Source organism: Pagrus pagrus (assembly GCF_965226575.1).
Source record: "Pagrus pagrus genome assembly, chromosome: 2".
NCBI lineage: Eukaryota > Metazoa > Chordata > Actinopteri > Spariformes > Sparidae > Pagrus > Pagrus pagrus.
Window position 1 is genome coordinate 3547845 of NC_140186.1, and position 284170 is coordinate 3832014.

A 284170-nucleotide genomic window follows, 5' to 3' on the forward strand; every position below is an offset into this window, starting at 1 on the left:
CTGTGAAGCCCAGAACAGAAGAGGATGTCATAACTCCACCTTACAGCTGATTGTTGTGGCAGGTGAGACACTAATTGGCTGATTAACAGACAGTAACACCTGAGAAACTGATCAGTGAATCAAACCCTACTAGTGAGGTCCACTACAGTCTATCTAATAACTGTCTATCTCCATTTCCAGGGAGCTCAACAACAACAACAATGATGAACATCATCAGGTTGACTCTGGTGGTTCTGGTGTTGGTTCTGCTGCTTCTGTTTTGTCTGTGGATGAGGTGAAACCACAAACATTAATCAGTTCCATCACTGATCTGTTACTTTGAATATTTACTTTCATGTTTTTTGAGTTTTTAATGAACATTTTTGTTTGTTTGACAATTTGATTCAGGAAGAAGAAAACTCTGAGCTCCACCACTGAACCAACTGAACCCATAGAGACTTTGGAGATGAGAGAGGTATTGGGCCACAGTGACGAGAAATTAGCACATTTACTGTAGATGTTTTTATAACAAAGATCAATTTCAGGAAACAGTTCTGCTTTAAACATGTCTGAGTTTGTTGTCATTTAAAATCTGATTGTATCCACGTTCCATTTATGAGGACTTTGACTCTCATCGTGTTGTTGTCTCTCCCCATCAGTTGGAGTCTGATCCTGATTACACCAACATCTCACCTTTGAACAGAGAAACTGCAGCATGTGGCAGAAGTTTTGAGTAGCATGCAGCTTTATGTTTACCTGTGCAGGTACATTACATATGTTAAGGATTATACTTTGTATGCAATAAGCTATTTTATCTTTTAATGCTCATAATATAACATTTTATTCTAATGCAGTAAATTGCTTTGAAGAAATACTGATTGGCCTATCACATCACACCTGTCCTGGCAGAGAAAGACATGTGGAACAGGAAGCACAGTATCTCACAGCATGTACATTATATATTAAAACACATTGAAATGTAACATGAGCCCAGCTCTATTACACTCTGTAGCTGTAACATTTTCAAAGTGTTGCAGTGGCTGATTGAAATAAACATCCAGCTTCCAGCAACAACTCTGTAGTTTGAACATTATTTCAGTTCCCTCTCTGTGCTGCAGAGGGCGACAGTGTGCAGAAAGGTTTGGATTTCAGCTTTAAATCCTGCCTGTGTTCCCAGCACTTCTTTGGCTTGTACTTCATTTGTTTTTTGTATTTTTTGTTCTTCTTGGATTTGCCCATTCTGTTTTGGTTGCCTTTTAAATTTTCCTTTTGTATTTTTTGATTTTGTATTTAGACCTCAGCTTAGTTATTAAAGCTCCACCTTTGCAGGCCTGCTAGCCTCTTGCCTGCACCAGCTCTGTCTCAGCTAGCCACCAGTCTGCTAGCCTCGCTGCCCAGTGCCGTGGAGGTCCCACTGTCACGCACCATGGAGGGTCGGCTGCCTAGAGGGGCAACCGCCATTCCGACATGTCGCAATTCCGACATGAGGCCCTAATTGTCGGAATGGCAACACTTATACCTTTAATTAAACATCCCATTCCGACAAATTTTTCCTCCTAAGGTCGGAATAGCGGTATTTTTTTCGTTTTTTAAACGTGTTGCCATTCCGACCCATCTTTTAAAAGGGTTAAGGTTAGGGTTAGGGTTATGGGTTGGGTTAGTATTAGTCTTGTCGGAATGCCGGGATGAAACTTCGTCTGAATAGCGGAATGTTCGCATGTCGGAATAGCGGTACGTCGGAATGGTGACATGTCGGAAAGGCGGTATGTCGGAATTTTGGGATGTCGGAATGCCAGCATGTAACCGGCTGCCTAGTGGTCCCCAGTCTCCGCTGCAGATGCTGCTCCTTTTCCTGGGTCAGCCGGTGCCCCTCTGGCCCCTGGTTCTCTGTTGGTGGCCCGGCCAACACCATCTCCAGAGCCTGGGTCTTCCATCCTTGCTGACCCACTACCAGACCTCCCAGATCATTAGATAGACTTCTCTGACACCCAGCCAGACCTGCCTCATACCATAGTCCCGGTGCACAGTTTCTGGCCTCCAGTCCTGCTGCCCTGTCGCAGACCTCCTGCTCTGGTGTCCAGCTGCCAGGCTCTTGTGCTGCTGTCCAAACACCAGGCTCTGGTCCTGGTCTCCAGCTTCCCGAGGGCTTCCGATTTTCCTGCTGGTCTCGTGGCGTCCAGCCCGTCATGGTTTGTTATTAAAGCCTGCCTTTTGTTCTTTACCCTGCCTGCCTCCAGAGTGTCCTACGTTTGGGTCCTCACTATTTTTGCAACATGTAACATCCAGTTTATTGTCTAAACATTAGCTCACACACACTCTGATGAATGTCTGGTTTAGGCTTTGGTTTAATCAAAGCTCAGGTTTAAATCAAGGGCTGACTGAACCTTTGCTGTTTTGCTGCCTTGCATTGACAGGAAGGAAGCCAGGCCTGCTTTTAACACCTCAATGTGTTTTTAAGACAAGTGAACCAACCAGAGAGAGAAAAAGTGTCTCGTGACAACGGCCACCCTCTTTATGTAGAAGTGTTTGATCAGATGAACTGACAACAATACTTCTCATGTATGTGATTGACCTGCTGATTTAACAGACGTGAGGAGAAGCTATGAGTTTAACAGCAGCAGCGAGTGGATTTGTTGTCGTCCTTCTCTCTGTTCAAGGTACTGTACGTCTACATTTATACTGTAAGACTGTTGCATGGTGGGTTTTATAGTAAAGACTTGATGTGTGATGTCATGCAGTGTGATGTGATCCCTGATACACCAGACATTCACTTGTCTTTCTTTATATTGAAGTCTTTACAGGACGACCAGCACAGAGCTGGGTCTGTTTTTTACACCTGAGACATCTCTGTACACTTCTACCTTAAACTTTATAAACTGCACAGGTAGAGACAGTAAAGCTGTGTTTGTGTGGATGTACAGTGACTGTACATACTGTACATTAACAAAGGAGAAATCTGAAGAGAATTCTGTTAAATAAAATGAATCGCTCTGAGGAACTTCCTCCATCGTTCAAACTTCCTCCATCGTTCAAACTTCCTCCAAACACAACTATAGCCTGCGTTCGTACGTGTTAGAGGCTGGTCGATGTGCTCCGATAGCATAATTAACACAGGAACCAGAGCTCAGAAATAACACCAGTCATTTTCATGTCTTTCACGTCACAAGAAATTAAATACCGTTAGAGTCCTAAAATGAATAACAAGTGTAAGTCATGCAAATGCACATTTTTTAATAAAGAATTAGATTAAAATGAGTGTTTAAAGTGGAGGTGTTGGTTGCATTTCTCTACAGCTCTCATTCACACTCTGCAGCAGCCTGACCACAGGAAGATGGTTCATGTGTCACACCTTTCTTTTAAGTACTTCTCTGTGTTAAAGTGTCAATACACTGCTGTTCCTTCACTGCAGCCTCTGTGTGACGTCCTGCCCCAGTGCTCTCAGAGATTAACTGCAGATGTGCACATCTTTGATTTTCCTTCACATTACAAATTCTCTTGTAAAACTGACTGACTTGTCGAATTTCTTCAATCTGTTCACTGCATAAACCAGAAATAACATTCAAACTTAATTTACAATATACACACATCTTTAAAAGAGACATCAGAAACTGCAAGTGAAATGTGTGATACAGAATGTCTTCAGCTCAGTCAGCTGTAGTTAAGATACCAGACTGCTGCAAAGTAGTGTTGAGTTTTTAAAGTTTGGCCACATTCCCCCAAACATGTTTTTAAAACATGTTATTTTTATTTTTTATTTTCCTGATTCAGTCCTAAACATCAAGTACCTGGAACTCTTTATAACTTCTATTGAACATGTTTTATTGTGTCTGGTGGATGTGAACACCACGTTACGCTTTTAATGCAAAAAGTAGAGAAAGTAGTTTCAAACAAGTTGTTAATAAGAGCCAAATTAGAAGCTCCTCCGCCTCCATCTGTCTACAGTTGCTATGAGTCTGATTGTAGTTTCCGATGTTCTCTGTGTTACAGTGATACAGGGTCAGAATGACTGGAGAGGGATTTACAGCTCCACTGAGATCTGTGCCTTAAAAGGATCAACAGTGGAAATAAGCTGCACATACACATACCCATCCAGAATATATGGTCGTGATCCTGAAGTCAAGGAAACATTCTGGTTTACAAAACTGAAGAGAAATCAACCTTTAGCTTTGAGAGCAGACTCAGATTATCAACGTCGTGTTGAGTACAGTTGTTATAAGAAGAGCTGCACTCTGAGAATCACAGACCTGAGAGAGAGCGACTCAGCTGAGTACAAGTTCAGCTTCATAACAAACCAACCACGTGCAAGATATACTGATTCACCTGGAGTCACTTTGAGGGTCACAGGTAACATTTTCATTCATATTTTAATTATTTCCAAATGTTCAACATCTGGAAAATAATATAAATGTGTGTTGTGTGTATTCACCGGGGTGGATCTCGCTAATTACATCTTCACAGTCAACTTTCTGGGCACTTCAAGTGTGTAATTTCACTCGTACTTAAGTATGCATCAAACCCTGTAATCTTTAGTTACATTTAAAATCATAACTGATAACTGACTAGTTTTTCAATTAATATCTGAACCTTTCATCTGCATTTTTGTAGCCAGTAACGCTATCTGATCACAAACGGATCATGAAAACTCTGACAGAAACACAAAACTGTTAATGAGTTAACTGACTCAGTTAATTTAGACTGAATATTTGGAGAAACAGAAACTCCTTGGATTGAATGTCTTCTACTGATAATACATTAAACATCAGCCGTTCAAAGGTATTTATCATTCTTTTAGAAAGTGTGATTATAATGGTTCTTATATCCAGATCTCCAGGTGCAGGTGACCAGAACAACAGTCCACCAGTCTGATACTGAGGCAGAGCTGAAGTGTCACAGCAGCTGCAGTCCAGCTGGTCGTCTTTCCTACGTCTGGTTCAAGAACGGACAGAAAGTCACAGGGGTGAAGACATCTTCTTTTAAAGGCTGGGTTTATCCTGGAGACATCATCTCTTGTGCTTTGAAAGGACATGAGAACTACGGCTCTCCTTCAGTCTGTGAGTTTGATCCACCGTGTCAGAATAACAAAAAATGCATACACACTTCAAATTGTAATACAGACACAGCACAATTATATAAAACAAAAAGTATCACCACTAGAAGAGCCAATGTAGGAAAAGTGTCATTTAGATACATGTTGTGATACAACATCTTATAATTCTGAGCTATTTTTAGAAGTATACAGAGTTTGTTATTTATCTAACGTTTTGATAGGAATAATGTCTCCATTTGTGAGACTCCATTACGTCTACTGATGATGTCACGGCCAACTGGAGTTAATCAGAATCAGAAATACTTTATTGATCCCCGAGGTGAAATTGCTTGCATTACATCTGCTGCCATTCAAAAGTCTTAGAAATAAGCAGAAAAATAAAAACTATATATATGCAAGAATAATAAAAATAGAATATAAATATAAGAAATATACATCTATATATACAGTGTTATAAATAATGCTACAGTTGAAATATGGGTTATTGCACATCATTTGTCGTAATTATTGAACAAAAGAGATTTTGCTTTTGTAAATACAAAAGAAGGAAACAAAGAAGCAAAGCGTCCAGAATCCTCCTATTGACTCAGGGTGTCTGACACTCAGGATGTCAGGATGTCAGAGAGTCCAGCCCCACCCCCACAACGTCACTGGCTTTGCGGCTCAGTCTGTTCAATCTTTTGGCATCCTCAGCATGCTTCTCCAGCACACAACAGCATAGAGGATCACTGGCCATCACAGACATCCTGACCGTAGTCCTGCTGATGTTGAAGGACCTCAGCCATCTGAGACGACTCTGTCCCTTCCTGTAGAGGGCGTTAGTGTTCTTTACCCAGTCCAGTTTATTATCTATGTGGACTCCCAGATACTTATAATCCTCCACAATATCCACACTGAACCCCTGGATGGAAACAGGGGTCAACGGCACCTTGGTCCTCCTCAGGTCCTCAACCAGTTCCCTGGTCTTTGTCACATTGAGCTTTAGATGGTTCTGCTCACACCATGTGACAAAGATGTCCACAACAGTCCCGTACTCATCCTCTACACCCTCACTGATACATCCAACTATTGGACTAACTGAATATTTTGAACTGAGACAGAATGAATATTATTATTATGAAGTGTTTTACTTTGCATTGTGAAACTTTCAAAGGTTACCAATTTCATGATTTATTCATGGTAGCCTCGACATACATATTTATTTTACTGTGTCATGGTAAATCCAGAAAAAATGTGTGTTACAACCACAGAGGCTGGATGCAATAATATGGAACTGGACAGTATCATTTACAAACTACTACAACAAACAACTGAAACAGGATCTCAACACTCAACAAGACTGAAGGTTTATGTTACAAATTATTAACATCTTGTTATTGGCTGTCAGTTTCCAACAGCAGGAGTTTGACCAGGGACAGATCCACAGATCAGCACCCTGGACAGCTGCTGAGACAGAGAAATAATCACTAAGACACAAAGAAAAATACTTTTTGACAACAGGTAATTGTGTGTGATGATGTTTACTGGTGTAATACATGCTCATATGTTCTCCAGATGTTCTTCCCTTTGTGTCAATGAGTCCCTCTGCTGAGATAGTGGAGGGCAGTTCAGTGACTCTGACCTGTAGCAGTGATGCTAACCCAGCAGCTAAATACTCCTGGTACAAGGAGAATGGAGATCCAGACCTTCAACCTCTCAGTAAAGAACCACAGCTTGTCTTCAGCTCCATCCAGTCCTCTGACTCTGGAGGGTATTACTGTACAGCTGAGAACGAGCTGGGGAGGAGGACGTCTGAATACATCTCTATTGATGTGACATGTGAGTGAAACCGTTTATTTAAACATAACAACCAACTTGAATGTGTCCAGTTTTTAGAGGAGAAGATTCTTCTGATCACGTTTACTTTCTTTAGCTCTGCTTGATTCACATTCACAGTCTTTGCGACACACAGCTACTCACTGTTTAACTTTTAAATCCCACAAATGCCATGTAAGTAACACACATTTAACCTAGAACAACACCTCTCCTCCAGATGCTCCAAAGCTTCCCTCTGTGTCAGTGAGTCCCTCTGCTCAGATAGTGGAGGGCAGTCCAGTGACTCTGACCTGTAGCAGTGATGCTAACCCAGCAGCTAATTACACCTGGTACAAGGAGAATAAAGACTCACCAAGAGCATCAGGACAGATCTTCACCATCACTGACTTCAGAGCTGAACACAGTGGGAATTATTACTGTGAAGCCCAGAACAGAAGAGGACGTCATAACTCCACCTTACAGCTGATTGTTGTGGCAGGTGAGTTATTAATTCCCCAACATAATCATTTTCTGTTTGTAAAACCTTTGACAACACCAACCCCTCTCTCACACATTCAATTAGAAAATCCATTGTTTTTTATGAGAAGCCGTTTTGGCCAAAAATACACACTTCACTTGCACATACATACTTCACTTGCACATACATATACCGGTACTGAGCACTTGCATATACATGCATACTCTTGGTAGTGTAAATGTGTGTGAGCATACATATATGTAAAAGTGAGTATGTGTGTATGTTAAAGTGAGTAGGTATGTAAAAGTGAGTATGTATGTATGTAAAAGTGAGTATCTATATATGTAAGAGTGAGTATGTATGTATGTACATAAGACTTAAGCATCAGCAATGCTACAGGCCTAGGTTTTGTAATGCAGGGAGTCAGACGGCTATCTCAATGCCTCAGGACAGAACTCGCCAATCTCATGAGCAACTCATCTTTTTTCCATAACATTGACTATAGTCCATTCTAACATTTAAGAAGATCGACAACACTGAATACTGCATAACAGGTAACATTAGAGTTATCTAGAACACTCTTAAACAGTTTCTCTGGCTTTCAGCCCAAAACGCATTGCCTCAAGGCCAACTATTCCCCAGCTGAGTTGAGTGTCAGTGTCACCGGATGTATGATGATGACGTTCGAGGTCATTAATCGTAACTGGAAGTTGCTGCCAGTTGCTGAAGTAACTTCCAGTGTTTGTGCTCTGTCACTGTTTTCCAGCTACATGGAAGTTACCAGTTGCCCTCTCAACCACTTCTGTTTTTCTGGTCTTAGTACTCCTTTCGGTCTTGTTCTGCATCAGGTGAGCAGTTCAGTTTCTCTGTTATTATATTTATTTTGCATCTCAAAGGAAATACTTACATGTATTATGTACAATGAAAGAATTTTCAGTAGCTGCTGTCCATATTGGACCACTTAAAAGTAATTTTAATTTAAGTGAGGCAGATTAAAAATCCACAGTCCTCCTTCTGTACTGTACGACGGATGGATATCTACTTCATTTGTCTAACTCAAAAGCTCAGAAGTTTCAACAAAGCCTTAGTGTGTAGTTTTTCCACAGGATTAAGACTTAAGATTTTGTCCCCCATCACCTGCATTTATCAATCAATTAAACTGTATACAGCACCTTTCAAAAAAATCTAAATGCAATTCAAAGTGCTTTACAAGTGATTAAAATAACATTGGATATTAAGGAAACAAAAAATGGTTCAGAGACTAATGCACACCAATTACAATAAAATTAACAGTTAAAATAATAAAAGATAAAGAATAAAATATAAAAACAAACAATAAACAATGAGTTAATTATTAGTCAGAGTTACAAAGAGTTTACTACCTTCTTCTGAGACTGATTTGGTGAATTGGCTAGCTTTTCCCTTCTTCAAGGTGGTGCCTCGAGGTGATCTAATGTAAATTGGATCTTATTATTTATCATAATGAATAATTATCCCTGATAATCATTAATTATTATTGATAGCCAAATTTAACCCAAAACTCCCTATTAATGATGCACTGTCGTACTACAAATGGTACCCCGTGTATGCTACATATGGTGCCCCGTGTGAGACAGTGTACTGTTGGCAATCATTCATAAATGTGCAATATTTATATGAGCATAATTTGGACAGTGCTAAAATTTGAGATTCAGCTTTAGCTAAAAGTCTTAACATTCAACCCCACTAGTCTAGGAGTATAGTTACAAACAGTTGCAGTGTTGTGAGAATTGATTTATTAAACATTTATAAATGATCGCCAACAATACACTGTCTCACACGGGGCACCATATGTTGCATACACGGGGTACCATTTGTAGTACGACAGTGCATCATTAATAGGGAGTTTTGGGTTAAATTTGGCTATCAATAATAATTAATGATTATCAGGGATAATTATTCATTATGATAAATAATAAGATCCAATTTACATTAGATTACCTTGGGGCACCACCCTTGAAGAAGGGAAAAGCTAGCCAATTCACCAAATCAGTCTCAGAAGAAGGTACTAAACTCTTTGTAACTCTGACTAATAATTAACTCATTGTTAATTGTTTGTTTTTATATTTTATTCATTTGAGCATTGCTTAAATGTACGCTTGAAAAAAATATGAACCTATCCTGTAAAGTCTGTGATGAGTTAAGTTTTTCATTTGTTTCTTTGTTCGGACCTTTTATCCTCTTGTCAGAAGAGTGAGTTCTTCGCAACACCAGTCTGAGGCTGAGGAGAGACCAGACAACAGAGCACAGGTATAAACAGAAACATGCTACCTTGTCCTTCTTTGCCTACTTTCCTCACCCACATGAATCACTTCCTTCTCCTTCAATCACCTTCTCATACTTTTGGATGTGCACCTCAACTCATGATCAAAATTAAGATAATGTGAAGGATTAGCTGCAGTGGAAGGGCAGAATGTTAGAGTGAAACGACTTTAAAACTTGTGAACTTGTCCTTTAAATACCCACAGTAAATAAAGTACTGTCAGTCCAAAAATGCACCCAGCACAGGGTTCACCTGTTTAATTAAAGGGGCACTATGTAGTTTTTGGAGAAGAAATTCAATCTCAGAATTTTAATATGTACAATATCAATGAGGTGATAATACAAACTCAGAAATATGTATTATTTCCATAAGTGAATAAAGAAGCTGTTCTCAGAGGAAAATCAGGTCCCAGAACACTGTTCGAATCTAGAAAGGTGGCAGGGTCCGCCACATATAAACAAAGTAAAACAGGATGAAACTATGTTGTCCTTTAAGGTCAGTTTGTTTATCCAGTTTATTCAGTCATGAACACAAAGAGAGTTTGTTTATTTAGTTTGTTTAGACAGAAAAATAATCAATCAATGAAGCTCTTTCTCTTCTGATTAAAATTCCCTCCCCAAAACTACGTAGTGCTCCTTTAAAGACCATACGGGACTCCATTTATATTGTTTTAAATAATGTGTTTTGAATGAATTGTTGTGACCTCTGCTGGTGAGCAGTAGGTAGTGCAATAACAAAAACAAGCTTCAGGATCACACACGTCTATGTCTTAGCAAATTAGGCTGAAAACTCTCCACTTTTTAGTTAATTTAGTTAATTTACTTTCTTAAAGGGCCAGTTCACCCCAAAAACAAAACTAAATTGTTGGTCTCTTCCCTGTAGTTGTATGTATCCATCTACTGTAGATTGTTTTGGTGTGAGTAGTTGAGTTTTGGAGTTATCAGCCGTAGAGATGTCTGCCTTTTCTCCAATATAATGGAACTAGATGGCACTTCGCCTCGGAATTTTTTTTTATCACCGTACAGAAAGAAGCATGCATCTACTCAAGCTATCACCAGGACACCATTAATGTTTACATCCAGCACTGTCATGACCATTAGCCTCTCATCCATAAGTAGCTGCCTGATTCTGTCTGCGCTGTGATTCGATTGGTGGGTGTAGTTCAGTAGAGAAGAAAATAGTTCCTACATGAAACTGCCCACAACAAGGTCTGTGGATTATCTTGAGTAACCAGCTCATGATTTCTGGAAAGAGATTGCAGTTTTTTTTAATTTATTTTTTGGCACACAAGCCAATTATCTTGCTCCATTATATTGGAGAGAAGGCCGACATCTCTACAGCTGATATCTGCAAAACCCTGCAACTCACACCAAAAGAAACTTGATGGATGAACAGCACTAAAGGTAAGAGAACAAACATGTATTTCTGATGTTGGGGTGAACTAAACTGTCATTGTCAGCTGTACTTGAGTTTTCTTTGTCAAGAGTTTTGAATACATGGAAAATGTAAAAGTCCTCTTGTCCCTGTGGCCAGCAGAGAGAAGAACTTCACTACGGCAGCGTACGATTCACATGGACCCAGGCAGACGCTCTCTACTCAAACTTCAGCCCAGCTCGGCCCAACAGGAACGAGGAGGAGAGTGTTGTATACGCGACTCCAAACTTCATCAGTGCCTCAGGGTGAGCAGCTCCTCACACAGGAGAATCTTTGCTGCTGTTTGACTTTTAATGAAATACACATTAAGTTTGAAGGCTGTTGCATGTGTCTGTTGTATTCTAAACTGAATTTCATGATTTTTGAGGTTTCTTGTTAAATATTTTGCCATTTTTTCAACAAACTATTTTAATGTCTGTTTAATTCCTTCACAGAACAAACCATCCAGCAGCTATGGAGGATCCATCTGCACTGTACAGCAGAGTTATCAAAAGCCACTGTGTGTGACGACAGCATGGAGCTGTGGGTTGTATTGATGGATCTTTTCTTCACTGATGGTTTGACTAAGAATGCAGCGTTGGGGCACCAATATTTCATTTATACCTCATTTATATTAATGAGGGTAGACTGAACATTAGAAACACCTCTCTGTGTAACACATGCAGTTCCACACAATGACCACAACACCTTCCTACAACTGTTCAAACATAAAGGGAACATTATAACTTTCATTAAGGCAGAATTTATTACAGGACTGTTGTGTTAGACTGTGTTAGTTATGCTTGGGTGTATATAATAAAACTCCATCTGATAGTGGTTACAGCTGAAAAAACTACATCAGTCGGCCCCTAGCCGTAACCCTGCAGATGTTTTACTACATTTTGTGTTACAGGCCAATAAAATCTTACTTACCCACTTATCTTTGTAACTAAGTACTTGAATACATCATTGTCTATGCTATGTTTACTCTTCAGCCAGACATGGGTCTAGTGTGCAACAATCCTTCAGCTGCAGCACCTTTACAAACCTGTAGTCACCTTTACTACACCAGCATAAGCTTCTCTAAAAACCAGGAAGATCCTCTCTACTCCAACATCAGCCTAGCCTTGGACCAACAGATAAAAATCTGAAGAGGATGAGGCAGGTGTGGAGTACATTGTTTTTCAACTTTATGAGTTCCAGTGCTTCCCCAGAGTGAGTCCATGAGAAGTTTGAAACGGTCATTATCACAACATAAAGGCACCTGTAAAAATCAAACATACATAAAAAACAACAAACTTCTCATACCACCAATGGTTTATCACAAAGGTTTAATCAGGGGCCGAGATAAGGATGTTCTCCCCGTCTCATAATTTGTACACATTAATTTCTCTCTGTATAGTTTAACTTTAACACAGTCTTTCTTTGCTCTGCCATTTTTTGAGTTTATCTGTTTTTATCATTAAATATTGTCAATAAACCTAATACTGAGTAAGTGTGTTTTGTGTTTTTTAAGCCTGGGACTAATTCCTAAAAGTTTAACCCTCGGGCAATAGTCTGTTAAACTGAGGTGATTGCACTGTTTTATGTTGTTTAAATAACCTGATATTTTATTGAATAAAGATATTAAGTTAAAAAATGATTTCCCCAGCTGTCAACAGGTTCATGCAACCTGTTTAATGTTTGAATTATTGGGGAACCAGCAGGGCAAAGGTCCTCTAAAGGAAACCTAAGCACCCCTGAAAACAAAAAGTTAAACTTTGTGGCGTCTCACAAAATGAAAAAGTATGAGGACTTAATTAAACATTGTGTTAACCTTCTCTAATGTGAGCTGCAAACATAAGCCTAGCAGTATGAGTGGTAAAGGAAGGAAGGAAGTTGCCAAGTGCTTTACAAACAACAGATAAAATTAAAATATTAAAAGAAGGCAGAGTACCTATGTACAGAGTACCTACCTTTATGTAAAAGAATAGAAAGAAAGGTAAAAGCAAACTGGTGATTGATTGTAGCGATATTGGATAAAAGTTCATCAGTGGTAGAAACACATTTACACTATAAGTTTTAAACAACATCTCTAAAAGGACGCTGAAGCTGCTTGGTAGGGCGCTCCATAAACGAGGGGCCCTTGTTGTAAAAGTACGGTCACCTTCTGTGACGAGGCGGGAATTGACAGGAGGAACGCTGCTGAAGATCTGAGGTTGCGTACTGGCACATAGGGAACCAGCGAATCAGAAATGTATGTGGGGCCCAAACCACAATAACATTTTAAAACCTCTGCCTCACTGTGTGAGAGTACAACTACAGTATGTGGTTCATATGATGTTATCTGGTGGTTAATCAGAGGTTAAAGACAGTCTCGTTTACCGTTCACATGTTTTTACTTGCTAATCCCCCGTGATTTATCAACCAAATGAGGTTTCTTACTGTTCAGATTCAGACTCACAAGCCTGCTACTTTATAACTGTTTGGGTGCTTCCACCATGCAGCGAGATGTGCCGGATAATTACACCCAGAAAGAAAACTGAAAGGTGAAAATAATAAGGGTAAAACAGGAAAACAAAAGGGTAAATTATTTGTTTTCTGTACTTGTGTAATGATGTGTAATTGGTGCTGAGTGCAGAAAACAAAGTGTGGTGCAGTTTTCAAAATGTATCATGTATACTCGACATGATTATATGGAAGTCACCAAACAAAAAGACTGCTGCTAATGATCTAAAACAAAAAGGTCTCTTGCCAACAAGATCCAACAAACAGCAAATGTTGAAAAAAACAAACCCTGCCTTCTTCTTCTGAGGATAATGTACCACCAGAGGGAGTATAACTAACTACCTATGACCTTAAAAGTTATTTTATGTTCCCATCTTCACCTCCAGATGCTCCACAGTTGTGTCAGTCCCTCTGCTGAGATAATGGAGGGCAGTTCAGTGACTCTGACCTGTAGCAGTGAAGCCATACCATCAGTGGAGTGAGGGATTTTTTTGGTTCCATTTTACTTGCAAATCAATTATGTTTGTTACTGTGCAACACATACTTTACCTAAATGCTAAATCAGTCACAACAGACACAGTCTAATGGACCCAAACATCCAGTAACCCCAGACTGTTTTATATAACTTTCCACGTGATCACTGTCGCAGCTGCACCGAGATCAGGCGTCAGAGAAAATCACATGAGCGGTCACGTGCTTCCTGTTCGTCCTCGCCTTCATCCTCATCCTCTTACTATGGATTAGGTGAGCTGCTCTGTACCACTATATTTATGTTCACTAATATTCATAATTCAGCCATTTGTTTAATATAAATATTAATGAATTTGATTATATTCTTCATCCATTCTCTTATCAAGAAAATACAGGCTCGGTTAGGGTTAGAGCACAGGCGAGGTTCAAGAGTGTATCTAAACTTCATGCTACATGTTGTATACACCTTTTCATAACATACGTTCTTTTCACTTATGTTAGCAACATGGCAAACCTCATAATAAAGTTTGTAAATAAATCGATGCACTAGCATCAATAAAAAGCTTTTGTTAGCAGTCATAGTGTGGTAGTGAGCATGTAAGCTTGCTAATGTTAGCTTTAAGCTCAAAGTATGCTGTGCCTTCGCCTTCATACGCCACTAGCAGTACCTCAGTGGTTCCTTTCATTTACACCCACATCTTCTTCAGAGGCCCAAACAGGAAGCTGTGACGTGCAAGAAGCCAACCACACATCTGCTCTCAACATTGATTAAAACTTCTCCTCTGAACATACCTGGAGGATTACTATCCTCTCTGTTCAAAACATTAAACACAGTCAGTTCTAACTTGCAGAGGTAACACACACAGTTGTCAGCTGTCAGGCAACAGTAGTGGTGAACAATTTACAACTTGACTCTCTAAACAAGACTGTTATAAGATTTTCGCTTTCAATCCTGCCCAGACCACAGTTATTACAAGAATTGGGCCTGTAAATAAATTTGACCTCTTTTAGTTCCCTGAAATCGTCTTCTCAAAGTCGGGCCACAAATTGACTCTCTGTAATTTCCATGAACTATATTTTAAGAAGTCAATGCCTGATTTGCAAAACAACAGAATCATTTCTTCATTTCAACTTGGGGACTTACAGGCATCCGTCTTTTCATGCAAATTAATGACATAAAGGGGAAGGAAGCCGGGCTGGCTTTTAACACTTCAACAATACAAACCACACAGAGACAAACTGTCTTCAGAGACAACATCCTCGCTTTTTTATTTAAAACTGTTTCTTAAGATTTACTGCGAGTATTTCTCATGAATGTGATCGACGTGAAGAGAAGCTATGACTTTAACAGCAGCAGCGAGTGGATTTGTTGTCTTCCTCCTCTTTGTACAAGGTAATGTACGTCTACATTTATACTGTAAGACAGTTAGTACGCCCAAGAAATTTAGAATACGTTTTTGAGTAAACAAAAAGATTTGATGTTTGAATTGATGTGCTGCAAACCCTGTCCCACAGGACACTTGGTTGGATGGATGAAATGACTTTATATACATTAACAATGCAAGAAACAACTTGTAAATTTAGAGGCCAGTGGCTTTAGGATGGCATTATTACTACAGGAAATACAAATTATATAACATGAGTCGGTTTCACGTCGAGATAAAAGACTTCCTGTTGGAATTGAACTAATGAATATTTATAATCAGACTCAAACTAGGATTCAAACGTTGATTTTCAGTTGACAGCTGCATGATATTCGGTCTGAACTGAACTCTTTTCACCCTCTTTTCAACCAGCTAACATCCAGTCACAACAACATCAACCTGTCAGCAAGCAAATTTGAGTAATACTGTTGATGATTAGCTCCCAATGAGATTAGGGGAGTGATATTAGGGACCAGATATCTTTGAATATGTCACATATTCAGTGCCAGATGCTGCAAGTTGAGATGTATTGGTTTGTGAACAAATTTAAGGCTCTGAAACTGAGGTGGATGCATCTTCATCTGACTTGTGTGTGGTTGTCTCGACCATTGAAACCATAAGTCAAATGTTTAATCAATGATCTGATGCCGTTAACCTTTACCTCATACGCAGCTATATATTTGTGCACAGTAGTTTAGGTCTGTTTGTGTTATCTACATGTCACAGTACATGCCCACGCCTCTGTGTTCTGCTTTCTCTACAGTTTCCCTTCACACTCTGCTGCAGCCTGACCACAGAGAGTTAAGCAACCAAGCAAACAAAAGTCTAATATTAAACCTTCAGCTTTTTTTAAAACCCTGTGTTAAAGTACATGCTGTTCCCTTACGGCACCCTCTGCATGATGTCCTGCCTCAGATTAAAGATATGATATGCAGGAATTCTGTATCAATGGTGCAATACATAAGAATTAGTCACCTTGAATTTACACTACCAGCAAATAGGGGTAGCATATCACCAGAATAACTGCTTACTGCTACTAACTGTATCCTTTTTTTAATACATCCATGACTGTAGCTGCTCAGTTAGCTGTGAAGCTAGCCCGACTACCTTGGGAGTTTTTGTGTTTACACTGCTTGCACAGGAGCTTTGAATTGATAAGAGATAGAGGCTAGCTGGTTAGCATGCTAGCTTTAGTAGATATCTCTTCAACACGGTCCATAAACGTCTTTATCAAAATGTCAAAATGTGTATTTCCTCACAAACAGTTTGATAATTTTAGTTAATCTTTGATGTTTTGCACTAAAATTCTTACATATTGCACTTTTAAAATGTCTGAAAACAACGAGGTCTTTGTTCTATATTTTGCTGAATTGTATACTAAAATTATCAAAAATGTTTCTAACAATGTTCCCAGAGAAATTCACAAGTTTACCCATAGTGAGGGTGCATTTTATTAGGACGTAGTTGCTGCTTCAGGGTTAAGGAAGTCAGCTAACAAGACAAAATTTAAGGTGTATAAAACTTTAAAACATTACCTCGTCTGTGAACATTTGTCCCTGAGTCACGTCAGATAGATTTTCATCAGCAGTGGTGGTTGTTTAATGTTGTGTACACCACCTCGACTGATCACTGCTGCAGTCAGGTTGATAAACAGGAGTGAAGATAAATCCACTTTTTAATCCAAAAAGTTAAAAAGTAATCTCTGAGCTCTCGTCCCCTCGGTGACCGGCTCTGGATTAGAAATGAATCCGATGTGACTGTTTATTCCTCAGGTCTGGTTTGGCCTCGACTCCAGCCGGCTGTTAGAAGCTAAGCAGAAAAACTCTTCCCCACAAAACACTATCTTGTTTTTTTTCGATCGCAGTGAAATTACATATTGTATGCAACTCACAACTTGATTTAAAGCATATACTCATTTTCAAAACAGACATCAGAAAGTATAAGAAAAACATGTGATACAGAAAACGTCTGAAGCTCAGTTCGAGTTAAGATCACAGGTAATGCAGTAACACAGTGCGAATTTTTCTAAAGCTTGCTCGTGTTCACTTTCCCAAAACATATTTGTACTAAAAGATTATTTTTGCCTCACACTGACTTAAAGTGGGACGGAACGAGATCAAAAGTAGTTTAGGAAGTGTAGCTTCACACTGAAGCTCCTCCTCTACAGATGAAAATCTGTCTCCTGATGATGTTTTGAGTCTGATTGTAGTTTCTGATGTTCTCTGTGTTACAGTGATACAGGGCTGGGATGACTATGGAGTGACTTACAGCTCTACTGAGATCTGTGCAGTAAAAGGATCAACAGTGGAAATAAGCTGCACATACACATACCCATCCAGAGAAAATGGCCGTAATACTAAAGTTGAGAAAACATTCTGGTTTACTAAAATTAGTGGAAATCAACCTGTGGATCTGAGTACAGACTCAGATTATCAAGGTCTTACTGAGCACAGTTGTGAGAGATATTATAAGAGCTGCACTCTGAGAATCACAAACCTGAGAGAGAGCGACTCAGCTGAGTACAAGTTCAGGTTCATAACAAACCAACCAGATGGGAAATATATTGGCTCACCTGGAGTCACTTTGAGGGTCACAGGTAACATTTTCATTCATATTTTAATTATTTCCAAATGTTCAACATCTAGACAACAATAATATAAATGTGTTGTGTGTGTATGTTGACAGTTTGTCTAAAATAACATTCTTGTTCCTTCTTCACAGATCCAGATCTCCAGGTGCAGGTGAGCGGATACTCATATTCTAACTGGAGAGACCTGAAGTGTCACAGCAGTTGTCGTCTACCTGATCATTCTTCCTACATCTGGTACAGAAATGGACAGAAAATTCAGTCACAAACATCTTCTACTTATTCAGTCCCCTTTAGTAGGGGGGACAGTTATTCCTGTGCTGTTAAAGGACATGAGGATTTCCCCTCTCCTCCAGTGTGTGAGTTTACTACACTAACATAACACCATCTGATGGAGTCTTATAACTACATGTATTTTAATATGGAGACCCTCACTGTGACTCTTCATCAACTCTGGTTTCGAAATGATCAAAACTTTGTTTTATCTTTCAGGTGTCGATGGTCAAATCTGCTACAGAGTGATTTACACTGACAGAAGCATCTGTGCCTCCAAAGGTTCATCAGTGGACATTTCTTGCTCTTACAGCAGTTTTAACGCTATCAGATCTAAATTCTGGTTCAGTCCTGAACGTTCTCATCAGTGGCAGAGTCCTTCACAGCCTGAGGACCTTAGTGAAGACTCCCAGTTTGCAGGTCATGTTCAGGTCCTTGAAACAGAGACAGGACGCTCCACTCTGAGAATCACTGACCTGACAGAGAGTGATTCAGCTCAGTATCGCTTCAAATACAAAACAAGAAGCTTTGAATCTAGGAGTAGTTTACCTGGTACAACTCTGACTGTCACAGGTACTGATGAACACACACTGATGTAAAACATCAACATAGTACATTTAGAAACAGTGAACATGTTGAAAATGATGGATCATCATGAGTTTGTGTAATAATGACTGTTGTGTTGGCACTAATGTTCACTGCTAGTTCTAGGAATAGTAACTGTTGTGTTGTCGTGTATGTACATCTATCACTGATTTCTGTCAGAACCAGTGATAATAATATTGTTTCTTGTTCTCATATCCAGCTCTGCAGGTGCAGGTGACCAGAACAACAGTCCACCAGTCTGATACTGAGGCAGAGCTGAAGTGTCACAGCAGCTGCAGTCCAGCTGGTCGCCGTTCCTACGTCTGGTTGAAGAACGGACACAAAGTCACAGGGGTGGAGACATCTTCTTTTAAAGGCCGGGTTTATCCTGGAGACATCATCTCTTGTGCTTTGAAAGGACATGAGAACTACGGCTCTCCTTCAGTGTGTGAGTTTGATCCACTGTATCAGGAAAAAGACATTCATACACACTGGCTTCTGAAAGTTGTAGATGCAGCAGAATTAAATGTATCTGGATGAAGTTAAACTGCTACAACTAGAGGAGCCTTTGTAAGAGAAGCAATATTCACACTGTCAGGACTCTGCAAACAGGACCTGAACACAACCAGCATGTACAGTCTGGATAACAATGTGTAAAGGTTTTGAAAATTACAAATTATTAAAGCTATGGTCTACAATTTGAAAGATTTATCATTATTATTAACATTATTTAGTTGGTGGTTATGGTCCAATAGTACGACCTACACAATGTGAAGAGTAAAAGGAACCAAATAAATCCATTCTCTCTAGCGCCTGCAAAACTGAAAAGAAATTGACCAATAGGAACCATCCGGCCCGGATGGCTCCTATTGGATCAATTTTCCGATCCAATCCTCGCTCACTCTCCTGCTCCTGATCACGTCTGGTCCCGACCCACTTCCGCATTTGAAACTACACGCGGACAAGAGGTTTGTTTTGCCCTGAGCAGTTCAGCTGCCTCTGCTTGCCCCACTGACAAATAGTCAAAGAAAGAAAGTCCGTCACTGAAAAGACACAAACCGGAGATGTGAAACAAAGAGGGCTCAAACTCGAGTAAACATCGGGTCATCATTTGAACGGTGGCGAAAGGTCCGTGAAGATATGGACCCGATGCTGATACAGCAGAGCTTCTGTTGAGCAGGTAACCTTCGTCTCTATTGTGGATGTTGTTGCTGGCTTATGGCTGTGAAATCTGCCGTTAGTTTGTTTCTGTGTTGTTCCTGTGTCGAGACAATTTCTGTCTCTGCAGTATTGGCAACACTTGTTTAATTGTTCGACGGAGATGTTAGCCTCTATGCTAGCATTGTGTCGCGGTCTGGTGCTACTCAGACAGCAGCTGGGACACAGCTGGTCCGAGGCTCATGAAGGTTTATTTTTCAGCCACAATGTGGCAGCAATCGTTGTGATTAAAGCTGACGGCAGCATCTGTTAGTCTCTTGGCCCTCAATAACTTTTAGAAGTGGCTAACTTAGCTGTTGATAAATAGTAACTTATTACATGACGTAATGTAGCTGTAACATGCTAATGATGTTACGCTAGCTTGGCTGTGGAGCTTAGCTGTGGACATTGTAATGACTTACAAGATTTACGTGAGTTTCAACGTGCATTGTAATAACTTTACCTGTGAATCCGACATCGTTACTCCACATTCAAAGCTGGGCTGTATTTGGTTTCTACCGGCCGGCTTGTTGCTCTTGTTGCTTGTTGCGGGAGGGGGTGTGTCGCGGGAGGCTCGGAGGGGAGAGCGATACGAGCTCAGAGGGGAGGGATTAAGGAGCATAGAGGGGAGGGGTGTGTGGGGGGGATGCTTTTTTCAAACCTTTCTCAGATCGTAGACCAGAGCTTTAACAGCTTGTTATTGACTGTCAGTTCCCATTATAGTCAACAATATAGACAACTGCTGCGATAAGGGAGACTGGAAACAAAGACATTTTAATCAAATTAGTCATTTTTTTGTGATATCTTATAGTATAATATAATACATGTTCATATCTTCTCCAGATGCTCCAAGACTTCCCTCTGTGTCAGTGAGTCCCTCTGCTGAGATAGTGGAGGGCAGTTCAGTGACTCTGACCTGTAGCAGTGATGCTAACCCAGCAGCTAAATACACCTGGTACAAGGAGAATGGAGATCCAGACCATCAACCTCTCAGTAAAGAACCACAGCTTGTCTTCAGCTCCATCCACTCCTCTGACTCTGGAGAGTATTACTGTACAGCTGAGAACGAGCTGGGGAGGACGTCTGAATACATCTCTATTAATGTGACATGTGAGTGTTATTTGTAGGATAACAAACCTCTTAAATCTGTCTGAGCAGCTCCAGGAGACTTGAGAACTTTTATACAGTTTTCAGACCAGACTGAAACAAAGCTACACACAGCTGTTCCCAGTGTATGATTAAAATAACATATGTGCTACTGTAATAACACATCTAACCTAGAATAATCTGTCAACACCTCTCCTCCAGATGCTCCAAAGCTTCCCTCTGTGTCAGTGAGCCCCTCTGCTGAGATAGTGGAGGGCAGTTCAGTGACTCTGACCTGTAGCAGTGATGCTCACCCAGCAGCTAAATACACCTGGTACAAGGAGAACCGAACACTGATTCAGGGTCCAGGAGGCGTCTATCATTTCTCCTCCATCAGCTCTGAGGACAGAGGGATCTACTACTGCAAGTCTGAGAATCAGTATGGAGAGATCAACTCTTCATCTCAATTTATAGACGTCCAGTGTGAGTACAAAACACAAGAAAATTATTACTAGTACTACAAAATGTCTTGGGGCCCTTCTTTTTTCTGAAAATGGGCACAAACTTAAACCCATGCACAAACTCCTGGCACACATTTTAGCAATTTAGGTAATGTATTCGTGGCACAGTGCTGCCAGTACAGTGCTCATGGTAGTTCGTGCCTAAAAACAGGCTTGTAAACAAAAATTCCTGATTTGGCTCTCGTTTGACCACCAGATGCTCCAAAGCTTCCCAGAGTGATTCACTCTGGTGAGATAGTGGAGGGCAGTTCAGTGACTCTGACCTGTAGCAAGAAAATTATTACTAGTACTACAAAATGTCTTGGGGCCCTTCTTTTTTCTGAAAATGGGCACAAACTTAAACCCATGCACAAACTCCTGGCACACATTTTAGCAATTTAGGTAATGTATTCGTGGCACAGTGCTGCCAGTACAGTGCTCATGGTAGTTCGTGCCTAAAAACAGGCTTGTAAACAAAAATTCCTGATTTGGCTCTCGTTTGACCACCAGATGCTCCAAAGCTTCCCAGAGTGATTCACTCTGGTGAGATAGTGGAGGGCAGTTCAGTGACTCTGACCTGTAGCAGTGATGCTAACCCAGCAGCTACTTACACCTGGTACAAGGAGAACCGAACACTGATTCAGGGACTTGAAGGCATTTATAATTTCAAATCTATGAGCTTAAAGGACAATGGGATCTACTACTGCAAGTCAGAGAATAGATATGGCTGGATCAACTCAAAATATGTAACCATGAATGTCCAGTGTGAGTAGAAATCATTGCAAATCACTTCTGCATTCGGTGTAATTAAGAAACATGTCACAAAGGGTTAAAAGGACACCTTTTTAAAAATCATAATCACTCTTTTTATAAAATTTTCCGTGCTTAACTTGATAGTCCCTTACCATCAGCAAAGCCAGTTTGTAAAATAAACGCTTACCGAAGCCAGTCGAGAGAAGAGTGATCACAGATTTTCCATTGAAGAAAGCTTTCAGTGCCATTCTTTGCTCTTTTTTTAATTAAACAAACCCTCCAGCTTTGATTTAACTGATGCTATCGCTATCGTAAAGCAAATCCAGCTGCCCCACAAAGTCCATGCTGGCCGTGAAGCGATACCTTTGCAGAACAACAAGACTGTAAGAAGTAGAGGGCAAAATCAATGTTCAGTTCTGTAAAAAATCACTTTTTGTGTTCTTCAAGTCAGACAGTGATTCTTTGTTTCTGAGCTGCAGCAGAAGGATAAATCCTGTTGGTGCCAGTTACTCTGTTACTGTGATTCAGTCACATAGTGTTCTGTTCACACATCTTGGGGGTAAAATCAAATAATTTTTTAACCTGTTATTGTAATTTTGTGTCCACATGTTGCTGAGAAAGGTAAAATGTTTTCCCAGGAGGAAAGCAACGCTTCAATCCAGTTTTACCCAAAGTTGAGGGTTTCGATAAATGTTAAAAATTTAAAAAAGCCTTGCTAACTAGACTAAACAGTTGATTGTCAATGTTAACATATTTTAATCTTTGTAATGTTTAAGTAATGCATGTTCATTTCTCCTCAGATGCTCCAAGACTTCCCTCTGTGTCAGTGAATCCCTCTGCTGAGATAGTGGAGGGCAGTTCAGTGAATCTGACCTGTAGCAGTGATGCTAACCCAGCAGCTAACTACACCTGGTACAAGGAGAATGAAGACTCACCAAAAGCATCAGGACAGATTTTCACCATCACTGACATCAAAGCTGAACACAGTGGGAGTTATTACTGTGAAGCCCAGAACGTAGGAGGACGTCATAACTCCACCTTACAGCTGATTGTTGTGTCACGTAAGTCATGCTCATTAAGCTAGCAACACACCCAATCACTTCCACATTACCTTAACCATTCTGTTAAACAAGACAATATCAGTATGAGCCTGCTTTAGGTACAATTAGTTCTGCAACTTAAACCACCGAGCTGAGAGTCTAGATTAAATAGGTTTTCAACGTAGACACATTTGCAAATCAAATGCATTATATTAGCCCAGAAACTCTTTTCCTGTAGGTTATGGTTACCCGGATAATATTTATTAATTCAAAGGGCCCAATCCACTGTTTTTCCACTTCAGGCTTGGATATGCTGACATTCAACCAGCTTTGTCCACCTTGGACATCACAAACAAATAAAGAACTATTAGGCCTTTTCCACTGGCAGTTCTGGCCATGCCGAGCCAAACCGAGCCGCGCCGATTTGCATTTCCATCACCAGTTTAACATGCTGAGTTGAGCCAAGCTGCACCCGGGATGGGCCTTCTGGGAGTAGATCCAAACTTGACATCTTGCGACCACGGCTGACCAATGACGACCCCCCTTTCTCCACCAAACGAGCCTGTTTTATGAGACTCAACCGGAGACAAAGGTGTTTTTTGTTTAGTTTATCTCCAGTGTTTCTTTTCGTACCTTCAGATGTCTGCTGTATGTTACTATTTCATCGTGTTCACTGTCAGCTGTTGCAGCAGTTGCTGCTGGTGAAAACCCAGCATTTCCTGATTGTGCTGCTTCATAATAAAAGCTTTAAAGTAACCGAATAACAGAGGAGCTTCATTGTGAAGAATTAAAAGGGAATTAGATGTGTTTACCACTGAAGTAATGGAGCTTTTTTTGCTGTGGTGCTGCAGGGAGGAAAAGTGTTTACTGCCCATGCACCTTCAAGCAGGTAGCCCTGTTGTAAAAGAAATGCAAATCCCTGCCATGCTGGACTAATTTTGAGTCAAGCTGAGTAGAGCCAGGCCAGCAGATGTAATTGAAAAACGCCAAATAACATCTGCAAAAAGCAGAGATGCAGTGTTGATGGCACCATTACAAACCCTGTCCATCCCTCTCATGGTCCAAGGGATCCTGTTCATTAAATTTCAAATTGAATCACTGACATTGCACGACCCTGGAAGATCAACACCCCCCTCATTCTTACCAAGAATATGGCCCCAGGTCTCATTTCTGTCATGCAAGAACCAAATGACTTGCAGAAGCAGCCCTAGCATCCCATATAACCACAGTGCCACCCAAAAACCCAAGGTACAAGATCTTCTCCAGTTTCACAAAGTAGTATGAATCGGCAAACTCCTGGAACCACTTCAGAATTCCCTGCTCCTCTCTTGGGACAAAATTCTTATCGCTCCCGCTTCGTACTGCTTCTCCTGAATCCAACATTCGCTGGAGGAATTGTCTTGCCGGCACCCTGCAAAGGCTTTAAGTCTGAACGCACACACGTTTTTGTCTAAAATGGGAGCCACCCTCATCTGCGAGGCCACAGGCAAACTGAAGTGGCTTCTCTACCATCACAGCCCAACAATATTTAAGGTAGTCCTACCCACTAAGACTTAACCATGACTACCTCACTGACCTTTACCAGAAAAATGGCTTCCCACAAGTCTTCAAATTCTGCTTTGTTTGCACATGGTGTTTTGTTTTGGTTCCTCAGAGTTTTCCACTTACCCAGTCAATGTCAGCACTTCCCCTTCACTTCTGACAGCAGCCTGGAAAAGAGCCTGCCTACATTTAGTTCCTCTGATGTTTTGCCAGAATCTCTTTGAATCCTTCTCCAGGATACATTCCCAAACTCCTTCCACAATTGTGCACAACTACAGAGGCAGCCGTACTACCGGCCTCCTGATACCGGTACTTGTCGGCTGATTCAGGGGCTCCCTCAGCTTCCAAACCGAATAAAAGGCCATTTATTTTCAGCTCTGTGACATCCTTTACTGCAGGTGTCCACTATCAGGACCTTTGCAGTTGTTGCAGCCTCAGCCAACACAGTGACCTTTTGATCAGAGCTCTTAACATCCTCTTCCCCAGTGGATGCTTTGAGGTGGCCAATTTAGATTGCATTTCCACAACCTGTCTTAGATTCCTCTGGAGATGGGAGCCTAAAACCTCACCAAGATGTACCCAGTCTACCATCACTACACATTTGGTTTTCCCAAGATACTGTATGTCCAGCAGCTTCTCTTGTCAAGTGATCTTCCTCAACACCCGGGTGGCTTCAGCTGACCTCACGAGTTCAGGATACATGGTCAAAGATTTGATAATTTGGCTACAAAGTCAATCATTCATTGTTAGCCTGTCGTGCAAAATTGCTCACATCAGACATACAATTAGATGTTGTTCAAGCATTATGGACCACCAAGATATTGGCACAAGAGTGTTTGTGATGTTTGGCAAAAACCAAGTTCACATGAGTAATTATTTAGAGTGCGTCTGTCTAAAGATGTATTATTTTGTTTTATGATATTCCTGTTTATCAGTTGCTAATCGACTCAAAAAGCTGTGATTCCATAATTAATTGTCAGTCTTTCCCAGGTTCAATGAAATCAGTAGCTGCTGGATCGATCACTGCTATTTTTCTGGTTATCATATTCCTCTGTGCCTTCTTCTTGATCAGGTGAGCAGTTCAAGTTTACGGATTTACATTCAGTAATGCATCTTCAATCCAGTCAGTTGATTTCATTTGATGATTCATTTGCTTGTTCATAAATCCCCCTATCCAGACGAAAGAGGTCTATGAAACGAATAGCAGAGAGACCAGACAACAACGCACAGGTGAGTCCACTCTCACCCGAAATCTCATTTGGATATTATTTAATTTCTCTCTTCACCCAAACAAAATTCAGCAGTTAGGTTGTTAACAAATACCGGTTGTCAGTCACATATGTATATATATATCTAAAGACGCATATGTATGTGTAGCACCCTTGTTTTTTCTTTGTTCTTTACATAGTCATTATGTGTCATTAATTGTAATAATTCTGAGGGTGATGGCTGTGTGGCTTTGGCCCTTTCACTGCTTGGGGATATCCTTGAATTTTATTGACCTCTACCTGTGATCAGTAGGAATTACAATTTCAAAAAACAGACATGACCTCAAACATTTGGTTCACATTGAGGCTTGGTTCCAAGGCATGAATTAATGTCAACTCCAGAAATTTGTAGCCCCTGATGAAGTATTTTGTCACTAGCCACTAGCCCTACCCTGAATTAAGTGTAGACTGGTACATCCTGGTAATCTTTGTAGCTAAGTACTTGAATACAGAATTGTCTATGCTATGTTTACTCTTCAGCCCAACGTGGGTCCAGTGTGCGACAACCCTTCAGCTGCAGCACAGAGAAATCCATCAGAGGAGCAGGATGACCTTTACTACGCCACCGTAAGCTTCTCTAAAAACCAGGAAGATCCTCTCTACTCCAACGTTGGCCTAGCTTATCCCAAAAGACAAAAATATGAAGAGGAGGAGGAAGAAGAGGATGAGGCTGGTGTGGACTACACCTTCGTCAACGTTACGAGTTCCAGTGCTTCCCCAGAGTGAGTCCATGAGAAGAACGATCAATGTTTTTACTGCCATCACTTTATTGCTGTTGCGTCTGTCTATTTTAAACCTAGTCTTAATTAATATTTTGAGTTAATTTATGAGTTCATAATTCATTCATAAAGTTTGTTTTTTTCCATTCACAGATTAAGATGTCAAGAAGACTCTGTTGAGGATCCATCCGCTCTTTACAGCACAGTCACCAAAAACCCAAGAGTATGAACACAACAGAATCTTTGACGTTTACTTCAGTGTTTATGTGGGTGTCCACAGTGACATTAAAATAGTTTGTTATCGACTGTCCTGGTCATTATTGCAGCATAAAGGCACTTGTAAAAATCAAACAAACTTCTCATATTACCAATGGTTTATCACAAAGGTTTAATTAGGGGCTCATAAAACCAATTTGTACAAGTTCCCTTCTCTCTGTATAGTTTAACTTTAACACAGTCTTTCTTTACTCTGCCGTTTTCTGAGTTTGTTTTTATCGTTAAATATTAATATCTTATTTTTCTTACTGTGGAATTGTGTTTTTTAAGCCTGTGACTTATTTTTCAAAGTTTTAACCCTCGGGCAATAGTCTGTTAAACTGAGGTGATTGCACTGTTTTATGTTGTTTAAATAACCTGATATTTTATTAAATAAAGATATTAAGTTAAAACATTTTTTTCCCGGGCTGTTCCAGCTGTCAGCAGGTGTTCAGTGTTCAATTATTGGGGAACCAGCAGGGCAAAGCTCCTCTAAAGGAGACCTAAGCACCCCTGAAAACACAAAAGTTAGACTTTGAGGCATCACAAAACAGGTGAATTATCATTCATTCCCTGAATGTGACTATGTACCTGAAAGCTCTTCTGAAAATGATGCTCGCTATAAAACTTGCAGGATAGTGCATTTTTCCCTCTTTACAAAACATAAGAAAAAGTGTGAAGACTGAATTAAACAGTGTATATCTGCTCTAATCTAGATGTGTAAAAGCATGAATGACCTTTTCAAGGCCAACCAGAGATAAAAATTGGTAAAGTTTTTAGATGGTCCTCAGATGAAGAAAGCACATTTGAGGAATTTGGTTTTCAGAAGATATATTTGAGACAAAAAAAAAATGTCTAGGTTTCGGCGACGGTCATCAAGTATAGATTCAAAAGCAGGGGAGACATTTATAGGGTCAATCAGAAGGCTTTCTGACTGAGTCATTTAGTTGCAGGAAATTCTGAGACATCCAGCACTTAAATTCAGAGAGGCACTATTAGACATTCACCAGGTTGTTAGAATCATTAAGTTGAATGGATACATATAGCTGTGTTTCATCTGCATAGCAGTGAAATTAATATTATAGTTCCTGATGATATGATTCCAGGTACGCAAAATAGAAAATCACAACGGACCCAATATGGACCCTTGGGGAATGCCACAGGAGAAAGTGTAGTACATTTCTCTGAATTGTAGTGGAGTACAAGTATAAATTAGAAGATAATTAAAATAATCAAGTAAACCACAAGCACCTACAAAAGTGTTTTTAAGTTACTTTGCACCACTGGTAGTAACCTGGGTTATTTCTAAAGACAAAGGGCGTAATCTCATTCTAAACAAATCTCAATATGTATTTTTAGACCAATCGAGTTGCCAGCTGCAGTTGTCACACCCTCTGCTCGTCTCAGCTACAGATAATATAATTAGAAACTGTGACTTGGAGGATGTGAAAGCATCTTTATCTTATTTTTTTTTATGCAAAGTTGTGGATCAAGTAAGGCCACTCTTTTTAGTCTACAGTACATTAGGAGGTTCATGCGTAGTTAAGAAAACAGCCGAAGCAGTGATTTGATCTGGGGAAGTACAGACATTCAGCTGTATTTGCATGTTAATAATGTAAAGAGGAAGTAAGCCGGGTCGGCTAGTATCAGCTGTCTCGTACAGCTGCGGAAACCACAGAAGACCCATGTCTGAGCAGTATCTAGATGTTGTAACAGACAGAGATGAGTGGAGCCGCTTTGAGTTTAAGAGCAGCAGCAAGTGGGTTTGTTGTCTTCCTTCTCACTGTGTCAGGTACCGTACATCTACAGCTATATTTTAAGTTATCGAGCACGATTATTGTAGCTGAAGGACTTTATGGAGGGAAATTTTTTTTATTTTTGGCCGGAAATGTTTTTTATTTATCTAAGGTTTTCCGTGTACATGGAAAAGCTAAAAGGTCATGGCAAAATCTGTCTCCCCTCTGCTCAGTTGATTAGACTGAATGTATCTCCAACAGTGGAAAAATACATGTTCGAGCTAACTGTGGAACTGCGTAGGCTACAAACACATGGCAGCCATCTGAATACAGCACCATGTGTTAATGGTGTCACAATTGTGAAATCATGTGTCATGTCATGATTATTTCTTTAATTAAATCATAGTGGAAGTGGAGCACAACATGCCCAAATATGATGTAATATTTTGCATTTGTATTTTTATAAAGTATGATGATAAATAGTAGATTATGCCGACTTTATTTGAAGGACAACAAACAGGATGTAATAATGAAGATGTCATGCTTTGTTAATCATTATTACAAGACTTGGAATTCATCAGAATACAAGAGCACTGCTGTGGCTTGTCAAATATCTGCCTGTCCCTTTAACTGCAGACTTACCTTTGAAAAAGCCACGAACATCACTAATAACTCAGATATTTCGTTGATTGAAATACTTTAGTTCTTGCATTAATCGACATACTCTTACAGTCAGTCATGCATGAGATTCAGTTAATTCTCTTACATTCCTGATAGTTCATGAACTATTTACATGAATGAATCCATGCTTTTCCATGCAATAACTGTACGTGCTGGTGTCAACATCTCATTATCATTTTACACAAGTATAAAATCTTGCAAGCAGTTAATGTGAATGTGTTGTGAGCTCAGCGTGCCCCTTCTGCAACATGATGGTTACCAACATGATGTCAGTGAAGAGTTTCACATCCACGTTCTGCATTTCCCTGTAGTTTCACACTCCTGACCTGACCACACGCAGGAAACAAACCACACTGTCTGTTTTTACACACCGCACCCTTCTCATAATTAATATTCTGTTCCTTCTTTTCTACCAGTAAAAGTGAATCGAAGTTTCGATGTATTCCCGTCCCTTCACTGCCCTTTTTTTTAAGCATGATGTTTGGACTTTTCACAGCCTTTTATCTGGTAACAGAGCTGGGTAATTATAAAAGTACGAATTTTGGTAAGACGTCTGGACATTTTGCAGCCGTCTGTCAGATGACAAAAGCGGATATTTTTAGCAAGACGTCTGGATTTTTCCTGCCATTTTTCTGGTGACAAAATGTCTTGTCAAAAAGATTTGACAAGACATTGGTAAATTCTCTCAGATGACAATAGCAGGTATTCTTTTTCATGGAGCTGTCTTTCTGGCATCAAAACCGTTATTTTAAAAGAGATGTTCGGACATTTTCCAGCCATTTTTCTGTGGCGAAAGCAGATTTTGTTTAGAGAGATGTTGAGATATTTTAAAGCTGTCTTTCTAATGACCACAGTTTTGTTAAACAAGAGGATGTAACATTTTACATGTCACTCAGTCAGTTTTCTGGTAATAGGTATTTTAAACACATCCTAAACTTTTTCTAACCTTAACCAAATGGTTTTAATGCCTTAACCTAACCAGACCTTAACCACACTCTTGTCACAACATAAAATTGAACTGTAAAGATTCAACATAATCATGGTTTGTAAAAAAGTGCAGTGCCAACATTTATTCTGACAATTGGGTGTTGTGTTATGAGTCTGATTGTAGTTTCTGATGTTCTCTGTGTTACAGTGATACAGGGTCAGAATGGATGGGGAGTGACTTACAGCTCTACTCAGATCTGTGCCTTAAAAGGATCAACAGTGGAAATAAGCTGCACCTACACATACCCATCCAGAATAGATGGCTGTGATAACACAGTTGAGGAAACATTCTGGTTTACTAAATTGCAGGGAAATGTGCCTGTGGATCTGAGAACACACTCTGGGTATGCAGGTCGAGTTGAGTACAGTTGTTATGAGAGGAGCTGCACTCTGAGAATCACAAACCTGAGAGAGAGCGACTCAGCTGAGTACAAGTTTAGATTCATTACAGACCAAGAAGGTAGGAGTTATACTGGTTCACCTGGAGTCACTTTGCGGGTCACAGGTAACAATTTTTTGGAAACAATGAAAGTTAACTCCAAAAATTCAACATTAGTAAACAAAACTGTGAATCACAGTGTGTCTAAAATCACATGTGTATGTTAACAGTTCACTCTAAAAAATATATTTCTTTCTTCACAAATCCAGGTTTCCAGGTGAAGAAAACTTATACAAAGTCACAGCTAAACTGTCACAGCAGTTGTCATTTACCTGATCAAACTTCCTACATCTGGTACAAGAGTGGATGGACAATTTCATCAAAAAAATCTTCTCATTCAGGCACCTTTTATTATGCAGACAGTTATTCTTGTGCTGTAGAAGGACATGAGGATGTCCCGGCTCCTCCAGTTTGTGAGTTTACTTTACATTCTTCCACAACCATGATGCCGTTTTGTTCTGTGCCAGTGATTAAAATATTTCATTTTCAGGTGGCCATGGTCAATCTTGCAACAGAGTGACTCACACCAACAGAAGGATCTGTGCCTTCGAAGGCTCATCAGTGGACATTTCTTGCTTGTACAACAGTCAGAAAACTATCAGATCTAAATTCTGGTTCAGTCCTGAACGTTCTCATCAGTGGCAGAGTCCTTCACAGCCTGAGGACCTTAGTGAAGACTCCCAGTATGCAGGTCGTGTTCAGGTCCTTGAAGCAAACAGAAGACGCTCCACTCTGAGAATCACTGACCTGACAGAGAGTGATTCAGCCGAATATCGTTTCAAATTCACAGCAGGAAGCTTTGAATGGAGGAGTAGTTTACCTGGTACAACTCTGACTGTCAGAGGTACTGATGAACACACACTGATCATGTAATCAATGTATTAATATGTTTATTCATCATGTGATTGTGCTTTCTCATTGAAATGTAACTTTGATATAGGCATGGTGAGGGAAAAGTGAAGTTTAACACACAGGAAAGTATTAAATAAGAAGTAAATGACATTTAAAGCAAATATGCTGTGTTGTAGCAAGTGTGCAAAAGTCATACTTGAGTAAAAGTAAAGATACTCACACTGTCACAACAATAAGTTTAGTACCTGAGTAAAAATCTTAAAGGTGCAATATTTAAGACTTTAGGTTCCAAACATTCAAACATTCCTGGTCTGACCATGTGCACTGAGAGGCTGCTGAGCCCTTCCCGTTTCCTGCTTCCCCAGCTCTGGTTCTTGTGTCCATTCTGGCGCCCCTTCCCATTGGTATTACCCGCTGGGTCCTTCTAACCTAGGCCTGAAAACCTCCTTCTCCCTGCTGTCCGAAGCTCCTGTGCTAGTGGTGTAAACAACACCAACACATTCCTGGTGCTCCAAGCTCCCAGGACGGACCGCTATCTACAAAGTTAACAAAGCTAACTCGCTCACTCAGCTACATTTAGCAGCAGTTAGGGGTTATTATGGTGAAATGGGCCCACTATTTGTTCAGAGTATGACTGGACAGGTGGCCATACTGTACCTTTAATATATATATATATATATATATATATATATATATATATATATATATATATATGACATTCCTGTTCTGTTTACAGCTCCAGATTTAAAGGTGCAGGTGGTCTTGTCTCCTGCTGGTCCACAGCTGATTTGTTACAGCAGCTGTCTCACTGATCGTTCTCCCTTCATTTGGTACCAGAACGATGAGAAAGTTCCAGAAGAAACGTCTCCTTCTTATGCTGGATACGTCGATCCTGCAGACAGTTACTCCTGCGGCTATGAGGGTCACCGCTCTGTTCCAGTCTGTGAGTTTAATCCATTGTGTCACTGTGAGTGGTATAAAACACTCACTGAATAAAACATTGATGTATGTTCATATTATCTCCTCCAGATGCTCCAAAGCTTCATTTTGTGTTGATCAGTCCCATTGGGGACACTATGAGGGACAGTCCAGTGACTCTGACCTGTAGCAGTGATGCTAACCCAGCAGCTAAATACACCTGGTACAAGAAGAATGGAGATCCAGACCTTCAACCTCTCAGTAAAGAACCACAGCTTGTCTTCAGCTCCATCCAGTCCTCTGACTCTGGAGAGTATTACTGTACAGCTGAGAACGAGCTGGGGAGGACATCCAAATCTGTCTTTGTCGATGTGCAATGTGAGTAGAAGCTACTTATTTTTAGTCGATTGTTTGTTGATAGGTTGAATCTCTGTAACAAAGCGCAGCTTCCTCAGATTATGACTGCTTCTTTCACATGCAGTCTGTGGCTGTAGTCAACTGAGCAGCACAACTTGTTTGAGCAGCAGTTTTAGTCATTATTAGCATTTATTTGCTTCACTGTTCAAACTAAACCCATCATGTTCATCACAAGATTTCCTGATGTTGAAATGCTGCAGCAGACCTCAATTCATAAAGATCTCTGTTAACACATCTCCTCCAGATGCTCCTCAGGCCTCCTCTGTGTCAGTGAGTCCCTCTGCTGAGATAGTGGAGGGCAGTTCAGTGACTCTGACCTGTAGCAGTGATGCTAACCCAGCAGCTAATTACACCTGGTACAAGGGGAACCAAGAAGTGCTTCAAGGACCAGAAGGCACATTTCACCTCACTTCCATCAGCTCTGAGGACAGAGGGATCTACTCCTGCAAGTCTGAGAATCAGTATGGAGAGATCAACTCTTCATCTGTCTCTATAGATGTCCAGTGTGAGTAAAAAGCTGTAGAAAGCTTGCAGTTACTTCCTTCACATGTAGCAGCACTTGTGGACAATTTTGTATCAGTTATAATGGATTTTGATTTTAAAAAAAAAAGTAGATCAAAATGTTTCAAAACTTTTCACGCAGGGAAAAATATTTTCTGCTTTGCATCTCATTGTGACATGCATAATGCACATTATAATGTGTTTTTTTTCCTTCTTGTTCCTATAATTGAATGTTTGAGCTCCACTTTGTTCACTGAAGAAAGTGAAAACATTTCCTTTGTGCTCAATGAAAATCTGATTTAAGAGGTGGGGCTATGATGAATGATGTCACAAGTTTGGAAGCCAATCCTGAATGAACCTGGAGACGTCTTGTGTCCAGCAATTATACTTGTGAAATAAAAAATATTTACATATCCATATATTCTGGAAGGAATAGGCTCCTTTAAAAGGGAATTTAATGTGGTAATTATCTTTTTTTCTGCAAAAACCATGTCAGAAACACTTTAGAGAATGTCTTGTGTGGATGGTATCTTTAATCAGTTTATGCATACTTTTCTCCAGATCCTCCAAGACTTCCCTCTGTGGCAGTGAGTCCCTCTGCTGAGATAGTGGAGGGCAGTTCAGTGACTCTGACCTGTAGCAGTGATGCTAACCCAGCAGCTAACTACACCTGGTACAAGGAAAATGAAGACTCACCAAAAGCATCAGGACAGATCTTCACCATCACTGACTTCAGAGCTGAACACAGTGGGAATTATTACTGTGAAGCCCAGAACAGAAGAGGACGTCATAACTCCACCTTACAGCTGATTGTTGTAGCAGGTCAGTTACATACATTCACCTACATACACATCTTTGCCACAGATTTTATTTGGATTTGGCAGCACAAGTTCCTCTCACTTCCTTAATCTAACCAAAGTAAAACTGTCTCCAATCTATCTAAACCAGTAACTCCTTATAACAAAACACACTTAAGAGTTTCTAACCGTTTACAGGCATGTCAAACATGGCAAATGCAGTCATTTTCATGCCACAAGAAGTCACCTAATGGTTTAATGGGTTTGAAAAATACACAATTGGACACCTCGGAAAGATTTTAGACCTAACCAATTGTCAGGACGTCTCCTGTTATCCAGGTGCTGGGAAATCAGCAGCTATAGGAACGATCACTGCCATTCTCCTGCTTATCGTACTTCTCGCTGTCTTCATATGGATTAGGTGAGTAATGATTATGTTCATCAATGCATCTAAAATGTTGTCACCTGTTCCATGACTCTATTAGTTGATTCATTCAATTGTTCTCTCTCCTATACAGAAGAAAAAAGTCCTTCACACAGCGGTCTAATGGTGGGAAGAGACCCGACAATGGAGGACAGGTGAGAAAGGAACATCTCTGAAAAGTGCTTTGTTTATCTTTCTTTTCTTTATTTGCCACTCTTGAACAGGTCTCCCTTGTGAAAGAGATCATTGAAACTCCAAGGGACTAATCTGGGTCAATAAAGGCTTAATAAAAGATTATAAAAATAATTTCATACCTAATTTGCCTAATTTTGTCACAGACCACCTTCTCAGTGCTGGGTGTTATTTATCCCTCTTATACCCCTACCCAAACTTAATGGTGGTGACTTAAATTTGGTACGTGCCACTTAAAGCTTGGAAAAATATTATTTCATATGAGGACTTTGTTCAAATGAAAACTGTGCTCTGTGGATTATCCTAAATAATGTGGACACTGTTTCACATTTCAACATCACAATCACATTCAACTCCATCGCAGCTGCACGGTGGTTAAAAAAAAAATCCCACAGTAGAAATATTGGCTGAAAATCTGGAGTCTGTGAAGTTTAAGTTACTGAATTGTATTTATGTGGGCTACACTGGATCAGGAGCAAAATTTAAGTGACGTGGAAGTTTAAAAAAATCTGGTATTCTTCAAGAATAAGTAAGTAAAAGTTAAAAAAAAACTGTGACTGTCGAGCTCACCTGTGATGGAAGTCCAGTGTCTTTGTTGGCAGACGAACAAAGAATCCAAAGCACTCTGATAAAAATAAAATCCTATAGTGATTAACTAATGGATGAACCGAGCTGTTTGAAGAGCCCTCATCAGGGAATAACTGTATTAATATACTGTAGCAAAAATCACATATCACAGTGCCTCAGGGGGCTCTACAGTCTGCACACAGTTAATCCAAGTCTGCAGCAAGTCCCGGGTCATTTTTCAAGTAAAGTCACAGTTTGTGTCAAGTCAATTTGAGTCAATTCTGGCAAGTCAAGTCTCTTTTTCCCTGCCCAAGAAACTTCAGTCTAACCTGCAGGAGCCAGAGATTAAGTATTACCGCCTGTCAAATAATAGTGACCAATTTATCTAACCTGTCCAAAAAGTGTGACAATGAGCTGAATTAGTTTATTAATTGAGATTCAGGGAAAGTAAATGTATTCAAACTAAAAACTAAAAAACATTCTCAAAGCTTTTTAATTTTTTTTCTTAATCAACAAATATATCCTCCTCATCACTTTTAAGGAGTGAAATACTGACAGCCTGGCAGCAATAAAGTTCTGTTGAGTCAAGTTGCAAGTCATCAAAACCGTGACTGCAGTCAACTCGAGTCCGAATCACAGTGACTCAAGTTCACATCTCCGATCATTTCAACATGGAGTAAAATGGAAGAAAAATTCAATTCAAGCTCCATCTAACCGTGCCACTTCATACTTGTATTTATTTATTTCTGTCAACTTTATTCATGTAACTCAATATCACATACATCATCACTATGGATTCACAGGCCCACTTCAGTGTTTCCTCTTTACCCAGCTTCAAAAGATAAGGAATTATAGACCTCTGCTGGTGACAGCAGGGATTGCAGCAGCAAAAACACTTAACACTTGAGTAATACTACACATAGACCATCAAGTATTGTGACCAGTAACTCACCAGAGCCTGATGAAGAAACTGGAAAAAAAAAATAGGAACAACCTCCCTGATCCCTGTTACTGTACAATACAAATGTAGTTATGCTTAATTCTGTTTGTCCTGTCAGGTAAACCTGGGCGAAGTGTATGCCAACCTGTCAGGTGTTGCACAGAAACAGCCAGCAGAGCAGGAGCGTGACCTTCACTACGCCAGCGTCCACCACTCTGTGAACCAGGAAGAAGCTCTCTACTCCAACATCACACCAGCTCGGCTCCACAGACGAACAGAGGAAGAGGATGAGGAGGACGGTGTTGACTACACTGTTGTCAAAACTTAATCTTATAATAAAGAAACGATCGGTGTGAATGTGTTATTTTTCCTTCACAGAACAAGACTTCAAGAAGATGGGAAGGGTTTATTTGCACTGTACAGCACAGTCAACAATGACTGTGTGATCACAACATGAACCTGTTGTCTGTTATTTTTACGTGGATTTTTCCGTGCACCTTGTCTGAGCAGGTAGAAGTGTTCCTCATGACAGACATGTACAAGTACAACATCAACCATAAACGTGAAATGAGGAAAAACTTGAGGAAGACAGTGCAAACAAACTTTATTTTTTCGATGCCTTGTGTGTCTTCAGGCATGTTAAAAATTCTTCCTACAACTCTGCCACAAGACTACATTATACCAGCAATACTACTATGCCTAATTCTTATATATTGTATTATTTATTTAAAACAGCAGTATTTTACCCTTTTTTTTGTAAGTATGCTGGGACACGCCAATTCTGTGGAAGCTCATCTCTGCCAGTTAAAGAAAAAATAATAAGATGAAGAGTAATGATGAACAAAAATTCCCATCTTAAGTTGGAATCATAAAAAGTCATAAATATAAGATTAAAAAGTAAAAACTATGAGATACAAAGGTAAAACTATGAGATAAAGACTCATAATTATCAAATAAAAATCGAAGAATATGAGAAAGTCAAAATTCGACAAAGAGTCGAAATTATTAGATAAAAAATTTAAATTGTAACATTAAAAGTAATAATTTTGAAACATAAAGTCAAAACTATGAAAGAAAGTCACAATTATCACATAAAAAGCCATAGTTATGTGACTAAAGTCATAATTATAAGATTAAATTTAATTAATTTCAATGTAAATTAAGAGAATCTTATAATTTTGACGCTGTTTCTCATAATTTCAACCATCTATCTCATTATTATGACTGTACCTCATAATTTCAGCTTTTTATTTCATAATTGTTACTTTTTTCCTCACAAATTCTACTTTTTAAAATGCTACTTTTAATGACTTACCAAGGGAATATATGCATTTTTATCATAAAAATACATATATTGAAAACGAACCTTGATTACATAAACATTTTATGTAATCAAGGCTCGTTTTCATGATTTAACTTTCTTTAACTGGCGACAAGGGGTTTCCCCAGGCTCCCTGAACTACTCAGGTAACGTTTCAAGCCATGACGTAAGACGTAAGATACGAATTAGCGTCAAAACAGTTAAAGTAGGTCAGAGGTCAGAGGTCAAAGAAAGTTGGCGGGCTTTAACGTGACGTATGCGTAATGACGTTGTTTAACTGTAAGTTGGGAACGTCCAGTTGCTGTTGAAGTTGCTGAAAGTTCAGCTAACTACGAGTTAAAATGACGAGAAACAGCTTTAAGACGAGTGAAGACAGAAACACGGATTCTGTTGTTGCCTGTGGTAAGTTGTGACGACATGAGCAAGATATTTCTGACATACCTCGAAGATGTATACATCTTAAATGCTAATGCTAGCTAACGGTCTTAGCAGAAAATGTAGCTGTATGCTAGCTGCCCAGTATCAAGTGGTGGAAAGTAGCTAGCGTTATTTTAACATGAATTAACTTAATCAAAGTCTGTATTGTGTCATATTCTGCTTTAACATCACTTGACTGTGTCCACCAGTGCTGCTTCTACTTGACTACAATTCAGACAAACATATTTTTTTACTCAAATCCTGACCTGATTCCTTTAGTATTGGTTTTCTGTCGATACCAACCGGATGACATTAAACGTGTATCAATAATGCACCAATACTAAAAGAATATAATAGGTGTAATATAATTTTTTTTAAGGGGTTCATTGTGCATTATGAAGTATTAATGATAATTGAAGAGCATGTTGCTGCTAAAACTTTTACCTAACCGATCCGGGGATCTTCTTCCAACACTGCAAAAGGCAGAAAAAGTTTGCTTCTACCTCATAAAGTTACCTGAATATCAAGAAGCTTAAGACCGGGACATTTTCCAGCGGAATAGGTGATGAGCAAAGCAGAGCTAAATCTACCAAGAAGCCAGACAGACAACTCCAGTGCTGCCTCATGTCTGCTGGATGTGTAAGTAAGCACTTACTTTCGAACTTCAGCAGTAACTTGAGTTAAATAGGGATGTCAATTGTTAAGCCTCTAATTCTGTGGTGGGCAGATGAGAGTATGTGCCTGTGTAAAATGTGTTGTTTGGTGAGGGTGATAGCAGGCAAGTCTCAGAGTACTCACTTAGCTAACAAATAACAAGCTTGTCATTTGAAGTATCTGCCAATTAAGAAAAACATGGAGGGGTTTGAAGAATGCAGTTTGCTGATTTAGTTGTAGTTTCTGCTGCTGCTGCTAGATGGCAGTGAAGAGCCATATTTGACTTGTAGATGGAAGATAGTATTTACAATATATCAAACCATTTTGTGTTTATGTACATTCTTTCCTTTTTCTTGTGTGTTTTTCGTCTTGTTTCTTGTTTATTTGTCAAAACACTGTTATAGTTCTAATATTATGTGATTGTATCAACAGCTCCAGCCCCACATTTAAGATTCAGGATGTTTATTGGCACCCCGGCTTTACAAGTACACTTGAGTGAAAATCATTTGCGTAGAGACTCCACTACAGAAATGCCCCCGCCCCGCAGGAACAAGGTCAAAGGTAGGTACGTTAAACTTTGCGATTATCCTGATAATCATCAATCTATTCTTAAATATATTTATTGCATCGCAGATGGGACACATCTTTCCTAACTGCAAAACAATCAATCACAGAATCTTAAATAGGTAATCATAAACTCTTCCTGTACAGATAATGGATAAATCAATGATGGTAACCTCATCCCCCAGTTATTGTTAGTTTGGAATCCAAGTGTTTTGGATTCTGGTAAAGTTATTTACTAGTCATTCTGAAACTTTAAGTTGTTAATCAACACCCTGGTGTTGGCCTTTCCTGTGAGGCTAAGAAGTATGACAGACCATAAACTCTAGCCCACCCTCATCATGCATATTAATAATGTGAAAAGGAAAAGGAAGTCAGGCTTGTCTTAACAGCTTGATCTCAGTGTCATGCTCTCACTCGCACTGATGACCTCAGAGGAACGTTGTCTTTCAAGAACACATCCTTCTCCATTTAAAGATGTTTATTGAGGTGTGCTATATTTGTTGTGTACATGATTTATCTGCTGATGTGCTTTAACATCTCTGAAGCCTTAAAGAAAGAGAAGAGAAGCAGCAGCAAGTGGATTTATTGTCTCCCTTCTCTCCGCGCCGAGGTAGGGTATATCTTTATTTAAATTGTAAAGCATTTAGCGCTCTTATTCAAAGCAACCTAAAGTGGATTTGTATCAATACATACAGTGTAATATAACCAGATTAACAGTTTCTGTAAATTTCATGTTTGATGTGATGCACAGCTTTAAAACTTGCAACAGTAACAATCACCTGTTTCTTTCAAAGTGCATGTCTTAAAACTGCAGTGTTTTGTCACATAGATGCCACACTGTGACTTTTTTTCTCTGTTTCCACAAACTAAAATCTAACAGTCTTTGAACCTTGAAAATGTATATTAAATTGTTGCGTATCCTTAAAGGCATGGTTAGTTATGGTGAATTTAAAGCTACAATAATGTTAGCAGTTCATCTGAACAATTCAGATGAAAATGTTTATCTATTCTTGAACAGCTCTTAACAATAGAAATAACCCTGCCCCTCACTGTGTGACTTGCTGAACTTAGTGTGATATTTCCATGCACTCTGTGGTTAACAGTATTGTCCGCTTTTGTTATCTGTATATCACTTTGCTGCTATAAGTAGTTGGTGTGAACAGAGAGGAAACTATTAATAGCACATTGATACTGTATCTTGTACAGTGCTCTTCAAAATTGCATTAAGGTTAAAAAATATAATGCATTGTTGTGGCTTCTTTGCACCAGGTTTCAAACGGAGCAACCGGCAGGGGGGGGCTTACCAGTTATCCTGGAGCCAATCTTTGCTGCCACAGGTAACATTTTAATTTGAGGATGTATTAATTAGTATTCACTCAGAACATCTGTGCCTATATTTGCATGAGTGTTTTTGAAGGTTTACTCTGAATTTACATTTCTGCTCTTCCTCACACATCCAGCTCTCCAGGTGCAGGTGAGCAGATCAACAGTCTATCAGAGCTGAAGTGTCACAGTAGGATTGGTCCTCCTGCTCCTGGTTTGAGAATAGACGGGAAATAAAGGCAGACACATCTTACAAAGACCGCTTTTATTCTGAAGGCATCTATTCCTGTGTGGTGTGTGAGTTTACCACACAGTCTTGATACGGTACATTTAGTTACTAGTTACTTTGCAGATTCAAATAATTCAGTGTCTATACACTTCTAATTGTGATGTGTTACCGATCAGATGTCCAGTGGGGCCGGACATTGAGTGAGAGGATGTTGCATCAGAGCCAAAGTAGCACATTTTTAAATTAGTTTATTTTATCAACAATCTGACAGAAAACAAGTACCAGTAGACAAAAAGACTTCAAGAGTAAATGCAGTCGTTACCCCTACCCTGTTAGAAACCCACAGAATGAGTCTCTCATTCCTAAATAATCAGCACTAAGAGGTCCATTTACAGTTTACAAAGCAATACAATTACTTGTTAAGTCAGAGAGTTACTGACTACATGCAGATTAAATAGTGTAGTTTAACAGCTTCACATCTGTCTGTTGCCTGCTGTGCTGACCACAGAGGGACATTATCTTTCAAGAGGAAATGTTTCTCTGTTGTAAGCAGAATTATTTATTGATATATTTAGTGTGATGATTAATGTGATATGATTGATCTTTCATACATTGACCTGCTGATGTGCTTTAATTTCTCAGAAGTCACACTGAGATGAGAGGAGCAGCTATGAGTTTAAAAGTGACAGCGAGTGGATTCCTCATCTTCCTTCTCTCTGTGCCAGGTAATGTATGTGTATATTTACATTGTTGGGTATTTAGTTACTCAGAGCAAGCTAAAAGCTATTTTTTCGAATTATATAAAAATAAATGATTACCTGACTAATCATTTTCTAGATTGTATGTGTGATATGATGCCAAATGTTACAGACCATGAAAACACATACAGTTCTGTTTTCTGTTTCCATGTTTTGTGTAGTTAATGTTAAAGAATAAGAGTTGTTAGTGGTTCATCTGGCGCCGGTACTCTGTAGCAGGATTTGTTGTTAGCAATGTAATTTCAGGGTTAACTCTGTGTTATGAAACAGGTTCACTTCTTCTTTCGTCTGTTTTGAATCTGATTGTAGTTTCTGATGCTCTCTGTGTTACAGTGGTACAGGGTCAGAATGGCTGGGGAGTGACTTACAGCTCTACTGAGATCTGTGCCGTTAAAGGATCAACAGTGGAAATAAACTCCACCTGCACATACCCGTCCAACATAAATGACCATAATACAACAGTAGATAAAACATTATGGTTTATCGAAGGGCTGTTTTCTGACTCAAAGGATCTGTCAGCAGATCCAAACTACTCAGGTCGTGTGGAGTATCTTCGTCATGACAACAACAATTATACTCTGAGAATCACAGGCCTGAGAGAGAGCGACTCAGCTGTGTACAAGTTCAGGTTCATAACAAACCAACCAGAAAGAAGATATAGTGGTTTACCTGGAGTCACTTTGAGGGTCACAGGTAACATTTTCATCAGAATATTCCAAATGTTCAGTATCTTGGTAACACTATGAATCTTTGTGTATCTGGTTGCATGCATGCAATTGATCGTCTTGTAAAATGTACATTTTGGTTCTATCTTGACTTATCCAGACTTCCAGGTGCAGGTGGAAAGATCATCCAACCAGTTAGCGGTTAAGTGTCGGACCACTTGTGATTTACCTGATCAGTCTTTATATATCTGGTACAATAATGGACAGAAAATGGATGAGGAAACATCTTCTCATCCAGTCTCTGTTAATGATAACGGCAGCTATTCCTGTGCTTTTAGACGGCAAGAGGATTACCGCTCTCCTTCAGTGTGTGAGTTTGCTTCACAGTGTCACTAATAAAAAGCTAAACTGACAAGACAATGTACTATAATATGTCAAAATAATGGAAGGCATCTCGGAATACCCTCACGTTTGTGCATGTCCCTTGTGCCAGTCAGGCACAGACACCTTTTCATACTTGAAATAATTAATTTATATTCATATATCCTCCTCCAGATATGCCAAAGGTTCCCTCTGTGTCAGTGTGTCCCAGTGGTGAGATAGTGAATGGCAGTTCAGTCACTCTGAGCTGTAGCAGTGATGCTAACCCACCACCTACTTATACCTGGTACAAGAAGAATCAACGCCGTCAGTCTCTCAGTAGAGTACCACAGCTTGTCTTCAGGTCCATCCAGTCATTTGACTCTGGAGAATATTACTGTAAGGTTGAGAACCAGCTTGGGAGTAAAACATCTGAATCCATTTCTGTCGACGTGAAATGTGAGTAAAACATCATTCTATAGTCAGTTTATGTTAACAAAACACTTAAAGGACATGAGCATTTCCTCTTTCGTTCATTGTGCGTTTACTTCACTGTGCCACAAATGTCCAACTTTTACTCTGGGTAACTTAAACACCATACCGCTCATGAAATGTAAGCTGGAATACATTAGAATGCTACTGTAAGAACATCAGTCATGTCAAGTCAGTGTGTAAATGATTGCCATATATAATGTGGGTTGCTAAAAGAACCCAGAAGTAGCAGGAGGAGGCCTGGGAGGAAATAAAGGTATTCGGATAGGCAGTTAATTTATGTCTGTTTATTTATATATGCGTCTCCAGATACTCTAAAGCTTCCATCTGTGTCACAATGAAATCTTACAATTTTATACCAAGATAACAAGACAGTGACTAGTGTTTTAATGTGTGTTGCCAGGGGGCTAATCAAACTGCACCTTCTTTATTGAACCTTTTAAATATGTAGTTCTTCTCTGCATACTTAATCTGCATCTTGAAATGAAATGTAAAATGTGTTCATGTTTTCTCGTCCAGATGCTCCAAAGCTTCCCTCTGTGTCAGTGAGCCCCTCTGGTGAAATAATGGAGGGTAGTTTAGTGAATCTGACCTGTAGCAGTGATGCTCACCCAGCAGCTAATTACACCTGGTACAAGGAGAATCAAACACTGATTCAAGGACCAGAAGGCGTCTATAATTTCTCCTCCATCAGCTCTGAGGACAGAGGGATCTACTACTGCAAGTCCGAGAATCAGTATGGAGAGATCAACTCTTCATCTCTGTTTATAGACGTCCAGTGTGAGTAACATTAGGGAGTCACTTAGACTGACAATGGAACTAAAATAAAATGTTGACTAATATTGATTAGTTGTCTCTCTGTACATGTTCTCCTCCAGATGCTCCAAAGCTTCCCTCTGTGTCAGTGAGCCCCTCTGGTGAATTAATGGAGGGTAGTACAATGAATCTGACCTGTAGCAGTGATGCTAACCCAACAGCTAATTACACCTGGTACAAGGAGAACCAAACACTCCTTCAAACACCAGGGGAAAGTTACGATTTCCCTTCCATCAGCTCTGACCACAGTGGGCACTATTACTGCAAGTCTGAGAATAAATATGGACAGATCAACTCTTCATCTCTCTTCATAGATGTCCAGTGTAAGTACAAAACATTTGCATATAAGGCATATGGTTAGTAAGTTTAGATATTGTTTTTAATGTACTGACCACAAGTGTTGAAGGTGTTATTCTTGGTTCCTAACAATCTTGCATTTCATCTTTTATTCTATACCTATTTTTGACCATTTAAATATGTAGTTCTTCTGTGAATACTTAATCTGTATCTCACAATTAAATATTAAATGTGTTAATGTTTTCTCCTCCAGATGCTCCAAAGCGTCCCTCTGTGTCAGTGAGCCCCTTTGGTGAAATAATGGAGGGTAGTTCAGTGACTCTGACCTGTAGCAGTGATGCTAACCCAGCAGCTAATTACACCTGGTACAAGGAGAACCAAACACTGATTCAAGGACCAGGGGGAAAGTTCCATTTCCCTTCCATCAGGTCTGACCACAGAGGGCACTATTACTGCAAGTCTGAGAATAAATATGGCTGGATCAACTCTCCATCTCTCTTCATAGATGTCCAGTGTAAGTACAAAACATTTGCATATGAGGCATATGGTTAGTCAGTTTAGAAATTGTTTTTAATGTACTGACCACAAGTGTTTAAGGTGTTATTATTAGGGCGGCTGTAGTTCAGGAGGTAGAGCTCGTCGTCTAGTGATTGGAAGGTCACTGATTCGAATCCCGCCTCCCCATCAGTTACATGTCGAAGCATCCTTGAGCAAGATACTGAAACAAACTGCTCCTGATGAGCAGCTGGCGGCTTGCATGGCAGCCTCCGGCATCATTGTGTGAATGGGTGAATGTGGCATGTATTTTTTAAGTGCTTTGAGCTGTCCGAGAGGACTGGAAAAGCGCTATAGAAATGTAGACCATTTATTGGTTCTTAACAATCTTGCATTTCATCTGTTATTCTATACCTCTTTTTTGACCATTTAAATATGTAGTTCTTCTGTGATCTGTATTTGTGTATCTTACCATTAAAGGTAAAAATGTGTTCATGTTTTCTCCTCCAGATGCTCCAAAGCTTCCCACTGTGTCGGTGAGTCCCTCTGCTGAAATAGTTGAGGGCAGTTCAGTGAATCTGACCTGTAGCAGTGATGCTAACCCAGCAGCTAATTACACCTGGTACAAGGAGAATGAGGACTCACCAAAAGCTTCAGGGCAGATCTTCACCATCACTGACCTCCGATTTGAGCACAGTGGGAATTACTATTGTAAAGCCCAGAACAGAAGAGGAGATTATAACGCCAACTTAGATCTGAATGTTGTGGCTGGTAAGTGATCATCAGAAGTCACACCGCACCATCTAGGCCCCATTTTGTGACCCTCCATGTGTAATCCAGAGTTCTTGTGAAACTTCTGTGTCCATTAGAAGGAGTTGCTAGCTGCTCCATTTGTGATGGAGGAAGCACACTGTTGACCCTAAAAGTCCAGTTTTAGCAACATCATTTACTGAAACTTTAATACAGGTTCAGTGGTGTGCAGATATTCATAGCTGTACCCTCAATGATGTACATCAACAGATTAACATAATTGAGGACATGCTTCATTTGTCTCTTGGCCACAGATATTTTTTTTTTATGAACAAAGAACATTATTATTAAGGTCATTACTATTTTATTTGTTACACTCTAATTAATCGTCAGTCTTTACGTTTGATCTCTGTTTTCTAGGAGCATGGAGATCAATAGTTGCTGCCACAGTCCCTGCCATTTCCCTCGTAATCCTACTCACCTCTCTCTTTCTATGGATCATGTGAGCCGTTTTGTTTCACAAATAATTGTTGATAAAGTAATTCATTTTAGCAGTGAGCGTAGCATTTTAGTTTAACTTTTATCTTGAATTCTCTGGACCAGAAAGAAGAGGGCTCCCAAGCAAACGTCGGAGGCTGGAGAGAGACCAGACAACAGGGAGCAGGTGAGGAAGAAGAGTCAAAATACTTAAGTGAAAAATAAAAACACCATTCTGGCTTTAAAGTTTAGTTGAGACTGCCACACTGTCTAGCTTCCAGCTCAACTTAAAACTTATTTGACTGAGCAATACTTGATTTTACTTTTTGATCCACCTTTCTCACCAAAATGAATAATTTTCTACATATAAAAGCATTCCTTCATTTTGTCCTTGTATTTCATACCTTTGTCTGGGTCTTTATTATGTAGCATATAGTTAAAACAAGAATATTTGTTCCATCATTGCTGTTAGCGCCCAAGCTTTTTCTCTTTCCATCTGGGTTGCTTCACATGTTGGTGGTCACCAGTCAAACTGAAGAATTCTGTTAAAACCTTAAAAATTAGACTTTTTTAAAAAGAAGACTAAAAAAACATAAAATCCGACAACATTTTTTTTTCTCTCTCTCTCATTTCGCTTTCATTTTGGCTTATAAATAATTTCAAATTAAACAGCTTGTCTTATTTTTTGGAACGTCAAATTCCTTTTGCTGTGTTACGAATTGAATTTGAAATGCCTCCCTGTTGGGCAGAAATGTAACACACGCAATAGTGAAAATGACAAGTCAGGAAGTTGTTTATTGTGAGGAAGTTATGCAGCCTGTCGAGTGGATGTGTACAAGGCAGCAAGGACAACGACCCAAATGCTGACACCCAGGCAGACAGGAACAATTCAATTATTTATTGTTAAAATGATCACACATAAGGTGGCAAGTCCAAACAGAAGTGGTAGAGAATTCACAGGTTGACAGGAATGGGGCAGGAGAAAGGTGCGGGTAGGCACCAGTTTGGGTTTAGATTCAGGTGGCCGGAAAACCAAAGATACGACTCAGCATTAAAAATCTGGCCCAAAGCAGGTGGAGATGGGCCGGTGTGCTGGACGGCATATACCGTGGGGGTTAAGTGTGGAATGAGAAACATGTGAGCAGGTGGACATGGGTCAGGTGACTCGGACCAGTGGGAAAGTCATGGCTGCTGGTGAATGGATGGAGAAGTCATGTTTGGAGAGTTCCTAAGAAATTCATGCTTCACTGCTTTAAAGAGGAATTAGGCCATTTATAAATTGCACCATCTGTTTTTATTAACCAGGAAATACAACAACAAATTAGTTTCCCACATAAGCCTCTGATTGTCTTTGTGGCTTGGAGTAAAACCTCAATCCTGCCCACATAATTCATCTTTTTTGTCTGTTGTCCACAGATACAACCAGCAGAGCAGCAGGTTGAATTGGACTATACCACTGTCTACTTCTCAAATAAACAAGCAGATCCCATCTACTCCAACATCAGAGCAGCTAAGCCCCGAAGATACAAGGATAAAAATGATGAGGGAGAATTGGTCGAATATGTTGCTGTGACATTTAACAGTGCCAGTGGAGGCTCGAGGTAAGCAGCTCCTCAAACAAAATCTCATCATCTATTAGGAGCAAATTAAAGTTGGAAACAATTTATGATGATTTTATTCTAATAATTTAGTCACTGTGTTTATCGCTTCTTTTAATGTATTTTCCTCCCAGAACCAGAGGTCGGGAAGCTACAGATGAGCCAGCTGCAGTGTACAGCAAAATCAACAGACTCCACAAAAAACATGGACAGAGGAGTCTGTAGTCTGCTTTGTTGATGAAGGTTCATCCAGGTCATGTTAATTCAAAGTGCTTCGAATGCACTTAGTACTTAGAATGCAGTCTACTTTCCATCCAGGGTATTTCTTATTAATCTTTGTGGGAAAAAAAATGCATTGAGCTTTTAAAACATATGCCTTATGTAAGGCTTATCCAAGAATGCAGGGAGAACCTATGTGTACATATACATTTAAGCAGAACACACAACAGGATTAAGCTTTGTACATGGCTGAGCATAAGTCTAAATAAAGAACATGTAAAGTGTTCACAAATCATTGTAATAGACAATGTGATTAGTGTAACATGTTTTAGCATGACCTTCTCTTTCACTTACTGACTGATTTGATCTCCTCCTCCCAGCTGGAGCACCTGCATGGAGGCAGGTGGGAGAAGTTGGACTCATTAGAATGATGAGACATTATTCCTGACTGGCTTCCTATCCACAGACAGACAGGTTTCAAGTCCTCATGGTTGTACTAAAATGACTATGTGTCTGTGGTGCATGACAATTTTGGCGAGCACAGTTTTCTGTACAATGTTCTCATGGATTTTTAGAAAATCTTGCCTCAAGCAGGAGAACAAAAAAATATGACCATTGTTGCCAGAGAAAGACACCCTGAAACTAGAGAGCTACTTAGAGCGATCACCTCCTATTCCTTTTCTATATACAAAGCTGTGAACTCCAAGTTTAAATCGATGGACTCTACCTGGATGGGCTGGAAAACCCTGGATATTGCAGCCATTGTGTCACTTGATTTGACCAAAGTAAACTGCAGAGAATGCCAATATTGCTGCCATTAGGTGTTGATACAGAGATATGTGATTACAAAATCATTTCAATAACTGTGACTTACAGATTTATAACTTACTGCTTTAACTATGAGAGCTTACTTTACTTAAAAGGACCTAAACTTATATCTGAGCTGTGAATCTCCATTAAGTCCATTTCAGTTTTTTGGGGTCAATCATCGAAGCAAAGAATGTGAAGTTCACTAAATTTAAAGTCTTTTCAGAATAAAAGTTTGTGTAGCACACGACATTTGAGCCTTTGTTCACCTAAAACAAGAGTTTGTTGTAATATGTTAAAGACTTTGTGACGTTCTGCCTCAGTTCACACAGAGTTTACATGTAGAGGGCAGGTGTAAATATTTACAATCAAAATGAAAAGGTTTGACTTGATGCATCTCATACTGCTGCAGTAGCAAAGAGATTAAATGTGTCTGTTGTCTCATCTGTTTTTGAACGGTCTTTTCTGGTGTCAGTGGGATGTTGGCAGTGAAACAGGTTTCGAACCAACAGGTTGTGATTTCAGTTTCATGTCTGTTAATAACCTAAAGAGGAAGGAAATGTAGTCGTTTAAGAGCCTGATATCTGTCTTCTGCTCACTGACAACTGAGGAACGGCTTCTTTCAAGACAACGTCCGTCTTCATTGTAAGTAGAATTGTTTGTTGATGTGACTGATACTGTAAACCTCCTGTGTGCATCATTATTTTACCTGCTGACATGTTTTATTGTCTCTGAAACCTCACAGAGAGATCAGAGGAGCAGATATGAGTTTAGCTGCAGCAGCGAGTGGACTTGTGGTCTTCCTTCTCTCTGTGTCAGGTACAGTTACATTTACTGCATTTAAAGAGGGAATCTTGACTTTTGCATGAAGTAGCTGTGTGCTCAGCACTTTTACACGCTGTAAACTGAGAATATTTTGGGTTTTCAGAACTTTTCCCTTCTCGTACTGTTTAATCTGTTCTAAAGTCAGGTACAGTTACATTTACTGCATTTAAAGAGGGAATCTGGGAAAAGGTGAGACTTAAATGAAGAAGGGAACCGATTCGCCAAATCAGTCTCAGAAAAGGTACTAAACTGTTTGTAACTCTGATTAATAATTAACTTAATAACTACAACCAATATTACCATAACAGCTAGTAATGGTTGAAGGATTTTGGAGTTCTTGACAGAGTAGAGGTTCAGCAACATTCACTCTTGTACAATATTAAATAGACAGCTTGAAGGTTCAAAAGTCTTTTATTTACACAAAGATGAAAACACACTAACTAACTTGTACTATATACAGGTGTGTGTGTGTGTGTGTGTGTGTGAGTGTGTGTCTGGCAGAACAAAGAAACAATGGTGGTCACTGATATCACATGTATTCTGATATGCTCCAGGCTCAAGGAATGTGTGTGTGTGTGTGTGTGTGTGTGTGTGTGTGTGTGTGTGTGTGTGTGTGTGTGTGTGTGTGTGTGTGTGTGTGTGTGTGTGTGTGTGTGTGACGTGATGCCAGGTTATAGAAAATGGTTAGCTGCATGCAAAGACCCTGAGTCTGTGTGAAGCATCATTTGACTAATGTCGAATTAGCCGTCTACAATAACACTCAAACAGAGTGGACACACATAAATTGAACATGTGCATTACATCAACCAGAGTTTAAAGTCCTGTGCTTAGCCGTGCTATGCTATGCTAACTAAGCCCAGTACAACGCTACCAGTCTTTGAAGAAAAGGTGCTGGTGGTTGCAGGAAGGAGAACGTTGGGATTCCAATGTTGAATACTGTTCTTGCTGTGTAAGGACTGATGAAAGTCTGCGGAGGAGGAAACGGTTCGCTCCTTTCCTTTGCAAGGATTGCATCTCAGTGCTAACTTGCTTGGTGTTCCTCAGATTGTGAAGTTAGCTGGCAAGCTTTGCGTCGCAGCTGCTGGTGCTAACTGATCAGGAATACTGACAGGACCTCGTGTCGCTGCACTGAGGAGAAGTTCTTTGGACCTGCTGCAAATGAAGCTTGCAGCTCTCCGCAGCTGTTAGGCCCAGAAGAAGAGATCTTGAGGGCAGGCAGCCCCGTGGGGGTGAGATGGAGAGGAGCCCTTGAGGAGAAGAAGTTGGAGGAGAAGAGAGGCTTGAGGAGAAGAGAGAGAACAAAGGAAGGCGCTGGAGTTTTGACTCTCTGATCAGAGGGGGACTGTCACCCTGACCAATAGTAGCTCAAAGCTGAATTTTGCACCTAGGTGTGAAGAATGGGGAATTCTGGGACACTGAGTTCAGTTCACAGTCCATTTTGAAATCCACAATGAATGACTTCATCTGTGGGTCCCAACAGCATGTTCACATCTTCCACTCTTCCTTTGTTTGTGTTCATCCTGGTGTCGTTCAGAAATAACATACAAAAGTCATAAAGTGTTATTTATTTAAAGCATTAGTTAGAAAGTGCTTTTAAAGGGAAGTTAACATGTGGGTGGGGTAACATGAGTATTTTGTACAACTTTTCTTCAGCATCTCAGAAAAGTGTGTAAAACACGTTTTCATTAATTTTCTGTGTGGAAGACTTTTTGTTGACGCATGATTAAGAACTTCTGATGACAGTAATTTGTCTGATAATCGAGGATTTTGAAGCATGTCCATGTTACCTTTCCCCCACATCATATTGGTAGTATGATCACCTTTGTCTTATTGACTGATTTTTATCTCAAGTTATTTATTTTGATTGTAGTTTCTGATGTGCTCTGTGTTACAGTGATACAGGGTCAGGATGACTGGGGAGTGACTTACAGCTCTACTGAGATCTGTGCCTTAAAAGGATCAACAGTGGACATGAGCTGCACCTACAGATACCCATCCAGATCACTTTCCAGTTATACTACAGTTGTGGAAGCATTCTGGTTTGCTAAAATGAATGGAAATGAATATGTGGATCTGACAACAGACCCAGAGTATTCAGATCGTGTGCAGTATAAAGGTGTTGACAAGGACTGCACTCTGAGAATCACAGACCTGAGAGAGAGCGACTCAGCTGAGTACAAGTTCAGATTCATAACAACTCAACCAGAATGGAAATATACTGGTTCACCTGGAGTCACTTTGTCCGTCAAAGGTAACATTTCATCTGAATATTTATTAAGTTTTGGGTTTCAATATCTTGGTGTGTTTTTTTTGTGTGCGTGTTGACATTCAGTCTAAAATGAAGACTTCTGTTTCTTACTCACATATTCAGATCTGCAGGTGAGGGTGAGCATCTTACAGGCCTCTACACGCTGGGCAGCGCTGATGTGTCACAGCAGTTGTCTTCTACCTGGTCGTCCTCGCTACATCTGGTACAAGAATGGACGGATCATTCAGGGACAAACATCTTATTATTATTCAGGCTCCTTCACTCCTGCAGACAGCTTTTCCTGTGCTGTAGAAGGACATGAGAACTCCCGCTCTCCTCCACTGTGTGAGTTTACTTACAGTCGACTGAAATAACACCTGGTGGAGCCTTTTGAGCCTACCTTTTGTACTGTACCTTAACTACATGTAATTCACTGGTATTTGGTGATTCATTGTGCAGAATTGGGAGACAACCAAATCACAGCCCCGTGAGATTGTAGACATGATGCATAAATATCTTTCATTGTCTGCGCTGCAACATTAAACAGTTAAATATCAGCTCACACTGGAGATTATGCAAAACAAGATTTACCTTCATGTCTTTAGCTTGTCAATTCTTTTTGATTCACAAAAACTTCATAGTGATTCCATGTTTATCTGTTCTCATCTTTTGTTGACACTTGTATTAATTAATTTAATTAATTAATTAATTAATTAGTTGTTCCTTGATCTGCTTCCTTAAGCACTGATGAACTGCGAGACACTTTGAGTCTTTGTGTGCTTTATGTTTTCAATTCTCCTCCAGATGCTCCAAAGCTTCCCTCTGTGTCAGTGAGTCCCTCTGCTGAGATAGTGGAGGGCAGTTCAGTGGTTCTGACCTGTAGCAGTGATGCTAACCCAGCAGCTAAATACACCTGGTACAAGAAGAATGGAGATCCAGACCTTCAACCTCTCAGTAAAGAACCACAGCTTGTCTTCAGCTCCATCCAGTCCTCTGACTCTGGAGAGTATTACTGTACAGCTGAGAACGAGCTATGGTGGAGGACGTCTGAATACATCTCTATTGATGTGACATGTGAGTGAAACAGTTTATTTAAAAATAACAGATTAAATGTGTCCAGTCTTTGCAGAAGAAGATTTTACTGTCATGTCTACCTTCTTGTGCTCCACATTCTCAGTCAGCTGTAATTCACTGAGCAGCTCCAGGAGACTTGACGAGTTTTATGCTGTTTTGGGACCCAGATTCAAACAGTGCTACACACAGCTGTTCACACTTTATGGTTTAAATACTACACAATCTATTGTTGTAACACACTTAACCTATTCTCTTAATACATCTCCAGATACTCCAAAGCTTCCCTCTGTGTCAGTGAGTCCCTCTGCTGAGATAGTGGAGGGCAGTTCAGTGACTCTGACCTGTAGCAGTGATGCTAACCCAGCAGCTAATTACACCTGGTACAAGGAGAATGAAGACTCACCAAAAGCATCAGGACAGATCTTCACCATCACTGACTTCAGAGCTGAACACAGTGGGAATTATTCCTGTGAAGCCCAGAACAGAAGAGGAAGAAATAAAACCACCGTACATCTGACTGTGGCAGGCAAGTTATCCTCATTCACCTGCACACACACCTGTTTACTGCACCAGACCAGATTAACATGTTAATATGTCACAAGTCATAACTGGTGCAAAGAAAACAACATTTCCTGTCTGCGTTCAGAGACAGTTTTTCTGTAGCTGTGTTCAGGGAGGAACCTCCATCATGTCAGAGGTGGATGACTCTGACTGACTGATTAACAGACAGCATCATCTGGAAAAGTGATTTATTAATGTGTCACATATCTGTGTGTATTTCTAGTGAATTCAACAATGATAATGAACATCATCAAGGTGACTGTGGTGGTCTTGATGCTGATTCCTCTTCTTCTCCTGAGTCTGTGGACGAGGTAAAACAATCAGAATCCATCTGCTCTTTTATTTTCTTCTTCAGACTTCATTTAGTTTTAGTGATAAGAGTTTCTCAATGTTGAATTTTGTATTTGTTGTTGTTGGACTCAATCCAGGAAGATTAAAACTCTGAGCTCCACCACTGAACCACAAGAACCTGTCGAGATGATAGAGGTGAGACAGTGAGAGAGAGAGAAAGAGAGAGAGAGGCCATCTTGACAAAACTTCCTCTATATCACAGTTATAATAACTTGGCTGATCTGATTTCATGCCGGTTCATGAATGAGGTCCTTTGAGCTACATTTTTTCGTCTCTCCTCACCAGTTGGACTCTTGTCCTGAGTATGAAAACATCTCAGACTTCACTGCAGCACAGACAGAAGACACAGAGCAGCAGGAGGACATGGTGTGAAGTCCAGTCAGGTTAGAGACTCCTGCATGGAATAAAACATCCCAGTCACAACTCAAACTTTCCACATGTTTTGTGTGATTCTCTTCAGATGCAGCTGAACCAGAGGCAGGACTCACCTGATGGACACAAAGAAGTACCACATTGAAACATCACAGAGGAGAGCGAGGCTGTGGAGGATGTGGGGGAAGTGGACACATTTACCTTCAGCTCCAAAAGTTTTCATGTTCAGTTTTCAGTAGCAGCAGCAGGTAGGAGTCAGCAGCACAGACAGTCAGCAGCAGCATGTAGCAGGAAGTTTAGAAGAATGTGGAGTCGGCAGCTTCAACTGAATCACGTCGAGGTGTCAGACATGATTTATTGTTCACATCAGCTTACTGCTTTAACTATGAGAGCTTATTTTTACCTGTACAGTCAGTTATATTATAGAAATTGATGAGTCGTTAAACAAAATGTATTTTGAAATTCTCCAGAATAATAAATAATATTTGAAAAATCTCTGATCAGCTTCTGGGTTTTCACCTGTCCTGGCTGACAAAGCCAATAAAGTGAGTTCAAAGTGAGACAGTGAGCTGAGAGCATCACATTTTACTTCATGTACAGTTTATATCTTCACACATTAAAACCAAACATAAGTCCAGTAGTGAAACACTTTGACAGATGTTACATTTTCCAATTATTTCTGCTGCTGAGTCAAATCAACAGCCAGCTTCCACAACAAGTGAAGGACCTGTTGGACAGCTCTGTAGGTGGAAACATTAGTGTGCAAAACCTTTAAATTTCAGCTTTAAACTAATTATTTTTCTGTTAATTTTTGAGATTATTATTTGTTCACCAGATATCAAGACATTTAAATTCAAATCTGTCCTTTAGCTTTGGATTATTTCTCACATTGTCACATTTTGTGTCCATAAGAATGAAACGTGCCACAGTTTAATGGATCATTATGATTTGGGATGTTGGACATCTCTGCACATTTTATCAATCCGAACCACCTGAACGAACCAAAGTCATTAAAAACCATTGTGTGTCCTCACCAGATCCCACCAGTCTCCTTGAACTGTGTGTGTTACATGTTCATGGGTTGTTAACACTAACAGATGTGGGAGTTTCTCACAGCTCAGTGTTCTGCTTTTCTCTGCACACAGCAGCAACCTGACTGCAGAGTGAACAGAGAAGAAACAAACCAAGAAACAGCAATAACATGTCATTCTCCATCCTCTCTTATAATGAACCCTCTGCTCTTCATCCTCTTCAGTCAAACTGCCTCGTGGTTCACAGGTACAATGCATTCCTGTTCCTTCACTACACCTGCAGACTGTGTGACATCCTGCCTCAGAGCACATAGAGATGAACTGTAGAGGGCAGGTGTAAATATTTACTATCACAATCAAAAATGTGGCTTAATGCATCCCATACTGCATTTATTATTGCATTTATACTTTGCAAGACAACACAACTTTAGTATGATGTGGGTGTTGGCTCGCATTTGGCACATCATGTATGTTAATAACCTAAAGAGGAAGGAAATGTGGTCGTTTAAGAGCCTGATATCTGTCTTCTGCTCACTGACAACTGAGGAACGGCTTCTTTCCAGACGACGTCCGTCTTCATTGTAAGTAGAATTGTTTGTTGATGTGACTGATACTGTAAACCTCCTGTGTGCATCATTATTTTATCTGCTGACATGTTTTGTTGTCTCTGAAACCTCACAGAGAGATCAGAGGAGCAGATATGAGTTTAACTGCAGCATCGAGTGGATTTGTGGTCTTCCTTCTCTCTGTGTCAGGTACAGTTACATTTACTGCATTTAAAGAGGGAATCTTGACTTTTGCATGAAGTAGCTGTGTGCTCAGCACTTTTACACGCTGTAAACTGAGAATATCTTGGGTTTTCAGAACTTTTCCCTTCTCATCCTGTTTAATCTGTTCTAAAGTCGACCCTGGCTGCAGAAGCACCAGCTCATGTGGAGGACGATTAGTTTGTATCTGCAGCTACTTTTATCACAGTGGAGTTTTTTGGAGGGATATTGTTCTCACAGTAAAACCCCAAAAACTGACTGTACTTCTTGTATATGATCGTACATCTGCACCACTCCCTGCGTGTTCTGTTAGTGCTGTCTGATCTCAGTGTGATGTTTCCATGCTATATGCAGACAGCTTATCTCACGTCATAGCTGCTTGAAGCAGTTTCACACACTTCAGTGTTCTGCTTTTATTTTTAGTTTTCACACTTGACTCAGCAGCATCCTGAGCACAGAGTGAACAGAGAGAACTGACCAAGAACAGCACAGACTCTAATAAATAATATTTCTCCTCTTATCCTGGTCAGTAAACTGCATTAAAGGTCGCAGGTTCAATACATCCCTGTTCACTTCACTGCACCTTCAGACTGGGTGCACGTTGAGTTTAACTGTAGAAAGCTTGTTCACATCTTCCACTCTTCCTTTGTTTGTGTTCATCCTGGTGTCGTTCAGAAATAACATACAAAAGTCATGACGTGTTATTTATTTAAAGCATTAGTTAGAAAGTGCCTATTAAAGGGAAGTTAACATGTGGGTGGGGTAACATGAGTATTTTGTACAACTTTTCTTCAGCATCTCAGAAAAGTGTGTAAAATATGTTTTTATTAATTTTCTGTGTGGAGGACTTTTTGTTGACGCATGATTAAGAACTTCTGATGACAGTAATTTGTCTGATAATGGAGGATTTTGAAGCATGTCCATGTTACCTTTCCCCCACATCATATTGGTAGTATGCTCACCTTTGTCTTATTAACTGATTGTTAACTGAAGTTATTCAGTTTGATTGTGTTTTCTGATGTTCTCTGTGTTACAGTGATACAGGGTCAGAATGGCTGGGGAGTGACTTACAGCTCTACTGAGATCTGTGCCTTAAAAGGATCAACAGTGGACATGAGCTGCACCTACATATACCCATCCAGATCACATTCCCGTGATACTACAGTTTTGAAAGCATTCTGGTTTGCTAAAATGAATGGAAATGAATATGTGGATCTGAAAACTGACCCAGAGTATTCAGGTACTGTGCAATATATCTGTGGTAACAAGGCCTGCACTCTGAGAATCACAAACCTGAGAGAGAGCGACTCAGCTGAGTACCAGTTCAGATTCATTACAAACCAAAAAGGTGGGAGTTATACTGGTTCACCTGGAGTCGCTTTGTCTGTCACAGGTAACATTTTCATCTGAATATTTATTAATTTAGTTCAAAGTGTTTAATTTCCTGACATCACTGTAAATGTTTGTATACATCTTATGTATGTATTTATGAACATAATTGACATTGTTGTTCATTATGCACATATTTACAGAGCCTCCCAAGGTGCAGGTGCATCAGTTACGTTCAACCACTTCCCTGACGTGTGTCAGCAGTTGTGGTCATACTTCCTTCATCTGGTTCAAGAATGGAGAGAAAATACATGAAAATGACAGAAATTACTATCCAATCTACGTTGGTCATGCAGACAAGTACACCTGTGCTGTCAGAGGTTATGAGAAGTTCCTGTCTCCTCCAGTGTGTGAGTTTACTTTCTGTTCCATCTCAGGGAGCCTTTAACATGTTAATGTAACTCAGTGGTATTTGGTGATTTGCTGTGCAGAAGTGGTCGACAACCAAATAGCTGCACTAAGATTCTAGACTTGTTGAATAAATATGTATTTTTTGTGTCTTCACTTCAAATTAAGCCGTAAAATAACAGATCACTGGAAATTTAGTCAAACAAGATCTGTCTGTATCTTTAGTTGACACTTTAAGATGCAAAACACTTTTTATTACTCAAGGACTTTTTTAAGTCTGGTCCATCCAAGAGTGAACAGAATGTAGTCATATGATTGTTCAGATGTAGTTACAAGTTATTAGTATTTCTTGTGTTGTGAGTGTTAGTATGCACACCTTTAGCTAACTTACCTGCTAGAGTTCATCAGTAAACATGAAAGTGTCCAAAGACACTGAACCAGAATAATTTACTTCATCACTGATGAACTGCGAGACATTTTGTCTGTGATGTTTATGTGCATTTGGATTTATGTTGATTAGGTTGAAGAAAGATTAATTAGTTTGGTATTTCTGATGTCTGTCTATTTCTTACATGGACCTCCATTACCAACACACACATTAAAACTGAATCTAAAAATGTTAATGTTTTCTCCTCCAGATGCTCCGATACGTCCCTCCGTGTCAGTGAGCCCCTCTGCTGAGATACTGAAGGGCAGTTCAGTGACTTTGACCTGCAGCAGTGATGCTAACCCAGCAGCTAAATACACCTGGTACAAGATCAACGGAAATGCAGACAGTCATCCTCTCAGTAAAGATCCACAGCTTGTCTTCAGCTCCATCCAGTCCTCTGACTCTGGAGAGTATCACTGTACAGCTGAGAACGAGCTGGGGAGGAGGACGTCTGAAAACATCTCTATTAATGTGAAATGTGAGTAAATTGCAGCTTGTTTAAAAACCATCAAGCCACTTATGACAACTTTTTAAAGCTTTATCATCAGTCAAGTGTTTCACTGATCATTCACACTCATCCACAGTCTGCTGCTGTTGTTCACTGAGCAGCTACAGAAGATGATGAAGTGATGTTTTATTTACAAATTGTTTCCAGATCTGCACAGATGTTCATTGATCCAGAAAACCAGCTCTAAAGTTTCAGATGCTCCCACACATAAATACACATCCAACATCTAATGTGGCCAGAGTCCTGTGATCAACCCTGTCTCTGAGACATGATGTTTAGTACTTATACAGTAGTTTGTATTGCTACAAACATTTTGACAGAAACAAAATTGCTGTCTTGATTTTGTTACATGGACACATTTTGAGGATTGTAGGGAGAGAAAACTTTTTGTTCCCCACACAGTTAAATTACAGAACCAACATCATCAGTTGGGACCAGAAATTCACTGGAGAATATCAGAATGAATATAATTTTCTTTTCCAGTTCTCCAGTATTTGAAACATATGTGTGTGATGTAATTTACCAACGTTTACTGTTAAAAGTGGAACAAGAACAAGTTGCCCTAACACACAAACAACCACACACACACACATACACACATGTTGTGGCACCAGCTGCAGTCTTTGTAAAGAATCAACAAACAATGGAAGAATTTTCACCTCGTTTCACAAATGAAATCTGACAATTTTATACCAAACCAAAGAAGACAGCCACTAGTTTTATTTAATAGATGTTGCAAAGTGTTGAATCAAACTGCACCACCTACTTTATGACTGATATTTTTCCTTATTGTATTTCATCTGTTATTCATCTGAAACTCATCTGCAATATTAAAATTAAATGTAAAATGTGTTCATGTTTTCTCCTCCAGATGCTCCAATACGTCCCTCTGTGTTAGTGAGTCCCTCTGCTGAGATAGTGGAGGGCAGTTCAGTGACTCTGACCTGTAGCAGTGATGCTAACCCAGCAGCTAAATACACCTGGTACAAGGAGAACCAAGAACTGCTTCAAGGACCAGAAGGCGTCTATCATTTCTCCTCCATCAGCTCTGAGGACAGAGGGATCTACTCCTGCAAGTCTGAGAATCAGTATGGAGAGATCATGTCCTCGTCTCTATCAGTCGATGTCCAGTGTGAGTACAAAATATAAGCAGCACTGGTGTCCTGCTGACTCAGCGTTAAGGGACATATGACTTGTAGCCACAGTGAACCTGCTTCACATATTTACACACATATCTCCAGAGATATCATGTGAATTAACTGATAACTGTGGTCTGTGTGTAATGTAAATGTGACTAAGCCATCATCTGATGTGAATGACATGAGTCTCTTTAAATCTCCTCCAGATGCTCCAAAGCTTCCCTCTGTGTCAGTGAGTCCCTCTGCTGAGATAGTGGAGGGCAGTTCAGTGACTCTGACCTGTAGCAGTGACGCTAACCCAGCAGCTAACTACACCTGGTACAAGAAGAATGAAGACTCACCAAAAGCATCAGGACAGATCTTCACCATCACTGACTTCAGAGCTGAACACAGTGGGAATTATTACTGTGAAGCCCAGAACAGAAGAGGAAGAAATAAAACCACCGTACATCTGACTGTGCCAGGTAAGTTTTTGATGGTGGAACAGATGATATACGTAGTCGATAGTACAGAAAAGGACAGCTTTTTTAGAAAAACGTTTCACTCTTTGAGACTTCTTAACCTGACAGTCACATCCTCTGGATAGGAGGCAGAAAACAGGAGTGTGTTCCAGTTATCTGGGAGTCAGCCTCAGGAAGGAAGATCAGATCAGATTTTATCTTTCAGGTGAAACAGTGGTCAGAGTCTTTGCACTCTGTTACATCATGAAGGGCTCATAGGAATATAATAATCTTGTTTACATGTGTCGACCTTTAAAATGTTCAAGAACGTGTTCCCTGATGCAGGGCCGTAGCAAGGATTTTTGAAATACTGAGGTCAACATTCAGCAGGATTATTACAATTCTCACCTTTCCTCCTCTTTGCCTGATCATCCTCTGCCTTTCTTGCTGCAACAAATGATAACTTGGATTGATGCAGCCTCTTAACACAACGTTGCATCTTTGCTCCATTCATTGAATTGCTGTTCTAAAAATAGACCTGCAGTCACGTCCGGACCGTGTTTACTTTTAGTTTTAATGAAACGAAACTTAAGGAAAAAAATACCAAGGACATGACCTTGGTGTCCTCAATGGTGGCTACGGTCTTGCTCTGATGTTTCTGTGGGTGTCCTGCTGCAGTTTCGAGTACAGTCATTGCTTCTTGAGAGTCTTAATTCCCTGTGCACTCAGAGCGAGAGTGTTGTCTTTATTGTTGGGCTCCTGCCAAGCACATCCAATGTGGCTGTTGGCTTTTGTCTTTTGATCTCTCCTGCTCATAATACATGTGGAAATAATGTCAGTTTGAAGCCCAGGTGTGAAAACTGCCCATTTATTGGTTTGTTAGGATGGCGTATTGTTGTTTGCAGATGATACTGTCCTATTGGCTTCTGTAGACCTCGACTGCCAAAACTGATGATGATGAGAAAAGCTCTGACATACTCATTTTACTGCCGTGCATTTACAGCAGTGAAACATGACATGGTTGTTCTCACTGGAGCTAGATTGTACATTTGGACTCAAATACCATCTCAGCCTGTATATTAAACCATACCTGTTTGGCTCAGTTATATTTTGCAGCGATGAGTAATTGCTGTACAGAAATGTAACTTAGAAACTGTGCCTTACATTTTTTTGTCCGACAGAGTTTATTTTTCAGCCTAATCTCTCTCATGTCATGTACTATACTACATGTGTCCACAGCCTGACAGATAGTCCACCTTTATTGACCAGGACATTTATTGATTTAATACACACACGTGCACTATTATCCAGGATATGTTTGTTTTTTCCCTTGTTTTATCATATATCACTCTCTGGGACCAACAGACCGAAACATGCTGTAACAGCCTGATTAACTGTGTGTTTTCTTTTGATCACCATTTCTTAGGATCAGGGAAATCAGTGGCTGCTGGAACAATCACTGTTGTTCTCCTGGCTATCATATCCCTCTCTGTCTTCCTGTGGATCAGGTGAGCACTTCTGTTCTACTGAATCATTAAATGATCAATCACAGCAATTCAGAATTAAAACATTCAGTCGTTTATGTTTTAATTAACTCTCCTAACCAGGAAAAAGAGGACTTCCAGGGAATCTACTGAGGCTGAAGAGAGACCAGACGACAGGGAACAGGTGAGGATAGTTATGTATTTTACTCCAGAAGAAATAAAACCCAGTCTGGCTCCTGTTTATTCATACTGCCGAGTCACTCAGTGTCTTTAAGGACTTCTAGAAAACTCATCTGACAGAGGAGGACTTCATGTTCACTTTTGACAACAGGGATATTAGCTCCTTTATTACCACAGCTGCTTCTGCTTCGGCTGTTTTCATCCTGGTTTCAATCCTCTGCTAGAATGCACTGTTCAAATGAAAGACTCATATAAAATATGTAGCTGAAAGTAATTCTGTTTATGTCTACCTGACCAGGGACAGCCGGAGGAGCAGGACGACTTTCAGTACGCCACCGTCCACTTCTCCAACAACCAGGCAGATAATCTGTACTCCAACATCAGACCAGCTCAGCCTCAAAGACACGTGGAGCAACAGGAAGTCGTGTACGCTGCTGTCAGATATAACAGTGCCAGTACCGCCCCGAGGTGAGAGGCTCTTCACACAGGGACACTGTGCAAGATTAAAATGACTCAACTTTGAAATGCATTCATTGCTTTTGGATTTCCCTGATCTGTCTTTATTATCATCACTGTTGGGATGTGATGGGAGTTGTTATATTTCATGCAATATCTTTTTTTTTCTCAGAGCCAGAGGTCAGGGAGCTGCAGAGGATCCAGCTGTGTTGTACAGCACCGTCAACAAAACCCGCTGACCTGCATTTATAGTCTGATATTTCTGTTTCTTCATAACATTTGTATTAAAGCAGGAATATGCAATAGAGACAATTATATATCTTAGAGAAGCTTAGATTTAGGGACTGAACATACACCAGTGTTCAGCTTAGTGGAAGAACGTGTGAAGTATTTTATGATTTTATTATCCATTTAATTGTTAATATAACTTGTAACATGCTTTTTACATCAACTTGATAATTGAAAGTTCAACTTTTATCTTTGAATTAGTCTCTGACAACTGTTCTTCATCCCAAATCTCCCCTGCAGCCTCCAAAACATACCTGAAGTAGTTGTACAACAAGTGATGTGATGCCTCTCAGGCGTTGGAGCTAATGATAGGGATAAAATACTTTGTGAATTACTCTCAGACCAAACCGTAGGAGTCTAAGACCCAATCTCAATTAGAAGTGTAACAATGTAACGATATTGACAATAATCAGGATATTTAAAAATGAAATACTAATAGTGTTAATATATGATAGCAGCTTGTAAATAATACATTGCCTCTTTCCGTTTCTTTCCCTTCCCACTTTGTCATGGTAGGTGGTGGTAATGCACCTTAACGCTGGCTGAGTGTAAATGTTCTTTTTCTACACATTTGTACAGTTATGGGAAGAGGCTCTCTCTCCACCTCCCTACACTCGTATTTTGAGTGTAATTCATTTGCCAAAGAAGAAACAAAACACAACAACAGTAAACAAAGTTAAAGATGAATTTGACTAAGCATTACTGTTTCCTAATTCTCTATAGATATTGTGATGATATCGTTATTTGGGCCGCGATAACTGTGTTGTTAAAATCTGATATTGTGACGGCCCTAATCCCAATACACCTCTTGCCCCGCCCACTTAGCCCTACCCCTCTGTTTTGCACGTTCACATCTACAGTAGTGTGTCCTGACTCTTGTTGGGACAGAGGAGTATGACAAAGATCTCTCCAAACTGAGGCTTTTGTTAGAGGCACACTTCAAACCGAGGGTTATCAGAACTCTCTGCTGTTTCAATGTATTATGGTCCTTTTCTTTATAACCAGCTTAAAACGATCGCTACTAGATCACTGATGTCTCAGCGGCGCGCTAATGTTACATCATGTTATTTTGTTGTACATGTAACTCTTAAAATTCAAAGTTCTTTATCTGTTTTCCTGCAGCTCAGTCGCCAGAATAAAATGTTGTCATTTTACGTTTCTGCAAACTACGGATTTCAGTACAGATGCGACATAAAAAAGTTTCAACATATTTGTGGTTTTGAAAAGCGTACAGTGCCAAATTATTTCCTGATGATTGGGTTGTTTATCCTGACCTCTCAGTCTGACTCTTGTGCTTTTGTGACATGTTTATTTTACCCTGGAGATCAATAAAGTATCATACTTACTGAATTCATTAATTGGTTGATGAACTGTGGTAGATTTATTTGATATGTCAGACCATACTTACAAGGTGACCTTTTAACACAACATTAAACATCTCTTAACATAATGTCTTAGAGTGGACGGATGATTGAAACTGGGCTTCAGTGACCCACCACTTAAAACAAATGTGAGTCATGGGCAAAAAGAGGGGCGCCAATTGCCCCTTCCTCTACTCCAGGCGTTTGGGCCACACCCATCTTTGAACTCGGCCTTCATTTGGATCTCAACTCCACACCTGTAAAGTTTTGTTACTACATCTTGTACGAATGTGACAAAATCTGTCCACAGAAAGACAAAAACATAAAAAAAAGCACTTGGCAATGTTCTCAAAACTGCCTCTGTGGTAGTTCTTGCTACAGTAGGTGTCCCCAGGACCATGTTTTGCCATGGTGACACACACACACATGCATTTAGAAAGACTGCATGATTAAAAAAATCAATTAAAAAAAATCTAGTAAAAAGCCAAAATAATGTCATAAAATAGTCGAAATTATGAGATGTAAAGTCGGCATTTATCTAATAATTTTGACCGTTTCTCATAATTTTGATTTTCAATCTCATAATTTTAACTATCTATCCCATCAGTTTGACTTTACCTCATAACTTCAGCTTTTTGTCTCATAATTGTTACTTTTCCCCTCACAATTTCCACTTTTTAAAATCTTATTTTCATGACTTACCATGGGAATATATGTACTTTTGTGTAATCAAGGCTCGTTTTCACGATTTAATTTTCTTTAACTGGCGTCAGTGGGTTACCCCAGGGTCCCTGAACTACTCAGGTAACGTTTTAAGCCATGACGTAAGATACGAATTAGCGTCAAAACAGTTAAAGTAGGTCAGAGGTCAGAGGTCAAAGAACGGTGGCGGGCTCTGATGTGACGTATGCGTAATGACGTTGTTTAACTGTACGTTGGTAACGTCCAGTTGCTGTTTAAGCTGCTGAAAGTTCAGCTAACTACGAGTTAAAATGACGAGAAACAGCTTTAAGACGAGTGAAGACAGAAAGACGGCTTCTGTTGTTGCCTGTGGTAAGTTGTGACGACATGAGCAAGATATTTCCTGACATAGCTCGAAGATGTACACATCTTAAATGCTAATGCTAGCTTACAGTCTTAGCAGAAAATGTAACTGTATGCTAGCTGCCCAGTATCAAGTGGTGGAAAGTAGCTAGCGTTATTTTAACATGAATTAACTTCATTAAATACTGTATTGTGTCATATTCTGCTTTAACATCACTTGACTGTGTCTACCAGTGCTGCTTCTACTTGACTACAATTCAGACAAACATATTTTTTACTCCGCTACATTTATTTGAAAGCTATAGTTGAGTAGATTTGTTAAGAAATGCTCATATGACATATAAGACAACATAAAAGAAGATGGATCAGATAAGAGATAGCAGGAGAAATTAAATGTGGCACAGCAGCAAAAGGGAACAAACAGTGTGCAATGAGGCGGCTGAAGCTCAGAAGGTAGAGCGGGTCGTCTAGTAATCGGAAGGTCTCTGGTTCAAATCCCCTGCTCCCCCAGCTGCATGTCGAAGCGTCCTTGAGCAAGATACTGAACCCCAAATTGCTCCTGATGAGCGGTTGGCACCTTGCATGGCAGCCTCTGAATGTGTGTGTGTGAATGGGTGAATGACGATAGAGGAACGTTGTCTTTCAAGAACGTATCCTTCTCCATTGAAAGACGTTTATTGAGGTGTGCTATATTTGTTGTGTACATGATTTATCTGCTGATGTGCTTTAACATCTCTGAAGCTTTAAAGAAAGATAAGAGAAGCAGCAGCAAGTGGATTTCCACTGAACACAGTGGGAATTATTCCTGTGAAGCCCAGAACAGAAGAGGAAGAAATAAAACCACCGTACATCTGACTGTGGCAGGTAGGTTATCCTCATTCACCTGCACACACACCTGTTTACTGCACCAGACCAGATTAACATGTTAATATGTAACAAGTCATAACTGGTGCAAAGAAAACAACATTTCCTGTCTGCGTTCAGAGACAGTTTTTCTGTAGCTGTGTTCAGGGAGGAACCTCCATCATGTCAGAGGTGGATGACTCTGACTGACTGATTAACAGACAGCATCACCTGGAAAAGTGATTTATTCATTTTCATCACATATCTGTGTGTATTTCTAGTGAATTCAACAATGATAATGAACATCATCAGAGTGACTGTGGTGGTCTTGATGCTGATTCCTCTTCTTCTCCTGAGTCTGTGGACGAGGTAAATGACTGATGTTTCTCTGCCCTCTAGTGGGGAAGTTTAAGTGTGGCACATTCAGGCTTCATCACTGTGAGTGCTTCCTCCTCTGTCTGCTTTAAAGGGTCAGTTCACCCAAATTACAAAAAGACACTTTCTCTCACCTTCAGTGGTTTATAGCCATGCAGATAGTTTTGTTGTGTTTCTCTGCACACTGTGAGGTTTAGGTGTTTTCTTCAAATGTTAGGTGACACTTTATTCTACGTGTTGGACATCTCTGCACAGTTTATCAATCTGAACCACCTAAACGAGCCAAAGTCATTATAAACCATTGTGTGTCCTCACCAGATCCTACCAGTCTTCTTGAACTGTGTGTGTTACATGTTCATGTGTTGTTAACACTAACAGACGTGGGAGTTTCTCACAGCTCAGTGTTCTGCTTTTCTCTGCACACAGCAACAACCTGACTGCAGAGTGAACAGAGAAGAAACAAACCAAGAAACATCAATAACATGTCATTCTCCATCCTCTCTTATAATGAACCCTCTGCTCTTCAGCCTCTTCAGTAGGGATGTGCACGGTTACTCGGATACTCGGGTACCCGAGTAGACAATCTGCTAATCGGTTACGAATTATTAACCGGTTAACCTAGGATTATTTCATTGTCGGCGATGCCGGGTGTATAGTCGCTCTGTTTCTCGTCTATTTCAGCCTTTACACCGACCCCACCAGTGTGTTTGTAACGTTGGCTTACCCAGAAGCCGAGCAGTCAAGCCTGTCCAATAGGGACCCGTGTGCCGTCGCACGACGGGCTAAAATCCAATGGGAAAACATGATCTGCCAAAGATCGTTTATTTACATCAAGATGGTTGCTCTGTTGCCGTGTGTGATCACTACTATCAGGAAATCTCCCGTAAATCCTAATAAATAATGCGTAAATTAACATGTACGCAATATTATTTCGGGGTCCGCCTGCTATTCCGACATGTCTCTCTTTAGACATGCCGCTATTCCGACAAGTCTCCGACAATGGCAAAAAACAATGTCGGGACGCTTGAAAAATAACTTTAATGCTGCTATTCCGACAATTACAGGTCACTGTCTAAATAGCTGCATGTCGGAATAGCAGCATGTAACCATTTGTAACCTTAAACTGGCTTACAACCACTCAAGGAGTTCGATGCGAAACCACTTAAGGTTCAAGAAACACGAAAGCATAAGCACCGCTAATTACTGAAAAATTTTTTAAAAATCCCAGGGTATAAATGTGCTCCGTCCAGAGGGGAAACTTTTTTTTTTTCCAGTCATAAACTCATATGTGCATCTTAAACTCCAATCTACTCTTATTAACCACCTGATATTTTGTCTGACGACGCTGTGTGTCAGCATTGCGCTGTCTGATGGACAGAGCGCATTTATGAGTCATATATTTTATTATTCGGTTACTCGATTAGGACCAGGTTCGGGTACTCGGTTAGAAAATTACTCGAAATGCCCATCCCTACTCTTCAGTCAAACTGCCTCGTGGTTCACAGGTACAATGCATTCCTGTTCCTTCACTACACCTGCAGACTGTGTGACATCCTGCCTCAGAGCACATAGAGATGAACTGTAGAGGGCAGGTGTAAATATTTACAATCACAATCAAAAATGTGGCTTAATGCATCCCATACTGCATTTATTATTGCATTTATACTTTGCAAGACAACACAACTTTAGTACAATGTGGGTGTTGACTGGCATTTGACACGTTGTGTATGTTAATAAACTAAAGAGGAAGTACATCTAGTGGTTTAAGAGCCTGATATCTGTCTTCTGCTCAGTGACATGTGAGGAACGGTTTCTTTCAAGACGACGTCCGTCTTCATTGTAAGTAGAATTGTTTGTTGATGTGACTGATACTGTAAACCTCCTGTGTGCATCATTATTTTATCTGCTGACATGTTTTATTGTCTCTGAAACCTCACAGAGAGATCAGAGGAGCAGATATGAGTTTAACTGCAGCAGCGAGTGGATTTGTGGTCTTCCTTCTCTCTCTGTCAGGTACAGTTACATTTACTGCATTTAAAGAGGGAATCTTGACTTTTGCATGAAGTAGCTGTGTGCTCAGCACTTTTACACGCTGTAAACTGAGAATATTTTGGGTTTTCAGAACTTTTCCCTTCTCATCCTGTTTAATCTGTTCTAAAGTCGACCCTGGCTGCAGAAGCACCAGCTCATGTGGAGGACGATTAGTTTGTATCTGCAGCTACTTTTATCACAGTGAAGTTTTTTGGAGGAATATTGTTCTCACAGTAAAACCCCAAAAACTGACTTTACTTCTTGTATATGATCGTACATCTGCACCACTGACTGCTAATTCTGTTAGTGCTGTCTGACCTCAGTGTGATGTTTCCATGCTATATGCAGACAGCTTATCTCACCTCATAGCTGCTTGAAGCAGTTTCACACACTTCAGTGTTCTGCTTTTATTTCTAGTTTTCACACTTAACTCAGCAGCATCCTGAGCACAGAGTGAACAGAGAGAACTGACCAAGAACAGCACAGACTCTGATAAATAATATTTCTCCTCTTATCCTGGTCAGTAAACTGCATTAAAGGTCACAGGTTCAATACATTCCTGTTCCCTTCACTGCACCTTCAGACTGGGTGCACATTGAGTTCACAAAATTCTTTATCTGTTTTCGTTTCATTTTGCCACACACACACACACACATACACACATACACACACACAGCCATGGTGTGAGGGCAGTCTTTCATGCGTCAACATGCACTAAAGTTGTGGAATGATGTATCAAACTGTCAGAAGGCTGCTACACCCTTTTTAAGGCCTGAATCTTCACTGTAGCTGCTGATCGAAGCACAAGCTTGACCGCATGCGAAGGGCGTAAATGACGTCTTTTCAAACCATTTTGTGATCATGGGGCTTCTGAAGGCCTGGTTTACACCTGACAAGCTGTATGGAGCCTCTTTATGTTGGGTTTTTCTGGTAGTTTTTTTAACTTTTTAAACAAGTCTTCAGTTGTTGAGGAGAATGCTGCGACACTGTTTCCCTGTGAAGCTCCTGAAATTTTTTGTGGACCACAAAACTTCACCCCACTTTCCATCAGCATGAGGCTGAGTAGATAACGACTGAATTTTTACTTTTAAAAAGTTCATTGTTTGAAAAAAAAAAAAACAGGTTAAAACTTCTGCCATCTGGCTCATCATGTATTTAAATGATGTAAAGAGGAAGGACGTTGGTTGTGTTTTTAACAGCTCTACTTCTGTCTACTGCTTTCAGAGCAGAACAGACAAGTTATCGAGATGACCTCCTTCCACACAGGTTAAAGTCTTACTTCTTGTACTACTAACACTGCTCCTGGACATCATTTACCTGCAGGCATCTTATTGACGCTGAAGCTCCACAGAGAGATGAGAGGAGCAGCTATGAGTTTACCTGCAGCAGCGAGTGGACTAGTGGTCCTTCTCCTCACTGTACCAGGTACTGTATCTACATTCATGTTGTAGATTTACACTACAGGTATTTACAGTCAAAGCGACCCAAGGTAAAGAAGATTTAATTGATTTAGTCATTCTTAGATGACTATGTTCTTAGATTTGAACTATAAGTTGATGCACTTATATAACGAGGAAGTAACGTTTACATAAGGAGTGTGGGGAAGTCAGATGAGACATGCAAATCAGCTTCATCTTGTTGAGTGAAGTCTCGCTGTGGGCTTTCATCGCATGTATTTCTGTGTCTGTTGGGCGTTTTTGTTTGAACTCAAAATCTTTCTGGGATGTATTACACCAGTCTGACAAATTGTGTCTGATCCTGTTCATCCCCTTAAAATTCACTCATGGAGACACTATAGAGCTACTGCAGCAACCATTTAGTTTTGCAGGTGTGCTTCAGTTAAGATCTAGGAAAGCAGAAAAAACAAGTGTTTTCTTTGTTGTTATGAGTCTGATGTTCTCTGTGTTACAGTGATACAGGGTCAGGATGACTGGGGAGTGACTTACAGCTCTACTGAGATCTGTGCCTTAAAAGGATCAACAGTGGACATGAGCTGCACCTACAGATACCCATCCAGAGTAAAGACAGTTGAGAATAAATTCTGGTTCACAAAAGAGAGTAATGGTGTTTATGTGGATCTGAGAACAGACCCAGAGTATTCAGATCGTGTTCAGTATAACTGTGATCACAAGGCCTGCGAACTGAGAATCACAGACCTGAGAGAGAGCGACTCAGCTGAGTACAAGTTCAGATTCATTACAGACCAAGAAGGTGGGAAATATACTGGTTCACCTGGAGTCACTTTGAGGGTCACAGGTAACATTTTCATCTGACTATTTCAATTTAGTGACTTTAGTGTTCAACATCTTGTCTGTGTGTGATTATACTGTATGTGTGTGTGTGTCTGCTAAAATAAAGCCTTCTGTTCCTTATTCACAAATTCAGATCTCCAGGTGCAGGTGAGCACATCGGTGAAATACACACATTCTTACCAAGCAGAGCTGATGTGTCACAGCAGTTGTCTTCTACCTGGTCGTCTTCACTACGTCTGGTACAAGAATGGACAGATCGTTCAAGGACAAACATCTTATTATGCAGGCTACTTCACTCCTACAGACAGCTTTTCCTGTGCTGTAGAAGGACATGAGAACTCCCGCCCTTCTCCACTGTGTGAGTGTTTTACAGTCTTTCACTCACTTAACGCCATCTGGTGGAGCATTTTAGCTAGTGCACTGTACCACGACTGCATGTGTCTTTTACATGCAGACAATACCTGGCTTGTATTTTGTGGCTCATCGCACAACCTATGTGGTAACTCTGACAGGGTGTGAGATGTTTCAGAGATCCTTTATTATATTTCTCTGAGAAGAGGCTTTACTCGTGGAGGCTAAACTGAAGTGAAGTGACAATTTTGCCAAAGATCCCTTATTGATTTTCGTGGGAAGATGGTTTACTCGTTTGAGAAATCAAACTTCGTGACAAACTGTATTTCTATCTTTTGTTGTTTATTGTTGAATCAATGATGGGTGGTGTCTGTTGTCTGTTGACAGTATAATAGCCCTATCTCTTAGAAGAAGAATGATCATGTAACTGACAGTTGTCAGGGCTTTAATCGAAAGTCAAATCAGAACATGGATTTGGAGAATCACGACACTAGGACTGTACTGTATGTGGTTGTGTGTGTAGTCAGCTTCATAATCCAATGGTCAAGCCTCACTTTGAGGTAACTTAAGGGACGAGACTCAGTTCTCCAGCAGATTTACATAAAACTAAAGACTCTTTCCTTTGATGTTATGTATCTGATTGTGGTTTTTGATGTGGTCTGTGTTGCAGTGGTGAAGAGTCTTTGGGATGTGACTTACAGCTCTACTGAGATCTGTGCCTTAGAAGGATCAACAGTGAACATAAGCTGCACCTACAGATACCCATCCAGAGTAAAGACAGTTGAGAATACATTCTGGTTCACAAAAGAGAGTAATGGTGTCTATACGGATCTGAGAACAGACCCAGAGTATTCAGGTCGTATGCAGTATATCTGTGGTAACAACGACTGCACTCTGAGAATCACAAACCTGAGAGAGAGCGACTCAGCTGAGTACAAGTTCAGATTCATTACAGACCAACCAGATGGGAGATATACTGGTTCACCTGGAGTCACTTTGTCTGTCACAGGTAACATTTTCACTCCAAAGTCACTCATTTTGAAGTTTTTAATAGAAAACATTACTTTCTGAACGTGTATTTGTTTATGCGTATGTTGACAGCTGATTGTCGATCACAGTTCCACAGCTCCAGGTACACGTGAGGAGATCGACAGTCAACCAGTATTCAACCTGGACGGAGCTGACGTGTCACAACAAGTGTCAGCTGTCTGACCATCTGTCCTACATCTGGTACAAGAATGGACAGATAGTTGGAGGAAAGAAATATTTTCACCCAGTGAATCCTGAGGACAGATATCACTGTGCTGTATCAGGATATGAACATTTCTCATCTGGTTCAGTGTGTAAGTTTAGTTCCCTTTATACACAATACAATACATGCTTGCTTTTATACCATGGCTCTCCAATTAGATTTTTTTTGTAATCATTCATATTCACACAAGCAGGAATAAGAGATAGTCGTTCCCTGAAATGAAATAATAAACCTGTTTGGAAACAAATTTTAAAATATTATCACCACTCTGCTGCTATAACGGCATGACTGATATGCAGAAAACACCACGAGCGACACAGTCTCCAGAAACTTTATGACCACAGCAGGTTTATTCATAGAAAAAAGAGATACAACATCTGAAACTGTAACAATAACGGTTACAAATTAGCTTCTCTTTACATTCTTCCTCAAAGAGGGATTCACTTAGATAAAGACTATTAGATAAAGAAATATTTTTAAAATAACATTCTCATCTCAAAGTTAAAGTGTGTTCATATCTTCTCCAGATGGTCCAAAGCTTCCCTCTGTGTCAGTGATTCCCTCTGCTGAGATAGTGGAGGGCAGTTCAGTGACTCTGACCTGTAGCAGTGATGCTAACCCAGCAGCTAACTACACCTGGTACAAGAAGAATGGAGATCCAGACCTTCAACCTCTCAGTAAAGAACCACAGCTTGTCTTCAGCTCCATCCAGTCCTCTGACTCTGGAGAGTATAACTGTACAGCTGAGAACGAGCTGGGGAGGACGTCTGAATACATCTCTATTGATGTGACATGTGAGTGAAATACAGGACAGGAGATTTATTTGGGTCCATTTTTGAATGATTGTGACATTTTTGTGACTCCCCAACTTTGTGGAAGTGTAACATTTAATTTCTGGATTTTCATTTTAACTCAGCAACAACAAGACTTCACCTCCTGTTTCAGTGTCAGTCACCTGCTGTAGTTCACTGAGCAACTGCAGCAGATTTATACTTATTTCTTCCGCCTGACCTACCTACGAAATAAAGTATTTAAAATGGTCTTTCAATGATAATGATCTGAATTCATCTTTACAGATGCTCCAAAGCTTCCCTCTGTGTCAGTGAGTCCCTCTGCTGAGATAGTGGAGGGCAGTTCAGTGACTCTGACCTGTAGCAGTGATGCTAACCCAGCAGCTAATTACACCTGGTACAAGGAGAACCAAACACTGATTCAAGGACCAGAAGGCGTCTATCATTTCTCCTCCATCAGCTCTGAACACAGAGGGCACTATCACTGCAAGTCTGAGAATAAATATGGACAGATCAACTCTTCATCTCTCTTCATCAATGTCCAGTGTAAGTACAAAACATTTGCATATGAGGCATATGGTTAGTAAGCTCAGATATGTTTTTCATGTACTGACCACAAGTGTTGAAGGTGTTATTCTTGGTTCTTAACAATCTTGCATTTCATCTGTTATTATATACCTCTTTTTTTGACCATTTAAATATGTAGTTCTTCTGTGAATACTTAATCTGTATCTCACAATTAAATGTAAAATGTGTTCATGTTTTCTCGTCCAGATGCTCCAAAGCGTCCCTCTGTGTCAGTGAGCCCCTCTGGTGAAATAATGGAGGGTAGTTTAGTGAATCTGACCTGTAGCAGTGATGCTAACCCAGCAGCTAATTACACCTGGTACAAGGAGAATGAAGACTCACCAAAAGCATCAGGACAGATCTTCACCATCACTGACATCAGAGCTGAACACAGTGGGAATTATTCCTGTGAAGCCCAGAACAGAAGAGGACGTCATAACGCCACCTTACATCTAATAGGTTTGTTTCATATGTATTTTTTCACTTACACTTACACATGATGATTTAATTATTATTATAATTAATCTTTATTGCAGACACAAAAAGCGGTCCATATTAATTTATGAATAGATGTATTTATGTCCTAAGATATTCCTGACAACTGTTCATCCCATTTAGCTTTAATATCTGAAATCTCAGAATATGGTGACGTCACTACAAAGAAGTCCGATGGGGCACGAAACACGAGCAGTCACATGATCAGACACAATTTAAACAAACCCAGACTCAGTCAGACTTACTTGGAAGAGAAAGCAGAATCCATCGGCACAATAATGACTCATACTGTCCTTTATAAACATCCGTCTTTTTTTAGACTGACTTCTTTGTTTCCCTATGACCTAATGATCTTGCTGTGATTGAGCACTTCTACAGTTTTGCCTGCACTATTAGGGATTTTTATTGACTCATTTTGCCCTGTTAGGACTCTGTTGTTGTCGTTGTAGTGTTTTCATTGTGCTCCCAGATCTCTGCAATTTACTTGATGAGTGCAATGTTACAAAACTAATTAAAGGAGACCTCCTAACCCTAACCACAAGGTTTTTACATTATTACAGTTTTACCACTACTATGGAAAACTGCAGTCATTGGAACAACACCTGCTGTTATCCTGGCTATCATAGGGCTCGCTCTCTTCCTCCTGATAAGGTGAGTAGATCAGATTAATATTGCTATGAACAGAAATATCTGAAAATCAGGCTAGTTAGCATTACGTTTGCAAACTAAGTTGTTCATTTGTTTGTAATTAATTTATTCTTTTGACTAGAAAAAACAGGGCTGCAAAGCAATCACCTCAGCCTGACCCGGACAACAGGACACAGGTGAGGGTTAAACAGTTCAATGTAAATTCCTGCTCTGGTTCTTAGTCACTATCATTAAGTGCAACTTAAACACTGTGACCAAGAAGCACTCAATGTCGATCTTATGTCAACTCTCTTCAAATCACTACAGAAGCTTTGAGGGGCAAGTGAGAACTTATTTTTTTCTGGTGCTCCATCTCCATCAAGTTCTAAAAAATGTTTTTTCACACATGAAAAAACAAATGTTTTGTCATGTGTCAAGCCGAGTGAAAAAGTTTTTCCACCTTTATGTTGCCAGTGTCCCCATGTCTCCACAATCTTTGTATGCAGCCTCTTGTGGTCAAAATGAGTATTACAGAAAAGAGGCACTTTGACAAATTCGACTTACTTTCCTTTTGAATTTTTTTTTTTTTCACTTCTCTGAGGGGCAAGTGAAAAATATTTTTTTCATTTGTGTAACAGAGAGAAAAAAAATAAAATTGTCACTCTGTTACACACATGAAAACAAAATGTTGAACTTAGAAAATGGCACACTAGAAAAAAAACTTGCAAAAAGATAGTGAAAAAATATGGTCTGTGGTCAAAATGAGACTTTGAAAAATTAGCCCTAGTTTCCTCTTGAAAAATATTTTTTTCATTGAGTTTCACACACAAAGAAAAAAAATCAAAAACTCCTGTAGGGGTCAAGTGACAGAGTCGAATGAGATTCACCCACAGATGTTTGTCAAGTCATTTCAATATCATACTGAGAAATGCAGATGAACTAGTTCTCATCTTCATAAAAGACGACCAAGGATTGTCCTGCTCAGTCTAACCAGGACAACATACACTCGAGATTTGAATGATGTGTGTTATGGACTAACACTGGTAAAAATTATTGTTGTTTTGTCTTCTGGAGTTGGATGACCAATAAGCTTTATGCCTGTACCAGCCACTAACAGGCACCACACTGAATGCCAATAAGCCACTTTGTCTGCCACAAGGATAAGTTAAGGACAGAGGATGAATGAAGATGACTTTCTACCAAAGTTCAACATTGCCGCAGTTATGAAATGTAAAAACAACTTTGTGTTTGCTGTGTCGACCCAATCATTCGTAGGAGCAGGATGACCTTCACTATGCCAGTGTCCGCTTCTCTAAGAGCCAGACAGATCCTGTGTACTCCAACATCAGACCAGCCGGACACCAGAGACACAAGGACGGAGAAGAAGAAGTTGAGTACGCCGCTGTCAAATTTACCAGCGCAAGTGCTGCCCCGAGGTAAGCAGCTCTTCTCAAAAGGAACATTATCCTCAGTAAAACCTCAAATTGACATGTATTTAGTAGAGTTGATGAAGTATTTCATTTTAACACAACGTTTTCTGTTCATTTTTACTGTCACCATGAAGACTTTGAATCAGTTAATTTTATCTCAAGATCCTTTGATTTGTTTTTGTTTTTTTTGTCATCTTAGAAGCAGAGGTCCAGAAACTGGGGAGGATCCATCTGCTCTGTACAGTACAGTCAACAAACAAAACAGTTGAATGCAACAGGAATCTCTCGACTGCCTGTTGTTTCATTTTTCATTCCCACCCATGCTAGCAGCATCAGTCTCAGGATGGCAAAGCTAGTCATTTGGTTGGACCACCACTTTCCAGACTTTCCAGACTGAAACAGCTCAACGTCTACTCGATGGATTTCTGTGAATATTTTGTAGTGACATTCATGGCCAGGGGGGAGACCGTAGATCCCCTGACTTTAGCTCTACTGCCAAAGCTAGGTGACTTTTTGTTTTTTTTGCAACATATATTAACAACTATTGGATGGATTTTCACAATATTTGGCACACATAAACATCAGTCCATTAAAATAACTCACACCTGAACTTTGGTTTGAAAGTGGATCAGAACTGCAGTCTCCTTCCTTCTGTGGACTTAGTTGCCCTTTAAACAACCTGATTTCTTCTGTTTCCATGGAAAATGTTCCACGTCAAAAACTGCCATTAAAAATACTATATATTAATATTATTCTGAACTTTCACTGGGTTACAGTTTTCAACCAACATCAGTCCAGATAATAACGACCGAATATCCATTCATTTTCAGGATTTTAACCCTTTAAATACCAGTTTGTTTACATGATGCCACTGTTTTTATAAATCAAAAAAAAAAAAAATACACACAAAAAGAGTGATTTTCCACATACTTAATATATAATTTTTTTGTACTAAATGTGGTCTTTTTTTTATCAGTTACGTGAGGGTTAAACAACATCCAGTCAGAAAAAGAAAGTTTGAATTTACTTTGAAGTCCAAGATCACACAAAATTGTTCATAGAAGCAAGCACAGGAGTGATTTGCGGAAGCCCTGAGGGGTGTTTCATGTGTGAAGCAGAGTGAACTTTTTGTTGTTGTTTTTCATGTGTCGAGCCGAGTGAACATTTTTTTCACGAGTGAACATTTTTTTTCTCTGTGTGTGTGAAACCAAGCGAAAAAAGTGTTTCTTTCTGTAATACTCATGTTGACCACAAGAGGCAGAAGTGCACCACTACTCATGCCCTAAATAAGATGAAACTCATCCATGGTACTCCAGGAGAGTTTTCATTTAAAAAAAATAATAAAAATGTTTTCACTGGATTTCACACACAGATAAATAAAAAAAAATTGTTTGTGAAATGTTTTTCGGTACTTGTCTTGACACATGAAATTAAAAAATACTTAACTCATGAAAAAAATATTTTTCACTCGACTCGACAATTGAAAAAGAAATGTTACCGAGTGAATTTTTTTTTTTCACTCTGTTTCACACATGAAAAAAAATACATTTTGAACTTAGAAAATGGAGCACCAGAAAAAAAAATCTCCCTTTGTGTTTGCAAATAACTAACCATCTTCTATAACCTGGCCTGGAGCACATCACACCCACATGCGAGATCAGTGAGCACATGATGTGCATTGTTTCTTTGTTCTTCCAGACACACACACACACCTGTATGGTACATGTCAGTTAGATTGTGTGTTTTCATCTTTGAGTTAAATAAAAGACTTTTGGACCTTTTTTAATATTATACACGAGTGAATGACGATTGCAAAATCCTTCAACCATTACTAGCTGTTATGGTCATTTTGGTTGTAGTTATTAATTTAATATTAATCAGAGTTACAAACAGAGTATGTTGGTGCCTGTTAGTGGCTGGTACAGGCATAAAGCTTATTGGTCATCCAACTCCAGAAGACAAGACCATTACTAGCTGTTATGGTAATTTTGGTTGTAGTTATTAATTTAATCATTAATTAGAGTTACAAACAGTTTAGTACCTTTTTCTGAGACTGATTTGGTGAATTGGCTATCTTTTCCCTTCTTCAAGGGTGGTGCCCCAAGGTAATCTAATGTAAATTGGATTTTATTATTGATCATAATTAATAATCATCCCTTATAATCATTAATTACCATTGATAGTCAAATTTAACCCAAAACTCCCGATTAATGTGCGAGGAACAATGTATTTCTTGCTGTAAGTGTTGGCACTATTCGGTATCTAAAAGGGCATTTAGTCAATTCTCTCAACAGTGAAGTGAAGTGGAAACCAGAAACATCACTTTAGTATAGGGTTGTTCGGTATACCGGTACTAATTTGGTACCGGGGTACTGAGGCATTTAAAACGGTACTATATTGCATTTGGATGGGACCGGTACTTGCAGCGCCGCCGGCAGTGCCCGCAACAGCGCGGCGACCTTGCCCCGTGACGTCACCGCATGGTAACTACAGCTGAGAGGACGAGGAGCAAGCCAGAGGAAACAGCTAGCAAGTGAGCGAGCAGCGTGGACTGGAGCAACAAACGGAGCAGGAGGAAAGCTTGGAGAGAGTAGAGACGTTGGAGAGAGAGAGAGAGAGAGAGGAGAATGGCTGCTGCAACCGTCACCACGCCGCAACTTGTGGACAAACCAGGGGCGCGAAGTGCGATATGGCAGTACTTTGGCTTAGAAACAAATGAGCAAGGCGAGGCAATTAACGCTGATGCACCACTGTGTAAACGGTGTTTTAAAACATGCATGGCTGAGGGCGGAAACACCTCCAACTTAGCCAAACACCTAAAGGACAAGCACCCAGACCTGCACTCTGAGTTCAGGGAACGACAGGTAATTTACTCATGAGAAAAAAAAAAAGCCACATTCAGTGCTAAAAGCAAGCGCCACCCCCCTTCACTCTTAACAAAAGTAGCTCTGGAAGAAAAAAAAAAAAATAGAGCTGGTTTATTTATATTATATTAGGGCCCGAGCAGGGAACCTGCAAGGACCCTATTGTTTTTGTAGTGATAATTTTTTGTCCCAAATGATCGCATTTTTCACTGCCTGAAAACTCTCCAAACTTGGAATATATGTCCCACCTGGAGAAAAATGTTATAATCTGTTGTCGTTGTGAATTTCCATCACTAGGTGGCGCTATAATCAAGGAAAGTGCGTTTTGGCTAATAACTCCCACATACTGTGTCGCACATTCAAAAACCTCATATCCACACGTTCAGTGAAGGACATCTGTTGAAGGTTTTACCGATCCGTCACTAGGTGGTGCTCTGGTGCCAGTTTTATTAAGGGCCTCAGCAGGTAACCTGCGATGTCCCTATTGTTTCTGTAGTGAGCAGTATTTTTCTTTGTCCGAAATGATCGCATTTTTCACTGCCTGAACATGGATGAAAACGGCATTTTATTTGACAAACACATTAGGCCTGGCCAAACACTTTATAATCTATGCTCATCCTGAACGTCCATCACTAGGTGGCGCTATAATCAAGGAAAGTGTGTTTTGGCTTATAACTCCCATATACTTTGTCGCACATTCAAAAACCATATATCCACGCGTTCCCTAAATTCTGTTAAATCTCGTGATGCAGGCCATGCTAATTTCCAAGACTTGTTTTTTACGTTTTATATCTCTAAATATTTTTTCAAATTTTTATTATTTTTTATAAATTTTTACATGTAAATATTAGCATGTTAGCTCAATAGTTTCCAGGTCATGTGATCAATTGACTCAAAATCAGTGTGGGATCATGTAACTACACTGGCTGCATGAGATACGCCTCTTGTTTTTATGTTTTACATCTTTTCATATTTTTTATTCATTTTTTATTATTTTTTATTCATTTTTACATGTAAATATTAGCATGTTAGCTCAATAGCTTCCAGGTCATGTGACCAATTGACTCAAAATCAGTGTGGGATCATGTAACTACACTGGCTGCATGAGATACGCCTCTTGTTTTTATGTTTTACATCTTTTCATATTTTTTTATTAATTTTTATTAATTTTTACATGTAAATATTACCATTTTAGCTCAATAGCTTCCAGGTCATGTGATCAGTTGACTCAAAATCATGTTGGGATCATGTAACTACACTGGCTGCATGAGATACGCCTCTTGTTTTTTCATTTTACATTTTCTCATACTTTTTATTAGCAAATATTAGCATTTTTAGCAAATAGTAGCATTTTAGCTCAATAGCTTCCAGGTCATGTGATCAATTGACTCAAAATCATGTTGGGATCATGTAACTACACTGGCTGCATGAGTCATGGGTCACCAGATTTGGCCCGTAGCTCGTTACACATGAGTACGATACTACAACTGCCCTCATGTGCAGCAGGATAGCTCAGTAGCGCCCCCTAACGCCCCCTTATGGCTTTTCCCATTACGTTTTTTTCATTTCTATGCCTCATACTTTATTTCACTTGTCCTACAGATTTAACGCCACAGACTTCACACTCGCTAAATATCATCTTCAGACCTTGAGGATGACACCTTGTCAAAAGCTTTTGCCTCCGATATACATATGTATCATGACCAGACGCACAAAATACCCCTCGGCACCGAAACCCTCAGTCCAACAGGAAGTCGGCCACTTTGGTTCACAGCGGCCATTTTGTCAAACTTGAAGCCCCGCCTCCTACATGCACAACCAATTTCTCAGACTCATCCTCATACCTTGATGATGAAGAGTTGTAAAAAGCTTTTGCCTACGTAATTCCTGGTGGGCATGACAGTCTGAACTTTCAATGCTTGGCCACTGTAAGAGCCATGTCAATGTGTGGTGTGTGTTGGACACAAACTGTCCACTAGGTGGCTACTTTGTGTTGTGGGTCAGCCTGATATTAATCAATCAGACGTCATTTATATCGCACATTTAATACAAATACAATGTAGCACAAAGAGCTTCACACAATAAAAGCAAGCACAACAAAACAGAAGTGAAACCAAAAGACACACACACACACACACACACTTTCTCTCACACATAACACATACATGCATTTCTGACAGAAGCTTACTGAGGCGCTGTCTTTCGCTCAGCTATGTGCTGTGACGACAAACATCACCCAATTTACATGACATTCACAGGCTGTTTTCTCCAAATCATACACTACAACATGATATATTATTATTATTATTATAACCTTTATTTATTCTCGAGAGACATTGAGGTTGCCCCCATTTTCAATGTCGTCGAGTTTACAAACCAATTAAAAATTTGACAGTGGTTACATTTGAAGTGATTACATGACAATATACAGCACAGTTAACAAGAAACAAGAAAGACAGTCATCTGAAACAGTTACAAATGGAAACACGGCCCAACGTAGGCGAGGGCCCGTTCATCGCTGCTTGCAGCTTTAATTATATTTATATTTTCACAGTGATTTTTAAACTTTTTGCCATACATGTAGACATGCTGATTTACAATAAATCTGAAGTGGTCCCTTAATTTTTTTCCAGAGCTGTAAAATGCATACATGCATGATCTTTATAAAGTAACAAACTTTTACATACACATTTAGCCATTTAATAGTTATAAAGACTAGTAACATACCATTTAAAGACATTGGTCCTACTTAAGACAGGCTATATCTAATGAAAATATTTTTTAGGTTATGTATCTCAATGTAATTAAGGCCTCAGCTTGTATGACAAATGCATCACCTTAATTTTATTTTTCACTGCAGAGGTCTGGTGCTTCTGGTCCGGATAGAGAGAAAATTGTGTGCATTAGAAAAGCTTGTGTTTGTGGTATTTTATTTTATTTACTGATTAATATGTTATTGTTCTAAGATTTTCTATTAAAATAAAGTAGTAAAGTAATGACATTTTTTGCGTTCTCTTTTTATTTGAAAAAGTATCGAAAAGTATCGAAATACATGTTGGTACCGGTACCGATACCAAAATGTCGGTATCGTGACAACACTACTTCAGTACATTGATGAGACATCGCAACTGCCTTGACACCATAACTTAAAAGATGTACCACATTAATAAGGGCTGCAGAAAGTCATATGATGATGATGGGTTGTAACTCACACTAAACTTTGAACTTAGCTTAACTATTTGTATGTTTCACAGCGGAGAGCAGGAGTGTGTTTGTAGTCACTTTCCCCTCACTCACTCAGTATAACTGTATTAGCAATCTGTCTGCAGTCTGCCGACACTGTTAATCCTGGACCTTCACAGCTGGAGCTTCTCTGGCCTGTTCTCAGTGTCGTCTGTCTGTGGACTTAGTGTGGACATGAGCCGTGAGGATTTTAACCAAACTTTTATTTAAGCAAAATAGAACTAATACAGAACAGAACAAGGAAAAGTGGAAACAAATGCAATACAGAACAGAAGGGATGGAGAACATTGATAGGTATGAAAATAAAGACAAATAATTATAATTAGCTGTGATGGTAATGTGGTATAAATAACTAGACGTTGAGCTTTTTCAGTCTGGAAAGTCTGGAAAGTGGTGGTCCAACCAAACGACTAGCTTTGCCATCCTGAGACTGATGCTGTTAGCATGGGTGGGAATGAAAAATGAAAAAACAGGCAGTCGAGAGATTCCTGTTGCATTCAACGGTTTTGTTTGTTGACTGTACTGTACAGAGCAGATGGATCCTCCCCAGTTTCTGGACCTCTGCTTCTAAGATGACAACAGAACAAAAACAAATCAAAGGATCTTGAGATAAAATTAACTGATTCAAAGTCTTCATGGTGACAGTAATAATGAACAGAAAACGTTGTGTTAAAATGAAATACTTCATCAACTCTACTAAATACATGTCAATTTGAGGTTTTACTGAGGATAATGTTCCTTTTGAGAAGAGCCGCTTACCTCGGGGCAGCACTTGCGCTGGTAAATTTGACAGCGGCGTACTCAACTTCTTCTTCTTCTTCTCCCTCCTTGTGTCTGTGGTGTCCGGCTGGTCTGATGTTGGAGTGCACAGGATCTGTCTGGCTCTTAGAGAAGTGGACACTGGCATAGTGAAGGTCATCCTGCTCCTACGAATGATTGGGTCGACACAGCAAACACAAAGTTGTTTTTACATTTACAGAAAGTCATCTTCAGTTATCCTCTGTCCTTAACTTATCCTTGTGGCAGACAGTGAGTGACTATACATTAAGTATGAGGAAAATCACTCGTTTTGTGTGTTTTTTTTTCATTGATAAAAACAGTGGCATCATGTAAACAAACTGGTATTTAAAGGGCTGACATCCTGAAAATGAATGGATATTTGGCCGTTATTATCCGGATCAGTTACATGAGGTTTAAACAACATCCAGTCAGAAAACAAAGGTTTGGATTTACTTTGAATCTAATCACGTCCAAGAGAAGAGGAGGATCACACAACATGTTCATAGAAGCAAGCACAGGAGTGATTTACAGAAGCCCTGAGGGGTGTGTTTCATGTGTGAAACAGAGTGAACATTTTTTGGGTTTTTTTGGCCTTTTTATGGCTTTATTGATACAACAGCTCAAGATAGACAGGAAACAGGGTGTGATATGCAGCAAACAGCCCCAGGCCGGGACTCATACCCTGGGCCGCTGCAGCAAGGACAAAGCCTCTGTTCATGGGACGCCTGCTCTACCAACTGAGCTAAATGGCACCCTGAGTGAGCATTTTTTCACGAGTGAACTTTTTTTTTTCTCTGTGTGAAACCAAGCGAAAAAAGTTTATCTTTCTGTAATACTCATGTTGACCACAAGAGGCAGAAGTGCACCACTACTCATGTCCTAAATGAGATGAAAAGCATCCATGGTGCTCCAAGGAGGGTTTTCATTTAATTGTTTTGTTTTCAAATGGGTTTCACACACAGACAAATAAAAAAAAACATTTGTTTGTGAAAATCTCGACACATGAAAAAAAAAAAAAAAAAAAAATTCTTTCACTTCATTTCATAAAAACAAAGAATTTTAACGAATTTCACACGTGAAAAAAAAAAAAATTGAACTTAGAAAATGGAGCATCAGAAAAAAAAAAAAAAAATCTCACATGCCCCTCAGGGCTTCCTTCATGATTTGAAGACTGTTGACATAAGATCAATACTGAGTGCTTCTCAGTCACAGTGTTTAAGTCGCACTTCATGACAGTGACTAAGAACCTTGCGCTGGTAAATTTGACAGCGGCGTACTCAACTTCTTCTTCTTCTCCCTCCTTGTGTCTCTGGTGTCCGGCTGGTCTGATGGTGGAGTACACAGGATCTGTCTGGCTCTTAGAGAAGTGGACACTGGCATAGTGAAGGTCATCCTGCTCCTACGAATGATTGGGTCGACACAGCAAACACAAAGTTGTTTTTACATTTCATAACTGTGGCAATGTTGAACTTTGGTAGAAAGTCATCTTCATTCATCCTCTGTCCTTAACTTATCCTTGTGGCAGACAAAGTGGCTTAATGGCGTTCAGTGTATGTTGGTGCCTGTTAGTGGCTGGTAAGGACATAAAGCTTATTGGTCATCCAACTCCAGAAGACAAAACAACAATACTTTTTACCAGTGTTAGTCCATAACACACATCATTCATATCTCGAAAAAAATGTTTTCTCTCTGTTACACAAATGAAAAAACTATTTCTCACTTGCCCCTCAGGGGAGTGCAAAAAAATATTTTTCAAAAGTAAAGTACAGTAAGGCTAATTTGTCAAAGTACCTCTTACACTCATTTTGACCACAAGAGGCTGCATACAAACATTGTGGAGACATGGGGACACTGGCAACATAAAGGTGTAAAATAAGGGTGAGAGCAGGGGGGAATCAACACTTTATATAAAAGCAAAATGGGAAGCAGAACTAAAAATTCAAATACAAGAGGAGGAGTGGTATCACATGTGTGAGACACAATGCACATCGACAAATTCATTAATTTGGAGGGAGTTCTGCTGGAAAAACCTAACTCGTTATTTTATAACACCAAAGATAAAATCTAGGCAACTCGCTATACAACAACACTGCTGGAGACTGTGTGGGAGCGTGGAGGCAGATCATGCACATATCTTCTGGAACTGTACAAAAATGAGGATATACTGGCAAAATGTTAACTCTGTTGTAAAAAATGTCCTGGGATACAAAATCCCCAATACCTGTCCAGTGATGTATCTTGGGAATATTGACAAGGCAGTAATGAAAGAAGATCTGTACCTGACTAAAGTATTACTTGCAGCAAGTAAGAAAGTGGTCACAAGAAACTGGCTTAATGTAAATGCTCCAAAACAGGAACAGTGGTTGGAAATTGTTCAGGAAATCCTTGCTATGGAAAAACTGACATTTCTGTTGAGACTCAAAGAGAATGTAATCGAAAAAAACTGTGAAAAATTGAACATTTATATGAGACATGACACAAATTGAACAATTGCTAAATGGAACAGTGGACCGAACGGCAGAACATCTCCAGACAGTCTGTCAACGTTATTATTATTATTACTGTTACTTTGATCTGGACTGTGTTTTGTATTGTTTTGTTTATTTGCATGTGAAAATTCAATAAAAAATTTAAGTTAAAAAAAAAAAAAAAGGTGTAAAATTAAAATCTTGAATAAAAAACTTTTTCACTCGGCTTGACACATGACAAAAAAAGTGTCTTTTTCAACAAGTAAAAAAATATATTTTTCACTCTTCACACATGAAAAAACGTTTTTTTAGGACTTAGAAAATGGAGCACCAGCAAAAAACTATTTCTCACTTGCCCCTCACAGCTTCAGTCCTGATTTAAAAAGTCTTGAAATAAAATTGACACTGAGTGCTTCTTGGTCACAGTGTTTAAGTTGCACTTCATGATAGTGACTAAGAACCAGAGCAGGAATTTACATTGAATTGAATTTACCCTCACCTGTGTCCTGTTGTCCGGGTCAGGCTGAGGTGATTGCTTTGCAGCCCTGTTTTTTCTGGTCAAAAGAATAAATTAATTACAAACAAATGAACAACTTAGTTTGCAAACTTAATGCTAAATAGCCTGATTTTCAGATATTTATGTTCATAGCTATATTAATCTGATCTACTCACCTTATCAGGAGGAAGAGAGCGAGCCCTATGATAGCCAGGATAACAGCAGGTGTTGTTCCAATGACTGCAGTTTTCCATAATCGTGGTAAAACTGTAATAATATGAAAACCTTAATCAGGGATGGATGGGGACTCTGGGACTGGGAAAATGGACTCTCAGTAGAGACATAAAGCACGAGATGAGCAAGAATAATAACCAGTGTGGAGAAGCAGCCAGAATATTTTCACATCTTACTCTGTGAATTTAGGATTTATTTTGACCAAACCAGGGGTGATTATCGGAACGTCACGGTGGAAAAGACAAACAAGACTGTTTTGGCTTGTTTTCTTTTGTTTATGTCAACTTTGAAGAAAATGTGTTTTACTACGAGTTAACAAGGCAATTCATCTCGTTTTAGTTAAAAGAGAGAAAGAAACTTGAATTCGGAGAGTGTACAGTCTAAAAATAGACAGATGTTTATAAAGGACAGTATGAGTAATTATTGTACCGATGGATTCTGCTTTCTCTTCCAAGTAAGTCTGACTGAGTCTGGGTTTGTTTAAATTGTGTCTGATCATGTTACTGCTCACGTTTCGTGCCCCATCGGACTTCTTTGTAGTGATGTCACCATATTTTGAGATTTCAGATATTAAAGACTGCAATCTTTTTGTTTTTAGAAATGATCAGTATAATAAAAAATGTCTGTTGTCTGTTCAGAACGGTCGACGGCTTGGACTCCAATATTTATGCATGCAGCTAAATGGGATGAACAGTTGTCATGAATATCTGAGGACATACATACATCTATACATTAAATCATCATGTGTAAGTGTAAGTGAAAAAATACATCTGAAACAAACCTATTAGATGTAAGGTGGCGTTGTGACGTCCTCTTCTGTTCTGGGCTTCACAGGAATAATTCCCACTGTGTTCAGCTCTGAAGTCAGTGATGGTGAAGATCTGTCCTGATGCTTTTGGTGAGTCATCATTCTCCTTGTACCAGGTGTAGTTAGCTGCTGGGTTAGCATCACTGCTACAGGTCAGATTCACTGAACTGCCCTCCACTATCTCAGCAGAGGGACTCACTGACACAGAGGGAAGCTTTGGAGCATCTGTAAAGATGAATTCAGATCATTATCACTTGAAAGAGCATTTTAAATACTTTATTTCGTAGATAGGTCAGGAGGAAGAAAGAAGTATAAATCTGCTGCAGTTGCTCAGTGAACTACAGCAGGTGACTGACACTGAAACAGGAGGTAAAGTGTTGTTGTTGCCGAGTTAAAAAGAAAATCCAGAAGTGAAATATTACACTTCCACAAAGTTGGGGAGTCACAAAAAATGTCACAATTATGCAAAAATGGACCCAAACGCAAGACGCTCACAGAGACAGGCAGGTAAAGGAACGCAAAGCGAGCTTTAATGCTGTTAACCAAAGTCCAACATTCAAAAAAGCAAGCAACAAAAAGTCAACCAGAAGAATCCAAGAAATTAAAGAGTTCTACAAAAACAGAAAACAAACCCCGCAGCCCAGTTTGTATTACAGGCCTGACAACATAAAAAACAATGAATGTGACATTTAATCTCCTGTCCTGTGTTTCACTCACATGTCACATCAATAGAGATGTATTCAGACGTCCTCCTCCCCAGCTCGTTCTCAGCTGTACAGTAATACTCTCCAGAGTCAGAGGACTGGATGGAGCTGAAGACAAGCTGTGGTTCTTTACTGAGAGGATGAAGGTCTGGATCTCTATTCTTCTTGTACCAGGTGTAGTTAGCTGCTGGGTTAGCATCACTGCTACAGGTCAGAGTCACTGAACTGCCCTCCACTATCTCTGCAGAGGGACTCACTGACACAGAGGGAAGCTTTGGAGCATCTGGAGGAGAGGTGTACAGATTTTGTTGGGTTACTTTCACACAGAGAAAAACTAGGCCATGAACTGCAGGACGGGGCCTCAAAGAAGAAGGAGAAGTCAATTCTGGTAAGGCAAAAAAGTATCTTGCAAATCACTTGAACCCAAAGCATTCAGTCAATATCTGGGCAAATTTAAAACTTGGCAGTAGGGCTGCCACAAACGATTATTTTGATAGTCGACTAATCACCGACTATTTTTTCGATTAGTCGACTAATCGGATCATATGCAAATTGAATGTATAACATACAGTTTATCGCACCAGCATGCAGCTGCTCTTATATAACAATCATTAGCTTTCAGCTTGAAGTGTTTAAGGTATATGCTAACTAAAAATGAAGACAATTAAGATGATAGTTCATTAAACCTTTAATGAAATATGCTTGTAGCAACAAACAATTGTAGCATAAAGTGCAAACAGCTGAGTAAACGGATAAGGCACTAGCTGACCTAAGGAATTATTGAAGTTGCATACATCTTGACAGCTCTACTTTACACTGTTGATTTGTATAATCCCAACAGACATGTCCAGTGATTTTCAGCTTTCTGTGTTTACATGTGTCTGTTTTGATGATACAAGTCAGCTCCTGAAATGTGTGTTTCTCTTCTATAAAACACATTCTACATCGCGGAGGCGACGTCTCTCCACTTAGGGCTTCCTTCACCTTTGAAACGGGGCAGAGCTCCGTGGGAAACACCTGCCTGACACAGCAACGTAGGGAACCGCGCACGTCCGCGGCGCACAGCTCCACGGACATGCACGGGGGGGGAAAAACGGCGTTGCCGTCGCACCGAATGCACGCGGCTATGCGCCGTTTTGGGTTGTGGCAACCATGAATGAGTTCGCCTCAGTTTCACGTGATTGTCACTGTCAGCCTGTTAATTTTACTGACGCGAGCTGAGACGCTCGGCCGACGTGAATCTGAACGATTCGCACAAGTCTCCTAATTGGCCACGAAAAAAGCGAGTTGCGCTTTTTTCGCATTTTGTGCTCAGTGCTCACAACTGTATTCAACTTTACTACACTCTGACTCTATATAATCCCAAACTGCACAAGGCTCTTGTTCCTAAGGCTAATGAATCAAATCGTCATCGCTAATGTTAACGTTTACAGCTATCAATATGAGTAAGTAGTAAGTTAGCTCTCTGTTTACGCTAATGTTAGCAGCTAACTAGCCAGTTAGCTTAACGAGACGACGGTCCCTCTTCATCGTCGTTGTCAGCAACAACGTGCTTCCTTTTCAGGAGCTCGTGCATCACACTTGTGCTGCCGTGAAAGGCGAGTTCTGTCTTGCAGATATTGCATTGCACACTTTTCTCTTTTGTTTTCTTAAAATGCTCCCACACTTTTGAGCTCCGTTGCTGCCGGGTAGCCATGATACCAGAGAGCCCGTCTGGTATAACTTCAGGTGACACCACGGCTGACCCAGATTACCACTACTGCGCATGTGTGTCAAAACAGAAAGACAGACGCGGCAGTGGAAGGTGCCGCAGCAGTTTTGAGAGAGAAAACAAAGTTTAAAAAAAAACAAAAAACGACGCGTCGACTATTAAATTAGTTGTCGACGATTTTAATAGTCGACGTAATCGTGACTAGTCGACTAATCGTGGCAGCCCTACTTGGCAGTAAGGGCATGAAAGGATGTTAGGTCACTAAGTAGTAAGAGATTGCTTATTATATGTTTTTATTGTAATAGAGTAAATTATTGTAAGGAAAAGAGTTTGTTTGGTGAAATGTTTCCAAGAACAGATCTAGTGACCCTGATGTGCAAAGCAGAGACACTTTCTATCCAACAACAGACACAAAAGCATTTTTGGAGCAAGTCTGGAGATATACACTGATAAGGCATAACATTATGACCACGGACAGGTGAAGTGAATAACGCTGATTATTTCATAATGTTATGCCTGATCGATGTATAACATTAGTATTAGCTTTAATAGTAGCATGCGTGATCTGGGAGGGATGTGTGACTTACACTGAACATCTATAAACAGAGATGAAGAGTTCTGTCCATACTGGTTCTGAGCTTTACATGAGTAGTTCCCTCCGTCCTCAGAGCTGATGGAGGCGAAATAATAACTTCCTTCTGGACTTTGAAGCAGCTTGTAGTTCTCCTTGTACCAGGTGTAATTAGCTGCTGGGTTAGCATCACTGCTACAGGTCAGAGTCACTGAACTGCCCTCCACTATCTCAGCAGAGGGACTCACTGACACAGAGGGAAGCTTTGGAGCATCTGTAAAGATGAATACAGATTATTATTAATTGAAAGAGCATTTTAAATACTTTATTTCGTAGGTAGGTCAGGAGGAAGAAAGAAGTTTAAATCTGCTGCAGTTGCTCAGTGAACTACAGCAGGTGACTGACACTGAAACAGGAGGTAAAGTCTTGTTGTTGCCGAGTTAAAAAGAAAATCCAGAAGTGAAATATTACACTTCCACAAAGTTGGGGAGTCACAAAAAATGTCACAATTATGCAAAAATGGACCCAAACGCAAGACGCTCACAGAGACAGGCAGGTAAAGGAACGCAAAGCGAGCTTTAATGCTGTTAACCAAAGTCCAACATTCAAAAAAGCAAGCAACAAAAAGTCAACCAGAAGAATCCAAGAAATTAAAGAGTTATACAAAAACAGAAAACAAACCCCGCAGCCCATTTTGTATTACAGGTCTGGCAACATAAAAAACAATGAATGTGACATTTAATCTCCTGTCCTGTGTTTCACTCACATGTCACATCAATAGAGATGTATTCAGACGTCCTCCTCCCCAGCTCGTTCTCAGCTGTACAGTAATACTCTCCAGAGTCAGAGGACTGGATGGAGCTGAAGACAAGCTGTGGTTCTTTACTGAGAGGATGAAGGTCTGGATCTCTATTCTTCTTGTACCAGGTGTAGTTAGCTGCTGGGTTAGCATCACTGCTACAGGTCAGAGTCACTGAACTGCCCTCCACTATCTCTGCAGAGGGACTCACTGACACAGAGGGAAGCTTTGGAGCATCTGGAGGAGAGGTGTACAGATTTTGTTGGGTTACTTTCACACAGAGAAAAACTAGGCCATGAACTGCAGGACGGGGCCTCAAAGAAGAAGGAGAAGTCAATTCTGGTAAGGCAAAAATTATCTTGCAAATCAATTGAACCCAAAGCATTCAGTCAATATCTGGGCAAATTTAAATCTTGGCAGTAAGGGCATGAAAGGATGTTAGGTCACTAAGTAGTAAGAGATTGCTTATTATATGTTATTATTGTAATAGAGTAAATTATTGTAATGAAAAGAGTTTGTTTGATGAAATGTTTCCAAGAGCAGATCTAGTGACCCTGATGTGCAAAGCAGAGACACTTTATATCCAACAACAAACACAAAAGCATTTTTGGAGTAGGTCTGGAGATATACACTGATAAGGCATAACATTATGACCACGGACAGGTGAAGTGAATTACGCTGATTATTTCATAATGTTCTGCCTGATCAATGTATAACATTGGTATTAGCTGTAATAGTAGCATGCATGATCTGGGAGGGATGTGTGACTTACACTGAACATCTATAAACAGAGATGAAGAGTTCTGTCCATACTGGTTCTGAGCTTTACATGAGTAGTTCCCTCCGTCCTCAGAGCTGATGGAGGTGAAATAATAACTTCCTTCTGGACTTTGAAGCAGCTTGTAGTTCTCCTTGTACCAGGTGTATTTAGCTGCTGGGTTAGCATCACTGCTACAGGTCAGAGTCACTGAACTGCCCTCCACTATCTCAGCAGAGGGACTCACTGACACAGAGGGAAGCTTTGGAGCATCTGTAAAGATGAATACAGATTATTATTAATTGAAAGAGCAATTCAAATACTTTATTTCGTAGGTAGGTCAGGAGGAAGAAAGAAGTATAAATCTGCTGCAGTTGCTCAGTGAACTACAGCAGGTGACTGACACTGAAACAGGAGGTAAAGTCTTGTTGTTGCCGAGTTAAAAAGAAAATCCAGAAGTGAAATGTTACACTTCCACAAAGTTGGAGAGTCACAAAAATGTCACAATTATGCAAAAATGGACCCAAATGCAAGACGCTCACAGAGACAGGCAGGTAAAGGAACGCAAAGCGAGCTTTAATGCTGTTAACCAAAGTCCAACATTCAAAAAAGCAAGCAACAAAAAGTCAACAAGAAGAATCCAAGAAATTAAAGAGTTATACAAAAACAGAAAACAAACCCCGCAGCCCAGTTTGTATTACAGGCCTGACAACATAAAAAACAATGAATGTGACATTTAATCTCCTGTCCTGTGTTTCACTCACATGTCACATCAATAGAGATGTATTCAGACGTCCTCCTCCCCAGCTCGTTCTCAGCTGTACAGTAATACTCTCCAGAGTCAGAGGACTGGATGGAGCTGAAGACAAGCTGTGGTTCTTTACTGAGAGGATGGAGGTCTGGATCTCCATTCTTCTTGTACCAGGTGTATTTAGCTGCTGGGTTAGCATCACTGCTACAGGTCAGAGTCACTGAACTGCCCTCCACTATCTCAGCAGAGGGACTCACTGACACAGAGGGAAGCTTTGGAGCATCTGGAGGAGAGGTGTACAGATTTTTTGGGTTACTTTCACACAGAGGAAAACTAGGCCATGAACTGCAGGACGGGGCCTCAAAGAAGAAGGAGAAGTCAATTCTGGTAAGGCAAAAAAGTATCTTGCAAATCACTTGAACCCAAAGCATTCAGTCAATATCTGGGCAAATTTAAAACTTGGCAGTAAGGGCATGAAAGGATGTTAGGTCACTAAGTAGTAAGAGATTGCTTATTATATGTTATTATTGTAATAGAGTAAATTATTGTAAGGAAAAGAGTTTGTTTGGTGAAATGTTTCCAAGAACAGATCTAGTGACCCTGATGTGCAAAGCAGAGACACTTTATATCCAACAACAGACACAAAAGCATTTTTGGAGCAAGTCTGGAGATATACACTGATAAGGCATAACATTATGACCACGGACAGGTGAAGTGAATAACGCTGATTATTTCATAATGCTATGCCTGATCGATGTATAACATTGGTATTAGCTTTAATAGTAGCATGCGTGATCTGGGAGGGATGTGTGACTTACACTGAACATCTATAAACAGAGATGAAGAGTTCTGTCCATACTGGTTCTGAGCTTTACATGAGTAGTTCCCTCCGTCCTCAGAGCTGATGGAGGCGAAATAATAACTTCCTTCTGGACTTTGAAGCAGCTTGTAGTTCTCCTTGTACCAGGTGTAAGTAGCTGCTGGGTTAGCATCACTGCTACAGGTCAGAGTCACTGAACTGCCCTCCACTATCTCAGCAGAGGGACTCACTGACACAGAGGGAAGCTTTGGAGCATCTGTAAAGATGAATACAGATTATTATTAATTGAAAGAGCATTTTAAATACTTTATTTCGTAGGTAGGTCAGGAGGAAGAAAGAAGTATAAATCTGCTGCAGTTGCTCAGTGAACTACAGCAGGTGACTGACACTGAAACAGGAGGTAAAGTCTTGTTGTTGCCGAGTTAAAAAGAAAATCCAGAAGTGAAATATTACACTTCCACAAAGTTGGGGAGTCACAAAAAATGTCACAATTTTGCAAAAATGGACCCAAACGCAAGACGCTCACAGAGACAGGCAGGTAAAGGAACGCAAAGCGAGCTTTAATGCTGTTAACCAAAGTCCAACATTCAAAAAAGCAAGCAACAAAAAGTCAACAAGAAGAATCCAAGAAATTAAAGAGTTATACAAAAACAGAAAACAAACCCCGCAGCCCAGTTTGTATTACAGGCCTGGCAACATAAAAAACAATGAATGTGACATTTAATCTCCTGTCCTGTGTTTCACTCACATGTCACATCAATAGAGATGTATTCAGACGTCCTCCCCAGCTCGTTCTCAGCTGTACAGTAATACTCTCCAGAGTCAGAGGACTGGATGGAGCTGAAGACAAGCTGTGGTTCTTTACTGAGAGGATGAAGGTCTGGATCTCTATTCTTCTTGTACCAGGTGTAGTTAGCTGCTGGGTTAGCATCACTGCTACAGGTCAGAGTCACTGGACTGCCCTCCACTACCTCAGCAGAGGGACTCACTGACACAGAGGGAAGCTTTGGACCATCTGGAGGAGAGGTGTACAGATTTTTTGGGTTACTTTCACACAGAGGAAAACTAGGCCATGAACTGCAGGAAGGGGCCTCAAAGAAGAAGGAGAAGTCAATTCTGGTAAGGCAAAAATTATCTTGCAAATCAATTGAACCCAAAGCATTCAGTCAATATCTGGGCAAATTTAAATCTTGGCAGTAAGGGCATGAAAGGATGTTAGGTCACTAAGTAGTAAGAGATTGCTTATATTTGTTATTATTGTAATAGAGTAAATTATTGTAATGAAAAGAGTTTGTTTGATGAAATGTTTCCAAGAACAGATCTAGTGACCCTGATGTGCAAAGCAGAGACACTTTATATCCAAACACAGACACAAAAACATTTTTGGAGCAAGTCTGGAGATATACACCATTGGTATTAGCTTTAATAGTAGCATGCATGATCTGGGAGGGATGTGTGACTTACACTGAACATCTATAAACAGAGATGAAGAGTTCTGTCCATACTGGTTCTGAGCTTTACATGAGTAGCTCCCTCCGTCCTCAGAGCTGATGGAGGTGAAATAATAACTTCCTTCTGGACTTTGAAGCAGCTTGTAGTTCTCCTTGTACCAGGTGTAAGTAGCTGCTGGGTTAGCATCACTGCTACAGGTCAGAGTCACTGAACTGCCCTCCACTATCTCAGCAGAGGGACTCACTGACACAGAGGGAAGCTTTGGAGCATCTGTAAAGATGAATTCAGATCATTATCACTTGAAAGAGCATTTTAAATACTTTATTTCGTAGGTAGGTCAGGAGGAAGAAAGAAGTATAAATCTGCTGCAGTTGCTCAGTGAACTACAGCAGGTGACTGACACTGAAACAGGAGGTAAAGTCTTGTTGTTGCCGAGTTAAAAAGAAAATCCAGAAGTGAAATGTTACACTTCCACAAAGTTGGGGAGTTACAAAAAATTTCAAAATTATGCAAAAACGGACCCAAACGCAAGACGCTCACAGAGACAGGCAGGTAAAGGAACACAAAGCGAGCTTTAATGCTGTTAACCAAAGTCCAACATTCAAAAAAGCAAGCAACAAAAAGTCAACAAGAAGAATCCAAGAAATTAAAGAGTTATACAAAAACAGAAAACAAACCCCGCAGCCCAGTTTGTATTACAGGCCTGGCAACATAAAAAACAATGAATGTGACATTTAATCTCCTGTCCTGTGTTTCACTCACATGTCACATCAATAGAGATGTATTCAGACGTCCTCCTCCCCAGCTCGTTCTCAGCTGTACAGTAATACTCTCCAGAGTCAGAGGACTGGATGGAGCTGAAGACAAGCTGTGGTTCTTTACTGAGAGGTTGAAGGTCTGGATCTCCATTCTCCTTGTACCAGGTGTAATTAGCTGCTGGGTTAGCATCACTGCTACAGGTCAGAGTCACTGAACTGCCCTCCACTATCTCAGCAGAGGGACTCACTGACACAGAGGGAAGCTTTGGAGCATCTGGAGAACAAACGGACATTTATTGTTTCAAGATATTACAAAAAATTGACTAATTTGATGAAAATGTCTTTGTTTCTTTTTGATTGTCCCCATTATCACAGCAGCTGTCCATATTGTCGACTATAATGGGAACTGACAGTCAATAACAAGCTGTTAGAAATTTGTAATTTTCAAAACCTTTACACATTGTTATCCATTTGTCGAGATTCACTCCACAGTCATTGCTTAAATTTGAAATATTTAACACCCAGTCTATCAACAACAAATCCACCCTGATTGAAGAACTCATCAGGGAGAAGGGACTTGATTTCATGTGTCTGACAGAAACCTGGCACCAGCCAGAGGTTTACTCTGCCCTGAATGAGGCTTGTCCCCCCGGATACAGCTACAGCTCGCAGCACTGGGCGCGGTGGTGGCCTAGTTGTCATTCACAGACAGGACCTGGAGGTTTCCCCCATTCCACTGCCTGCAACATCCTCCTGCGAATGTCTAGCATTTAAAATTAAGCCCCCTTTTCCCATGACTGTTCTCCTCACCTACCGCCCCCCCAAATCCAAGTCTGCCTTCATCCCTGAAATATCCGATCTCCTCACAACTCTCTGTACTTCCTCTGCTAATATCATAATTTTGGGAGATATAAATATCCATGTTGACACCCCTTCTTGTCCCCTTGCTGTCGAATTCCTTCAGCTTCTGGACTCTCTCAACTTACAACAACATGTTGATGTCCCTAAACACTCTAAGGGACACACACTCGATCTGGTCATCTCAAACTCTGCCTCCATCAGCAACCTACTGGTTTATGATCTTGGTGTTTCCGACCACAAGGTTGTGTCAATGGAGCTGCCTTTTCCTTCCCCCTACACCAAACCCAAGCGGCAGATCCAATTCAGAAATCTGAAAAAGATTAATGCGGATGCCCTGGCCCTGGACCTTCAACTTCTCTCCTCTGGCTCTACTGACTTCCTCTCTGTTGCCGACTCAGTGGATTCCTACAACCAGTCCCTGAGCAGGCTACTGGACCTCCACGCCCCTTTAACATCCAGGACAGTCTCCTTCTTGCGCCCAGCACCTTGGTACACCTGTGAGCTGCGTTAGATGAAGGCAGCTGGGCGTGTCCTTGAGCGGCGGCTCAAGGCCTCCGGGCTGACTGTTCACAAACAGGCGTACAAGGAGCACAGGAAGGCATATGCAGAAGCTCTGAGCGATGCACGGTCCAGGTTTTATTCCACCATCATCAACAACAACCCTGGAAATTCAAAACCACTTTTCTCAACAATAAATCACCTTCTCCAACCCCCATCACTCTCCCACTCTGAGGTCACTGAGGAGAGGTGCAATATGCACATCACTTTTTTCAGACAAAAAGTCGCCAACATCCGCTCGCATCTTTCCACCACTGCTGTTCCGCCCCCCCAAACTGCCGACCCACTATCTGAGAATGTCCAGCCTCTCTGCTGCTTCCTCAACATCACACAGGGAGTGGTGGAGGATATTGTCAGAAAAATTAAACCATCCACCTGTGCTCTGGACCCCTTCCCTTCAGCCATGCTGAAGGCCAACATCTCCGCCATATCTCCTTTCATCACCAAGATCATAAACCACTCCCTCCTGGCTGGCCATATCCCATCTGCATTAAAAAACGCTGTCATCAGACCACTGCTGAAAAAACCCACCTTGGATCCAGAAATCCTCTCCAATTACAGACCCATTTCAAACCTGCCATTCCTGTCAAAAGTTCTGGAAAAAATTGTCACTGCACAACTTCACGATCACCTCAAACACAATAATCTTTTTGAGAAGTTCCAGTCTGGTTTTCGCCCTGGCCATAGCACAGAAACAGCTTTGGTCAGGGTCACTAATGACCTTCTGATGGCATCAGATTCTGGTTCTCCATCTCTTTTCATCCTCCTTGACCTAACAGCTGCTTTTGATACAGTTGACCACAGCATCCTCCTCCACCGCCTGCAACATACCATTGGACTCTCAGCCGACGTTTTAAACTGGTTCACCTCCTACTTGTCTAACAGAACCGAGCATGTCACCCTGGGCAAAGCAAGGTCACACACCCACAAGGTCATCTGTGGTGTCCCCCAGGGCTCTGTGCTGGGCCCCACCCTTTTCACCCTCTACCTGCTTCCCCTAGGCAAGGTCATCAGCAAGCATGGGATATCCTACCATTGCTATGCTGATGACACACAACTCTACATACGAACAACTCCCACTTCCACTGCTCCCCTGCCAACATCCACACTGACCACCTGCCTGGAGGAGATAGAGGCGTGGGTGAAGCTCAACTTCCTTCAACTAAACAGTTCAAAAACAGAAGCCATTCTAGTTGGCACTCCACATCAGCTCCACTCTTCCACCGTCACCAGCATCACCTTCGCCGGCCAAAACATCCCCCTCTCCACTTCTGTCACCAACCTAGGTGTCAAAATTGACCCACAACTCACTTTTGACACCCACATCAAACATCTCTGTAAAACATCATTCTATCACCTCAGGAACATTGCCAAATTTTAGTACACTTTTTCACTGTCTTTTGTAACTTTTATTAACTTGTGTCCCTTTTAATTAAGCTTGAACTGTAGCACTTTTGAGATTGCTTAAATGTATAGTGCATTATAAATAAAATGTATTATTATTTATTATTATTATCCATACTGTACATGCTGGTTGTGTTCAGGTCCTGTTTGCAGAGTCCTAACAGTGTGAATATTGCTTCTCTTACAGAGGCTCCTCTAGTTGTAGCAGTTTAACTTTATCCAGATACATCATTTAATTCTGCTGCATCTACAACTTTCAGAAGCCAGTGTGTATGAATGTCTTTTTCCTGATACAGTGGATCAAACTCACAGACTGAAGGAGAGCCGTAGTTCTCATGTCCTTTCAAAGCACAAGAGATGATGTCTCCAGGATAAACCCGGCCTTTAAAAGAAGATGTCTCCACCCCTGTGACTTTCTGTCCGTTCTTCAACCAGACGTAGGAACGGCGACCAGCTGGACTGCAGCTGCTGTGACACTTCAGCTCTGCCTCAGTATCAGACTGGTGGACTGTTGTTCTGGTCACCTGCACCTGCAGAGCTGGATATGAGAACAAGAAAAGATATTATTATCACTGGTTCTGACAGAAATCAGTCATTATTACACAAACTCATGATGATCCATCATTTTCAACATGTTCACTGTTTCTAAATGTACTATGTTGATGTTTTACATCAGTGTGTGTTCATCAGTACCTGTGACAGTCAGAGTTGTAGCAGGTAAACTACTCCTCCATTCAGACCATTGTGTTGTGAATTTGAAGCGATACTGAGCTGAATCACTCTCTGTCAGGTCAGTGATTCTCAGAGTGGAGAATCCTCTCCTTGTTTCAAAGACCGAAACACGATCTGCAAACTGGGAGTCTTCACTAAGGTCCTCAGGCTGTGAAGGACTCTGCCACTGATGAGAACGTTCAGGACTGAACCAGAATTTAGATCCAATAATGTCATAACTGCTGTAAGTGCAAGAAATGTCCACTGATGAGCCTTTGGATGCACAGATGCTTCTGTCAGTGTAAATCACTCTGTAGCAGGTTTGATCATAGACACCTGAAAGATAAAACAAAGTTTTGATCATTTTTAAACCAGAGTTTATAAGAGTCACAATGAGGGTCTCCATATTAAAATACATGTAGTTATAAGACTCCATCAGATGGTGTTATGTTAGTGTAGTAAACTCACACACTGGAGGAGAGGGGAAATCCTCATGTCCTTTCACAGCACAGGAATAACTGTCTGCATAATTAAAGTAGTTTGAATAAGTAGAAGATGTTTGTGACTGAATTTTCTGCCCATTTTTGTACCAGATGTAGGAAGAACGATCAGGAAGACGACAACTGCTGTCACACTTCAGGTCTCTCCAGCTAGATTGTAAGGATCCGCTCACCTGCACCTGGAGATCTGGATCTGTGAAGAAGGAACAAGAATGTTATTTTAGACAAACTGTCAACATACACACACAACACATTTATATTATTGTTGTCTAGATGTTGAACATTTGGAAATGATTAAAATATGAACGAAAATGTTACCTGTGACCCTCAAAGTGACTCCAGGTGAACCAGAATATTTCCCACCTTCTTGGTCTGTAATGAATCTGAACTTGTACTCAGCTGAGTCGCTCTCTCTCAGGTCTGTGATTCTCAGAGTGCAGTCGTTGTTACCACAGATATACTGAACGCGACCTGAATAGTCTGGGTCTGTTCTCAGATCCACATAAACACCATTACTCTCTTTTGTGAACCAGAATTTATTCTGAACTCTCTTTACTCTGGATGGGTATCTGTAGGTGCAGCTCATGTCCACTGTTGATCCTTTTAAGGCACAGATCTCAGTAGAGTTGTAAGTCACTCCCCAGTCATCCTGACCCTGTATCACTGTAACACAGAGCACATCAGACTCATAACAACAACAAAGACAATAATTGTTCTTTTGCTTTTCTAGATCTTAACTGAAGTACACTTGCAAAACTTTAACTTGTCTCTACTTGTTGAATTTGATAACTTATTGTAAATGGTTGCTGCAGTAGCTCTATAGTGTCTCCATGAGGGCAATTTTAAGGGGATGAACAGGATCAGACACAATTTGTCAGAATGGTGTAATACATCCCAGAAAGACTTTGATTTAGAAAACACCCAACAGACACAGAAATACATGTGATTAAAGCCCACAGCGAGACTTCACTCAACAAGATGAAGCTCATTTGCATGTCTCGTCTGACTTCCCCACACTTCCTTATGTAAATGTTACTTCCTTGTTATATAAGTGCATCAACTTACAGGTCAAATCTAAGAACATAGTCATCTAAGAATGACTAAAGCAATTAAATCTTCTTTACCTTGGGTCGCTCTGACTGTAAATACCTGTAGTGTAAATCTACAACATGAATGTAGATACAGTACCTGGTACAGTGAGGAGAAGGACCACTAGTCCACTCGCTGCTGCAGGTAAACTCATAGCTGCTCCTCTCATCTCTCTGTGGAGCTTCAGCTTCAATTAGATGCCTGCAGGTAAATGATGTCCAGGAGCAGTGTTAGTAGTACAAGAAGTAAGACTTTAACCTGTGTGGAAGGAGGTCATCTCGATAACTTGTCTGTTCTGCTCTGAAAGCAGTAAACAGAAGTAGAGTTGTTAAAAACACAACCAACGTCCTTCCTCTCTACATCATGTACATACATGATGAGCCAGATGACAGAAGATTTGACTTGTTTTGTTGTTTTTGCAAACAATGAACTTCTTAAAGTAAATGTTCACATAAAAATTCAGTCATTATCTACTCAGCCTCATGTCCTGGGGACACCTACTGTGGCAAGAACTACCACAGAGGCAGTTTTGAAAACATTGCCAGGTGCTTTTTTTTATGTCTCTGTCTTTCTGTGGACAGATTTTGTCACAATCGTACAAGATACAGTAACAAAACTTTACAGGTGTGGAGCTGAGATCAATATGAAAACTGAGTTCAAAGATGGGTGTGGCCCAAACGCCTGAAGTAGAGGAAGGGACAATTGGCGCCCCTCTTTTTGCCCATGACCCACATTTGTTTTAAGTGGTGGGTCACTGAAGCCCAGTTTCAATCATCTGTCCACTCTAAGACATTATGTTAAGAGATGTTTAATGTTGTGTTAAAAGGTCACCTTGTAAGTGTGGTCTGAAATATCAAATAAATCTACCACAGTTCATCTACCAATCAATGAATTCAGTAAGTATGATACTTTATTGATCTCCAGGGTAAAATAAACATGTTACAAAAGCACAAGAGTCAGACTGAGAGGTCAGGATAAACAACCCAATCACCAGGAAATAAGTTGGCACTGTACGCTTTTCAAAGCCACAATTATGTTGAAACTTTTTTATGTCGCATCTGTACCGAAATCCGTAGTTTGCAGAAACGTAAAGTGACAACATTTTATTCTGGTGACTGAGCTGCAGGAAAACAGATAAAGAACTTTGAACTTTAAAAATAACATATACAACAAAACAATAACGTGATGTAACATTAGCTAGCTAATGAGACATCAGTGATCTAGTAGCGATCATTTTAAGCTGGTTATAAAGAAAAGGTCCATAATACATTGAATCAGCAGAGAGTTCTGATAACCCTCAGTTCGAAGTGTGCCTCTAAAAAAAGCCTCAGTTTGGAGAGATCTTTGTCATACTCCCAGGCCCGGTTCTAGACTGCCTTGATTGGGGGGGCAGTAAGAAATGTTGATGGTCAGCAAATGCTACTGTGTTGAATGCCATAGGGATGACGTTTTTTATGCCTACCAGCCTGTGATATCAACCCAAACGTTAATATCGCCGATTAGCTGTGATTTCAACAATAAAGCTCTACTAAAAAATTTTTTAGATTGACAAATAAAACAAAGTCTGTAGTCAATAACTTCTTGGTTTCAATCTTAACTCTACGAGCATAATTTGAAGATTATGTCACAGCACAGCCATTTTAGCTCAATACAGGTTTATTAACAATAGACACACCCCTTCAACTAAAATATTTGATGAACGTCATTACCCGCTATATCATGTTCGGCCATAGTGGCACAATGTAAAATATATATTTATGTTAATTTAACACACATCCTTAGAACATAACAGGACACAACCACAACATTCAGAACATGTACAGAAAGTAATAAAACAACATATATCTGAACAATAACAGCCTCATGAGTGTCTGACATTACACTCCCATGAGTCATTGCGCCACCTAGCCCTCACTGTCCGTAACTGGTACTCCTCCAGTCACTACAATGTTTTCTATTTAAATGTGAAGCTACAATGTTATTGGCATTGTAAATTTTAAATTTTAAATCACTAACGTGTGTTGTTTAGTCCTGTCGACGGGGGTGGGGGAGGCTTGCGGGCTAACAGGACTAACAGCGGGCCCGCAAGGGTTGAAAGTTGAAACCCGCTTCACAACCGGTACGTAGCCTGCCCGTGAGGCTTCCCATGCAGCGGAGCGGGACAGAGACAAACTCCGTTGCAGCTGCCGATGGGACTATGCTACTACTAGCAGTTGCTAGCAGGCATGCTAACAACTAACAAGCCTGTGGCTAATACTGTCTGGAGTGTCCGTGGTATCTAATGTGATGCTAACCGGGAGAAGCTGCTTCTGACTGTGTGCACAGCGCAAGAGAGAGAGAGACCCCGGCTCTGTTGGCAGAAGAGCCGTGGACTGTGATTACTCTGAGCAGCATTTATGGGAATAAATTACAATATAATATACTTGAATATATATTTGATTTTCGGAATGAAGCGGGATCGGTTTGGTGGTGGGGCAGTGGAAGCATTATGGGGGGCATTGCCCCCCCGTGCCCATGCCTAGAACCGGGCCCGCATACTCCTCTGTCCCAACAAGAGTCAGGACACACTACTGTAGATGTGAACGTGCAAAACAGAGGGGTAGGGCTAAGTGGGCGGGGCAAGAGGTGTATTGGGATTAGGGCCGTCACAGTATCAGATTTTAACAACACAGTTATCGCGGCCCAAATAAGAATATTATCACAATATCTATAGAGAATTAGGAAACAATAATGCTCAGTCAAATTAATCTTTAACTTTGTTTACTGTGTGTTTTGTCTCTTTTTTGGCAAATGAATTACACTCAAAATACGAGTGTAGGGAGGTGGAGAGAGAGCCTCTTACCTGACTGTACAAATGTGTAGAAAAAGAACAATTACACTCAGCCGGCGTTAAGGTGCATTACCACCACCTACCATGACACAGTGGGAAGGGAAAGAAACGAAGAGGCAATGTATTATTTACAACTTACTATCATATTTGTACTATTAACACTATTATTATTTTATTTTTAAGTATCCTGATAATTATTATAACACTTATAACTTCTTAGACTCCTACGGTTTGGTCTGAGAGTAATTCACAAAGTATTTTATCCCTATCAACAGTTGTCAGAGACTAATTCAAAGATAAAAGTTGAACTTTCATTTATCAAGTTGCTGTAAAAAGCAAGTTACAAGTTATATTTACAATTAAATGGATAATAAAGTCATAAAATACTTCACACGCTCTTCCACTAAGCTGAACACTGGTGTATGTTCATTCCCTAAATCTAAGCTTCTCTAAGATATATAATTGTCTCTATTGCATATTCCTGCTTTAATACTAATGTTATGAAGAAACAGAAATATCAGACTATAAATGCAGGTCAGCGGGTTTTGTTGACGGTGCTGTACAACACAGCTGGATCCTCTGCAGCTCCCTGACCTCTGGCTCTGAGAAAAGAAAAAGAAAAGATATTGCATGAAATAAAACAACTCCCATCACATCCCAACAGTGATGATAATAAAGACAGATCAGGGAAATCCAAAAGCAATGAATGCATTTCAAAGTTGAGTCATTTTAATCTTGCACAGTGTCCCTGTGTGAAGAGCCGCTCACCTCGGGGCGGTGCTGGCACTGTTAAATCTGACAGCAGCGTACTCGACTTCCTGTTGCTCCACGTGTCTTCGAGGCTGAGCTGGTCTGATGTTGGAGTACAGATTATCTGCCTGGTTGTTGAAGAAGTGGACGCTGGCGTACTGAAAGTCGTCCTGCTCCTCCAGCTGTCCCTGGTCAGGTAGACATAAACAGAATTACTTTCAGCTACATATTTTATAGAAGTCTTTCCTTTGAACAGTGCATTCTAGCAGAGGATTGAAACCAGGATGAAAACAGCCGAAGCAGAAGCAGCTGTGGTAATAATGGAGCTAATATCCCTGTTGTCAAAAGTGCAACATGAAGTCCTCCTCTGTCAGATGAGTTTTCTAGAAGCCCTTAAAGACACTGAGTGACTCGGCAGTATGAATAAACAGAAGCCAGACTGGGTTTTATTTCTTCTAGAGTAAAATACATAACTATCCTCACCTGTTCCCTGTCGTCTAGTCTCTCTTCAGCCTCAGTAGATTCCCTGGAAGTCCTCTTTTTCCTGGTTAGGAGAGTTAATTAAAACATAAACGACTGAATGTTTTAATTCTGAATTGCTGTGATTGAACATTCAATGACTCAGTAGAACAGAAGTGCTCACCTGATCCACAGGAAGACAGAGAGGGATATGATAGCCAGGAGAACAACAGTGATTGTTCCAGCAGCCACTGATTTCCCTGATCCTAAGAAATGGTGATCAAAAGAAAACAGACAGTTAATCAGGCTGTTACAGCATGCTTCGGGCTGTTGGTCCCACAGAGTGATATATGATGAAACAAGGAAAAAAACAAACATATCCTGAATATTAGTGCACGTGTGTGTATTAAATCAATAAATGTCCTGCTCAATATAGGTGGACTATCTGTCAGGCTGTGGACACATGTAGTATAGTACATGACATGATAGAGATTAGGCTGAAAAATAAACTCCACAGTGAGCTCTGCCAGACAAAAAATGTAAGGCGCAGTTTCTAAGTTACATTTCTGTACAGCAATTACTTATCGCTGCAAAATATAACTGAGCCGAGCAGGTATGGTTTAACATACTGGCCGAGATGGTATTTGAGTCCAAATGTACAATCTAGCTCAAGTGAGAACAACCATGCCATGTCTCACTGCTGTAAATGCACGGCAGTAAAATGAGTATATCAGAGCTTTTCTCATCATCATCAGTTTTGGCAGTCGAGGTCTACAGAAGCCAACAGGACAGTATCATCTGCAAACAACAATACGCCATCCTAACAAACCAATAAATGGGCAGTTTTCACACCTGGGCTCCAAACTGACATTATTTCCACATGTATTATGAGCAGGAGAGATCAAAAGACAAAAGCCAACAGCCACATTGGATGTGCTTGGCAGGAGCCCAACAATAAAGACAAAACTCTCGCTCTGAGTGCACAGGGAATTAAGACTCTCAAGAAGCATTGACTGTACTCGAAACTGCAGCAGGACACCCACAGAAACATCAGGGAACATGCTCTTGAACATTTTAAAGGCAGACACATGTAAACAAGATTATTATATTCCTATGAGCCCTTCATTATGTAACAGAGTGCAAAGACTCTGACCACTGTTTCACCTGAAAGATAAAATCTGATGTGATCTTCCTTCCTGAGGCTGACTCCCAGATAACTGGAACACACTCCTGTTTTCTGCCTCCTATCCAGAGGATGTGACTGTCAGGTGAAGAAGCCTCACAGAGTGATACATTCTTTTTTAAAAAGCTGTCATTTTCTGTACTATCGAATACGTATATCATCTGTTCCACCATCAAAAACTTACCTGGCACAGTCAGATGTACGGTGGTTTTATTTCTTCCTCTTCTGTTCTGGGCTTCACAGGAATAATTCCCACTGTGTTCATCTCTGAAGTCAGTGATGGTGAAGATCTGTCCTGATGCCTTTGGTGAGTCTTCATTCTCCTTGTACCAGGTGTAGTTAGCTGCTGGGTTAGCATCACTGCTACAGGTCAGATTCACTGAACTGCCCTCCACTATCTCAGCAGAGGGACTCACTGACACAGAGGGAAGCTTTGGAGCATCTGGAGGAGAGGTGTACAGAGAGACAACTAATCAATATTAGTCAACATTTTACTTTAGTTTCATTGTCAGTCTAAGTGACTTCCTCATGTTACTCACACTGGACGTCTATGAAGAGAGATGAAGAGTTGATCTCTCCATACTGACTCTCAGACTTGCAGTAGTAGATCCCTCTGTCCTCAGAGCTGATGGAGGAGAAATGATAGACGCCTTCTGGTCCTAGAATCACTTTCTGTTTCTCCTTGTACCAGGTGTAGTTAGCTGCTGGGTTAGCATCACTGCTACAGGTCAGAGTCACTGAACTGCCCTCCACTATCTCAGCAGAGGGACTCACTGACACAGAGGGAAGCTTTGGAGCATCTGGAGAAGATTTAAAGAGACTCATGTCATTCACATCAGATGATGGCTTTGTCACATTTACAATTTGGATTAAGGTCATGTGTTTTGTGAACATAAACTTGTATTTTGCCTTTTTAGAGTAATCATCTTTCAACCTACACAAGTAGTCCAAAGTTAAGAGTTAATTCACATTATATCTATGGAGATATGTGTGTAAACATGTGAAGCAGGTTCACTGTGGCTACAAGTCGTATGTCCCTTAACGCTGAGTCAGCAGGACACCAGAGTTGCTAATATTTTGTACTCACACTGGACATCGACTGATATAGACGATGACATGATCTCTCCATACTGATTCTCAGACTTGCAGGAGTAGTTCCCTCTGTCCTCAGAGCTGATGGAGGAGAAATGATAACTTCCTTCTGGTCCCTGAAACAGTGTTTGGTTCTCCTTGCACCAGGTGTAATTAGCTGCTGGGTTAGCATCACTGCTACAGGTCAGAGTCACTGAACTGCCCTCCACTATCTCAGCAGAGGGACTCACTGACACAGAGGGAAGCTTTGGAGCATCTGGAGGAGATATGAACATATTTAACATTAATTTTGGGATGCAGATGAATTACACAGTGAAAGTGTGTGTGTGTGTGTGTGTGTGTGTGTGTGTGTATTGGGAGTATTTGCATTATGAACATTAATCTCTAAGAGGAGACTAGAAGAATGTTCTTACAGTTTTAAGGGGAAACACAGAGGTAAATAAAGGTGGCTCTATATAATTATTGATATTATATTCCTGGTTAGCACAAGCATTTGATATTTCCTTTGCTGCAGTCAAAGCTTCCTCTACATTGGTGTCCTCCAGTGAATTCATGGTACAAACTGATGATGTTGGTTCTGTAATTTAATCATTTCTACAATAATAAAAAAGTTGCCTTGTCATCAAACCCAGTCAGCAATTTTGTTTTCATGTATCTGGTGAAACAAACTACTGATATATAAACATCATGTCTCAGAGACAGGGTTGATCACAGGACTCTGGCCACATTAGATGTTGGATGTGTATTCATGTGTTGGGAGCATCTGAAACTTTAGAGCTGGTTTTCTGGATCAATGAACATCTGTGCAGATCTAGAAACAATTTGTAAATAAAACATCATTTCATCATCGACTGTAGCTGCTCAGTGAACAACAGCAGCAGACTGTGAAGATGAAACAGGCAGAGCTGGAGAAGTGCACGATCAGCAAAAATAAAGTTTTAAAAAGTTGTCATTAGTTGATTTAAATCAGCTGCGTTTTACTCACATTTCACATCAATAGAGATGTATTCAGAAATCCTCCCCCACAGCTCGTTCATAGCTGTGCAGTAATACTCTCCAGAGTCAGAGGACTGGATGGAGCTGAAGTGAAGCTGTGGATCTTTACTGAGAGGATGAAGGTCTGCATTTCCATTCTTCTTGTACCAGGTGTATTTAGCTGCTGGGTTAGCATCACTGCTACAGGTCAGAGTCACTGAACTGCCCTCCACTATCTCAGCAGAGGGACTCACTGACAGAGAGGGAAGCTTTGGAGCATCTGGAGGAGAAAACATGAACACATTTTACATTTAATATCAATAAGTGTGTTGGCATTAGGGATCCACATACGGCACAAATTAGAAAAACTAAAGTTCATCTTACTTTTAATTCAAATTGAAAACATAAAGCACACAAAGACTCAAAGTGTCTCACAGTTCATCAGTGCTGAAAGAAGCAGATCAAGGAAATGATCCTGGTTCAGTGTCTTTGGACAGTTTCATGTTTACTCATCAGCTCTAGTAGTTAAATAAGAGGAGTGCACATGAAATCTTTTCACAAGTTGGCAAAGAAACACGAGTGGAAAGAATGAAGTGAGATACTTCATTGTCTTCATTCATGTTTTGTGAACTAACCAGAATCAAAACAGTTAAAACCTGAAACCATCAAGTGTTTTGTATCAGAAATTAGAGATTGGTTAATAACAAACTAATTAATAAAAGTGTCAACAAAAGATAAGAACAGATAAACATGGAATCACTATGAAGTTTTTGTGAATCAAAAAGAATTGACAAGCTAAAGACATGAAGGTAAATCTTGTTCTGCATAATCTCCAGTGTGAGCTGATATTTAACTGTTTAATGTTGCAGCGCAGACAATGAAAGATATTTATGCATCATGTCTACAATCTCATGGGGCTGTGATTTGGTTGTCACCCAATTCTGCACAATGATTCACCAAATACCAGTGAATTACATGTAGTTAAGGTACAGTACAAAAGGTAGGCTCAAAAGGCTCCACCAGGTGTTATTTCAGTGGACGACTGTAAGTAAACTCACACAGTGGAGGAGAGCGGGAGTTCTCATGTCCTTCTACAGCACAGGAAAAGCTGTCTGTAGGAGTGAAGGAGCCTGAATAATAATAAGATGTTTGTCCCTGAACGATCCGTCCATTCTTGTACCAGATGTAGCGAGGACGACCAGGTAGAAGACAACTGCTGTGACACTTCAGCCATGCCCAGCGTGTAGAGGCCTGTAAGCTGTTCACCCTCACCTGCAGATCTGAATATGTGAATAAGAAACAGAAGTCTTCATTTTAGACTGAATGTCAACACACACACACACACACACACACACACACACACACACACACACACACACACACACACACAAATATATTGAAACCCAGAACTTAATAAATATTCAGCTGAAAATGTTACCTGTGACAGACAAAGTGACTCCAGGTGAACCAGAATATTTCCCACCTTCTTGGTCGGTAATAAATCCGAACTTGTACTCAGATGAGTCGCTCTCTCTCAGGTCTGTGATTCTCAGAGTGCAGTCGTTGTTACCACAGATATACTGCACACGACGTGAATACACTGGGTCTGTTCTCAGATCCACATAAACACCATTACTCACTTTTGTAAACCAGAATTTTTTCTCCACTCTCTTTACTGTGGATGGGTATCTGTAGGTGCATCTTATGGCCACTGTTGATCCTTTTAAGGCACAGATCTCAGTAGAGCTGTAAGTCAATCCCCAGTCATTCTGACCCTGTATCACTGCAACACAGAGAACATCAGCAAACACAATGAAACTGAATAAGACAAAGGTGAGCATACTACCAATATGATGTGGGGGAAAGGTAACATGGACATGCTTCAAAATCCTCCATTATCAGACTAATTACTGTCATCAAAAGTTCTTAATCATGCGTCAACAAAAAGTCTTCCACACAGAAAATTAATAAAAACATATTTTACACACTTTTCTGAGATGCTGAAAAAAAGTTGTACAAAATACTCGTTACCCCACCCACCCACTAAAATAAAAGCACAACACTGAGGTGTGTGAAACTGCTTCAAGCAGCTATGACGTGAGATAAGCTGCGTGCATATAGCATGGAAACATCACACTGAGGTCAGACAGCACTAACAGAATTAGCAGTCAGTGGTGCAGATGTACGATCATATACAAGAAGTACAGTCAGTTTTTGGGGTTTTACTGTGAGAACAATATTCCTCCAAAAAACTTCACTGTGATAAAAGTAGCTGCAGATACAAACTAATCGTCCTCCACATGAGCTGGTGCTTCTGCAGCCAGGGTCGACTTTAGAACAGATTAAACAGGACGAGAAGGGAAAAGTTCTGAAAACCCAAAATATTCTCAGTTTACAGCGTGTAAAAGTGCTGAGCACACAGCTACTTCATGCAAAAGTCAAGATTCCCTCTTTAAATGCAGTAAATGTAACTGTACCTGACACAGAGAGAAGGAAGACCACAAATCCACTCGCTGCTGCAGTTAAACTCATATCTGCTCCTCTGATCTCTCTGTGAGGTTTCAGAGACAACAAAACATGTCAGCAGATAAAATAATGATGCACACAGGAGGTTTACAGTATCAGTCACATCGACAAACAATTCTACTTACAATGAAGACGGACGTCGTCTGGAAAGAAGCCGTTCCTCAGTTGTCAGTGAGCAGAAGACAGGTATCAGGCTCTTAAACTACTAGATGTACTTCCTCTTTAGTTTATACATGACGTGCCAAATGCTAGTCAACACCCACATCATACTAAAGCTGTGTTTTACACACAGAGTTCAAGAAGACTGGGAGGATCTGATAAGAACACAATGGTTTTTAATGACTTTGGCTCGTTTAGGTGGTTCAGATTGATGAACTGTGCAGAGATGTCCAACATGTAGAAAAAAGTGTCACCTAACATTTGAAGAAAACACCCAAACCTCACAGTGTGCTGAGAAACAAAACAAAACTATCTGCATGGCTACAAACCACTGAAGGTAAGAGAGGAAGTGTCTTCTTGTAATTTGGGTGAACTGACCCTTTAAAGCAGACAGAGGAGGAAGCAGTCACAGTGATGAAGCCTGAATGTGCCACACTTAAACTTCCCCACTAGAGGGCAGAGAAACATCAGAGATACTGAATCAGGAGCCTGAAACAACATTTTATCCTCCATCACTGAATGTTACATCACATTCAGATTTACTTTATTTTCACATTTTAGGACCAAAACTTTATTTTGACTTGTTTACACTGGACATTTAATTTATGAAGCATCACAGGTAGTGATTGAGTTCAGGAGTCTATAGTTCAGAGTGGTGATCATAAACCTGGACTTTTATTCTACCATTCTTCTTTAGTCAACCTGGATCTACTCTGCTTCGTTCAATCACCCCAAAAGAATTTAATCAAACCTAATGGAGATTTACTGCTCAAATATAAGTTCAGGTCCTCCTCAGTAAAAACTTTCTCTGTGCATCTTCATATCAGCAACATCCCAAATCATAATGATCCATTAAACTGTGGCACATTTCATTCTTATGGACACAAAATGTGAGAAGGTGAGAAATAATCCAAAACTAAAGGACAGATTTGAATTTAAATGTCTTGATATCTGGTGAACAAATAATAATCTCAAAAATTAACAGAAAAATAATTAGTTTAAAGCTGAAACTTAAAGGTTTTGCACACTAATGTTTCCACCTACAGAGCTGTCCAACAGGTCCTTCACTTGTTGTGGAAGCTGGCTGTTGATTTGACTCAGCAGCAGAAATAATTGGAAAATGTAACATCTGTCAAAGTGTTTCACTACTGGACTTATGTTTGGTTTTAATGTGTGGAAATATAAACTGTACATGAAGTCAAATGTGATGCTCTCAGCTCACTGTCTCACTTTGAACTCACTTTATTGGCTTTGTCAGCCAGGACAGGTGAAAACCCAGAAGCTGATCAGAGATTTTTCAAATATTATTTATTGTTCTGGAGAATTTCAAAATACATTTTGTTTAACGACTCATCAATTTCTATAATATAACTGACTGTACAGGTAAAAATAAGCTCTCATAGTTGAAGCAGTAAGCTGATGTGAACAATAAATCATGTCTGACACCTGGACGTGATTCAGTTGAAGCTGCCGACTCCACATTCTTCTAAACTTCCTGCTACATGCTGCTGCTGACTGTCTGTGCTGCCGACTCCTACCTGCTGCTGCTACTGAAAACTGAACATGAAAACTCTTGGAGCTGAAGGTAAATGTGTCCACATCCTCCACAGCCTCGCTCTCCTCTGTGATGTTTCAATGTGGTACTTCTTTGTGTCCATCAGGTGAGTCCTGCCTCTGGTTCAGCTGCATCTGAAGAGAATCACACAAAACATGTGTAAAGTTTGAGTTGTGACTGTGACTGTGAATCTAAAGTCGGGATGTTTTATTCCATGCAGGAGTCTCTAACCTGACTGGACTTCACAGCATGTCCTCCTGCTGCTCTGTGTCTTCTGTCTGTGCTGCAGTGAAGTCTGAGACGTTCTCATACTCAGGACAAGAGTCCAACTGGTGAGGAGAGACGACAAAATGAAGCTCAAAGGACCTCATTCATGAACCGGCATAAAATCAGATCAGCCAAGTTATTATAACTGTGATATAGAGGAAGTTTTGTCAAGATGGCCTCTCTCTCTCTCTCTCTCTCTCTCTCTCTCTGTCTCACCTCCATCATCTCGACAGGTTCTTGTGGTTCAGTGGTGGAGCTCAGAGGTTTCTTCTTCCTGGATTGAGTCCAACAACAACAAATACAAAATTCAACATTGAGAAACTCATATCACTAAAACTAAATGAAGTCTGAAGAAGAAAATAAAAGAGCAGATGGATTCTGATTGTTTTACCTCGTCCACAGACTCAGGAGAAGAAGAGGAATCAGCATCAAGACCACCACGGTCCCCCTGATGATGGTCATTATCATTGTTGAATTCACTAGAAACACACAGAGATATGTGATGAAAATGAATAAATCACTTTTCCAGGTGATGCTGTCTGTTAATCAGTCAGTCAGAGTCATCCACCTCTGACATGATGGAGGTTCCCCCCTGAACACAGCTACAGAAAAACTGTCTCTGAACGCAGACAGGAAATGTTGTTTTCTTTGCACCAGTTATGACTTGTTACATATTAACATGTTAATCTGGTCTGGTGCAGTAAACAGGTGTGTGTGCAGGTGAATGAGGATAACTTACCTGCCACAGTCAGATGTACGGTGGCTTTATTTCTTCCTCTTCTGTTCTGGGCTTCACAGGAATAATTCCCACTGTGTTCAGCTCTGAACTCAGTGATGGTGAAGATCTGTCCTGATGCTTTTGGTGAGTCTTCATTCTCCTTGTACCAGGTGTAGTTAGCTGCTGGGTTAGCATCACTGCTACAGGTCAGAGTCACTGAACTGCCCTCCACTATCTCAGCAGAGGAACTCACTGACACAGAGGAGGTCTTTGGAGCATCTGGAGGAGATGATTTAACAAGTTAACTATTAAATCAGCCACACATTGTGAATCTCCATCAGCAACCACTGGAGCTGCTCAGTGAACTATAGCATCAGACTGTGAATGTGAAGCAGACAGAGCTTTCAATCATGATTATCACTCACATGTCACATCAATAGAGATGTATTCAGACGTCCTCCTCCCCAGCTCGTTCTCAGCTGTACAGTAATACTCTCCAGAGTCAGAGGACTGGATGGAGCTGAAGACAAGCTGCAATTCTTTACTGAGAGGTTGAAGGTCTGGATCTCCATTCTTCTTGTACCAGGTGTAGTTAACTGCTGGGTTAGCATCACTGCTACAGGTCAGAGTCACTGAACTGCCCTCCACTATCTCAGCAGAGGGACTCACTGACACAGAGGGAAGCTTCAGAGCATCTGGAGGAGGAAACAAATTTGTTTAATAGCTGGAGAAGCAATATTAGATGCAAAGTGAGAAACAGAGGGTGATTGTTACTTGTGATAGAAATCAGAGCAAACTCACACACTAAGGGGGAGCCGTACGTCTCGTGTCCCTTCAAAGCACAGGAGATGTTGTCTCCAGGATAAAATCTGTCTTTATATACAGAACTTTCCTCTTTCATGATTTTCTGTCCGTTCTTGAACCAGACGTAGGAAAGACGACCAGCTGGACTGCAGCTGCTGTGACACTTCAGCTCTGCCTCAGTATCAGACTGGTGGACTGTTGTTCTGGTCAGCTGCACCTGCAGAGCTGGATATGAGAGGACGAACACAGTGTCATTGGTTAACATTGAAAACACACACACATAATCATTACAGTTGTCAGTGCAGTACTTCAAGACATCCATAACAAAAACGATAAATAACCCATCAAAACTGGGAGTTGAGGTTAATACAAATCCATGAAAATCATAAAAACACAGTTATTCTATAATTATAATGTATCAAGCTTGTAGTCAAGTTGTAATCAGAGTTTTCTGTACCACTTTCTGATGATGATTACATAATCATATGATCGTGTGAGTCCAGCTGCCTCACAATGTAAAGGCAACCCCAAATGTTATTCATATTAATGCTGATTCACTAATCTACAAAGCATTTGTAAATAATTGTTTAATTGTTGATAAAGCCTTTAGTTACAGTTTATAATCTCTTTAAGGTCACCTTATAAGAAAGTGGTACAAAAGGTTTTAAGTAAAGTGCTGTCAATATCAGTGTGTGTTCATCAGTACCTGTGACAGTCAGAGTTGTACCAGGTAAACTACTCCTCCATTCAAAGCTTCTTGTAGTGAATTTGAAGTGATACTGAGCTGAATCACTCTCTGTCAGGTCAGTGATTCTCAGAGTGGAGCGTCCTGTCTCTGTTTCAAGGACCTGAACACGACCTGCAAACTGGGAGTCTTCACTAAGGTCCTCAGGCTGTGAAGGACTCTGCCACTGATGAGAACGTTCAGGACTGAACCAGAATTTAGATCTGATAGTTTCATAACTGCTGTAAGTGCAAGAAATGTCCACTGATGAGCCTTTGAAGGCACAGATGCTTCTGTCAGTGTAAATCACTCTGACGCAGGATTGACCTTTGACACCTGAAAGATAAAAACATTAAAACAAAAGTGAGTCCATCTAAGGCACAGTTGAAAGGAAAATGAAAACACTATTTTCCATGAAGATAAAGAAAGAATATAAGCGTGTAAATGTGTCGATTACTAAAATTAATGTATAGTTGTTCCCATTTGTGGCATATTTTTACATCATTTCCAAAAGGAAACTTGATGATGTAAGTTACTTTCTGGACTTGTGAGGTTCTTGCATCTAAAACTAGTCTAAAGAGGCAGGTTGACCGAGTGAGCAAGAAAAGGAGTAAAGGATATAGGAACAGATCCACAGTGGCTGTTGGGTTGAAACACTAGGTCTAGAGATCAGTTCAAGGCTTTTGTGATCCAAAAAACTGAAACAGAAAGACAAACTAAATACTTAATCACAAATCGGGCTGTTACATCTTGAACTGTAAGCGTTTTACTTTCTAATCGTGATGAAGATGGAAACTCACAGACTGAAGGAGAGGGGGAATCCTCATGTCCTCCAAAGGCACAGGAATAACTGTTGACTGGATCAATGTAGACTCGGTAAAAAGAAGAAGTTGTCCTCCAAGAGAACTGTCCACTTATGTACCAGATGTAGGAAGAACGATCAGGTAGACAACTGCTGTGACACTGCAGCACTGCTGAGGAAGAATCTAAAGGCCTCACTAGCACCTGCACATCTGGATCTAGGAAGGAAGGAAAACGCTTACATAATTAATTTAATTTGGAGCAAAAAGAAAGAAGTATCTGAACACACGCTCAGATCAAACTGTTACATTTGGCTCAAATATGAATACAGATCCTGTGACTGCATAGAGTTAACTGTAACCCTAACACACACATACGTATATATAGTATAGATAACATCAGTGTGTGTTCATCAGTACCTGTGACAGTCAGAGTTGTACCAGGTAAACTACTCCTCCATTCAAAACCTTCTGTAGTGAATTTGAAGTGATACTGAGCTGAATCACTCTCTGTCAGGTCAGTGATTCTCAGAGTGGAGAATCCTCTCCATGTTTCAAGGACCTGAACACGACCTGCAAACTGGAAGTCTTCACTAAGGTCCTCAGGCTGTGAAGGACTCTGCCACTGATGAGAGCGTTCAGGACTGAACCAGAATTTAAATCTGATAGTTTCATGACTGTTGTACATGCAAGAAATGTCCACTGATGAGCCTTTGAAGGCACATATGCTTCTGACAATGTAAGTCGCTCTGTTGCAGGACTGCCCATAGACACCTGAAAGATAAAACAAATGAAGGAACATGAAAGTTAAATCTTTCACAGCTGTAACACAGAGAGAAGTGATTCTGCAGAGCTCAATGCTGAACGGTTGGTGTTAATATAGAAAGGGGAAGTGGGATCAACCATGTTTAAAATGCTTGCGGTCACTGTGCAATAGGTTAAATGTGCCAGCACAGTAGTAAACTCACACACTGGATGAGAAGGAAAATCCTCACGTCCTTTAAGGGCACAGGAGTAGCTGTCTGTGGGATAAACATGGCCTGGATATGAAGATGTTCCTTCCTGAATTTTCTGTCCATTCGTGTACCAGATGTAGGAAGAAATGTCTGGCAGACAACGACTGTGACACTTCAGCACAGTCCTGCGAATACCCTGCCGGACTTCCTTTACCTGCACCTGTAGATCTGGATTTGTGAAGAAGGAACAGAAATGAGATTTTTAATCACACATGTTAATAACAAAACACATTCACAGTATCTATGCACTGATGTGGGAACAATATATGGTGAAGAGAATTTAGTCTAAAGAGACTTTTACTTACAATTCAGAGCTTTCACTCACACTAACCTGTCTTCACTCAGCAATCAGAGCTGGCTCAGGTACCATGACATAACCGAAATGTGCACTTTAGGTCATGTGATCACACAGCCCAGTCGCCCAGATAAAATCTTTGCAGTTATTATTTCTGCAAACCGCAGATTTGTTCACGGTTTATTGGTCATATTGTCGTCTCTACAAAACATGCCTGACTACATTCACATTACAAGTTTATGACCTCACTCTCCACTGGAGGTGGAGAGCATGGTGGTGGAGTTACATGTGAGGCTACCAAGCCAGTGACCACAGTTCGAGACTGTGTTTCAACAAACCACTGGAGATTTTAAGGAGAACTCAGGACAATTTCCAGCCATATTTGTGGCAACACAAGGGTGATGTTTTTGATGAGAATTTGGAGCATCTCCAGCTGTTTGTGGTCTTTTAATCCAAAACATGATCTCTTCCTGACCCTAACCAAGTGGGTTTTGTGCCTAAACCTAACCAGAACATAAGACAGCGTTGTCACAACATAAATTAAACCTAAATTACCATAAAATTACAACATAAGGAATTTCAAACTTTCAACATACCTGTGGTTTGCAGAAAAGAAATATAACAAATATAAATCTTACCTGTGACCCTCAAAGTGACTCCAGGTGAACCAGTATATGTCCCACCTGGTTGGTTTGTTATGAACCTGAACATGTACTCAGCTGAGTCTCTCTCTCTCAGGTCTGTGATTCTCAGAGTGCAGTTGTTGTTACCACAGATATACTGCACACGGCCCACATAACTTGAGTCCTTTCTCAGATCCAGGGGTTGACGAGAACTCCCGCTAGTAAACCACATCACTTGTTCAACTCTAGTAACAGCGTTTTCTGTTGATGGGTATCTGTAGGTGCAGCGTATGTCCACTGTCGATCCTTCTAAGGCACAGATCTGAGTAGTGCTGTAAGTCACTCCCCAGTCATCCTCACCTCGTATCACTGTAACACAGAGAACATCAGAAACCAGATCAGATTCATGACATCAAACAACAGATTTTAATATGCATGATTGTACTATGAACATGTACCATCACAGTCAAACTGAACATGATATTTATTCAGGCATTTATCATTTTTAACCATTATCAAACATCAGCTGACTCAAACGACTCACATGTGACCTAAACAACCCTGCAGCTCAGAACTCACATGTGGCCTCACCGAAGGGTTAACGCCCTCACAGGGTTTAAAACCTGCGACTCTTCACTAGTCAGTTAGAACTGAAGAAGCCTCTGGACGAGACGACAACCCACCGGCCAGCTAACTTGGCAGCTAACATCCCGGCACCCAAAACATTGTACCAAGTGTGAGTGTACTCCCACCCAGAGGGGTCTGGACTCCTGAGTTGAACTAGCCATGTCCGAACTCCCAAGTACACGAGTCCAAACTTGGTGTAATGTACTGACAAACGACCGGCGTCTACAACCCGTACTGTCTTTGAAGAGACAACAAATAATCTTCCATAATTCATGTAAAAGGAGACAGAGAGACGTTTCATGCGTGAAGAGGAGGACGAGTGCTAAATATGCAATGCTACAGAACAAGAGGGCTTCAGTAAAGACACACACTTAAAAATGGCCATCTTTGGATTTATTTTAATTCTAAATCCCACTTAAGGCTAAAAGTCCTGCAGGGTAAATGTAGACATACATTACCTGGCATAGAGAGAAGGAAGACAACAAATCCACCTGCTGCTGCTGTTAAACTCATCACTGCTCCTCTCATCTCTGTGTGGCTTCAGCAAAGATAAAACACATCCAAAAGCGATTTACACCAGATACTGTCGGATCAAACACTTCTGCTTATAATGTAGAAAGAAGTTGTCTCGAACGGCAACGTTCCCTGTGTGGTCAGGACTGTGAGCAGACGACCAGAAGCAGCAGGTTATGATACAGACTTCCTTCCTCTTCACACTTTTAGTGTGCATTGTGAATTGGATGCCAAAAAATGGCTTGTTTGTTGCTATGCAGACTTTCTCAACTTCATGATGAGTGAGAGACCAGTTCTGGTACCAAACCGGTTTCATCCACACTACAATACCTCACTTACACTATGGAAAGAGAAGATTGTTTTTCATGTCTTTCTCACTCTAAGTGTCGGCACTATTCAGTATCTAAAAGGGCGTTTAGTCACTCCTCTCAATAGTGAACTGAAAAACGTAAACATCACTTCAGTACATGATGAGACATCGCAACTGCCTTGACACCATAACCTAAAAGATGTACCACATTAATAAGGGCTGCAGAAAGTCATATGATGATGATGATGATGGGTTGTAACTCACACTAAACTTTGAACATAGCTTAACTATTTGTATGTTTCACAGCGGAGAGCAGGAGTGTGTTTGTAGTCACTTTCCCCTCACTCACTCAGTATAACTGTATTAGCAATCTGTCTGCAGTCTGCCGACACTGTGTTAATCCTGGACCTTCACAACTGGAGCTTCTCTGGCCTGTTCTCAGTGTCGTCTGGCTGTGGACTTAGTGTGGACATGAACCGTGAGGATTTTAACCAAACTTTTATTGAAGCAAAATAGAACTAATACAGAACAGAACAAGGAAAAGTGGAAACAAATGCAATACAGAACAGAAGGGACGGAGAACAATGATAGGTATGAAAATGAAGACAAATAATTATAATTAGCTGTGATGGTAATGTGGTATAAATAACTGGAAATAAAGTCACAATAGAGATGACACTTTGTACTTGACTGGATCTTTGAGGAGGTTTTCTATCAGTAAAATTTGGCTCTTGGCTAAAATCTAGTGGCAGCAGTATGAAACTACAACTTGATCACCTCATGCAAGTTCATCTCCAATACTGCACTTCAATGTGCTGATGAAGAGCAATATCTATCTATCTATCTATCTATCTATCTATCTATCTATCTATCTATCTATCACCTGGGCAAGCAGCTAATTATAACCCATATTTATGTTTTCTGTTAGGCGGTGACCTCTAGTGGCTGTACAAATGATTACAGCAGCAACGGAAGAAATCAGGTGAAGTTGTTTAAAGGGCAACTAAGTCCACAGAAGGAAGGAGACTGCAGTTCTCGTCCAGTTTGAAACCAAAGTTCAGGTGTTAGTTATTTTAATGGACTGATGTTTATGTGTGCCAAATGTTGTGAAAATCCATCCAATAGTTGTTAATACATGTTGCAAAAAAAACAAAAAGTCACCTAGCTTTGGCAGTAGAGCTAAAGTCAGAGGATCTACGGTCTCCCCCCTGACCATGAATGTCACTACAAAATATTCACAGAAATCCATCGAGTAGACGTTGAGCTGTTTCAGTCTGGAAGGTCTGGAAAGTGGTGGTCCAACCAAACGACTAGCTTTGCCATCCTGAGACTGATGCTGTCAGCATGGGTGGGAATGAAAAATGAAACAACAGGCAGTCGAGAGATTCCTGTTGCATTCAACTGTTTTGTTTGTTGACTGTACTGTACAGAGCAGATGGATCCTCCCCAGTTTCTGGACCTCTGCTTCTAAGATGACAAAAAAAACAAAAACAAATCAAAGGATCTTGAGATAAAATTAACTGATTCAAGTCTAAATGGTGACAGTAAAAAATGAACAGAAAACGTTGTGTTAAAATGAAATACTTCATCAACTCTACTAAATACATGTCAATGTGAGGTTTTACTGAGGATAATGTTCCTTTTGAGAAGAGCTGCTTACCTCGGGGCAGCACTTGCGCTGGTAAATTTGACAGCGGCGTACTCAACTTCTTCTTCTCCCTCCTTGTGTCTGTGGTGTCCGGCTGGTCTGATGTTGGAGTACACAGGATCTGTCTGGCTCTTAGAGAAGTGGACACTGGCATAGTGAAGGTCATCCTGCTCCTACGAATGATTGGATCAACACAGCAAACACAAAATTGCTTTTACATTTCATAACTGTGGCAATGTTGAACTTTGGTAGAAAGTCATCTTCATTCATCCTCTGTCCTTAACTTATCCTTGTGGCAGACAAAGTGGCATTCAGTGTATGTTGGTGCCTGTTAGTGGCTGGTAAGGACATACAGCTTATCGGTCATCCAACTCCAGAAGACAAAACACTTTTATAGCAACACTTTTACCAGTGTTAGTCCATAACACATCATTCAAATCTCGAGTGTCAAATGGCTTGACAAACATCTGTGGGGAATCTCATTCGTCTTTGTCACTTGACCCCTACAGGAGTTTTTGATTCCACAAAGTCACCTTCAAAAAAGGTCAAGTAAAGGCATATAAGAAGTGATACAGGTTTTTTAACTTTCAATTTTGGATAATTTTGGCTGTATTAATTCATATTCTATACATTTTGTCAAAGATGTTTTTTTTCCAACCTCAGCTCATATAATATGTTTATAATACACTGTGTATATTACAGACAGGCAGCTAAAACTGTTGTACACATTATGAACCAATAAAACCCATTGCAACTATTGTGTCTTTCAACCCGCTGTCATCACAGCATAAAATCATGCATCCCATGTTATCAGGCTTTCATTCTGCGGTTCTGGAGGAGTTTTTGTCATTTTCACTATTTTTCAGTAGACAGGGCAATTTACCTGTATTTTATGGCCCATGGACCAAACACATGCTGTTTTCCTCGTGTCCTATAGAGGCCTCTGCCTCATGATAAAACTGATAACAGACAATGCAAAAAAATGTTCCATGTCAAAAACTGCCATAAAAATACTATATATTAAGTATATGGAAAATCACTCTTTTTGTGTGGTTTCTTTCATTGATAAAAACAGTTGGCATCATGTAAACAAACTGGTATTTAAAGGGTTTAAATCCTGAAAATGAATGGATATTTGGTCGTTATTATCGGGACTGATGTTGGTTGAAAAATGTAACCCAGTGAAAGTTCAGAATAATATTAATATACTGTATAGTATTTTTAATGGCAGTTTGTGACATGGAACATTTTTTGTACTAAATGTGGTCTGAGTAAATTTTTTTGTCTTTTTTATCAGTTACATGAGGGTTAAACAACATCCAGTCAGAAAACAAAGGTTTGGATTTACTTTGAATCTAATCACATCCAAGAGAGGAGGAGGATCACACAAAATGTTCATAGAAGCAAGCACAGGAGTGATTTACAGAAGCCCTGAGGGGTGTTTCATGTGTGAAACAGAGCAAACTTTTTTTTTTTCATGTGTCGAGCCGAGTGAACATTTTTTTCACGAGTGAAATTTTTTGTTTCTCTGTGTGTGAAACGAAGTGAAAAAAGTGTTTCTTTCTGTGATACTCATTTTGACCACAAGAGGCAGAAGTGCACCACTACTCATGTCCTAAATAAGATGAAAAGCATCCATTGTACTCCAGGAGAGTTTTCATTTAAAAAAAAAAAATTCAAATGGGTTTCACACACAGACAAAAAAAACCAAACATATTTTTTGTGATTTTTTTTTTACTTGTCTCGACACATGAAAAAAAAAATCACTCATGAAAAAAATATTTTTCAGTTAGCTCGACTTTTGAAAAAAACAATTTTTACCAAGTGAAAAAAGACTTTTTTTCACTCTGTTTCACACATGAAAAAAAAAAAATTCAGAAATTAGAAAATGGAGCCCAGAAAAAAATAAATAAAATCTCACTTGCCCCTCAGGGCTTCCGTAGTGAGTAGAGAGTTGACATAAGATCGACACTGAGTGCTTCTCGGTCACAGTGTTTAAGTTGCACTTCATGATAGTAATTAAGAACCAGAGCGGGAATTTACATTGAACTGTTTAACCCTCACCTGTGTCCTGTTGTCCAGGTCAGGCTGAGGTGATTGCTTTGCAACCCTGTTTTTTCTGGTCAAAAGAATAAATTAGTTACAAAGAAATTAACAACTTAGTTTGCAAACTTAATGCTAAATAGCCTGATTTTCAGATATTTATGTTCATAGCTATATTAATCTGATCTACTCACCTTATCAGGAGGAAGAGAGCGAGCCCTATGATAGCCAGGATAACAGCAGGTGTTGTTCCAATGACTGCAGTTTTCCATAATCGTGGTAAAACTGTAATAATATGAAAACCTTAATCAGGGATGGATGGGGACTCTGGGACTGGGAAAATGGACTCTCAGTAGAGACATAAAGCACGAGATGAGCAAGAATAATAACCAGTGTGGAGTAGCAGCCAGAGTATTTTCACATCTTACTCTGTGAATTTAGGATTTATTTCGACCAAACCAGGGGTGATTATCGGAACGTCACGGTGGAAAAGACAAACTGAGACTGTTTTGGCTTGTTTTCTTTTGTTTATGTCAACTTTGAAGAAAATGTGTTTTACTACGAGTTTACAAGGCAATTCATCTCGTTTTAGTTAAAAGAGAGAAAGAAACTTGAATTCGGAGAGTGTACAGTTTTTTTCTTAAGTGAGGAAACAGGTGTAAAATTATTTCCATTCTTGACAATTTGTGAGATAGTTTTGTTTAGTTTATTTGACAAGAAATAGAGAGAGCTTGTGAAATGAGCGAATTAGCCACCTGCATATGTCTCCATTACAGGGGCTATCAGACTATCATCTGAGGAACAAAGTGGGATTACGAGACAAGATGGGCGTCTTTGACATAATGTCAACACTGTTATTTTTTTAACATTATGTTGATAATGTTAGTTCATTTGTTGAATGTTTTAAACTTAAAGTTTTGGCCATATCATAGACATTGTGACATCCTTCACAGGAAACATCTACAACTTGGGTCTCCTTTAATTAGTTTTGTAACATTGCACTCATCAAGTAAATTGCAGAGATCTGGGAGCACAATGAAAACACTACAACAACAACAACAACAAAGTCCTAACAGGGCAAAATGAGTCAGTAAAAATCCCTAATAGTGCAGGTAAAACTGTAGAAGTGCTCAATCACAGCAAGAACAGTAGGTCAGAGGGAAACAAGGAAGTCAGTCTAAAAATAGACAGATGTTTATAAAGGACAGTATGAGTCATTATTGTACCAATGACTTCTGCTTTCTCTTCCAAGTAAGTCTGACTGAGTCTGGGGTTTGTTTAAATTGTGTCTGATCATGTTACTGCTCGTGTTTCGTGCCCCATCTGACTTCTTTGTAGTGATGTCACCATATTCTGAGATTTCAGATATTAAAGACTGCAATCTTTTTGTTTTTAGAAATGATCAGTATAATAAAAAAATATGTCTGTTCAGAACGGTCGACTGCTTGGACTCCAATATTTATGCATGCAGCTAAATGGGATGAACATTTGTCATGAAAATCTGAGGACATTCATACATCTATACATTAAATCATCATGTGTAAGTGTAAGTGAAAAAATAAATCTGAAACATACCGATTAGCTGTAAGGTGGCGTTATGACGTCCTCTGCTGTTCTGGGCTTCACAGGAATAATTCCCACTGTGTTCAGCTCTGATGTCAGTGATGGTGAAGATCTGTCCTGATGCTTTTGGTGAGTATACATTCTTCTTGTACCAGGTGTAGTTAGCTGCTGGGTTAGCATCACTGCTACAGGTCAGAGTCACAGAACTGCCCTCCAGTATCTCAGCAGAGGGACTCACTGACACAGAGGGAAGTCTTGGAGGATCTGGAGGAGAGGTGTACAGATTTGTTGGGTTACTTTCACACAGAGGAAAACTAGGCCATGAACTGCAGGACGGGGCCTCAAAGAAGGAGGAGAAGTCAATTCTGTTAAGGCAAAAAATTCCCTTGCAAATCACTTGAACCCAAAGCATTCAGTCAATATCTGGGCAAATTTAAAACCTGGTAGTAAGGGCATGAAAGGATGTTAGTTTACTAAGTAGTAAGAGATTGCCCGAGCAGGAAACCTGCGAGGTCCCTAATGTTTTTGTAAGGATTATTATTTGTTTTCTTTAGTCCGTATGATCGCATTTTTCACTGCCTGAACATACCCCAAAACTCACCAAACTTGGAATATATGTCACACCTGGCGAAATATGTTATAATCTGTTGTCGTTGTCAATTTCCACCACTAGGTAGCACTATAATCAAGGAAAGTGCGTTTTGGCTAAAAACTCTAATAATTGGGCTGAATCTCTTGATATAGGCCACGCCCATATCCGCCTACCGTTTTTTTGTAAATTCGTGAAATGTCGCAAACCTACTTTTTCAAACTCCTCCCAGGCAATTTCACCAATTTGCACCAAACTTTGCACACAGCATCTGTGGACCCTCCTGACAAACAGTTATTAAAAGGATTTTGATATTCCAAAGAATACTCAAGTTATTAAATAACAACTTCCTGCAGATTTCATTCCAAACAGGAAGTGTTGCATATCTCCACATTGGTTTGTCCGAATGACATGAAACTCAGGATACTACTTCACCATGAGCCACTAAGGCTCTGTGCAAAATTTTGCCCGATGACCACTAGGTGGTGCTCTTTAAATTGAAGTATTTTATATCTCCACATCGGTTGGTCAGATTAACACGAAACTTGGTAGAATTATTGTCAATGACCTCATGAGGATATCCGTTGAAGGTTTACCGGTCTGGTGGCAGTCTAATTTTATATTTGGCACTGTGCCCACACCATAACACTTATGGATATGAAATTGATAGGTGTGGTATACACTGGCCCCTGTAACTCACACACCAAAAATGACCAGCAGGTGGTGTTATTATCAAGACAAAAACGTTTTTGCCCAATAACTCCCACATAATATGTCGCACAGTTTTAAACCTCATATCTACGTGTTCCCTGAATTCAGCTGATTTGTGTGATGTAGGCCACGCCCACTTCCGCGCTACATTTCCATTCGCAAAATCGCCAAAAATGAAAAATTTCGAAATCCTCCCAGGCAATTTCACCGATTTGCACGACACTTTACACACAGCATCTGTGGACCCTCCTGACAAAAAGTTATTAAAATAATTTTGATAGTCCAGAAAACGGCCACAATATAGAACTACAATTTCCTGCACATTGTGGTCAAACAAACAGTCTTGCGTGTCTTGACCAAATACACTCCCATTGCCACAAAACATTTGCTCAACGTGTTCCATGGCCCCATGATGGTTTGTGCAAAATTTGGTGCAAATCGCCCAAAAGGTGGCGCTTTTATTGCTAAATGACGAAAGAACAGCTTGACCGCCTTCACCTTTGATTCCTCAATGGAAGTTGTTGCATGAACAAGCCCCGACAGCAGTATGCCCCGACACGCGTGGGACTGCGAGGGCCCGTTCATCACTGCTTGCAGTTTTAATTATATGTTATTATTGTAATAGAGTAAATAATTGTAATGAAAAGAATTTGTTTGATGAAATGTTTCCAAGAACAGATCTAGTGACCCTGATGTGCAAAGCAGAGACACTTTATATCCAACAACAAACACAAAAGCATTTTTGGAGCAAGTCTGGAGACATACACCATTGATATTAGCTTTAATAGTAGCATGCATGATTTGGGAGGGATGTGTGACTTACACTGAACATCTATAAACAGAGATGAAGAGTTCTGTCCATACTGGTTCTGAGCCTTGCATGAGTAGTTCCCTCCGTCCTCAGAGCTGATGGAGGTGAAATAATAACTTCCTTCTGGACTTTGAGGCAGCTTGTAGTTCTCCTTGTACCAGGTGTAATTAGCTGCTGGGTTAGCATCACTGCTACAGGTCAGATTCACTGAACTGCCCTCCATTATCTCAGCAGAGGGACTCACTGACACAGAGGGAAGCTTTGGAGCATCTGGAGATGTATTAAGAGAATAGGTTAAGTGTGTTACAACAATAGATTGTGTAGTATTTAAACCATAAAGTGTGAACAGCTGTGTGTAGCACTGTTTGAATCTGGGTCACAAAACAGCATAAAACTCCTCAAGTCTCCTGGAGCTGCTCAGTGAATTACAGCTGACTGAGAATGTGGAGCACAAGAACATAGACATGACAGTAAAATCTTCTCCTGCAAAGACCGGACACATTTAATCTGTTATTTTTAAATAAACTGTTTCACTCACATGTCACATTAATAGAGATGTATTCAGACGTCCTCCTCCCCAGCTCGTTCTCAGCTGTACAGTGATACTCTCCAGAGTCAGAGGACTGGATGGAGCTGAAGACAAGCTGTGGTTCTTTACTGAGAGGTTGAAGGTCTAGATCTCCATTCTTCTTGTACCAGGTGTAATTAGCTGCTGGGTTAGCATCACTGCTACAGGTCAGAGTCACTGAACTGCCCTCCACTATCTCAGCAGAGGGACTAACTAACACAGAGGGAAGCTTTGGAGCATCTGGAGGAGAGGTGTACAGATTTTGTTGGGTTACTTTCACACAGAGAAAAACTAGGCCATGAACTGCAGGACGGGGCCTCAAAGAAGAAGGAGAAGTCAATTCTGGTAAGGCAAAAATTATCTTGCAAATCACTTGAACCCAAAGCATTCAGTCAATATCTGGGCAAATTTAAAACTTGGCAGTAAGGGCATGAAAGGATGTTAGGTCACTAAGTAGTAAGAGATTGCTTATTTTATGTTATTATTGTAATAGAGTAATTTATTGTAATGAAAAGAGTTTGTTTGATGAAATGTTTCCAAGAACAGATCTAGTGACCCTGATGTGCAAAGCAGAGACACTTTATATCCAACAACAGACACAAAAACATCTTTGGAGCAAGTCTGGAGATATACACCATTGGTATTAGCTTTAATAGTAGCATGCATGATTTGGGAGGGATGTGTGACTTACACTGAACATCTATAAACAGAGATGAAGAGTTCTGTCCATACTGGTTCTGAGCTTTACATGAGTAGTTCCCTCCGTCCTCAGAGCTGATGGAGGTGAAATAATAACTTCCTTCTGGACTTTGAAGCAGCTTGTAGTTCTCCTTGTACCAGGTGTAATTAGCTGCTGGGTTAGCATCACTGCTACAGGTCAGAGTCACTGAACTGCCCTCCACTATCTCAGCAGAGGGACTCACTGACACAGAGGGAAGCTTTGGACCATCTGTAAAGATGAATACAGATTATTATCACTTGAAAGAGCATTTTAAATACTTTCATTCGTGGGTAGGTCAGGAGGAAGAAAGAAGTATAAATCTGCTGCAGTTGCTCAGTGAACTACAGCAGGTGACTGACACTGAAACAGGAGGTAAAGTCTTGTTGTTGCCGAGTTAAAAAGAAAATCCAGAAGTGAAATGTTACACTTCCACAAAGTTGGAGAGCCACAAAAATGTCACAATTATGCAAAAACGGACCCAAATGCAAGACGCTCACAGAGACAGGCAGGTAAAGGAACACAAAGCGAGCTTTAATGCTGTTAACCAAAGTCCAACATTCAAAAAAGCAAGCAACAAAAAGTCAACAAGAAGAATCCAAGAAATTAAAGAGTTATACAAAAACAGAAAACAAACCCCGCAGCCCAGTTTGTATTACAGGCCTGACAACATAAAAAACAATGAATGTGACATTTAATCTCCTGTCCTGTGTTTCACTCACATGTCACATCAATAGAGATGTATTCAGACGTCCTCCTCCCCAGCTCGTTCTCAGTTGTACAGTAATACTCTCCAGAGTCAGAGGACTGGATGGAGCTGAAGACAAGCTGTGGTTCTTTACTGAGAGGATGAAGGTCTGGATCTCCATTCTTCTTGTACCAGGTGTATTTAGCTGCTGGGTTAGCATCACTGCTACAGGTCAGAGTCACTGAACTGCCCTCCACCATCTCAGCAGAGGGACTCACTGACACAGAGGGAAGCTTTGGAGCATCTGGAGGAGAAAACATGAACACATTATACATTTAATTTTAATATTGCAGATGAGTTACAGATAAATATCAAATGAAATACAATAAGGAAATATTAGTCATAAAGTCTTAAATAAAACTAGTGGCTGTCTTCTTAGGTTGGGCATAAAATAGTCAGATTTCATTTGTGACACAAAGTGAAAATTCTTCCATCATTTGTTTATATATTTTTAGATATTCTCCAGTGAATTTATTGCACCAACTGATGATGTTGGTTCTGTAATTTAACTGTGTGGGGAACAAAAAGTTTTCTCTTCCTACAATCCTAAAAATGTGTCCATATTAAGAAACAGCAATTTTGTTCCCATCAAAATGTTTGTGGCAATACAAACTAGTGTATAAGTACTAAACATCATGGATGGATCATTGGATGTGTATTTATGTGTGGGAGCATCTGAAACTTTAGAGCTGGTTTTCTGGATCAATGAACATCTGTGCAGATCTGGAAACACTTTGTAAATAAAACATCATTTCATCATCGACTGTAGCTGCTCAGTGAACAACAGCAGCAGACTGTGGATGAGTGTGCATGATCAGTGAAACACTTGACTGATGATGAAGCTTTAAAAAGTTGTCATTAGTGGCTTGATGCTTTTCAAATTTGATCAATTTGCTCAATTTGACTCACATTTCACATTGATAGAGATGTATTTAGATGTCCTCCCCGGCTGTTTCTCAGCTGTACAGTAATACCTTCCAGAGTCAGAGGACTGGATGGAGCTGAAGAAATGTGACTCTCTACCGAGAAAGTCAAAATTTCCAATTCCATTCTCCTTGTACCAGATGTAGTTAGCTGCTGGGTTAGCATCACTGCTACAGGTCAGAATCACTGAGCTGCCCTCCACTATCTCAGCAGCAGAACTCTCTGACTCAACACTCAGGACATCTGGAGGAGAAAACATGAACACATTTAACATTTAATTTCAATATGTTTGTTGGCATTAGGATCCACATAAGGCAGAGACAGAAAAATATATTCATGCATCATATCTACAATCTCATGGGGCTGTGATTTGGTTGTCACCCAATTCTGCACAATGAATCACCAAATACCACTGAATTACATGTAGTTAAGGTACAGTTCAAAAGGTAGGCTCAAAAGGCTCCACCAGGTGTTATTTCAGTGGACGACTGTAAGTAAACTCACACAGTGGAGGAGAGCGGGAGTTCTCATGTCCTTTTACAGCACAGGAAAAGTTGTCTGTAGCAATGAAGTAGCCTGGATAATAATTAGGTGATTGTCCCTGAACGATCTGTCCATTCTTGTACCAGATGTAGCGAGGACGACCAGGTAGAAGACAACTGCTGTGACACTTCAGCCATGCCCAGCGGCGCCCAGAGGTATAGACATTTAAGTTGTTCACCCTCACCTGCAGATCTGAATATGTGAATAAGAAACAGAAGTCTTAATTTTAGACTGAATGTCAACACACACACACACACACAAAACCCAGGACTTAATAAATATTTAGATGAAAGTGTTACCTGTGACAGACAAAGTGACTCCAGGTGAACCAGAATATTTCCCACCTTCTTGGTCTGTAATGAATCTGAACTTGTACTCAGCTGAGTCGCTCTCTCTCAGGTCTGTGATTCTCAGAGTGCAGTCGTTGTTACCACAGATATACTGCACACGATGTGAACACTCTGGGTCTGCTGTCAGATCCACAACATCATTACTCACATTTGTAAACCAGAATGTTTTCTCAACTCTCTTTACTCTGGATGGGTATCTGTAGGTGCAACTTATGGCCACTGTTGATCCTTTTAAGGCACAGATCTCAGTAGAGCTGTAAGTCACTCCCCAGCCATCCTGACCCTGTATCACTGTAACACAGAGAACATCAGAAAACACAATGAAACTGAATAACTTCAGTTAACAATCAGTTAATAAGACAAAGGTGATCAAACTACCAATATGATGTGGAGGAAAGGTAACATGGACATGTTTCAAAATCCTCCATTATCAGACTAATTACTGTCATCAGAAGTTCTTAATCATGTGTCAACAAAAAGTCCTCCACACAGAAAATTAATAAAAACTTATTTTACACACTTTTCTGAGATGCTGAAGAAAAGTTGTACAAAATACTCATGTTACCCCACCCACATGTTAACTTCCCTTTAATAGGCACTTTCTAACTAATGCTTTAAATAAATAACACTTTATGACTTTTGTATGTTATTTCTGAACGACACCAGGATGAACACAAACAAAGGAAGAGTGGAAGATGTGAACAAGCTTTCTACAGTTAAACTCAACGTGCACCCAGTCTGAAGGTGCAGTGAAGTGAACAGGAATGTATTGAACCTGTGACCTTTAATGCAGTTTACTGACCAGGATAAGAGGAGAAATATTATTTATTAGAGTCTGTGCTGTTCTTGGTCAGTTCTCTCTGTTCACTCTGTGCTCAGGATGCTGCTGAGTCAAGTGTGAAAACTAAAAATAAAAGCAGAACACTGAAGTGTGTGAAACTGCTTCAAGCAGCTATGACGTGAGATAAGCTGCGTGCATATAGCATGGAAACATCACACCGAGGTCCGACAGCACTAACAGAATTAGCAGGCGGTGGTGCAGATGTACGAACATATACAAGAAGTAAGTATACAAGACTGTGATAAAAGTAGCTGCAGATACAAACTAATCGTCCTCCACATGAGCTGGTGCTTCTGCAGCCAGGGTCGACTTTAGAACAGATTAAACAGGATGAGAAGGGAAAAGTTCTGAAAACCCAAAATATTCTCAGTTTACAGCGTGTAAAAGTGCTGAGCACACAGCTACTTCATGCAAAAGTCAAGATTCCCTCTTTAAATGCAGTAAATGTAACTGTACCTGACACAGAGAGAAGGAAGACCACAAATCCACTGGCTGCTGCAGTTAAACTCATATCTGCTCCTCTGATCTCTCTGTGAGGTTTCAGAGACAATAAAACATGTCAGCAGATAAAATAATGATGCACACAGGAGGTTTACAGTATCAGTCACATCAACAAACAATTCTACTTACAATGAAGACGGACGTCGTCTTGAAAGAAGCCATTCCTCAGTTGTCAGTGAGCAGAAGACAGATATCAGGCTCTTAAACCACTAGATGTACTTCCTCTTTAGGTTATTAACATGCATGACATGCCAAATGCGAGCCAACACCCACATCATACTAAAGTTGTGTTGTGCTGCAAAGTATAAATGCAATAATAAATGCAGTATGGGATGCATTAAGCCACATTTTTGATTGTGATAGTAAATATTTACACCTGCCCTCTACAGTTCATCTCTATGTGCTCTGAGGCAGGATGTCACACAGTCTGCAGGTGTAGTGAAGGAACAGGAATGCATTGTACCTGTGAACCACGAGGCAGTTTGACTGAAGAGGATGAAGAGCAGAGGGTTCATTATAAGAGAGGATGGAGAATGACATGTTATTGCTGTTTCTTGGTTTGTTTCTTCTCTGTTCACTCTGCAGTCAGGTTGCTGCTGTGTGCAGAGAAAAGCAGAACACTGAGCTTTGAGAAACTCCCACATCTGTTAGTTAACAACACATGAACATGTGACACACACAGTTCAAGAAGACTGGTAGGATCTGGTGAGGACACACAGTGGTTTTTAATGACTTTGGCTCGTTCAGGTGGTTCAGACTGATAAACTATGCAGAGATGTCCAACATGTAGAAAAAAGTGTCACCTAACATTAGCACAGTGTGCAGAGAAACACAACAAAACTATCTGCATGGCTACAAACCACTGAAGGAAAGAGAGAAAGTGTCTTTTTGTAATTTGGGTGAACTGACCCTTTAAAGCAGACAGAGGAGGAAGCACTCACAGTGATGAAGCCTGGACTAAAACTTCTTTCATTATGACTTGCTGATGGAAAGTGGGGTGAAGTTTTGTGGTCCACAAAACATTTCTGGAGCTTCACAGGGAAACAGTGTCGCAGCGTTCTCCTCAACAACTGAAGACTTGTTTTAAAAGATAAAAAACTACCAGAAAAACCCAACATAAAGAGGCTCCATGCAGCTTGTCAGGTGTAAACCAGGCCCCCAGGAGCCCCAAGATCACAAAATGGTTTGAAAAGACGTTATTTACGCCCTTCACATGTGGTCAAGCTTGTGCTTTGATCAGCAGCTACAGTGAAGATTCAGGCTTTAAAAAGGGTGCAACAGCCTTCTGACAGTTTGATACATCACTTCACAACTTTAGTGCATGTTGACGCATGAAAAACTGCCCTCACAGCATGGCTGTGTGTGTGTGTGTGTGTGCGTGTCACCATGGCAAAACGTGGTCCTGGGGACACCTACTGCAGCAAGAACAACCACAGAGGCAGTTTTGAGAACATTGCCAGGTGCTTTTTTTTATGTTTCTGTCTTTCTGTGGACAGATTTTGTCACAATCGTACAAGATGCAGTAACAAAACTTTACAGGTGTGGAGTTGAGATCATAACGAAGGCCGAGTTCAAAGATGGGTGTGGGCCAAACACCTGAAGTAGAGGAAGGGACAATTGGCGCCCCTCTTTTTGCCCATGACCCACATTTGTTTTAAGTGGTGGGTCACTGAAGCCCAGTTTCAATCATCCATCCACTCTAAGACATTATGTTAAGAGATGTTTAATGTGTTATAAAGTCACCTGAAAGTATGGTCTGAAATATCTAATAAATCTGGAACAGTTTATTAACCAATCAATTAATCAATGAATTCAGTAAGTATGATACTTTATTGATCTCCAGGGTAAAATAAACATGTTACAAAAGCACAAGAGTCAGACTGAGAGGTCAGGATAAACAACCCAATCACCAGGAAATAAGTTGGCACTGTACACATTTCAAAACCACAAATGTGTTGAAACTTTTTTATGTTGCATCTGTTCTGTACGTCTCTTTAGGTACAATATTAAATTGCATGTCGTGGCAACACTGTGCTAATGGTCTGATGAGGTTAAGGCAAATAAAACACTGTTAGGATTAGGAAAAGCTCATGCTCATAAGGGTCTGGACATTAAAAAATGACGTGGTTTCATGCTTACAAATGCTGAAACGCCACATTACCCTCCACATCCTGATATGAAAGTCAGCTCATAAACAGGTAATATGAACATGATATGACACGTATTGTAGAGATGTCGATATAGTACGTATGACACAAATTTTAGGATAGCCGTAGTTTGCAGAAACGTAAAATGACAACATTTTATTCTGGCGACTGAGCTGCAGGAAAACAGATAAAGAACTTTGAACTTTAAAAGTTACATATACAACAAAATAACATGATGTAACATTAGCTAGTTACTGAGACATCAGTGATCTAGTAGCGATTGTTTTAAGCTGGTTATAAAGAAAAGGTCCATAATACATTGAAACAGCAGAGAGTTCTGATAACCCTCAGTTTGAAGTGTGCCTCCAACAAAAGCCTCAGTTTGGAGAGATCTTTGTCCTCTGTCCCAACAAGAGTCAGGACACACTACTGTAGATGTGAAGGTGCAAAACAGAGGGGTAGGGCTAAGTGGGCGGGGCAAGAGGTGTATTGGGATTAGGGCCGTCACAATATCAGATTTTAACAACACAGTTATCGCGGCCCAAATAACGATATCATCACAATATCTATAGAGAATTAGGAAACAATAATGCTCAGTCAAATTAATCTTTAACTTTGTTTACTGTGTGTTTTGTCTCTTTTTTGGCAAATGAATTACACTCAAAATACGAGTGTAGGGAGGTGGAGAGAGAGGCTCTTACCATAACTGTACAAATGTGTAGAAAAAGAACAATTACACTCAGCCAGCGTTAAGGTGCATTACCACCACCTACCATGACAAAGTGGGAAGGGAAAGAAACGGAAAGAGGCAATGTATTATTTACAAGCTGCTATCATAGTTGTACTATTAACATTATTAGTTTTCATTTTTAAATATCCTGATTATTATTATAACACTTCTAACTTCTTAGACTCCTATGGTTTGGTCTGAGAGTAATTCACAAGTATTTTTCAACTACTTCAGGTATGTTTTGGCGGCTGCAGGGGAGATTTGGGATGAAGAACAGTTGTCAGAGACTAATTCAAAGATAAAAGTTGAACTTTCATTTATCAAGTTGCTGTAAAAAGCATGTTACAAGTTATATTTACAATTAAATGGATAATAAAATCATAAAATACTTCACACGTTCTTCCACTAAGCTGAACACTGGTGTATGTTAGGTTAGATATATAATTGTCTCTATTGCATATTCCTGCTTTAATACAAATGTTATGAAGAAACAGAAATATCAGACTATAAATGCAGGTCAACGGGTTTTGTTGACGGTGCTGTACAACACAGCTGGATCCTCTGCAGCTCCCTGACCTCTGGCTCTAATGAAAGAAAAAGATATTGCATGAAATATAACAACTCCCATCACATCCCAACAGTGATGATAATAAAGACAGATCAGGAAAATCCAAAAGCATTTCAAAGTGAAGTCATTTAAATCTTGCACAGTGTCCCTGTGTGGAGAGCCGCTCACCTCGGGGCGGTACTGGCACTGGTACATCTGACAGCAGCGTACTCGACTTCCTGTTGCTCCACGTGTCTTCGAGGCTGAGCTGGTCTGATGTTGGAGTACAGATTATCTGCCTGGTTGTTGGAGAAGTGGATGGTGGCGTACTGAAAGTCGTCCTGCTCCTCCGGCTGTCCCTGGTCAGGTAGACATAAACAGAATTACTTTCAGCTACATATTTTATATGAGTCTTTCATTTGAACAGTGCATTCTTGCAGAGGATTGAAACCAGGATGAAAACAGCCGAAGCAGAAGCAGCTGTGGTAATAAAGGAGCTAATATCCCTGTTGTCAAAAGTGCAACATGAAGTCCTCCTCTGTCAGATGAGTTTTCTAGAAGCCCTTAAAGACACTGAGTGGCTCGGCAGTATGAATAAACAGGAGCCAGACTGGGTTTTATTTCTTCTAGAGTAAAATACACAACTATCCTCACATGTTCCCTGTCGTCTGGTCTCTCTTCAGCCTCAGTAGATTCCCTGGAAGTCCTCTTTTTCCTGGTTAGGAGAGTTAATTAAAACATAAACGACTGAATGTTTTAATTCTGAATTGCTGTGATTGAACATTCAATGATTCAGTGAAACAGAACTGCTCACCTGATCCACAGGAAGACAGAGAGGGATATGATAGCCAGGAGAACGACAGTGATTGTTCCAGCAGCCACTGATTTCCCTGATCCTAAGAAATGGTGATCAAAAGAAAACAGACAGTTAATCAGGCTGTTACAGCATGTTTCGGTCTGTTGGTCCCAGAGAGTGATATATGATAAAACAAGGAAAAAAACAAACATGTCCAGTATAATAGTGCATGTGAGCATATTAAAGCAATTAATGTCCTGCTCAATAAAGGTGGACTATCTGTCAGGCTGTGGACACATGTAGTATAGTACATGACATGATAGAGATTAGGTTGAAAAATAAACTCCACAGTGAGCTCTGCCAGACAAAGAATGTAAGGCGCAGTTTCTAAGTTACATTTCTGTACAACAATTACTCATCGCTGCAAAATATAACTGAGCCGAGCAGGTATGGTTTAACATACTGGCTGAGATGGTATTTGAGTCCAAATGTACAATCTAGCTCAGGTGAAAACAACCATGCCATGTCTCACTCTGTAAATGCACAGCAGTAAAATGAGTATGTCAGAGCTTTTCTCATCATCATCAGTTTTGGCAGTCGAGGTCTAAAGAAGCCAATAGGACAGTATCATCTGCAAACAACAACACACCATCCTAACAAACCAATAAATGGGCAGTTTTCACACCTGGGCTTCAAACTGGCATTCTTTCCACATGTATTATGAGCAGGAGAGATCACAAGACAAAAGCCAACAGCCACATTGGATGTGCTTGGCAGGAGCCCAACAATAAAGACAAAACTCTCGCTCTGAGTGCACAGGGAATTAAGACTCTCAAGAAGCAAAAACTGTACTAGAAACTGCAGCAGGACACCCACAGAAACATCAGGGAACACGTTCTTGAACATTTTAAAGGTCGACACATGTAAACAAGATTATTTTATTCCTATGAGCCCTTCATTATGTAACAGAGTGCAAAGACTGACCACTGTTTCACCTGAAAGATAAAATCTGATGTGATCTTCCTTCCTGAGGCTGACTCCCAGATAACTGGAACACACTCCTGTTTTCTGCCTCCTATCCAGAGGATGTGACTGTCAGGTGAAGAAGCCTCGCAGAGTGCTTCTTCTCCTACAGTATCCCCAGGTGAGGTCAACAATGTTCTCCTCTTTTCAGTCTCCGTCTTCAAGCTCATCAATTTCTTGTTTTTATTTTAAGAAAAATGTATTATTGTTAATTAGTATGCTTAATAAGATTTTTAAAAATGGCATTTTCTGTACAATCGACTACGTATATCATCTGTACTACCATCAAAAACTCACCTGTCACCACAGTCAGATGTACGGTGGTTTTATTTCTTCCTCTTCTGTTCTGGGCTTCACAGGAATAATTCCCACTGTGTTCAGCTCTGAAGTCAGTGATGGTGAAGATCTGTCCTGATGCTGTTGGTGAGTCTTCATTCTCCTTGTACCAGGTGTATTTAGCTGCTGGGTTAGCATCACTGCTACAGGTCAGAGTCACTGAACTGCCCTCCACTATCTCAGCAGAGGGACTCACTGACACAGAGGGAAGTCTTGGAGCATCTGGAGGAGAGTATACACAAAGAGAGTTCATTATGTAACATGTTGTGTACTAGGACAGGTTTTGTAAGTGTTAACTGAAATGTACAAAGACATCCTCTGTGTCCCTCTGTCTCTGTCATGAAAGAAATAAAACTGACTCGTACAAATGAATTACCACTTTTGTCCTAGAATTAACAGATGGCTTCACTTCTCCAACAGAACAAATCAACCCACTGGTCCCTTCTTGTGAATCCATCGTTGGACTAACAGAAGCACTCATGTTTCATACTTACACTGGACATCAATTAATACAGACTCAGAGCCTAAACGGCCGTGTTGATTCTCAGACTTGCAGGAGTAGTTCCCTCTGTCCTCAGAGCTGATGGAGGAGAAATGATAACTTCCTTCTTGTCCTTGAAAAACTTCTTGGTTCTCCTTGTACCAGGTGTAGTTAGCTGCTGGGTTAGCATCACTGCTACAGGTCAGAGTCACTGAACTGCCCTCCACTATCTCAGCAGAGGGACTCACTGACACAGAGGAGGTCTTTGGAGCATCTGGAGGAGATGATTTAACAAGTTAACTATAAAATCAGCCACACATTGTGAATCTCCATCAGCAACCACTGGAGCTGCTCAGTGAACTATAGCATCAGATTGTTACTGTGAAGCAGACAGAGCTTTCAATCATGATTATCACTCACATGTCACATTAATAGAGATGTATTCAGACGTCCTCCTCCCCAGCTCCTTCTCAGCTGTACAGTAATACTTTCCAGAGTCAGAGGACTGGATGGAGCTGAAGACAAGCTGTGGTTCTTTACTGAGAAGTTGAAGGTCTGGATCTCCATTTTTCTTGTACCAGGTGTAATTAGCTGCTGGGTTAGCATCACTGCTACAGGTCAGAGTCACTGAACTGCCCTCCACTATCTCAGCAGAGGGACTCACTGACACAGAGGGAAGCTTTGGAGCATCTGGAGGAGATATGAACATGCATTATTTAAATATATCACACAAAAAAATGTTTTTCTTTCTTTTTGATTGTCCCCATTATCACAGCAGCTGTCCATATTGTTGACTATAATGGGAACTGACAGTCAATAACAAGCTGTTAATAATTTGTAATTTTCAAAACCTTTACACATTGTTATCCATACTGTACATGCTGGTTGTGTTCAGGTCCTGTTTGCAGAGTCCTGACAGTGTGAATATTGCTTCTCTTACAAAGGCTCCTCTAGTTGTAGCAGTTTAACTTCATCCAGATACATTTAATTCTGCTGCATCTACAACTTTCAGAAGCCAGTGTGTATGAATGTCTTTTTCCTGATACAGTGGATCAAACTCACAGACTGAAGGAGAGCCGTAGTTCTCATGTCCCTTCAAAGCACAAGAGATGATGTCTCCAGGATAAACCCGGCCTTTAAAAGAAGATGTCTCCACCCCTGTGACTTTCTGTCCGTTCTTCAACCAGACGTAGGAAAGACGACCAGCTGGACTGCAGCTGCTGTGACACTTCAGCTCTGCCTCAGTATCAGACTGGTGGACTGTTGTTCTGGTCACCTGCACCTGCAGAGCTGGATATGAGAACAAGAAACAATATTATTATCACTGGTTCTGACAGAAATCAGTGATAGATGTACATACACGACAACACAACAGTTACTATTCCTAGAACTAGCAGTGAACATTAGTGCCAACACAACAGTCATTATTACACAAACTCATGATGATCCATCATTTTCAACATGTTCACTGTTTCTAAATGTACTATGTTGATGTTTTACATCAGTGTGTGTTCATCAGTACCTGTGACAGTCAGAGTTGTACCAGGTAAATGACTCTTCCATTGAGAGCTTGTTGTTGTGAATTTGAAGTGATACTGAGCTGAATCACTCTCCGTCAGGTCAGTGATTCTCAGAGTGGAGCGTCCACTCCATGTGTCAAGGACCTGAACACGACCTGCATACTGGGAGTCTTCACTAAGGTCCTCAGGCTGTGAAGGACTCTGCCACTGATGAGAACCTTCAGGACTGAACCAGAATTTAGATCTGAAAGAGTCAGAACTGCTGTAATTGCAAGAAATGTCCACTGATGAGCCTTTGGAGGCACAGATGCTTCTGTCAGTGTAAATCACTCTGTAGCAGGGTCGATCATTGACACCTGAAAGATAAAACAAAGTTTTGATCATTTTTAAACCAGAGTTGATGAAGAGTCACAATGAGGGTCTCCATATTAAAATACATGTAGTTATAAGACTCCATCAGATGGTGTTATGTTAGTGTAGTAAACTCACACACTGGAGGAGAGGGGAAATCCTCATGTCCTTTAACAGCACAGGAATAACTGTCTGTAGAATTAAAGTAGACTGAATAAGTAGAAGATGTTTGTGACTGAACTTTCTGTCCATTTCTGTACCAGATGTAGGAAGAACGATCAGGTAGACGACAACTGCTGTGACACTTCAGGTCTCTCCTGCTAGGATCTGAGGATCTGCTCACCTTCACCTGGAGATCTGGATGTGAAGAAGGAACAAGAATGTTATTTTAGACAAACTGTCAACATACACACACAACACATTTATATTATTGTTGTCTTTATATTGAACATTTGGAAATAATTAAAATATGAATAAAAATGTTACCTGTGACCCTCAAAGTGACTCCAGGTGAACCAGTATATTTCCCACCTTCTTGGTCTGTAATGAATCTGAACTTGTACTCAGCTGAGTCGCTCTCTCTCAGGTCTGTGATTCTCAGAGTGCAGTCCTTGTCAACACCTTTAAACTCCACACGACCTGAATACTCTGGGTCTGTTTTCAGATCCGTATAGACACCATTACTCACTTTTGTGAACCAGAATTTATTCTCAACTCTCTCTACTGTGGATGGGTATCTGCAGGTGCAGCTCATGGCCACTGTTGATCCTTTTAAGGCACAGATCTCAGTGGAGCTGTAAGTCACTCCCCAGCCATCCTGACCCTGTATCACTGTAACACAGAGAACATCAGAAAACACAATGAAACTGAATAACTTCAGTTAACAATCAGTTAATAAGACAAAGGTGAGCATACTACCAATATGATGTGGGGGAAAGGTAACATGGACATGCTTCAAAATCCTCCATTATCAGACTAATTACTGTCATCAAAAGTTCTTAATCATGCGTCAGCAAAAAGTCCTCCGCACAGAAAATTAATAAAAACATGTTTTACACACTTTTCTGAGATGCTGAAGAAAAGTTGTACAAAATACTTATGTTACCCCACCCACATGTTAACTTCCCTTTAATAGGCACTTTCTAACTAATGCTTTAAATAAATAACACTTCATGACTTTTGTATGTTATTTCTGAACGACACCAGGATGAACACAAACAGAGGAAGAGTGGAAGATGTGAACATGCTTTCTACAGTTAAACTCAACATGCACCCAGTCTGAAGGTGCAGTGAAGTGAACAGGAATGTATTGAACCTGCGACCTTTAATGCAGTTTACTGACCAGGATAAGAGGAGAAATATTATTTATTAGAGTCTGTGCTGTTCTTGGTCAGTTCTCTCTGTTCACTCTGTGCTCAGGATGCTGCTGAGTTAAGTGTGAAAACTAAAAATAAAAGCAGAACACTGAAGTGTGTGAAACTGCTTCAAGCAGCTATGACGTGAGATAAGCTGTCTGCATATAGCATGGAAACATCACACTGAGATCAGACAGCACTAACAGAACTAGCAGGGAGTGGTGCAGATGTACGATCATGTACAAGAAGTACAGTCAGTTTTTGGGGTTTTACTGTGAGAACAATATCCCTCCAAAAAACTTGATAAAAGTAGCTGCAGATACAAACTAATCGTCCTCCACATGAGCTGGTGCTTCTGCAGCCAGAGTCGACTTTAGAACAGATTAAACAGGATGAGAAGGGAAAAGTTCTGAAAACCCAAAATATTCTCAGTTTACAGCGTGTAAAAGTGCTGAGCACACAGCTACTTCATGCAAAAGTCAAGATTCCCTCTTTAAATGCAGTAAATGTAACTGTACCTGACACAGAGAGAAGGAAGACCACAAATCCACTCGCTGCTGCAGTTAAACTCATATCTGCTCCTCTGATCTCTCTGTGAGGTTTCAGAGACAATAAAACATGTCAGCAGATAAAATAATGATGCACACAGGAGGTTTACAGTATCAGTCACATCAACAAACAATTCTACTTACAATGAAGACGGACGTCGTCTTGAAAGAAGCCGTTCCTCAGTTGTCAGTGAGCAGAAGTCAGATATCAGGCTCTGAAACCACTAGATGTACTTCCTCTTTAGCTTATTAACATACATGACGTGTCAAAAGCGAGTCAACACCCACATCGTACTAAAGTTGTGTTGTGTTGCAAAGTATAAATGCAATAATAAATGCAGTATGGGATGCATTAAGTCACATTTTTGATTGTGATTGTAAATATTTACACCTGCCCTCTACAGTTCATCTCTATGTGCTCTGAGGCAGGATGTCACACAGTCTGCAGGTGTAGTGAAGGAACAGGAATGCATTGTACCTGTGAACCACGAGGCAGTTTGACTGAAGAGGATGAAGAGCAGAGGGTTCATTATAAGAGAGGATGGAGAATGACATGTTATTGATGTTTCTTGGTTTGTTTCTTCTCTGTTCACTCTGCAGTCAGGTTGCTGCTGTGTGCAGAGAAAAGCAGAACACTGAGCTGTGAGAAACTCCCACGTCTGTTAGTGTAACAACCCATGAACATGTGACACACACAGTTCAAGAAGACTGGAAGGATCTGGTGAGGACACACAGTGGTTTTTAATGACTTTGGCTCGTTCAGGTGGTTCAGATTGATAAACTGTGCAGAGATGTCCAACATGTAGAACAAAGTGTCACCTAACATTTGAAGAAAACACCCAAACCTCACAGTGTGCAGAGAAACACATCAAAACTATCTGCATGGCTATAAACCACTGAAGGTAAGAGAGAAAGTGTCTTTTTGTAATTTGGGTGAACTGGCCCTTTAAAGCAGACAGAGGAGGAAGCACTCACAGTGATGAAGCCTGAATGTGCCACACTTAAACTTCCCCACTAGAGGGCAGAGAAACATCAGAGATACTGAATCAGGAGCCTGAAACAACATTTTATCCTCCATCACTGAATGTTACATTACATTCAATTTACTTTATTTTCACATTTTAAGACTAAAACTTCTTTCATTTTGACTTGCTGATGGAAAGTGGGGTGAAGTTTTGTGGTCCACAAAACATTTCTGGAGCTTCACAGGGAAACAGTGTCGCAGCGTTCTCCGAAACAACTGAAGACTTGTTTTAAAAAGTAAAAAAAAACTACCAGAAAAACCCAACATAAAGAGGCTCCATACAGCTTGTCAGGTGTAAACCAGGCCTCCAGGAGCCCCAAGATCACAAAATGGTTTGAAAAGACGTCATTTACGCCCTCCACATGTGGTCAAGCTTGTGCTTCGATCAGCAGCTACAGTCAAGATTCAGGCTTTAAAAAGGGTGTAACAGCCTTCTGACAGTTTGATACAACACTCACAACTAGTGCATGTTGACACATGAAAAACTGCCCTCACACCATGGCTGCCTATTTTTACAAGCAGTGACACCATGACCGGTGTGTGTGTGTGTGTGTGTGTGTGTGTGTGTTCTACAGTAGGTGTAGCAAGAACTACCACAGAGGCAGTTTTGAGATCATTGCCAGGTGTTTTTTTATGTCTCTGTCTTTCTGTGGACAGATTTTGTCACAATCGTACAAGATGCAGTAACAAAACTTTACAGGTGTGGAGTTGAGATCATAACGAAGGCCGAGTTCAAAGATGGGTGTGAGCCAAACACCTGAAGTAGAGGAAGGGACAATTGGCGCCCCTCTTTTTGCCCATGACCCACATTTGTTTTAAGTGGTGGGTCACTGAAGCCCAGTTTCAATCATCCGTCCACTCTAAGACATTATGTTAAGAGATGTTTAATGTGTTATAAAGTCACCTGAAAGTATGGTCTGAAATATCTAATAAATCTGGAACAGTTTATTAACCACTCAATTAATTAATTAATTCAGTAAGTATGATACTTTATTGATCTCCAGGGTAAAATAAACATGTTACAAAAGCACAAGAGTCAGACTGAGAGGTCAGGATAAACAACCCAATCACCAGGAAATAAGTTGGCACTGTACGCTTTTCAAAACCACAAATATGTTGAAACTTTTTTATGTTGCATCTGTTCTGTATGTCTCTTTAGGTACAATATTAAATTGTATGTCGTGGCAACACTGTGCTAATGGTCTGATGAGGTTTAGTCAAACAAAACACTGTTAGGATTAGGAAAAGATCATGTTTGGAAATGTCTGGACATTAAAAAATGACGTGGTTTCATGCTTACAAATGCTGAAACGCCACATTACCCTCCACATCCTGATATGAAAGTCAGCTCATAAACAGGTAATATGAACATGATATGACACGTATTGTAGAGATGTCGATATAGTACGTATGACACAAATTTTAGGATAGCCGTAGTTTGCAGAAACGTAAAATGACAACATTTTATTCTGGCGACTGAGCTGCAGGAAAACAGATAAAGAACTTTGAACTTTAAAAGTTACATATACAACAAAATAACATGATGTAACATTAGCTAGTTACTGAGACATCAGTGATCTAGTAGCGATTGTTTTAAGCTGGTTATAAAGAAAAGGTCCATAATACATTGAAATAGCAGAGAGTTCTGATAACCCTCAGTTTGAAGTGTGCCTCCAACAAAAGCCTCAGTTTGGAGAGATCTTTGTCCTCTGTCCCAACAAGAGTCAGGACACACTACTGTAGATGTGAAGGTGCAAAACAGAGGGGTAGGGCTAAGTGGGCGGGGCAAGAGGTGTATTGGGATTAGGGCCGTCACAATATCAGATTTTAACAACACAGTTATCGCGGCCCAAATAACGATATCATCACAATATCTATAGAGAATTAGGAAACAATAATGCTCAGTCAAATTCATCTTTAACTTTGTTTACTGTGTGTTTTGTCTCTTTTTTGGCAAATGAATTACACTCAAAATACGAGTGTAGGGAGGTGGAGAGAGAGGCTCTTACCATAACTGTACAAATGTGTAGAAAAAGAACAATTACACTCAGCCAGCGTTAAGGTGCATTACCACCACCTACCATGACAAAGTGGGAAGGGAAAGAAACGGAAAGAGGCAATGTATTATTTACAAGCTGCTATCATAGTTGTACTATTAACATTATTAGTTTTCATTTTTAAATATCCTGATTATTATTATAACACTTCTAACTTCTTAGACTCCTATGGTTTGGTCTGAGAGTAATTCACAAGTATTTTTCAACTACTTCAGGTATGTTTTGGCGGCTGCAGGGGAGATTTGGGATGAAGAACAGTTGTCAGAGACTAATTCAAAGATAAAAGTTGAACTTTCATTTATCAAGTTGCTGTAAAAAGCATGTTACAAGTTATATTTACAATTAAATGGATAATAAAATCATAAAATACTTCACACGTTCTTCCACTAAGCTGAACACTGGTGTATGTTAGGTTAGATATATAATTGTCTCTATTGCATATTCCTGCTTTAATACAAATGTTATGAAGAAACAGAAATATCAGACTATAAATGCAGGTCAGCGGGTTTTGTTGACGGTGCTGTACAACACAGCTGGATCCTCTGCAGCTCCCTGACCTCTGGCTCTAAGGAAAGAAAAAGATATTGCATGAAATATAACAACTCCCATCACATCCCAACAGTGATGATAATAAAGACAGATCAGGAAAATCCAAAAGCATTTCAAAGTGAAGTCATTTAAATCTTGCACAGTGTCCCTGTGTGGAGAGCCGCTCACCTCGGGGCGGTACTGGCACTGGTACATCTGACAGCAGCGTACTCGACTTCCTGTTGCTCCACGTGTCTTCGAGGCTGAGCTGGTCTGATGTTGGAGTACAGATTATCTGCCTGGTTGTTGGAGAAGTGGATGGTGGCGTACTGAAAGTCGTCCTGCTCCTCCGGCTGTCCCTGGTCAGGTAGACATAAACAGAATTACTTTCAGCTACATATTTTATATGAGTCTTTCATTTGAACAGTGCATTCTTGCAGAGGATTGAAACCAGGATGAAAACAGCCGAAGCAGAAGCAGCTGTGGTAATAATGGAGCTAATATCCCTGTTGTCAAAAGTGCAACATGAAGTCCTCCTCTGTCAGATGAGTTTTCTAGAAGCCCTTAAAGACACTGAGTGGCTCGGCAGTATGAATAAACAGGAGCCAGACTGGGTTTTATTTCTTCTCAGAATCAGAATCAGAATCAGAATTCCTTTATTTGTCCCGCAAATGGGGAAATTTCTTTGTCACAACAGCCAAAGGACAGTATCACACTTAAACAGTAATAAAAGTAAAAAATAAACAATATAATAAGACATAAGAAATAGAATTTAACTGGTATATACATAATATCTACAATATGAAATCGGTATTTACAATATGACATAGTATTTATTATTTATAATATGGACAGTGTAAGTTTAAACAGTTGGTATTTTTATTTACAAACAATAAATAATAAATATGGATATTAAAAATTGTCCAATTTGTGCAAACCAGAAAGTGTGTGGATATGTGCAGAGTTTTTTATTGCACAGTGCACAGTGAGGTCTACTGGGAGCAGTGCTGGTTGTAGACTCTGACAGCAGCAGGAAGGAAGGACCTGCGATACCTCTCCTTCACACACTAGAGTAAAATACACAACTATCCTCACATGTTCCCTGTCGTCTGGTCTCTCTTCAGCCTCAGTAGATTCCCTGGAAGTCCTCTTTTTCCTGGTTAGGAGAGTTAATTAAAACATAAACGACTGAATGTTTTAATTCTGAATTGCTGTGATTGAACATTCAATGATTCAGTGAAACAGAACTGCTCACCTGATCCACAGGAAGACAGAGAGGGATATGATAGCCAGGAGAACGACAGTGATTGTTCCAGCAGCCACTGATTTCCCTGATCCTAAGAAATGGTGATCAAAAGAAAACAGACAGTTAATCAGGCTGTTACAGCATGTTTCGGTCTGTTGGTCCCAGAGAGTGATATATGATAAAACAAGGAAAAAAACAAACATGTCCAGTATAATAGTGCATGTGAGCATATTAAAGCAATTAATGTCCTGCTCAATAAAGGTGGACTATCTGTCAGGCTGTGGACACATGTAGTATAGTACATGACATGATAGAGATTAGGTTGAAAAATAAACTCCACAGTGAGCTCTGCTGGACAAAAAATGTAAGGCACAGTTTCTAAGTTACATTTCTGTACAGCAATTACTTATCGCTGCAAAATATAACTGAGCCGAGCAGGTATGGTTTAACATACTGGCTGAGATGGTATTTGAGTCCAAATGTACAATCTAGCTCAGGTGAAAACAACCATGCCATGTCTCACTCTGTAAATGCACAGCAGTAAAATGAGTATGTCAGAGCTTTTCTCATCATCATCAGTTTTGGCAGTCGAGGTCTAAAGAAGCCAATAGGACAGTATCATCTGCAAACAACAACACACCATCCTAACAAACCAATAAATGGGCAGTTTTCACACCTGGGCTTCAAACTGGCATTCTTTCCACATGTATTATGAGCAGGAGAGATCACAAGACAAAAGCCAACAGCCACATTGGATGTGCTTGGCAGGAGCCCAACAATAAAGACAAAACTCTCGCTCTGAGTGCACAGGGAATTAAGACTCTCAAGAAGCAAAAACTGTACTAGAAACTGCAGCAGGACACCCACAGAAACATCAGGGAACACGTTCTTGAACATTTTAAAGGTCGACACATGTAAACAAGATTATTTTATTCCTATGAGCCCTTCATTATGTAACAGAGTGCAAAGACTCTGACCACTGTTTCACCTGAAAGATAAAATCTGATCTGATCTTCCTTCCTGAGGCTGACTCCCAGATAACTGGAACACACTCCTGTTTTCTGCCTCCTATCCAGAGGATGTGACTGTCAGGTGAAGAAGCCTCGCAGAGTGCTTCTTCTCCTACAGTATCCCCAGGTGAGGTCAATAATGTTCTCCTCTTACTGAAAACATTCCAGCTGATACATTCCTTATTTTTACTTTAAGTAAAAAAATATTATTAATGATTATTATGCTTAATAACATTTTTAAAAATGGCATTTCTGTACTATCGACTGTTATATCATCTGTACTACCATCAAAAACTTACCTGCCACAGTCAGATGTACGGTGGTTTTATTTCTTCCTCTTCTGTTCTGGGCTTCACAGGAATAATTCCCACTGTGTTCAGCTCTGAAGTCAGTGATGGTGAAGATCTGTCCTGATGCTGTTGGTGAGTCTTCACTCTCCTTGTACCAGGTGTATTTAGCTGCTGGGTTAGCATCACTGCTACAGGTCAGAGTCACTGAACTGCCCTCCACTATCTCAGCAGAGGGACTCACTGTCACAGAGGGAAACTTTGGAGCATCTGGAGGAGAAAACATGAACACATTTTACATTTAATTTTTAGATTGCAGATGAGTTACAGATGAAATACAGTAAGGATATATGTGTCATACAGCAGGCAGTGCAGGTTGATTCAACCCTTTGCATTTGGATTTCCAGACATCCGGAAATAGGTATAAAATTGTAAGATTTCATTTTGTGAAACATGCCGAAAATTCTTCCATCATTTGTTGATTCTTGAAAAGGACTGCAGCTGGTGCCACAACATGTGTGTATGTGTGTGTGTTAGGGCAACATGTTCCTGTTCCATTTTTAAGGGTAAACTTTGGTAAATTACATCACACACATATGTTTCAAATAATGGAGAACTGGAAAAGAAAATTATATTCATTCTGATATTCTCCAGTGAATTTCTGGTCCCAACTGATGATGTTGGTTCTGTAATTTAACTGTGTGGGGAACAAAAAGTTTTCTCTTCCTACAATCCTCAAAATGTGTCCCTGTAACGAAATCAAGACAGCAATTTTGTTTCCGTCAAAATGTTTGTGGCAATACAAACTAGTGTATAAGTACTAAACATCATGTCTCAGAGACAGGGTTGATCACAGGACTCTGGCCACATTAGATGTTGGATGTGTATTTATGTGTGGGAGCATCTGAAACTTTAGAGCTGGTTTTCTGGATCAATGAACATCTGTGCAGATCTAGAAACAATTTGTAAATAAAACGTCATTTCATCATCTACTGTAGCTGCTCAGTGAACAACAGCAGCAGACTGTGGATGAGTGTGAATGATCAGTGAAACACTTGACTGGATGGTAAAGCTTTAAAAAGTTGTCATTAGTGGCTTGATGCTTTTTAAATTAGCTCAATTTTACTCACATTTCACATCAATAGAGATGTATTTAGATGTCCTCCCCGGCTGTTTCTCAGCTGTACAGTAATACCTTCCAGAGTCAGAGGACTGGATGGAGCTGAAGAAATGTGACTCTCTACCGAGAAAGTCAAAATTTCCAATTCCATTCTCCTTGTACCAGATGTAGTTAGCTGCTGGGTTAGCATCACTGCTACAGGTCAGAGTCACTGAGCTGCCCTCCACTATCTCAGCAGAAGAACTCTCTGACAAAGGATCAACCCTCAGGACATCTGGAGGAGAAAACATGAACACATTTTATATTTAATTTCAATATGTTTGTTGGCATTAGGGATCCACATAAGGCACACATCTGAAAAACTAAAGCTAGCTCATCTTACTTTTAATTCAAATTGAAAACATAAAGCAGGTAAATCTTGTTTTGCATAATCTCCAGTGTGAGCTGATATTTAACTGTTTAACGTTGCAGCGCAGACAATAAAAGATATTTATGCATCATGTCTACAATCTCATGGGGCTGTGATTTGTTTGTTTTTTTATCCAATTCTGCACAATGAATCACCAAATACCACTGAATTACATGTAGTTAAGGTACAGTTCAAAAGGTAGGCTCAAAAGGCTCCACCAGGTGTTATTTCAGTGGACGACTGCAAGTAAACTCACACAGTGGAGGAGAGCGGGAGTTCTCATGTCCTTCTACAGCACAGGAAAAGCTGTCTGTAGGAGTGAAGTAGCCCGAATAATAAGATGTTTGTCCCTGAACGATCTGTCCATTCTTGTACCAGATGTAGCGAGGACGACCAGGTAGAAGACAACTGCTGTGACACTTCAGCACAGAGGGATAGACCTGTAAGCTGTTCACCCTCACCTGCAGATCTGAATATGTGAATAAGAAACAAAAGTCTTCATTTTAGACTGAATGTCAACACACACACACACACACACACACACACACACACACACACACACACACACACACACACACACACACACACACATTCAGATGAAAATCTTACCTGTGACAGACAATGTGACTCCAGGTGAACCAGTATATTTTCCACCTTCTTGGTCTGTAATGAATCCGAACTTGTACTCAGCTGAGTCGCTCTCTCTCAGGTCTGTGATTCTCAGAGTGCAGTCGTTGTTACCACAGATATACTGCACACGACCTGAATACTTTCGATCTGTTCTCAGATCATTACTCTCTTTTGTGAACCAGAATTTATTCTTAACTCTCTTTGCTGTGGATGGGTATCTGTAGGTGCAGCTCATGTCCACTGTTGTTCCTTTTAAGGCACAGATCTCAGTAGAGCTGTAAGTCACTCCCCAGTCATTCTGACCCTGTATCACTGTAACACAGGAAGACATCTGCTTTGATGAAAATGACAAGCGGAGTACCCCAGGGCTCCATTCTGGGGCCTCTACTATTCAACATTTACATGCTTCCTCTAGCTCAGATAATGGAAAACAACAAAATATGTTACCATAGTTATGCAGATGACACACAAATTTACATAACCATCTCACCAGGGGACTATAATCCCATACAAATGCTAAGTAGATGCATTGAACAAATCAATGATTGGATGTTTTCTTCAGTTAAACAAAGATAAGACTCAAATAATTGTTTTTGGAGCCAAGGAAGAACGACTCACAGTCTCTGCTCAGCTTCAATCTATAATGTTGAAAACTGCAAACCAAGCCAGAAACCTCGGTGTAATCATGGACTCAGACCTGAACTTCAGCAGCCACATTAAGTCAATAACAAAGGCGGCCCACTATCATCTTAAAAATATATCCAGGATAAAAGGACTTATGTCTCAGCAGGATTTGGAAAAACTTATCCATGCATTTATCTTCAGCAGACTGGACTACTGTAACGGTGTCTGTACAGGACTCTCTAAAAAAATCCATCAGACAGCTGCAGCTGATTCAGAACGCTGCTGCTCGAGTCCTAACAAGAACCAAAAAAGTAGATCACATCACTCCAGTTCTCAGATCTTTACACTGGCTTCCAGTCAGTCGAAGAATAGTTTTCAAAATCCTGTTGTTGGTTTATAAAGCACTGAATGGTTTCGGGCCAAAATACATTTCTGATCTGCTGCTACGTTACGAACCACCCAGACCTCTGAGGTCATCAGGCTCAGGTCTGCTTTCAGTCCCTAGAGTCAAAACTAGACATGGAGAAGCAGCATTCAGTTATTAGGCGCCACACATCTGGAACAAACTCCCAGAAAACTGCAGGTCTGCTCCGACTCTCACCTCTTTTAAATCAAGGCTGAAGACCTTTCTGTTTGCCACTGCCTTTCACTGAAGTAATTTTAAGGCTTTGAACTGCACTGTGACTTTTATTTTCTCTGTGACTTTTATTCTCTATTGTTGTCTCTAAGCTGGCGTAGGCTATTTTAGCCTACTTTCCTATTTCTTAACTTGTTTTAATGTTTTGTTTTAATGTATTTTTAAATGTTTCTAATGTAATTTTTCCATTGTAGCCTACTTTCCTATTTCTTAACCTGTTTTAAAATGCTTTTAATGTAATTTTTATGCTCCTGTAAAGCACTTTGAGTTACCTTGTGTCTGAATTGTGCTATACAAATAAACTTGCCTTGCCTTGATCCATTCACACAGACGAGGCATTTTACACAGAGTAGTAATACACACATGTTAACTTCCCTTTTCTGGTAACTTTCTAACTCTTAGCAAAAATAATTCTTCATGGCTTTAAAATTATTTCCGAATGAAATGAGGCTGAACACAAACAAAGTGTTAGCTTAGTTATTCACAGTCAATGCAAAGGAAGAGTGGAAGATGTGAACATGCTTTCTACAGTTAAACTCAATGTGCACCCAGTCTGAAGGTGCAGTGAAGTGAACAGGAATGTATTGAACCTGTGACCTTTAATGCAGTTTACTGACCAGGATAAGAGGAGAAATATTATTTATTAGAGTCTGTGCTGTTCTTGGTCAGTTCTCTCTGTTCACTCTGTGCTCAGGATGCTGCTGAGTTAAGTGTGAAAACTAAAAATACAAGCAGAACACTGAAGTGTGTGAAACTGCTTCAAGCAGCTATGACGTGAGATAAGCTGCGTGCATATAGCATGGAAACATCACACTGAGGTCAGACAGCACTAACAGAATTAGCAGGCGGTGGTGCAGATGTACGATCATATACAAGAAGTACAGTCAGTTTTTGGGGTTTTACTGTGAGAACAATATCCCTCCAAAAAACTCCACTGTGATAAAAGTAGCTGCAGATACAAACTAATCGTCCTCCACATGAGCTGGTGCTTCTGCAGCCAGGGTCCACTTTAGAACAGATTAAACAGTACAAGGAGGGAAAAGTTCTGAAAACCCAAAATATTCTCAGTTTACAGCGTGTAAAAGTGCTGAGCACACAGCTACTTCATGCAAAAGTCAAGATTCCCTCTTTAAATGCAGTAAATGTAACTGTACCTGACACAGAGAGAAGGAAGACCACAAATCCACTCACTGCTGCAGTTAAACTCATATCTGCTCCTCTGATCTCTCTGTGAGGTTTCAGAGACAATAAAACATGTCAGCAGATAAAATAATGATGCACACAGGAGGTTTACAGTATCAGTCACATCAACAAACAATTCTACTTACAATGAAGACGGACGTCGTCTTGAAAGAAACCGTTCCTCAGTTGTCAGTGAGCACAAGACAGATATCAGGCTCTTAAACTACTAGATGTACTTCCTCTTTAGTTTATACATGACGTGCCAAATGCTAGTAAACACCCACATCATACTAAAGCTGTGTTTTACACACATAGTTCAAGAAGACTGGGAGGATCTGATAAGAACACACAGTGGCTTTTAATGACTTTGGCTCGTTCAGGTGGTTCAGATCGATGAACTGTGCAGAGATGTCCAACATGTAGAAAAAAGTGTCACCTAACATTTGAAGAAAACACCCAAACCTCACAGTGTGCAGAGAAACACAACAAAACTATCTGCATGGCTACAAACCACTGAAGGAAAGAGAGAAAGTGTCTTCTTGTAATTTGGGTGAACTGACCCTTTAAAGCAGACAGAGGAGGAAGCAGTCACAGTGATGAAGCCTGAATGTGCCACACTTAAACTTCCCCACTAGAGGGCAGAGAAACATCAGAGATACTGAATCAGGAGCCTGAAACAACATTTTATCCTCCATCACTGAATGTTACATCACATTCAGATTTACTTTATTTTCACATTTTAGGACCAAAACTTTATTTTGACTTGTTTACACTGGACATTTAATTTATGAAGCATCACAGGTAGTGATTGAGTTCAGGAGTCTATAGTTCAGAGTGGTGATCATAAACCTGGACTTTTATTCTACCATTCTTCTTTAGTCAACCTGGATCTACTCTGCTTCGTTCAATCACCCCAAAAGAATTTAATCAAACCTAATGGAGATTTATTGCTCAAATATAAGTTCAGGTCCTCCTCAGTAAAAACTTTCTCTGTGCATCTTCATATCAGCAACATCTCAAATCATAATGATCCATTAAACTGTGGCACATTTCATTCTTATGGACACAAAATGTGAGAAGGTGAGAAATAATCCAAAACTAAAGGACAGATTTGAATTTAAATGTCTTGATATCTGGTGAACAAATAATAATCTCAAAAATTAACAGAAAAATAATTAGTTTAAAGCTGAAACTTAAAGGTTTTGCACACTAATGTTTCCACCTACAGAGCTGTCCAACAGGTCCTTCACTTGTTGTGGAAGCTGGCTGTTGATTTGACTCAGCAGCAGAAATAATTGGAAAATGTAACATCTGTCAAAGTGTTTCACTACTGGACTTATGTTTGGTTTTAATGTGTGAAAATATAAACTGTACATGAAGTCAAATGTGATGCTCTCAGCTCACTGTCTCACTTTGAACACACTTTATTGGCTTTGTCAGCCAGGACAGGTGAAAACCCAGAAGCTGATCAGAGATTTTTCAAATATTATTTATTGTTCTGGAGAATTTCAAAATACATTTTGTTTAACGACTCATCAATTTCTATAATATAACTGACTGTACAGGTAAAAATAAGCTCTCATAGTTGAAGCAGTAAGCTGATGTGAACAATAAATCATGTCTGACACCTCGACGTGATTCAGTTGAAGCTGCCGACTCCACATTCTTCTAAACTTCCTGCTACATGCTGCTGCTGACTGTCTGTGCTGCCGACTCCTACCTGCTGCTGCTACTGAAAACTGAACATGAAAACTTTTGGAGCTGAAGGTAAATGTGTCCACTTCCCCCACATCCTCCACAGCCTCGCTCTCCTCTGTGATGTTTCAATGTGGTACTTCTTTGTGTCCATCAGGTGAGTCCTGCCTCTGGTTCAGCTGCATCTGAAGAGAATCACACAAAACATGTGTAAAGTTTGAGTTGTGACTGTGACTGTGAATCTAAAGTCGGGATGTTTTATTCCATGCAGGAGTCTCTAACCTGACTGGACTTCACAGCATGTCCTCCTGCTGCTCTGTGTCTTCTGTCTGTGCTGCAGTGAAGTCTGAGACGTTCTCATACTCAGGACAAGAGTCCAACTGGTGAGGAGAGACGACAAAATGAGGCTCAAAAGACCTCATTCATGAACCGGCATAAAATCAGATCAGCCAAGTTATTATAACTGTGATATAGAGGAAGTTTTGTCAAGATGGCCTCTCTCTCTCTCTCTGTCTCACCTCTATCATCTCGACAGGTTCTTGTGGTACAGTGGTGGAGCTCAGAGTTTTCTTCTTCCTGGATTGAGTCCAACAACAACAAATACAAAATTCAACATTGAGAAACTCATATCACTAAAACTAAATGAAGTCTGAAGAAGAAAATAAAAGAGCAGATGGATTCTGATTGTTTTACCTCGTCCACAGACTCAGGAGAAGAAGAGGAATCAGCATCAAGACCACCACAGTCCCCCTGATGATGTTCATTATCATTGTTGAATTCACTAGAAATACACACAGATATGTGATGAAAATGAATAAATCACTTTTCCAGGTGATGCTGTCTGTTAATCAGTCAGTCAGAGTCATCCACCTCTGACATGATGGAGGTTCCTCCCTGAACACAGCTACAGAAAAACTGTCTCTGAACGCAGACAGGAAATGTTGTTTTCTTTGCACCAGTTATGACTTGTTACATATTAACATGTTAATCTGGTCTGGTGCAGTAAACAGGTGTGTGTGCAGGTGAAGGAGGATAACTTACCTGCCACACTCAGATGTACGGTGGTTTTATTTCTTCCTCTTCTGTTCTGGGCTTCACAGGAATAATTCCCACTGTGTTCAGCTCTGAAGTCAGTGACGGTGAAGATCTGTCCTGATGCTTTTGGTGAGTCTTCATTCTCCTTGTACCAGGTGTAGTTAGCTGCTGGGTTAGCATCACTGCTACAGGTCAGAGTCGCTGAACTGCCCTCCACTATCTCAGCAGAGGGACTCACTGACACAGAGGGAAGTCTTGGAGCATCTGGAGGAGAGTATACACAAAGAGAGTTCATTATGTAACATGTTGTGTACTAGGACAGGTTTTGTAAGTGTTAACTGAAATGTACAAAAACATCCTCTGTGTCCCTCTGTCTCTGTCATGAATTCACTTCTCCAACAGCACAAATCAACCCACTGGTCCCTTCTTGTAAATCCATCGTTGGACTAACAGAAGCACTCATGTTTCATACTTACACTGGACATCAATAAATACAGACTCAGAACCTAAACGGCCGTGTTGATTCTCAGACTTGCAGGAGTAGTTCCCTCTGTCCTCAGAGCTGATGGAGGAGAAATGATAACTTCCTTCTTGTCCTTGAAAAACTTCTTGATTCTCCTTGTACCAGGTGTAGTTAACTGCTGGGTTAGCATCACTGCTACAGGTCAGAGTCACTGAACTGCCCTCCACTATCTCAGCAGAGGGGCTCACTGACACAGAGGAGGTCTTTGGAGCATCTGGAGGAGATGATTTAACAAGTTAACTATTAAATCAGCCACACATTGTGAATCTCCATCAGCAACCACTGGAGCTGCTCAGTGAACTATAGCATCAGACTGTGAATGTGAAGCAGACAGAGCTTTCAATCATGATTATCACTCACATGTCACATTAATAGAGATGTATTCAGACGTCCTCCTCCCCAGCTCCTTCTCAGCTGTACAGTAATACTCTCCAGAGTCAGAGGACTGGATGGAGCTGAAGACAAGCTGCAATTCTTTACTGAGAGGTTGAAGGTCTGGATCTCCATTCTTCTTGTACCAGGTGTAGTTAGCTGCTGGGTTAGCATCACTGCTACAGGTCAGAGTCACTGAACTGCCCTCCACTATCTCAGCAGAGGGACTCACTGACACAGAGGGAAGCTTCAGAGCATCTGGAGGAGGTAACAAATTTGTTTAATAGCTGGAGAAGCAATATTAGATGCAAAGTGAGAAACAGAGGGTGATTGTTACTTGTGATAGAAATCAGAGCAAACTCACACACTAAGGGGGAGCCGTACGTCTCGTGTCCCTTCAAAGCACAGGAGATGTTGTCTCCAGGATAAAATCTGTCTTTATATACAGAACTTTCCTCTTTCATGATTTTCTGTCCGTTCTTGAACCAGACGTAGGAAAGACGACCAGCTGGACTGCAGCTGCTGTGACACTTCAGCTCTGCCTCAGTATCAGACTGGTGGACTTTTATTCTGGTCAGCTGCACCTGCAGAGCTGGATATGAGAGGACGAACACAGTGTCATTGGTTAACATTGAAAACACACACACATAATCATTACAGTTGTCAGTGCAGTACTTCAAGACATCCATAACAAAAACGATAAATAACCCATCAAAACTGGGAGTTGAGGTTGATACAAATCCATGAAAATCATAAAAACACAGTTATTCTATAATTATAATGTATCAAGCTTGTAGTCAAGTTGTAATCAGAGTTTTCTGTACCACTTTCTGATGATGATCACATAATCATCTGATCGTGGGAGTCCAGCTGCCTCACAATGTAAAGGCAACCCCAAATGTTATTCATATTAATGCTGATTCACTAATCTACAAAGCATTTGTAAATAATTGTTTAATTGTTGATAAAGCCTTTAGTTACAGTTTATAATCTCTTTAAGGTCACCTTATAAGAAAGTGGTACAAAAGGTTTTAAGTAAAGTGCTGTCAATATCAGTGTGTGTTCATCAGTACCTGTGACAGTCAGAGTTGTACCAGGTAAACTACTCCTCCATTCAAAGCTTGTTGTGTTGAATTTGAAATGATACTGAGCTGAATCACTCTCTGTCAGGTCAGTGATTCTCAGAGTGGAGCGTCCTGTCTCTGTTTCAAGGACCTGAACACGACCTGCAAACTGGGAGTCTTCACTAAGGTCCTCAGGCTGTGAAGGACTCTGCCACTGATGAGAACGTTCAGGACTGAACCAGAATTTAGATCTGATAGTTTCATGACTGTTGTACATGCAAGAAATGTCCACTGATGAGCCTTTGGAGGCACAGATGCTTCTGTCAGTGTAAATCACTCTGACGCAGGATTGACCTTTGACACCTGAAAGATAAAAACATTAAAACAAAAGTGAGTCCATCTAAGGCACATCGATTTAAAAATACAAAACAGTTGAAAGGAAAATGAAAACACTATTTTCCATGAAGATAAAGAAAGAATATAAGCGTGTAAATGTGTCGATTACTAAAATTAATGTATAGTTGTTCCCATTTGTGGCATATTTTTACATGATTTCCAAAAGGAAACTTGATGATGTAAGTTACTTTCTGGACTTGTGAGGTTCTTGCATCTAAAACTAGTCTAAAGAGGCAGGTTGACCGAGTGAGCAAGAAAAGGAAAAGTAAAGGATATAGGAACAGATCGACAGTGGCTGTTGGGTTGAAACACTAGGTCTAGAGATCAGTTCAAGGCTTCTGTGATCCAAAAAACTGAAACAGAAAGACGAACTAAATACTTAATCACAAATCAGGCTGTTACATCTTGAATTGTGAGCGCTTTACTTTCTAATCGTGATGAAGATGTAAACTCACAGACTGAAGGAGAGGGGGAATCCTCATGTCTTCCAAAGGCACAGGAATAACTGCTGGCTGGATCAGTGTAGACTCTGTAAAAAGAAGAAGTTGTCCTCCAAGAGAACTGTCCACTTATGTACCAGATGTAGGAAGAACGATCAGGTAGACAACTGCTGTGACACTGCAGCTCTGCCGAAGAAGAATCTAAAGGCCTCACTAGCACCTGCACATCTGGATCTAGGAAGGAAGGAAGGAAGGAAGGAAGGAAGGAAAGAAAACGCTCACATAATTTATTTAAGTTGGAGCAAAAAGAAATAAGTATCTGAACACACGCTCAGATCAAACTGTTACATTTGGCTCAAATATGAATACAGATCCTGTGACTGCATAGAGTTAACTGTAACCCTAACACTAACCCTAACACACACATACGTATATATAGTATAGATAACATCAGTGTGTGTTCATCAGTACCTGTGACAGTCAGAGTTGTAGCAGGTAAACTACTCCTCCATTCAAAACCTTCTGTGTTGAATTTGAAGTGATACTGAGCTGAATCACTCTCTGTCAGGTCAGTGATTCTCAGAGTGGAGCGTCCTGTCTCTGTTTCAAGGACCTGAACACGACCTGCAAACTGGGAGTCTTCACTAAGGTCCTCAGGCTGTGAAGGACTCTGCCACTGATGAGAACGTTCAGGACTGAACCAGAATTTGGATGTGATCGGTTCATGACTGTTGTACATGCAAGAAATGTCCACTGATGAGCCTTTGAAGGCACAGATGCTTCTGTCAGTGTAAGTCGCTCTGTTGCAGGACTGCCCATAGACACCTGAAACATAAACAAATGAAGGAACATGAAAGTTAAATCTTTCACAGCTGTAACACAGAGAGAAGTGATTCTGTAGAGCTCAATGCTGAACGGTTGGTGTTAATATAGAAAGGGGAAGTGGGATCAACCATGTTTAAAATGCTTGCGGTCACTGTGCAATAGGTTAAAGTGCCAGCACAGTAGTAAACTCACACACTGAAGGAGAAGGAAAATCCTCACGTCCTTTAAGGGCACAGGAGTAGCTGTCTGTGGGATAAACGTTGCCTGGATATGAAGATGTTCCTTCCTGAACTTTCTGTCCATTCGTGTACCAGATGTAGGAAGAAATGTCTGGCAGACAACGACTGTGACACTTCAGCACAGTCCTGCTAAAACCCTGCCGGACTTCCTTTACCTGCACCTGTAGATCTGGATTTGTGAAGAAGGAACAGAAATGAGATTTTTACTCACACATGTTAATGACAAAACACATTCACAGTATCTATGCACTGATGTGGGAACAATAAATGGTGAAGAGAATTTAGTCTAAAGAGACTTTTGCTTACAATTCACAGCTTTCACTCACATTAACCTGTCTTCACTCAGCAATCAGAGCTGGCTCAGGTACCATGACATAACCGAAATGTGCACTTCAGGTCATGTGATCACACAGCCCAGTCGCCCAGATAAAATGTTTGCAGTTATTATTTCTGCAAACCGCAGATTTGTTCACATGTGTACATGTTTTTGGCCGATGCACCATATTGTCGTCTCTACAAAACATGTCTTACTACATTCACATTACAAGTTTCTGACCTCACTCTCCACTGGAGGTGGAGAGCATGGTGGTGGAGTTACATGTGAGGCTACCAAGCCAGTGACCACAGTTCGAGACTGTGTTTCAACAAACCACTGGAGATTTTAAGGAGAACTCGGGACAATTTCCAGCCATATTTGTGGTAACACAAGGGTGACGTTTTTGATGAAAATTTGGAGCATCTCCAGCTGTTTGTGGTCTTTTAATCCAAAACATGATCTCTTCCTGACCCTAACCAAGTGGGTTTTGTGCCTAAACCTAACCAGAACATAAGACAGCGTTGTCACAACATAAAATTCAACCTAAATTACAGTGAAATTGCAACATAAGGAATTAAGGAACTTTCAACATACCTGTGGTTTGCAGAAAAGAAATATAACAAATATAAATCTTACCTGTGACCCTCAAAGTGACTCCAGGTGAACCAGTATATCTCCCACCTGGTTGGTTTGTTATGAACCTGAACATGTACTCAGCTGAGTCTCTCTCTCTCAGGTCTGTGATTCTCAGAGTGCAGTTGTTGTTACCACAGATATACTGCACACGGCCCACATAACTTGAGTCCTTTCTCAGATCCACGGGTTGACGAGAACTTCCTCTAGTAAACCATATCACTTGTTCAACTCTAGTAACAGCGTTTTCTGTTGATGGGTATCTGTAGGTGCAGCGTATGTCCACTGTCGATCCTTCTAAGGCACAGATCTGAGTAGTGCTGTAAGTCACTCCCCAGTCATCCTCACCTCGTATCACTGTAACACAGAGAACATCAGAAACCAGATCAGATTCATGACATCAAACAACAGATTTTAATATACATGATTGTACTAGGAACATGTACCATCACAGTCAAACTGAACATGATATTTATTCAGGCATTTATCATTTTTAACCATTATCAAACATCAGCTGACTCAAACGACTCACATGTGACCTAAACAACCCTGCAGCTCAGAACTCACATGTGACCTCACCGAAGGGTTAACGCCCTCACAGGGTTTAAAACCTGCGACTCTTCACTAGTCAGTTAGAACTGAAGAAGCCTCTGGACGAGACGACAACCCACCGGCCAGCTAACTTGGCAGCTAGCATCCTGGCTCCCAAACTGACAGCCATCATCAACCCGTGGAGAACAGTATCATAGCAACAAGCCCTTTGCCGATTTACCTCTGGTTTTAATGTCTCTGTAGCAAGTTGATATAACTCCTTTTGAAAGATATATTTTGGTTTAAAATATGAAATCTCATATTTGTTGCCACCATGTTAGCTTGTCCTACAGTAAAGATAAGATTCGGGAGCACTGCCTCTATGGACTTTGGGATCCTTGTATGTACAGATCTCATTTCACAAAAAGACATTTCACAACATTTCACAAAAGATTTCACAAAACATTTCACAAAAGATTATAAATACATTCAAATCATAACAAATAAATGCAGTTAGATCTATAACAAATGTATATTTATTTTGATTATACATTAAATATTGAGCAGGTATCTTTTGACTGTGTCTCAGAGTCAATTGGGTGAAAAGCTCCACCCAAAACATTGTACCAAGTGTGAGTGTACTCCCACCCAGAGGGGTCTGGACTCCTGAGTTGAACTAGCCATGTCCGAACTCCCAAGTACACGAGTCCAAACTTGGTGTAATGTACTGACAACCGACCAGCGTCTACAACCCGTACTGTCTTTGATGAGACAACAAATAATCTTCCATAATTCATGTAAAAGGAGACAGAGAGACGTTTCATGCGTGAAGAGGAGGACGAGTGCTAAATATGCAATGCTACAGAACAAGAGGGCTTCAGTAAAGACACACACTTAAAAATGGCCTTCTTGGGATTTATTTTAATTCTAAATCCCACTTAAGGCTAAAAGTCCTGCAGGGTAAATGTAGACATACATTACCTGGCATAGAGAGAAGGAAGACAACAAATCCACCTGCTGCTGCTGTTAAACTCATCACTGCTCCTCTCATCTCTGTGTGGCTTCAGCAAAGATAAAACACATCCAAAAGCGATTTACACCAGATACTGTCGGATCAAACACTTCTGCTTATAATGTAGAAAGAAGTTGTCTCGAACGGCAACGTTCCCCGTGTGGTCAGGACTGTGAGCAGACGACCAGAAGCAGCAGGTTATGATACAGACTTCCTTCCTCTTCACACTTTTAGTGTGCATTGTGAATTGGATGCCAAAAAATGGCTTGTTTGTTGCTATGCAGACTTTCTCAACTTCACGATGAGTGAGAGACCAGTTCTGGTACCAAACCGGTTTCATCCACACTACAATACCTCACTTACACTATGGAAAGAGAAGATTGTTTTTCATGTCTTTCTCACTCTAAGTGTCGGCACTATTCAGTATCTAAAAGGGCGTTTAGTCACTCCTCTCAATAGTGAACTGAAAAACGTAAACATCACTTCAGTACATGATGAGACATCGCAACTGCCTTGACACCATAACCTAAAAGATGTACCACATTAATAAGGGCTGCAGAAAGTCATATGATGATGATGATGATGATGGGTTGTAACTCACACTAAACTTTGAACATAGCTTAACTATTTGTATGTTTCACAGCGGAGAGCAGGAGTGTGTTTGTAGTCACTTTCCCCTCACTCACTCAGTATAACTGTATTAGCAATCTGTCTGCAGTCTGCCGACACTGTGTTAATCCTGGACCTTCACAACTGGAGCTTCTCTGGCCTGTTCTCAGTGTCGTCTGGCTGTGGACTTAGTGTGGACATGAGCCGTGAGGATTTTAACCAAACTTTTATTGAAGCAAAATAGAACTAATACAGAACAGAACAAGGAAAAGTGGAAACAAATGCAATACAGAACAGAAGGGACGGAGAACAATGATAGGTATGAAAATGAAGACAAATAATTATAATTAGCTGTGATGGTAATGTGGTATAAATAACTGGAAATAAAGTCATAATAGAGATGACACTTTGTACTTGACTGGATCTTTGAGGAGGTTTTCTATCAGTAAAATTTGGCTCTTGGCTAAAATCTAGTGGCAGCAGTATGAAACTACAACTTGATCACCTCATGCAAGTTCATCTCCAATACTGCACTTCAATGTGCTGATGAAGAGCAATATCTATCTATCTATCTATCTATCTATCTATCTATCTATCTATCTATCTATCTATCTATCACCTGGGCAAGCAGCTAATTATAACCCATATTTATGTTTTCTGTTAGGCGGTGACCTCTAGTGGCTGTACAAATGATTACAGCAGCAACGGAAGAAATCAGGTGAAGTTGTTTAAAGGGCAACTAAGTCCACAGAAGGAAGGAGACTGCAGTTCTCGTCCAGTTTGAAACCAAAGTTCAGGTGTTAGTTATTTTAATGGACTGATGTTTATGTGTGCCAAATGTTGTGAAAATCCATCCAATAGTTGTTAATACATGTTGCAAAAAAAACAAAAAGTCACCTAGCTTTGGCAGTAGAGCTAAAGTCAGAGGATCTACGGTCTCCCCCCTGACCATGAATGTCACTACAAAATATTCACAGAAATCCATCGAGTAGACGTTGAGCTGTTTCAGTCTGGAAGGTCTGGAAAGTGGTGGTCCAACCAAACGACTAGCTTTGCCATCCTGAGACTGATGCTGTCAGCATGGGTGGGAATGAAAAATGAAACAACAGGCAGTCGAGAGATTCCTGTTGCATTCAACTGTTTTGTTTGTTGACTGTACTGTACAGAGCAGATGGATCCTCCCCAGTTTCTGGACCTCTGCTTCTAAGATGACAAAAAAAACAAAAACAAATCAAAGGATCTTGAGATAAAATTAACTGATTCAAAGTCTAAATGGTGACAGTAAAAAATGAACAGAAAACGTTGTGTTAAAATGAAATACTTCATCAACTCTACTAAATACATGTCAATTTGAGATTTTACTGAGGATAATGTTCCTTTTGAGAAGAGCTGCTTACCTCGGGGCAGCACTTGCGCTGGTAAATTTGACAGCGGCGTACTCAACTTCTTCTTCTCCCTCCTTGTGTCTGTGGTGTCCGGCTGGTCTGATGTTGGAGTACACAGGATCTGTCTGGCTCTTAGAGAAGTGGACACTGGCATAGTGAAGGTCATCCTGCTCCTACGAATGATTGGATCAACACAGCAAACACAAAATTGCTTTTACATTTCATAACTGTGGCAATGTTGAACTTTGGTAGAAAGTCATCTTCATTCATCCTCTGTCCTTAACTTATCCTTGTGGCAGACAAAGTGGCATTCAGTGTATGTTGGTGCCTGTTAGTGGCTGGTAAGGACATACAGCTTATCGGTCATCCAACTCCAGAAGACAAAACACTTTTATAGCAACACTTTTACCAGTGTTAGTCCATAACACATCATTCAAATCTCGAGTGTCAAATGGCTTGACAAACATCTGTGGGGAATCTCATTCGTCTTTGTCACTTGACCCCTACAGGAGTTTTTGATTCCACAAAGTCACCTTCAAAAAAGGTCAAGTAAAGGCATATAAGAAGTGATACAGGTTTTTTAACTTTCAATTTTGGATAATTTTGGCTGTATTAATTCATATTCTATACATTTTGTCAAAGATGTTTTTTTTCCAACCTCAGCTCATATAATATGTTTATAATACACTGTGTATATTACAGACAGGCAGCTTAAACTGTTGTACACATTATGAACCAATAAAACCCATTACAACTATTGTGTCTTTCAACCCGCTGTCATCACAGCATAAAATCATGCATCCCATGTTATCAGGCTTTCATTCTGCGGTTCTGGAGGAGTTTTTGTCATTTTCACTATTTTTCAGTAGACAGGGCAATTTACCTGTATTTTATGGCCCATAGACCAAACACATGCCGTTTTCCTTGTGTCCTATAGAGGCCTCTGCCTCATGATAAAACTGATAACAGACAATGCAAAATAATGTTCCATGTCAAAAACTGCCATAAAAATACTATATATTAAGTATATGGAAAATCACTCTTTTTGTGTGGTTTCTTTCATTTATAAAAACAGTTGGCATCATGTTAACAAACTGGTATTTAAAGGGTTTGAATCCTGAAAATGAATGGATATTTGGTCGTTATTATCGGGAATGATGTTGGTTGAAAAATGTAACCCAGTGAAAGTTCAGAATAATATTAATATACTGTATAGTATTTTTAATGGCAGTTTGTGACATGGAACATTTTTTGTATTAAATGTGGTCTGAGTAAATTTTTTTGTCTTTTTTATCAGTTACATGAGGGTTAAACAACATCCAGTCAGAAAACAAAGGTTTGGATTTACTTTGAATCTAATCACATCCAAGAGAAGAGGAGGATCACACAAAATGTTCATAGAAGCAAGCACAGGAGTGATTTACAGAAGCCCTGAGGGGTGTTTCATGTGTGAAACAGAGCGAACTTTTTTCTTCATGTGTCGAGCCGAGTGAACATTTTTTTTCGCGAATTAAATTTTTTGTTTCTCTGTGTGAAACAGTGAAAAAAGTGTTTCTTTCTGTGATACTCATTTTGACAACAAGAGGCAGAAGTGCACCTCTACTCATGCCCTAAATGAGATGAAAAGCATCCATTGTACTCCAGGAGAGTTTTCATTTAAAAAAAAAATTTCAAATGGGTTTCACACACAGACAAAAAAAAATACAAACGTATTTTTTGTGAAATCTTTTTTTTAATTGTCTCGACACATGAAAAAAAAAATCACTCATGAAAAAAATATTTTTCAGTCAGCTCGACTTTTGAAAAAAAATTTTTTTTACCAAGTGAAAAAAGACTTTTTTTCACTCTGTTTCACACATGAAAAAAAAAAAATTCAGAAATTAGAAAATGGAGCCCAGAAAAAAAAAAATAAAATCTCACTTGCCCCTCAGGGCTTCCGTAGTGAGTAGAGAGTTGACATAAGATCGACACTGAGTGCTTCTCGGTCACAGTGTTTAAGTTGCACTTCATGATAGTAATTAAGAACCAGAGCGGGAATTTACATTGAACTGTTTAACCCTCACCTGTGTCCTGTTGTCCGGGTCAGGCTGAGGTGATTGCTTTGCAGCCCTGTTTTTTCTGGTCAAAAGAATAAATTAGTTACAAAGAAATGAACAACTTAGTTTGCAAACTTAATGCTAAATAGCCTGATTTTCAGATATTTATGTTCATAGTTATATTAATCTGATCTACTCACCTTACCAGGAGGAAGAGAGCGAGCCCTATGATAGCCAGGATAACAGCAGGTGTTGTTCCAATGACTGCAGTTTTCCATAATCGTGGTAAAACTGTAATAATATGAAAACCTTAATCAGGGATGGATGGGGACTCTGGGACTGGGAAAATGGACTCTCAGTAGAGACATAAAGCACGAGATGAGCAAGAATAATAACCAGTGTGGAGTAGCAGCCAGAGTATTTTCACATCTTACTCTGTGAATTTAGGATTTATTTCGACCAAACCAGGGGTGATTATTGGAACGTCACGGTGGAAAAGACAAACAAGACTGTTTTGGCTTGTTTTCTTTTGTTTATGTCAACTTTGAAGAAAATGTGTTTTACTACGAGTTAACAAGGCAATTCACCTCGTTTTAGTTAAAAGAGAGAAAGAAACTTGAATTCGGAGAGTGTACAGTTTTTTTCTTAAGTGAGGAAACAGGTGTAAAATTATTTCCATTCTTGACAATTTGTGAGATAGTTTTGTTTAGTTTATTTGACAAGAAATAGAGAGAGCGTGTGAAATGAGCGAATTAGCCACCTGCATATGTCTCCATTACAGGGGCTATCAGACTATCATCTGAGGAACAAAGTGGGATTACGAGACAAGATGGGCGTCTTTGACATAATGTCAACACTGTTATTTTTTTAACATTATGTTGATAATGTTAGTTCATTTGTTGAATGTTTTAAACTTAAAGTTTTGGCCATATCATAGACATTGTGACATCCTTCACAGGAAACATCTACAACTTGGGTCTCCTTTAATTAGTTTTGTAACATTGCACTCATCAAGTGAATTGCAGAGATCTGGGAGCACAATGAAAACACTACAACAACAACAACAACAAAGTCCTAACAGGGCAAAATGAGTCAGTAAAAATCCCTAATAGTGCAGGTAAAACTGTAGAAGTGCTCAATCACAGCAAGAACAGTAGGTCAGAGGGAAACAAGGAAGTCAGTCTAAAAATAGACAGATGTTTATAAAGGACAGTATGAGTCATTATTGTACCAATGACTTCTGCTTTCTCTTCCAAGTAAGTCTGACTGAGTCTGGGGTTTGTTTAAATTGTGTCTGATCATGTTACTGCTCGTGTTTCGTGCCCCATCTGACTTCTTTGTAGTGATGTCACCATATTCTGAGATTTCAGATATTAAAGACTGCAATCTTTTTGTTTTTAGAAATGATCAGTATAATAAAAAAATATGTCTGTTCAGAACGGTCGACTGCTTGGACTCCAATATTTATGCATGCAGCTAAATGGGATGAACATTTGTCATGAAAATCTGAGGACATTCATACATCTATACATTAAATCATCATGTGTAAGTGTAAGTGAAAAAATAAATCTGAAACATACCGATTAGCTGTAAGGTGGCGTTATGACGTCCTCTGCTGTTCTGGGCTTCACAGGAATAATTCCCACTGTGTTCAGCTCTGAAGTCAGTGATGGTGAAGATCTGTCCTGATGCTTTTGGTGAGTATACATTCTTCTTGTACCAGGTGTAGTTAGCTGCTGGGTTAGCATCACTGCTACAGGTCAGAGTCACAGAACTGCCCTCCAGTATCTCAGCAGAGGGACTCACTGACACAGAGGGAAGTCTTGGAGGATCTGGAGGAGAGGTGTACAGATTTGTTGGGTTACTTTCACACAGAGGAAAACTAGGCCATGAACTGCAGGACGGGGCCTCAAAGAAGGAGGAGAAGTCAATTCTGTTAAGGCAAAAAATTCCCTTGCAAATCACTTGAACCCAAAGCATTCAGTCAATATCTGGGCAAATTTAAAACCTGGTAGTAAGGGCATGAAAGGATGTTAGTTTACTAAGTAGTAAGAGATTGCCCGAGCAGGAAACCTGCGAGGTCCCTAATGTTTTTGTAAGGATTATTATTTGTTTTCTTTAGTCCGTATGATCGCATTTTTCACTGCCTGAACATACCCCAAAACTCACCAAACTTGGAATATATGTCACACCTGGCGAAATATGTTATAATCTGTTGTCGTTGTCAATTTCCACCACTAGGTAGCACTATAATCAAGGAAAGTGCGTTTTGGCTAAAAACTCTAATAATTGGGCTGAATCTCTTGATATAGGCCACGCCCATATCCGCCTACCGTTTTTATTGTAAATTCGTGAAATGTCGCAAACCTACCTTTTCAAACTCCTCCCAGGCAATTTCACCAATTTGCACCAAACTTTGCACACAGCAATCTGTGGACCCTCCTGACAAACAGTTATTAAAAGCATTTTGATATTCCAAAGAATACTCAAGTTATTAAATAACAACTTCCTGCAGATTTCATTCCAAACAGGATGTGTGGCATATCTCCACATTGGTTTGTCCGAATGACATGAAACTCAGGATACGACTTCCTCATGAGCCACTAAGGCTCTGTGCAAAATTTTGCCCGATGACCACTAGGTGGCGCTCTTTAAATTGAAGTATTTTATATCTCCACATCGGTTGGTCAGATTAACACGAAACTTGGTAGAATTATTGTCAATGCCCTCCTGAGGATATCCGTTGAAAGTTTTACCGGTCTGGTGGCAGTCTAATTTTATATTTGGCACTGTGCCCACACCATAACACTTATGGATATGAAATTGATAGGTGTGGTATACACTGGCCCCTGTAACTCACACACCAAAAATTACCAGCAGGTGGTGTTATTATCAAGACAAAAACATTTTTGCCCAATAACTCCCACATAATATGTCGCACAGTTTTAAACCTCATATCTACGTGTTCCCTGAATTCAGCTGATTTGTGTGATGTAGGCCACGCCCACTTTCGCGCTACATTTCCATTCGCAAAATCGCCAAAAATGAAAAATTTCGAAATCCTCCCAGGCAATTTCACCGATTTGCACGACACTTTGCACACAGCATCTGTGGACCCTCCTGACAAAAAGTTATTAAAAGAATTTTGATAGTCCAGAAAACGGCCACAATATAGAACTACAATTTCCTGCACATTGTGGTCAAACAAACAGTCTTGCGTGTCTTGACCAAATACACTCCCATTGCCACAAAACATTTGCTCAACGTGTTCCATGGCCCCATGACGGTTTGTGCAAAATTTGGTGCAAATCGCCCAATAGGTGGCGCTTTTATTGCTAAATGACGAAAGAACAGCTTGACCGCCTTCACCTTTGATTCCTCAATGGAAGTTGTTGCATGAACAAGCCCCGACAGCAGTATGCCCCGACACGCGCGGGACTGCGAGGGCCCGTTCATCACTGCTTGCAGTTTTAATTATATGTTATTATTGTAATAGAGTAAATTATTGTAATGAAAAGAGTTTGTTTGATGAAATGTTTCCAAGAACAGATCTAGTGACCCTGATGTGCAAAGCAGAGACACTTTATATCCAACAACAAACACAAAAGCATTTTTGGAGCAAGTCTGGAGACATACACCATTGATATTAGCTTTAATAGTAGCATGCATGATTTGGGAGGGATGTGTGACTTACACTGAACATCTATAAACAGAGATGAAGAGTTCTGTCCATACTGGTTCTGAGCCTTGCATGAGTAGTTCCCTCCGTCCTCAGAGCTGATGGAGGTGAAATAATAACTTCCGTCTGGACTTTGAGGCAGCTTGTAGTTCTCCTTGTACCAGGTGTAATTAGCTGCTGGGTTAGCATCACTGCTACAGGTCAGATTCACTGAACTGCCCTCCACTATCTCAGCAGAGGGACTCACTGACACAGAGGGAAGCTTTGGAGCATCTGGAGACGTATTAAGAGAATAGGTTAAGTGTGTTACAACAATAGATTGTGTAGTATTTAAACCATAAAGTGTGAACGGCTGTGTGTAGCACTGTTTGAATCTGGGTCACAAAACAGCATAAAACTCCTCAAGTCTCCTGGAGCTGCTCAGTGAATTACAGCTGACTGAGAATGTGGAGCACAAGAACGTAGACATGACAGTAAAATCTTCTCCTGCAAAGACTGGACACGTTTAATCTGTTATTTTTAAATAAACTGTTTCACTCACATGTCACGTTAATAGAGATGTATTCAGACGTCCTCCTCCCCAGCTCGTTCTCAGCTGTACAGTAATACTCTCCAGAGTCAGAGGACTGGATGGAGCTGAAGACAAGCTGTGGTTCTTTACTGAGGGTTGAAGGTCTGGATCTCCATTCTTCTTGTACCAGGTGTAATTAGCTGCTGGGTTAGCATCACTGCTACAGGTCAGAGTCACTGAACTGCCCTCCACTATCTCAGCAGAGGGACTCACTGACACAGAGGGAAGCTTTGGAGCATCTGGAGGACAGGTGTACAGATTTTGTTGGGTTACTTTCACACAGAGAAAAACTAGGCCATGAACTGCAGGACGGGGCCTCAAAGAAGAAGGAGAAGTCAATTCTGGTAAGGCAAAAATTATCTTGCAAATCACTTGAACCCAAAGCATTCAGTCAATATCTGGGCAAATTTAAAACTTGGCAGTAAGGGCATGAAAGGATGTTAGGTCACTAAGTAGTAAGAGATTGCTTATTATATGTTATTATTGTAATAGAGTAATTTATTGTAATGAAAAGAGTTTGTTTGATGAAATGTTTCCAAGAACAGATCTAGTGACCCTGATGTGCAAAGCAGAGACACTTTATATCCAACAACAGACACAAAAACATTTTTGGAGCAAGTCTGGAGACATACACCATTGATATTAGCTTTAATAGTAGCATGCATGATCTGGGAGGGATGTGTGACTTACACTGAACATCTATAAACAGAGATGAAGAGTTCTGTCCATACTGGTTCTGAGCTTTACATGAGTAGTTCCCTCCGTCCTCAGAGCTGATGGAGGTGAAATCATAACTTCCTTCTGGACTTTGAAGCAGCTTGTAGTTCTCCTTGTACCAGGTGTAATTAGCTGCTGGGTTAGCATCACTGCTACAGGTCAGATTCACTGAACTGCCCTCCACTATCTCAGCAGAGGGACTCACTGACACAGAGGGAAGCTTTGGAGCATCTGTAAAGATGAATTCAGATCATTATCACTTGAAAGAGCATTTTAAATACTTTATTTCGTAGGTAGGTCAGGAGGAAGAAAGAAGTATAAATCTGCTGCAGTTGCTCAGTGAACTACAGCAGGTGACTGACACTGAAACAGGAGGTAAAGTCTTATTGTTGCCAAGTTAAAAAGAAAATCCAGAAGTGAAATGTTACACTTCCACAAAGTTGGAGAGCCACAAAAATGTCACAATTATGCAAAAATGGACCCAAACGCAAGACGCTCACAGAGACAGGCAGGTAAAGGAACGCAAAGCGAGCTTTAATGCTGTTAACCAAAGTCCAAAATTAAAAAAAGCAAGCAACAAAAAGTCAACAAGAAGAATCCAAGAAATTAAAGAGTTATACAAAAACAGAAAACAAACCCCACAGCCCAGTTTGTATTACAGGCCTGACAACATAAAAAACAATGAATGTGACATTTAATCTCCTGTCCTGTGTTTCACTCACATGTCACATCAATAGAGATGTATTCAGACGTCCTCCTCCCCAGCTCGTTCTCAGCTGTACAGTAATACTCTCCAGAGTCAGAGGACTGGATGGAGCTGAAGACAAGCTGTGGTTCTTTACTGAGATGATGAAGGTCTGGATCTCTATTCTCCTTGTACCAGGTGTAGTTAGCTGCTGGGTTAGCATCACTGCTACAGGTCAGAGTCACTGAACTGCCCTCCACTATCTCAGCAGAGGGACTCACTGACACAGAGGGAAGCTTTGGAGCGTCTGGAGGAGAAAACATGAACACATTTTACATTTAATTTTAATATTGCAGATGAGTTACAGATAAATATCAAATGAAATACAATAAGGAAATATTAGTCATAAAGTCTTAAATAAAACTAGTGGCTGTCTTCTTAGGTTGGGCATAAAATAGTCAGATTTCATTTGTGACACAAAGTGAAAATTCTTCCATCATTTGTTTATATATTTTTAGATATTCTCCAGTGAATTTATTGCACCAACTGATGATGTTGGTTCTGTAATTTAACTGTGTGGGGAACAAAAAGTTTTCTCTTCCTACAATCCTAAAAATGTGTCCATATTAAGAAACAGCAATTTTGTTCCCATCAAAATGTTTGTGGCAATACAAACTAGTGTATAAGTACTAAACATCATGGATGGATCATTGGATGTGTATTTATGTGTGGGAGCATCTGAAACTTTAGAGCTGGTTTTCTGGATCAATGAACATCTGTGCAGATCTGGAAACACTTTGTAAATAAAACATCATTTCATCATCGACTGTAGCTGCTCAGTGAACAACAGCAGCAGACTGTGGATGAGTGTGCATGATCAGTGAAACACTTGACTGATGATGAAGCTTTAAAAAGTTGTCATTAGTGGCTTGATGCTTTTCAAATTTGCTCAATTTGCTCAATTTGACTCACATTTCACATTGATAGAGATGTATTTAGATGTCCTCCCCGGCTGTTTCTCAGCTGTACAGTAATACCTTCCAGAGTCAGAGGACTGGATGGAGCTGAAGAAATGTGACTCTCTACCGAGAAAGTCAAAATTTCCAATTCCATTCTCCTTGTACCAGATGTAGTTAGCTGCTGGGTTAGCATCACTGCTACAGGTCAGAATCACTGAGCTGCCCTCCACTATCTCAGCAGCAGAACTCTCTGACTCAACACTCAGGACATCTGGAGGAGAAAACATGAACACATTTAACATTTAATTTCAATATGTTTGTTGGCATTAGGATCCACATAAGGCAGAGACAGAAAAATATATTCATGCATCATATCTACAATCTCATGGGGCTGTGATTTGGTTGTCACCCAATTCTGCACAATGAATCACCAAATACCACTGAATTACATGTAGTTAAGGTACAGTACAAAAGGTAGGCTCAAAAGGCTCCACCAGGTGTTATTTCAGTGGACGACTGTAAGTAAACTCACACAGTGGAGGAGAGCGGGAGTTCTCATGTCCTTTTACAGCACAGGAAAAGTTGTCTGTAGCAATGAAGTAGCCTGGATAATAATTAGGTGATTGTCCCTGAACGATCTGTCCATTCTTGTACCAGATGTAGCGAGGACGACCAGGTAGAAGACAACTGCTGTGACACTTCAGCCATGCCCAGCGGCGCCCAGAGGTATAGACATTTAAGTTGTTCACCCTCACCTGCAGATCTGAATATGTGAATAAGAAACAGAAGTCTTAATTTTAGACTGAATGTCAACACACACACACACACACAAAACCCAGGACTTAATAAATATTTAGATGAAAGTGTTACCTGTGACAGACAAAGTGACTCCAGGTGAACCAGTATATTTCCCACCTTCTTGGTCTGTAATGAATCTGAACTTGTACTCAGCTGAGTCGCTCTCTCTCAGGTCTGTGATTCTCAGAGTGCAGTCGTTGTTACCACAGATATACTGCACACGATGTGAATACTCTGGGTCTGTTGTCAGATCCACAACATCATTACTCACTTTTGTAAACCAGAATGTTTTCTCAACTCTCTTTACTCTGGATGGGTATCTGTAGGTGCAACTTATGGCCACTGTTGATCCTTTTAAGGCACAGATCTTAGAAGGCCTGTAAGTCACTCCCCAGCCATCCTGACCCTGTATCACTGTAACACAGAGAACATCAGAAAACACAATGAATGAATGACTTTTGTATGTTATTTCTGAACGACACCAGGATGAACACAAACAAAGGAAGAGCGGAAGATGTGAACAAGCTTTCTACAGTTAAACTCAACGTGCACCCAGTCTGAAGGTGCAGTGAAGTGAACAGGAATGTATTGAACCTGTGACCTTTAATGCAGTTTACTGACCAGGATAAGAGGAGAAATATTATTTATTAGAGTCTGTGCTGTTCTTGGTCAGTTCTCTCTGTTCACTCTGTGCTCAGGATGCTGCTGAGTCAAGTGTGAAAACTAAAAATAAAAGCAGAACACTGAAGTGTGTGAAACTGCTTCAAGCAGCTATGACGTGAGATAAGCTGCGTGCATATAGCATGGAAACATCACACCGAGGTCCGACAGCACTAACAGAATTAGCAGGCGGTGGTGCAGATGTACGATCATATACAAGAAGTAAGTATACAAGACTGTGATAAAAGTAGCTGCAGATACAAACTAATCGTCCTCCACATGAGCTGGTGCTTCTGCAGCCAGGGTCGACTTTAGAACAGATTAAACAGGATGAGAAGGGAAAAGTTCTGAAAACCCAAAATATTCTCAGTTTACAGCGTGTAAAAGTGCTGAGCACACAGCTACTTCATGCAAAAGTCAAGATTCCCTCTTTAAATGCAGTAAATGTAACTGTACCTGACACAGAGAGAAGGAAGACCACAAATCCACTGGCTGCTGCAGTTAAACTCATATCTGCTCCTCTGATCTCTCTGTGAGGTTTCAGAGACAATAAAACATGTCAGCAGATAAAATAATGATGCACACAGGAGGTTTACAGTATCAGTCACATCAACAAACAATTCTACTTACAATGAAGACGGACGTCGTCTTGAAAGAAGCCATTCCTCAGTTGTCAGTGAGCAGAAGACAGATATCAGGCTCTTAAACCACTAGATGTACTTCCTCTTTAGGTTATTAACATGCATGACATGCCAAATGCGAGCCAACACCCACATCGTACTAAAGTTGTGTTGTGCTGCAAAGTATAAATGCAATAATAAATGCAGTATGGGATGCATTAAGCCACATTTTTGATTGTGATAGTAAATATTTACACCTGCCCTCTACAGTTCATCTCTATGTGCTCTGAGGCAGGATGTCACACAGTCTGCAGGTGTAGTGAAGGAACAGGAATGCATTGTACCTGTGAACCACGAGGCAGTTTGACTGAAGAGGATGAAGAGCAGAGGGTTCATTATAAGAGAGGATGGAGAATGACATGTTATTGCTGTTTCTTGGTTTGTTTCTTCTCTGTTCACTCTGCAGTCAGGTTGCTGCTGTGTGCAGAGAAAAGCAGAACACTGAGCTGTGAGAAACTCCCACATCTGTTAGTGTAACAACCCATGAACATGTGACACACACAGTTCAAGAAGACTGGTAGGATCTGGTGAGGACACACAGTGGTTTTTAATGACTTTGGCTCGTTCAGGTGGTTCAGACTGATAAACTATGCAGAGATGTCCAACATGTAGAAAAAAGTGTCACCTAACATTAGCACAGTGTGCAGAGAAACACAACAAAACTATCTGCATGGCTACAAACCACTGAAGGAAAGAGAGAAAGTGTCTTTTTGTAATTTGGGTGAACTGACCCTTTAAAGCAGACAGAGGAGGAAGCACTCACAGTGATGAAGCCTGGACTAAAACTTCTTTCATTATGACTTGCTGATGGAAAGTGGGGTGAAGTTTTGTGGTCCACAAAACATTTCTGGAGCTTCACAGGGAAACAGTGTCGCAGCGTTCTCCTCAACAACTGAAGACTTGTTTTAAAAGATAAAAAACTACCAGAAAAACCCAACATAAAGAGGCTCCATACAGCTTGTCAGGTGTAAACCAGGCCTCCAGGAGCCCCAAGATCACAAAATGGTTTGAAGAGACGTTATTTACGCCCTTCACATGTGGTCAAGCTTGTGCTTTGATCAGCAGCTACAGTGAAGATTCAGGCTTTAAAAAGGGTGCAACAGCCTTCTGACAGTTTGATACATCACTTCACAACTTTAGTGCATGTTGACGCATGAAAAACTGCCCTCACACCATGGCTGTGTGTGTGTGTGTGTGTGTGTGTGTGCGCGTGTCACCATGGCAAAACGTGGTCCTGGGGACACCTACTGCAGCAAGAACTACCACAGAGGCAGTTTTGAGAACACTGCCAGGTGTTTTTTTATGTCTGTCTTTCTGTGGACAGATTTTGTCACAATCGTACAAGATACAGTAACAAAACTTTACAGGTGTGGAGTTGAGATCCAAATGAGGGCCGAGTTCAAAGATGGGTGTGAGCCAAACGCCTGAAGTAGAGGAAGGGACAATTGGTGCCCCTCTTTTTGCCCATGACCCACATTTGTTTTAAGTGGTGGGTCACTGAAGCCCAGTTGCAATCATCTGTCCACTCTAAGACATTATGTTAAGAGATGTTTAATGTGTTATAAAGTCACCTGAAAGTATGGTCTGAAATACCTAATAAATCTGGAACAGTTTATTAACCAATCAATTAATCAATGAATTCAGTAAGTATGATACTTTATTGATCTCCAGGGTAAAATAAACATGTTACAAAAGCACAAGAGTCAGACTGAGAGGTCAGGATAAACAACCCAATCACCAGGAAATAAGTTGGCACTGTACACATTTCAAAACCACAAATGTGTTGAAACTTTTTTATGTTGCGTCTGTTCTGTACGTCTCTTTAGGTACAATATTAAATTGCATGTCGTGGCAACACTGTGCTAATGGTCTGATGAGGTTAAGGCAAATAAAACACTGTTAGGGTTAGGAAAAGCGCATGTTCGTAAGGGTCTGGACATTAAAAAATGACGTGGTTTCATGCTTACAAATGCTGAAACGCCACATTACCCTCCACATCCTGATATGAAAGTCAGCTCATAAACAGGTAATATGAACATGATATGACACGTATTGTAGAGATGTCGATATAGTACGTATGACACAAATTTTAGGATAGCCGTAGTTTGCAGAAACGTAAAATGACAACATTTTATTCTGGCGACTGAGCTGCAGGAAAACAGATAAAGAACTTTGAACTTTAAAAGTTACATATACAACAAAATAACATGATGTAACATTAGCTAGTTACTGAGACATCAGTGATCTAGTAGCGATTGTTTTAAGCTGGTTATAAAGAAAAGGTCCATAATACATTGAAATAGCAGAGAGTTCTGATAACCCTCAGTTTGAAGTGTGCCTCCAACAAAAGCCTCAGTTTGGAGAGATCTTTGTCCTCTGTCCCAACAAGAGTCAGGACACACTACTGTAGATGTGAAGGTGCAAAACAGAGGGGTAGGGCTAAGTGGGCGGGGCAAGAGGTGTATTGGGATTAGGGCCGTCACAATATCAGATTTTAACAACACAGTTATCGCGGCCCAAATAACGATATCATCACAATATCTATAGAGAATTAGGAAACAATAATGCTCAGTCAAATTCATCTTTAACTTTGTTTACTGTGTGTTTTGTCTCTTTTTTGGCAAATGAATTACACTCAAAATACGAGTGTAGGGAGGTGGAGAGAGAGCCTCTTACCATAACTGTACAAATGTGTAGAAAAAGAACAATTACACTCAGCCGGCGTTAAGGTGCATTACCACCACCTACCATGACAAAGTGGGAAGGGAAAGAAACGGAAAGAGGCAATGTATTATTTACAAGCTGCTATCATAGTTGTACTATTAACATTATTAGTTTTCATTTTTAAATATCCTGATTATTATTATAACACTTCTAACTTCTTAGACTCCTATGGTTTGGTCTGAGAGTAATTCACAAGTATTTTTCAACTACTTCAGGTATGTTTTGGCGGCTGCAGGGGAGATTTGGGATGAAGAACAGTTGTCAGAGACTAATTCAAAGATAAAAGTTGAACTTTCATTTATCAAGTTGCTGTAAAAAGCATGTTACAAGTTATATTTACAATTAAATGGATAATAAAATCATAAAATACTTCACACGTTCTTCCACTAAGCTGAACACTGGTGTATGTTAGGTTCATAAATCGAAGCTTCTCTAGGATATATAATTGTCTCTATTGCATATTCCTGCTTTAATACAAATGTTATGAAGAAACAGAAATATCAGACTATAAATGCAGGTCAGCGGGTTTTGTTGACGGTGCTGTACAACACAGCTGGATCCTCTGCAGCTCCCTGACCTCTGGCTCTAAGGAAAGAAAAAGATATTGCATGAAATATAACAACTCCCATCACATCCCAACAGTGATGATAATAAAGACAGATCAGGAAAATCCAAAAGCATTTCAAAGTGAAGTCATTTAAATCTTGCACAGTGTCCCTGTGTGGAGAGCCGCTCACCTCGGGGCGGTACTGGCACTGGTACATCTGACAGCAGCGTACTCGACTTCCTGTTGCTCCACGTGTCTTCGAGGCTGAGCTGGTCTGATGTTGGAGTACAGATTATCTGCCTGGTTGTTGGAGAAGTGGATGGTGGCGTACTGAAAGTCGTCCTGCTCCTCCGGCTGTCCCTGGTCAGGTAGACATAAACAGAATTACTTTCAGCTACATATTTTATATGAGTCTTTCATTTGAACAGTGCATTCTTGCAGAGGATTGAAACCAGGATGAAAACAGCCGAAGCAGAAGCAGCTGTGGTAATAATGGAGCTAATATCCCTGTTGTCAAAAGTGCAACATGAAGTCCTCCTCTGTCAGATGAGTTTTCTAGAAGCCCTTAAAGACACTGAGTGACTCGTCAGTATGAATAAACAGGAGCAGACTGGGTTTTATTTCTTCTGGAGTAAAATACACAACTATCCTCACCTGTTCCCTGTCGTCTAGTCTCTCTTCAGCCTCAGTAGATTCCCTGGAAGTCCTCTTTTTCCTGGTTAGGAGAGTTAATTAAAACAAATGACTGAATGTTTTAATTCTGAATTGCTGTGATTGAACATTCAATGACTCAGTTGAACAGAACTGCTCACCTGATCCACAGGAAGACAGAGAGGGATATGATAGCCAGGAGAACGACAGTGATTGTTCCAGCAGCCACTGATTTCCCTGATCCTAAGAAATGGTGATCAAAAGAAAACAGACAGTTAATCAGGCTGTTACAGCATGTTTTGGCATGTTGGTACCGTACAGTGATATATGATAAAACAAGGAAAAAAACAAACATATCCTGAATAATAGTGCACGTGTGTGTATTAAATCAATAAATGTCCCGCTCAATAAAGGTGGACTATCTGTCAGGCTGTGGACACATGTAGTATAGTACATGACATGATAGAGATTAGGCTGAAAAATAAACTCCACAGTGAGCTCTGCCAGACAAAGAATGTAAGGCACAGTTTCTAAGTTACATTTCTGTACAGCAATTACTTATCGCTGCAAAATATAACTGAGCCGAGCAGGTATGGTTTAACATACTGGCCGAGATGGTATTTGAGTACAAATGTACAATCTAGCTCAAGTGAAAACAACCATGCCATGTCTCACTCTGTAAATGCACAGCAGTAAAATGAGTATATCAGAGCTTTTCTCATCATCATCAGTTTTGGCAGTCGAGGTCTACAGAAGCCAATAGGACAGTATCATCTGCAAACAACAATACGCCATCCTAACAAACCAATAAATGGGCAGTTTTCACACCTGGGCTTCAAACAGACATTATTTCCACATGTATTATGAGCAGCAGAGATCACAAGACAAAAGCCAACAGCCACATTGGATGTGCTTGGCAGGAGCCCAACAATAAAGACAACACTCTCGCTCTGAGTGCACAGGGAATTAAGACTCTCAAGAAGCAATGACTGTACTAGAAACTGCAGCAGGACACCCACAGAAACATCAGGGAACACGTTCTTGAACATTTTAAAGGTCGACACATGTAAACAAGATTATTATATTCCTATGAGCCCTTCATTATGTAACAGAGTGCAAAGACTCTGACCACTGTTTCACCTGAAAGATAAAATCTGATCTGATCTTCCTTCCTGAGGCTGACTCCCAGATAACTGGAACACACTCCTGTTTTCTGCCTCCTATCCAGAGGATGTGACTGTCAGGTGAAGAAGCCTCACAGAGTGCTTCCTCTCCTACAGTATCCCCAGGTGAGGTCAACAATGTTCTCCTCTTACTGAAAACATTCAAGGTGATACATTCCTTATTTTTACTTTAAGAAAAATGTGTTATTAATTATTAAAAATGTCATTTTCTGTACTATCTACTACGTATATCATCTATACTACCATCAAAAACTCACCTGTCACAACAGTCAGATGTACAGTGGTTTTATTTCTTCCTCTTCTGTTCTGGGCTTCACAGGAATAATTCCCACTGTGTTCAGCTCTGAAGTCAGTGATGGTGAAGATCTGTCCTGATGCTGTTGGTGAGTCTTCATTCTTCTTGTACCAGGTGTAGTTAGCTGCTGGGTTAGCATCACTGCTACAGGTCAGAGCCACTGAACTGCTCTCCACTATCTCACCAGAGGGACTCACTGACACAGAGGGAAGTCTTGGAGCATCTGGAGGAGAACATGTACAGAGAGACAACTAATCAATATTAGTCAACATTTTACTTTAGTTTCATTGTCAGTCTAAGTGACTTCCTCATGTTACTCACACTGGACGTCTATGAAGAGAGATGAAGAGTTGATCTCTCCATACTGATTCTCAGACTTGCAGTAGTAGATCCCTCTGTCCTCAGAGCTGATGGAGGAGAAATGATAGACGCCTTCTGGTCCTAGAATCACTTTCTGTTTCTCCTTGTACCAGGTGTAGTTAGCTGCTGGGTTAGCATCACTGCTACAGGTCAGAGTCACTGAACTGCCCTCCACTATCTCAGCAGAGGGACTCACTGACACAGAGGGAAGCTTTGGAGCATCTGGAGGAGATTTAAAGAGACTCATGTCATTCACATCAGATGATGGCTTTGTCACATTTACAATTTGGATTAAGGTCATGTGTTTTGTGAACATAAACTTGTATTTTGCCTTTTTAGAGTTATCGTCTTTCAACCTACACAAATAGACCAAAGTTAAGAGTGAATTCACATTATATCTCTGGAGATATGTGTGTGAACATGTGAAGCAGGTTCACTGTGGCTACAAGTCATATGTCCCTTAACGCTGAGTCAGCAGGACACCAGAGTTGCTTATATTTTATACTCACACTGGACATCGACTGATACAGACGAGGACATGATCTCTCCATACTGATTCTCAGACTTGCAGGAGTAGATCCCTCTGTCCTCAGAGCTGATGGAGGAGAAATGATAACTTCCTTCTGGTCCCTGAAGCAGTGTTTGGTTCTCCTTGTACCAGGTGTAATTAGCTGCTGGGTTAGCATCACTGCTACAGGTCAGAGTCACTGAACTGCCCTCCACTATCTCAGCAGAGGGACTCACTGACACAGAGGGAAGCTTTGGAGCATCTGGAGGAGATATGAACATATTTAACATTAATTTTGGGATGCAGATGAATTACACAGTGAAAGTGGAGTATTTGAATTATGAATATTAATCTCTAAGAGGAGACTAGAAGAATGTTCTTACAGTTTTAAGGGGAAACACAGAGGTAAATAAAGGTGGCTCTATATAATTATTGATATTATATTCCTGGCTAGCACAAGATACAAAATCAATATATTTTATATTTCCTTTTCTGCAGTCAAAGCTTCCTCTACATTGGTGTCCTCCAGTGAATTCATGGTACAAACTGATGATGTTGGTTCTGTAATTTAATCTCTTTCTACAATATTAAAAAAGTTGCCTTGTCATCAAACCCAGCCAGCAATTTTGTTTTCATGTATCTGGTGAAACAAACTACTGATATATAAACATCATGTCTCAGAGACAGGGTTGATCACAGGACTCTGGCCACATTAGATGTTGGATGTGTATTTATGTGTTGGGAGCATCTGAAACTTTAGAGCTGGTTTTCTGGATCAATGAACATCTGTGCAGATCTGGAAACTATTTGTAAATAAAACATCATTTCATCATCGACTGTAGCTGCTCAGTGAACAACAGCAGCAGACTGTGAAGGTGAAACAGGCAGAGCTGGAGAAAGTGCACGATCAGCAAAAATAAAGTTTTAAAAAGTTGTCATTAGTTGATTTAAATCAGCTGCGTTTTACTCACATTTCACATCAATATAGATGTATTTAGATGTCCTAGGGGATGACGGTCTGCATTTCCATTCTTCTTGTACCAGGTGTATTTAGCTGCAGGGTTAGCATCACTGCTACAGGTCAGAGTCACTGAACTGCCCTCCACTATCTCAGCAGAGGGACTCACTGACAGAGAGGGAAGCTTTGGAGCATCTGGAGGAGAAAACATGAACACATTTTACATTTAATATCAATAAGTGTGTTGGCATTAGGGATCCACATACGGCACAAATTAGAAAAACTAAAGTTCATCTTACTTTTAATTCAAATTGAAAACATAAAGCACACAAAGACTCAAAGTGTCTCACAGTTCATCAGTGCTGAAAGAAGCAGATCAAGGAAATGATCCTGGTTCAGTGTCTTTGGACAGTTTCATGTTAACTCATCAACTCTAGTAGTTAAATAAGAGGAGTGCACATGAAATCTTTTCACAAGTTGGCAAAGAAACACGAGTGGAAAGAATGAAGTGAGATACTTCGTTGTCTTCATTCATGTTTTGTGAACTAACCAGAATCAAAACACAGGTACATGAAGGTAAATCTTGTTCTGCATAATCTCCAGTGTGAGCTGATATTTAACTGTTTAATGTTGCAGCGCAGACAATGAAAGATATTTATGCATCATGTCTACAATCTCATGGGGCTGTGATTTGGTTGTCACCCAATTCTGCACAATGATTCACCAAATACCAGTGAATTACATGTAGTTAAGGTACAGTACAAAAGGTAGGCTCAAAAGGCTCCACCAGGTGTTATTTCAGTGGACGACTGTAAGTAAACTCACACAGTGGAGGAGAGCGGGAGTTCTCATGTCCTTCTACAGCACAGGAAAAGCTGTCTGCAGGAGTGAAGGAGCCTGAATAATAATAAGATGTTTGTCCCTGAACGATCCGTCCATTCTTGTACCAGATGTAGCGAGGACGACCAGGTAGAAGACAACTGCTGTGACACTTCAGCCATGCCCAGCGTGTAGAGGCCTGTAAGCTGTTCACCCTCACCTGCAGATCTGAATATGTGAATAAGAAACAGAAGTCTTCATTTTAGACTGAATGTCAACACACACACACACACACACACACACACACACACACACACACACACACACACACACACACAAATATATTGAAACCCAGAACTTAATAAATATTCAGCTGAAAATGTTACCTGTGACAGACAAAGTGACTCCAGGTGAACCAGAATATTTCCCACCTTCTTGGTCGGTAATAAATCCGAACTTGTACTCAGATGAGTCGCTCTCTCTCAGGTCTGTGATTCTCAGAGTGCAGTCGTTGTTACCACAGATATACTGCACACGACGTGAATACACTGGGTCTGTTCTCAGATCCACATAAACACCATTACTCACTTTTGTAAACCAGAATTTTTTCTCCACTCTCTTTACTGTGGATGGGTATCTGTAGGTGCATCTTATGGCCACTGTTGATCCTTTTAAGGCACAGATCTCAGTAGAGCTGTAAGTCAATCCCCAGTCATTCTGACCCTGTATCACTGCAACACAGAGAACATCAGCAAACACAATGAAACTGAATAAGACAAAGGTGAGCATACTACCAATATGATGTGGGGGAAAGGTAACATGGACATGCTTCAAAATCCTCCATTATCAGACTAATTACTGTCATCAAAAGTTCTTAATCATGCGTCAACAAAAAGTCTTCCACACAGAAAATTAATAAAAACATATTTTACACACTTTTCTGAGATGCTGAAAAAAAGTTGTACAAAATACTCGTTACCCCACCCACCCACTAAAATAAAAGCACAACACTGAGGTGTGTGAAACTGCTTCAAGCAGCTATGACGTGAGATAAGCTGCGTGCATATAGCATGGAAACATCACACTGAGGTCAGACAGCACTAACAGAATTAGCAGTCAGTGGTGCAGATGTACGATCATATACAAGAAGTACAGTCAGTTTTTGGGGTTTTACTGTGAGAACAATATTCCTCCAAAAAACTTCACTGTGATAAAAGTAGCTGCAGATACAAACTAATCGTCCTCCACATGAGCTGGTGCTTCTGCAGCCAGGGTCGACTTTAGAACAGATTAAACAGGACGAGAAGGGAAAAGTTCTGAAAACCCAAAATATTCTCAGTTTACAGCGTGTAAAAGTGCTGAGCACACAGCTACTTCATGCAAAAGTCAAGATTCCCTCTTTAAATGCAGTAAATGTAACTGTACCTGACACAGAGAGAAGGAAGACCACAAATCCACTCGCTGCTGCAGTTAAACTCATATCTGCTCCTCTGATCTCTCTGTGAGGTTTCAGAGACAACAAAACATGTCAGCAGATAAAATAATGATGCACACAGGAGGTTTACAGTATCAGTCACATCGACAAACAATTCTACTTACAATGAAGACGGACGTCGTCTGGAAAGAAGCCGTTCCTCAGTTGTCAGTGAGCAGAAGACAGGTATCAGGCTCTTAAACTACTAGATGTACTTCCTCTTTAGTTTATACATGACGTGCCAAATGCTAGTCAACACCCACATCATACTAAAGCTGTGTTTTACACACAGAGTTCAAGAAGACTGGGAGGATCTGATAAGAACACAATGGTTTTTAATGACTTTGGCTCGTTTAGGTGGTTCAGATTGATGAACTGTGCAGAGATGTCCAACATGTAGAAAAAAGTGTCACCTAACATTTGAAGAAAACACCCAAACCTCACAGTGTGCTGAGAAACAAAACAAAACTATCTGCATGGCTACAAACCACTGAAGGTAAGAGAGGAAGTGTCTTCTTGTAATTTGGGTGAACTGACCCTTTAAAGCAGACAGAGGAGGAAGCAGTCACAGTGATGAAGCCTGAATGTGCCACACTTAAACTTCCCCACTAGAGGGCAGAGAAACATGAGAGATACTGAATCAGGAGCCTGAAACAACATTTTATCCTCCATCACTGAATGTTACATCACATTCAGATTTACTTTATTTTCACATTTTATGACTAAAACTTTATTTTGACTTGTTTACACTGGACATTTAATTAATGAAGCATCACAGGTAGTGATTGAGTTCAGGAGTCCATAGTTCAGAGTAGTGATCATAAACCTGGACTTTTATTCTGAAAAGGCTTCACATTCAGTCAACCTGGATCTACTCTGCTTCGTTCAATCACCCCAAAAGAATTTAATCAAACTTAATGGAGATTTACTGCTCAAATATAAGTTCAGGTCCTCCTCAGTAAAAACTTTCTCTGTGCATCTTCATATCAGCAACATCTCAAATCACAATGATCCATTAAACTGTGGCACATTTCATTCTTATGGACACAAAATGTGAGAAGGTGAGAAATAATCCAAAGATAAAGGACAGATTTGAATTTAGATGTCTTGATATCTGGTGAACAAATAATAATCTCAAAAATTAACAGAAAAATAATTAGTTTAAAGCTGAAACTTAAAGGTTTTGTACACTAATGTTTCCACCTACAGAGCTGTCCAACAGGTCCTTCACTTGTTGTGGAAGCTGGCTGTTGATTTGACTCAGCAGCAGAAATAATTGGAAAATGTAACATCTGTCAAAGTGTTTCACTACTGGACTTATGTTTGGTTTTAATGTGTGAAAATATAAACTGTACATGAAGTCAAATGTGATGCTCTCAGCTCACTGTCTCACTTTGAACTCACTTTATTGGCTTTGTCAGCCAGGACAGGTGAAAACCCAGAAGCTGATCAGAGATTTTTCAAATATTATTTATTGTTCTGGAGAATTTCAAAATACATTTTGTTTAACGACTCATCAATTTCTATAATATAACTGACTGTACAGGTAAAAATAAGCTCTCATAGTTGAAGCAGTAAGCTGATGTGAACAATAAATCATGTCTGACACCTGGACGTGATTCAGTTGAAGCTGCCGACTCCACATTCTTCTAAACTTCCTGCTACATGCTGCTGCTGACTGTCTGTGCTGCTGACTCCTACCTGCTGCTGCTACTGAAAACTGAACATGAAAACTTTTGGAGCTGAAGATAAATGTGTCCACTTCCCCCACATCCTCCACAGCCTCGCTCTCCTCTGTGATGTTTCAATGTGGTACTTCTTTGTGTCCATCAGGTGAGTCCTGCCTCTGGTTCAGCTGCATCTGAAGAGAATCACACAAAACATGTGTAAAGTTTGAGTTGCGACTGTGACTGTGAATCTAAAGTCGGGATGTTTTATTCCATGCAGGAGTCTCTAACCTGACAGGACTTCACAGCATGTCCTGCTGCTCTGTGTCTTCTGTCTGTGCTGCAGTGAAGTCTGAGACGTTCTCATACTCAGGACAAGAGTCCAACTGGTGAGGAGAGACGAAAAAATGAGGCTCAAAGGACCTCATTCATGAACCGGCATAAAATCAGATCAGCCAAGTTATTATAACTGTGATATAGAGGAAGTTTTGTCAAGATGGCCTCTCTCTCTCTCTCTCTCTCTCTCTCTGTCTCACCTCTATCATCTGGACAGGTTCCTGTGGTTCAGTGGTGGAGCTCAGAGTTTTCTTCTTCCTGGATTGAGTCCAACAACAACAAATACAAAATTCAACATTGAGAAACTCATATCACTAAAACTAAATGAAGTCTGAAGAAGAAAATAAAAGAGCAGATGGATTCTGATTGTTTTACCTCGTCCACAGACTCAGGAGAAGAAGAGGAATCAGCATCAAGACCACCACAGTCACCCTGATGATGTTCATTATCATTGTTGAATTCACTAGAAATACACACAGATATGTGATGAAAATGAATAAATCACTTTTCCAGGTGATGCTGTCTGTTAATCAGTCAGTCAGAGTCATCCACCTCTGACATGATGGAGGTTCCCCCCTGAACACAGCTACAGAAAAACTGCCTCTGAACGCAGACAGGAAATGTTGTTTTCTTTGCACCAGTTATGACTTGTTACATATTAACATGTTAATCTGGTCTGGTGCAGTAAACAGGTGTGTGTGCAGGTGAATGAGGATAACTTACCTGCCACAGTCAGATGTACGGTGGTTTTATTTCTTCCTCTTCTGTTCTGGGCTTCACAGGAATAATTCCCACTGTGTTCAGCTCTGAAGTCAGTGATGGTGAAGATCTGTCCTGATGCTGTTGGTGAGTCTTCATTCTCCTTGTACCAGGTGTAGTTAGCTGCTGGGTTAGCATCACTGCTACAGGTCAGAGTCACTGAACTGCCCTCCACTATCTCAGCAGAGGGACTCACTGACACAGAGGGAAGTCTTGGAGCATCTGGAGGAGAGTATACACAAAGAGAGTTCATTATGTAACATGTTGTGTACTAGGACAGGTTTTGTAAGTGTTAACTGAAATGTACAAAAACATCCTCTGTGTCCCTCTGTCTCTGTCATGAATTCACTTCTCCAACAGCACAAATCAACCCACTGGTCCCTTCTTGTAAATCCATCGTTGGACTAACAGAAGCACTCATGTGTCATACTTACACTGGACATCAATAAATACAGACTCGGAGCCTAAACGTCCGTGTTGATTCTCAGACTTGCAGGAGTAGTTCCCTCTGTCCTCAGAGCTGATGGAGGAGAAATGATAACTTCCTTCTTGTCCTTGAAAAACTTCTTGGTTCTCCTTGTACCAGGTGTATTTAGCTGCTGGGTTAGCATCACTGCTACAGGTCAGAGTCACTGAACTGCCCTCCACTATCTCAGCAGAGGGACTCACTGACACAGAGGGAAGCTTTGGAGCATCTGGAGGAGATGATTTAACAAGTTAACTATTAAATCAGCCACATATTGTGAATCTCCATCAGCAACCACTGGAGCTGCTCAGTGAACTCAGACTGTTATTGTGAAGCAGACAGAGCTTTCAATCACGATTATCACTCACATGTCACGTTAATAGAGATGTATTCAGACGTCCTACTCCCCAGCTCGTTCTCAGATGTACAGTAATACTCTCCAGAGTCAGAGGACTGGATGGAGCTGAAGACAAGCTGTGGTTCTTTAATGAGAGGTTGAAGGTCTGGATCTCCATTCTTCTTGGACCAGGTGTATTTAGCTGCTGGGTTAGCATCACTGCTACAGGTCAGAGTCACTGAACTGCCCTCCACTATCTCAGCAGAGGGACTCACTGACACAGAGGGAAGCTTTGGACCATCTGGAGGAGAGGTGTACAGATTTTGTAGGGTTACTTTCACACAGAGGAAAACTAGGCCATGAACTTCAGGACGGGGCCTCAAAGAAGAAGGAGAATGTCAATTCTGGTAAGGCAAAAATTATCTTGCAAATCACTTGAACCCAAAGCATTCAGTCAATATCTGGGCAAATTTAAAACTTGGCAGTAAGGGCATGAAAGGATGTTAGGTCACTAAGTAGTAAGAGATTGCTTATTTTATGTTATTATTGTAATAGAGTAATTTATTGTAATGAAAAGAGTTTGTTTGATGAAATGTTTCCAAGAACAGATCTAGTGACCCTGATGTGCAAAGCAGAGACACTTTCTATCCAACAACAGACACAAAAACATTTTTGGAGCAAGTCTGGAGACATACACCATTGATATTAGCTTTAATAGTAGCATGCATGATTTGGGAGGGATGTGTGACTTACACTGAACATCTATAAACAGAGATGAAGAGTTCTGTCCATACTGGTTCTGAGCTTTACATGAGTAGTTCCCTCCATCCTCAGAGCTGATGGAGGTGAAATAATAACTTCCTTCTGGACTTTGAAGCAGCTTGTAGTTCTCCTTGGACCAGGTGTAGTTAGCTGCTGGGTTAGCATCACTGCTACAGGTCAGAGTCACTGAACTGCCCTCCACTATCTCAGCAGAGGGACTCACTGACACAGAGGGAAGCTTTGGACCATCTGTAAAGATGAATACAGATTATTATCACTTGAAAGAGCATTTTAAATACTTTATTTTGTAGGTAGGTCAGGAGGAAGAAAGAAGTATAAATCTGCTGCAGTTGCTCAGTGAACTACAGCAGGTGACTGACACTGAAACAGGAGGTAAAGTCTTGTTGTTGCCAAGTTAAAAAGAAAATCCAGAAGTGAAATGTTACACTTCCACAAAGTTGGAGAGCCACAAAAATGTCACAATTATGCAAAAACGGACCCAAATGCAAGACGCTCACAGAGACAGGCAGGTAAAGGAACACAAAGCGAGCTTTAATGCTGTTAACCAAAGTCCAACATTCAAAAAAGCAAGCAACAAAAAGTCAACAAGAAGAATCCAAGAAATTAAAGAGTTATACAAAAACAGAAAACAAACCCCGCAGCCCAGTTTGTATTACAGGCCTGGCAACATAAAAAACAATGAATGTGACATTTAATCTCCTGTCCTGTGTTTCACTCACATGTCACATCAATAGAGATGTATTCAGACGTCCTCCTCCCCAGCTCGTTCTCAGCTGTACAGTAATACTCTCCAGAGTCAGAGGACTGGATGGAGCTGAAGACAAGCTGTGGTTCTTTACTGAGAGGATGAAGGTCTGGATCTCTATTCTCCTTGTACCAGGTGTATTTAGCTGCTGGGTTAGCATCACTGCTACAGGTCAGAGTCACTGGACTGCCCTCCACTATCTCAGCAGAGGGACTCACTGACACAGAGGGAAGCTTTGGAGCATCTGGAGGAGAAAACATGAACACATTATACATTTAATTTTAATATTGCAGATGAGTTACAGATAAATATCAAATGAAATACAATAAGGAAATATTAGTCATAAAGTCTTAAATAAAACTAGTGGCTGTCTTCTTAGGTTGGGCATAAAATGACTCACATTTCACATTGATAGAGATGTATTTAGATGTCCTCCCCGGCTGTTTCTCAGCTGTACAGTAATACCTTCCAGAGTCAGAGGACTGGATGGAGCTGAAGAAATGTGACTCTCTACCGAGAAAGTCAAAATTTCCAATTCCATTCTCCTTGTACCAGATGTAGTTAGCTGCTGGGTTAGCATCACTGCTACAGGTCAGAATCACTGAGCTGCCCTCCACTATCTCAGCAGCAGAACTCTCTGACTCAACACTCAGGACATCTGGAGGAGAAAACATGAACACATTTAACATTTAATTTCAATATGTTTGTTGGCATTAGGATCCACATAAGGCAGATACAGAAAAATATATTCATGCATCATGTCTACAATCTCATGGGGCTGTGATTTGGTTGTCACCCAATTCTGCACAATGAATCACCAAATACCACTGAATTACATGTAGTTAAGGTACAGTACAAAAGGTAGGCTCAAAAGGCTCCACCAGGTGTTATTTCAGTGGACGACTGTAAGTAAACTCACACAGTGGAGGAGAGCGGGAGTTCTCATGTCCTTTTACAGCACAGGAAAAGCTGTCTGTAGGAGTGAAGGAGCCTGGATAATAAGTAGGTGATTGTCCCTGAACGATCCGTCCATTCTTGTACCAGATGTAGCGAGGACGACCAGGTAGAAGACAACTGCTGTGACACTTCAGCCATGCCCAGCGGCGCCCAGAGGTATAGACATTTAAGTTGTTCACCCTCACCTGCAGATCTGAATATGTGAATAAGAAACAGAAGTCTTAATTTTAGACTGAATGTCAACACACACACACACACACACAAAAAACCCAGGACTTAATAAATATTTAGATGAAAGTATTACCTGTGACAGACAAAGTGACTCCAGGTGAACCAGTATATTTCCCACCTTCTTGGTCTGTAATGAATCTGAACTTGTACTCAGCTGAGTCGCTCTCTCTCAGCTCTGTGATTCTCAGAGTGCAGTCGTTGTTACCACAGATATACTGCACACGATGTGAATACTCTGGGTCTGTTGTCAGATCCACAACATCATTACTCACTTTTGTAAACCAGATTTTTTTCTCAACTCTCTTTACTCTGGATGGGTATCTGTAGGTGCAACTTATGTCCACTGTTGATCCTTTTAAGGCACAGATCTCAGTAGAGCTGTAAGTCACTCCCCAGCCATTCTGACCCTGTATCACTGTAACACAGAGAACATCAGAAAACACAATGAAACTGAATAACTTCAGTTAACAATCAGTTAATAAGACAAAGGTGAGCATACTACCAATATGATGTGGGGGAAAGGTAACATGGACATGCTTCAAAATCCTCCATTATCAGACTAATTACTGTCATCAGAAGTTCTTAATCATGCGTCAACAAAAAGTCCTCCACACAGAAAATTTAAAATGTTTCACACACTTTTCTGAGATGCTGAAGAAAAGTTGTACAAAATACTCATGTTACCCCACCCACATGTTAACTTCCCTTTAATAGGCACTTTCTAACTAATGCTTTAAATAAATAACACTTTATGACTTTTGTATGTTATTTCTGAACGACACCAGGATGAACACAAACAAAGGAAGAGTGGAAGATGTGAACATGCTTTGTACAGTTAAACTCAATGTGCACCCAGTCTGAAGGTGCAGTGAAGTGAACAGGAATGTATTGAACCTGTGACCTTTAATGCAGTTTACTGACCAGGATAAGAGGAGAAATATTATCTATTAGAGTCTGTGCTGTTCTTGGTCAGTTCTCTCTGTTCACTCTGTGCTCAGGATGCTGCTGAGTCAAGTGTGAAAACTAAAAATAAAAGCAGAACACTGAAGTGTGTGAAACTGCTTCAAGCAGCTATGACGTGAGATAAGCTGCGTGCATATAGCATGGAAACATCACACCGAGGTCCGACAGCACTAACAGAATTAGCAGGCGGTGGTGCAGATGTACGAACATATACAAGAAGTAAGTATACAAGACTGTGATAAAAGTAGCTGCAGATACAAACTAATCGTCCTCCACATGAGCTGGTGCTTCTGCAGCCAGGGTCGACTTTAGAACAGATTAAACAGGATGAGAAGGGAAAAGTTCTGAAAACCCAAAATATTCTCAGTTTACAGCGTGTAAAAGTGCTGAGCACACAGCTACTTCATGCAAAAGTCAAGATTCCCTCTTTAAATGCAGTAAATGTAACTGTACCTGACACAGAGAGAAGGAAGACCACAAATCCACTCGCTGCTGCAGTTAAACTCATATCTGCTCCTCTGATCTCTCTGTGAGGTTTCAGAGACAATAAAACATGTCAGCAGATAAAATAATGATGCACACAGGAGGTTTACAGTATCAGTCACATCGACAAACAATTCTACTTACAATGAAGACGGACGTCGTCTTGAAAGAAGCCATTCCTCAGTTGTCAGTGAGCAGAAGACAGATATCAGGCTCTTAAACCACTAGATGTACTTCCTCTTTAGGTTATTAACATGCATGACATGCCAAATGCGAGCCAACACCCACATCGTACTAAAGTTGTGTTGTGCTGCAAAGTATAAATGCAATAATAAATGCAGTATGGGATGCATTAAGCCACATTTTTGATTGTGATAGTAAATATTTACACCTGCCCTCTACAGTTCATCTCTATGTGCTCTGAGGCAGGATGTCACACAGTCTGCAGGTGTAGTGAAGGAACAGGAATGCATTGTACCTGTGAACCACGAGGCAGTTTGACTGAAGAGGATGAAGAGCAGAGGGTTCATTATAAGAGAGGATGGAGAATGACATGTTATTGCTGTTTCTTGGTTTGTTTCTTCTCTGTTCACTCTGCAGTCAGGTTGCTGCTGTGTGCAGAGAAAAGCAGAACACTGAGCTGTGAGAAACTCCCACATCTGTTAGTGTAACAACCCATGAACATGTGACACACACAGTTCAAGAAGACTGGTAGGATCTGGTGAGGACACACAGTGGTTTTTAATGACTTTGGCTCGTTCAGGTGGTTCAGACTGATAAACTATGCAGAGATGTCCAACATGTAGAAAAAAGTGTCACCTAACATTAGCACAGTGTGCAGAGAAACACAACAAAACTATCTGCATGGCTACAAACCACTGAAGGAAAGAGAGAAAGTGTCTTTTTGTAATTTGGGTGAACTGACCCTTTAAAGCAGACAGAGGAGGAAGCACTCACAGTGATGAAGCCTGGACTAAAACTTCTTTCATTATGACTTGCTGATGGAAAGTGGGGTGAAGTTTTGTGGTCCACAAAACATTTCTGGAGCTTCACAGGGAAACAGTGTCGCAGCGTTCTCCGAAACAACTGAAGACTTGTTTTAAAAGATAAAAAACTACCAGAAAAACCCAACATAAAGAGGCTCCATGCAGCTTGTCAGGTGTAAACCAGGCCCCCAGGAGCCCCAAGATCACAAAATGGTTTGAAAAGACGTTATTTACGCCCTTCACATGTGGTCAAGCTTGTGCTTTGATCAGCAGCTACAGTGAAGATTCAGGCTTTAAAAAGGGTGCAACAGCCTTCTGACAGTTTGATACATCACTTCACAACTTTAGTGCATGTTGACGCATGAAAAACTGCCCTCACACCATGGCTGTGTGTGTGTGTGTGTGTGTGTGTGTGCGCGTGTCACCATGGCAAAACGTGGTCCTGGGGACACCTACTGCAGCAAGAACTACCACAGAGGCAGTTTTGAGAACATTGCCAGGTGTTTTTTTATGTCTCTGTCTTTCTGTGGACAGATTTTGTCACAATCGTACAAGATGCAGTAACAAAACTTTACAGGTGTGGAGTTGAGATCCAAATGAAGGCCGAGTTCAAAGATGGGTGTGAGCCAAACGCCTGAAGTAGAGGAAGGGACAATTGGTGCCCCTCTTTTTGCCCATGACCCACATTTGTTTTAAGTGGTGGGTCACTGAAGCCCAGTTGCAATCATCTGTCCACTCTAAGACATTATGTTAAGAGATGTTTAATGTGTTATAAAGTCACCTGAAAGTATGGTCTGAAATACCTAATAAATCTGGAACAGTTTATTAACCAATCAATTAATCAATGAATTCAGTAAGTATGATACTTTATTGATCTCCAGGGTAAAATAAACATGTTACAAAAGCACAAGAGTCAGACTGAGAGGTCAGGATAAACAACCCAATCACCAGGAAATAAGTTGGCACTGTACACATTTCAAAACCACAAATGTGTTGAAACTTTTTTATGTTGCGTCTGTTCTGTACGTCTCTTTAGGTACAATATTAAATTGCATGTCGTGGCAACACTGTGCTAATGGTCTGATGAGGTTAAGGCAAATAAAACACTGTTAGGGTTAGGAAAAGCGCATGTTCGTAAGGGTCTGGACATTAAAAAATGACGTGGTTTCATGCTTACAAATGCTGAAACGCCACATTACCCTCCACATCCTGATATGAAAGTCAGCTCATAAACAGGTAATATGAACATGATATGACACGTATTGTAGAGATGTCGATATAGTACGTATGACACAAATTTTAGGATAGCCGTAGTTTGCAGAAACGTAAAATGACAACATTTTATTCTGGCGACTGAGCTGCATGAAAACAGATAAAGAACTTTGAACTTTAAAAGTTACATATACAACAAAATAACATGATGTAACATTAGCTAGTTACTGAGACATCAGTGATCTAGTAGCGATTGTTTTAAGCTGGTTATAAAGAAAAGGTCCATAATACATTGAAATAGCAGAGAGTTCTGATAACCCTCAGTTTGAAGTGTGCCTCCAACAAAAGCCTCAGTTTGGAGAGATCTTTGTCCTCTGTCCCAACAAGAGTCAGGACACACTACTGTAGATGTGAAGGTGCAAAACAGAGGGGTAGGGCTAAGTGGGCGGGGCAAGAGGTGTATTGGGATTAGGGCCGTCACAATATCAGATTTTAACAACACAGTTATCGCGGCCCAAATAACGATATCATCACAATATCTATAGAGAATTAGGAAACAATAATGCTCAGTCAAATTAATCTTTAACTTTGTTTACTGTGTGTTTTGTCTCTTTTTTGGCAAATGAATTACACTCAAAATACGAGTGTAGGGAGGTAGAGAGAGGCTCTTACCATAACTGTACAAATGTGTAGAAAAAGAACAATTACACTCAGCCGGCGTTAAGGTGCATTACCACCACCTACCATGACAAAGTGGGAAGGGAAAGAAACGGAAAGAGGCAATGTATTATTTACAAGCTGCTATCATAGTTGTACTATTAACATTATTAGTTTTCATTTTTAAATATCCTGATTATTATTATAACACTTCTAACTTCTTAGACTCCTATGGTTTGGTCTGAGAGTAATTCACAAGTATTTTTCAACTACTTCAGGTATGTTTTGGCGGCTGCAGGGGAGATTTGGGATGAAGAACAGTTGTCAGAGACTAATTCAAAGATAAAAGTTGAACTTTCATTTATCAAGTTGCTGTAAAAAGCATGTTACAAGTTATATTTACAATTAAATGGATAATAAAATCATAAAATACTTCACACGTTCTTCCACTAAGCTGAACACTGGTGTATGTTAGGTTAGATATATAATTGTCTCTATTGCATATTCCTGCTTTAATACAAATGTTATGAAGAAACAGAAATATCAGACTATAAATGCAGGTCAACGGGTTTTGTTGACGGTGCTGTACAACACAGCTGGATCCTCTGCAGCTCCCTGACCTCTGGCTCTAATGAAAGAAAAAGATATTGCATGAAATATAACAACTCCCATCACATCCCAACAGTGATGATAATAAAGACAGATCAGGAAAATCCAAAAGCATTTCAAAGTGAAGTCATTTAAATCTTGCACAGTGTCCCTGTGTGGAGAGCCGCTCACCTCGGGGCGGTACTGGCACTGGTACATCTGACAGCAGCGTACTCGACTTCCTGTTGCTCCACGTGTCTTCGAGGCTGAGCTGGTCTGATGTTGGAGTACAGATTATCTGCCTGGTTGTTGGAGAAGTGGATGGTGGCGTACTGAAAGTCGTCCTGCTCCTCCGGCTGTCCCTGGTCAGGTAGACATAAACAGAATTACTTTCAGCTACATATTTTATATGAGTCTTTCATTTGAACAGTGCATTCTTGCAGAGGATTGAAACCAGGATGAAAACAGCCGAAGCAGAAGCAGCTGTGGTAATAAAGGAGCTAATATCCCTGTTGTCAAAAGTGCAACATGAAGTCCTCCTCTGTCAGATGAGTTTTCTAGAAGCCCTTAAAGACACTGAGTGGCTCGGCAGTATGAATAAACAGGAGCCAGACTGGGTTTTATTTCTTCTAGAGTAAAATACACAACTATCCTCACATGTTCCCTGTCGTCTGGTCTCTCTTCAGCCTCAGTAGATTCCCTGGAAGTCCTCTTTTTCCTGGTTAGGAGAGTTAATTAAAACATAAACGACTGAATGTTTTAATTCTGAATTGCTGTGATTGAACATTCAATGATTCAGTGAAACAGAACTGCTCACCTGATCCACAGGAAGACAGAGAGGGATATGATAGCCAGGAGAACGACAGTGATTGTTCCAGCAGCCACTGATTTCCCTGATCCTAAGAAATGGTGATCAAAAGAAAACAGACAGTTAATCAGGCTGTTACAGCATGTTTCGGTCTGTTGGTCCCAGAGAGTGATATATGATAAAACAAGGAAAAAAACAAACATGTCCAGTATAATAGTGCATGTGAGCATATTAAAGCAATTAATGTCCTGCTCAATAAAGGTGGACTATCTGTCAGGCTGTGGACACATGTAGTATAGTACATGACATGATAGAGATTAGGTTGAAAAATAAACTCCACAGTGAGCTCTGCTGGACAAAAAATGTAAGGCACAGTTTCTAAGTTACATTTCTGTACAGCAATTACTCATCGCTGCAAAATATAACTGAGCCGAGCAGGTATGGTTTAACATACTGGCTGAGATGGTATTTGAGTCCAAATGTACAATCTAGCTCAGGTGAAAACAACCATGCCATGTCTCACTCTGTAAATGCACAGCAGTAAAATGAGTATGTCAGAGCTTTTCTCATCATCATCAGTTTTGGCAGTCGAGGTCTAAAGAAGCCAATAGGACAGTATCATCTGCAAACAACAACACACCATCCTAACAAACCAATAAATGGGCAGTTTTCACACCTGGGCTTCAAACTGGCATTCTTTCCACATGTATTATGAGCAGGAGAGATCACAAGACAAAAGCCAACAGCCACATTGGATGTGCTTGGCAGGAGCCCAACAATAAAGACAAAACTCTCGCTCTGAGTGCACAGGGAATTAAGACTCTCAAGAAGCAAAAACTGTACTAGAAACTGCAGCAGGACACCCACAGAAACATCAGGGAACACGTTCTTGAACATTTTAAAGGTCGACACATGTAAACAAGATTATTTTATTCCTATGAGCCCTTCATTATGTAACAGAGTGCAAAGACTGACCACTGTTTCACCTGAAAGATAAAATCTGATGTGATCTTCCTTCCTGAGGCTGACTCCCAGATAACTGGAACACACTCCTGTTTTCTGCCTCCTATCCAGAGGATGTGACTGTCAGGTGAAGAAGCCTCGCAGAGTGCTTCTTCTCCTACAGTATCCCCAGGTGAGGTCAACAATGTTCTCCTCTTTTCAGTCTCCGTCTTCAAGCTCATCAATTTCTTGTTTTTATTTTAAGAAAAATGTATTATTGTTAATTAGTATGCTTAATAAGATTTTTAAAAATGGCATTTTCTGTACAATCGACTACGTATATCATCTGTACTACCATCAAAAACTCACCTGTCACCACAGTCAGATGTACGGTGGTTTTATTTCTTCCTCTTCTGTTCTGGGCTTCACAGGAATAATTCCCACTGTGTTCAGCTCTGAAGTCAGTGATGGTGAAGATCTGTCCTGATGCTGTTGGTGAGTCTTCATTCTCCTTGTACCAGGTGTATTTAGCTGCTGGGTTAGCATCACTGCTACAGGTCAGAGTCACTGAACTGCCCTCCATTATCTCAGCAGAGGGACTCACTGACACAGAGGGAAGTCTTGGAGCATCTGGAGGAGAGTATACACAAAGAGAGTTCATTATGTAACATGTTGTGTACTAGGACAGGTTTTGTAAGTGTTAACTGAAATGTACAAAGACATCCTCTGTGTCCCTCTGTCTCTGTCATGAAAGAAATAAAACTGACTCGTACAAATGAATTACCACTTTTGTCCTAGAATTAACAGATGGCTTCACTTCTCCAACAGAACAAATCAACCCACTGGTCCCTTCTTGTGAATCCATCGTTGGACTAACAGAAGCACTCATGTTTCATACTTACACTGGACATCAATTAATACAGACTCAGAGCCTAAACGGCCGTGTTGATTCTCAGACTTGCAGGAGTAGTTCCCTCTGTCCTCAGAGCTGATGGAGGAGAAATGATAACTTCCTTCTTGTCCTTGAAAAACTTCTTGGTTCTCCTTGTACCAGGTGTAGTTAGCTGCTGGGTTAGCATCACTGCTACAGGTCAGAGTCACTGAACTGCCCTCCACTATCTCAGCAGAGGGACTCACTGACACAGAGGAGGTCTTTGGAGCATCTGGAGGAGATGATTTAACAAGTTAACTATAAAATCAGCCACACATTGTGAATCTCCATCAGCAACCACTGGAGCTGCTCAGTGAACTATAGCATCAGATTGTTACTGTGAAGCAGACAGAGCTTTCAATCATGATTATCACTCACATGTCACATTAATAGAGATGTATTCAGACGTCCTCCTCCCCAGCTCCTTCTCAGCTGTACAGTAATACTTTCCAGAGTCAGAGGACTGGATGGAGCTGAAGACAAGCTGTGGTTCTTTACTGAGAAGTTGAAGGTCTGGATCTCCATTTTTCTTGTACCAGGTGTAATTAGCTGCTGGGTTAGCATCACTGCTACAGGTCAGAGTCACTGAACTGCCCTCCACTATCTCAGCAGAGGGACTCACTGACACAGAGGGAAGCTTTGGAGCATCTGGAGGAGATATGAACATGCATTATTTAAATATATCACACAAAAAAATGTTTTTCTTTCTTTTTGATTGTCCCCATTATCACAGCAGCTGTCCATATTGTTGACTATAATGGGAACTGACAGTCAATAACAAGCTGTTAATAATTTGTAATTTTCAAAACCTTTACACATTGTTATCCATACTGTACATGCTGGTTGTGTTCAGGTCCTGTTTGCAGAGTCCTGACAGTGTGAATATTGCTTCTCTTACAAAGGCTCCTCTAGTTGTAGCAGTTTAACTTCATCCAGATACATTTAATTCTGCTGCATCTACAACTTTCAGAAGCCAGTGTGTATGAATGTCTTTTTCCTGATACAGTGGATCAAACTCACAGACTGAAGGAGAGCCGTAGTTCTCATGTCCCTTCAAAGCACAAGAGATGATGTCTCCAGGATAAACCCGGCCTTTAAAAGAAGATGTCTCCACCCCTGTGACTTTCTGTCCGTTCTTCAACCAGACGTAGGAAAGACGACCAGCTGGACTGCAGCTGCTGTGACACTTCAGCTCTGCCTCAGTATCAGACTGGTGGACTGTTGTTCTGGTCACCTGCACCTGCAGAGCTGGATATGAGAACAAGAAACAATATTATTATCACTGGTTCTGACAGAAATCAGTGATAGATGTACATACACGACAACACAACAGTTACTATTCCTAGAACTAGCAGTGAACATTAGTGCCAACACAACAGTCATTATTACACAAACTCATGATGATCCATCATTTTCAACATGTTCACTGTTTCTAAATGTACTATGTTGATGTTTTACATCAGTGTGTGTTCATCAGTACCTGTGACAGTCAGAGTTGTACCAGGTAAATGACTCTTCCATTGAGAGCTTGTTGTTGTGAATTTGAAGTGATACTGAGCTGAATCACTCTCCGTCAGGTCAGTGATTCTCAGAGTGGAGCGTCCACTCCATGTGTCAAGGACCTGAACACGACCTGCATACTGGGAGTCTTCACTAAGGTCCTCAGGCTGTGAAGGACTCTGCCACTGATGAGAACGTTCAGGACTGAACCAGAATTTAGATCTGATAGTGTCAGAACTGCTGTAAGTGCAAGAAATGTCCACTGATGAGCCTTTGGAGGCACAGATGCTTCTGTCAGTGTAAATCACTCTGTCGCAGGGTCGATCATTGACACCTGAAAGATAAAACAAAGTTGTGATAATTTTGAAACCAGAGTTGATGAAGAGTCACAATGAGGGTCTCCATATTAAAATACATGTAGTTATAAGACTCCATCAGATGGTGTTATGTTAGTGTAGTAAACTCACACACTGGAGGAGAGGGGAAATCCTCATGTCCTTCAACTGCACAGGAATAACTGTCTGTAGAATTAAAGTAGTTTGAATAAGTAGAAGATGTTTGTGACTGAACTTTCTGTCCATTTCTGTACCAGATGTAGGAAGAACGATCAGGTAGACGACAACTGCTGTGACACTTCAGGTCTCTCCTGCTAGGATCTGAGGATCTGCTCACCTTCACCTGGAGATCTGGATGTGAAGAAGGAACAAGAATGTTATTTTAGACAAACTGTCAACATACACACACAACACATTTATATTATTGTTGTCTTTATATTGAACATTTGGAAATAATTAAAATATGAATAAAAATGTTACCTGTGACCCTCAAAGTGACTCCAGGTGAACCAGTATATTTCCCACCTTCTTGGTCTGTAATGAATCTGAACTTGTACTCAGCTGAGTCGCTCTCTCTCAGGTCTGTGATTCTCAGAGTGCAGTCCTTGTCAACACCTTTAAACTCCACACGACCTGAATACTCTGGGTCTGTTTTCAGATCCGTATAGACACCATTACTCACTTTTGTGAACCAGAATTTATTCTCAACTCTCTCTACTGTGGATGGGTATCTGCAGGTGCAGCTCATGGCCACTGTTGATCCTTTTAAGGCACAGATCTCAGTGGAGCTGTAAGTCACTCCCCAGCCATCCTGACCCTGTATCACTGTAACACAGAGAACATCAGAAAACACAATGAAACTGAATAACTTCAGTTAACAATCAGTTAATAAGACAAAGGTGAGCATACTACCAATATGATGTGGGGGAAAGGTAACATGGACATGCTTCAAAATCCTCCATTATCAGACTAATTACTGTCATCAAAAGTTCTTAATCATGCGTCAGCAAAAAGTCCTCCGCACAGAAAATTAATAAAAACATGTTTTACACACTTTTCTGAGATGCTGAAGAAAAGTTGTACAAAATACTTATGTTACCCCACCCACATGTTAACTTCCCTTTAATAGGCACTTTCTAACTAATGCTTTAAATAAATAACACTTCATGACTTTTGTATGTTATTTCTGAACGACACCAGGATGAACACAAACAGAGGAAGAGTGGAAGATGTGAACATGCTTTCTACAGTTAAACTCAACATGCACCCAGTCTGAAGGTGCAGTGAAGTGAACAGGAATGTATTGAACCTGCGACCTTTAATGCAGTTTACTGACCAGGATAAGAGGAGAAATATTATTTATTAGAGTCTGTGCTGTTCTTGGTCAGTTCTCTCTGTTCACTCTGTGCTCAGGATGCTGCTGAGTTAAGTGTGAAAACTAAAAATAAAAGCAGAACACTGAAGTGTGTGAAACTGCTTCAAGCAGCTATGACGTGAGATAAGCTGTCTGCATATAGCATGGAAACATCACACTGAGATCAGACAGCACTAACAGAACTAGCAGGGAGTGGTGCAGATGTACGATCATGTACAAGAAGTACAGTCAGTTTTTGGGGTTTTACTGTGAGAACAATATCCCTCCAAAAAACTTGATAAAAGTAGCTGCAGATACAAACTAATCGTCCTCCACATGAGCTGGTGCTTCTGCAGCCAGAGTCGACTTTAGAACAGATTAAACAGGATGAGAAGGGAAAAGTTCTGAAAACCCAAAATATTCTCAGTTTACAGCGTGTAAAAGTGCTGAGCACACAGCTACTTCATGCAAAAGTCAAGATTCCCTCTTTAAATGCAGTAAATGTAACTGTACCTGACACAGAGAGAAGGAAGACCACAAATCCACTCGCTGCTGCAGTTAAACTCATATCTGCTCCTCTGATCTCTCTGTGAGGTTTCAGAGACAATAAAACATGTCAGCAGATAAAATAATGATGCACACAGGAGGTTTACAGTATCAGTCACATCAACAAACAATTCTACTTACAATGAAGACGGACGTCGTCTTGAAAGAAGCCATTCCTCAGTTGTCACTGAGCAGAAGACAGATATCAGGCTCTTAAACTACTAGATGTACTTCCTCTTTAGCTTATTAACATGCATGACATGCCAAATGCGAGCCAACACCCACATCATACTAAAGTTGTGTTGTGTTGCAAAGTATAAATGCAATAATAAATTCAGTATGGGATGCATTAAGCCACATTTTTGATTGTGATTGTAAATATTTACACCTGCCCTCTACAGTTCATCTCTATGTGCTCTGAGGCAGGATGTCACACAGTCTGCAGGTGTAGTGAAGGAACAGGAATGCATTGTACCTGTGAACCACGAGGCAGTTTGACTGAAGAGGATGAAGAGCAGAGGGTTCATTATAAGAGAGGATGGAGAATGACATGTTATTGATGTTTCTTGGTTTGTTTCTTCTCTGTTCACTCTGCAGTCAGGTTGCTGCTGTGTGCAGAGAAAAGCAGAACACTGAACTGTGAGAAGCTCCCACATCTGTTAGTGTTAACAACACATGAACATGTGACACACACAGTTCAAGAAGACTGGAAGGATCTGGTGAGGACACACAGTGGTTTTTAATGACTTTGGCTCGTTCAGGTGGTTCAGATTGATAAACTGTGCAGAGATGTCCAACATGTAGAACAAAGTGTCACCTAACATTTGAAGAAAACACCCAAACCTCACAGTGTGCAGAGAAACACATCAAAACTATCTGCATGGCTATAAACCACTGAAGGTAAGAGAGAAAGTGTCTTTTTGTAATTTGGGTGAACTGGCCCTTTAAAGCAGACAGAGGAGGAAGCACTCACAGTGATGAAGCCTGAATGTGCCACACTTAAACTTCCCCACTAGAGGACAGAGAAACATCAGAGATACTGAATCAGGAGCCTGAAACAACATTTTATCCTCCATCACTGAATGTTACATTACATTCAATTTACTTTATTTTCACATTTTAAGACTAAAACTTCTTTCATTTTGACTTGCTGATGGAAAGTGGGGTGAAGTTTTGTGGTCCACAAAACATTTCTGGAGCTTCACAGGGAAACAGTGTCGCAGCGTTCTCCGAAACAACTGAAGACTTGTTTTAAAAAGTTAAAAAAAACTACCAGAAAAACCCAACATAAAAAGGCTCCATACAGCTTGTCAGGTGTAAACCAGGCCTCCAGGAGCCCCAAGATAACAAAATGGTTTGAAAAGACGTCATTTACGCCCTCCACATGTGGTCAAGCTTGTGCTTCGATCAGCAGCTACAGTCAAGATTCAGGCTTTAAAAAGGGTGTAACAGCCTTCTGACAGTTTGATACAACACTCACAACTAGTGCATGTTGACGCATGAAAAACTGCCCTCACACCATGGCTGCCTATTTTTACAAGCAGTGACACCATGACCGGTGTGTGTGTGTGTGTGTGTGTGTGTGTGTGTTCTACAGTAGGTGTAGCAAGAACTACCACAGAGGCAGTTTTGAGATCATTGCCAGGTGTTTTTTTATGTCTCTGTCTTTCTGTGGACAGATTTTGTCACAATCGTACAAGATGCAGTAACAAAACTTTACAGGTGTGGAGTTGAGATCATAACGAAGGCCGAGTTCAAAGATGGGTGTGAACCAAACACCTGAAGTAGAGGAAGGGACAATTGGCGCCCCTCTTTTTGCCCATGACCCACATTTGTTTTAAGTGGTGGGTCACTGAAGCCCAGTTTCAATCATCCGTCCACTCTAAGACATTATGTTAAGAGATGTTTAATGTGTTATAAAGTCACCTGAAAGCATGGTCTGAAATATCTAATAAATCTGGAACAGTTTATTAACCACTCAATTAATTAATTAATTCAGTAAGTATGATACTTTATTGATCTCCAGGGTAAAATAAACATGTTACAAAAGCACAAGAGTCAGACTGAGAGGTCAGGATAAACAACCCAATCACCAGGAAATAAGTTGGCACTGTACGCTTTTCAAAACCACAAATATGTTGAAACTTTTTTATGTTGCATCTGTTCTGTATGTCTCTTTAGGTACAATATTAAATTGTATGTCGTGGCAACACTGTGCTAATGGTCTGATGAGGTTTAGTCAAACAAAACACTGTTAGGATTAGGAAAAGATCATGTTTGGAAATGTCTGGACATTAAAAAATGTTGTGGTTTCATGCTTACAAATGCTGAAACGCCACATTACCCTCCACTTCCTGATATGAAAGTCAGCTCATAAACAGGTAATATGAACATGATATGACACGTGTTGTAGAGATGTCGATATATTAAGTATGACAAAAATTTTAGGATAGCCGTAGTTTGCAGAAACGTAAAATGACAACATTTTATTCTGGTGACTGAGCTGCAGGAAAACAGAAAGAATTTTGAACTTTAAAAGTTACATATACAACAAAATAACATGATGTAACATTAGCTAGCTACTGAGACATCAGTGATCTAGTAGCGATCATTTTAAGCTGGTTATAAAGAAAAGGACCATAATACATTGAATCAGCAGAGAGTTCTGATAACCCTCAGTTTGAAATGTGCCTCTAACAAAAGCCTCAGTTTGGAGAGATCTTTGTCATACTCCTCTGTCCCAACAAGAGTCAGGACACACTACTGTAGATGTGAAGGTGCAAAACAGAGGGGTAGGGCTAAGTGGGCGGGGCAAAAGGTGTATTGGGATTAGGGCCGTCACAATATCAGATTTTAACAACACAGTTATCGCGGCCCAAATAACGATATTATCACAATATCTATAGAGAATTAGGAAACAATAATGCTCAGTCAAATGACTCTTTAACTTTGTTTAGTGTGTGTTTTGTTTCTTTTTTGGCAAATGAATTACACTCAAAATACGAGTGTAGGGAGGTGGAGAGAGAGCCTCTTACCATAACTGTACAAATGTGTAGAAAAAGAACAATTACACTCAGCCAGCGTTAAGGTGCATTACCACCACCTACCATGACAAAGTGGGAAGGGAAAGAAACGGAAAGAGGCAATGTATTATTTACAAGCTGCTATCATAGTTGTACTATTAACACTATTAGTATTTCATTTTTAAATATCCTGATTATTATTATAACACTTCTAACTTCTTAGACTCCTATGGTTTGGTCTGAGAGTAATTCACAAGTATTTTTCAACTACTTCAGGTATGTTTTGGCGGCTGCAGGGGAGATTTGGGATGAAGAACAGTTGTCAGAGACTAATTCAAAGATAAAAGTTGAACTTTCATTTATCAAGTTGCTGTAAAAAGCATGTTACAAGTTATATTTACAATTAAATGGATAATAAAATCACAAAATACTTCACACGTTCTTCCACTAAGCTGAACACTGGTGTATGTTAGGTTAGATATATAATTGTCTCTATTGCATATTCCTGCTTTAATACAAATGTTATGAAGAAACAGAAATATCAGACTATAAATGCAGGTCAACGGGTTTTGTTGACGGTGCTGTACAACACAGCTGGATCCTCTGCAGCTCCCTGACCTCTGGCTCTAATGAAAGAAAAAGATATTGCATGAAATATAACAACTCCCATCACATCCCAACAGTGATGATAATAAAGACAGATCAGGAAAATCCAAAAGCATTTCAAAGTGAAGTCATTTTAATCTTGCACAGTGTCCCTGTGTGGAGAGCCGCTCACCTCGGGGCGGTACTGGCACTGGTACATCTGACAGCAGCGTACACGACTTCCTGTTGCTCCACGTGTCTTCGAGGCTGAGCTGGTCTGATGTTGGAGTACAGATTATCTGCCTGGTTGTTGGAGAAGTGGATGGTGGCGTACTGAAAGTCGTCCTGCTCCTCCGGCTGTCCCTGGTCAGGTAGACATAAACAGAATTACTTTCAGCTACATATTTTATATGAGTCTTTCATTTGAACAGTGCATTCTTGCAGAGGATTGAAACCAGGATGAAAACAGCCGAAGCAGAAGCAGCTGTGGTAATAAAGGAGCTAATATCCCTGTTGTCAAAAGTGCAACATGAAGTCCTCCTCTGTCAGATGAGTTTTCTAGAAGCCCTTAAAGACACTGAGTGGCTCGGCAGTATGAATAAACAGGAGCCAGACTGGGTTTTATTTCTTCTAGAGTAAAATACACAACTATCCTCACATGTTCCCTGTCGTCTGGTCTCTCTTCAGCCTCAGTAGATTCCCTGGAAGTCCTCTTTTTCCTGGTTAGGAGAGTTAATTAAAACATAAACGACTGAATGTTTTAATTCTGAATTGCTGTGATTGAACATTCAATGATTCAGTGAAACAGAACTGCTCACCTGATCCACAGGAAGACAGAGAGGGATATGATAGCCAGGAGAACGACAGTGATTGTTCCAGCAGCCACTGATTTCCCTGATCCTAAGAAATGGTGATCAAAAGAAAACAGACAGTTAATCAGGCTGTTACAGCATGTTTCGGTCTGTTGGTCCCAGAGAGTGATATATGATAAAACAAGGAAAAAAACAAACATGTCCAGTATAATAGTGCATGTGAGCATATTAAAGCAATTAATGTCCTGCTCAATAAAAGGTGGACTATCTGTCAGGCTGTGGACACATGTAGTATAGTACATGACATGATAGAGATTAGGTTGAAAAATAAACTCCACAGTGAGCTCTGCCAGACAAAGAATGTAAGGCACAGTTTCTAAGTTACATTTCTGTACAACAATTACTCATCGCTGCAAAATATAACTGAGCCGAGCAGGTATGGTTTAACATACTGGCCGAGATGGTATTTGAGTCCAAATGTACAATCTAGCTCAAGTGAGAACAACCATGCCATGTCTCACTCTGTAAATGCACAGCAGTAAAATGAGTATGTCAGAGCTTTTCTCATCATCATCAGTTTTGGCAGTCGAGGTCTAAAGAAGCCAATAGGACAGTATCATCTGCAAACAACAACACACCATCCTAACAAACCAATAAATGGGCAGTTTTCACACCTGGGCTTCAAACTGGCATTCTTTCCACATGTATTATGAGCAGGAGAGATCACAAGACAAAAGCCAACAGCCACATTGGATGTGCTTGGCAGGAGCCCAACAATAAAGACAAAACTCTCGCTCTGAGTGCACAGGGAATTAAGACTCTCAAGAAGCAAAAACTGTACTAGAAACTGCAGCAGGACACCCACAGAAACATCAGGGAACACGTTCTTGAACATTTTAAAGGTCGACACATGTAAACAAGATTATTTTATTCCTATGAGCCCTTCATTATGTAACAGAGTGCAAAGACTCTGACCACTGTTTCACCTGAAAGATAAAATCTGATGTGATCTTCCTTTCTGAGGCTGACTCCCAGATAACTGGAACACACTCCTGTTTTCTGCCTCCTATCCAGAGGATGTGACTGTCAGGTGAAGAAGCCTCGCAGAGTGCTTCTTCTCCTACAGTATCCCCAGGTGAGGTCAACAATGTTCTCCTCTTACTGAAGACATTCAAGCTCATCGATTTCTTGTTTTTATTTTAAGAAAAATGTATTATTGTTAATTAGTATGCTCAATAACATTTTTAAAAATGGCATTTTCTGTACTATCGACTATGTATATCATCTGTACTACCATCAAAAACTCACCTGTCACCACAGTCAGATGTACGGTGGTTTTATTTCTTCCTCTTCTGTTCTGGGCTTCACAGGAAACATTCCCACTGTGTTCAGCTCTGAAGTCAGTGATGGTGAAGATCTGTCCTGATGCTGTTGGTGAGTCTTCATTCTCCTTGTACCAGGTGTATTTAGCTGCTGGGTTAGCATCACTGCTACAGGTCAGAGTCACTGAACTGCCCTCCACTATCTCAGCAGAGGGACTCACTGACACAGAGGGAAGTCTTGGAGCATCTGGAGGAGAGTATACACAAAGAGAGTTCATTATGTAACATGTTGTGTACTAGGACAGGTTTTGTAAGTGTTAACTGAAATGTACAAAGACATCCTCTGTGTCCCTCTGTCTCTGTCATGAAAGAAATAAAACTGACTTGTACAAATGAATTACCACTTTTGTCCTAGAATTAACAGATGGCTTCACTTCTCCAACAGAACAAATCAACCCACTGGTCCCTTCTTGCAAATCCATCGTTGGACTAACAGAAGCACTCATGTGTCATACTTACACTGGACATCAATAAATACAGACTCGGAGCCTAAACGGCCGTGTTGATTCTCAGACTTGCAGGAGTAGTTCCCTCTGTCCTCAGAGCTGATGGAGGAGAAATGATAACTTCCTTCTTGTCCTTGAAAAACTTCTTGGTTCTCCTTGTACCAGGTGTATTTAGCTGCTGGGTTAGCATCACTGCTACAGGTCAGAGTCACTGAACTGCCCTCCACTATCTCAGCAGAGGGACTCACTGACACAGAGGAGGTCTTTGGAGCATCTGGAGGAGATGATTGTTTAAGTTAACTATTAAATCAGCCACACATTGTGAATCTCCACCAGCAACCACTGGAGCTGCTCAGTGAACTATAGCATCAGACTGTTAATGTGAAGCAGACAGAGCTTTCAATCATGATTATCACTCACATGTCACATTAATAGAGATGTATTCAGACGTCCTCCTCCCCAGCTCGTTCTCAGCTGTACAGTGATACTCTCCAGAGTCAGAGGACTGGATGGAGCTGAAGACAAGCTGTGGTTCTTTACTGAGAGGTTGAAGGTCTGTATCTCCATTTTTCTTGTACCAGGTGTAATTAGCTGCTGGGTTGGCATCACTGCTACAGGTCAGAGTCACTGAACTGCCCTCCACTATCTCAGCAGAGGGACTCACTGACACAGAGGGAAGCTTCAGAGCATCTGGAGGAGGAAACATGAATTTGTTTAATAGCTGGAGAAGCAATATTAAATGCACAGTGAGAAACAGAGGGTGATTGTTACTTGTGATAGAAATCAGAGCAAACTCACACACTAAGGGGGAGCCGTACGTCTCATGTCCCATCAAAGCACAGGAGATGTTGTCTCCAGGATAAAATCTGTCTTTATATACAGAACTTTCCTCCTTCATGACTTTCTGTCTGTTCTTGAACCAGACGTAGGAAAGACGACCAGCTGGACTGCAGCTGCTGTGACACTTCAGCTCTGCCTCAGTATCAGACTGGTGGACTGTTGTTCTGGTCACCTGCACCTGCAGAGCTGGATATGAGAACAAGAAACAATATTATTATCACTGGTTCTGACAGAAATCAGTGATAGATGTACATACACGACAACACAACAGTTACTATTCCTAGAACTAGCAGTGAACATTAGTGCCAACACAACAGTCATTATTACACAAACTCATGATGATCCATCATTTTCAACATGTTCACTGTTTCTAAATGTACTATGTTGATGTTTTACATCAGTGTGTGTTCATCAGCACCTGTGACAGTCAGAGTTGTAGCAGGTAAACTACTCCTCCATTCAAAGCTTCCTGCTGTGAATTTAAAGTGATACTGAGCTGAATCACTCTCTGTCAGGTCAGTGATTCTCAGAGTGGAGCGTCCACTCCATGCGTCAAAGACCTGAACACGACCTGCAAACTGGGAGTCAGGCTGTGAAGGACTCTGCCACTGATGAGAACGTTCAGGACTGAACCAGAATTTAGATCTGATAGTGTCAGAACTGCTGTAAGTGCAAGAAATGTCCACTGATGAGCCTTTGGAGGCACAGATGCTTCTGTCAGTGTAAATCACTCTGTCGCAGGGTCGATCATTGACACCTGAAAGATAAAACAAAGTTGTGATAATTTTGAAACCAGAGTTGATGAAGAGTCACAATGAGGGTCTCCATATTAAAATACATGTAGTTATAAGACTCCATCAGATGGTGTTATGTTAGTGTAGTAAACTCACACACTGGAGGAGAGGGGAAATCCTCATGTCCTTCAACTGCACAGGAATAACTGTCTGTAGAATTAAAGTAGTTTGAATAAGTAGAAGATGTTTGTGACTGAATTTTCTCTCCATTCTTGTACCAGATGTAGGAAGAACGATCAGGTAGACGACAACTGCTGTGACACTTCAGCTCTCTCCAGTTATATGAGGATCTGCTCACCTTCACCTGGAGATCTGGATGTGAAGAAGGAACAAGAATGTTATTTTAGACAAACTGTCAACATACACACACAACACATTTATATTATTGTTGTCTAGATGTTGAACATTTGGAAATAATTAAAACATGAATGAAAATGTTACCTGTGACCCTCAAAGTGACTCCAGGTGAACCAGAATAGCTCCCACCTGGTTGGTCTGTAATGAATCTGAACTTGTACTCAGCTGAGTCGCTCTCTCTCAGGTCTGTGATTCTCAGAGTGCAGTCCTTGTCAACACCTTTATACTCCACACGATGTGAATACTCTGGGTCTGTTTTCAGATCCGTATAGACACCATTACTCTCTTTTGTAAACCAGACTCCATTCTCAACTGTCTTTACTGTGGATGGGTATCTGTAGGTGCAGCTCATGTTCACTGTTGATCCTTTTAAGGCACAGATCTCAGTAGAGCTGTAAGTCACTCCCCAGTCATTCTGACCCAATATCACTGTAACACAGAGCACATCAGAAACTACAATGTAACTGATTAACTTCAGTTAACAATCAGTTAATAAGACAAAGGTGATCAAACTACCAATATGATGTTGGGCAAAGGCAACATGGACATGCTTCAAAATCCTCGATTATCAGACACAAACAGAGGAAGAGTGGAAGATGTGAACATGCTTTCTACAGTTAAACTCAACTTGCACCCAGTCTGAAGGTGCAGTGAAGTGAACAGGAATGTATTGAACCTGTGACCTTTAATGCAGTTTACTGACCAGGATAAGAGGAGAAATATTATCTATTAGAGTCTGTGCTGTTCTTGGTCAGTTCTCTCTGTTCACTCTGTGCTCAGAATGCTGCTGAGTTAAGTGTGAAAACTAAAATAAAAGCAGAACACTGAAGTGTGTGAAACTGCTTCAAGCAGCTATGACGTGAGATAAGCTGCGTGCATATAGCATGGAAACATCACACCGAGGTCAGACAGCACTACCAGAACTAGCAGGCAGTGCTGCAGATGTACAATCATATACAAGAAGTACAGTCAGTTTTTGGGGTTTTACTGTGAGAACAATATCCCTCCAAAAAACTCCACTGTGATAAAAGTAGCTGCAGATACAAACTAATCGTCCTCCACATGAGCTGGTGCTTCTGCAGCCAGGGTCGACTTTAGAACAGATTAAACAGGATGAGAAGGGAAAAGTTCTGAAAACCCAAAATATTCTCAGTTTACAGCGTGTAAAAGTGCTGAGCACACAGCTACTTCATGCAAAAGTCAAGATTCCCTCTTTAAATGCAGTAAATGTAACTGTACCTGACACAGAGAGAAGGAAGACCACAAATCCACTCGCTGCTGCAGTTAAACTCATATCTGCTCCTCTGATCTCTCTGTGAGGTTTCAGAGACAATAAAACATGTCAGCAGAAAAAATAATGATGCACACAGGAGGTTTACAGTATCAGTCACATCAACAAACAATTCTACTTACAATGAAGACGGACGTCGTCTTGAAAGAAGCCATTCCTCAGTTGTCAGTTAGCAGAAGTCAGATATCAGGCTCTGAAACCACTAGATGTACTTCCTCTTTAGCTTATTAACATACATGACGTGTCAAATGCGAGCCAACACCCACATCGTACTAAAGTTGTGTTGTGTTGCAAAGTATAAATGCAATAATAAATGCAGTATGGGATGCATCAAGGCACATTTTTGATTGTGATTGTAAATATTTACACCTGCCCTCTACAGTTCATCTCTATGTGCTCTGAGGCAGGATGTCACACAGTCTGCAGGTGTAGTGAAGGATCAGGAATGCATTGTACCTGTGAACCACGAGGCAGTTTGACTGAAGAGGATGAAGAGCAGAGGGTTCATTATAAGAGAGGATGGAGAATGACATGTTATTGCTGTTTCTTGGTTTGTTTCTTCTCTGTTCACTCTGCAGTCAGGTTGCTGCTGTGTGCAGAGAAAAGCAGAACACTGAGCTGTGAGAAACTCCCACGTCTGTTAGTGTTAACAACACATGAACATGTGACACACACAGTTCAAGAAGACTGTTAGGATCTGGTGAGGACACAAAATGGTTTTTAATGACTTTGGCTCGTTTAGGTGGTTCAGATTGATGAACTGTGCAGAGATGTCCAACATGTAGAACAAAGTGTTACCTAACATTTGAAAAAAACACCCAAACCTCACAGTGTGCAGAGAAACAAAACAAAACTATCTGCATGGCTACAAACCACTGAAGGTAAGAGAGGAAGTGTCTTTTTGTCATTGGGGTGAACTGACCTTTAAAAGCAGACAGAGGAGGAAGCACTCACAGTGATGAAGCATGAATGTGCCACACTTAAACTTCCCCACTAGAGGGCAGTGTAACATCAGTCATTGACCTCGTCCACAGACTCAGGAGAAGAAGAGGAATCGGCATCAAGACCACCACAGTCACCCTGATGATGTTCATTATCATTGTTGAATTCACTAGAAATACACACAGATATGTGACACATTAATAAATCACTTTTCCAGATGATGCTGTCTGTTAATCACTCAGTCAGAGTCATCCACCTCTGACATGATGGAGGTTCCTCCCTGAACACAGCTACAGAAAAACTGTCTCTGAACGCAGACAGGAAATGTTGTTTTCTTTGCACCAGTTATGACTTGTGACATATTAACATGTTAATCTGGTCTGGTGCAGTAAACAGGTGTGTGTGCAGGTGAATGAGGATAACCTACCTGCCACAGTCAGATGTACGGTGGTTTTATTTCTTCCTCTTCTGTTCTGGGCTTCACAGGAATAATTCCCACTGTGTTCAGCTCTGAAGTCAGTGATGTTGAAGATCTGTCCTGATGCTTTTGGTGAGTCTCCATTCAGAAAATTAAAATACTCAAGTATCTGTAAATTGTACTAATTGGCTCATTCCATCACTGGTTGTTCTAAATTTTGACACAAAGCGTTTCATTTTACTGCAAATAAATATCACTTTTCAGTCTCCTTGATTTCGAATAATCGCTATCGGCCCTGAAAAAGCCACATCGGTCGACCCCTGGGGCTTAACTTCATTTCAAGTTGCAATCGTAACAGTAAAAAAAAAAACAAAAGTCACATGAAAAAGACATGATCAACCATTTAAGAGAGAAACAATAGAAATGTCATCAATCAGCAGCTGCAGTGTTGAAGGGGGACAGTGCTCCATGTCCAGACGGGCAACAATATATAGTGCAATGGGTTACAGTCTCCACCAGATGGCAGTATATTTTTAAGGTTCAAAGTTAGATTTTATGTGGAAACACAAGACAAAAAAGTCACTGTGGCATCTATGTGACAAAACACTGCAGTTTTAAGGCATGCACTTTGAAAGAAACAGGTGATTTTTACTGTTGCAAGTTTTAAAGCTGTGCATCACATCAAACATCAACTTTACAGAAACTGTTAATCTGGTAATTTTACACTGTATGTATTGATACAAATCCACTTCAGGTTGCTCTGAATAAGAGCGCTAAATGCTTTATAATTTAAATGACGATATACCCTACCTCGGCACGGAGAGAAGGGAGACAATAAATCCACTTGCTGCTGCTTCTCTTATCTTTCTGTAAGGCTTCAGAGATGTTAAAACACATCAGTAAACCTCAATAAACATCTTCCAATGGAGAAGGATGTGTTCTTGAAAGACAACGTTCCTCTATGGTCATTCAGCCATTCACACACACACATTCAGAGGCTGCCATGCAAGGTGCCAACCGCTCATCAGGAGCAAATTGGGGTTCAGTATCTTGCTCAAGGACGCTTCGACATGCAGCTGGGGGAGCAGGGAATTTGAACCAGAGACCTTCCGATTACTAGACGACCTGCTCTACCTCCTGAGCTTCAGCCGCCCCATTGCACACTGTTTGGTCCCTTTTGCTGCTGTGCCACATTTAATTTCTCCTGCTATCTCTTATCTGATCCATCTTCTTTTATGTTGTCTTATATGTCATATGAGCATTTCTTAACAAATCTACTCAACTATAGCTTTCAAATAAATGTAGCGGAGTAAAAAATATGTTTGTCTGAATTGTAGTCAAGTAGAAGCAGCACTGGTGGACACAGTCAAGTGATGTTAAAGCAGAATATGACACAATACAGTACTTGATTAAGTTAATTCATGTTAAAATAACGCTCGCTACTTTCCACCACTTGATACTGGGCAGCTAGCATACAGTTACATTTTCTGCTAAGACCGTAAGCTAGCATTAGCAATTAAGATGTATACATCTTCGAGCTATGTCAGGAAATATCTTGCTCATGTCGTCACAACTTACCACAGGCAACAACAGAAGCCGTCTTTCTGTCTTCACTCGTCTTAAAGCTGTTTCTCGTCATTTTAACTCGTAGTTAGCTGAACTTACAGCAACTCAAACAGCAACTGGACGTTACCAACTCACAGTTAAACAACGTCATTACGCATACGTCACATTAAAGCCCGCCACCGTTCTTTGACCTTTGACCTCTGACCTACTTTAACTATTTTGACGCTAATTCGTATCTTACGTCCGACGTCATGGCTTGAAACGATAACTGAGTAGTTCAGGGAGCCTGGGGAAACCCATTGTCGCCAGTTAAAGAAAATACAATCATGAAAACGAGCCTTGATTACACAAAAATACATATATTCCCATGGTAAGTCATGAAAATAAGACTTAAAAAAGTAGAAATTGTGAGGAATTTTCTTTTAAAAAGTAACAATTATGAGATAAAAAGCTGAAGTTATGAGGTAAAGTCAAACTGATGGGATAGATAGTCGAAATTATGAGAAACAGGGTCAAAATTATACGATAAATGTTGACTTTATATCTCTTAATTACATTTTTAGATAGATAGATAGATAGATAGATAGATAGATAGATAGATAGAGTACTTTTTAAATGTATATAAAGATAGATGTTGACAAACATAAATACCAAACATTTATAGAACCTGAGGTTTTTGACATGCTGTATCTCTGCAGTGTAATGTAATGTATATATAATGTATAATAATGTATATAATATTATTTTATTCTACCCATGTATAAAATTTGCTCTTTATCAGCACACTGAAGCGCTGTATTGGAGAGGAACTTGCATGAGGTGATCTAATTGTAGTTTCATACTGCTGCCACTAGATTTTAGCCAAGAACCAAATTTTACTGATAGAAAACCTCCTCAAAGATCAAGTACAAAGTGTCATCTTTCTGTCCATACAGTTTGTTTTCACTGCATTGTTTCTGCAGTTTCAATATCATAATTGTTTTTATTTCCAGTTATTTCCAGTTATTTCCACCAAATTACCATCACAGCTATTTATAATTATTTGTCTTCATTTTCACACCTATCATTGTTCTCCATCCCTTCTGTTTTGGCCAGAGAAGCTCCAGTTGTGAAGGTCCAGGATTAACACAGTGTCGGCAGACTGCAGACAGATTGCTAATACAGTTATACTGAGTGAGAGGGGAAAGTGACTACAAACGCACTCCTGCTCTCCGCTGTGAAACATACAAATAGTTAAGCTATGTTCAAAGTTTAGTGTGAGTTACAACCCATCATCATCATATGACTTTCTGCAGCCCTTATTAATGTGGTACATCTTTTAAGTTATGGTGTCAAGGCAGTTGCAATGTCTGAAGTTATGTTTCAGTTGTCACTTCAGAAACACCTGTTCTTCACACTGTTGAGAGGAGTGACTAAACGCCCTTTTAGATACTGAATAGTGCCGACACTTACAGTGAGAAAGACATGGAATATAATCTTCTCTTTCCATAGTGTAAGTGAGGTATTGTAGTGCGGATGAAACCGGTTTGGTACCAGAACTGGTCTCTCACTCGTCATGAAGTTGAGAAAGTCTGCATAGCAACAAACAAGCCATTTTTTGGCATCCAATTCACAATGCACACTAAAAGTGTGAAGAGGAAGGAAGTCTGTATCATAACCGGCTGCTTCTGGTCTTCTGCTAACAGTCCTGACCACACAGGGAACGTTGCCGTTCGAGACAACTTCTTTCTACATTATATGCAGAAGTGTTTGATCCGACAGTATCTGGTGTAAATTACTTTTGGATGTGTTTTATCTTTGCTGAAGCCACACAGAGATGAGAGGAGCAGTAATGAGTTTAACAGCAGCAGCAGGTGGATTTGTTGTCTTCCTTCTCTCTATGCCAGGTAATGTATGTCTACATTTACCCTCCAGGACTTTTAGCCTTAAGTGGGATTTAGAATTAAAATAAATCCAAAGATGGCCATTTTTAAGTGTGTGTCTTTACTGAAGCCCTCTTGTTCTGTAGCATTGCATATTTAGCACTCGTCCTCCTCTTCACGCATGAAACGTCTCTCTGTCTCCTTTTACATGAATTATGGAAGATTATTTGTTGTCTCTTCAAAGACAGTACGGGTTGTAGACACTGGTCGTTTGTCAGTACATTACACCAAGTTTGGACTCGTGTACTTGGGAGTTCGGACATGGCTAGTTCAACTCAGGAGTCCAGACCCCTCTGGGTGGGAGTACACTCACACTTGTTACAATGTTTTGGGTGCCGGGATGTTAGATGCCAAGTTAGCTGGCCGGTGGGTTGTCGTCTCGTCCAGAGGCTTCTTCAGTTCTAACTGACTAGTGAAGAGTCGCAGGTTTTAAACCCTGTGAGGGCGTTAACCCTTCGGTGAGGCCACATGTGAGTCGTTTGAGTCAGCTGATGTTTGATAATGGTTAAAAATGATAAATGCCTGAATAAATATCATGTTCAGTTTGACTGTGATGGTACATGTTCATAGTACAATCATGTATATTAAAATCTGTTGTTTGATGTCATGAATCTGATCTGGTTTCTTATGTTCTCTGTGTTATAGTGATACAGGGTCAGAAGGACTGGGGAGTGACTTACAGCACTACTCAGATCTGTGCCTTAGGAGGATCGACAGTGGACATACGCTGCACCTACAGATACCCATCAACAGAAAACGCTGTTACTAGAGTTGAACAAGTGATATGGTTTACTAGAGGAAGTTCTCGTCAACCCGTGGATCTGAGAAAGGACTCAAGTTATGTGGGCCGTGTGCAGTATATCTGTGGTAACAACAACTGCACTCTGAGAATCACAGACCTGAGAGAGAGAGACTCAGCTGAGTACATGTTCAGGTTCATAACAAACCAACCAGGTGGGACATATACTGGTTCACCTGGAGTCACTTTGAGGGTCACAGGTAAGATTTATATTTGTTATATTTCTTTTCTGCAAACCACAGGTATGTTGAAAGTTTAAAATTCCTTATGTTGCAATTTCACTGTAATTTAGGTTTAATTTTATGTTGTGACAGCGCTGTCTTATGTTCTGGTTAGGTTTAGGCACAAAACCCACTTGGTTAGGGTCAGGAAGAGATCATGTTTTGGATTAAAAGACCACAAACAGCTGGAGATGCTCCAAATCTTCATCAAAAACATCACCCTTGTGTTACCACAAATATGGCTGGAAATTGTCCCGAGTTCTCCTTAAAATCTCCAGTGGTTTGTTGAAACACAGTCTCGAACTGTGGTCACTGGCTTGGTAGCCTCACATGTAACTCCACCACCATGCTCTCCACCTCCAGTGGAGAGTGAGGTCAGAAACTTGTAATGTGAATGTAGTAAGACATGATTTGTAGAGAAGACAATATGGTGCATCGGCCAAAAACATGTACACTTGTGAACAAATCTGCGGTTTGCAGAATGATAACTGCAAACATTTTATCTGGGCGACTGGGCTGTGTGATCACATCACCTAAAGTGCACATTTCGGTTATGTCATGGTACCTGAGCCAGCTCTGATTGCTGAGTGAAGACAGGTTAATGTGAGTGAAAGCTCTGAATTGTAAGTAAAAGTCTCTTTAGACTAGATTCTCTTCACCATTTATTGTTCCCACATCAGTGCATAGATACTGTGAATGTGTTTTGTTATTAACATGTGTGATTAAAAATCTCATTTCTGTTCCTTCTTCACAAATCCAGATCTACAGGTGCAGGTGGTGGAAGTCCGGCAGGGTATTCGCAGGACTGTGCTGAAGTGTCACAGTCGTTGTCTGCCAGACATTTCTTCCTACATCTGGTACAAGAATGGACAAAAAATTCAGGAAGGAACATCTTCATATTCAGGCAGCGTTTATCCCACAGACAGCTACTCCTGTGCCCTTAAAGGACGTGAGGATTTTCCTTCTCATCCAGTGTGTGAGTTTACTACTGTGCTGGCACATTTAACCTATTGCACAGTGACCGCAAGCCTTTTAAACATGGTTGATCCCACTTCCCCTTTCTATATTAACACCAACCGTTCAGCATTGAGCTCTACAGAATCACTTCTCTCTGTGTTACAGCTGTGAAAGATTTAACTTTCATGTTCCTTCATTTGTTGATGTTTCAGGTGCCAATGGGCAGTCCTGCAACAGAGCGACTTACATTGTCAGAAGCATCTGTGCCTTCAAAGGCTCATCAGTGGACATTTCTTGCATGTACAACAGTCATGAACCGATCACATCCAAATTCTGGTTCAGTCCTGAACGTTCTCATCAGTGGCAGAGTCCTTCACAGCCTGAGGACCTCAGTGAAGACTTCCAGTTTGCAGGTCGTGTTCAGGTCCTTGAAACATGGAGAGGATTCTCCACTCTGAGAATCACTGACCTGACAGAGAGTGATTCAGCTCAGTATCACTTCAAATTCACTACAGAAGGTTTTGAATGGAGGAGAAGTTTACCTGGTACAACTCTGACTGTCACAGGTACTGATGAACACACACTGATGTTATCTATACTATATATACGTATGTGTGTGTTAGGGTTAGTGTTAGGGTTACAGTTAACTCTATGCAGTCACAGCATCTTTATTCATATTTGAGCCAAATGTAACAGTTTGATCTGAGCGTGTGTTCAGATACTGCTTTCTTTTTGCTCCAACTTAAATAAATTATGTGAGCGTTTTCTTTCCTTCCTTCCTTCCTAGATCCAGATGTGCAGGTGCTAGTGAGGCCTTTAGATTCTTCCTGGGCAGAGCTGCAGTGTCGCAGCAGTTGTCTACCTGATCGTTCTTCCTACATCTGGTACATAAGTGGACAGTTCTCTTGGAGGACAACTTCTTCTTTTTACAGAGTCTACACTGATGCAGTCAACAGTTATTCCTGTGCCTTTGGAAGACATGAGGATTCCCCCTCCCCTTCAGTCTGTGAGTTTCCATCTTCATCACATGATTAGAAAGTAAACCACTTAAAGTTCAAGATGTAACAGCCAGATTTGTGATTAAGTATTTAGTTCATCTTTCTGTTTCAGTTTTTTGGATCACAAAAGCCTTGAACTGATCTCTAGACCTAGTGTTTCAACCCAACAGCCACTGTGGATCTGTTCCTATATCCTTTACTTTCCCTTTTCTTGCTCACTCGGTCAACCTGCCTCTTTAGACTAGTTTTAGATGCAAGAACCTCACAAGTCCAGAAAGTAACTTACATCCTCAAGTTTCCTTTTGGAAATGATGTAAAAATATGCCACAATTGAGAACAACAATACATTCATTTTAGTAATCGACACATTTACACGCTTATATTCTTTCTTTATCTTCATGGAAAATAGTGTTTTCATTTTCCTTTCAACTGTTTTGTATTTTTAAATCGATGTGCCTGAGATGGACTCACTTTTGTTTTAATGTTTTTATCTTTCAGGTGTCAAAGGTCAATCCTGCGTCAGAGTGATTTACACTGACAGAAGCATCTGTGCCTCCAAAGGCTCATCAGTGGACATTTCTTGCACTTACAGCAGTTATGAAACTATCAGATCTAAATTCTGGTTCAGTCCTGAACGTTCTCATCAGTGGCAGAGTCCTTCACAGCCTGAGGACCTTAGTGAAGACTCCCAGTTTGCAGGTCGTGTTCAGGTCCTTGAAACAGAGACAGGACGCTCCACTCTGAGAATCACTGACCTGACAGAGAGTGATTCAGCTCAGTATCACTTTAAATTCAAAACACAATTGTATGAATGGAGGAGTAGTTTACCTGCTACAACTCTGACTGTCACAGGTACTGATGAACACACGCTGATATTGACAGCACTTTCCTTAAAACCTTTTGTACCACTTTCTTATAAGGTGACCTTAAAGAGATTATAAACTAATAATCATTTACAAATGCTTTGTAGATCAGTGAATCAGCATTAATACGAATACATTTTTGGGTTCATATCCAGCTCTGCAGGTGCAGGTGACCAGAACAACAGTCCACCAGTCTGACACTGAGGCGGAGCTTAAGTGTCACAGCAGCTGCAGTCCAGCTGGTCGTCTTTCCTATATCTGGTTCAAGAACAGACAGAAAGTCATGAAGGAGGAAAGTTCTGTATATAAAGACAGATTTTATCCTGGAGACAACATCTCCTGTGCTTTGATGGGACATGAGACGTACGGCTCCCCCTTAGTGTGTGAGTTTGCTCTGATTTCTATCACAAGTAACAATCACCCTCTGTTTCTCACTGTGCATTTAATATTGCTTCTCCAGCTATTAAACAAATTCATGTTTCCTCCTCCAGATGCTCTGAAGCTTCCCTCTGTGTCAGTGAGTCCCTCTGCTGAGATAGTGGAGGGCAGTTCAGTGACTCTGACCTGTAGCAGTGATGCTAACCCAGCAGCTAACTACACCTGGTACAAGAAGAATGGAGATCCAGACCTTCAACCTCTCAGTAAAGAACCACAGCTTGTCTTCAGCTCCATCCAGTCCTCTGACTCTGGAGAGTATTACTGTACAGCTGAGAACGAGCTGGGGAGGAGGACGTCTGAATACATCTCTATTGATGTGACATGTGAGTGATAATCATGATTGAAAGCTCTGTCTGCTTCACAGTCTGATGCTATAGTTCACTGAGAAGCTCCAGTGGTTGCAAATGGAGATTCACAATGTGTGGCTGATTTTATAATTAACTTGTTAAATCTCCTCCAGATGCTCCAAAGACCTCCTCTGTGTCAGTGAGTCCCCCTGGTGAGATAGTGGAGGGCAGTTCAGTGACTCTGACCTGTAGCAGTGATGCTAACCCAGCAGCTAAATACACCTGGTACAAGGAGAACCAATTAGTTTTTCAAGGACAAGAAGGAAGTTATCATTTCTCCTCCATCAGCTCTGAGGACAGAGGGAACTACTCCTGCAAGTCTGAGAATCAACACGGCCGTTTAGGCTCTGAGTCTGTATTTATTGATGTCCAGTGTAAGTATGAAACATGAGTGCTTCTGTTAGTCCAACGATGGATTTGCAAGAAGGGACCAGTGGGTTGATTTGTGCCATTGGAGACAGAGGGACAGAGAGGATGTCTTTGTACATTTAAATTAAAACCTGTCCTAGTACACAACATGTTACATAATGAACTCTCTTTGTGTATACTCTCCTCCAGATGCTCCAAAGCTTCCCTCTGTGTCAGTGAGTCCCTCTGCTGAGATAGTGGAGGGCAGTTCAGTGAATCTGACCTGTAGCAGTGATGCTAACCCAGCAGCTAACTACACCTGGTACAAGAAGAATGATGACTCACCAAAAGCATCAGGACAGATCTTCACCATCACTGACTTCAGAGCTGAACACAGTGGGAATTATTACTGTGAAGCCCAAAACAGAAGAGGAAGAAATAAAACCACCGTACATCTGAGTGTGGCAGGTGAGTTTCCATTCACTTACACAAACACTGCAGCAGATATACAATATCGCAGGTGGTGGGAACCTCACGACTGAACCTTTCTTGTGAAACTCATCAGAAAAAATGTGCACGGGACCACAAGGAACGTGACGTGACTGCGATCTTAATCTCGACAAATGACTATATTTTGCCAAACACAGACGTCATGTTACAATTAAAACCCAGTGCAAATCTGCATCTCTATCATTTGGAGTCATACTTTTTAAATTTTTTTTTTTCAGTTTACAGAAAACTCAGAAATAATGAAATGTGATCGCAGCTCAGAATATGTTGCACAGCAGTCAACATCTGTGCAGTGAGATCAGCCATAGTGGCGTTTAACCGCAGCCCAAAAAGCATCCATCCAAAGTTTTTGAAGAGTTTTTGATGATCTTGACTCAGAGGATAAACATATTCATGTTGTCGCTCTTTGAGCCCCGAAACATCCTGATTAATCATCAGCGTTGTCATTTCATCACCACTAACTAGGGACATGGAAATCAACAGCTGCTGGAACAACAGCTCTACTCCTGGCTGGCATACTCCTCTCTGTCTTGTTATCGATCAGGTAAGCGGTTCTCTTTCGCCGAGTCAGAATACATTGAATTACAACTTAAATGTTAGTATTTATTTATTTTTATTTCTGCCATCAGTACTGAGAATTATGACAACGCTGTGGTCACCAAAGTAATTGGACAGATTTTCGAAACCATTTTTTGGAGGTTAAACTAAAAGTGAGCACACCAAAGTTTAAAACGGAAGTCAGTCTCTAATCTGTGATGGATGTTTATTTACAGTTTGGTTGACGGTTCCAATAAAATAATAATTAATTTCTTCTTTAATTCTCCTAACCAGAAAACATAAGGCCTCTAAACAATCACCTGAGCCCGGAGAGAGAGCAGACAACAGGGAACAGGTGAGGAAGAGGAGCGAAACAATTCTGTTCAGACTGCTGGGTCTACATCCAAAAGCTTTCTTACTTTACTGACTGCTTGTCATTTTGGTGTTACCTGATCAACTCGAAGAACTTGGACAGTTTCTTACCACGTATAAAGTGTCATTTTGTCGCAACCTGCTGAACCAGCCCGTCTGTTTTCATGCACAAAGTGCGCCCTGTTTGCTTCCGTGTCAGGAGTCCGTCGCATCTCCCAACGGCTGTTTGAACAAACCATTTCGACTGATTTCACCATTTTCACCAAATGTACTAAAGAGTATCACAACAAATGTGTCTACTATTTACAAATACAGTAAACCGTAAACAATAAATAATACTCTTCTTTGTCATCCGCAGAGAAAGTCCCCAGACTCCCAAGTCTCAAAATCACTAAATTTTGAGACTTGTTGTGATATGAGAAACTGTATACTTTGTGAAACACTGTTTATAACAAATTCTTAACAATTCTGGCCTACTTGTTAATTCGGCAAATGTTATACGTTTAGATTTTTCTTTCTTAGTGAAAAAACATTGTTTAAAAACTACAGTAATCTTGCTTATGCAGTATCTACCCACTCAGAGGCAGCCGGATGACCTTCACTACGCCAGCGTCCAGTTCACCAGGAAACCCACAAATTCTCTCTACTCCAGCGTCCATCCAGCTCCGCCCGACGGACACGAGGAGAAGGAAGACACGAGTGTTGAGTACGCTGCCGTCAAATTTAATCGTGGCAGCAACAACCCAAGGTGAGCAGCATCTCTAACAGGAACATTACCCTGACTTTAAGAACAAAATAGCATTAGCTTTAAATAGTGAAAAGGTCCAGTGTGCAGGATTAAGGGGCAGAAAAAGGAATATAATTTTCATTGTCATGTTTTTATTTGTGAATCGTCGTCCTCGGAACGAGCCTCTTCCTCTTCCGTGGTGTCCACCGATCTTACACACTGGTCTTTTAATGACAACATTTTAATTGTAATAATTTCATAAATGTTGTGTAATCACTCTTCGGCCATGTGATTTTAATATCTCGTCTGCAGAAGTCCCTAACTCATTCTTATCTCTGAAAACCAGAAATCAGAAGTCAGCCGGGGAGGAGTCAGATCCATTGTACAGCACAATCAACAAACTCCGCTGAACGCAAAGGGACTCAACACCCTGGTATTTATATCAGGTAGTTAATTTATTTAGACCATTGATATAAGACAAGACATGTTTGTTAGGACAGACCGGTCAAAGAGACAGACATTTGTAAGACAATTGTACATTTATAAACTTAAACAGAAATATTAGAGAAGTTTGGCTCATTATTTTTAGTATGGCGCTACACAATGTAAATTATCTAAAGCCTTTTACTGTATATAATACATGTTTAGTATATTTAAATTTATAGCACAGACTCAAGCTTTTTTGTCATGTTTCTCATTGTTGCCCTGTTCTGTGGATTGTTTGAACACCAACCCTCTACATCTGCTTGTTATGAGGTAAAAATAGACAGCAGGTATTGTGCCAGTTTGACTGTTTCGTTTCGTTAACTGCTATATAAAAGCTACAGTACAGTACCCTTGAGGAGGCAGTTGTATTTAGTTCTTCCTCTTTCATATTATCATCATGGTCGCATAAAACCTCATGTTTCTATAAATAGCTCCACTTTCAGTTCTTCTTTCCACAACGACGACACATCTTGTTTTCTGTCCGTACTCAGAGTTAAAAATGATCACTGACACCTCTACTGGCTGCAGGCGTTGACAGACAGTTCATAAGCGGCGTCATCCAGGCTCTTGCATTTAGCTTCCAGGGGTGAGCTGCTGGAGCACTCTGCAGACGAGGGCCAGCGCTCCACCCAGGTGTCCTTCCCTAACATGTAGATGAATCTGACAGAGAGGGAGCAAAAAGGGAGAAAAGACAGGACGGTTTAATTCAGATCAATTGTTTAATGTACCTTGTCTCAAAAGGACTAGAATGAGTTTAATTGTTCTATAACCAGTGTAAATAATGTTTTATTCTTCTATGAAATATTCTATTAATAAGATATATTTACCTAAATCTGATGCACTCAATTATTTTATACAAGACCAAGTAACTTCTAGATGCAATAGAACTATATTAACATTACACAGAATTACATTTGGTCGCAACAAAGTGTAAACGAGTGTAAAACGGAAGATTCTGAAGATTAAAGAAATTATTTATTGTTTTTAAAGGGGCACTATGTAGTTTTAACAATATTAAAGAGCTAATGATACGAACTAAACAAGCTGTTGTCAGAGGAAATTTTTCAGATAGGGCAAGTTACCTGTATTTTGGTCCATAGGCCAAGTATATGTTATTTCCCTTGTGTCCTACAGGGGGCATTGCCTCATAGTAAAACTGATAAAAGGCCACATTTAATACAAATAAAATGCTCCATGTAGTGTTGTCACGATACCAACATTTTGGTATCGGTACCGGTACCAACATGTATTTCGATACTTTTCGATACTTTTTCAAATAAAAAGAGAACGCAAAAAATGTCATTACTTTACTACTTTATTTTAATAGAAAATCTTAGAACAATAACATATTAATCAATAAATAAAATAAAATACCACAAAGACAAGCTTTTCTAATGCACACAATTTTCTCTCTATCCGGACCAGAAGCACCAGACCTCTGCAGTGAAAAATAAAATTAAGGTGATACATTTGTCATACAAGCTGAGGCCTTAATTACATTGAGATACATAACCTAAAATGAAAAAACAAGAGGTGTATCTCATACAGCCAGTGTAGTTACATGATCCCAACATGATTTTGAGTCAACTGATCACATGACCTGGAAGCTATTGAGCTAACATGCTAAGATTTGCATGTAAAAATTAATAAAAATTAATAAAAAATATTTAGAGATGTAAAACGTAAAAACAAGAGGCGTATCTCATGCAGCCAGTGTAGTTACATGATCCCACACTGATTTTGAGTCAATTGATCACATGACCTGGAAGCTATTGAGCTAAAATGCTAATATTTACATACAAAAATTAATAAAAAATAATAAAAATTAATAAAAAATATTTAGGGACGTAAAATGAAAAAACAAGAGGTGTATCTCATACAGCCAGTGTAGTTACATGATCCCAACATGATTTTGAGTCAACTGATCACATGACCTGGAAGCTATTGAGCTAACATGCTACTATTTACATGTAAAAATTAATAAAAAATAATAAAAATTTGAAAAAAATATTTAGAGATATAAAACGTAAAAAACAAGTCTTGCAAATTAGCATGGCCTACATCACGAGATTCAACAGAATTTAGGGAACGCGTGGATATATGGTTTTTGAATGTGCGACACAGTATGTGGGAGTTATTAGCCAAAACGCACTTTCCTTGATTATAGCGCCACCTAGTGATGGAAATTCACAACGACAACAGATTATAAAATTTTTCTCCAGGTGGGACATGTATTCCAAGTTTGGAGAGTTTTGGGGGATGTTCAGGCAGTGAAAAATGCCATCATTTGGGACAAAAAATGATCACTACAAAAACAATAGGGTCCTTGCAGGTTCCCTGCTCAGGCCCTAATATAATATAAATAAACCAGCTCTATTTTTTCTTTTTCTTCCAGAGCTACTTTTTTAAGAGTGAAGGGGGGTGGCGCTTGCCTTTAGCACTGAATGTGGCTTTTTTTTTTTCATGAGTAAATTAAAGTATAAAGTATATGGAAAATAACTTTTTTTATGTTTTTTGATTCATAAAAACAGTGGCGTCATGTAAACAAACTGGTATTTAAAGGGTTAAAATGCTGAAAATGAATTAATATCTGGTCGTTATTATCAGGACTAATGTTGGTTGAAAAATGTAACCCAGTGAAAGTTGAATTAATATAAATATATAGTATTTTTATGGCAGTTTTTTTTTTCATGGAACAGTTTTTGTACTAAATGGGGTCTGAGTAAAATTTTAGGGTTTAGTACGTTTAATTTCAAGCATATTGTGTGGTTCTTTTTACAACACTGTACTGTAAAATAACTGGTAATAAAAACTCATCTTTGTCCAACTCAGAACCTACAATTACCTTTTGTACTGCAATAAACCTGACCTCCCAGAATTACAGACATTATTTTGTGTATTGCTGTTTTCCTTGCTCTCCCTACCTGTTGGTGTCGCTGTCAATGGTCCACTGGTCCTCTTTGGGCCCGATGATGAGGTACTGGGAGCCCTGCTCCAGGTTGAGTCCATCTCTGCAGTTTCCATGAGACATGAAAAACCTTGTCTGGCCCACTTCAACTCCGGCCTCCACACCTGATGGTCGGAGGAAGGGATTCAGATAATATGTAGCTGCAACAGAGCCTCAAATCTAACAAGCGCGACTCCGTCTGATACGTTTTTAGATTACATACTTGGCTGTCTGTTTGGAAATCTTCATTGTGAGGCCTTAAGTATCTTTAGGGTTTCAATCTATCATTTTGAAAAAGCGGATTGAAAAGACTCACCCAGCTTGATAACTTGTGTGATCTCCATTTCGTATTTGTCGTAATAACTCTGGCTGACACTCAGCACCTTCACCTGGAAAACTGAAGCACGAGAAAACATTTTTGTACGATCATGTAATGACTCTTGCAGCGAATCCTGATGTTTCTGTCGTGCCCCTGTTCTTTCTTCTGTCGCCACAGTGAGGTCAAAACTTTCATATGAATACAAGAAATAATGTGACGGTGAAGTTTTTGTGGTTTTGGCCACTCTTTCTGTATCAGTACATACATGTTCAGCTGTGTGTGTGTTGAAGTTGTGAGTGTGTGTGGCAGTGTCTCGTACCGTGGTGTAAAGTCGCGCAGGCAAACGTCTCTCTGTCTTTGTTGGGGAAGTTTTCACTGTCGGTTTTGGAGACACAGCAGTCACCTGGAGATTATGAGTGAATGAATAATACATTTAAAATACCAGACACCATCAACACACACGTCGACTGTGTTGCAGACACGCGCACACTTTACCCTGCGTGCAGCGGCAGACGTTGTCCCTGCAGATCTTAGTGAGCTCCTCTTTGTCCTCGCTGGGAGTGTAGGTACGACTGCAGCGGTGATCTGTGAGCAGGACATTGTCAACATGTGTGGTAAAGAGATCATTTTCCAACTGGGTTTTTGATAGCTGCATTTACACGGAGCCTAATATTCCAACTATAATCGGTTATAAGGCCAAACAGAATAAAATCCTACCTGGGTTGTAATACTCGTAGACGGTAACTGAGGACGGCTGGAGGAGGCCGACTTTGAAGTTCTGCTGAAGCCTGAAGATCAGGATCTCTGGCTCTTTGTGAGACACCTGAGAGGAGGATAGGGGGAGGACAATTCAGTGTGACAGAGAGACAGCGAGAAGATTCATTTAGCAAGCCTGAGCTCCGAGGCCAAAGTATGGCTTACTGTTCCTAGAAGCTGAATCAGTTATCTGTGTAAAATTTGCAGGCCAATCATCCGACTGCTGTCTACAGTGTTTTACCTTGAACAGGTGGATGATCAGAGAGCCTCTGTCACTCAGGTTATCAACAATCTGGAAGTTATTGATGTAACGGTCCACTGAGTTGGACAACTGCACAAAAACACACAGAATCAGAGTTAGACGTCATTATCCTGATGTAGTAAACTTTATAAACTTCTATTGGGTTGGATGTTGCTCCTCCTGGATCATCTCTATCCTGGTAAACTTTCGATTTATTTTTTTTGGGCACTAGTTGTAGAAGCTGATTACCATCTCCAGGTCTGAGTTTTCAGGGGTGAAGCCAGTGGGCAGACTTATATCCAGAACAACCATCCTGACATCTCTGGGTCCCAAAGCCCTGTGGGGATAGAAAGAGATCAGCACTGATAAATTATACTAAACCTGAGAGGATGCCAGCACAAAGACGGTCTCCAGTTCTGTTGACATTCATCAAACATGAACGATGGACCACGATGAGATACATCATCATTCAATTAACATCTAAACTGGACCTGAAATTAAACTTACAGCGTTGTGACTATGAACAGGTCTTTTATTCACTTTCTTCAGCTTTAATAAAAGTAAAAAAACATACATGTTGGACAATAACTGACCTCACTTTGATGGTGATCTGGTAGGACTTTTCTACATCTGCTGGAGGCTTTTCTGTCACGGAGTGGAGAGTAAACATTATTCCATGTACAGAGGTTGGAAGTGCTACGTCATGCATATAAAAGAAAGCGTGAAAACTTCACTCACCACTTGATTCTTCGATGGTGACGTTGAGCTCAAAGTGGTTGCAGGGAGCTTTCTCATCAACCTCGTGCAGCTGGTTGTAGTAGGTCACAACCTTTAGTCAAGGTTACAGGAAGGGACACCAAGGAGAGAGACAACAGAAACAAAATAAAAGCTTTGTGTAGGAAAATAAACCACTTAAAAAACAAATCCTGCTGTGTTTCTGTATTGTGTTTTGAACATTTTAAATCCCGTTGTTAAAGCTGTACTGATGTTTGGTGCGTGTGTGGACTGCTGGTCCTTTTGTGGGAAAGTGTGCCCCCTGGTGTTGTAACTAAAAGTCAGATGTAAAGCTTCAGCAGTCAGTGAAGAACGGAGGTTGCCTGAGAATAGTTAGTTTTGCTTAATACAACTCTATCGACCATTAATTTGGAAGCACTCCTCTGGATCATGAGTGTGTACAGAAGGGTTTTACTTTGTGGGGAGACAAATAAAGTCATCAAGCAAAATTCTCCTGACTCTGTGTGGTTTGTTTGTGAGTAACTACTATTGAGATGGATGCAAACAAATTATGTAGGCAACCAAGTGGCTTAAACTGAAATGATAAGAACTGCCATTACAATATGTACTATGTGTATATACATAAATATATTTATGCTTATATGTTGATCATAGATGTGATCGTACCTCCAGTATCCCCTGTCCGTTCCCTCGGGCCACCACTTCCAAATCAAGATTTGCAGGCAACTACAGAACAAAAACACCAGAGAAGAAGACATTTTCAAATCCAGTAACACTTTCCAATCTCCTCTGAGCTCACTGTTTCATGTTATGTAGCTCAACTGTGAGCTGTGTTCAGTTTCTCGTGTCTCCTGATCCCCCTGGATTTTACATTGGGTTTCACGTCTCTCACCCTGGAGCTGCGAGCAGCGTAGGCGGTCTGGGGGTTGAAGTGGTAGCGGATTTCCTTGCGTCCTGTCAGCCTGACGTCCACATCCAGACTGAGGTCATTAGAAGGAGGATTGTGGATCAGGTACTCTGACAGCGCATGGAGCACCACCATGGTGGACTGGGAGAGGACAGAGAGCAAAAACATCAGAAATGTGACTTTCTTGCAGAAGACCTCATTTTGACGCAAATAAACGATCTATTGGATAAATGAAACAGGATACATGTTTTGCAACAATTCGGACCTCAAAAACTCAAAAGTAAGACTATCTAATGACTTTTAAGGCCTAAAATTTATAAACATTGATTTATCAAAACTTGAGGACCTGCAGACACCGTGTTATTTAATTGATGGCTCTTTGTTTTCTTTTGTCTTCGTTTGCAGTATTCACATATTGTGCATGCAACAGATAGGGAGGTGAATGCCTTTGAAAAGACAACCAATTGTTGGATTTGCACATCACAGCTCCCGGGCTCGCCTTGCTGTTACCTGAGTGGAGCCGAAGCCTCCCCCTCTCCTCCGCTGGCTGTTCAGCCATTTAAACGGCGCTGCAGCCGCCTCCATTTGTCCCAACTTAACCAGAGCCAGCAGGGCGTAGCCGGTCGCCTCGAGAGTGAACAAGGTGTTGTGACTATCGGGCCAGTGGCTGCCACCTGGAGGACAGAGACGGAGGGAGGTAAAGGTGAGTTAACTGTTTGCTTACTTACTCTGCACACTCTGAATAAGAACGTCTGCTATGTGCCTGAACTGAACACTGACTGAACAGACAAAGAATGAACGTAATGAACTGAGGTAGGTTTTAAAGGGACAGTGAGTAACTAGACGTCTTTGCAGGTTAGATTCTCTGTGCTGTCCAAATAAAACAGGGCTGAGGGTCCAGGATACCTCCAACTGACGCTCTCAGTAGGTAATCTGTCGGGTTGTACTGTTGAGGGTTCCCCATCAGAGCCAGTGCGTACGAGGCGATGGCCACAGTGTAAGGTCTCCTCGGCTTCACCAGAGCTCTCTTCAGGTAATCAGCCGTCCTACGCATGACTAACTACAGCGGACACACATGGGAGACAATTGATACAAGTACAGCTACTGACAATACCTCATGAGCGAAGTAACAAAGAGGAAACACATTGCGGTGAAATATTTGACACAACCAACTCTGCAGATCGTTTCCTTGTGTTTATTATATTTATTTACCTCTACGTCCACCTTTGGATCAGCGCAGAGGATCCCGGCCTGTTTGGCCTCGGCGAGCGCTATGAGGACGAAGGCCGTCAGAGTCGTCTCTGGGTCGTCACCACGGAGACCGCCCTGGAGAGACACACGCAGAAAAATAGTTTTTTTATTAAAATATTGAAAAGAAAAACATCACAGCACTAGTTCACTCCAATTTTCACTCTAGAAATGTTTTGTGGACTGTGGCACTTCACCCGACTTTCCAACCGAAACCGAGATGGAAGATTTCTTCTTTAACAATGAGAACGAGGACGAAATAAATAATGAATATAGTGGGTGTTTGATTGTGGATGTTTATATCATTACATTTAAATTAATTAACAGGAAAGAAAGGCCAATGGAAGAGATGAATTCAGCAGGTGATGTTCTGTGTTTAAGTGTCTCACAGTCATGGTCGTGCTGTAAACGGGGTTTTCCTCTATGAACTTCCCGGGAACATGCCGGTGTTTGTTCTTCACCAGGTACAGCAGAGGGTCACACACTTGCATCTTGTTGATGCCGGTGATGGAGTTAGCCATGGAGAAAACTTTCACCACGTACGCTGTGATCCTGACACACAGAGGGACTGTCATCAGCCTACATTTGTTCACTTTTAAACACACTATACCTAACTTTTTATTAAGGTATTGAATACTAGCGTGCATTTAAGCCTCTCGAATATTAAATTGGCTATCTAAATACCTCATACATACATGTCTGTCTTTATACAGAACTCATTCACCAGATTTTCTTGGAAATCAGGTCATGGGATTTAGAGATAAATAACAGAAAATGGAAAACGTTGACAGTACCATGTACTTGCACCCTCCCTCCTGTATGGGGGGTAAGAGCCATCACTCTTTCTGTAAGCCAGCTGGTTCTCATAGCCTGAAAACACAAAACAACATGGAAGAAATTAAAGATGTCTCAATCTACTCATAATGAAAACAAAGCTTGTACCAAAATATCCATCACCTGTCCACCAAGGAGGCACTTCATCGATCAACCATCCTGATCATCCTCATTCACACATCCATCAGTGTCCAACTATCTATGTATCCCTTTGTCTATTTATTCATCCATCCATCATTCATGTGTGTATCTATTCAACATCCATCCATCCATCCATCCATCAATGTGTCCATCCAACCACGCCGCCATACATCCTTGTATCCAACCATCTATTCCTCATCCGTCCATCCATTCATCCATCCATCCATCTATCCATTCATCCGTGTGTCCATCCAACCATGTGTCCATCCATTGCTTCATCCTTGTATCTAACCATCTATTCCTCATCCATCCATCCATCCATCCATCCAGTCTTTCCATCATCAGTTCACCCACCAATGAATTTTTACACACATACAACAGCAAAACCAAAAAATACAGCAGTCCATCCATTTAGCTAAGTTTTTATCCACTCATTTAAATGCCCAGCAATTATCCATTTTATATCTGTCTTTACATTTTTGGAAACCCTTCAACCATCCATCCATTAATCCATGTGTTTTTCCTTCTGGCTCACCTCTCCTGATGTATCGGAGAGCCTCAGCCTTGCGCTCCACCCCTACACTCTCCCAGTTGTCGGTCCTCTCCAGGTAGAGGTAGGCGATGAGTGGCAGAGTGATGCTGGCCAGGTTCTGCTCCACACAGCCACCGGGCATCCGGATCAGAGAGGCCAGAGAGTCCTCACTGATGGAGTTATCAATGCTGTCGGCCAACACGTTGCCTGGAGGGGAGGAGTCAGGAGTCAGTCCATTCTCCGAGGTTCATTATTAATCTTTACCACCAGTCTGTACGTGGCTGACCTCTGATGTTGATGAATGTCTCTGGCGTAGAGTTCGGCACAACTGACTCCAGTTCGACTTTGCCCACACGAATCGTCTGCGTTCCTGTGGTGGACAGAAGACGAGATGCAAAGTTAAACTTAATTAATATCCCAAACCTGAAGAAGGTCCATTCCTTGCACAAACCTGCACAGACCCAACAGCAGCAAAAAAATAATGAGCCTTAGAGGACCTGAATCACTCGTGTGATTATCTTATCAATGTATGAACCAATACGGAAAAGCTATGATTAAAAATCACTAACTGGAGCATTCAAAAATATGCATTACCTTTGTTTAAGCAAAATAAAAATAAACCATTAAAGAGATGAGGCACCACAGCGATCTTCTTACCTCCCTCAGCAGATGGGTTCAACACTTTACTCCAAGCTTCAGTCTTCTGTACTCCATCCAGCTGTTTGGGTTAGGAGCACAGGTATGATAGAAGAAGATCTTTACCCAAGTAAATCTGTGTTATCTTTGAATTACCTTCTTAATTTGTAGTATATTAATTTGTGTTTTGTAAACTGTCTATAAAGCATTTTTTTAATAATCCAGAATATCAACTTTCATTCTGTTCACTCAAAAGTCTGATGGAGCTGACAAACTCTTAAATTAACACCACCTCCATCTTCATCATCAAGGGTGACTCACCACCACCCGTAGGAATTTCTGGACGCGGTCTCCTCCCATCATGTCTCTGCCGACCACCATCACCTCCAGAGGAAGTTTCCCCACCGCCAGCGGTACGATGGTGTAAGGCACCATAACGGAAGCGCCGGCCCGCAGCGTTACTTCCTGTGTGTGTCTGTCCTTGAAGGCAATGCTGCACATGTTTTCTGTCTTCATCAGCACCACCCTCACCTGAACAGAAACCAGTCACAACATAATCACTGATGCTCAAGATTTATTTAAAGATGGCTGCAATGTTCAGGTTGATTTTGATGATTCTGGTGTTGAATTTAAATAAATACATCAGAAATCATTTGAACTTCTTTCCTGTTTGAAATATGTTCCTGCAAAAATTTTATTAGCTGCTTCACTTCATTCTATATTTAGTGTATTCACAGACTATCGTAGGCAACTGGACGTGTTTCAGTTTCTTCTCACTTCTCACTTCACTTCCAACTAACGGAGAGGAGTTGCAGGCTTTTTAACTCTGTGTGGGAGTCTCCTTACAGAGTCGTTAAGGACACATGTGGGTCGTTGACTTAACCTGCCTTCATGTGGGTTGCTCCAGGGCTAAAGTGGCTGTGTAGTGTTGAGGCGATGGTCTTACATGCAGGTCTTCAGAGCCGTAGTTATGGACCACAGCTTTGATCTGGACCTGTTCGTTCCTCGCCACTGAATACGGCAGCTTCAGGTCCACAAAGAAATGCTTCCACGCTCTGACGTTGTATGGCTCGGCAACACAGAAACCTAAAAACATTCAGAGACACGTTAGTGATGAGTCTGCTACAAGAGTACATGTTGTAAATCTGGTTTGGACCTTCAGACTTCGCATTGTTTTTGCTCATTGAGGACAGTAAACAGTAGCGTTTAGAATAAGGCTTGCTGTGCTTTTACACTTTGATTAATAACCTTGACTACCACCTACACCTCTTCCTCCTCCTACCTGTGTGAGGTGATGCACTGATGGCCAGAACTCCCCACTCTGTGATGCTGTCAGGTAAGGGATTATCCACCCTCTTAGAGGCCAGCCTGTGGATCAGAACCATGTCTGTGTTATCACCAACAGGAAGGTCGAAATCACAAAAAATGTATAATATAGCTGAAAGAATGTTTATCTACATCACATTCTGTTGTCTTCATGTTTATTTTTTGGGAATTGGGGACAGAGTAACAGAGATCAATGCTGTGTTGGTGTAATACGGGAAACAGAGTCAGCGTTGTTGATTCTGAGCTGTTTTATCAGCTGTTATCACTGACCAAACAAAACATGATGCAACCCAGGGACTTCACAGAGCTGCTCGATGTTTTGTCTGACATGATCAAACAGCTTTGGATCGTCCCTGATCCATTTTTTGAGCATGGTGCAGCAATTTGGTTACGATTTTTGGGGATCTAGTCACAGGTGAAGTCCAGCATTTTCAAATGCATGTTAACAGGCTGTAGTAAACTCTTTAAATATCCAGATACTGGACAGAGAAGATAATCGAACGGACACTCAAACATGGTTATCACCACCGTTGCTGCACAGCAGAATCCTTAAAATTGCAAAACTTTGGAAAAAAACTGGTTCTCAATCTTTTTTGGCCAGGCCAGTATTCTGTGTGTGTGAACTGGACAGCTGGAATGTATTATCAAAATAAATGAAATGCAACGGCTAGAAATTTGACATTCAAACTTTAATTAGGCATCATAAACAGCAGCCAATCAGAACTGCCAAACAAGAAGCATTCTTATTAATTTTTCCAACCTAAAACAAGAGCAGCCTACCAAGCAAAGTGTGTTTCTTGATGCTATTTGCTAAGTTGCTTTCACAGGAAGTCCGGCAGCGGCATACTCCACTTGTTACACAGAGTATCACCAGGAAAGATTCAGGCTTAGAAGAGGAAGCAACTTCCTAGTTAAGAGTAACTTTGCTATGAAACGATACTTGACTTACTACGATCTCGTCGTATTGAAATAATCTCTGTCACCTCTACGGGACGACTTGTGGAGATGAATCATGGACTCAAATAATGTGAGTCACATACTCCCAGAACACACCGCTGTGAAATGAAACTGCTGAACTTCAAGTCAGGTCTTCTCACTGACAAAATACTAAATATATTTCACTCACCCGTCCTTGTCTACCTGGCTGGGCAGGTTAACATCCATCCACAGCCAGGACTCGTAGAACTTGGACCGCAGATACACTTGAGTCTCATCCAGGTACTCTTCCTCCTCCTCATACTCGTCTTCCTCCTCGTCCTCCACAACCCGTGCCGACACCGGAAGTCCTACATCTTCTTTTACTGGCTTTGCCATTGCATAGAGAACTCTTTCTTCAGACTGTCGATGCACACTAACTCCGCGTCCTCTCGCAGCTACATGAAGACAATTAGAAAAGATTAGCAGGTCTTGATCTCTCATAAATATCAACAACAATCAACAATTAAAGGTGCCCTGTGGAGTTTAATTCATGTTTACATGCGTGTGCATGTGCATCCATGAGGTGTGACATACTGTATGTGTTAAATGCATTTCCTTCCTCATTCTGTAGGAATATTTTATGCTGACAGTGTTAGATCCAACGTAACGCAGCTACCTGGCATCATATTTAATGTTGCTCAAGGACCATCATTAAAGTGAACCAATCACACCTTTGCAATGGTATAGCTTTGTGACTTTGGAACAAGATTAGGGGGCAGTGATCCTTTCTAACACATGCTTAATGTTGTGAAAGGGTCTATTTTCAACCCATATCATGTTTTCCTAACCCTGACCAAGTATTTTTGTTGCTTAAACCTAATTAAAGATTGATAGAAAGCTAGTATAGCCTCACCGTTGTTTGCCTCCCCGCACCAGACAAATTGCTGTTATTGAGCAATACGTTGAATAATTTATCATAATTATCAAATGAATTCTTGAATTATGGCCAAAACTGTGTTTTGTGAGGTCACTGTGACCTTTGGCCACCAAAATCTGTTAGAGAAATAAAATGTGTGAGTGATGGTGAGCAATGGAGTTAGCAGGTGGTATAGTGGTGAACGTAGCAGTTCAGTGTGTCTGAGCTGCTTGTCGGTAAACAAATGTTTAACTCTGAAACACCTGAACCTTGTTTCAGTGGCTTGTTTGCCACCTGCTGATTAAAGTGAAGCGGGTTCACCACCGACTTAGCGACAACATTAACCCAGGCTCACGTGAGGTGGACTGACCTCGACGTAGACCAGCTGTAACTCACGCACGTATTTACATTAACATCGTGTTGGTTCAATAGTGTTGGTGTCGGCATACTAACATTTGCTAATTACTAATCGCTAATCTGCTAAACACAAAGTACAGGTTTTAGTGACAATTAGCAATACATTGAATAACTAACACATTAAACCATGTGAGGCTGCGTCCTCGCTGCAGTCAGATCGAGTCGGGTTCGACTCCGACCTACGGCCCTTTGCTGCATTTCATCCCCCCTTCTCTCTCATCCCATTTCTTGTCATCTCTCAAGCTATCCTATCAGATAAAGCCATGCAAGGCCAAAGAAAAGAAAAAAATCCTAACAACTAAAAGACAGTAGGGTTGAGGAACAGTAATTACAAACGAAAAACTGCCTAGATGATTCCAATGGTGTCCAACGGAATGGGATAGAGGGCCTGGGAGCAGCGGTGGTGTAGGGAGCTGTGGTCGTGGGCGGTGGGGTGGTGGGAATCTCGGTGTTGAACTCTTGGTTCCTGTAGTTGGCGCAGCAGTAGCGGAAGGCCCGGATGCACTCCCAGCCCTCTGTGATGTAGAGGGAGCGTCGTGTACAGGAGTACGGCATGGGGACCTCCCTGAGGCCGTCCTTACAGCAGCGATTCAGGAGCTTCTCCTTGTAATGACTCTCTGCAGGCAGAAAGGGGGACGTGAGGAAACCAGTCATCAGTGCTGGTAACATGTAATGAATATGTTTTATTTCAACAATTAATTAAATGACTTTAAAAGGTAATTCAATGTTTAAGGCAGCTGTTTTGCTTTTATAACATATTTATTGTAGGATTCAGCCCTCTCACTGCACTGCCCTTTCATTTACAGCAGCAGGCAGCTGTTTTTCTCTGTGGTCTGTTTGTTGTACCTGCCTAGCACCAAACGTGAGACGAGGTTAGGGACTAGGTGAGGAAGAGAGTGGATAATTTAGCAGCTATACAGCCAGATATTTTCCTTAAAGGAATCGTGAAATCATGTGAACTTGGAAGACAAACATTTTGCTCACAGCTTGTTGTGCAGTTCTTCTTTCCCCAAGTGGCTAATAAGTTCACCGGGAAATTAGTTAAACTGAGAGAGAGATGAGCCGATGATGGATGTAAAATTTAATGCGGGCCAACCTCGGTTGACCATTATTCAGCTCTGATCTCCAAAGCGATGAGAGGACACTCACCCAGCTGGGCTTTACGCTGCAACAGTTCAGCAGAGCGCCTCCTTCTGGCACTGGCTGGACACTTGAGATCTGAGGAGAAGAGAGGGGGAAAAACATCTTTACTCTGATATATAATCCGATATAATCCCTTATATAAATCCCTTGGCTCTATATTTTCTCCGAAGGCCGAAATATTACTGAATTGCTGAGCTGGTGGTCTTAGAAACTAAGTCCTCCATGTCTGTATGTTAGAGCGTTGCGTGCGTGCCGCTACATCATGCCAATTAACCTGTAGTGACCACCCAAACATGCCTTTTTGTTTTCCAAAATAAAAGCCTGAAAATGCAGCTGTTCAATATTCGATATTGTGAAAAATGTTGCATATGGCAGCATATACGGCAATATTCAATAATACTGTATGTAATGTTGGCCCAGACTCTTGAGCACCAAGGGCAGCTTTAGTTCAGGACAATCTTAATATGCTGCAACATAATTATCGGACGCAGACCGATTTATTTACAGATTATGTGAGAAATCCACCTGCAGGAGCTCCGGTATTGCTTCACCTTGAGCAAACATGGCCTTCAGCAGCTACTAACAGCACACACAGTTTGTTTGACAGCAACTACTTTGTGAATTTGACATTTCATAATTGATTTTTGTAATGTTTTCATTATGATATAACTTTGCATATATGATTATATTTTAATATTATCAGTCAACAAGAGACAAGAAAACCTGGTAAAGACACACTATGGCACGATGAGAGTTCATATCAGGTGGAAATCAACAATCTTGCAGAGAGGTGCACAGAGAACAGTCTCCTGCTCAACGTCAGCAAAACCAAGGAGAAGATTGTTGATATCAGAAAAAAAAGGAGGCAAAGACACCTGTCTACATCGGTGGAGCTACATTTCTGGGAACCAACATCATAGAGAACCACAAACGGCTCCATTTCTTAAGGAAACTCGTAGCTACCTTGTCTGCTCGGGGTTTTGAAACTGGTGCTTGAAGCGTAGAGCAATCCTGCGCCAGAGAACACCGCTCGGGCATCTCTGCCTCCGCCTCGAGTGCAGCCGATGTCTCCGTGCTCCACCACGTCCAAAATCTGAGTAAAAGGTCCGATTGAAGACAAGGTGACATCACAAAAAAATAAAAACATTGCTCAGATTCTACATTTTGCTATGAATTGTTCTTGCTTCATCCAGCATCAGGTCTCCTTTCAATGTAACATTCTTCTTTGCTTAAGTTAGTTCCTGCAGTTTTGATGCTACATTACATTAACACATTCCTGCTCTCATATACACCCACAAACACACACACACACCTTCCTCTGTGTAAGTCTGTCCCCTTTGAGTAGATACACAGCATTGTCCACAGCCACCAGGCTGACCTTCGCTCCTGGATCCCCTCTGACCTGAAAGCTAAAGCTCTTTCCCGGCGCGTAGTCTCGACGTATACCGTCCACTGGCCCGACTGTCAGCTGTGAGCAAGAACGAATAAAGGTACATCGATACAATGATGAACAAAAGTCTGAAGAACAGAACAAATATTAATTTGGTTTCTGAGTTTTTAAGGGTGTCTTGTTTCAGACTGGCCACATTCAAAACAAACAATCAAACCAAAAAAATAAAAGGAGGGGGGTAGATGTGAGGAGTCTCCTGACATTGTTGAACAGCCACACAGGTTGCCAAATATTTTTGACTGTCCAATTAACTGACTCGCATGAATACACTCTGCATGTTAGAGTGACTGCTACCGTTACTCATGCTAACATCCACACGAGTACTATCCATGCTAATGTTGTCCACGCTAATATTCATGCTATTAATGTTGATCTTATTAAAACCCAATCTGTTCTGCGGCTGAACTTTAAGCCTGACTGTGTGAATGTAGCCGAAACTGGTTTGTTGCAAAAGAAAAGTTTTCGATACACACAGTCAGTTGCTGTAAAAGTTCAGCCGTGGAAAAAAACTCTCGTGACCTCTGAGACTTAGCTGATCTCACCCCTCCAGCGCAGGAATCAGCCACATCCACCCAGATGGAGTCTGGAACCACCTCCTCCCTTCCCCTCCAGTTAATACTGTAGAAGGCCACAAAACGGAACGACGGCATCATCTCTGGGGTGACTGTGAGTCCGATGCTGGTAACCAGCTGACCGGTCACATCCACACGCTCAGCATCAATGATTTTGCCTTTATTCAGCACCTGAGAGTGTTTGGGGGGAAAAACTCATTATCAGTACTTCACTTTTTTTTTTCTTTGATTTTGTGTTGAAATTGTGATGTAGTGTTCTTGTCTCACCAGGTAGGTGATGTGTTTAATGAAATCTCTGTGTGTCGGGTCTGAAGTAATGATGCTCAGATCCACAGACAGTCTGTCTCCGACGGACACCATGTTGGTTCCCGTAGAGATGTAAAGGTAGTTCTGTCGGCGCCGGTCAAAGGGGATGTACGGCTGAACAGTGATCTGTTGTTTGGCCTGCTGCTCTGGTCTCAGGTCAGCCTGTGTGGTCTCAGCCTGGGAAACGGAGAAGATTAAAAGACAAATGACCTGCCTGACCTCCAAATTCAATAATGGCCAAAATTATCATCCTATTTCAGTCATTGCGGGTGTACATCTACTGCAGTCGAGGTAAATAAAGACACCACATTAATCAGATTAAATGCAGCTTCCTTAAAACAACTTTTTTTCACACAGGACTGTAGTACTCCCCAAGACCTGTTAGCACACTTTAATGTGTAAAATCAGTGCAGCTACGCTTTAAGGTACAAGTGAAAGTACATTAGACACTGAGTCAGTAAAAGAAACAGCCCGTCATACTAACAGTGATGATTTGTGTGTTACGGTTGTTTGGCATGTTGATGCTGGCTCGGGCAGTGCCGGAGGAGACGACCAGGGGCGTGTCCAGGAGATTCAGCTTGACCAGGACATTGCGGGCCATGGAGCCGTCATGGTGGCTCACCTGAATCTGGACAGGATGGGGGAAAAATCTCTCAATGACTTTAAACAGCTTTTCAGTCTGAGGGACACGTTAACACAAGACACAGAGGATCCAGGTTATAGTTTTACTCAACACTGAGGATGGGCCTTACTGTAAAGTCGAAGGGCAGACCGGGCTTGTAGTACTTTGCTATGTCTTTGAAGGATAGGACGTAAGGAGACTCCACAATTTTGATGCCAGTCTTCTCGGCTTCAACCAAATCACTGCCTGTACATGAGAAGAAAAACAGGGTCATTTCATGAATCTTACCTCTGATGGTTGGACTTTTTGATGCCATGTCACCTTAGAAACTTTTTAATGGATCTTTTACAGTTCATGAAGGGAAATTCCAGATTATTTTTCTCTTATGGGGTAAAAATGAATATTTTCAATGCAGTGTCTTGTTGTTTGTACCACTGATTTAATCTGGAGTCTTTCATGTCTTTAAAAGATTTGTCTAACATCAGCCCTCTCGGTTTCAAACTCATCGCACTCTGGTGTTTTCTCCGAACGGTGTCCCACATTTCCCAAAAGCTGACACACAGGACAGAGTCAATGTTTTTGAGTTTGTTCAGAGTGCAAAGGTCACATCTGACCACAGGCTACATTTCAAAAGAGGAATTGTTTGCGTGAACCATCAGTCTGTCCTGTAAAGGGGAAAAGAACAAGCTGATTGTCTGATTACAGCATTCTTTGAAGCTTTCGGTCTTAAAGGCTACAAGGAACAGTGCAAACACAATTGACTGAGTCTCAGCAGATAGGATGACATGCAGCAACATGTTTGAGATTGTGTGACAGCTTCTTGTATAGTCTGAGCACATGAAAGGTAATCAAACTGTTTTAAAGTGCAGTGACGATGACCATATTGATGGAAAACGTCTTGTCAAATGGTTGACATCCTGTTACTTTTCCTATGTACCCACTGACATGAAGGTCTTACCGGTGCTGGTGAGCACAGAGGCCTTGACGTACACAGAGTTGCCGACCAAAGACCTGATGTTTGGGTAAGCTTTCTTGATCTCGTCCATGCTCAGTGTGACGACTCCACCCTCCAGCTGCAGGAGAACAAGAACACAGAGAGTATTTTTCAAAAGCATTTGACAGAGATATAGGCTACTTTGCCAGCTGTTGAGTCCCCGTGTCTATTTGTGTCTATTTTCACAAACCTTCACGGCCTTTCCCCCTCAAATTCACAAACTTGCAAGGATTTCAAGTGGATTTCAAATCTCATACCAGCACCGATAAATCAGAGAAAAGAGCTGGTGAATTTTTGTATTAAGCGACTTACATCTGAAACCTGCTTCACTGAAGACAACCGTATCATGTCTTGGTTGATCTTCACTCCGAACACCACATAGGCCGTCCCCTGGACTGGCTCCCCATACAGGTACCTGAAACACAATGGCAACAACTTCAGGTCGACAGTCAGGTTTCATTCATGAGAAAAGGAACAAGATCCTCATCAGATATCAAGGTTTATGTACTCGAGGGTACATGCATGGGATTTCAGTATGAGGATCAATGGCCCTCATAACGTAAGATTTGCATCTCCTGACTTCTTCAGAGATTAGTTTTGGGTTCGGACTTAGTTTTAGAGTTCAGAGGCCTCATTTATAAAATGGACTTATGATCAATTTTGATCTCAAGAACGACCAAAGCAGAAAACAATGTACGAGTAGTTATTTATAAAAGCTTGTTGTCTGGCTTCAATCTCTTCTACCACTGCTGTTATCTTGTCTTCCAAAAAATTGATTTAAACTTTTGGTACGTGGCTGTTACTGACTTAACTCTTATTTGTGCTGCATTATTATTTTTAAGGGAAAATCACAAGGCAGGTACCTTCAATTTAAGTTGAGATCAGATCATGGGTGCACAAGTTGCAAATGGGATTCTTAAAACCAGCTTGAGCAAGGTTACAACTGGGTTAAACTAAGTGTGGGGTTGGTATAAGTAGAGAGTCAATTGCCAACAGGAGTAACAGCTAAAGTTCAATCAGTGGTAATGTGGGTTAATGAATAAGGCAGAATGATGTTGCAAGCGTGTATTTGGTGTCTATGAGTGTGTTGGACCGACCTGGCTGAGATCTCTACGGCCAGTTCACTGTCATCCAAGTTGAGAAATGACTTCCTGGGCGATAAGGTGACATTGAAGGCAGGAAGCACTGAAACACAACAAGCCATAAAAATATAGCAGACAGCTGGAGAGACTCAACTACCAGTGAGGCCAAAGGGTTTAACCCGACCTACCATATTTCTTCACCTCGAACTGGGTGGTGAAGGTGTTCTGCTGCCAGTGGTCGAACTTTGCAATCACTTTCCATGTTCCTTCACTGCCACAGAGACAAAGTCATATCAGAGACAGCATATAAAACAGATGGGGGGGGGGGACGACTACAAAAAGTCAAAAGTCTTACTTGACCATTTCAGAGAGAGGAAATGTGTCTCCAAAGATGCCATCAATCGCTCGAGTCCTGTCGATCTGTTTAACCACCACACCTTCTGGATTCTGAAACACACACAGCACAATAGGCTAGCAGAACCTTTAATTTAAAAGGATATGACATAAATATTATCAAATATTTATAGGTTATGTTTTCAAAGGTCTTCTTGTACTCAGACCTAAAGATGTTAATGTTACAGTGAGATAATACAGAGAAGCTGACACAGGCGTGAACAGGAGAATAATTTGAGTTTCTGTTATGAAGTAGTTGCTGATTCATTCTCCATCGATGGCCCTAAACAATTCATTGTTTACCTGGATGTCAATTGTGATGGACGTCCCGAGGGCCTTAAAGAACGGAGAGGATGTGAAGGCTCTGAACCGAACTGGAGGGGGACAGAGAGACAGTAGTTACAACCCAAACTCTACACGTGGTCTGTTACATTAATGCACCACTATCTGTTTTCATCAGTGTCTGCAGTTCTCACCAGTGTCTCCGGGGTTATAGATGGGTTTGTCTGTCTGGATGAAGATGTATCCGGAGTGAAAGGACACCATCAGTATCGTCTCCTCAGAGTGGAGGCCACCGAAGTCCACCTTCAGATACACAAACTTTTTCTTCTTCTCGTTGCGATTCAAACGATCTGAGGGAAGCTGGGATGACGTGAGATTCAGACAGGAGAGCTTTTAGACTCATCATGATAAGGGAGCGTCTCTTCTTATTGTTTTGTGTTTCAGTACCACTTCAGATTGAACTTCTCAGTTCTGCTCTTGTCTAGATTGGGTACACATGTGGCAGCAAATTGGATCCTGAGTTCGATCCCAAATTCGATGTCGTATTTGAATGATAAATCGGAAATTTGTCAGAAATTGCCATGCTAATAAAAACATCTAACATCAGACAGTAAGTAGCAACAACTTGGGAAAACTGGGTTGGTTGTTGTCTTGTTTACTTCATATAAAACTGTTGTGTCACCTGTATTGTTTTAAGTGACTGGAATCCATTTTCCAGGTTGAGTATTACAGAGTCCTGGAGGAGCAGGGTGGACTTTGAGAAGTCCCGGATGGTGATGGAGACGGTGATGGGGTTGGACGCACCATCTGCCTGCAGGTAGATGTTCTCCTGGCTGTCTGCCCTCAGCAGGTCCGGAGCCAGCAGGGTGAACCTGCAGGAAAACAACACCACATGAGGCAGCGGAGGAATTTATTAACTGTTTAATTACTGCCAGAACTTTAAGTACTAAGTACACAATTGTTACGAGCGCCATCAGTGCTACTTCATTTGGTCCATCTGTCAGACTGCTCCAACCTCTGCTACTACTACAAATAACAACAATATTATATTAAGTTGTGCTTTATTTTAGAGATCCTACTGTAATACCACACTGCTAATATTCATGCTTTAGATATTATAAGAATAATATAAGAAGAAAATTATATTCTGAGACATAAAATTCACAGAAAATACATCTAAACAGTTGAATAAATGAATTAAATTGATAAATGAATTTGTCTGACTTCTGAGTCTGAGACAATTTGTGGTATCTGGTCAAAACCTTCAAGGTGAGGAGGGACTTGGACTCATCATCTCTAAAAAAAAAAAAGAAAATACTAAACCTACTAAAGAGCTTAGATAATACATGAAGTAAAACTGAACCATCCTTTGATTAGTAGTAGTTTGACTCTTTTATGAATGGTTGTAAGATCAGGCATCCATCTGTACCTCGGTGAAGGGTTAACTGTGGCTGTATCTCGTCTTCTGCAAAAAAGAAACAGTGCAAATATTAACCAACCATGGCAGAGATAAAATAAACAACACGTGGTAATTTAAGTCAGTTAGCTTTAGTTTGGTACCGTGTGAAAATTAATTAATTAAAAATATTTTGGGGTGGGAAGATGTTGGACGACGACACTTATCATCGATATGTGAATTGATATATAACTGTTGTTCATATACGTTTTAATTTTTCATTGGGTTACACAGCAGGAAAAAAATCTGCAAAAATCTGCAAACAATATTTCCATTAATGGAAAGGTGCATTAAGAACATAACATAAATTTCACTTTTTAAACTGGATTCATGTCCAGATTTGGTTACTTACTCGTGTAATTCCCAGAATCTGTCTATTGATGTAAATCTGAGGAGCAGATCCAAAATAAATATTGACTTCAGCTGTCAGAAACTAAGACTTGAAACTGTGTATATTATCGCACACACATACCTGTCAAGCAAGATGGGTCTATAAAGAACAAAACATCATTAGTAAAAATAAACTTCAAAGATATAAACTGTCCTAACAGCAGCAGAAAACAGAGACATACCTCCTAATACCCTCAAACTGTCCATTCGAGTTGCTGAAAAGCACGAGAAATAAAATGTTGTGTAGCGTCCACCGACTCATGTTGACTGACTGGGAGCTTCAGTGGACTGTGGCCGCAGGAGAGACGGACAACTCATATATCAGACCCCAAACCCCCCTCCTATCACTAAACAGACACTGTACAGTCAACAGGAGGAGGAGGAGCTCGGGTTTCTGATCAATGACAAGACACAAAAACTACCGCAGGCCCAGTCAGGAAGCTTTCACACACCAACTACTCCTAAACTACGAGGGGGGCATGAAGAGTCAGCATTACAACGTGGGGAACTTTCATCTCTGGTTCGAGTAAATCCTTCAATACAGCCTGGTGTACTGAATATTGAAGGATGATGGAGATTTCTGATCATCATTTAAGAAACAGTGGGGTCTAAAAGTCTGGGAACACACTGAAAATCTCTAATGGAAATAATCAGACAGTTAGAGGATTCAGAATATAAGTGAAAGTGTCAGAAGTCAAATCATGGCTACACTAAAGGTTTCTAAGGGGGCAACTGGAACTGGATCAGTTGTTTCAGAGGACGAGCTGCAGTTTCTAAACCACTTCATGAGGTGAAACAAGGCTTAAACACTTGAGATGGGTAACAGAATAACAGACTTTTTCAGAGGGTGGCAGGAAAAAGTCCTGAATCCAAGTTAGAAATGCATGGCAGTAACAGAAGGATGTGTGTACGGAGATGAACAGTTTTTATTTATGTTTTACAGTGTCCCAACTTTTATAGAACCAGCTTGGCAGCTTCACTCTTTGATTCTGCGTCTGAGTAAAAAACAAACGGATTCTCATTACTCGGTTGCAACAATGTGTAATGTTCAGGCAACAAACTCGACAACAGTTGAACAGTATTTTACACTTTCGCATTTTATTCTACCAAGTGCCAGACAGGTTTGTCATCTGATCACACGTATGTGGGAATCAGATTACAACTTAAGATGAGTCTGTAGTGTCTGCACAAAGGCCTAATTATTAACAGGTCGTACGATGTATCACTATTCTCCAAATCCATGATACAATTTCACGGTTCCAATTTTTAATTTATAGACCTTTTTATTCAGCACTGACAGATATGCCATGGTAAGACTAACGAGTTAGGATGTGTAAAGATCAACAGATCGTTGGGTTTAATTTACACTTTCAAGTTTTCTTTAAAAAGGATGCTACCTGGTATCAAGTGTGATATTTTTGTCCACATGGTCAAATTTAAATAATTTATTTACAATGTAATGACAACATTTTACTGATAAACACAAAAATAGAAGGAAGATGGCAGAAACAACATGAGTTTCCTCACCTACAAAATATCAGCATCGTTTTTGTTTTTCTTCAGCAGGCAAGTGAGGAAGGGAGAAAAAAAACCTTGCCTTTGATTTTAATAACTGAATCCTCATTTTGATTTGAAGTTTTTACACTCCTAACAGGTTTGCTCATAACACATTCATGACGTTACATTCTGCAAAGAACTAAGCTTCAAATTAAAATCTGAGTTATTTCACACATTCAGAAATCAGAATATTTCCATTGTGAGCAGACAGGTGAGCAGGTTACAGCAGATCTCTGCAGCTGTGACAATCTCATGTTTGTGCTTCACTCTTACAAAATGACACATTGACCTCCATTCACTGAAAACAGAAACAGTCCCATTCATCTTCTCACCCAGCCTCATTGTCCTGAGTCTGAATCTGAGTCGCTGTAGTCGGCCACAAGAGATGTGACAGCTCCTAAACTTCTGTCCTGCTCCTTCTCTTTCCCAGAGTCCTTTCCGTTTGTCAGTCCTTCCTCTGTACTTCTGACATGTGCCTCCACGGAGCCTCTGTCATGTGTCTCTGTTGCCTCCTGTTCCACCTGTGTTGATGACAAACTTTGGTCTTCCTCCTTCTGAGAGACCTTAGAAAGCTCTCCATTACATGTGTTGGTTTCAGGATGCGAATGTCTGCGAGTGATGGTGGCACAGGGCTCAGATTTGACTCCCGGTCCTCCTGTGCGTTTGCGGATCAGGGGGCTTGGTGAGGAGCCCAGTGCTTTGGCCACTGCTGCTTCTTTCCCCTGCATGCCGAGCTTCTGGAGCAGACTGCCTGCAGCACCTCCAGGTGAGGCTGAGGGGGCGCTGAACCACGAACGAGTAGAGATCTCTTTCCTCTTGCTGTGCTGCTTGTCATCGTAGGCTGAATTGGGGAAGGGAATAGTGACAAGCAACCACAATATTAGAATTCAAACTTTACGTTTCCAGGATTATTCCAGTATTTTTAAAACATAAATTCCTACTTATATACTCTGGCCACATCCAATCCACCCAGCTTAATGAGGGATCATTTGTCCGACATCACAAAAAAGCAGCACTCATGGGGAGGGTGTAGGATATTTTTGTAAAGTACAGTATTTGTATTAGGTGAAATTTCGACCTCTGACTTGAGCACAACATAAATCTTACACACTGGACCATTAAAGGAGGTCATATTGGATGGATCTTGACACATGTCTTTAGAGCCTGTTTCTGATCCTTACAGTCAGGTGCCTGGTAGGTGAGCAGTGCTGCCAGTCTCTTGTCCTCCTCCTTCTCTGGTAGAAGTGGGATGGACAGGTTGGTCCTCATCCTCACTGCGTTGTCCGTCTCCTCCTGGTCAGCCAGAACTTTCTTCTCTGTCTGCACAGCCATTTAAAAGCAGAGCCGTCAGTTGAGTGGCACAGTGCAAATACAATCTCAAAACAGGGTTATAACTGAATCTGGTATAACTGCTTCATGTAATTTTCTCATTACTATTTGGTCGTCTTTGGAACTAATTATGTGTCACTGGTGTTTGCATTGACATGACAGGAGGAGGTAATGACAAAACTGTAGTTGTTGCATTTACTTCTCTTTACTTAAACAAAAACTGTCGATATACTCCTGATGATGAACTGATGATGAACATTTATCTGCATTAATAAAGCAGTTACTAACACACACACGGTCACTATCCTACCCTGAACTTCCTGCGGAGGCTGCTGTTGAGCTGGAAGTCGTCCTTCCAGGTGGACTGGTATTCCTGGATCTCCGACAGAGAGGGCAGAGCCTTCTTAAGCTTCTCCTTGTCTTTCCCACCGTGGTCAAGTTTGAACATGGCATCAGTCTCCAGTTTCTCCTTCTCTGTCCGCTCTGTGAATACATGCAATCAGGTGGAAATAAACAGATGTAAAACAATAATATTAAACCTGAACAGAAAAGCCTCAAAGCAGTGAGGACATAAAGACATCTTCAGTTTGAGATGTTCTGTGCATGATCCAAACAAAAACCTTTAATGTCACTGTCATGTAGCTGTTTTGAGCTGCAATGATTAATCGACGAGTTGTCAACCATTAAAGTAATTGACAATATTTTCATAATCAATCAGTTTTAGTTTTTCTTTAATAAATAAAAAAGTAAAAATTATCTGATTCCAGTTTCCTGGTGCTGATCACCAGCCTAAACCGTGTACAGAACTGAGCAAGTCATTTATCTTTTGATTGATATCCAACATGGATCCTTTACCTGTGGTGAGGATCTGCTCATTATCAGCCATGTCCCAGCGTTCCTCCTTCCTGTTTGCCCCGCTTACGATCACATAGTCGCATGTCGCTGGGTCAGTCTGCATCTCGATGTAGTTGATGCACAGATGACACTTCATCCTAAACCTGGTTGAGGAGACAGAAATTATGTAAATATTTTACATTTTTTCACCTTTTCCATCGAGGTTCATGATGATTCTCTTTTGTTTAAGGACATCACAACAGCAGTCAGCCCAGGCTGTCTGTGATTACCTGTAGATTGGCGTGGTGTAGTAGTTCCCCACTTTCTTCTTCTCAGCATTGTAACGGACCCCTGTGCAAGAAGAACATTAGTGTCATAACAAATTAAATGACACTATATGAGGGTCGTGTTGTTCTTCAAACTTACCCATGCCAATGTGATTTTTGCAGCCATCACACCAGATGTTGTAGGGCATCTCAAACCTTAACGGACAAAAACAGTCACATATACTTAGGATTGGTGTCAATAACAAAACACCAGTTCTTAACATTACTTCATGTCTTGATCTTTCAAGGTCTAGGATTATTTGTTTTATAACAGTAATTTTATATGTCCCCATGTTTATTAGTTCTGTGAGACGTTCACACTCATATTCATCAAGTTGATCATTTCTGTTTATGTGTGTACTGACCTGATGATGAGGATGCCCTGGGACAGTTTCCTGGCCCTCTCCCGCAGAGCGTGAGTTCCATGGTAGCCATTGAGGGATCCATGCTAAAGTGAAAAAATTATGGAAATGTTGTTCAGCATCTAAACGCAAAAGGTAAACTAAAAATGACTGGAACACACACTGGTCTGTGTGATCATACACACCTTGGCCGGATCAAAATCTGGAGGGTAGTATTTGTTTGTTCCTTTTCTTTCACCCTGTCAAGAAAAACAGTACAATAAAGAAAACTGAGTATTTGAACATATATCCTTCAGATTTTTTGTATATTGACACACACAGGTAAATTCTGCATTGTATAGCTTACCATGGTGACAACTGGATATCTGCACCAGTAATGGATTCACCCTTTACAACAGGAAAACAAAGTTAGGATGCATGTAACAGACAGTTATATACACTCAGCTGTCAGTTTATTAAGTCCATCTAGATAAAGCTATGGTCAGAGGTTGAATTGTATTTAATAACAGACATAATGCAACACAACCACCTCTGTGTAATACAATATAGTTCAAGAGCACCACAAACATACAGCTGTATTGAAAACCACTCAAACGGTTTTGACAGAAAACTGAACAGAACAACCTTCATTAAAGTAACGTTATGATTTATAGCAGGACTGTTTTAGTAGACGGTGTTAGTTTTGGCTGGAAAACTGACGTTAGCTTCAACTTAAACGTTTGCTAACACTAGCTAGCTTATCAATGGCAGCTGCTTGCAAACTAGCCTAGCATCTGAGGAAAACGTATGGCCAATTAGCAACAGTTTTTAAGATTGGTGAAAACTTCAAACAAGACTATTATTTGAAAAATGTGCCGATTGATATAGCAAGACAAGTTATTTGTCTGTCTTTAACAAAATCAATACGGATCTAAACCTGACAACTAGTACAGACCAAGGACGTTATAATTAGGTGGAGACCTTCACCAAACTTTATTAGCAAAGTGTAAACACACAACGTTTTGTAGTGTAAACAATTAGCTAGCGTTACAACTTTCTTTGGCTGGATAGCTAACATACGGTCACTACATTTCTGACAACTGAGCGAGCAAGCGGTATATGTCGACGGGGAAACGCTTCACTTGCATTGTTTCACAGGGTAAATAAAAACATTAAATTGGCAGATTTTTGCACAGAGTTTGGTGTAATGTTCCGTCATGAAGCTAGCTGACGTTAGCATGAGCTAACTAGCTAACGTTAACTGTGTAACGTCAGCGCCCGCTTCGGTTAAATATGGACGACGTGTCGCTAAATGATGACCGCAAACAAAAGCAGTTTTTATTTTTTAAATGCGCTGCTGTCATATTTACACTAGAGTTCAAACTTTAACAACATACTTACTCTTGTAGCAGGCAGCAGAAACGGCTACCTACCAAACACCAGAGGGGCTGATGGGTAACGGAAGTGGCGTCACGGTGTAGAGGATTCTGGGAAGTACCGGTGGCAAGAAGGAAAACGTGTTCAGAGCAGCGCACAGCGAGACATTTCTGATTTTTAAAGCTGTTTTTTCGTCATCAATGCCGCAAAAATGCAAACGGAGCCGCACAAACGTTACATTTGCTCGTTTCCGGACTGCTCGGCTGCTTACAACAAACAGTGGAAACTGGACGCGCACTTGTGTAAACACACCGGACTGAAGCCGTACACATGTGACCGCGATGGCTGCGGGAAGTCCTTCTGCAGCAGCTACCACTTGGCCCGACACGAGCTCAGTCACAGCGGCGCGAAGCCCTTTCAGTGCACCGTGGATGGCTGTCAGGAGGCCTTCACCACCAACACGAACCGGGCCAGGCACATCGGCCGCGTTCACGCCCAGGAGCAGAAGAAGTATGTGTGCAAATATGACGGCTGCGGCCTGGAGTTCAAGAAGAACAAGCAGCTCAAGTCCCACATGTGTGAGCAGCACACCCAGCTGCCCCCCTACCAGTGCACCTATGAAGGGTGCCGGATGAGGTTCAGCTTCCCCAGCAAACTGAAGCGTCACGAGAAGGTGCACAGAGGCTACCCCTGCGAGGAGGAGGGCTGCAGCTTCACTGGGAAGACCTGGACAGAGTATCTGAAGCACAGAAAAGAGCAGCACAGGGTCACCTTGAAGTGTGACCAGTGCAGCAAGGTGTTCAGGGACTCCTGGTTCCTGCAGCAGCATCAGCGAGTCCACGCTGAGACACGGGTGGTCTACAAGTGCCCGAGGAATGACTGTGCCAGGTCATTCACCACGCTCTTCAACCTGGAGAGCCACATCAGCTCCTTCCACGAGGAGCTGCGTCCCTTCGCCTGCACCCACGCAGGCTGCAGGAAGACCTTTGCGATGAGGCAGAGCCTCCAGCGTCACAGCATCGTCCACGACCCAGAGAGGAAGAAGCTGAAGAAGCCGAGACCCAAAAGGTCTCTCGCCTCCAGGTTGAGCGGCTACAGTGAAAAGAAGAAAGTGGATTGTAAAAAGCGCAGAGAGACTGAATCCACACAGAATAAGCCGGGTCCACCGGGTCCTGTGGAGTTGGTGTCCCTCCTGCAGGACACATCTTTGCTGTGCAGCCCTGCTGTGGACATACATGGACTGACTGCTGCCCTGACTACACCTCTGACAGTCTAATGAAGGACTTTACAGCAGCATTTTGAGGACAGCAGGCACTTGATAAGAGCATTTATGAAGTATTATCATTTCTAACTTTACATACATTTAGTCCTCGACTATTTATCCATCAGCAAAAAGCATCAAGTCTCTTTATTTTGGACATGGCAGGTTGTTTGGTGGTTTCAGGCTGGAGCCTAAAGGACCAGACAGCCAGCTGAGTTGATGTATTTCTAGGTTTATTTCAGGTATTTCTGAAAATGGGAAGAAAGAAGTCATTTCTCTTTTGCGTTACGTCCTCTAAGTGTCATCAACTGCACTATTTTTCTGTCTTTTGTCTTTCAATTAATTTTATTTTTGCTACTTCTGGAGCCATTAAGGCCTCTGTATCTGTGCCACTTGTATTTAAAAAAAATATATTTTTCAATATTGAAAAAAAAATGTTTTTGGAAAATGTCAGAAAAATCTAACTTTGCTGAAAGACGGTGTTTGTAGAAATAAAACCCGCAGCGATTGTCTTCATGAATTGACTTTGTGTCTGATGTATTTATTGCTGTGAGGCCTGATGTGGTATCCTGTCTGTGAGCCCACTACAAGGATTTTGTGCGTATTACTCAGAAAAACTTGTAAATCACTTATAAACCATGTCTGTGCAGGAGTTTAAACCCGTCAACTGTAAAATCTGGCAGTTTGAAAGTTGTCTGTAGGATAATCTTTCAGTAGTGCTTCTCTTTAGACATTTATACAGAATATACACCTATTTTCTTACCTACATATACATAGAGCTATCTTTTCATATCAACACTGGTCTACATGAACACTGCTTGAATTTCTTTGTTCTGCTGCGATTCCCATTTTTTACAGTTTTATATTGGAGTTGCAACAATTAGTCGATCTAAAGAAAACTTATTTTCAAAATGACTGATCATTTTAGTACATTTTTCAAGCAGAAATGTCGAACATTTGCCGGCTCCAGCTTCTTTAATGTAAGGATTTGCTGCTCATCTGTGTCATTATTGGGTTTTTGGGGCTGTTGGTTGGACGAGAGAAGCAATTTGAAGACGTCACTTTGGGCTCTGGGAAGTATCTGTCGAATTTTATGATATTTCATAGACTAAACCACTCAAAGATTAATCAATAATGAAAATAATCATTAGTTGCAGCCCTAGTTTATATCTTCAGCTAAGTCTTTTTAAAATGGCAGCTACAAATGACCAGCGAGTGTGTGTCTTGTCACTGAACCCTTATCTGTACTGAGCCCATTATATTTCACTGTGACAGCACAATTACGCCATTTGGCCAAAAGTATGTGGACACCCCGCCCCGCTTAGTGTTGTGTACTTTTGGTCTGTTGTTGTTTTTTCATTTAGGATTTGTTTTATACCAGTTTGGTGTGGCAAAGTGTTGTAAGAAGCACCTGTAAGTCATATTTGATTAAAAGTAGAGATATCGTGTTAAAATATTCATTCATCATCCATAAAAATAGCACTTGCGTAAGTCTTAGAGTATCTGAGTAAAAGTACAATATTTGCCTCTAAAATGTAGCAGAACAGAAGTATAAATTAACAGGAAAATGGAAATAATGAAAATATATATATATATATCTAATTTGATAAGTAAGTAGAGTACTTGAGTAATTGTTCTTAGTTACATGCCATCACTGGGTGTAGAGGAACATGACATCAACCTCATCCAACACCTATGGGACGAACTGGCATGTTCAACAATCACACAAGGGTGAGATGTTTCCACATACTCTTCTTTGTTTGGCTGTCCGCATACTTTTGGTCAACATGCATGTTTCCCTAGTCGGTGTCATCGTGGCCCAGGAGTCTGCCGCTGATGTCACTGACATGCACATCTTCAACCAAAGAAGGGGTGTGCGTGTCGTCAGTGAAAATAACCTGCAGATTCTTGTGCCGTGATGACACACGGTGGAGAATCTCAGCTCCGACCAGCAGATTTACAGCGTAAACAGGAGCAGCTCCGTGCGAGTTTGAGATTCCGGGGCTAAATCCTCCTCCCGATATTTCCCGTTACAGGAAGGCTGCTCCCTACATTCCTGCCCCGCTCAGCTCAGACGAGCCCTATATGGACTGACTGTCTGACCAGCTCATCCAGGAATGCACGGCAGACCTCATCCAATTAGTATTCTTACAGTCTGAATGTAACATGTCGTGTCTTCAAATCATTTCCTCCTTTAAAAAAGCTTCCTACATGACCTGTTGGAGCGATACAACCTGAATTCATCATGTGGAACGAATGCTCAGATTTGTTCGCTGTGTTCTTATCAGTCACATTTTGGTTAAAAGGCATCACTCTTCTTCATAACTTCTGCTTATTTTTAGCCTTTTAATCTCACAGTTATTCCACATTCAAATTCTTAATGTACATTTATATTGCATGCTCTATTTTTACCTCTCCATGTCAGTTTTGGCATTGACTCAGGCTACATTTAGCCCAGTCTGGAGTCGTGCCTGAGCCTCTGTAGTCTGGAGACAGAGACAGAAGCTGACTGTGATGGGTTCAAAGGTAGCTGCCGATAAACCCGTACACGTTATCTCTAAATGTAAGTACTTCAGCAGAAAAAAATCTCACAGAGATCATAAAATGTTGTTTTTTTTCAGGTTCTTTTATGTCCTATAAATTCTCCGAAGTAGAGGATTAGTTTTTATATTTTCTAATAGAAGGTATAGACGTACAGGAAGCTGTACAGCATGAAAAATATAGATTTTTGACGTACGTCTGGATCATGACGCAACAAAATAAATGTGCTCAACGTGCAGGAATGCACCAAAGCAGACAGCACCGGGAGGAGGGATTTTCCCCTTAAAGATCTATGATGTTTTGAAAAAGATTTAAAAGTAGACCAGTGCAAACCAGACAATTGTGACATTTATACAGGGAGCTGAAAGTAGCCCAGTACGGAGGACCACAAGTGTCACGGAAATAGTAATAAAGCTTTTAACTAATTGTACAATAAATATAGGCATTAATAAATTACTTTACAAATGTAAAGAAATGACTCGTTTCACTGTCATAACTGGAGCCATTCAGTCCAATCACAATCGGAAAGTCTAGTAGAGCCGCACAATTAAATGACTGAATTATTCAAATATCAAATAATGAATTACTTTGTAATTTAGTCTTATTATAAATAGATTAATTTGTAAACTAATTTATGAATGCCTATATTTACTGTACAATTAGTTAAATGCCTTATTACTATTTCCGTAACACTTGTTGTCCTCCATAGCGTCTGTGTGAGAGAGAGGGACAAAATGGCCGACTCAATCAAAATACTTACTTAGTAAAAACAAAGATGGGGAACATTAATATTTGAAAGGAGTCTCTGGCTTGATGAATTAGAGAACATTTGTAAGTTTTGCTTAATTTCCTAAGAAAATACCTCCCAAACTCCTGCTCATATTAAAATGACCATAGCTGTCGATGAGGGGACGACAGCGAGTTAGAAAACTGGTACTGTCTGCTCTCCTCCAGACATTTAGGCTCAGATTTAACATGGGAGCTTCAGAGGCTTGGTTGGAGCGTAAGTGTGTTTGCTTCTATGATTAAATGCCTGCGACCAGCACAACATGTCCTACTGATCTGATAGAAAACATATTACAACACCGGGCTTGTAAAACAAAGCTTAGTTTGAGTCATTTTATGCGACATCACGCAAGGACAAAAACCAAAGCCATGTATCTTATGAAGTTAAGTGTTGAGGGTGAGTTCAGGAGTCTCACCGCCTGAGGACAGAAGCTGTTCTGTAGTCTGATGCTATGGCAGCGGTTACTTCTGTTTCTTTGAGCTCTGTGCAGACACCTCACTTCACCAACGCCACCGATTCTCTGTAGATAGATGGGTCGCCTGCTGCAGAGTCTTCCTGTCCTGGGCCGTGCATGAACCATACAGTTATGTTTCCAGTCAGGGCGCTGAATAAAAGAGCAGAGTCAATGTCTCTGAGCAGGTGAAGCCGTAGTCCACAAAGACCTGTCCACAAAACTCCCAGAGCCCTGCTCACCTGCTCACCTGCTCGTTCTGGAGAAACAAACAGTGACCATCAGTACACTGCAGATATATCACCCAGATGTGATAGCCCTTGTAAAGTACAGGTGATAGATACTCACTTTTCCTGCCGCTTCAGGCTCCTGTGGTGGCTCGTCTCTGATTCGTCTTGTTCCTCTTAGTGATTCATCCATTCAACTCGTCCATCACCTGCAGGATGAGAAAGAGAAGCAGTGGTAGTTTCATGTCTCTTTGTGGAGGTTTTGTGTCTATTTGTGGAGGTTTGTAGACATTTTGTGCGTAATTGTGGATGTTTTGTGTGTATTTGTGCATGTTTTATGTGTATTTGTGTAGGTTTTGTGTGTATTTGTGGGGGATTTGTATGTATTTATGTAGGTTTTGTGTCTCTTTGTGGAGGTTTTGTGTGTCTCTGTAGAGGTTTTGTGTGAATTTGTGGAGGTTTTGAGTCTCTTTTTGGAGGTTTTGTGTTTCAAAAAACAAGACATAAAATACAAAACAATCAAGGCAAGGACATATTGACAACACACGGCATGACACTTGATCCAACAGCTTTTGAGATATTTCCCTCAAAACCATAAAAGCCAACATCAGGGTGGCACAAGAGGAAAAGTCACCAAAGTTATTATGACACATCGTCTGGTTAGCATCAATATCTGCACCAAGTCTGCATCAATCCATCCAGTAGACGAGTAGAAGTTCAGTAAAAACTTTGGCAGCTGTCGAGGAAAAGTCATCATGAGTGGTGGACCGACTGACCAACAGAGAGCTGTTACTAGAGCCATGGCTGAAAACCCTCACAAATTGGATGTGTACACATTAATATAATCCCCTGTGATATCAACTCTGGCATGAAGAACAGGCGACAGCGGCACATTTTTAAATAACGGACATCAGTTTTCAGATCTGGGCAGGTTTTTAGCACTGAACAAAATGTTTAGTGTATTTGCATAAAGCGATGCCACGTTCTTTTCATTCCTGCCTCCTGACGGCCCAGGATTCCAGACTGGTTATTTAGGCCACAATCCAAAGGGGATTGCTCTATCTCCACTGTATTTCTCCCACCACCTCCTCCGTTTTCCTTCTGTCTCTTCATCTCTCACTTGGCCTTCATCCTCCCGTCTCTCTTTGAGAAGGGGAAGGAATGTGTCAGCCCCCTTTGCCCTTTACGTGTTCTTGTTTCTGTTCAATTTACCGGGAAATAGACGCTCTGCGTGAGAATCGCTTCACATGCCTGCAGAGAGCTGAGTGAAGGAGAGCTCTTATTGTTTACCTCAGCTGACACACGCTTGACATCTTCTGCTTTTCGTACATTTTTCAGCTTTTGTGTGCGTTATTTCCATTCTTGTTGTGACGGCGACACATTTGCATGAAAAAAATGCCAACATTTTATTCTTCTTTCTGAGGCAACTACTCAAAACTCATGATGTCAAACAATAAATGGGACCCAGACAAACAGACAAAGGCACGTTACTGAATTCAAAACAGGAAAAGGTGAGCAGAACATGAAAGTTAGTAAAAACAAAAATGAACAAAAGCTAAATAATTAGAGAAAAGTGGAGTAAATAGGAGGAAGTCAAACAATATGTATGTGAAGAAATGTACACTGCAATCTGGAAATTTGATAGTGTGATTTGATTTGATTGTGTTGTAGCTTAATTAATCACCTTAAACAAACAATTTTCAATGTTATTCCTGTTTTTATTTGTTTAAGTTGTGTTGAAGCAATAAAATAAAGTCTAATAATAAAGATAATATATATGTATAAGTATCAGTTGCCTATAAACAAGTATTTGGGGTCAAATTAACTCAAGTTATAGTCAGACGTTTTGAGTGGACTAGACTGTAAGTGAGGAAGAGCTCACTTAAAAATACATGGCCATTTATTATTTTAATGTGTGATTGATCGCCGTCTCAAAGACCTGATCCTCGAAAGAATTACTGAAATTCCTGGCAGTAAATTTCATGCAGCGTTATTAGTTCAAGATTTAGGAGTTGATTCCTTTGTAATTCATATCAACAGAGCTATAATACATGAGAAATGGGTCTGTTTAAATACAATAAATAAACTTAAAAATCTCATTGGACACACTCCCCTGTGTCTAAATGTGACTGAGTGAAGCCAGGAGTCAGGCATTAACAATGTGCAGTCGAGGGAACGTGCTTTGTTTTGATTATTGTATTGATTGGCCCAAATTGCAGTTTGTATTCCTTCACATACATTTTGTTTGACTCGCTTCCATTTACTCCACTTTTCTTGAAATATTTAGCTTTTGTTAATTTCTTTGAATGAATTGAATTTAGCAGTTTAGCGATGTGCCTTCATCTGTTTGTGTCGGCCCCATTTATTGTTTGACATCATAAATTTGGAATAACATGTTGGCATTTTACATTTCTGCAAACTATAGACATGTTCAAATCTGTACCTGTTAAACGTACCACAACAACATTTATACATTACGTGTTATAGCACATTCACATTACACGTGTATGAGATGACCTTCATGTCAGGTGGTGGAGGGGATGTTTGTTGCCGTCACAGCTGGGCAAGATGTCTGCTGAGCCAGAGACCACTGTTCAGGACAACGTTTCAACATTTGTGATTGTGATTTGTGATTCTGGATGATATAACGAGACATCACAACATTTGAAATCTTGTTTTGTTCGAGACTTCAACATTTGTACGCGTGAAACCTCTGGATACTTTTAAATACAATATCAGGCTATTTTCCAGCTTTGTTTATGGCAACAAAATTGAATATTTTTGACAAGATGTTGAGATATTTACAGTTGGACAGCTGCCAAGCTGGAGACTGTTGTTTGATAAGGCTTTTCAGCATGTGTAAGCATTAAACCACTGGCTATTTACAGTCACTGAGACGTCGGGCCATTTTCCAGTCTTGTTTGTGATTGAAAACTGAACCTGAAAAAACAAAAAAAAGTTTCAGCACATCAGTGGTTTGCAGAAATTTACATTGCCAGAGAAGTGCAGGTCAGACTGATACAGAATTAACCTAAAATGTTCAGGTACTCACAATTTAATTCAGATTCAGTAAATATTTTCACAGCAACACTGTTGTGTTGGACCTGCTCCTGGATGGCAGAATCAGGGTCCAAACGCACCCGTCCTGCAAACTCAAAATTCCATTCACTGCCTGTTTGGGCCCTGTAACCATTACATAATGCATATTCTACATATTCTACATGTCAGCCACACATTGCTGATGAAATCCCTCAATTTATGGACCAGCTCAGGACCAGTCACCCATTGTGGAATGTCTGCTGAAACAGGCCCCGTTTTGTTCTAATTATAACCTGACTTCCATTTCTTCTTTGGTTTTTAACCATTTAAAGTTTTTCTTTTGGCTTTTTTTCCTGAATCGATCCTTAAACGCAACATTTACGGTAAGAAAAGTGACAAATTAATACACCAGGGGCCGATTTTAAGACATTCCTCAATGACTCATCTTGCCCTCTTTTTTTTTTTAACTTTCACCGCACTACTCACTTAACATTTCCTACATCGTTTCTGCATTGATAGAGGTCCGTCTACGAATTTATCTCTTGGCTGCCGTTCCACTTCCGTATCTGTCTAGCTACCAATCTACTGATTCATTTATGACACGTACTTCTCAGCATCATCAATGTGACATCACTGTCCAGCATTTAAGACACCGTCAAACCTCTGCGAATCCATATTGCCAGGGGCCAACATCCTCTGGAAAAACATCTGGGGAAAACTCAACAATAAGCCAGTGATTTACACCAATTAGATAATCCAACAGGACAAATTCTGGGTCAAACGCCCATCTGCCCTCCTACGCTCCCTGTCAGGCTCAGGTGAACGGGATAGTCTGTTGGCAAGTAACGGGTTAGTGTCTGTCTCGCCCCTACACCTCCTCACCTCATCCCTTCACCCCCCTTCATCTCCGAGGGCTATATATTGGAGGTTGTGACTCGTCTGCATCTTAAGCATCACTCGCAGACATACAAACACACGTGTCTGGTTCACTTTGAGCGACGGTTCAGACGAAGAGCAGACTCTAGCAATGAGGTCCCTGTTGAAGCTGGTTGTGATTCTGTTTTGCGTCCAGAGAGGAGAGAGCCACTGGCTGAGGTCACTGATTGGTAAGTAGTGGCTGAAGGGAAGGTCTTGACCTATGACCTTTGGGATGAAATGTAATTTTTTTAGACTTGGCTATATATCACTTTCAATTCTGTTTTTCTGCTTCTTAGAAGTTGAACTAGTGTGTAAAGTTTGAAATTAGTTTTGCTGTCAATTAAGAGTATTTTTATAGATTTTTTAATTTTGTACATCAGATGTGTAGATAACCCTTTCTGCCTTTTCCAGGTGAAAAACACGACGCAGAGTCTCATCACACTTCACCAAATGATGCCAAGAGAAACAGAGTTCCAGCTGCAGAAGACGGCCCGACAGAAGCTTCTGGATTTGGACCATCACCCGACCCAATCATCCCAATCCTAATCCGGTCACGCCGCTCTACTCTAGACTCCGGGTGCAGTCTGCGCTCCATCCTGCTGCAGGTTCGAGACCTCGGGCTGGGCTACGACTCAGACGAGACCGTCCTCTTCAAGTACTGCAGTGGGACGTGTCCACGCGTCCGCTCCAACCACGACCTCACCCTCACCAACCTGCTGCTGAGCGGGGTGCTCCCTCAACCGGCACCTGGGGAGCTGTGGCACAACGCGCCCTGCTGCAGGCCCACCCACCACGAAGACATGGCCTTCCTCGATAACTCGCACCGCTGGCACAAGGTGGAGAAGCTGTCAGCCGCGGGCTGCAGCTGTGTGGGCTAGACAGCTGAGTGTAGCGAGGGTAGGGGTGGATGATGGTTTGCGAGGACAAGTACGTTGGCAGGTTCTCATGTAATGACTGTAAAAGAAGAGTTTCATTTGAAATGACTTACCGGCGAGGAAGCTGAAACCTGTTCTTATAAAGTAATTTATGTCAAAATCAATGAGCACAAAACGAAGCTATTTTCCTTTTCACTGTTGGGTGAAAACCTCATGAATCCTGTTTTGTTGATTTAAATGTTTTGACTTTAGCAAGTGATCTCATGAGCTTAAACAGGATTAGAATTTTATTACTTTATGTATTTAAGAGCTTTGGGAGAAAAAAAAAATCAGGTTTCTATTCACAGTTCATGAACAGTTTGCATTCTGGGAAAGATAGTTTTTCAACTGCTGTTCGCAAGTTCCAACATAAAGACATGTAAAGTTTTAACGTGTGCATGGTTTGCAGAAATGTACATTGCCAACATTTATTCTGGCGATTAGGTTGCTGCTTGCAAGACCATCTAATTTCTAGTTTTTCATCTGTTGTTAGCAATAAATATATGTAGAAAATTAGAAATTAGATCTTCAAATGTAAGTACATTGCTGAAAATGAAAGCATTGCATCTGTCCGATCCTGCCCGAAACTGACAAAACAGTCTAAAGGGCTCAAACTGCGCAGAGACACGATTTGAACACAAACTACTTGACTATTTTTGTAAATAAACTGACGTGTATTTATTTGAAATCTTCAGTGCAATTTTGGGGTTAATAAGTAAAAACGGATCATATGTACGAAGCTGCGTAGATTCACTTTGTGGTTTGACAAACACAGCTGAGTAAAGTTCTTCGCATTCATTCATCTACAGACAAGCTACAGTTTCAGAAAATGTATTTATGTAAGATAAGTTATTTATTTATTTGCTGCCATTCTTTTGTCATGCTGGTTAACTTATTTTGTAACGTGCCTGTTCCTTGTGTGTTTATTTCTGAATAAAGACAAACTTCTACAGAACTGAACAGCGTTGTGTTGGAGAAAATACATGATGTGGTGAAACTTTTACAAGAAAACATTTATTGAAGGTTTTGTACAAAAATATATGTTGTGCACACGTACAAAAATCCAAGTCCTAAAACATTTACTTTACTGTTTTGATTCACATCCAGATCATGTACTCTGTACATCTGTACATTAAAATGAAACATCGTATTTTTGACTTTCTATTATTTGTGTCGGCTGGTATGTTCAGCATTTGCTTTCCTGTCCAGAGAACTAAATCTCTGTAAGCTAACAGTCATAACAACAGACTGATAATCAAGCTGGTAAGTCAGCTGTACATTAATGGATGATGTTTATCTATGTATCACAGTGACAAACCTCCGACTCTGTGCTCACAGACACAAAAAACACATTTGGGATGTTGATCAGGTTTTACAGTTATGCCGTTCACAGATTGTATGCTATTGTTATCAGAAAAATGGATCCTCTCTGCATGTAACTGTGACTTGACTACTTTCACCGTCTCTACGTGGCCATCCCGTCCTCCTCTGTCTCCTCTGGTTCGGCCCCCCACACCTGGACACGGCCCTCCATGGCTGTGGCGAGGCAGGTCTCTGTGGGGTGGAAGGACAGCGACTGGACGACAGCTTTACCCACGGGCAGTTTCAAGGTTAAAGATCCCTGGAGGTCAGAAAAAAAAAAATCCTCATCATCTTCTGTTCATGTGCTGGTGGGAGGAAACCCCGAGGCTACACACCACTGGTCTGTATAGTGTTGTTGGAAGTTTGCATTGAGTTTCAACAATCTCCCTCTTTTCGTCTGTGTTTCTGTCCAAGTTGCTCAAGGTGAACCCATCATGTTAAGTGCACTATGAACATGAATGTAAGCAGACACTTACTTCCACCAGGTCCCAGCAGTAGACGTGTCCGTCCTCAGAGCAGCTCAGGACGTGGGTGTCTTTACTGGACAGGCAGCAGTCCAGCTTATAGCCCTTCATCTTGTGTCCTTTATACCTGAGTGAAACAAACAAACAAACAAACAAACATCGTAACAATATGAGTATTAATATGCAGAACTTTGTCAATTAATGCAGGGCTAAATGCATCACTGTTTTTTGTGATGATAATAAAATTGTGAATATGATTGTGTAAGTGATGAAACTGTAGTAAAAACAAAGAAAAAAAATATTCACTAAGTTGATTAGTCCTTGAAGGTAATTAAAAACAGTACACTGTAAAAACTGATTTTAGTTGAATCAGTTTTTCACTTGGATTTCTGGATTACCTATTTTTATAATCCAATTTTCAGATGTTTTACAATATTAAAAAAATATTTGCCAACATTTTTACATCACAAACTCTAAAGTTATACAGTGTGCCATGTCTTATGAACAAAAAACTGCTTCATGGATCAGCTGACAGGTGAGTGAAGCCATGATGGGAGCGCTGTAAATGAGACTGAGCGTCACTCACTCTCCCAGCATCTCCCCTGTGCTCTTGTCCAGCAGCCTGACTGTTGAATCCAGACTGGAGCTCAGAGTGCACTGACCATCCTGACTGAAACACACACACGTGATGGGACCTGGAACACACACAGACATATACACAAGTTACAGCGTTCTGCATTTTCACTGTTAAGTACAGTACCAATGTTGCATTTCCGTGGCTGTAAATAAATATTTAGAAAATGTTTTACTACAACAACCAGTCGTACTGCTACTTGACATTATGAAAATCATTACTAACTGCTGATGAAGTCAACATGCAGCTGTCCCATTCTCAGGTCATAGCGCCTCACTCTGCCGTCCACCGACCTACAACACAAGATAATTGTTTTCACACAGTGTTGCAGTGAAATCTAAAAATCAAACCTCTGATCACTGCAGATCACTTAAATTGGGTTTCATGACAAAAAATGTCTAGATTGCTGACCCGGTAAGCAGCTCGTGTTGAACCACTTTCAGGCTGCTGATGCCATCAGTAGCCTCGTCTAGAATCTGGATGGGTTCAAATCTTCTGGACCTGGTGTCCCAGCACCGAACTGTCCCATCTATGGACCCTTTAGAAGGAGAAAACACACACACACCCAAGCCAAAATGAAATTAATATACACATTTCAGTACACAGTGTATACTGAATAATATTGTGCATTAAAGCCATTTTATATGAGTGAAGACTCACCAGACAGGATGACAGTTGCCTCCTCATTGAACTGGACACAGTTGACTTTCTGTGAGCAGAAAATATGAGAGAGGGATAAAAAAAATTGAAAGTAAGAACAAATGAAAGAATGGAGACACGAGAAAATAGGAAGAGCGAAACTATACAGGTGCAGCAACCAAACTTTAAATGTGGACAAAAACACAACAGCATCATGTCACGGAGTTACAACCAGCAGAACTGACCCCGGCGTGACCTCTGAGCTTGCGTGTGACCTGGCCTGTGGCGACGTCCCAAAGGATCACTGTCTTATCAGAGCTGCAGGAGCAAAGCTGGCTGTTGTCATAGGAACTGTTGAAACAGCCAAAGAGAAACAAACACTTCCTTTATAATGCATTTTGATCCTGAATCCTGTTTATTTAACCTTCCTGACACAGTGTGGAGGAGGCTCTGACAACTCTCTCACCCATCAGCATCCAGAACCTCGTATCCATGGCCGCTGTATGCCTTCAGCAGGGTCCCTCGGCTCACGCTCCACAGCTTCAGAGATTTGTCGCTGCCACAAGACAGCAGGTAGTTCCCATCGGCTGAGCGAGCAGGGAGACATGAGATAGAGGCAGGTATGAGAGAGCAATGTTTCAAGGATGACTCATGACTCAGCAGGGCTCAACACTTACTTCTGAAAGCATCAGCTATTGGTTGCCATTTTCAGTTACCTTTCATTTTGAATAATTATTATATGATGCAATTATATGTCAGTTTAGTAATGAGAAAATAACAAAGTGTTATTTGAAGGTAAAAACACAGATAATGTTGCTTCAAGTTACCTGGACTACTGAATGTTTTCATGTCTTAAACATGAGCTTAAACCAGATTTCTACTTATACTAACACCTCAGCAGTCTCAACGATAGGATGATAAATATGTTGTCTCAGTCTCACCGTTGAAGCGAACAGCCCTGACAGCTGCTTGCTGACAGTCTATGGTCCTGAGCAGATGTTGAGGGAGCTGTGGAGCCTGAGGTCTGGGCTGAGGGAACGACATGACGCAACCTGTGTGGTAAAAAGCACAAACATGTGAGAAACACTCACAACTTCCTCCTCATTAGAGTTCTCTGTGATCTGGTTTTAGACGCTGTTTGAATGTGGCTCAACAAAGCTTTAAAGGGGCACTGTGTAGTTTTGGGGAGGAAATTCAAACTGAGAATTTTAATATTTACAAGTGAATAAACAAGATGTTCTCAGAGGAAAACAAGGTCCCCACAACACTGTTTAAAGCTAAAAAGGTGGCAGGGTCCGCCACATATAAACAAAGTAAAACAGTATGAGATTGTGTTGTCCTTTATGGTCAGCTTGTTTATTCAGTAATGAAAGATAAGAGTTTGTTTGGGCTCTCTTCTGATTAAAATTTCTTCCCTAAAACTACAAAGTGCACCTTTAAGTAACTTGCTGCTACACAAACTCTAAGCTAGGCTACTACTATTACATGCCACATGAGTTGAATGCACTTCATTAGCTTCCTCAAAGGAAACTCGTGAAAATGGCCGAGGATGAAGGGGACTTTATAGCATACTTTTGTTATAATAACTAACATAAACACTGGATTATTTAGACAGAACTAGCGTGTTTTGCTGAACAGCACATAGGTTTATGTAGTCATATATAGCTATAGCTAACAGTTACTGTTAATTATTTACTACGTACTTCAGTTTTTCCGCGCTACTTACTTCGTTTTACCAGAGCTTAATTTCTTAAGAGTACCATGGTGATATTCCTGGTGCTACTAGCTTAATAATAATTAAAATAATAATAATAATAATAATATGTTTATGGTTTATCCCCAATAACCATCAACAACTTCTTCCATTCATTTTACCAAACATGTTAGCTAGTACGCGCAATGCACACTGGGATAACCAACTCCTGTCAAATTAAAAGCTCAAAGCCTCTCCCCCTGTTTCATCTTCGGCTTCGGATTACTCTACGCTTTTATTTTGAAATTCGCCGGACATAGCTACCCCCTTTTACTCCATCCATGACGAGGCCGATCAGCTGTCTGTCGTTCACCGGAGTTTAAATTTCTTAACTGTAAATTAGTAAATTGCGAAAATGATGTCTTCCAACAATATGGCAGACCCCAGGAGACAAAATAAGATTTTAAGGTGAGTGTTTCATACAGAAAAACACGTTTTCTTGACGGAATTGGCTGACCATATTAGCTCGGTTGTTAGCTAGCAGCTAACTAGCTAACACCAGTCATGAGTGTAGTGTAAAGAGATTAACGTTAGCGATTAACTAGTTGATTTAGCTGTGGGGTTTATACACTACCAAACACACAACACATAATTATAGTGGCTTAATGTTACTATCGGCTGACAGTTGCACAGTGGTCACTGAAGAGCTAATAGTAAAGCTAATGAGTGTTTCCCCACCTGTGTTGGTAGTTGCCCTTGTTTCTGTCAGGACAGTTAGTTAACAAGTCATTTCCCTGGGCCCCTCTTCGCCACTCCATGCTTGAGTCGTAGTGAGAGGCTGCAGGACACTTAGAAAGACAGTCATGGTTCATTTTCGTGGCCCTCGAGCTGCTGACAGCTTCACATGAACAAAGGCAACTGTACTTAATCAGGTATCTTAACACTGTCTGGCCAAAACTAAGTGGACACTTCATAATACTTTGGTATGGGGGCTCATACTTTGGGACTAGTCTCCTTTGTTCCAGTGAAGGGAAATTTTAGACAATAGTTTGCCTCTAACAATTTGCATTACTGCCCTCATGCACAGTGTCCGTCTCCTAGTTTGGCGTGGAGGAACATCACTGATGCTGCTGACGCTGATTAGCAGCAAATCCCTGTAGCTACTTTCCAAATTCAGTAGATAAATGCCCATGTTTTTTTAATGAGATGAGGTGTAATGTGATATGTATTAAGACCAGTGGTGAAACAGTGGATCTTGCATAAAAAGTTAAATGCTTTTGCGTTCTGTGTTTGTGGTGTTGCTGCAGGTACAAGCCGCCCAGCACAGAGACCAACCCCACACTGGAAGACCCCACGCCTGACTACATGAACCTGCTTGGCATGATCTTCAGCATGTGTGGACTGATGCTCAAGGTGACCTAGGACACACACACACACACACACACACACACACACACACACACACACACACACATTTATTCTCTGACTCCGACCGCTCCCTTGTCCTTTGCCTCTGTGTATGTGTGTGTGCATGTTTGTGTGTCCACAACAAAGGGGTGTTGCCCCTGAATGGTGGACCTTGGTCCAGACCAGGCGGTCCATTTAGAAGATTAAAGGTAAACTCACCTTTTAAGATGAAAGGATGAAGGGCAGCTTTTGACTTTCAGCACTAAGGACACAATAAAGAAAACAAAGAGGGCTGTCCCCTAAGCAGGCTCATGTGGCCTCCCAGTCCAATAGAAGATAATTGGTTTAATTGATTGTCTTTGCTTCAGCAAAGAACAGTTTTCACTTGTTGTTAAATGTGTTTTTTTATCCCTTAAACGAGTAGCATAAATCATTTCCTTATACTTTATTAATCCTTTTACAGAGACATTCAGTTTTTTCTTTTATGTACACAGGCCCGAAATACACACACACACACACACAAACAGGACCTCTACACATGTATTAACAGAAGGGTCAAGAAGGGGGGCTGCCCCGTGTGAGGCACTAGGAGCAGTTAGGGGTTCTGCACCTTGCTCAACCAGTACGCACTTCGTATATACTGGTCCAAGGAGGTCTTGAACCGGCAACCCTCCAGTCGCCAAGCCAAGTCCCTGCGAATTGAGCTACTGCTGCCCCAAATTTGAATTTTACTGAGAGTGAACAAAATAATGGCAACACCTAACAACTTTTGTGATGATCATGCACATACAGAGGAGTATGAGGGTCACTTCTTACCTTCCAAATACCTTGGGAATTGTATTTGGGGGATTCACCACTTTATGGCCAGGAATTGGGCAGTTTCCAAGTGGCAACACCAAATTGAAGGTCATCATGTGGTTATTAATCAGTGTCATTGCCACCTATCTCCTCAGTGTTCATCTGTCTCCCTAGTACTTCTATCTGTCTCTCTGTCTCCAAACAAATGTCTGTTACCTCTCAGAACATCTGATGTCTCATTATATAAATAAAGGTTTAGTGCAGCTAACCTTTATAAATATGTCTGTTGTTGTGTGTTTCAGTTGAAGTGGTGTGCCTGGATCGCAGTCTACTGCTCTTTCATCAGCTTTGCAAACTCCAGAAGCTCAGAGGACACTAAACAGATGATGAGTAGCTTCATGTGAGTATAGACCACCATCCCCAACGAGCAATGTATTCAAAATAACAGGACTATGTTATATGAGTAAAATGAACCTCCCCTTGGATCTCCTTGGCTGGCTCCTCCATGTCCTTGTGGAAAGTCTTGCAGTATCCTGATATTGAGCTCTTCCATTTTGCCTAGTCCAGGGCTCCCACTGCATTTAGCAGAGAAGTGTGCTCACTCACAAAACGTACATTTGTACAAACTGTGAGAATCTTTACTGTCTCAGTAATTATGGATAAGGCCCTCTTCTCTGCTGCAGCTCACAGTCATGAAAAGGGCTAATGAAGGTACTATGTGCTTACATCAGAGTCTTGAATTATGCTGCTTTAAAGCTGTAGGTTAGACTCGCTTCTGTCTGCCACTGAGACTTGAGATGAGCCAAGTCTAATGTCCAAAAGCTTTTAACTGTCTGACCTCCAGGGGTGGTACATTTCCATTTGCTTATAAAAGAGTACTACAGTAGGGCACCTGTCCAGGCCTCGCAGACACATTTGCAATAAGGGAAAAACCTTCTGGTCCATCGTCTAGATGAGGTTGTGTTAAAGACAAGCTTGATGCGCTCATAGATTAGTAACGCAAAATGTTTGGCTCAGCAAATAATGTCAGACGCTGAACTTAATGCACTGGCCTCGTGTGCGTGCAGAAGCTGGGTCAAGGCCAGTTTTAGGACATTTGTCAATAACCGAGATATGATGTAAGTATCGCTGTGTTATTAAGCAAAGGTGAGTGCCTGTGCAGGATGAAAGAGCTGTGGAGGGCACGTAAGTCAGCGGTATTATCAAGTGAAGCTGCCTTCATTAATCCCACAGTGGCTTCACAAACATGGCTCAGGGATACATTCTCTATACCTGCATCAGTACTAATCAGACCTGTGCTGTTTTATAATATGCAAACTTGTCAGCGAAATATCTTGTTAAATAATTGAAAGACAGCTGGAGCGTGTTTTTGCTTTATAGACAATAATTAAAAAATTGAATTCACACAAACAAATGTGCTTAAGGACCGCAACAAATGCAAACAAGAAAGAAAAGCTGGCAGAATCATTCATCCAGACCTCAGTGAAGGCTTTGTAGAGGTGTCAGCCGTTTATTGTGAAAGGTTTTTCTTGATTCTCCAGACTGTCTCTGAGTCATTCTTGATTCATATATTCTTTACTCTTTGAAATTATATTTAAACGTCCTACAGGGAACCTTTAACTGGTTATGAAACCGTCTACATGAGCAATGAGACCATCTGCGAGTAGATCAGCCATTTCTATATAATTATTATAGTTCTCTTTAATGCTGGTCAGCGGTTCAGATTCAGACTTCTCTTGGTTGGATAAGTTGGAAAATATTATAACATTTTTATGACAGAGTGGTTAGGATGAATCGAGGAGTCTCACAGCCTGAGGAAAGAAGCTGCTCTGTAGTCTGGTCGTACGATAGAGACTTATGCCATCTTTTGTCCACAGTGGCTGCCAGAATCAACTTGTACTTATAGAAGCTTTAACTGAAAAAAAAAAAGTTGTTTCCACTTCAAGGGAGCACCATGATGACGATGTTTTCTCTTTGCCGTCTGCAGGCTCTCCATCTCAGCCGTCGTGATGTCCTACCTCCAGAACCCACAGCCAATGTCGCCGCCATGGTAACCAACGGCCAATCACAGAAGAGCGTGGAAGTAAATTGCAGTTGCTGGAGTTGTTGACCAAACAGCTGATTGGACCTCCTGGCTGTTTGTGGGAATAACAAACAGACAGGAAGAAAGATAATGTGATAGGAAGAGAAGAAGAGAGAAAACAGATGACCGGGAAGGAGTGGACAGTGAGGAGGAAGCTCTGTCAAGATGAGGAGATCACACGGTCTTCTGACGGCGTTCTCACATCGTTCTCTTTTTAACCTTTTCTAAGTTTGTTTGTTGATGAAAACTGAAATTTTACTGTTTGACTGATCTGATCTGTTGCAGGATTTCGTAAATAAAGTTGTACGGTTTTAAAAAGGAACTGCTTGCCTTTATTTAAAGACGATGTTAATGCCACGCTCATGTCACATTATTTATCTGTGAGTCTGTAACTTGAATACTGTTCATGTCAACAACCTCGTGGTAATTACAACTGTGAGTGTCATATTTTCTTCTGAAAACTCCAATCCAACTTTGTGCGTAATAACAGGAAGTGTCTTTAAAGCAAACGCTGATGCCTCTCTCCAAGTAGAGTCACCTTAAGAGTCATTTGATTTTAATTTAAGCCTCTTTATTTCACCAGGATAATTCACTCAGTGTCAGTATTGCTTTCCAGGGAGTCCTCAGTACTTATGTGAAAACAATAAGCCAGGTGAACCCATTTGGACAGTTGATAAAGCCTGCTAATTAACTTCAATTAAATTATTAAAACCTTCTCAATCAACTGCTTGTCGTGCATCGACCTGGCCTCCAAATTCCCCAGATCCCTATCTGATCGAGCAACAGTGGGGTGACCCAGAAGAGGCACTTGGCACTCCTTGATGCATGGACACAGGACCACTGGGGGTGTCCAGGGGGTTGTGAGTTGGAGCTCCCATAGATCAGATTTTTGGCACGTCCAACAGAAGAACAAAGAAGATAAAGAAAGTAGCAATAGCACACACACACTGGTGAGAAGTTTCTTTCACCTCACCTGTTCAGGAGCTGTTACATCTGGTAATCAACCACACACACACCGACACACACACTTCAGTCTATCCACCTCCAGCGTCTCATCCAGTTAGGGCACTCTACTCTTTCTTCCTCTCCAACACACGCAGAAACAGACAGTATTAACAACTTGTGTATGTGTGCTGATGACAGACAGGGGAGTTGGCTGGATGTGAGACTGATTTAGTGGCCATATAACTCATGTGTCTCTCCACCGGTCCTGGCTCTGCTGCAGCCACTCTGCTGTGTGGCTGCAGCTCAGACTGCTTGGCTCGCAGCCATCGTTTCAGCAAACTGCACTGGATTCCCTCCTGATTTTTGACTCACGCTCCTTTTCTGGAGCACCAACAAATCCCACCTTTATGCCATTGTTGTGTTTTCTTTTAATTCTGTCTGCCCCCAGTCATAACGGTGCATTTGTTGTGTGATTGCTATCAGAGGAGAGGATATTGAATTTGTCCAAGTCAGCAGATATCGTTCACATTGATCGGTGGGCTGCGTAATTTGGATATTAAAAACTGTCACAGTTTGCTGAATGCAGATCTGAAGTTCAGCGGGTGACAGGCTGGAGGCGATTTTTTAATTAAATCTAATCTCCATATTCTGCTCTGCTGGAAGTGACCAATGAGAGCAGAGGAGGAGGGAGAGACTCCCTCCTTCTCGCTCTGTGACACTAGAGGGCACAACAGCATCACAAATGAGTGAGTCTCTAATGAACCATGAGGAAATAACATGAGTTCAGCCTCTCTGGCTTCCACTAATTAGTTGATTTATTGATGATGTCATTAAAACTCTGCAAGAATAATGTCCTCTCGCATAAATGTTTCAATGGTCCTGATCATTATTTTATTCATGTCTTTGTCATGTTTCCTGGCAGGTAGTCTCGAGTTTAAACCACTAAAAGCAGACGCCCTTTATCGTTCTGGAGTTTGTTTTTGTCCCTTCAGGAGAAGATCTGCTGATCCAGAGTGATCCAAGTGACTTCTGCATCTTTGAAACTTTCAGAATACCATCATGTTGTTCATGTCTCTTTCTTTCTTTCTTTCTTTCTTTCTTTCTTTCTGTCTGTCGGTTGAGGGATGTCTTATCAGTGAGTAGGTGTATGATGCTGTATTAATCACAGGGAGGATATCAACTTAATAGATTGTAACTCAAGATAGTTCTTTATTGAATTAACTTTTAGTGTTTAGATTAGGCTCATTTCCTGCCTTACAAGCTGGCTCTGGCTGTAGAAGACACCACTCTACCTTGCACTTTGTCTCTTTGCTCTCTTGCTGCTGTCTCCTGGTCATTTCTCCAGTTAAAATAACCCTGACCTGCCTTTATAAACTTCATTACAACCTACACTAGAGCTTGGAACATAGTCTCGTTCACCCAAAAATGAAAATTCAGTATTTTATCTACTCATTCTCACGCCGGTCAGACATTTCGTCGTCCACAGAACATTTCTGGAGCTTCACAGCAAAAACAGCGTTGCAGCATTCATCTAAAGAGCTGACGAAACTGGCACCGGGTTTAAAATGTAAAAAAACGGCAACATAAATGGCTTCGTACAGCTCGTCCGGCATGATCCGGATGTCTCTGGAAGCCCAGAGATCCCAAACTGATTTGAAAAAAGAGTTATCTAACCCCCTTTTTTAGGGTGAAATCTTCACTGTAGCTGCTAAACTAAAAGCGTTAGTGCACACCCCGTCTGAAGATGCACCAGCTTGCCCACGCGTCGAGGGTGTAACGATGACTTTTCAAATCTCCGGGGCTGAACGAGCTGTATGGTCCCCATTTACTTCAGTTATGCAACGCTGTTTTTAGTTCGTGAGGCTCCAGACACATTTTGCAGATTACAAAAACTTCCCCCAGCTTTTCATCAGGATGAGGGTCAGTAGATAATGACCAAATTTCCACAGGGGGGAACTTTTCCTGAGCTTTTACACAAGTCAAATCATGTCACTGACCTCTGTGACTTCACAGGGGTCAAGGGTCAAACTCTTCAAGGTAAAAAGCATCGTAAACAACGACTGATTCAAACAACTACATGTATTCAGCCTGTTCTCTTCAAACTTTACACGTAGCTTCAGCGCTAACGCAGTAGTTTAACCTTCAGGCGGTGTCCTCCCCTGTCTGTCATCATTATAACACCGACGAAGATCTGGAGTGTTTACTGTAAGAGATCTGATCTGCATTGTGGCACTGCAGCCTGTGTCATTTATGAGTGTGTGTACTTTTGCCTGTGTGTCCTGTGTGTGTGTGTGTGTGTGTGTGTTTGTGCATGTTTTCCGATCCCCAGTGAGTCCCTGCAGTATAACAGCCAGGCTGTTTCTCTGTCCTTAAATGAGGTTAAACTGTGTTGCACCTCTGCAATGTTTGAATCCCCAGTGTGTATGTGTATGTGTATGTGTGTGTGTGTGCATGTGTGTGTTTGTGAGAAAGAAGGTGTATGTATGGCTACAGGCTTTAATTTTCAGGAGCAAGGTGTTATTATTGGATGTGAACACCTGCACTGTTGGTGGGAAGATGCTGAGTCGGACGTCCTCCGTCGTGAGGCTTTTTCGCCACACACACACACACACACACACACACACACACACACACACACACACACTAGAAACTCTTGATACACAACACGATACACAAAGACTTAAGAGCCATACAGAAACGCTAACACACGCACACAATATAAGTGTGCATCAGCAGTGTCAGTGGTATTAACAGCTTTCAGGCAGCATCACAGCTTGACATGGACTTTTTTTTAAAACAGGAACAAAGTGAGGTCTCTGTGACATTCGTCCTGCAGCTTCAACCGAGTGGCTTAAAATTATCTCAATGTTTCTCTATCGACCTCTTAATCTCCTTTTCTGTCTCTCTGACACACAGCTGAGAAGGAGGAGGAGAAACACAGAGAAGCCTGAACGAACAGTCAATCCACTTTGGCTGCGTCTACACTGTGAGGCTAAAAGGAAAAGTTCACCCAAAAGTGAAAATTCAGTCATTATCTGCTCACCTCCATGTCGATGGAAAGTCGGGTGAAGTTTTGTTTCTTCTTCTTCTGGAGCTTCACAGAAAAACAACTGAAGTAGAGACTTGTTTTAAAAAAAACACTTGGAAGAAATCACAACATAAAATGACCCCAACTACGTCAGTTGTTTAGGAGACTGACCTTAAAGGACAACAACATTTTATACTGTTTTACTTTGTATATATGTGGCGGACCCTGCCACCTTTCTAGCCTCAAACAGTGTTCTGGGGACCTTATCTTCCTCTGAGAACAGCTCGTTTATTCACTTATGGAGTTTGTATTATTACCTCATTAATATTGTAAATATTAAAATTCTGAGTTTTAATTTCTTCCCCAAAACTTCGTAGTGCCCCTTTAAAGGACAAAACAATTTCATACTGCTTTTTTAAATTTAGTTTATATATATATATATATATATATATATATATGGCGGACCCCGCCACCTTTCTAGCTTCAAACAGTGTTCTGGGGACCTCATATATTATTTTTCTCTGAGAACACTTTGTATTATTACCTCATTAATATTGTAAATATTAAAATTCTGACTTTTAATTTCTTCTCCAAAAACGATGTACTGCCCCTTTAAGTGGAACTTATCATATAAAGTCATAGTGTATATATTAATATATTAAGTCACCATGAGGGATGCATTATTATATTATTTGTACCTTCTATTATGAAGAATTACCTATAACACTGTATATGAGCTCATATCGAGTCATCAGCAAAAGTACAAATAGTGCAGACACTGACAAAAACCTCTGAATGAAGCTCATCTGAGAAACATGTGTGAGGGTGACACTGGAGAGAGGGAGGGAGTGGAGGGGGGAGAGAGGGAGACCTGAAGACAGAGGAGGAGAGAGGTGGAGGGAGAGAGACAGAGACAGATGTGGAGGGAGAGAGACAGATGTGGAGAGGTGGAGGGAGAGAGAGAGAGAGACAGATGAGGAGGGTGGATGTTGGAGGGGGAGGACAGAGAGAGAGAGAGAGAGAGAGAGAGAGAGAGAGAGTCCAGTGTGGTGGATGAGCAGCAGCAGCAGCAGCAGCACAGAAACGTCCTCTACAGATCCACAGAGCAGCGGAACCGGGTCCACACATGCACTGACTGGATCCACAGCTCAGTGTCACCGAACAGAACACCGGATCCTCGGCTGACATCATCGTGACATTCACTGACCGGCGGACATCACTTGGGTTCGGGATGTTCTGGATGTGAAACATGGAGTTTTCCTCCCCTCCGCTGCTGGATACGTTACCGCTCCGTCTCCGCTCCTCCAGTCCTCCCAGCGCCGCTGACTGGTTCCCAGCCGCCACCGCCCGACAGGTGAGCAGGTCGGGGACACCGGAGAGCGAGAGCCGGTGGGCGGGTCTGGAGTCCCCGGAGCCCGCAGGCTTGGTACCAGCCGGACAGCAGAGCACCTGACAGACAGGTGAGCTGAGCTGCACAGAGCAGATGGGTTGGAGGTTAAATTCACTCAAACTTTATGTTCTTTATTCACTAACAGGCTAATCAAGTGTTAATTTAATGTATCATATGCCATAAAAAAAAATGAAATGGACACATTTTTGGGGGCTTGAGCTGCAGTAGATCACCTGAATCTGTGGATGAGCTATTCTCTCCATTCATTGATTAGTTGTTTGGCAGGTAAAATGTCAGAAAATGGTGAAAAATGTTGATTAGCTTTTCCCAAAAAGCCCAGCAGGACGTCCTCTAATGTCTTGTTCTGTCCACAACCCAAATATATTCAGTCTACTGTCATAGAAGAGGAAAGAAACCAGAAAATATCCACAAACAGGAAGCTGAGTCAGAGAATTATGACTTTTTTATTCATAAAAAAAATGACTCAAGATGAATAATTAACAAAATAGTTGTAAATGACAACAAAACAATTAATCGTAGGTCACTTGTGAGTATAGAGTAGTAGCCTATTAAGTGTCTATGCTCCTTAAAGTTGCTCCAAACAATATGACCTTCATACTTCTGTGTGTCCTTCACGTTAGCATGGATGTTAAGCACAAGATCCACTAGAGGGCGCCACTCAGAGTCAGGTTGTCTCGCACTTTTCCTTCGTCACCATCCAATCTTTGTCTCTGTGCCGATCAAAGTAACATTTTCCCACCAACTCGCAAAATCCTCTCCTCAGAAAGTTCAGCCATTTTTAGCTTCTTCCTCTTCGTCCCGTGGTCGTGTCTCGCTTCAACTGTTAGCTACACTGGCCCCCCAACGACTGCCGGAGGTACCGGAGGGGCTCTGTTGGTCCGCATCCGTAAGCATTCAGAAAATGTGCAGAAATACGGTCGGACAGAAGGCTCCATCTGTATTTAACGTTAAGCATAAATGAGCCTAAATGTTTCTAGTATTAGCCCCGTGATCTGGTCTGTATCTTCTTTTTTTTGTCTGAATGTGCAATGAAACTTCTGATTTTACCTCTGTGATGACACTTAAAGAGGAACCAGACAACTTTTCAGTAGCCTGGCTACTGTCGAAAGCAAAACAACAAGAATCCAGATTTGACCTCTAAATCCCGACCTCAGTGCTACGAAATAGTGTTATTAATAAGTAGGCAGGTTTTGTAACTTGCTGATCAAGTAGAAAGAATCCTGATTTTAAACCGTGGTGAGACGAAACACAAATCAGCGGGGGAACAGACTTTGACACAACACTGGAGCTCTCCATCGAGTGAATGCTCCTCCGCTCCCTCTTGTTTCACTTCGATATCTATCATGCTCCTTCTTCACCTTCTGCGCCTCCTCCATCAGCAGGGTTTCTCTTTCTCTTGCCGTGTAGAGTGACCGGGGAAGACAACGTCTCTCTCCGTTTTGACTGCATACTTTCCTTTGTGCTGTAATGCGACCTTCATTTTTGTGGGAAGAATCCAGCCTGGTGGGCCCGGGCCAGAGAGCGCAGTGAAAGAGAGGCGCACCGGGAACCAAAACATGATAGTGTCATTTTTAAAGCCATTACTTGAAAAAGTTGTCTAATTCCAGTATAAATGTTTTTGGCCAGTTTGACAAAAGACCAGACAAAACCAGTGTGATTTCATTTGGTGTTTAGTCATCCTTAATGAATAATAGATGGATGATTGTTAATGTAATGTCATTATTGGATAAATAAACTGAACCAACAGGCAAATCATCCAACTGGGCAGTGGCCCTGCATTTGAAATGCTTTATTTGTCATGATTTTTTGTCCAACTTTGCTTCAGTTCTCCAAAAATGATCCATCAATCATCACAAATGACACATTTGGCCAATCGGCAGCATCTCAAAGTTGGATCGGTTATGGCAGATCTGCAATTGGCTAAAAGTTAGTGAGTAGTCGGTGATGACTACATAACTAAGTCCTTTTTAGGCAAAGTCTTACCACTTGGTAGCCATCTTGGCGATGCCCCCAGGTCATTTTGGCACCAAGCTGCCATCTAAATGAAAGGGAAGCGAGCCATGACTTCACTGTCAACGATCTACAGGACTTAAAACCTGCGTTTGTAGAATAACTTGTCAAATCTGATGAGAAACCCATTGAAAGGTTTGTCGACTTTTCCCCAAAATACGATTTAAAACACTTTTACACTTCTTCTGCGAATCTGCTACACAAGAACAACTGCTTATATTAAGCAGTAAAAGGTTCAGAAATCAATAAAGAATTGATCCTTGAATGTGTTTGATGGATTTTTAAGTTTAAACATTTGACATTTAATCATAGCGCCTTCTCACAGACTATCGGTGGGTTTTTCTAAAGGGCCACACATCGCTACAGATTCAAAATGTGTTAACATGGGACATCTGGTGTTAGAGATACTGCAGTCTGAGTCAGACGAGCTCTTGACCACGACTTTTTAAAGCCTCCAATAAGCCAACTATTGTAAACCGTACGGACGAGATTCGATTTGTGGCCAGTTTCGTCTGAATTTGCAGCGTAGGAGTAAAACCCAATTAGCCTTTAAAATGTGCCTAATGAAAATTAATTTGGGTAATTCCCGAGTCATTAAAAGGTTTAGGTCTGATAGTTTAACTCCTCTCTGGTCCCCATCAGGCCTCCCCCCCATCAGATTGGCTGATTACTGAGATTTTACATCATACGACTTGACGTTTGAGTGACGGACGAGGCTCAAACACAGAACAGCGAGCCTCTCAGGCCCTCGAGCTTCTTCATCTCAATGTAATAATAACTGTGTTTGCCTTTGCTCAGTCACTGTTGATAAAGGACCTACAGAGGATGGACGGCGGTTTGTTTACCGTAGCCTGCTGAGACTGAGACCTTAGCACTCTTTATTAGTTCCCAGTTCAGTGGATCAGGGAAAATGAAGCTTTTTTTCCACCTCTGAAAGTCTATGTAAGTTGCCTTTAAGCAGCAAAACAGCTGAATGTTTAAGCACAAACATAAGAGAAGCAGGTGCAAGAAGCTTTTTATGACCCGTTTTTACATTTATTGTTTGCTGGCGACCTTCAGTAGCTGTTATTAATTATGATGGGAGCAAAGAAGGAAGTCAGGGGACAAAGTATGAGGAGCAAACAAGTCCACACATGGAGGAGGATGGAGTGGATGTGATCTCACCAAACTGCGACCATTTCACAACGTTAACTATGCTACAAAGGTCGATACATGAAGGTCAGCTATGCCATAAATACATGCCGTTTTTAGGAGTCTCAGAGGGTTTACAGTATCAGAGCTCTTCTTACTGACTCATACAGTGAAGTAAAACCTAAAAACCTATTACAAGTGAGAGGGATAGATGTTATAGACGGCTCCTTTCCGGTGTCCGGTTAATGTTTTACACAATATTTAGAAAACTGGACGTACACATCTAAGTGCACTTCATATCATAACTCTCATTAACAGTCTGCCTCATTCAGCAGAGTTTGGCCCCCACTTTATAACAAAGCTACCGAAGTGAATAGAAAAACAACAGCAGGCGTCCTCACAAGAAGAACAAACACAAGAACTTAAGGTTGTTTTTGCTCATTGGTGAAGCTGAGAAGCGGCACATCCAATACAGTCTGATCCACAGCGCCCTTTTTATAGAGGTATCGTAAGAAAGGATGATGTTTGGGAGGAGATCGGGCAGCTGTCGGGAGTCAAAATTAAGTAAACTGTCCACCAACTGGAAACTAGGCTGGCAAAAGATAACTTACCTAATAAAAAATGTATACATCTGCAGAAATCAGAAGCAGCAGCAAAATAAAAAGCTCATCCCCTCCACACTAGCAGTAAACCTGGACACTTGTTAGGATGAGGTGTCGGTGAGCTTCATTATGCATCTTAAATTAGTTACAGCAGAAGCACCAGAAACGACGGCTACTACGTAACCGATGCCTAAATTAACCTCGCAGCATCATAACATTTTCAGATAAGACGTTGCATAAGGTTTGTCTTACCTTTCCTCAGCCACTGTGGGCGGACAGAGGGGAGCGTTTGAACTTCTTCAGATCCTTCAGGGCTGCTGTGCAGGTCTGAGAAACACTGAAAATTGATTTGATGACTCCCGGCTCACTAAGAGTTTTGGACAGAAAGTCCTTAAAGGGGAAAACAGAGTGAGAAATGATAATTCTGTACACTTGTTGACTCGAGGTATTGACCCCTAACTAAAACTCAATATTTCTGATGAAGGACCTCAAAGATGGGGGTCGGACTGACTCGTCTCCGACTGCAGCTATTGAATAAAAAAAAAAGCCTCCACTCTTCTCCTGAGGGAGTCAAGGTCGTGATAAGACATCGAGGCTATTATTGTACACATTCAGCTACAGCTGGATGTGTGCACGAGTTATGTAAAATCTCTATATTCAGACCTCTCGAAAGTACTACTCTACTCTCGTGGCCAAAAATACTCTCTGTTCCTTTACTATTTTGGCTCGTGCTGGCCCGGAGCTGACATCAACGTAACATCAGCGGATCTAAATGTGATCGAATCTTCACAGGGAGCAGGTTCTCCTCCTGCTTCAACACCCGTTGTAGAAAATGACCAGAGTCGTTATGACAGCTGTGTTTACCAACTTGCAATCTCACACCTGAACTCTTGCCTGTTGCTTCTGGGTCGTCTCTCTGCTGACCCCTCTCCGTCTCATTTATCCATCAATCCATCTCGGCGTTCTCCGCCCCTCTTGTTTTGTCGGCTTTACCCCCGCCGAAGAGAGAGCTTTATTGGCATGAGACAAAGCAGTGGCGCTGTCAGAGTGTGTCGCTGTCAAACTGAACCAACAATAAGCAGAAGCTGCCAAAGATGAAAAGTCAACAATGTCCAGCAACGGGGGACAAACGGAGATAAACAAGTCACACAAAGACAATAAAAACGATGGACAGTGCAGATAGTGGGTGCGGTGCTTCCAGTCGCGTCATCTGACAGGAAGGTGATCGAGTCAGTGCCATGTTGGCCTATATTTAATATGAGTGATGTGACAACTGATACCAGAGGCTTTTTTTTGTACTGAGTGATGTCCACAGCACAGTGTTGATGTTTGCTGTGGACAGATGAAGCAGTTTGGATGGTTTGAAACGGTCTCAACCACACGCCAGGCGTCAAAAAGTTCAGACCATCACACCTTTTTTTGGGTTGTAGCAGCAGTGGACACTGGCCAAAACAACCCTCTGCCACCAGCTGACGTTCGGCTTTTGTCTGTGTTCAATCAGCATTTAGTCCCGCGTCAATCGACTCTGCAGTAGTCACGAGTATTTATCGCCTCCGGCTACGATTTGAACACACCCGGGTGAGCACGCTAATTTACTCCACCGTCAGGCTTTCTTTCTCCATTGACTGAATTCTTCTGCCTAAACAAACTAAACAAACAAACTCTCTTTGCTTTCATGACTGAATAAACTGAACAAACAAACTACTATTTCACTTTGTTTATATGTGGCGGACCCTGCCACCTTTCTAGCTTCAAACAGTATTCTGGGGACCTTATTTTCCTCGAAGAACAGCTTGTTTATGCACAGAAAAGATAGATATTTCTGAGTTTGTATTATTACCTCATTAATATTATAGGTTTCATCTCCAAAACAACATAGAGCCCCTTTAAGGTCGTTGACTTGTTAATATCTCGAACATCACTCAGTCAGCGCCGAGTTTTGAGAGAGACAGAAGTGAAAGATATTTAGAAAGTACATGTTGTTTGTGGCTTCAGTGTCTGAGCTTCGAAACGTCCATCAGCAGCTCTGGAAGAAAAAAAAAAAAACTATGTTTCTAATTCAGAAAATTATTAGACTAATAATAAATTCAAGACTTTTTTCCTGTTTTTGTGGCACATTCGTGATGATGACACACGAGAGGCAAACAAAAAGCTCTCTCTCCTGTGTCTCTCTACTCTTTAACTATAATCTGTGAATTCGACTAAATTATACAGAAAGAAGATTAAATCGAGACTTTTAAGTGGTCTGAAGACAAAACTCAGCTCTGTTTCCTCTCTGCTGTTCTCATGAATTGATCTTTTCACTTTCTATCAGAGCATTTCCTCTCATATTATCAGATAACATTCATTACCCTCAGATTTGAGAAACAACAGAAGATGCATCTTTAGTGTTGGTCACAAAAGCTCTTACCGCTGAGATATTTGTACCACGCCATGTTAGGGATGGCTTCCTTTCAAATGTACAACTTTACAGCACAGTTATTTGAACAGAAGGCAAGACGCAGTGTTTCACACCAACTGCAAGTAATTCACCTACTGACACGGTGTGTTGGGAACTCTCAGTGCTTCAGAAAGCTTCATTTTGCCATCTGTAAGTACAGAAGTTGTCATTGTCTCATTGTGCATTAACGTGAGAACCGCAGCAACAACATCCACCTGCTTATAAACTCCACTTGGGTCCGTTCAGCCCTGACGAATCGTAGCAGGGTTTGTTTATAGGTACGCTGGGTGATACGGTCTGCAAATTAAATTGCAATATTTTTAAATCTCAGAAACGAACATGACAATATGTTTGGCCAAATAACCTCTCTGATGCAGCTTTTGTGCGGATGACTATCGATTCTTTCACAAAATATGAACACAAATGAGATTTATGATCAATAATCATCAATAATGGGGATATGACAACTAAGTGGGTAAATGCAAGTATTAAAACTCAGAAAACATCTGGTAAGTTCAGAAAATGTCATCACTTGTAGCCTTTAAAAGCAGGAAAAAAACCCATTTATGTTATATCAATATAACGAAATCCAAAATGTAACATATGTGTAAGATAAAAATAGTCTCATATATCGATAATGATATAATATGTTTACATTGCCAAACACTGGTGCTGTGTTGAATACCCCATGGTCCATTGTGCACACTGCCTTTTAAATGTGGTGTGTGTTTAAATATCCTGCTCGCACTCTTTTGACTGTGGACCACAAAGCAGGTGAGTGACAAGGCAAAAAAGTAACGCTTGAAAGGGCTTAGTGTGACATCCTAATGGGTTATGTGAATGTGGTAGAGACAAATTCACATGTATAACACTGATGGAAATACATTTTAAGACATTATTAGGTTTCTTTGTTTGCCTCCGTTGCCCCCAGTAATTATCACAGTTCCCAAACACAGGCGCAGGCAGGCAGGCAGGTCGGACAACAAAGAGCGAGCTTTAATAATGACAGCTGTCGTCCAAAAAATCCAAAATGCAAGTAATAAAAAGACAGGCAAGGAAAAAAGCTGGCAACTAATAGGCAACAACTAACACTTATACAAAAACAAAAGACAGGAACATGTTGGAAGATGGTGCAGATCTTTCTGAGATTATAATCTTCACTACATCTTAAATGTAAATACAGCCACACAGGTTTTCACTTTCACCTGCATGATCACACCTCACCTCAGTACTGACTGACGTCTCATTCACAAGCCAGTTAGTGTTGATATGTCATATTATTTTGATCATAATGTCACTTTTTTCATTTCATTTACATATTTATTTCTGTATTTCTTTATCTTTGCATTTTGCAAAATATTAGAAAATAAATTCATAAATAAAAATGTAAAAAAAATAAATGTAAGAATTAATAAAAAAATTAAATTTATTGGCATATTTACTGATTTATTGAGAACACATAATAAACACATGATGGTGGGAGTTAGAAATGTCCCAGTAAAAGTCTTCCTCCGCCTCAACCCCACCCTGTAGCAACAGAGCTACCACAGGGCACCACACTTTCAGCAAACAAGGTGTCACCTCGCTCTACAAGACAAAAAAAAAGTAATTCCCCGGGCAACGCAAAACAACAAGCCGAAAAGAAACATCACGTCATATCCATTAAACACACAACAGAGAGAAATAAAGCCAGAACGCTCGAAACACGACAACATCCTGACGGTGTAAAGGAGGCCGCGACGTCAAAACACACCATGTAGACGTGACATGGCAGGCCCCATGACGATCAGCTCCATGATGCGTTCAAAGATGGAGGATTGTTGAGGCCCGAACGTACGTCACTGCTACAAGCCCTCTGCTTGTTCTGAAGGCTGTTTTCTCCCGCTCCTCCTCGGCCACGTCCACCTGCCACGAGTCATTTGGAAAAAGTCAAGGGTACTAAACCAGGACGAGCCGGGCCAGGACGTCCAGCCGTGGGAGGGGGTGTGAACCCTTCTTTGTCACAGAGTCGAGATGACGATAGTCGCTGCAGAATCTTCACTGTCTCACTTTCTCTCTGTCTAACACCACTGGGGACACCCAGGGGCTGCAGCTGTCTCCCACCTCCCATCAGCCAGTAGACCGGCTACCTGACATTTAATCTCAGCCCGTTTCTCTGGAGAGGCTCGGCAGGCGCGCTGTTTGACAGCGAGGATGTTCGCCAGTCCTAATGCGGTGTTACTGTTAGACAGGCTGAAAACACCACAACTCTGCAGCAAGTGCATGTCCTGCTACAAGGGCAATTTATTTAGGTTTACTTTTATTTTTGTATACAGTATTTAGGTAGTAGTCCCAGTTCCAAGTGTTTAGTTCTGTGGTGCTATCCCAAAGTGCAAACCACAAAAACTACATGGTTAGGGTTAACATCATCATCAAAAATAACCAGCTTAACAATTAAAAGTATTATTTACTTACTGGTTTATGTCATGTCGTTGACTTTTTTTTTTTTACTGCGTGCCACCACCTGTCAGGTGCTAGCACTGTTTGAATGTTTAGGAACGAGGTACGCGAGCAAGGGGAATTTCAAAATAAAGGTGAAACTTTAAGATGATGATATAGATTGATGTTTTCACGTTTGTCCTGAAATCGAAGTACTGTTTTGGATCGATGGATCATTTTACCCCTATTAATCGCAACCCCGTGAGAGAACCGTTAACCTTTCGGCAGGAAACACTGGCTGGATTGGTGAATTATTCTTACATAGCTACAACTTGATACGTTAACTCGTCACTATATATCCTGCAAAATTTGTTACGTCTTCTTCGTCTTCAGGAGGTAGTTGGGGGCTCATACCACTTTTGTCCACAGGGGCCGCCAGAATCAACAACAAATGAAAGTTCCTTGTAGCCGCTTTAAGTATAAATTCAAAATGCAGGAGTTTAACTTGTGTGGTTTAATTAATCATATCTTTTAAATGTACTATCTCATGCCTGGTTGAGCTGTCCTCTGTTTACATATCGCTCTCTGCGATGCAGGTCGGTCTATCCACCCAGAGGATGACGTAAATCAAACGTGGTTGTCATGGTGTGTACCGGGCTCAGCGGAGTAAACAACATCCTGTGTTCTGGCTTTAATGCAGTAGTTGGGATGAAAGCGGGAGTGAGTCAGTGTGTGTCGTGGCACCCTTGGGTGAAACCCAAAGTAAATACTTCCACTGT

General features: G+C 40.7%; 26 protein-coding genes, 5 long non-coding RNA genes and 1 pseudogene across 54 annotated transcripts in view; 10 read left to right on the plus strand and 22 right to left on the minus strand.

Annotated features, from left to right (window-relative positions):
* Nucleotides 1-716, plus strand: part of LOC311272008 (uncharacterized protein) — a gene marked incomplete at both ends in the record, with an annotated part of 33934 nt that extends 33218 nt beyond the window's left edge. Inside the window, 4 exons of the mRNA XM_084378068.1 lie at nt 1-62; nt 181-274; nt 388-454; nt 639-716. The exon at nt 1-62 is cut by the window's left edge and continues 199 nt beyond it. Coding sequence (XP_084234194.1) covers nt 1-62; nt 181-274; nt 388-454; nt 639-716 — 301 coding nt within the window. The remainder of the gene's footprint in view (nt 63-180; nt 275-387; nt 455-638) is intronic.
* Nucleotides 717-6600: 5884 nt separating this feature from the next.
* LOC311272013 (B-cell receptor CD22-like) lies at nt 6601-11615 on the plus strand (the record flags this gene model as incomplete). Its single annotated transcript, XM_084378082.1, has 6 exons — nt 6601-6844; nt 7059-7319; nt 8065-8146; nt 9527-9587; nt 11134-11279; nt 11469-11615. The coding sequence occupies 6 exons, from the start codon at nt 6601-6603 to the stop codon at nt 11539-11541; spliced, it is 867 nt and encodes a 288-aa protein (XP_084234208.1). The 3' UTR covers nt 11542-11615.
* Nucleotides 11616-12866: 1251 nt separating this feature from the next.
* On the plus strand, nt 12867-27540 carry LOC311272022 (B-cell receptor CD22-like; the record flags this gene model as incomplete). The annotated part of the gene is made up of 12 exons (XM_084378095.1): nt 12867-12873; nt 18117-18136; nt 18624-18828; nt 19061-19288; nt 20980-21147; nt 21445-21606; nt 22134-22388; nt 23177-23437; nt 25949-26030; nt 26137-26188; nt 26707-26948; nt 27099-27540. 12 exons carry the CDS (start codon nt 12867-12869, stop codon nt 27172-27174), a joined length of 1758 nt encoding a protein of 585 aa, XP_084234221.1. The 3' UTR covers nt 27175-27540.
* Nucleotides 27541-28922: 1382 nt separating this feature from the next.
* LOC311272030 (B-cell receptor CD22-like) lies at nt 28923-37186 on the plus strand (the record flags this gene model as incomplete). Its single annotated transcript, XM_084378107.1, has 11 exons — nt 28923-28992; nt 30753-31109; nt 31253-31456; nt 31534-31887; nt 32632-32838; nt 32925-33191; nt 33475-33735; nt 34293-34553; nt 34868-34949; nt 35047-35107; nt 36770-37186. The coding sequence occupies 11 exons, from the start codon at nt 28923-28925 to the stop codon at nt 36977-36979; spliced, it is 2334 nt and encodes a 777-aa protein (XP_084234233.1). The 3' UTR covers nt 36980-37186.
* A 1025-nt stretch (nt 37187-38211) lies between these two features.
* On the plus strand, nt 38212-40451 carry LOC311251390. Its single transcript, XR_014621394.1, has 3 exons — nt 38212-39028; nt 39476-39604; nt 40153-40451. It is a non-coding gene; the product is annotated as an uncharacterized lncRNA (long non-coding RNA).
* A 153-nt stretch (nt 40452-40604) lies between these two features.
* On the plus strand, nt 40605-63631 carry LOC311272039 (sialoadhesin-like). The gene is made up of 27 exons (XM_084378120.1): nt 40605-40944; nt 41068-41081; nt 41802-41884; nt 42251-42610; nt 42743-42952; nt 43138-43401; nt 43954-44214; nt 44313-44573; nt 44801-45061; nt 45553-45813; nt 46213-46294; nt 46396-46456; nt 47686-47870; nt 48002-48088; nt 49521-49538; nt 49639-49712; nt 51613-51969; nt 52090-52311; nt 52771-53040; nt 53309-53431; nt 58633-58767; nt 59669-59929; nt 60143-60400; nt 61803-61884; nt 61984-62044; nt 62339-62508; nt 62669-63631. Exons 1-27 carry the CDS (start codon nt 40849-40851, stop codon nt 62733-62735), a joined length of 4584 nt encoding a protein of 1527 aa, XP_084234246.1. The 5' UTR covers nt 40605-40848; the 3' UTR covers nt 62736-63631.
* Nucleotides 63632-65041: 1410 nt separating this feature from the next.
* On the plus strand, nt 65042-73446 carry LOC311251307 (B-cell receptor CD22-like). 7 transcript variants are annotated; one of them, XM_084343685.1, is made up of 10 exons: nt 65042-66053; nt 66314-66502; nt 66834-68246; nt 68347-68420; nt 69762-69863; nt 70350-70694; nt 70824-71048; nt 71712-72050; nt 72160-72384; nt 72821-73446. In XM_084343685.1, exons 4-10 carry the CDS (start codon nt 68366-68368, stop codon nt 73093-73095), a joined length of 1566 nt encoding a protein of 521 aa, XP_084199811.1. In that variant the 5' UTR covers nt 65042-66053; nt 66314-66502; nt 66834-68246; nt 68347-68365; the 3' UTR covers nt 73096-73446. The 7 variants fall into 7 exon arrangements, with proteins under 7 accessions (XP_084199811.1, XP_084199810.1, XP_084199809.1 ...); XM_084343684.1 differs by having other exon boundaries at nt 66314-66401; XM_084343683.1 differs by having other exon boundaries at nt 65042-65839; nt 65931-66053; nt 66314-68246.
* On the plus strand, nt 73363-77044 carry LOC311272045 (B-cell receptor CD22-like; the record flags this gene model as incomplete). The annotated part of the gene is made up of 6 exons (XM_084378138.1): nt 73363-73630; nt 73859-74110; nt 74707-74797; nt 74916-74970; nt 76049-76209; nt 76403-77044. Coding segments are annotated over 6 exons (897 nt in total), but the record flags the coding sequence as incomplete, so codon positions are not given.
* Nucleotides 77045-82807: 5763 nt separating this feature from the next.
* On the minus strand, nt 82808-95570 carry LOC311272050 (vascular cell adhesion protein 1-like; the record flags this gene model as incomplete). Its single annotated transcript, XM_084378150.1, has 14 exons — nt 82808-82877; nt 83070-83236; nt 84283-84489; nt 86058-86112; nt 86231-86321; nt 87814-87984; nt 90099-90356; nt 90849-91118; nt 91654-91911; nt 92403-92672; nt 93208-93465; nt 93958-94224; nt 94674-94931; nt 95492-95570. The coding sequence occupies 14 exons, from the start codon at nt 95568-95570 to the stop codon at nt 82808-82810; spliced, it is 2679 nt and encodes an 892-aa protein (XP_084234276.1).
* Nucleotides 95571-98457: 2887 nt separating this feature from the next.
* LOC311272057 (uncharacterized protein) lies at nt 98458-100721 on the minus strand (the record flags this gene model as incomplete). Its single annotated transcript, XM_084378161.1, has 5 exons — nt 100642-100721; nt 99772-100116; nt 99422-99646; nt 98936-99289; nt 98458-98780 (listed from the first exon to the last, which is right to left on the minus strand). Exons 1-5 carry the CDS (start codon nt 100709-100711, stop codon nt 98458-98460), a joined length of 1317 nt encoding a protein of 438 aa, XP_084234287.1. The 5' UTR covers nt 100712-100721.
* A 2948-nt stretch (nt 100722-103669) lies between these two features.
* Nucleotides 103670-128288, minus strand: LOC311272067 (B-cell receptor CD22-like; the record flags this gene model as incomplete). Its single annotated transcript, XM_084378174.1, has 10 exons — nt 103670-103974; nt 104141-104310; nt 104606-104666; nt 104766-104847; nt 105949-106206; nt 106304-106564; nt 106852-107112; nt 126672-126941; nt 127393-127650; nt 128210-128288. 10 exons carry the CDS (start codon nt 128286-128288, stop codon nt 103908-103910), a joined length of 1767 nt encoding a protein of 588 aa, XP_084234300.1. The 3' UTR covers nt 103670-103907.
* LOC311251403 lies at nt 109545-110560 on the minus strand. The gene is made up of 3 exons (XR_014621397.1): nt 110483-110560; nt 110309-110382; nt 109545-109614 (listed from the first exon to the last, which is right to left on the minus strand). It is a non-coding gene; the product is annotated as an uncharacterized lncRNA (long non-coding RNA).
* Nucleotides 112726-118473, minus strand: LOC311270739 (uncharacterized protein; the record flags this gene model as incomplete). Its single annotated transcript, XM_084375869.1, has 10 exons — nt 112726-112817; nt 113078-113335; nt 113482-113751; nt 113858-114085; nt 114567-114920; nt 115385-115603; nt 115805-116158; nt 116380-116568; nt 117334-117687; nt 118404-118473. The coding sequence occupies 10 exons, from the start codon at nt 118471-118473 to the stop codon at nt 112726-112728; spliced, it is 2388 nt and encodes a 795-aa protein (XP_084231995.1).
* A 774-nt stretch (nt 128289-129062) lies between the features above and the next one.
* On the minus strand, nt 129063-132038 carry LOC311272074 (myelin-associated glycoprotein-like; the record flags this gene model as incomplete). The annotated part of the gene is made up of 6 exons (XM_084378188.1): nt 131790-132038; nt 131456-131473; nt 131282-131355; nt 129934-130275; nt 129596-129826; nt 129063-129334 (listed from the first exon to the last, which is right to left on the minus strand). Exons 1-6 carry the CDS (start codon nt 131864-131866, stop codon nt 129063-129065), a joined length of 1014 nt encoding a protein of 337 aa, XP_084234314.1. The 5' UTR covers nt 131867-132038.
* A 1099-nt stretch (nt 132039-133137) lies between these two features.
* On the minus strand, nt 133138-137225 carry LOC311251354 (B-cell receptor CD22-like). Of its 2 annotated transcripts, XM_084343731.1 has the most exons (6): nt 136867-137225; nt 136542-136621; nt 135565-135646; nt 135405-135465; nt 134940-135109; nt 133138-134787 (listed from the first exon to the last, which is right to left on the minus strand). In XM_084343731.1, exons 1-6 carry the CDS (start codon nt 137156-137158, stop codon nt 134708-134710), a joined length of 765 nt encoding a protein of 254 aa, XP_084199857.1. In that variant the 5' UTR covers nt 137159-137225; the 3' UTR covers nt 133138-134707. The 2 variants fall into 2 exon arrangements, with proteins under 2 accessions (XP_084199857.1, XP_084199858.1); XM_084343732.1 differs by lacking the exon at nt 136542-136621 and having other exon boundaries at nt 136867-137222.
* A 157-nt stretch (nt 137226-137382) lies between these two features.
* On the minus strand, nt 137383-141768 carry LOC311272104 (sialoadhesin-like; the record flags this gene model as incomplete). Its single annotated transcript, XM_084378264.1, has 9 exons — nt 141639-141768; nt 141305-141350; nt 141131-141204; nt 139744-140088; nt 139518-139614; nt 138909-139132; nt 138449-138676; nt 137807-138076; nt 137383-137660 (listed from the first exon to the last, which is right to left on the minus strand). Exons 1-9 carry the CDS (start codon nt 141688-141690, stop codon nt 137383-137385), a joined length of 1614 nt encoding a protein of 537 aa, XP_084234390.1. The 5' UTR covers nt 141691-141768.
* A 1388-nt stretch (nt 141769-143156) lies between these two features.
* On the minus strand, nt 143157-146281 carry LOC311251383 (uncharacterized protein). Its single transcript, XM_084343778.1, has 4 exons — nt 146025-146281; nt 145865-145925; nt 144959-145128; nt 143157-144806 (listed from the first exon to the last, which is right to left on the minus strand). Exons 1-4 carry the CDS (start codon nt 146243-146245, stop codon nt 144740-144742), a joined length of 519 nt encoding a protein of 172 aa, XP_084199904.1. The 5' UTR covers nt 146246-146281; the 3' UTR covers nt 143157-144739.
* A 3220-nt stretch (nt 146282-149501) lies between these two features.
* LOC311251418 lies at nt 149502-152138 on the minus strand. The gene is made up of 3 exons (XR_014621400.1): nt 152061-152138; nt 151887-151960; nt 149502-149783 (listed from the first exon to the last, which is right to left on the minus strand). It is a non-coding gene; the product is annotated as an uncharacterized lncRNA (long non-coding RNA).
* A 917-nt stretch (nt 152139-153055) lies between these two features.
* LOC311272110 (hemicentin-2-like) lies at nt 153056-161019 on the minus strand (the record flags this gene model as incomplete). The annotated part of the gene is made up of 13 exons (XM_084378274.1): nt 153056-153794; nt 153892-153989; nt 154128-154185; nt 154303-154390; nt 154651-154908; nt 155121-155381; nt 155528-155797; nt 155904-156131; nt 156613-156966; nt 157911-158264; nt 158484-158672; nt 159456-159809; nt 160965-161019. 12 exons carry the CDS (start codon nt 161017-161019, stop codon nt 153903-153905), a joined length of 2556 nt encoding a protein of 851 aa, XP_084234400.1. The 3' UTR covers nt 153056-153794; nt 153892-153902.
* Nucleotides 161020-162218: 1199 nt separating this feature from the next.
* On the minus strand, nt 162219-172195 carry LOC311272118 (B-cell receptor CD22-like; annotated as a pseudogene). The gene is made up of 10 exons: nt 172171-172195; nt 171764-171907; nt 170715-170984; nt 169246-169514; nt 168720-168977; nt 166606-166857; nt 165226-165316; nt 165053-165107; nt 163002-163162; nt 162219-162807 (listed from the first exon to the last, which is right to left on the minus strand). The product of its transcript is annotated as a B-cell receptor CD22-like (transcript).
* A 571-nt stretch (nt 172196-172766) lies between these two features.
* On the minus strand, nt 172767-174238 carry LOC311251410. Its single transcript, XR_014621398.1, has 4 exons — nt 174059-174238; nt 173725-173742; nt 173551-173624; nt 172767-172848 (listed from the first exon to the last, which is right to left on the minus strand). It is a non-coding gene; the product is annotated as an uncharacterized lncRNA (long non-coding RNA).
* Nucleotides 174239-175413: 1175 nt separating this feature from the next.
* Nucleotides 175414-182609, minus strand: LOC311272127 (B-cell receptor CD22-like; the record flags this gene model as incomplete). The annotated part of the gene is made up of 9 exons (XM_084378295.1): nt 175414-177083; nt 177236-177405; nt 177700-177760; nt 177858-177939; nt 179138-179398; nt 179497-179757; nt 180045-180305; nt 181827-182048; nt 182207-182609. 9 exons carry the CDS (start codon nt 182607-182609, stop codon nt 177017-177019), a joined length of 1788 nt encoding a protein of 595 aa, XP_084234421.1. The 3' UTR covers nt 175414-177016.
* Nucleotides 182610-184497: 1888 nt separating this feature from the next.
* Nucleotides 184498-189482, minus strand: LOC311272137 (B-cell receptor CD22-like; the record flags this gene model as incomplete). The annotated part of the gene is made up of 11 exons (XM_084378303.1): nt 184498-185155; nt 185253-185347; nt 185498-185555; nt 185673-185760; nt 186021-186278; nt 186491-186751; nt 186891-187160; nt 187613-187870; nt 188362-188631; nt 188788-189045; nt 189344-189482. 10 exons carry the CDS (start codon nt 189480-189482, stop codon nt 185264-185266), a joined length of 1944 nt encoding a protein of 647 aa, XP_084234429.1. The 3' UTR covers nt 184498-185155; nt 185253-185263.
* A 423-nt stretch (nt 189483-189905) lies between these two features.
* LOC311251396 lies at nt 189906-191679 on the minus strand. The gene is made up of 4 exons (XR_014621396.1): nt 191500-191679; nt 191166-191200; nt 190992-191065; nt 189906-189990 (listed from the first exon to the last, which is right to left on the minus strand). It is a non-coding gene; the product is annotated as an uncharacterized lncRNA (long non-coding RNA).
* Nucleotides 191680-192856: 1177 nt separating this feature from the next.
* On the minus strand, nt 192857-198415 carry LOC311272147 (B-cell receptor CD22-like; the record flags this gene model as incomplete). The annotated part of the gene is made up of 8 exons (XM_084378315.1): nt 192857-194504; nt 194657-194826; nt 195122-195182; nt 195282-195363; nt 196584-196844; nt 197117-197377; nt 197524-197793; nt 198166-198415. Coding segments are annotated over 8 exons (1422 nt in total), but the record flags the coding sequence as incomplete, so codon positions are not given.
* A 360-nt stretch (nt 198416-198775) lies between these two features.
* Nucleotides 198776-201821, minus strand: LOC311251369 (uncharacterized protein). 3 transcript variants are annotated; one of them, XM_084343747.1, is made up of 7 exons: nt 201356-201821; nt 201022-201039; nt 200848-200921; nt 199461-199805; nt 199318-199331; nt 199113-199166; nt 198776-198979 (listed from the first exon to the last, which is right to left on the minus strand). In XM_084343747.1, the coding sequence occupies exons 1-7, from the start codon at nt 201430-201432 to the stop codon at nt 198950-198952; spliced, it is 612 nt and encodes a 203-aa protein (XP_084199873.1). In that variant the 5' UTR covers nt 201433-201821; the 3' UTR covers nt 198776-198949. The 3 variants fall into 3 exon arrangements, with proteins under 3 accessions (XP_084199873.1, XP_084199872.1, XP_084199874.1); XM_084343746.1 differs by having other exon boundaries at nt 201022-201067; XM_084343748.1 differs by having other exon boundaries at nt 201022-201067; nt 201269-201821.
* Nucleotides 201822-202874: 1053 nt separating this feature from the next.
* On the minus strand, nt 202875-213501 carry LOC311251231 (sialoadhesin-like). 11 transcript variants are annotated; one of them, XM_084343600.1, is made up of 17 exons: nt 213349-213500; nt 212581-212645; nt 211780-211908; nt 210867-211521; nt 210533-210550; nt 210359-210432; nt 209204-209548; nt 208859-209074; nt 208387-208725; nt 207927-208154; nt 207549-207818; nt 207142-207402; nt 206609-206869; nt 205307-205388; nt 205147-205207; nt 204682-204851; nt 202875-204527 (listed from the first exon to the last, which is right to left on the minus strand). In XM_084343600.1, exons 4-17 carry the CDS (start codon nt 210941-210943, stop codon nt 204266-204268), a joined length of 2664 nt encoding a protein of 887 aa, XP_084199726.1. In that variant the 5' UTR covers nt 210944-211521; nt 211780-211908; nt 212581-212645; nt 213349-213500; the 3' UTR covers nt 202875-204265. The 11 variants fall into 11 exon arrangements, 10 of the variants coding, with proteins under 10 accessions (XP_084199726.1, XP_084199733.1, XP_084199732.1 ...); XM_084343607.1 differs by having other exon boundaries at nt 210867-210996; nt 211434-211521; nt 211780-213501; XM_084343606.1 differs by having other exon boundaries at nt 210867-210999; nt 211434-211521; nt 211780-213501.
* Nucleotides 213502-222743: 9242 nt separating this feature from the next.
* On the minus strand, nt 222744-244701 carry LOC311251426 (complement C3-like). Of its 4 annotated transcripts, XM_084343822.1 has the most exons (44): nt 244607-244701; nt 244507-244524; nt 244387-244422; nt 244008-244043; nt 243261-243450; nt 242773-242938; nt 242600-242670; nt 242259-242350; nt 242092-242174; nt 241919-242006; nt 241134-241236; nt 240786-240900; nt 239958-240073; nt 239690-239833; nt 239167-239382; nt 238870-239070; nt 238190-238345; nt 237841-237970; nt 236884-236952; nt 236067-236351; nt 234610-234856; nt 233440-233525; nt 233104-233243; nt 232479-232688; nt 232179-232239; nt 231808-231891; nt 231525-231728; nt 230809-230884; nt 230404-230566; nt 229979-230092; nt 229673-229826; nt 229277-229440; nt 228752-228907; nt 228526-228585; nt 227863-227953; nt 227718-227769; nt 227374-227461; nt 227125-227214; nt 226845-226950; nt 226623-226712; nt 226447-226530; nt 226125-226205; nt 225786-225933; nt 222744-223521 (listed from the first exon to the last, which is right to left on the minus strand). In XM_084343822.1, the coding sequence occupies exons 1-44, from the start codon at nt 244684-244686 to the stop codon at nt 223377-223379; spliced, it is 5289 nt and encodes a 1762-aa protein (XP_084199948.1). In that variant the 5' UTR covers nt 244687-244701; the 3' UTR covers nt 222744-223376. The 4 variants fall into 4 exon arrangements, with proteins under 4 accessions (XP_084199948.1, XP_084199949.1, XP_084199950.1 ...); XM_084343823.1 differs by lacking the exon at nt 244507-244524; XM_084343824.1 differs by lacking the exon at nt 244387-244422.
* A 748-nt stretch (nt 244702-245449) lies between these two features.
* Nucleotides 245450-250300, minus strand: yju2b (YJU2 splicing factor homolog B). Its single transcript, XM_084366492.1, has 10 exons — nt 250213-250300; nt 249179-249219; nt 249018-249071; nt 248836-248918; nt 248571-248626; nt 248435-248495; nt 248166-248308; nt 247621-247793; nt 247163-247301; nt 245450-246822 (listed from the first exon to the last, which is right to left on the minus strand). The coding sequence occupies exons 2-10, from the start codon at nt 249179-249181 to the stop codon at nt 246320-246322; spliced, it is 1215 nt and encodes a 404-aa protein (XP_084222618.1). The 5' UTR covers nt 249182-249219; nt 250213-250300; the 3' UTR covers nt 245450-246319.
* An 87-nt stretch (nt 250301-250387) lies between these two features.
* gtf3aa (general transcription factor IIIAa) lies at nt 250388-251973 on the plus strand. The gene has a single exon (XM_084366504.1). It carries the CDS (start codon nt 250400-250402, stop codon nt 251462-251464), a length of 1065 nt encoding a protein of 354 aa, XP_084222630.1. The 5' UTR covers nt 250388-250399; the 3' UTR covers nt 251465-251973.
* Nucleotides 251974-261318: 9345 nt separating this feature from the next.
* On the minus strand, nt 261319-265306 carry wdr83 (WD repeat domain containing 83). Its single transcript, XM_084374890.1, has 10 exons — nt 265152-265306; nt 264367-264477; nt 263892-264012; nt 263671-263776; nt 263447-263495; nt 263198-263324; nt 263012-263079; nt 262739-262847; nt 262165-262279; nt 261319-261947 (listed from the first exon to the last, which is right to left on the minus strand). The coding sequence occupies exons 2-10, from the start codon at nt 264467-264469 to the stop codon at nt 261792-261794; spliced, it is 954 nt and encodes a 317-aa protein (XP_084231016.1). The 5' UTR covers nt 264470-264477; nt 265152-265306; the 3' UTR covers nt 261319-261791.
* Nucleotides 265307-265413: 107 nt separating this feature from the next.
* On the plus strand, nt 265414-269728 carry wdr83os (WD repeat domain 83 opposite strand). Its single transcript, XM_084374902.1, has 4 exons — nt 265414-265586; nt 266426-266531; nt 267626-267723; nt 269311-269728. The coding sequence occupies exons 1-4, from the start codon at nt 265534-265536 to the stop codon at nt 269375-269377; spliced, it is 324 nt and encodes a 107-aa protein (XP_084231028.1). The 5' UTR covers nt 265414-265533; the 3' UTR covers nt 269378-269728.
* The last annotated feature ends 14442 nt before the right edge of the window (nt 269729-284170 follow it).

Coding starts and splice junctions, on each gene's coding strand:
- yju2b (XM_084366492.1), bottom strand. Junction 248,627..248,835: donor CAGGGCATCCTCATCATCAG/GTCAGTACACAC, acceptor TTGTCCGTTAAG/GTTTGAGATGCCCTACAACA. Junction 247,302..247,620: donor GCCTCCGCAGGAAGTTCAGG/GTAGGATAGTGA, acceptor ATGGCTGTGCAG/ACAGAGAAGAAAGTTCTGGC.
- LOC311251307 (XM_084343682.1), top strand. CDS start 68,366: ATGAGTTTAACTGCAGCAGCGAGTGGATTTGTGGTCTTCCTTCTCTCT. Junction 69,864..70,349: donor CCTTCTCCTCACTGTACCAG/GTACTGTATCTA, acceptor TCTGTGTTACAG/TGATACAGGGTCAGGATGAC. Junction 70,695..70,823: donor AGTCACTTTGAGGGTCACAG/GTAACATTTTCA, acceptor TCACAAATTCAG/ATCTCCAGGTGCAGGTGAGC.
- LOC311251426 (XM_084343822.1), bottom strand. CDS start 244,686: ATGAGTCGGTGGACGCTACACAACATTTTATTTCTCGTGCTTTTCAGC. Junction 242,939..243,260: donor AGTCACTTAAAACAATACAG/GTGACACAACAG, acceptor ACGTCATCCCAG/CTTCCCTCAGATCGTTTGAA. Junction 240,901..241,133: donor CAGTGAAGCAGGTTTCAGAT/GTAAGTCGCTTA, acceptor GTTCTCCTGCAG/CTGGAGGGTGGAGTCGTCAC.
- LOC311251354 (XM_084343731.1), bottom strand. CDS start 137,158: ATGAACTCTCTTTGTGTATACTCTCCTCCAGATGCTCCAAGACTTCCC. Junction 136,622..136,866: donor ACATCTGACTGTGGTGACAG/GTGAGTTTTTGA, acceptor TCCTCTGGATAG/GAGGCAGAAAACAGGAGTGT. Junction 134,788..134,939: donor AGTGCCAGTACCGCCCCGAG/GTGAGCGGCTCT, acceptor TTCTTTCATTAG/AGCCAGAGGTCAGGGAGCTG.
- LOC311251369 (XM_084343746.1), bottom strand. CDS start 201,536: ATGTGGGAGCTTCTCACAGTTCAGTGTTCTGCTTTTCTCTGCACACAG. Junction 199,806..200,847: donor CTTCCTTCTCTCTGTGTCAG/GTACAGTTACAT, acceptor TCTGTGTTACAG/TGATACAGGGTCAGGATGGC. Junction 198,980..199,112: donor TTTCCCCTCTCCTCCAGTGT/GTGAGTTTACTA, acceptor TTTATCTTTCAG/GTGTCAATGATCGACCCTGC.
- LOC311251383 (XM_084343778.1), bottom strand. CDS start 146,245: ATGCTCACATGCACTATTATACTGGACATGTTTGTTTTTTTCCTTGTT. Junction 145,926..146,024: donor TCTGTCTTCCTGTGGATCAG/GTGAGCAGTTCT, acceptor TCTCCTAACCAG/GAAAAAGAGGACTTCCAGGG. Junction 145,129..145,864: donor GACCAGACGACAGGGAACAT/GTGAGGATAGTT, acceptor CTACCTGACCAG/GGACAGCCGGAGGAGCAGGA.
- LOC311251231 (XM_084343607.1), bottom strand. CDS start 210,943: ATGTCATTCTCCATCCTCTCTTATAATGAACCCTCTGCTCTTCATCCT. Junction 208,155..208,386: donor TACAACTCTGACTGTCACAG/GTGCTGATGAAC, acceptor TCTCATATCCAG/CTCTGCAGGTGCAGGTGACC. Junction 206,870..207,141: donor TGTATTTATTGATGTCCAGT/GTAAGTATGACA, acceptor ACTCTCCTCCAG/ATGCTCCAAGACTTCCCTCT.
- LOC311272039 (XM_084378120.1), top strand. CDS start 40,849: ATGCATTGTTGTGGCTTCTTTGCACCAGGTTTCAAACGGAGCAACCGG. Junction 42,611..42,742: donor AGTCACTTTGAGGGTCACAG/GTAACATTTTCA, acceptor TGACTTATCCAG/ACTTCCAGGTGCAGGTGGAA. Junction 44,574..44,800: donor TCTCTTCATAGATGTCCAGT/GTAAGTACAAAA, acceptor TTTCTCCTCCAG/ATGCTCCAAAGCGTCCCTCT.
- wdr83os (XM_084374902.1), top strand. CDS start 265,534: ATGATGTCTTCCAACAATATGGCAGACCCCAGGAGACAAAATAAGATT. Junction 266,532..267,625: donor TGTGTGGACTGATGCTCAAG/GTGACCTAGGAC, acceptor TGTGTGTTTCAG/TTGAAGTGGTGTGCCTGGAT. Junction 267,724..269,310: donor CAGATGATGAGTAGCTTCAT/GTGAGTATAGAC, acceptor TGCCGTCTGCAG/GCTCTCCATCTCAGCCGTCG.
- gtf3aa (XM_084366504.1), top strand. CDS start 250,400: ATGCAAACGGAGCCGCACAAACGTTACATTTGCTCGTTTCCGGACTGC.
- wdr83 (XM_084374890.1), bottom strand. CDS start 264,469: ATGTCGTTCCCTCAGCCCAGACCTCAGGCTCCACAGCTCCCTCAACAT. Junction 263,777..263,891: donor GAGGTTCTGGATGCTGATGG/GTGAGAGAGTTG, acceptor CTGTTTCAACAG/TTCCTATGACAACAGCCAGC. Junction 262,280..262,738: donor ACAGGGGAGATGCTGGGAGA/GTGAGTGACGCT, acceptor TGTTTCACTCAG/GTATAAAGGACACAAGATGA.